This window comes from Pleurodeles waltl, chromosome 3_1 (assembly GCF_031143425.1).
Source record: "Pleurodeles waltl isolate 20211129_DDA chromosome 3_1, aPleWal1.hap1.20221129, whole genome shotgun sequence".
Classification (NCBI taxonomy): Eukaryota; Metazoa; Chordata; class Amphibia; order Caudata; family Salamandridae; genus Pleurodeles; species Pleurodeles waltl.
Window position 1 is genome coordinate 521,548,435 of NC_090440.1, and position 243,793 is coordinate 521,792,227.

The 243,793-nt window shown below is 44.1% G+C and overlaps 1 protein-coding gene across 2 annotated transcripts; it reads left to right on the forward strand.

Annotated features, from left to right (window-relative positions):
- Positions 1 to 37,114: 37,114 nt before the first annotated feature.
- ALDH1A3 (aldehyde dehydrogenase 1 family member A3) lies at positions 37,115 to 240,358 on the forward strand. 2 transcript variants are annotated; one of them, XM_069222799.1, is made up of 13 exons: positions 37,115 to 37,780; positions 87,463 to 87,567; positions 103,992 to 104,132; positions 110,518 to 110,647; positions 126,423 to 126,484; positions 129,198 to 129,326; positions 134,946 to 135,059; positions 154,356 to 154,458; positions 171,368 to 171,552; positions 181,754 to 181,918; positions 206,132 to 206,289; positions 221,482 to 221,556; positions 236,455 to 240,358. In XM_069222799.1, the coding sequence occupies exons 1-13, from the start codon at positions 37,685 to 37,687 to the stop codon at positions 236,513 to 236,515; spliced, it is 1,524 nt and encodes a 507-aa protein (XP_069078900.1). In that variant the 5' UTR covers positions 37,115 to 37,684; the 3' UTR covers positions 236,516 to 240,358. The 2 variants fall into 2 exon arrangements, with proteins under 2 accessions (XP_069078900.1, XP_069078901.1); XM_069222800.1 differs by lacking the exon at positions 37,115 to 37,780 and adding an exon at positions 38,655 to 38,675.
- The last annotated feature ends 3,435 nt before the right edge of the window (positions 240,359 to 243,793 follow it).

A 243,793-nucleotide genomic window follows, 5' to 3' on the forward strand; every position in this document is an offset into this window, starting at 1 on the left:
ACGGCCTAAATCGTCTGCCCACCAGAAGCTAATCTAGTTAGTAGTGTTTCCAAAGAAGATTTCAGTGTTGTCAGAAATTAGTTGAAGGTTGTTGGCATTCATCCAGGTGGTGACTGCTTGCAGTCCTTGCACTGGGACTGATGGAAATTGAGATTGCTGTCTAAGTGTAAGATGAGTTGGGATCAGTTGAAGGTTTTTTCCATAAAGGGACAACAATGGCCTTTTAACAGTTATTTTGGACTTGCCCAGAGGCTAAAGAAGCATTGTAGAGGGCTGTCAAGACAGGAAGGAGCAAAAGATATGACTATCCTCGTCGGCATGTATTAAGAGGAGATCCAGATTTACTATCTTTAATGTTAGATAAGATTATATAATCGTTGTTAAGTTCGAAGAACCTGTGTTAGCTTGAGATGTGACAGGCTCATAAATTGTTGACTCTGTGGGGGAGGAGGTAATGGGTGAGAAGGTTTGTGGAATAGCATTGGTTTTAAAGTAGAAGGAATGAGTTAGATCAGATCGTAGTTGTTAGAAGGGTTCTGCAACTTAGTTGGTAGCTTCAGGGTGTGCAAGACTATCACAAGTGGAGACGATTTCACTGATGGATTTGTAGCATTATCTGTCTGTTACTGATAGAATTTGGATCAAGAATGTCACAAGATGTGTTTGTATGTGCAATATTCTTGCCTGTATAGCCATTTATACTGGGCAGAGTGGCAGGACCGCTAGTGTCTCTCAAATCTTTTGCACTGTTTTTCAGCATTGCAGGTCTATTCTGTATAACGAGGAGCAGAATGTCTGTGAGTGTTGGGAGGTTTCTTGGGAATCGTTACTCATAACGCTTACATATTACACTTGTTAAAGGACTCAGAGAAGTATTCGACCTCTCCATTAATGTTGGTAGGGGATAGATGCTTGTACCATATGTAACTTGGACCAAGGCCATTTAAGTACTGCGAGAGGAGATATGGTTGTGTCATTAGTAGTCGAAGGCCATGTGATTCTTCCAAAGGAGGTTAAATGTTTGTCTAAATTCTGCGAGCTTCAGATGAACGAAAAGATAGATCATTGTGGGTATATCCAACTGTATGTGCTGGGCTCATTACTAGTTGAGTGTCAGTTGGAGAAGAGAGAAATGTGCTTGCAGAATAGGTAATTAGTGGAAGTACCTATTCGTGCTTTGAAGTTTACATGTAAAAATACTGCACTGATGTATAAACTATCAATTACTGCATAGTAGAAAATAATGAACAGGTATACACTGGTCCAATTGTTACACCAGTGCGTTCACTACATAAATGCTTAAACATGGATTAAAGCATTTAGCGACTAGTGAAATAAAACTGTAAGCCAGGTGCATACCCTACATCCATTCCAGAAACATGTAGAGACACTACATGGCACACTGTTCCAGCAGTCAACTGGATAGTCAATTCCTGCCCAGTGACTGGCCATGGCGTAGCCCCGCCGACTGTTGCCACACTTCCTGGTGGAACTCGTGGTCCCAGGATTCCTGCCTGTTGCCTGGGGGGCCGGACCTGAGACACAGGCCCTTCAAAGCGTGCCGTGTAGCCCCGCCGACTGTTGCCACACTTCCTGGCGGGACTCGTGGTCCCAGGATTCCTGCCTGTTGCCTGAGGGGCCGGACGTGAGAAGCAGGCACTTCAAAGCGTGCTGCGTAGCCCCGCCGACTGTTGCCACACTTCCTGGTGGGACTCTTGGTCCCAGGATTCCTGCCTGTTGCCTGGGGGTCGGACCTGAGATGTGGGCGCTTCAAAGTGCGCCGCAAAGCCCCGCTGCGCAGGGTGTGCACAGGTCGCGCCCATGCCAAGCCCGGGCCAAGGGCGGGCCCGTCTGCACCCACAGGCACCGTGAGAGGCCGGGCAACCCCTCTGAGACACAAGGTAGGATTGCTGAAGTTTTCGTGTCTATATTTGTTCAAGCGTTATTCCTCCTACTGTGTAGTGAATTTATATATTCAATGGGGAAGCGAAAGGCAAAAGGAAGCCCTGTCATGGGCTCTGCCCAATCGAAGATACCTAAGCTCCTCCAACCTTTGCACCCCCTTTCCAACTGTGTAGCCAATGAAATCGACTCATTGATTGAAGAGGTAGAATCCATCCTGAACAAAAAGGAGAAAATCTCGCAGAAAGGTATGAAGAATGGTACTCTTACATCGTTTTTGACTGCCAGACCTCTCTGTAAAAGCAGTACCCAACCCAATAAAGTCCATCAGCAGGGGTTGGCATCTCAGGGCGACAGCACGAATGCTGGTCTGCCAGTACCTCTCTCACCTCACCATAACTCAGAAGCTCCACTAGAAAGTGTGATTATCCACGAAATCCCTTGCTCCAACCGCTTCTCTTCCTTGGAGCATCAGGATCACAAGCATGTTCAAGAAGGTTCCATCTCACCTCTGCGATACGCTAGCCAACATCTGCCTGAATTTCTGAGCGTTTTGCCTCAAGAGGACTTAACTCCTTTGGTGATTGGTTTGAAAAAGGAAGTGGGAGACTTGAAAGCAGTAATGGCAGAAATACTCAATACCCTCAGATCTATTGGCTCGAGGAGAGATTTTTCTAATACTCATGAGGGTGAGGTAGTCCCTCCGAATACCCAGCATTCCTCAACTTTTGGAACGGTGTCAAATTTAAGTGTTTTTTGTTGTCCTAAAAGAAAAGTTCATGCCAAATTTGACAACGCTCCATGTTCTAGGGATTTAGTTATTGCTTCATCAGGGCACTATCCACTCGTGGAATTGGAGTGGGACTCAACAACTGCTTATGGCCATCGCACACATTTCAATAAGGGCCACCCCACTTATATGTGTAATGATCCTTCATTACCTCCCAACACCCGGGAAGATAAATCCTCACTTATAAATAAGGTTTCACATTGGTTACGCCATATTAGACGCTGTGGCTCTATTATCCACTTGGATATATTATCGGCTGATCGACTCAGCAGCAATTGTGGTGCCTGGGATGTTATAAAACTTAAACTTGCTAGCCCCCACTTGGTACAGGGCTTGCTTTCTATGGAAGCACGTAACCACATACGGAAGGGAACTGCTATTTTTCTCAGTGGTAGCTGGCCTGCAACAAGCATTTGTGGGCCGAATTCCTTGCTCGCCCTGGAGCCCACGATGCCGAGTGAGGGTTTTGGGTACCCAGCCTTGTACGAAGAAATGACCCATGCGGCTTTGATGAAGGAATTTGAACCTGCTTTTGAGAAATCCAATTCACATGAGCTTGATTGTTTGGTGGCTACATCTGACATTGATTGACTGCACTTTCCTATATCTTACAAGAATGATAATAGTTCTTTTCCAACTTTTCCATTATTTTCTAATGTCCCTTCTACCTTTGAAGTTGTGGTCCCAAGGAGGATGGCATTACCTCTCAATGACACTACAGTAACTGCAAATTCCGTAGAGTACCTTCTTGAGTCCAATTTTCTCACTAATTCTCATGAAGGCACTTGCTCTACTGAACTTCCAGCGATTAAGTTCTTGTCTTGGAATGCGGCTGGAATTCGCAGTAAATTAGTTGACGCTGATTGGGGGGGGTGTATAGATAACTTTAACATTTGTATGTTCCTGGAAACTTTGGCTACCCACAATGTGCACAGACAGAGGGTCCGCTCCTTTTTGAAAGAAGCTAAACAGTCTCCCGCTGGTAGAGCAGCAGGGGGCCTCATTACCTGGATAAGAATGTCTGAGGTGGGCGGAGTAAAGGAAATATATGTGGATTCCCCTGACATCCTGGCCATAGCTATACAGTCTAATCAAGGCCCTCCTGTTCAGTGTATAAATATTTATAATAGACCGGACCTCCCTAATCAGTTGTCTCCTACTATTCAGATGTTGAATTCTTTTGTATTGGATTTCCATCTAACACATTATATTATTATAGCTGGGGACTTTAATGCGTCTATTGAGCCCATCTTAGCCTTCTCTGAGGCCACGCAGTCAGAAGATTTTATATGGAACATCCCTCCCTATTCTTCTCAGATGAAGCCCCCCAAAATTAGCAACAGGGCTCTCCAGATCATTGATCTCATGATATCCTACGTCTCTGTCCTGGTAATGGGTGTTTCCCCTCAGACAACCCTGCCAATTCAACCTTTTTCAGAGGGTCATACAGAAGTATCTTGGACCTTGTTCTGATTGATTTGGGGATCTGGCACTTTATAAAAGATGTAAGAGTGGGAAACCAATATACTAGCGATCATGCCCCCCTTTTAGTACTGTATGATAGACAGCTCTTTTTAAGTACTGAGCTTTCCCCTGATTACGTAATCCCTGAAGCTTTGGAGGTGTCAACTAATAAGTGTGTGGTGAGGTGGGAGTCCTTTCAGAACTCTCATAAATTATGGGGCAAATCGTGTGCCCTAGTTTCCACCCATCAGTTATTTGCTGGCCCCTCCAAGTATACTCCATATGAGGTCATGAACCTGCATTCTGATTTTTTCTCCACCCTTTAAGAGCTACTCCTCAAAACTATCCGGGAGAACACTCATCCAGGAGCTCATTCCATCCACAAGTGGTTTGACAAGGGATGTAGGAAGGCTAAGAGCTCCCTGATAGAAGCATTAAGATCTAAAGACAGAGGTAAAATAATCCATGCTAGGCGTTATTATGCTTCTATACTTAAGTCTAGCAAAAACAACTGGGAAGAGACATCATGGAAAGAACTAGTTCAGGCTGCCAAGGACTCAGACTCTAAACGTTTCTGGTCCCTGGTGGCTAGCAATGGCCGCAATCAAGCTCTAAGGCTGGAGTGCCATATCCTCCCAGAAATCTGGTCTAGCTATTTCTCGGAGTTGTACGGTTCTGTGCCTGACTGCGCCGCTGCAAATTGTGAGGAATCATTATATCTTTATTTGACCTCGGGCGCCTTGACACCTTTCACATTGAAAGAAACCGAGTTTGCCATTATAGCCCAAAAATTAGGAAAGGCCCCAGGGCCAGATGGCATTCCTTCGGATATGTTTAAATCGGACATGAACCATTGGGGCCTCTATGTCAATAGGGTCTCAAATGCTGTCTTGGCAAGCAGAACTTATCCTCGGTCTTGGAAGGGAGCAATCATCGTCCCCATACACAAAAAATGGGAGAAGGGCATCCCGGGAAACTATAGACCTATCAGCCTTCTGGATAACTTACAAAAAATCTTTTGCCACCAGATACTAAGTAGGCTAAAAGAGTGGATTGAAGATAATCAAGTGTTTAGTCACCTTCAGGCGGGTTTCAGGAATAAAATAAGTACAATTGACCAGGTATTTCGCTTCCTTACCATTAAATGGAAAACAGTGGATGTGGACTCAGGGAAGCTCTTCGTGGCATTTGTAGGCCTGAAATCTGCTTTTGATCTTGTTCCACGCTGTAAGCTATGGGAGGTCATGAGCAAAGCGGGGTGCCGGGTTCCATGCTAAACATAATTAAAGATCTGTATTCTGATAACTTCGCTAGAATTCAATGGGGGTTAAAAGGTGAGTTAACAGCTGAGATCCCCATACGTCGAGATGTGAGACAGGGGTGTGTGCTGGCCCCTACTCTCTTCCTCTTATTCATAAACGCATGTATCCCTTACCTTCTGGATTGTGTCAATGATGCTCCCAGATTAGTAGGTCAAAAGACTCCATGTCTGCTATTTGCAGATGACACTTTGCTATTATCGCAAACGGTCTTCGGTCTCTCCAATTTGCTCACAAAGTTTGTGGGCTTTTGTAAAGACCACGGCCTGGAAATTAATTCAATTAAAACCAAGTACATGGTATTCGGGGATCTAAGACATAAAACGAAGAGACGCATATACTTGGAGAGTGTCATATTGGAAAGAGTGCGCGACTTTGATTATCTAGGGATAAAACTGGAGGATTCTCACAAATGGCATGCCCATTTATTAAAATCATCTATGAGTTTGAAACAAAGGTCGGGTGGTATCGTGAGATATGCAGCTAGGTCTTCCAGATTTGCTATTTCCCCGACTATGGAAATATACAAATCGCAAGCAAGGGGGGGAGCCATCTATGGGGCAGAGCTATGCGGTTATTGCAATCTGGAGGACCTAGAAAGAGTTGAAAACTCCTTCTTAAAGATGCTATTAAAGGTCCACAATAGCACTCCTACCCTGCCAACCCGGATGGATTCAAATCTTTACTCCATTGTACACACTGCCGCTCTAAGACCGTTATTATATTGGATTCGGATTTGGTCATCAGATATTTTCAGTCCTTATCGAGATTGGTTGAGCAACTTGGTGAGCACCAGTACTACTAACAAAATCAGGTGGTGTACCTATGTGGAAGAAACTTTTTCTAACCTTGGGCTTGGAAATTATTGGTCAGATCCTTCCCTCCTTCCGAAAAATGCTAATCAGATTGTGAAGGATGCCTATTGGCTAAATGTCCAAACAACTAAATCAGCAGAAGTCTCCACCTCCACCATGACTAGTAGTTTCTTACAAATTAAATGCCACTATGAGTTTGAGCATTATATGGATGCAATACTATCCTCATTTGCACGCGCAATTTATATCAGATTCAGATTAGGTTCTCTCCCCCCTCTGAACTCTAACTCATAAATGGTCCAAGTCTGATAATCATTCTAAGCTATGCCCAATGGGTTGTGGGACCGATGAATCTGTTACCCATGTTCTTTTCCAATGCCCAGCGTATTTCAACCAGAGGGCTCGTTGGATTGTGCCGCTATGTAAATCCATGGGCTTTAGGAATTGTTTACCAGCCCTGAGGATAATTAAATCGGATCCAACTGTGATAATGGCATGCTCCCTGGCAAAGTTTTTTGAAGCCATTTGGCATTTTAGACATAGAATTTTAAATTGTTAGTCTTAATGTTGCGTAGTACTTGTAGTGGGAATTGCAACCTAATAGCTCAAACATTTTAATGTATGATTAGTAGTATACAGTTAGGTGAGGCACTGCTGTTTAGTGGTTATTGTATGTATTTGAGCATCACTTGTATATTTATTCCAACTAATATGTATTTTATTGGTTTATTTTAACCCAACTGTTTTTTTTAATGTTGCACTTAAAAGTTATTGTCTTCCGTGTTTTATCTTTTTCTTTAAGTACTTTGCACTGTGCTTTTATGGTATATTTTTACCTAAATAAAGCGGAATTGAATTGACTGGCCATGACCACTAATCTTCACACCTCATTGATTGTACTTGTGTCGAGCATTTTAATGCTATTATTTACTGTGGTTGAACAACACGAAATAAGATTTGCAATGACTTATTGGTGAAAATGTAATTTTCGATCTGATCTTTCTGTGCAATTGTTTAATTTGAATTGTTTGGATAGAGCTCATCACTGGTGTAATGGATGCAACCCACTCCCAGTTCTTCACCCAGATCCAAAGAGAACTAAAGGTTGATGTGGTGACAAAACGCTAGAAGGACGGTATATGGTAGAGACATTCAACTCCACTCACTTATATGCCACACAGTGCCTGCAAAGCATCACAGACCTACAGGGGGGCTCTGGCAAAGCATAGATCTCTGAGCTAACTTGAAGGAAGATGATACTGCTATGAGTCCCTTGAGCCAGTCACCCTAGCAGCAATGCACTTCAAGGCTCTATTCTCAGAGAGCGTGGGAGTTAGTTCCATAGCTTAGCAGCCTGAGTCTGATGTACTGTGATCAGTGTCAAACCTTACGCCTGGTACTGTTGAGTTACTAGTACCCATTGTTCATTAACGCAGGCCTTCACCCAGCTGAAAAGTTCACCTGATAACAATGTCTTTGCCTAGGGGGTATTCTGGCCACACATTCCAGTGGCCTATTGGAGGACTGTGGCAACACCTTGTGTCCTGCCTTGTGGAAATACTGTATTTCCTTGTTTCATGATGGTCTTTATGAATTATATCACCAGTATTCTTTCAGAAATGAAACCTTGTTCCGGGATCGAACAACATGCTGCAATGTTGCAGGTGCAGCCTTTCCTCTTGGGCACCCCCGTACTGTGAAGACGTGTGTTCCAATTGCCTTTCCTTTTATTTCTGGGTCACATTTTCCTGCACAGAGCGGGTCTCTCTTGGGGTTAGTGTCCATATGTTGGGTATATTTTTCCATTAATGCTGTAACAGTGATGAACAAAGCATTTTAGTCAAGACCTGTTGCTAACCGTCCAAGTTAATCACATATAATCCTAGCTTTAACTTTATTTCTAAAAATCCTATTTTATACATTTAGCTATATCACCCAGTGGGGGTGGGTAGATATGGTTAGGACCATGTTTGCAAAGGAAATTGACCCTTTGGTTTGCTAATAACCTTGGCGTCGTTTGACAAATCTTCACAAAACTTTCAAAAAAAAAAGTCTCATCACCCTTTTTAAATAAAACCCCCAAGGTTGGGTCAGGGACTGGGGTGTTGGTGCTTTGTGTATATTTTGGTGAAGGGGCATGCACCCCTCCCCTCCTTGAGCTTTTTGAAGGCCCCGGAGACCCCATGCCCCGGAGATGATATTTTGCTTATGGGGAAATGGGCAAGCAAGCCCTTTCTCCTAGCCTTTTGATCGTCCCAGGGACCATATCTCCCAGGGCCCAATGTCAGGAGTGTCCGAAGGATCTCAGCCCCAGGACACTGAGGGGGTCATTTTGACCCTGGTCGTACATGACCGCCAGGGCTAAAATGACGGAAGCACCACCAACAGGCTGGCGGTGCTTCCTGGGTCATTAAGACCGCGGCGGAAGTGCAGGGGATTACGAGTCCCCGACCGCCAGTCTTTTCCTGGCGGTTTTAACCACCAGGAAAAGACTGGCGGTACGGGGAGTCGTGGGGCCCCTGGGGGCCCCTGCACTGCCCATGCCACTGGCATGGGCAGTGCAGGGGCCCCCTAACAGGGCCCCATGCGGCTTTTCACTGTCTGCTATGCAGACAGTGAAAAGTGCGACGGGTGCAACTGCACCCGTTGCACGGCCGCAACACTGCCGGCTCCATTTGGAGCCGGCTCCCATGTTGCGGGCCACATCCCCGCCGGCCCAGCGGGGATGTCCAAATGGGCACCGCGGGAGTGCGGCCACATTGGCGGCCGCACGGCGGTTACAACTTGGCGGGCGGCGCTTGCTGCCCGCCAATGTTGTAATGAGGCCCTGAGTTGTTCCCTGCCTGGGAGAGCTCAGGCAAGGAATAGAAATCTAAGCCCCTGCCACACTCCCCTAGGCAAGAAACATAAGTCTGCTCCTGTCCAGCAGGAGCAGAAACAAAATCTGTTCCTCCTGGATCACAGCAGACCAATGCAGCCAGCTCCAGCTGACACTAAAGATGGGTGCTGCCATTAAAACCGACAACACTGTGTGGGTCCTGAGGCTACCCCTCCCCGACTCTCAACTTTCAAAATGTTGTTTTTGGGTGCCCCAGTTGGGCCCGGAGCACCAATTCAAAAATAGTGTTCTTGGCTCCTCTGTGGCCCCACAGAATGAGTCTATTTGCAGGGAGCCAGCAAGACGCTGGAGCCATGGAGCTTCCTGTGCCAACCCAACAATAAAACAAGCTGTGGATGTCTCATGCAGGACCAGGACACCCACAAACATAACAAAATGGGAGGAAAAAGAATAATAAATGAGTGGCTTGAGCTGCTAATGTATTATTGACTGCTCCTGGCAAGGAGAGCCCAATAATGCTCTTCATGGGCTCATTTACCCATACTTGCATGATTGTGCCCCAGTCTGGCAGAGGCACTACCAGCATGTTTTTTTAGTGCCATCAGGGACTTACAGGGAATGCAGCAGCCCCCTCCCCCTCCCCCCAAATTTGTTTTTTTTTTAACTAACCCCAGTGTTTCCTTCTGTCTATAGAACATTCCTCCAGTAAATGTTTATGTTCTCAAGCAATTCCAGTGCTACTGCTTGAGCTTTGATTTGAAATGCAGAGACCCCTTGTCGTTGGTTTTATTGCTGTATTATGTAGCTTGAGAAATATGAGAAAACATTCAGACTCATGTTAACAATGTTTTGAATACAAATGCTTTATTTAAATGTTTAAAAATAAACATTTCAATGTATATGGTCTGGAAATGTAATAGATTTAATGATGATTTCTAATATGTCAAAGTTGTATTATTTGGTGTGTGACTGTCTGACAGAGCATATCAGACTTGTTTTGTATATTGATGTAGTCACTCCTTGACAAAGCCAATAGACCTTGTATTTATATATTTAGAGTGAATTCAATTAAAAAGACCCTATAAATTAATTGAACAAATTTAAGGCTACTGTGTATTATATTTCAATATGGTGAAGAAAAACCTTAGAAATTCACTGAAAAAACATAGATTAAGGGATGTTATGGTAAGGTAAACGTGTGTTAAAACAAATTTGTTTACTAAAAAAACACTGAAATTCACCATTTATAGTTATGTCAAGTAACTATAACTTGTACTGTAAAACTACTATAACTGACACCCTTGCCTTGCACTGTTTGTTCGCTTACATATTAAATCACTCATGACATGTTCAATGACTGCATTGATAACATCCTTACTCACACTTCTGAAATTACATGATTGATAACAACACTGTGCATAGAGGGGGCTCGAGTTATAGTCACAAAATGGAACATCCCAATACATTGTGACTTCTTTTCCCCCATGAATCTATCTAGGCCGCTGCACTATAGCAGGAAGTCATTAGTCTAACATTAATGTGTCTCTGGAGTGCTTGCTCTTTCTGTCCTCTTTGCTGCTTTGGTTTCAGTTCTTGACCAATGTCTCTCTAGTCTTGGTTCTTCAGTTTCCTGAGATTTCTGCATTCTGTTGCAGCTGGATACAGTGGGCCATATTTACAAGAAAGTGGCACATGATAGATGATGCGTCACTTTCCTTGCACCCCATTGCGCCCCCCCCAATGACACCATGTGTGCGACATTTATACGATACGGCCAGTAGCGTTAAAAATGTTGACGCTATTGTGCCGCTTTGGTGGATTAGTGCCAAAAAGGTATGGCGCTAATCCACCAAAGTCAAGAAAGGCCAGCTGAATACAATGGGAGCATCACTTTAGTCCCTGCTAAAGGCAGGCATTAAAAATGGCGCTAAAAATGGTGCAGTGAAATCTTGTAAATTTCACTGCACCATTTTTCTGGGCCTCCTAATGGGGAACGTCCCCCTTGCATACATTATGACTGGCGCAGGCATGATTTGGTGCAAGGGGTTACAAAGTGGTGCAATGCTTGCATTGTGCCACTTTATAAATATGACGCAACAAAAATGCCTCCTTAACGCCACATTATCGTAGAAACAAATGACGCTAATGTGATGCAAGAAGGCGCATGGGGCTTGTAAATATGCCCCAGTGTTTGGCTTGACTCTTGTCTAGTTTACCATTATGGATACCTATTTAGATTTGTTTCTAAATACACTTCCTATACTTTTGTGATCTAACTGGGATAGCAGATCCTTTGACAAAGCAGGAATCCTTAGCTTCACTCCGTCTGCTTCATGACATTGTGACAACATCATGTCATTGCACATTTTCTTATATTAATCTGCCCCTCATTTATTTCTCTATGGACCTGCCCTCACCTATGCACATTTGTGAATCAGGAACTTGTAAATTTACCATGGTGCAAAAATGTGCAACAACTGTTTTGTGGGTCTTAGCTAGTAAACTGTAATATAATACAGATATGTCTACCAACTAGTCATACCTTGTTGCATTAATCCCCACAGTCATTACTTTAGCTCCTTTCGCAGGAGATCTTTCATTGCATTTGATGATAGGATCATCCCAGGTTGACCTGTGAAGTGGCTACCTGTCAACAAACCAGAGAAATTCAAAAGAAATACATAAATAAACCAAAATCAAGCAGCTGAGCGAAGCCCTCTTCACCTCTGTAATTCAAAACTGCTTTGAGTATGTGGCTACTTGGCGCGCATACCACGGAAGGTCCTTAAACTGAGCCGCAATCTATCATTAGCATGTTGTTTTTCACTGATTAAAAGCGGGTGTGCCACAGGTCACACCTCCTTAACTCTAGGAGTAGGTCTCATTGGTCATCAGTTTCCCTGATGCTGCCTTCGACCATGAACCTCACTGACACCATGGTAGTTACATTCATAAATCACTTCATCTACCACAAAGTTTCCTCCAAACTACGATTTATCTATGGGATTTCTGATCGATATGATAATTTTTTAATCTTGGTTCACTATAACGATTTTATGCTAGACAACATGGTTTCGATTACAAGGTTTGGAATCGACCATCACCTGAAAGTCCCAAGGGCAGCTTGATGTAACACTGCTACTCCCATGACCATGGCCTTCTCGCTCCAGGGCACAGCGACTGGAAACGTTTCTATTGTCACGATGCGAGGACAAGGCAGATGGTAGCCTGAGGTTGTGTAGGAAGCATAAGCTTTTTGAAATATAGGAGACTACTTTATGGAAATGTTGGAAGTACATGTACACGATTTAATGCCATTTTTAAATGATGAGTCGTGAATTGTAAAATAATGTTAACTTAAAACGATGAGATCAACTGAAATGGTATGTTCTCTTTGACCTAATGTTGCCATCAGTTCTAGATTATTATTTGATTCCTTTCAATGGCCATTTCTGTAACTCGCTTTCACTGAGCTAACTTTTGACATTCTTCCCCAAGACAATAACATGTTTAATTCAGAAGGGCGTTCCCCTGTCATGTGTTACTTCTTTTGGAGGTAATGTCTAAGTGACCCTTAGGCCTTAGGACAGGAGAAAGGCAATGAAAAGAAACAGTGATGAGAACTGACATAGTGGGCTCTGAACTGCACCATCACACTGCAGGCTCTTGCACCTCTAACGGAGCACCAGAGTGATGGATAGAAACCCACGGAAATCATCTCTTTGTGTCCTTTGGGCCACTAGTCTGCCAGATGAGATTACATAGATCAAACGTCGGGATCCAAAGAGATCTTGCATTGGCCTGTCTGCACTTCTTTCTCACTGCCTATCATTCTTCATCATCTATTCATTTACAGTCATGGAGGCTGGAACATAGCCGGCCCACCTATGCATCTCTTTCACCCTGATTAGCTATCTCTCTATAAATTTGTAATAGCGATTTTTTTGTAATAGTTTTACCTTGCATGCTGTCCTCTTACCCAGTAATTTTTTCCAGTACATTCAGTTCTCTCTCACTGTAGGCAACATCTACTTGTTTCTTATATTTTCAGTCAGCCCACTGTCTGTCTGCATTCCCACAACCTGCTTTCCAATTATGCATTCTCCTCTATTTTGAAGGTACTCTCGTTCTCTGTATCTCTCCACATGCTTACCATCAATCTCTCATTGTTTATCTCTCTCTCCTCTCTACCAGAACTAAAAGACTTGTCTTCCCCAGAAACTAAGCAGAGGTGTTTTTGATCAAAAGAAGCACCCACAATAGCAGTTTGAGCTCATTGATGTGATGCATTTTTCTTTTTTATGTAAACAATAAAAAATTCAAACTTGTCTACACAGCTATAAAAACATCCCAAGGGCAGAAACGGTGTGCATTTATGTTTGAAACTGGGTTACTGGTTGAGGGGGATTAAACCCTACTCAAGCAGCAAACACCATACCCTGTTAGGATGAAGTCACAAGCAAACCCTAAATTTACCTGTGCTCACCCTCAGGTAGCTTGGAAAAGAGCAGCCAGGCTTAACTTATAGCCAATGTGTAAAGTATTAATGCAGCACTTCAAACAGTAACAAAAAGTAATACAACACAAGAAAAATCACACACCAATTTAGAAAAATAGAGTAATTTTAAAAAGTAATTTGATACCAAAATGACAAAACTCCAATCAGTAGAACCGGAGATAAGACATTTTAAAGATTTAAGTAAAAATAATGCCAAAAGCACGAAGTGCTAACTGTGTATATCTGCACTAGACCAGAATAAAGTCACAAGTTCAGTCTGACCGAGATGGAGCACTGCCCAGCCACAGGAACCCAGTTAAGTCCGCTGAACAAGAGTACCTTAATCCCTGGTTTCGGAGCGATGTGGGGTGTGCATCGAGGATGCATCATGCAGTAGCGATTCCTAAGAGCTGCAATGCGAGGCTCTGTAGCATTGTTGAGGATGCTGTTGATGAGAAGCTTACGATGCGAAGTCCCACATCAAGATGCGTTGTGCACCATCTGATTCCAAAGAGAACTGTTGGGGCTTGTGATGCGGAGTCCTGTGTTGTCCCTGAGGATGCCGTCGATGAGGGGCTTGCAATCCGAAAGCCTTCATCTAGGATGCAAAGTCCTGTCCTGGAGACAAACCACATAGCAGCCCCATGTAGAATCTGGAGAGTCGATGCAGCATATACAGCATAGACAGCTCCAATGTGGAGTTTCTAGTCTGCGATGTGTTGCGGTGCTGCCCCGATGCGTTGGTTCTGTTGGAATTCCAGTCAGGATGGCAGGTCCACTCCTTCATTCGTGCAGCATAACAGCAGGTAGCAGGGCAGCAGACTGACAGTCCGTCTTGAGGAGCAGCACGGCAGTCCTTCTGAGTCTTCCACATGTCCAGATGTGTACTGAAGAGCTGGGATCTGAGGTCCCTTATTTATAACTGGTGGCCACTTAGAAGTAGGAGAAGGTTCTGGAGATCCCCCCCCCTCCAGAGGTGTTTGAAATTTTCTGCCTCTGCCCTGGCCCCAGATTGTTTTGGGTCACAATAGACTTTCTGAGTGTGCCCAGGCAGAGCCTTTGTGATGTGCAAGTGTGGTAGGGGAAATCTCCTACCCTTTATTAAGTCAGAGTGGCCCACTCTGCCAACACCTATCTTCCCTTTGTCTCTCTGTCTATGAGCAATACATAAAGACTAACTGCCAACTACTCCTAGGCATGTGACCCAGGAACAGACTGCAGGGACCAAATGGTTAGGACAAGAAAATGCCAACTTTCTAAAAGTACAATTTGCTGAACTGCAACTTGAAATCTGACTTTACCATTTTAAGAGGACTTCAAATAACAATTTTGTATAGACACCAACCTTGATACTCTAACCTTCTCCCAATATAAAGTTATCACTTATTAAATGTAATAAGTAACCAGGTGTTATCCTATGAGAGAGGTAGGCCTCACAGTACTGAAAAAATAAATGTACAAGTTTTTCACTATCAGGACATGTAAAACTTATAAGTACATGTCCAACTTTTTAAATACACTGCACCCTGCTCTCTGGGCTGTGAAGGGTCTACTCTGGGGGTGACATATGTATTCAAAAGGAAGGGTCAGGCCTTGCAAGAGGGTTATTTTCCCAGGTCGAAATGACAGGAGAAAATTGCACACACAGGCTGAAAAGGACGTGTTTAAAAAGCTGGTCAAGTGGGTGTCACCATGAGTGCTGCAGGCGCATTTAATTTACAGGCCCTGGGTTCATGTATTACCCCTTCACTAGGGACGTAAAGGTATATTAAATGTGCCAATAAGGTGTAAGCCAATTTTACTATGTTTAGAGGAGAGAGCACAATCATGTTAGCACTGGTTAGCAATGCTGAGGTGAAGACAAAGTGGGTTCAGAAAACAGGAGGGTGAAGGCAAAAAGTATGGGGTTGACTCTGAAAAAAGTGCTAAGCCCAACAATTTGGATTTTTTTCACCCAGTGACTTTTGCCTTCTAAAAGCAGGCAAAGTCACTGGGTGAAAATCAGGTCACAATGGGGGAACATTTAGGCCATTGTTCTCATAAGTACTACTAGTTTGCAGTATGGCTAAGCATGTGAGTGGCCTCAGAGCCCAAAGGTGGACACAAGTGTATGAGCTGGAAGAGACATTTATCGAATAGGGAAAATCCAATCACTACGGTTGTCTCATAGTCCATCAATCAGTCCTTTTGTAGAGCGCGCACTATCACCCCTGGGGGTCTCTTGAACTCTAAAGCAGTAGAATGCTAAAGCAGATGACAAAACCTTTAATATTAAGAGTCACGGTTCCAGCTGATAAGGGGCAGTCTGATATAACGCATTTGATTGGTGAGACCAGCTAGTATAAATTAGACATTCACTACTACTGACAAAATCATTCGGTCCAAATTACATGGTGAAGTGGTGTGTATTCAATGCATGAAGATGCAGGACTTTCTATAGAAACCCTGATTTCTGTATATTATCCCTCATTACACCATTATCCCCTTGGATTTACAGATGACCAAGCACTTCAGATGTTTTTGTAGGGCCCAGGTCAACAACTTCATGTAGGACCTCCCACAGGAGGAACACCTTTTTCTAAGTGTAAAAAGAAATGTCATGCAGGGACAGAGACGAGATAGCAGATACAGAATCTGGCGTTTTCTTGTGGTATTAGTGGACTCATCACTATTAAACATGAGTAGGCTTAATTTAAAATCTATAAATGTTGCAGCAGGAGCTGGGCACTGAAGAACCACTTGATATAAATAATAAAGCTCTCTTTGCCCCTTCTTGTTGACAACCCTGTACTTTGGGATTCCTGGTCAGATACCAGGCCACTCATAATGGGCCCATAATCTTTTTATAAAAAGTTCTTAAAGCTAATATACTGATGAAAAGTGACTTTATTAACTTTTAAAACATTAAAAAAGATTAAGATTAGTAGACACAGGTACTTATATAAGTTTTATAACTTTCTTTTATCACTAAATTCAACCTAAAAAATACTCCTATTCCTTTTATGTCATTTCAGACTTCTTGATCATTGTAAAAAAAAGTTAGAATATTACTTTTTTATACTTTTGATAACTGTAAGAAATTGGATTAATATTTGGGGTTGGTATCTGCCCAAATTAATGAATAATCATAACCCTTGTCAGGGTGAACCCTCCAAGTCACTAAATTATCTCAGGCTGAACCCCTTGAAAGCTGTGGCACAGAGCAGCTTAGCATAGGGCAACGTGTAAAGTATTTATGCAGTACCAAAACAGTAATGCAAAATGATAAAAAATATCACTCCAAATTTGAAAAAGAGTCAAATTTAATAAACAAAATTAAACCAAAATCCAATAAAGAGAACTGACCTTTTAAAGTAGAAATAGCACCAAAAAGCACTAGGTGGCAATGATAGTCTATGGTCGCAGTAGACCGGGACTTCATGCAGTTTCAGGATGATCATGATGGAGAGCAGGTTGAATACATCAACCGGGTTAGTCCCAGTCAAAGATTTTACCTTCTGACTTAGGGCCTGATTTCGAGATTGGGGGATGGGTTACTCCGTCAAACGTGACAGATATCCCGTCCTCCATATTACGATTCCCATAGGATATAATGAGATTGTAATATGCGGACGGAAAATGCATCACATTTGCGATGGAATACCCCATCCGCCAAACACTAAATCAGGCCCTTGGGTTTTGTGGTTTTTTTATTTCTCAATTAGCCACACTTCTAGCCCCGAAGGACCCCAGTGGAGGCACTTAGAACCTCACAGGATGTCAGGTACTAACATCAGGGTTCACACTAGGTACAGTTGCAACTAGTCAGCTGAGTACTTCCAGTAAAAGACTTCTTGCAGCTTGCTGTTTCCCTGTAGCCACACAGGAGGTCAGCCATCTGACCCTTGGAATCCACTTCTTTGTCCTAGGTACAAGAGGGAGCAGGTCTAGTCCTTCAGGGTTTCTCAGAGGTAACAGGCAGCAGATCTAGTCCTTATCTCCAGAACATGGTCAGAATTGAGTGCCTGTAGGTGCCACACGTACGCCTGGCACATGCTGGTGGGTTGGGTGACTCCTGGGCACTCCCTAACCAATGGGGTGAGAGTTGTCAGAGCCATCTCTCCCCATTACATTTTCAGTACCTCCTGTGTGCCTTACTACAAACAGGAACAACATGCCATGTGTTAGGGCATTTTTGAGATGGCAGAAGTGTTCAGCAACACCAAACTTGTGCTGTGAGGGCTAGGGGTGTATGTCTGGGCACTGTACGATAGTAATCCTAGTTGCCTCCCGCATCTACCACTAAAATTTAGTTTGACGCAGGCCCTGTACCCACAACAAATCCAGAGACAATAGTGCAGTGGGACAAAAACATGGCCCTTCATCAACCAGACATGGGACCCACAAGGCCATTATTCAAAATGTTTTAACTAATCTTTTCAATTGCAAAATCTTTTAGGACTTTTAGCAAAGCTGTGTTTTGTTGGGAATATATATGAATGACTTGCATATATGTTCACCTGCTATTTCTAACCTTTTTTTAACCCCTTGGCAGCCAAGGATGTAACATTTACGTCCTTGGCTGCAGCGCTGAGGAGCTGAGGCAACAAGGACGTAACCGTTACATCCTTGGACTGGCTCATGAGCCTCGCCTCAGCGCCCCCAGTGCAGGGATGGAACGGGAATCGCTTCCCCTTCCACCCCCGTCCCTCAGACCCCATCCCAGTGGCATCAGATCGCATGCTGACCTCATTAGAGGCCTGCCCCTCCACGCGGGAAGCTCAACTTCCAGTGCCGATTAGAGGAGAAATGCTTTTGCATTTCTCCTCCGATCATGTGGAGGGGCCAAAAGAGGCATCAAAGGAAAGGAAAGGCCTTTCCTTTCCTTTGATGTCTTTCTCAGCAGTTCTACTGCTCAATGGCGATGCGGTCGGGCAGCAGAAATGCCCACTAGACACCAGGGAGTTTTTTTTTAATGTTATTATCATGAGGGGAGCGGCCCCTTATTTTTAGGCCATTTCTGCCCCCCTGGGGGCAGATCAGCCTATTATAATTAGGCCAATCTGACCCCGGGGGCAGAAACCGCTAGACACCAGGGCAATTTTTTTTTTCATATGTGGGTAGCGACCCCTTAGGCAAGAGTCGCTCCCCGGGGGGCAAAATTACTTTTAGGCAATTTCTGCCCCCCTTGGAGGCAGATCGGCCTATTTTTATTAGGCCAATCTGCCCCCAAAGGGTGTTGAAACCACTAGAACCCAGGGACTTTTTAAAAAATATATTATTGAATGATGGCAGCAGCCCCTTGGGCAAGGGCCGATCCCCCGGGGGCAAAATATTTTTAGGGGGGGCAGAAAGCCCTAGACACCAGGGATATATATATTTTTTGTTCACTTCATTTTTATATATGGGGGGCGACCAATTAGGCAAGGGTCACTCCCCTGGGGGGCAAATTGTATTTAGGCAATTTCTGTCCCCCTTGCCGGCAAGTCAGCCTATTTTTATTAGGGCAAACTGCCCCCTCAGGGGGCAGAAACCACTAGATGTCAGGAATTTTTATTTTTTTGCTTCAATTTCAAGCAAGGGGAGCGATCCCCTTAGGCAAGGGTCGTTCCCCTGGGGGGCAGAAACCAGTAGGCACCAAGGATTGGCGTGCGTGCATGTGTGTGTTTTGTTTGGAGGGCTGCCCCTTGGGCAAGGGTCACTCCCCATGGTGGCACAATACTGTTGGCCATATCTGTCCCCTTTGGGGGCAGATTGGCCTATTTTTGGAAGGCCCATCTGCCCCCAAGGGGGGCAGAAAGCCCACCTGAGACCAGGGAAGATTTTTTTTTCCAAAATAAGGGGGTGGGGATATAGCCATACCCCCACCCCAAATAAATGGAGCCAAAGTTGTTCTGCCCACCGGTGAGCAGATAGGTCAACTACCCCGATCCACACCCCAGGGGGAAGAAAGTCAACTAGATGCCAGGGAATAAAAAAATTAAAAAAATAGTGGGGTGGTGGCTACCAACCAGTATGGGCCTGGTTATTCCCCCCCCAACTGAAGGGGGTAACAGTCTTTCAGCTCTCCCCGCACACTAAAACATCTTACCCCACGGCAAGCAAGAGGACATTTAATTATTTTGGGGTTTGGTTTTACATTTGGGCCATGAGAGCTTGGCTAACTCTCAAAATCGTCCCACTTGGAATGGTGAGGACTGCACTTTTTGGACTTTGGGATGCTGCCATGTAGAAAAATCCACAAGACCTAGACACATCTGAAAACTAAACATCTGGGTGAGTCCAGGGTGGCGTGCTTCACATGCACCCGCACCATTTTCTTACCCACAATGTCCTGCAAACCTCCTACTTTGCTGGAAATCACACATTTATTCTCCATTTTTGTGATGGAATCTTCCGGAATCTGCAGGAAACCACAAAATTCCTACCACCCACCGTTGTCACATCTATACCGATAAAAATTCCACCCCACTTGTCAGCCTTAAAATGTTTTTTTCCAACTGCCCTTTTGAACTTCTTTTGGTTCCTCTCAGTTTCGACATGTTTTTGGCTCTTCCCTGTCACATGCACTTGGCCCACCTACACAAGTGAGATGTCATTTTTACCGGGAGACTTAGGGGAATGTATGGTAGGAAATTTGTCCTGGTGCGGTGATCCCACCCAGAATGTTGGAAAAATGTGAATTTTTAGCTAAATTTGAGCTTTGCTGAGGATTCTGGGTAAGAAAACACTGGGGGATCCACACAAGTCACACCTTCCTGGACACGTTGACTAGTTTTCAGAAATGTCTGGGTTTGGTAGGTTTCCCTGTATGGCTGTAGGGCCCAGGACCAGAAACGCAAGTGCCCCCCACTCCCGCAAAAACAGGTAGTTTTGTATTTGATGATTTTGAAGTGTCTAGATAGTGTTTTGGGGCATTTCTTTTCGCGGGCAACAGGCCTAGCCACACAAGTGAGGTACCATTTTTATCAGGAAACTTGGGGGAACTCTGGGTGGAAGGAAATTTGTGGCTCCTCTCACATTCCAGAACTTTCTGTCACTGAAATGTGAGGAAAAAAGTGTTTTTTTGGCCAAATTTTGAGATTTGCAAGGGATTCTGGGTTAACAAAACCTGGTGAGAGCCCCACAAGTCACCCCCTCTTGGATTCCCCTAGTTGTCTATTGTTACAAAATGCACAGGTTTGGTAGGTTTCCTTAGGCGCCGGCTGAGCTAGAAAACAAAATCCACAGCTAGGCATTTTCCAAAAACCAGCTCTGTTTTCTTTGGGAAAATGTGATGTGTCCACGTTGTGTTTTGGGGCAATTCCTGTTACGGGTGCTAGGCCTACCCACACAAGTAAGGTACCATTTTTATTGAGGAGACTTGGGGGAACGCTGGGTGGAAGGAAATTTGTGGCTCCTTTCAGATTCCAGAACTTTCTGTCACCAGACTGTGAGGAAAAGTGTTTTTTGGCCAAATTTTAAGGTTTGCAAAGGATTCTGGGTAACTGAATGCGGTGAGACCCCCACACAAGTCACCCCATCTTGGATTCCCCTAGGTGTCTAGTGTTTAAAAATGCACAGGTTTGGTAGGTTTCCTTAGGTGCTGGCTGAGCTAGAGGACAAAATCCACAGCTGGGCACTTTCAGAAAACAGCTCTGATTTCTTTGGGAAAACGTGATAATTTCACATTGTGTTTTGGGGCATTTCCTGTCGTGGGCGCTAGGCCTACCCACACAAGTGAGGTACCATTTTTATTGGGAGACTTGGGGGAACGCTGGGTGGAAGGAAATTTGTGGCTCCTCTCAGATTCCAGAACTTTCTGTCACCGAAATGTTAGGAAAAAGTGTTTGTTGGCCAAATTTTGAGGTTTGCAAAGGATTCTGGATGACAGAACCTGGTGAGAGCCCCACAAGTCACCCCATCCTGGATTCCCCTAGGTGTCTAGTTTTGAAAAATGCACAGGTTTGGTAGGTTTCCGTAGGTGCCGGCTGAGCTAGAGGCCAAAATCTACAGCTAGGGACTTTGCAAGGAACACGTCAAAGTTCAATATAAAAATGTGATGTGTCCATGTTGCGTTTCCTGTCACGAGCATTAAGCCTACCCACGCAAGTGAGGTCCCATTTTTATCAGGAGACTTGGGGGAACACAGAATAGCAAAACAAGTGTTATTGCCACTTGTCTTTCTCTACATTCTTTCCTTCCAAGCGTAAGACAGTGTGTAAGAAAGACGTCTATTTGAGAAATGCCCTGTAATTCACATGCTAGTATGGGCACCCCGGAATTCAGAGATGTCTGCTTCTCTACACCTTATCTTGTGCCCACTTTGGAAATACAAAAGTTTTCTTGACACCTATTTTTCACTCTTTATATTTCAGCAAATGAATTGCTGTATACCTGGTATAGAATGAAAACCCATTGCAAGGTGCAGCTCATTTAACCTGTAACGGTATATTGCTTTAAAAAATCTGACATCGCAGTAAAAAGTTACAGAGTAAAACATGGAAAAAAATGGCTGGTTTTTTCCACCACAATTTCAATATCTTTTTATTTCAGCTACGATTTTCTGTAGGAAAACCTTGTAGGATCTATACAAATTACCTCTTGCTGAATTCAGAATTTTGTCTACTTTTCAGAAATGTTTAGCTTTCTGGGGTCCAGCATTAGTTTCACACCCATTTCTGTCACTAACTGTAAGGTGGCTGAAAGCACAAAAAATAGTAAAAATGGGGTATGTGCCAGTAAAATGCCAAAATTGTGTTGAAAAATTAGGTTTTCTGATTCAAGTCTGCATGTTCCTAAAAGCTGAACAGATGGTGATTTTAGCACCACAAACCCTTTGTCGATGCCATTGGCAGGGAAAAAACCACAAGCCTTCTTCTGCAGCCCTTTTTTCCTATTTTTATTTTTTGAAATAACTTTTTGCTGTATTTTGGCTAATTTCTTGGTCTCCTTCAGGGGAACCCACAAAGTCTGGGTACCTCTAGAATCCCTAGGATGTTGGAAAAAAAGGACGGACATTTGGCGTGGGTAGCTTATGTGGACAAAAAGTTATGAGGGCCTAAGTGTGAACTGCCCCAAACAGCTCAAAAAAGGCTTGACACCAGAGAGGAAAAAGGCCTGGCAGCGAAGGGGTTAAATGTTACATGTAGACATCATTCTCATGTGTTTTCAAAGTTGGTTTCAGAGCATGAGCAACATGGTTTTCTCTTACAATAACCACTGAAAAGAAACAGCTTGTAAGCAGACAAATCAGTAGCCTACTAGACCCGCCAACTAACACAGTGCCACCGTGTCTCATACGATTTCAACTCCCTTCACACGGTCACCAAGAGCTGAAAGCACATGGTGGCAGGGAAGGTGAGCTGAAAACTACTACAAACAATGGATTTCCAGCTCATTTCTTGAGGTTGTAAGCAGCCAATGTCCATTAAGGGGTGTGAAAGCATCCCAGGACATCAGCAGCCTCAGCAATCTTTTGTTTTGGGTTTTTTTGGGGGGTGAGGTCAGTGGTAGCAGGGGACAGATGCAGATGGGCCTCTTGGGTAATTCTTAGCTCAAAGCCACTTTCCTTCCAAGCCACGTCCACTTTTCACACATCAAATTTTATTTTCACTTTGGCAGGTGTGAGCCTACCTATTTGCTTTGTGAAAGAGTTCAATCTTTAACCATGTGCAGAAAATAAGATTATAGCTGTGTAGACAATCCAAGGTCTGGCTCCTACATCTTGAGCTAGGCCCTCTTGTCCATCTTTTTAGGTCTGTTTACAGGCAGATTTAGCTGAACGGCAGAACTGGTGATAGCAAAAGTGAATACAGAAAAGGACTTTCCGTGCTCATTTAAGTGTTTCTGCAATTTGCACTGTGTTTCTGCATTTGTGGGGTAGTTAAAGTAGAAGTTCATCTCTTCACACACATACACAGCAGGGACTAGCAGCAGCACCAGCTGCCACAGAAGTAGGGGCCATAGCATCAACAACCTCTTCCACAGCAGCAGAATGAAGAACAGCATCACCCTCAACAGGACAACAGTAGAATAAACCTCTTCTACCACAGTAGATCCAACAGTAGGCACCACAGTTGTCACAGCTGCTGTAACCATAGCAGGGGTGCAGTCTGTACCACATCTGCCACTATGATAGGGGTAACGATAGCTGTATGGACTGTAACTTATTTTCATTTATTATTTATAAATTGGTTGGCCACTCAAGGGAGCATCATGGAGCTCAGCACAACTAGCTAAAGGACTAGAATAAAATGGAAAGCAGACCTAAAATCAACATAACAGATTAGGTTTGGGACCACTTTGGAACCAAGATGGTCCTTGATACCATGAATATGTAATTGAACTGACAAAGGTTCCGAGTTTTTGGCTCTCGTCATTTCAGTGCTCACATCTGCTCCAGGGCAGTGTATACATGGGAATATAAAACAGAATGAGAGAATTTGACCTGAGAGATGGAACAGTTGTATGGCTATATACTTTGTGTATAGGACCAGATTTTTCATGCAGGTAGAATATCATACCCAGCATTCAAACAAGCTTGAAATGAGCTCCTTTCTCAGTAGGAACCCAGTGTCATTATTGTCTGGCAGACTGACTCAACCTTTTTTCAACCTGGTGATTTTGCCAATTTAAAAGTGTTGAATGTGCTGCAGTGTAGACAGAACAGCTTCTGGGCAGTCCAAATAAGGACAACTTCAGTAGTCTTTGTGAGTTAACACATTCATTGAGCCAAATGCTGTGCTTGAATGAATCACAGCCACTGATAATTACTCTGTTAATGTTTGGTTTTTGTTCACTATAACATCGCAGATAGGAGAAAAAAAAACATAAATCAGCCTTGTTTCTGCTTCAATAGCAACAGCCCAAAATCCTAAGCTATGTGCTCCCCATTGAATTGGGACACCAGCAAACCCAGACACAGTTTGGCCTGTCAGGCCTTACTTTTGAAGTACAGCTTGAGTCCTATGCGCAGGGAGAAGGGGTTCCATATCCGGGTATACCCCGTGCACTTAAGGCATCTCACTGAGAAAAGCAAGCACAGCCCATGCCAATAGGTTTGGCTTTAAGGTGCTATTGTATATAAATAGATGTATGCACAGATATGCACAGACTACTTGTGCCTCATCTCTGTCTGTCCTGACTCTTTTGGAAGCTCCTATGTCTGCTTCACATTTGTTTTCTCCATTTGTATTCCCCATATTTGTGCTGCCATTTGGTAGTTTGCGCAGCAGCACGGCACAAATAATCTTTGCGGATTTGTGCTCGCCTGTGTTTGCGTGACTAGCACATTAAAGTCATAACTATTAAGTTTGCCAAAGCTTGTTCAATTTAGGGTCCCAAATGTTGACCACTGATCCTGAAAAGAAATAAATAATTGATTCGTGCATTGGAAGAGACCTTCGAATGTGGATTGCCTCTTTAAATATTCTGCAACTTTTATTACTTTACGATAAGTTGAGTGTAGTTAGTTGACGCATTGAGGAACTTTGCTATGTTGCACTAATCATAGGACTACTTTTAGACTTTATTCAAGGCCCACCAAAATCCACCCAAGAAGTGCTTCCCATATTCACTCTGCAGTACTCCGATGTGTCGTATTTCTTTCTAACAAGCCACTGGATATTTTGCAAAGTGGATTTTCAAAATATCATCCTTTCCCGAAATCTGTACCTAGTTATCTCCTTTTCTCTCTGTTAGGTCACATTTTTAGCTGTTCCTTTCTTCCACTGGGCGCTAAATCAATTCACCAGTCTTTCATTTTATCTCTATAAATGTACAACTTTCTCTTGGTCCGTTTTCTCTTGTTTCAATCTCTCTCTATCCTCCTTTATTCCCTACTTTTCTCTATTCTGCAGTTTTCTTTCGTGTAGCACTCTAGGTATCTGCCAGTCTTTCTTTCTACCCATCCTGCTTAATTTTTTTCTGTTTAGCCACATGTAGTGAATCTGTCTACAAGCTCCTCTTTCTTTCCCTTCTTCTCCCTTTTTCCTAATATTGCAATCTCTCTATTTTCCCATCTTGCCATTTATACCCTTTTATTTCAATAGACCATCCTTCTCCCTTGCTTTACCCCACTTGTCTCGTACTCTCTTGATACTGTTCTCTCTCTCTCTCCCTCTGCCTACCTCGCTCTCCCTTCCCCCTCTTTCTCCCTTTCCCTCCATTCATCTCTCTTTTCCTCATGTCCATGATTTCACTCCCTCTCCCTTCACCTCTCTCCCTCCTTCCATTCTTCTCCTCTGTCTCATGGGGGTGTTCGAAAGAGACTGTTTCTGGATGTTGTGTGGACCCCGTGCACCACATCCTCCACCCCTCAGTCGCCCACACTTACAGGAAGTGACCCAGGCTAGCGCTCAGCACGCATCCGAATGGAAGGGGAGACATCTGCGGGCCTCTGGAATTCTGGCAAGCAGCTTCTGGGTCACAGCAGGTCAGTGGTGCTGGAGCAATGTTCAGAGTGGGGGTGCTGACATCAATGCAATATCACTGAAGTCATAGGGATTGTAAAAAATTCAAGCATCACACAAAGAACACCAATTTACACAAAACTATTTCTAAAGCACGATGCGTCAGAGTCGTGTGGGCTGTTTTTAGGCTGTTTGTGGGCCCGTTTTATGGCCTGCCGGGCTGGTTTTTAGTGTTGATTTCCTTGAGATTAAAACAAACATTGCTTGCAGCAATGTCAACCCTATGCAGTCTTTCATACCTTATAAAACACCTACACAGAGTCTCTTTACAAGTTCAAAACTTCCCCAATTTGCAAGCATGGGCCACTTTTTTGAGCTATCTAATTCATTAATAGTGACCACTTTTTTTTGGTCCCAGACTTATTTTGTGTCCCTTTCTGACCCTGGGTGGGTGGTGCGCTGTTATCTAAAAACGGCAGCACATTTTTCCTTGAAATGGCCACAAAATTTGCACCGACGTGATAAAATTATACAGATAAGGATAATGTGTGGAAATCCAGTTCATGGATTGATCCTATTAAAATCTTTCTTTTCATCACAATTCAGGATTACAAAAAAAAAATGTGCTTCAATTGAGCATTCTTAACTGCTGACGCAATGTGTAATATTTGTACAGTTCGTTTACAGATATTTAAATGTTGTAGTGTATTTTCTTTCACAGGGCCTGTGACGCAGGAAATTGTCACATAGTTCATGTTACAAACTCTTCTAACTCTGTAGTAAAACAAAGAAATGTAATCTGCAATCTCCATGTTCAAAAAATAAGCGGCAACTGTCAGACCACATAGCTTGGCATTTCCCCTCTGTGGAGAGTGTCAGGCAGATTCCCCGCCAGGAGTGCAGAGATTTCGCCACAATTGGAGAGACTCCGCACTTGTAACTTTACTACAGGTAAGTCCCTTTGTGGATCAGGCCAAGAGTGTGGACAGAAGTTCTTTCTTTCTGAAAAGTTAGGAGTCTGGGGCCACTGGATAGAGAGAGGTAACAGCCTGGGTGTGTATCCTGAACCCTTTCTCTGTGGTGCACTAATACAGAAGGGGTCTGTGCATTTCTTTTTGCCATCTTCACTGCATACATTAACTTAAAAAATCTCTGATTTAGACAAATGGGGGCCTTTTCATGAAAAGCTGTGCAGATGTGAAGCAAAACATCTATTTTTTGTGCTTGCAGGATCTAGATTTCATATATTTAACACAGAAATTTTCCAAGTTCATGCATGAATATGAACACATTTTGACTCAGCCTCATTCTTCCACCACCCTACACTTCTTATCTCCTATCTTACTTTTGCAGGTGATTTGTCATCCCTGCTTCCTCTCCTTGGCACTGTTTTGTCATTTTTCTCTTTCTTCTCCCTTTTCTAATGTCTCTTTCTTGCTCTGAGTCAATGTCTAATGATGTAAAATAATTCCTGATCCCCAAAAATGACAACCAGCCCCACCGCCTACACATGCCACCTCAAATTAGGCACTGGTTTACGGTCTGGACTCTGAGTGTGCAGACGTGGTTTGGGCTTAGTGTATGCAGAGGAACCAGTTTGGGCTCTGAGGGAAGAGTACATTCAGAATCTCAGACCAGGCTTCCATGCAGTTAGTCTGCTTTGTTCTCAGTGGGTACAGCACAGACACAGCAATAGCTTAGTCAGAAAAGCACAATACCTGCCCAGGCTCAGTTGGTAAAGGGCAAACATAATCTCGGCTCAGTGGCTAAAGTACAGTAGCACTCTGACGTCAGTTGGAAAGTGTTGTCACAGTCTGGCACTTCTGGTGCAGTGCAGTTCAAGTCTGGGCTCGGTAGTTACAATCTCTCAGAGGATGGACTCATCTGGTACAGTGCATTCATAGCCTGAGTCAATGGGTACAATATGTCACAGTCTGGGCTCAGTCACTGGGTACAGTGCAGGTACAATATAGCTCTGAGAGTACAGTACATCACAGTCTGGGCTCAGCAAATGCATACCGGTCACAGTCTGGGTTCCAGAGCAACAGTGCAGTCACAGCCTGTGCTCATTTGGTAGACTGCTGTCACACAATTGGCTTTCAGCATGGGTATTCGCAAATGTTTTCCTAGGGGCCATAAACTTTGGTCTGTGATGTGCTTGAGGGACGCATTGCTGCCGGCAGTGTTTGGGGCGGATTGGCGTTAAGGTAGGGGTAGGTGAAGCAAAGCATATACATCTAGTGGGTGAATTGAACAACCTGAAATCAGAAAATCTGGGATTAATCTCGCATTCCCCCCCTTTGCCAAACTGTGTGATCCTAGGCAGTTGTTTTATTTCACTTTGCCTCCTTTTTCTAAATTAATGTTTGAAAACTATTAGTTTTGAATTAATACTTCTCAATGCACTGATATAATCAATTATACTTAGGTAAAAAAGTTCTGCATCTTAATTATATATACGTTTTCAATTTTGATGAGACTCATATTTTTACACTTTTGTTGCAAGATGTGTTGGATTAAGGTGTTTCTATAACTGAGCGATGCAGGACCTAATTACTTCATTTCTTTAACATTAATTAACCTTTAAATAAATGCTTGCTTGTTTATTTAACATCGCTTGGTTGTTAGTGCTGAGTCTAGTAAACAGCAGCCCTGTTCTCCCGTTGACTAAGGGGCTGCATGTAAAAGTCAAGGGGGCAGCATGCAGCCCCCAGGCTGTGCTTTGAGTATCCCTGCCTTATAGGTTAAGGTTAAGCCTCAATCCAGTATCAGTGTTTCAAACACAGTAAATGTCTGGTGTATGTTGGTACAATGCAGTCCCGGTCTAACAGTCAGAACTGCATGAATACACTATGTCAATGCAGTCACATCACGGCCCCGTTTGTAAGCTGCTTGCACTATCTGCACTTAGTTTGTACATTGCAGTTGCAGTCTGGGGTCATTCCATTAATATCAGTCACAGCCAAGGCTCAGTGGCTACAGTACATACACTATCTGGTTCAGGGAATACCGTGCAGTTGTGCCCTGAACCTCAATGGATAGAGTGGAATCTCCGTGTGTGGCCTTAATGCGGACAGTGCAAGCACACCTGGCAGCCTCAACATTACAGTCACAAGCAGTAAAATCACAGTGCCGAGAGGCTTAGTCATTACAGTTCAATCACAGCCTGGATTAGTGGATGGTGTCACAGTGTGCTTTGTTGGCATGGGCAGCAACAGTCGGCATTAGTGGTGCTGTCACCATCAGTATCTATTTATGTAAATCAGTCACAGTCTGGGCTCAGTGGGAACAGTGCAGTTACAGTCTGAACACAATGTGTATTGTTACCAGTCTGGGAATAATGTATGGAATCTGGGTTCACTGGGCTCAGTGCATTAACACTCAGGACCCAATGTGCACGGTTTGTTGGGACAGAAAAGTCCCTTGCATGGTGAAGCATGTCCACCCCTGCCCTGAGTGTACCAAGTGTAATGATGTCAGGATGCCTACTGCTGATTTTTGCTGTCATGGGCAAACATGAACCATGCATGTGTGCCATGACATAGGCGGTCTCACAGATTGTGGCCTTTTTGGCCCTGGAGTGGCACCCAGCGCGCTACCCTCATAGTGGTGAAAGGTTACTGACTTTAACAGGGGTTTGGCAGCACGAGAGAAGTAATGCAGCATACTGTGTAGTGATCAATAGGAGTGAGCAGGTCCTTTTTAAATATGTCACTGAAGTGAGGCCAACAGGCTCAGTTATTTAAGGTTCATTTGCTGTGTGCTTAAATTACCCATTGTCTACATCGGTAGGGTGTGTAGAGCTGCACAGTGGGAGTGTGTTATACATGTGGTAGGTGTATATCTGCCTGTGAGTATACAGTACATAAAAGATGTAGTGCAGTGTGTTTATGTTATAAGCATGTGCTGGGTGTATGTGTGCCTCTGAAGGGTACAATACATGGATGTAGTGCTGTGCAGTGCATGTAGTCTATCTGCATGTGCTAGGTGTGAGCGTGCCTGTGAAGGGAACAATACATGAAAGACTGTGGGTTCCAATTTGGGAGACCCAGGAATGCCTAGAAGAACATGAGGAGAGGAGGAAGAGGACTCCCACCAGACAGATCTGTTTAGCGATGCATTCATGTAAGTTGGGTGGGACACACTGGAGGACGGACAAGCCATGGTCTTCAGTACACTTTGTAAGGTGTTCCTTGATTCATAGAAATAGGTTATTGGAAAAATGGGCACATCTCAGGAAGATGCTGGGGCTGATAGGGGAATTGTAAAAAGCAGGGCTGAGGCAACATTTTGGCCTGGGGTGACATTTTGATGCACATAAAATTGTGACTGACACCCAGGTGCGAACCTCTAGTCACCCCCACAGCCAGTATTGTAGGGCTATCCAATTTGGAATCTCTCCTGCTATGACAGACTGCCTTCTGGTGGAAGAGAGAACAGAGGAGAGTGCATTTCAGAGTGAAGCAGACCCCAACATAAACTTCAAAGATACAGACTCTAAATAACATTTGGTGTCTGGAAATGAACTATAAGAAGCAGAGCTTGAAATGCCAAAAAGTGTCAACTGCCAAGCAGCCAGTCAGACTTTGCGAGGAGAAGAAACTATGCAAGACTTCTGCCTGTGACCAGGACTGGTGACAAAGGCCTGGTAATCTCCGAGGTGCATGAGGGGACACCATCCAAGGAATCCAAGACCACCTGCCCTGGAGCACCAGCTCATGCCTGCTTGCCAAAACCCTTATACGCTATGAGGAAGATGAGAATGTTAGAAGGAGTGAGGTCCAGTGGGGGAATCCTAGAGAGTGGATCCCTGTAACAAGGTGGAATGAGATGACTGCTGCACCAATCGGGTCTTTACCCATGTGCAGGGAAAATCAGGGATCCTTGTATGCCAGAGGAGGGCCGTCATGGAGTAAGATGTGATCGTTGCTATGCGGGATGGTTCTTCGCCTATGTGCAGCAGGGAAATTTGGTGACCCCATATAGTAGGTGGAACCCCTCGAGAAGAGTACTGCCATGCCAAGCAGGCCATAGCCTGTGTGCGGTGTTAAGGCAGCAACCTCGTACGCCAGGTGGGGCTGTGGTAAAGAGAGCTGCTGTGATGATTGAATCAAAGCCTATGTGGACTGAGGGACGGTGACCTCCGTATGCCAGACGGGGCCACAGGGACCAAGTAAGAAGAATGACCTGGTCCAAGAACGTTATCGAAGGAGAGAGGCTGCTGTAGTGACTCTAGTGGGCCTGAGACATGTCTGAGGACCATCGCCATGATTATCGTACACCCTACTAGCCGTGGGAGGAGCCAAAGAAATTTCTCAGCCTGGAGGAGTATTGCAAACCCCCGGCCACTTCAGGACCTTGTTGTAGAAACTAGAAGACAGACGATCATAGCCTTTCCTGGCCATATGGGATAGACCTTCTGGAGACAGCCGATGAAGCTTCAGCACCCATGGAGGAGGCTCTATCAGAGACTCTGGTCACTCTGATCCAGGTGGTGTGGGTAAAACTGATTTTGGGGCAGTCGGCCCCAGGGGAACTTGCTTGCCAGAAAGGGCTTTGCCGCTGGAACACTATTCACTTTAATACAGAGTCGGAGTGGGACTCCTGAGACTCTGGCTACTAATGGGGCCTAATCTGAATGTCGCTTAGAGTGAGTTGGGAATTACCACTACCTCTGACTTGAGGGCATTGCCCATGAAACACTAGAGTCCTGACCTTAGAGAACTATGGTCCAAATGTATAAAACTTTCTAATTGTGGCAAACAGTCCGATTCACAGAAAAGGGTTGTTCGTCCCCTCTAAAATGCATTTTTGTATATACAGAATCAGAATGGATGTAAAAAATATTTTTAAAAGCAGGCAGTGGTCCCACAGACCACTGCCTACTTTTAAAAAAATGAAAAGAAAACTTTTCATTTTTATTTTTGAAACTCATCCTGTTTTCCTTTAAGGAAATCAGGCTATATTAAAAAAAGATTGCCTTATTTAAAAGCAATCAGAGGCATGGTGGTCTGCTGACCCCACAGGCCACCATTCCTGTGATTTTTGCCATTCCCATTGGGTTGCAAATATGACCTACCTCATGAATATTAATGAACCCACTGGAAATCACAAAAAGTGTGAAACACCCTTCTGTACATATGTGTTTGCAATTATCAAATAGGGAATCACAAAAATTGCCTATTTGGTAATCTCAAACACTAACTTTTGTACATCTGGCCCCTATGTGTATTGTTTGTGACTGTCAAATTTTACTTTGGGGTCATAGCTAAACTCTTCTTTTATCACAAAGGCAAAATTTTGACTGGACCATCATTTAGTGCTGTTGCTCTTGGTATTTTGAATTGTGAGCCTGTTTTGACTCCCCACTATCTACTCCCTCCAGTGGTATAATGAAACGGTAGCAACCCCCCATGCAAAGCACATGGGGTATGCCCCTCCCTGGACTCACTCTGGCCAGGTGCTGTGCTGAGGGGGGCCAGTGGAGCTTGGGGCTCCCCTACACCGGGGAGACTGCAGGGGTCTTTATTACACCACTGTCTCCCGACACAAGCCTTGGACTGCTCAACCAGCACTACCTTTGAGAGTCAGGTGTGGAAGGTGTACTTGGCCCAGCTGCTCAGCATTCATCATAAGCGGGGGGTCCAGGACATCATGGGTAAAAGCCCTTAACCCCCATGGTTGGGTCCACTAACCCCTGTTTGCCCTGAGGTCCTCTAACATGGTTCTGACACAGTGCACAGCTTGGGGGTCACGTATTGGTACACAATTTGTATGGCCTTGATGTTAAAGGAGGACAAGCACAGTCTGGACTCTGTACAGTGCAGAAGTGGGGCTCTGTATGCACTATGAACAGCCTATGCTCAGTGGGTACAGTGCATTCACAGTCTGCTAACACTGATCTAAGGTAGTCGCAGTCTGGGTTCAGCGGGACAGTGTAGTTACAATTTGTACTCAATAAGCACCGTGCTCGATGTGTACTGTCCTGAGTCTGGGTTCAGTGTGTACAATGACAGCTTTGACTCAACGTGTACTGTGCACACTCTAAGCTCAATGGTTACAATGTAGTACAATGTGGGCTTACTGTGTATAGTACAGTCACCGGCTGCCTAATTTCGTATAAGGTAGTCACCGTCTTGACTCAACAGAGACAGTGCTGTCACAGTCTGGGTTCAGTGTACTGTGTGCAGTTAGGGCTCCAATGTACTGTACAATTATAATCTGACTTTGTATTACAAGGTAGTCACAGACTGCACTCAATAGTTAAATGCACAGTCTGACCTTAGTATGTATAGTGCAGTCACAGTCTGGCTCCTTCGCTATAAGGCAGTCACAAGCTGGACTTCATGTGTACTGTACACAGTTTGGGCTCACGGATTATGGGACATTCACAGCCAGGCTTTATACGGCAATCACAGCCTGGGTTTATTGGTATACTGAAGTCTCAGTCAGGACTCAGCATGTGCCAGGCACAGCCTGGGATAACTTTGGACTCAAAGTTCACTGTGCAGAGTCTGAGCTCCATGGTACCATACAGTTACAGTCTGCCATCACTGGTGTAAGGCAGAAACAGTCTAGGCTCTGTTGGTACCATAGTGTTACAGTCTACCCACCTTGGTGTAAGGCAGATAAAGCGTAGGCTCAGTGAGTTACATTCTGCCATCACTGGTGTAAGGCAGTCACAGACTGGCCTCACTGGGTACCATACAGGTACTGTCTGCCATCAGTGATGTAACACAGTCACAGACTAGGCTCAGTGGGTACCCCATGGTTAAAGTCTGCCATCACTAGTGTAAGGCAAAGTCTGGGCTCAGTGGGTACCGCACAGCTACAGTCTGCTATCACTAGTGTAAAGAAGAAACTGTCTAGGCTCAGTGGGTACAGCACAGTTACAGTCTGCCATCACTGGTGTAAAGAAGAAACAGTCTAGATTCACTGGGTACTGTACAGTTACAGTCTACCACCCTTGCAGTAAGGCAAAAACAGTCTGGGCTCAATGTGTACCGCACAGTTACAGTCTTCCATCACTGGTATGAGACAGTCACAGTCTAGGATCAGTGGGTACCGCACAGTTACAGTCTGCCATCACTGGTGTAAAGAAGAAACAGTCTAGACTCAGTGGGTACTGTACAGTAACAGTCTACCACCCTTGCTGTAAAGCAGAAACAATCTAGGATCAGTGGGTACAGCACAGTTACAGTCTGCCATCACTGGTGTAAGACAGTCACAGTCTGGGTACAGTGGGTACCGCACGGTTACATTCTGCCATCACTGGTGTAAGGCAGTCACAGTCTAGGATCAGTGGGTACCGCACGGTTACACTCTGCCATCACTGGTGTAAGGGAGAAACAGTCTAGGCTCAGTGGGTACCGCACAGTTACAGTCTGCCATCACTGGTGTAAGGGAGAAACAGTCTAGGATCAGTGGGTACCGTACGGTTACAGTCTGCCATCACTGGTGTAAAGAAGAAACAGTCTAGACTCAGTGGGTACCGTACAGTTAGTCTGCCATCACTGTTGTAAGACAGTCACAGTCTAGGATCAGTGGGTACCGCACAGTTACAGTCTGCCATTACTGGTGTAAGACAGTCACAGTCTGGGCTCAGTGGGTACCGCACGGTTACAGTCTGCCATCACTGGTGTATGGCAGTCACAGTCTAGGATCAGTGGGTACCGTACAGTTACACTCTGCCATCACTGATGTAAGGCAGAAACAGTCTAGGCTCAGTGGGTACTGCACAGTTACAGTCTGCAACCACTTGTGTAAGACAGTCACAGTCTAGACTCAGTGGGTACCGCACAGTTACTGGCTGCCATCACTGGTGTACGGCAGAAACAGTCTAGACTAAGTGGGTACTGTGCAGTTACAGTCTACCACTTTTGCTGTAAGGTAGAAACAGTCTAGGATCAGTGGGTACCGTACAGCTACAGTCTGCCATCACTGGTGTAAGACAGTCTAGGATCAGTGGGTACCGTACAGTTACAGTCTGCCATCACTAGTGTAAGGCAGAAACAGTCTAGGATCAGTGGGTACCGCACAGTTACAGTCTGCCATCACTAGTGTAAGGCAGAAACAGTCTAGGATCAGTGGGTACCGTACAGTTACAGTCTGCCATCACTAGTGTAAGGCAGAAACAGTCTAGGATCAGTGGGTACCGCACAGTTACAGTCTGCCATCACTAGTGTAAGGCAGAAACAGTCTAGGATCAGTGGGTACCGTACAGTTACAGTCTGCCATCACTAGTGTAAGGCAGAATGTAGTAATCATGACTACAAGTGTAGGTAAGGTAAAGATCTTTTAATCAACATATAGACCGCTGCGATGTCGCAGCTACCGGCTCAACCGTCCTCTTGACTCCGAGTGTCTCGAGCTCCTCTCTATCACGAGCTCGAGACGTAGAACAGGAGTCACGAGGACGCGGCAATACTACATTATCCTCTTCCCTTACAAACGAGTAAATAACAATTTAACCATTACTCAATAAGATAACAGTCTACAGAAAAACAATAACAACAAAAGAAATAAAAATAAATTTAAAGATACAAATTATGAAGAAAGATGAAACCAAAATCATAACTCAAATACATGTCACGGAATTAACGGTATCTCAAAGGTTTCACTCTTTGTCTGCCACTCCTGCGTACATAATGTTCAAAAACGACTTTATCAACATCCGTTGGATTCATTTCATCAGTAACTGGTTCACTGTGAGATGGTTTGTTCAGACATTCCATAGAATGATCAGACTTCCACATTTTATTAGGAATTTCCTTGACTTTAACTACCCTGACAACATTCCACCAATTCCGCAAATTAACCCTAACAGCATTACCACACATTACCACACAGAAACAGTCTAGGATCAGTGGGTACCGTACAGTTACAGTCTGCCATCACTGGTGTAAGGGAGAAACAGTCTAGGATCAGTGGGTACCGTACAGTTACATTCTGCCATCACTGGTGTAAGACAGCCACAGTCAAGGAACAGTGGGTACTGTATAGTTACAGTCTGCCTTCACTGGTGTAGGACAGTCACAGTCTAGGATCAGTGGGTACTGCATAGTTACAGTCTGCCATCACTGGTGTAAAGAAGAAACAGTCTAGGATCAGTGGGTACCGTACAGATACAGTCTGCCATCACTGGTGTAGGACAGTCACAGTCTAGGATCAGTGGGTACCGCACAGGTACAGTCTGCCATCACTGGTGTAGGGAAGAAACAGTCTAGGATCAGTGGGTACCGTACAGTTCCAGTCTGCCATCACTGGTGTAAGACAGTCACAGTCTAGGATCAGTGGGTACCGCACAGTTACAGTCTGCCATCACTGGTGTAGGGCAGTCACAGTCTAGGATCAGTGGGTACCGCACAGTTACAGTCTGCCATCACTGGTGTGAGACAGCCACAGTCCGGGCTGGATGTAATGTACAGGGTCTGCGTTAGGTGCATACGGTGCAGGTACGCTCAAGGCCTCACGTGCACTGTAAACAGCCTGGGTTCAGCGGATACTCTGCAGTCACTCTGAACTCAGCGGGCACAGTGCTCGCTTGGCCGCTTTGGTGTAGAGCACTCACAGTCTGAATGCACGCTGTACTGCAGTCACACTCTGAACCCAACGAGTACAGCACTCAGCGTGTCTCCTATGGTACAGGGCGGTCGCAGTCCGGGTTCAGGGTGTGCAGTGCAGTCACAGCGCGGTCCTCGCCCGATCAGCATGAGTACCGAGCCGTCTGGCTCCGTTGTTAGAGGGATGTCTGTCTCCGGTGCCGCACAACAAAATACTGGGGCCGACCTGCAGAATGTGAAGGGGGGTCCCTGAGACTCTCGTATGCACAGATGTTCATTTGGATTTTGGCTGAATAGGAGACCCTGAAGGGTTGAGGGCCCCCCTGGAGCGTTGCCCCCTCCTGCGCCGCATCGGCTGGCGGGGCCCGCGGTACACCCCTGTCTGTCACAGTATGCACTAAGTAGGTGTGTGTCTATGCCACAACATGCACACCGATGTGTCACTGCGGGCTCAGTTTGTTTTTTATGCAATTAGAAATAGGAAGCACAATGAGTGGGCGTGGCTACAAGCAGTAGGCGTGGCTTTGTTTGCCCAATGAATGCCTGCAGCCGGTCAGGCCCCCAGAGCGAAGTGTTAAAGGTTGAGCCGAAGAGTGGGAACTCTCAAAGCACATCAGCCAGCACCAGAGCAGCAACTGTACTGGCACTTGAGCAACATCTGGACCATCCGAAGTCCGGCAGACCTGGCAGCATCTGCAGCTATTCCAGCATCCACACGTTTGCAGCACGTGAAAACCTCCCTCGTCCGCACCTACCATGATTTGCACCCCATGCACTTAAACAGCCTCTGCACAGCTGCAGAATCGGAATCTTGAACACACACCAGCTTAAACTAACTCTGCACCCTGTCCTTCCTACCAGGATATCCTCACCCCGGGATCTCTGTGCCCGGTGGCATCTGCCCCTGAATACAGGTACACCCACCCGCCAATCCTCCACAACATCTGCATTCCCCTACCCTTGTATCCTCACATCACCTGCAGCACCCCAAGCCCCTGTACTATCGTCCACTCTCACCTCCCGTACCTTCACGGCACCACCTCCCGCACCTTCACGGCACCACCTCCCGCAGCCACCAAGCCCCGGTATCTGCTCTGCCTGCGCCGCCGCCTGCACGACCCGCCATGGCCACCATGAACGGCACCTGCGAGAACGGGCAGCCCCAGAAGATGCCCTCGCTGCCCCTTCCCATCCGAAACCTGGGCGTCAAATACAGCAAGGTGAGTGAGCCGGCCTGGCAGTGCCCCGGCGAGGGCAGAGGAGGCGGGCTATAGACATGAGAAGGGGGGCTTAGCTGGCACCCTTTGATATCAGTAGTAAAGGTGCCCGTCCCAACAGTGGCTTGGAAGGGCGGGATGAAGCACACCTGCCTGATGGGAATTGTGCTCACTGAATGTGCTCTAATCTGTATGCGGCTGGATCGGAAGCACACCAGACCAAGGAGGGGGGAAGCGTACTCACTGAATGTACTCTCTGCTACATGCGGATGAGTGGGCAGCACACCTGACCGGGCTGGGAGAGTACTCACTGAATATGGACGAGGCTGCTTGTGGATGGGTGGGAAGCACACCTAAGGGGGAGAGGGCGGCGTTACTCACTGAATGTGCTCTCTGGTGCATGCGAATGGGTGGGCACCAGGCCTGAGGGGGTTGGGGGGGATAGGGGGTGTTCTTACTCAATGTGCTCTCTGCTGCATGTGGATGGGTGGGCAGAACACCTGACCCGAGAGGTGTTGTGTACTCACTGAACGTGATCTGGACTGTCTTAAAATGGGTGGGAGTCGCGGGGCGTACACCTCTCTGCTGAAGGCTGGTACTCACTGAATGTGCTCTCTGCTGCTTGCGTAAAAGCGGGAAGCACGTCAGTCTGCTGGGGATTCGACTCACTGAATGTGCTCTCTGCTGCTTGCGGATGAGTTGGAGGGAGGGACCGCTGTCTGCTGGGGATTCGACTCACCGAATGTGCTCTGTGCTGCTTGCGGATGGGGGCGAAGCCCACCTGACTACCGGGGAGTTGTACTGGCTGAATGCGCTCTTTACTGTCTGAAGATGAGTAGGAAGCACACATCTCTACCGGGAACTTGTGCTCACTGAATGTGCTCCCTGCTGCATGCGGGTGAGTGAGAAACAGTTATGTCTTTCGGGGCTGTACTCACTGTATGTGTTTTCCGCTGTCTCCAGCAGAGGATCCATACAGGCGGAAGCACAACTGTCTGTTAAGGGTTGTAGCCACTGAATGTGCCTTCTGCTGCTCGGGAATGGGTGGGAAGCACCTCACTCTGCTGGGGGTTGTACTCGATGAATGTGCTATGCTGCCTGGACGGGTGGGAAGCACATTTCTCTCCTGGGGGCTTTACTCACTGAAAGTGCACTGAAAGTGCTCACTGCTGCCTGCTCTAGAAGAGCTTAGGTAGGCACCGGCAGTGATGTGCCTTGGTGAATGAAAGTGCTACAGATGAGCTCAGATAGACATTGGCAGCGGTGACCTTTGGTCAGTAAATGTACTTGCTGCTGCCTACGCCCGAACAGTTTAGGTCGACACTGACAGCATTGTGCCTCGGTTACTGAACGTGCTCTATATGAGCTCAGTAGTCGGAATTGGACACTGGGTGAGCTCACTGCTGTGTACTGAGACAGGTTTTGGAAGACAGTAAGGGTTTTATGCATTGTTCAATGAAAGCACTCTTGCTACATGTTCTAAATGAGTTCAGGTGTACACGGGTTTGGTCACTGAATATGCTCCCTGCCTCAAAAAGCTTAAAAGGCATTAACATTGTTGTGCCTCAGTCACTAAACGCGCTGTAGATGCACTCAGCGGTGGGCATTAGTCACTGAATGTGTTCTTAGATATTTGCTCGAGAAGAGCTTTGGTAGGCACCGGGAGTGTTGTGCCTGGTCACTGAAAACCCTCTTGTTGCCTGCTTTAAATAAGCTCAGGTGGATACTGGCAGTGGATTGTTCACTGATTGTGCACCCTGCTGCCTGCTATAGAAGAGTTTAGATTGACACTGACCGTGTTGTGCCTTGGTCATTGGTCACTGAAAGTGCTCTCTGTTGACTCCTCTGGACAAACTTCGGTAGACACTGAGACTGCTGTGCTTTGGCCACAGAAATCGTCTGTATGCCTATTCCAGATAAGCTCTGATGGACGCTGACAGTGTTGGACATGGGTCACTGAAAGTGCTTTCTGCTGCCTGTTCTGGGAAATCTTAAGTAGACACTGACAGTGTTGTGCCTTGGTCACTGAAATCGTTCTAGATAAGCTCAGCTGTACAGACAGTGACCGGCATTGATCACTGAATGTGCTCTATGCTGCCTGCTCTAGGAAAGCCTAGATGGACACTGACAGGAGTGCGGCTTGGTCACTGAAAACGCTCTAGATGAACACTGGCAGTGGTGGGTATTGGTCACTGAATATGTTCTTAGCGATCTGCTGGAGAAGAGCTTTAGTAGGCACTGGGAGTGTCGTGCTTTTGTCACTTAAAGCTCACTTGTGGCCTGCTGTAAATAAGCTCAGGTGGACACTGACAGTGGTGAGCATCGGTCACTGAGTGAGCTCTCTGCAGCCTGCTCTATGAGAGCTTAGCTGGACACTGACAGGGGAACGCCTTGGTCACTGAAAGCGCTCTCGATGAACTGAGATGGGCACTGACAGCGGTGGGCTTCTAGAGTTTAAAATCATGGAACCGTTCCCAACACCCTGGAAACGGGTGCATTCCCTTGTCATTTCCCATATTAATAGGGAACGCCAGGAGCCTGAAAGGGCAGCTTGCAGGATGCCTCCCTGTGTAACTTTAGAGGAACTGTGTAGGGTGACCATGCGTCCCGGATCTGCCTGGACAGTCCCGGTTTTTCACTTGCCTGTCCCGGAAGATTTGGCTTATGTCGACTGAAAACAGTGAAAGGCACTTTTTTGAAGTTCTAAAGATGTGGTAATTAGCAGATGTTATAAGTAAGCAATGTAATTAACAGGTATGAAGCTGTTTTTCAAAATTACTTACTATTTATTTTCATAGTGCCTCTTCTGTGTTTTTAAGTTGATGAGAGCTGTCATGCAGGGGTGCTCCGTTAACGTAAAATTGTAGTCCTCCTATTTTTGCAAAATGTCGCGTTTTTTTGTTCTGAAGATCTGGTCACCCTAGTCATACATGTCCTCCAGTCACACACCTCTCGATGGTTAGTCGCGTGGCAGAGATACTCAGGAAGAGGAGGCTAGCAGGTGCGTTATTCAGGAGGCACACGTGATTAATCGACGCTCGCTGCTTCCACAGCCCAGTGGTCTGGACGCCTAACGTTAGGACCTCTGCATAGATTGCAAACCCATGGTCGGAACCAATAAACCCGGCTCGGCCTTCCATCCTTTCCACGGTAATCCATTGACAACAGTGCGGCCGAAGTGGGTGCTGTTGTACATCCTGAGAGGCGCAGTAAAGTTACATTAGTGTGTTAACATCTTCTAGAGCGCCGACATGCTCAGCAAAGGGCGTCTGGGCGTGCTGTAAAGGAAGCACAGTAAAGCCGATTTTTCCATCTTGCAGTTTGCATTTCGATTTTCACATCCCTGCACTGTAACTATCTGGCTACAAGAAGTGCGGCCTTTTCCAGGGGTATAAATAGTTGTTGCCGCAGATTTTTGTGTTGTGAGGTGTGTGGCCAATTTGTTAAAATTCTCCTCTTCATTATTTGAAGTTTCAATCGACAGAGGTAATTGGATGTTGAAATGTAAAGGTGGAAGCGATCCCACGAACCAGGAAAGCAACTCCAAACTCACCCTTTCTGATCTCGCTACAAACCAGACAGCGGCCTGAAGCGCCCAGTACCGCTCCATTCGACTCATTCATTCGTTCATAAAGTATCAAGCTTTTGGATGGCACTTCTTACTTAAGGTATTCTGTTTTTTAGTACTGTAAGAGGTATCGCTGTCGCCAGCTTAAAGATATTAAATGCATCAACCGGGAAAAGATAAAGGTTTGAGTCGTCCTTGTCGAAATTTAAACTTTTGACCTGCAGGTTTCACCTTGATCTCAAAGGACGTGTATAACTCCGAGCTCGATTACCATATTCATTCATACATACATCCTTCAGTAATTCTTCATTCAATACTTTATTCATGCACATGCAGCCAGTAGCTTTGTCAGAGGTCATCCCCCAGCAGCGTCCTCTTATCGCATCGAGGTTAAGTTTAAAGCCTTGGTCAGATGCCAGTTTCTTCCCGTGGTTACCGTGTCCAGTAGCTTACAGATAAACTGGTGACTACTGTTTAACCTAAACCCATGTGCCCCACATTTACACAAGCACCCCTTGAACTTGTGTCCTTTTCAATAAGCCTTTCCCGCTCTCCTTCTTATACTTAGTTGACAAACTTTATTCAAAGGCAGATTTTGACAGTGGTCGTCAATATGTTGCAAGTTCTTTATGCATAGCTGTATCTATCACAGTCAGTTATGGTACTCAGCTGAAAGACCCCGGAAGGGGCAGGCGCTTGGTTCGGCGATCTGTTGTCTGTTTTTGAGAGTTTCGAGTTATTACAAAGACTTGAAGATGTCAGCTTGATGAATACAAATATAAACATTCATCGGTGGACTCTAATCTTATTCTCACAATATGAAAGTTTACACCACTAGATAAAATGAAGTCTCCCTTAAAATTTACCAGCAAATGTGCTCCTTTGTTAGGTTTAAGATTAGAAGTTTGGTGCAGGCACACCAGGAACAAGCAGCGCTGTTAGAGGCCTCAACCCTATAATCAAACAACAACCACAACTTCCTCCTGATAGTGCACATAGTGTGGATTGCCCTCACAATGGTCAGCTGATGAGTGATGCCCAGAAGATGATTCAGCCATATTGAACATTGAGGGCGCCACAGGATCTAGCCACCCTTTGGCCAATAACAACCAAACAATGACCATGACATTCATTGACAAGCTCCATAGTCCTGGGAGTTGTCAAAGTAGCATTAGGTACACACATTGTAAGAAAAGAAAGATGTGTTAGTAAAGTTAAATATGTACTAAGAACTGTTTTTTCGGACTATTTCTTCCCTACATTCAGTATTAGGGGACTCTCTATGGACGTTATGGACACAAATCATGTCTGAAGATGCTCAGAATGTAAATAAGCAGATGATGCCTCGAACCTTTGTTGATGCAGCCACCTGAGTGTTAGTGCGCAATAATTGTAGAGCCATATGTTATTGAGTCGTAGGTACTGAACGGGACAAACCAACTCTAAGTTGACCTCGTCCTACTGGTTGTTTTGTTGAGTTTAGCGGTCTTCTTTAAGGCCAATGCCCCTGGATTAGAAGCGGCCTTGCCTTGGAGGGAGCTCCAATAAACTGAGGTAGCATGGACCTGTAGAAATGCTGATTCCCATGAGTAGGGGCCCAGAATCTCTAGCTCTTGGAACAGCGAGGTTAAGCTTTGTTTCAGCTAATGGTTTTCTGTCAGGCATGCCATAAGTCAGACGCAGAGTGTTACATAACAGACACCCCTCTATTTGAACTCTCAAGTCTTGCTAGGACATACAAAATCTGTCCACGTTATCTAATGATAAGGGAGAGGTATCCCAAATGGGTCTTTCAAATGCTATTGATTTAATTCTAAAAGCTAGCGATATGTCCCTCCGAGCCATCACAAGAGTAGGGTTGATCTTTGGCCTAAGCTCTTTAAAACACGTTTGGTGGGTGAGTTTGAACAGATGCTTTATGCTAAGAAGATTATCAGGAAAGCAGAATCGAATAAATGGGCATTCCACGCCCCTAGACCTGAATTGCGTGGGCAAAGTGAGTACTATCGAAGTTCTGGGAGCGTTAAACCTACATCGGTTTAGGACAAAGAGCAGGTGACACACTAGGGGGTTGCATCGATTGATGAATGAGGGAAAACAGCAAGGGCACATCTTGATGTAATATGTGATGACTCTGAAAAGAGAGAAATTAAGGTACAATAGGCATTTTAATGTGATTGTAATGTGTGACAATCCAGAAGAGATAAGTGCACTGGAGTTATTCAATAATTGAGTCCAACGTGAGTGCTGACAGTACTCACCTTAAGGATCTGGGCTTTAGGAACTTAATAGAGGCTAAGTTCTTCTGGGAATGGAGGTGTGGCGGACACACCCGGAACAGGCGCTCGTGGTTATACAGCCTGGTCATTCACACAAGAGCAGGCGAAGCGAGGATGATAGCTAGGAGGGTGCCAGTATATAAGGTAAAGCGTCATAAATAGAGGTTGTCCTTGTCATGTGCCACGTTGAGTAAAAATTAAGCGGATCGGACCCCATTGATACAAATAGCTGCCATCAGACGGCAACACAGCACCTTAACTTTTATAAGAAAGGAAGCAGGGAAGTTACAGAAGCTACACAGGTGGTAATAATGCCCTCCTTTTCATTCACCTCAAATGTCATGCAGTTTAGACCCCCTTAGGGCTGTGCCCTTTCAGATTTAATGCTTACCTACGTGCACTAATCTTATAGGTAAACTCGTGCAGAGTTCTGCATACGCCGGCACGATCTTGCACATTTTCTGGCATTTCACATCATGGTTGTTATGCAGAATGCCAGAGATTATGCCATTAGTTCAGGTAAGAAACCTATGAGGGGTCACGGGAACAACACAAACGAATAGAAGTTTCAATCTATAGAGGTAATTGAGAGGCTGTTGTTTGCACCACTTGTGATTTTGGGCCATTTTTTTCTGCGAAATACTCCCTCACACTTAAAATGCACTTGATGACACATTTCATGTTGAAAAACGGCACCACATGCCTGATCAGGTATTTCTTGGGGTATTTCACATAATTTCCGGAAAGGAAATTACACAAAATCCTTCCCGCCCTACATATGAGGTAATTTGATTCATGCTAATGAAATAAAATGAACCCCCACGAAACAGAAGATGTCCCAAAACGTTGTCTGGTCTCATTAAGTCAAGGTCAAATGTATGAAACAGAACTGGCTGGCACTGAATCCAACAAACACTCATACTGATGGCGGGACGGATGCCACAGCAGTGATAAAACCAGTTGACCACTAACCGTGGAAGCGTGCTCCCTACCACCTGTGTCCGCAGGTGTAAATCTTCCTCTCTACATAGACCTTGATGTCACAGGTGGTAAAGGGAGTCCCATCACGCTTAAGGACTAGTCAGATGACATTTCCGTCTCTGGCCTACCCATATGGGGCTCAGACAGAGAGAACCTTGGTGATGTCTAGGCTGAATTATTTAACCACTCTCTACCAAAGAGCAGCTGAATACCTTATGAAGCTATAGAAACTGCAGCTGTTCGTCAACCCACCACTACCATATTATGCCTGTCTTGGCCAACTGATCTAACTCCCAACACAGGAAGGGATAAGCCAAAGATCTATGTTGCACATAATGCTACTCATCGGGCTGTCCTCTCTTTTTACAAGTTGCATGAGTACTATGGAGTGAGTTGCATTAGGAACTTGGGAAACTCCAGGTTAATTTTTGGGGTCGAAGCCCACCAGAGAGCGCATCTGTCTGGTTTGCAAAGACGTCTTGTGGTAATTCAGAAAGCTTCCCTCCTAATGCATTCTGCCCCCTGGTTACCATAGGCTTTGTGGTTTGTAACTCACAGTTTCTTGCTTTCTATTTACTGGTTATATTTGTTTTGGGCTTACCAGTAGTCTTTGTCTCTTCCCTGGAGTATAGTCCATTTAAAGTATTCTTCCTTGAGCACTCACTTTCTGTAAGCAGATCTTTAAAGTTTCTTCTTATCTTGTCACATTTGCTGTGCATTCAGACACAGAAGTCAAATGTCGGGCTCTGTCTTCCAGGGAGCTTGGTGCTTATTTGCTTTTCTTTCTCTGACTTCAAAGTGAGAGGATTTATGTGACAATCATGCAGGGTACTAGGAGTATGCTGGCGGATGTACAATGTTTTTTTTCTAGCATAAAACAACATTTAAATGTCTGTAAATAAACTGTGCAAATATTTCAAAATATATCAGTATAAGCATTAATGAAGCACTTTTTTTTAAACCAATATTTTAATACAATCAAAACAAATTACAATTTCGGGTGATGCCATTTCCACAAATTATCGTTTGTGTGCTACATAGTTTCATCAGTTAAACTGGGTGTCTGTGAAAATGTAATGGTAATTTCAATTGAAAATGTGTTGTCTGTAATGGCAGTGCGCTACCATACCCTCTACTCTATGAAATCCTACAACACTCTCCTCCTCTCTACACTACACCACTTTGCTAATTCACACCACTCTACAGCCCTCCACTCCAATACACTCCACACCACTCCATGTCACCGTAAATGAACTGTCCACACATTACAGAATACATCAGAATTAGGAAAGCACTAATGAAGTACATTTATTTGTAATTCTGAAGTGTGGTGGAAACAAATATTTTAATACAATCAAAACAAACCAATATAATAGGTGACACCATTTCCCCACATTATCGTTTGTGCGCTGTATCGTTTTATCAGTTAAACTGTATGTCTGTAAAAATGCAATGGTCATTTCCATTGAAAATATGTTGTCTGTAATGGCAGTGTGCTGCCACACCCTCCGCTTCATGACACTCTACAACACTCTACTCCCATCTACGCCACTTCACTCTGCGCTAATCCATGTCACTCTACGACATTCCACGATACTCTACACCACTCAATGACACTCTATTCTACTCAATTCAATGGCACTCTATGCCACGCCACTCTATGCCACTCCACTATATGCCACTCAACTCTATGCCACTCTATGACACTCCACTCCCCACTATTCCACTCTGTGCCACTCCACTCTGAGCCACTCTTCGACACTGTATGCCACTCAATGCCAATTCACTCTAGTCCTTTCTATTTTACATTATGCTACTCTACTTTATGACACTCTGTGCCACTCTATTCCATTCCACTGCATGACACTGTATGCCACTTTCTCCACTTTATACCACTCCATGCTATGCTGCTCCAATCTGACACTTTATTCCGCTCTGCACTATGCCACCCCACTCCACTTCACTCCACTCTGCTGCACTACACTTTACACTGCGCCACTCTCTGCCCCTTCACTCTACACCACTCCACTCTATGGCACTATACTCTACAACACTCTACCTCACTCTATGTTACTGCACTCTATGACACTCTTGGCCACTCCACTCCACTCTACTCCATTCCTCTCTATGCCCCTCCACTCTACTCCCCTCTACACCACTCTACTCTACAATACTCAACTCCATTCTTTGACACTGCACTCTGCGCCACTCTACTCCACTCTACAACACTCCAGTATATGACACTCCACTCTACAACCCCCATGACACTCTACTCCACTCTACAACACCTTACTTTATATCACTCCACTATAAGCTATGCCACTCTACGCCACTCCACTCTGTGCCACTCTACTCCAGTATATACCACTCCACTCCAGGCCACTCCACTCTACCACATCTATGACACTCCACTCTACTCCATTCCACTCTATGCCCCTCCACTCTACGCCTCTGTACGCCACTCCAGTCTATGATACTCGACTCCATTGTGCGACACTGCCCTCTATGTCACTCTACAACACTCCACTATATGACACTCCACTCTACGACCCACCATGACACTCTACTCCACTCTGACACTTTACTTTACGTCACTCCTCTATAAGCCACATCACTCTACATCATTCCACTCCACTCTATAACCTCCACTCTATGACAATCCACTCTAAAACCCTCCACTCTACAACACTCTACGACACCCTATGACACTCCACTCTATGGCACTCCTCTCTATGCCCCAACACTCTATGCCACTCTACTCTACGTCCTCCACTCTATGCCACTCTACTCCACTGTACACCACTCCACTCTACAACATTCTTTCCGCTCTATGCCACTCCATTCTCTTTCGCTCTATGCCACTACACTCCATGACAGCCTACTCCACTGTATGCGCTTCCACTCTATGCTCCTCCTCTCAATGCCCCTCCTCTTTACGACATTCTGCTCTACAACACTCTACTCCACTCTAAGCCATGAGACTATGGCACTGTACTCTGTTCCTCCACTCTACACACCTCCACTCTATGCCCCGCTACTCTATGCCACTCTACACCACTCTACACCTCTCCACTCTACGCCACTCCATTCTATGCCACTCCACAACACTCTACACCACCCCACTCCTCTCTAGAAAGTTCTACTTCATGTCACTCTCCTCTGCGCCACTAACTTTTAGCCATGCTGAACAGCAACCACATAGGCGAGACCCATTGGCTTTGCCAGTGCTTGTTAATTGAATGCCTTGCTTGAGGCCAGTCGGTACACATATTGGTGTTGACGTATTGGTTGTCCAATCCTATGAAGTCACATATGGTTAGTGCACTTAACAAATGATAACAATATAACAAAGGTAGAACCAATGCTTCTGAAGACCTCACTTAATGACTGCCTTGCTGGCTTTTGTAGTAGGGGTCAGATATATATATATATTTATTGGTTGCACACCATCCGATTTGAGAAATTGGATGCTTTGTAACTTGTAAAGATGTTTTTCTAATGAACTATGCCCATTTATCAAATTGAAAAAGCTTTTTTGAATCATTACATGGATTTAGAAAAGATTACTGTGGGGCAATTTTGAAGCAACTTGTTTGGGGCATCGCTTCCAAATTACGAACAGAAACCGATGTATCACTGGCTTACGACAGTAATTACAGACATAAATCGTAGGCCAGGTAGATACAGGGAGTGCAGAATTATTAGGCAAGTTGTATTTTTGAGGATTAATTTTATTATTGAACAACAACCATGTTCTCAATGAACCCAAAAAACTCATTAATATCAAAGCTGAATATTTTTGGAAGTAGTTTTTAGTTTGTTTTTAGTTTTAGCTATGTTAGGAGGATATCTATGTGTGCAGGTGACTATTACTGTGCATAATTATTAGGCAACTTAACAAAAAAAATATATATACCCATTTCAATTATTTATTATTACCAGTGAAACCAATATAACATCTCAACATTCACAAATATACATTTCTGACATTCAAAAACAAAACAAAAACAAATCAGTGACCAATATAGCCACCTTTCTTTGCAAGGACACTCAAAAGCCTGCCATCCATGGATTCTGTCAGTGTTTTGATCTGTTCACCATCAACATTGCGTGCAGCAGCAACCACAGCCTCCCAGACACTGTTCAGAGAGGTGTACTGTTTTCCCTCCTTGTAAATCTCACATTTGATGATGGACCACAGGTTCTCAATGGGGTTCAGATCAGGTGAACAAGGAGGCCATGTCATTAGATTTCCTTCTTTTATACCCTTTCTTGCCAGCCACGCTGTGGAGTACTTGGACGCGTGTGATGGAGCATTGTCCTGCATGAAAATCATGTTTTTCTTGAAGGATGCAGACTTCTTCCTGTACCACTGCTTGAAGAAGGTGTCTTCCAGGAACTGGCAGTAGGACTGGGAGTTGAGCTTGACTCCATCCTCAACCCGAAAAGGCCCCACAAGCTCATCTTTGATGATACCAGCCCAAACCAGTACTCCACCTCCACCTTGCTGGCGTCTGAGTCGGACTGGAGCTCTCTGCCCTTTACCAATCCAGCCACGGGCCCATCCATCTGGCCCATCAAGACTCACTCTCATTTCATCAGTCCATAAAACCTTAGAAAAATCAGTCTTGAGATATTTCTTGGCCCAGTCTTGACGTTTCAGCTTGTGTGTCTTGTTCAGTGGTGGTCGTCTTTCAGCCTTTCTTACCTTGGCCATGTCTCTGAGTATTGCACACCTTGTGCTTTTGGGCACTCCCGTGATATTGCAGCTCTGAAATATGGCCAAACTGGTGGCAAGTGGCATCGTGGCAGCTGCACGCTTGACTTTTCTCAGTTCATGGGCAGTTATTTTGCGCCTTGGTTTTTCCACACGCTTCTTGCGACCCTGTTGACTATTTTGAATGAAACGCTTGATTGTTTGATGATCACGCTTCAGAAGCTTTGCAATTTTAAGAGTGCTGCATCCCTCTGCAAGATATCTCACTTTTTTTGACTTTTCTGAGCCTGTCAAGTCCTTCTTTTGACCCATTTTGCCAAAGGAAAGGAAGTTGCCTAATAATTATGCACACCTGATATAGGGTGTTGATGTCATTAGACCACACCCCTTCTCATTACAGAGATGCACATCACCTAATATGCTTAATTGGTAGTAGGCTTTCGAGCCTATACAGCTTGGAGTAAGACAACATGCATAAAGAGGATGATGTGGTCAAAATACTCATTTGCCTAATAATTCTGCACTCCCTGTACAGACTCCCAATTTGCGATGGTAATTGACTCACAAAGGGTAAGGGGGTGCCTTCCCGCCCCTTCTCCTTTAGTAATCATATGGCAGCTGTCTGCTGTTCAGGCAGTGTCCCAGGGGACCAGTGCGTGTCTCACTGACGTTTTTCAACAAGGGAAAGGTATTTATTTTTAAAGCAGTCGCGTTTCCTTACCTTGTAAAGGTAGCTCATCAGAGGGAATTTGCAACGTACCAAATGAATATTAAATAAACAGTCCATCCTGCGACAAATCCGCCCCCCCTCACCCCCCCGCCACCCACCTCCTCCCCGAATTGCTTATTTTGGAAACCGACTGAGCAGTTCATGGCTTAGATGCAAAATAAATTACTAGTTGTAAAAGTCGGTGTGTAATATGTGACAGCTTTTGCGACTCATTCAATAGTTCATTTGACCCTGGCAATCTTGAGTTTTAATCGTGGCCTTGCCAGTTGTGTGATTCTGGGCCCACCACTATCTCTCATGGCGCATGGTTTGCTTATCTAAAGATCTGGATAGCACTTAGAAACAATGTGGATACACCCGGAGTTGGAATTGTGAAATGGGTGTGTTTTATTTATAAACTACTTTGAAGAAGAGACTCTCAAAGGCATAAACTTTAGTAAGAGGAAACACGTCACTTCTTTTACGGGTTGGGAATAACATCACCCCTGGCAAACAAAGTAAATTCCAAATGTGCATGTGTGCCATGCTGGCCTGGAGGGGCAGGTCAGCCCTCAATCTACAGCTGTGTGCTCAGTACGTTTAATTAACATCAGACTTTCCAGCATCTGCCAAGAAGTAAACACACCCACATTTATAATTGCAAGTCGAGAGTTTTGTGTTCAGTTTAGAGTCTGAATATTGTCACCTGGACTTTCTTAGCAGTAATGACCCCTCTCAGCACCGGCTCTGAATCAGGAAGGAGGAATGCGTAAATAACAGGAACTATATAGTATCCCTCCGAACGAAATTGGCAAAGATGCGACGTAGATGCAAGATCATTGGCCGTGAAAGTATTCCCATGTTTAATCCCTTTCCTTCCCTGACCGCATTATGGGATCTTGGGCAATCACTTCAGCGCACACTCTGTACATCTGTCCCTTTAGCCGCTAGTCCGGGAGCGCCTAAAGACAACAGGCGAGCTAAACTAAACCCTTTGTAATTAAAGCGACTCGCTTGCAAAAATCGTGGCTTCGTAAGAGGGTCTCGCGTTCAGGTCCAGCGACATCTATCTCCATGAAATGTTAAATGGAAAGTTCTACCCAGCACACGTTTTATGGCCATTGAATGGCTGAGGATGCAACATCTCAGAATCACCCACTCATCTTTTAATTACAATAAAATGTCTCTATTGTTATTTCACATTTTAGCTGCTGTCAGTTAAACCGTGGCAGAGGCCCGTGATATTTTAGCTTCTGAGAATGCATTGGTAAGATTAAGCCACATAAAGTAACCTATTACTGTCTTCAGTGTAAGGTCTTTAGTCCTTCTTTTATGTCTGACCTGTCCCGGTTTTTGCTCCTCACAATCTGGTCACCCTAGCTTAGAGGTGCAGGAATAATGAGGCCAGCCACAATGGAAGCAGCCGTTGCTCATGCTACTTGTCTTTATGTGTGATTTTCTCATCTCAAAATGCGTCCTCATATTGAAAATTAACTCTAGGATGCATTTCGTGCTGAAATGTAGTGATAAATGACAGATTTGCATTTCTCATAACTAGACATGATTTTGCACAATTTTCCAAAATTGTTGCATAATAATGTAAAAGAAAATTACAGAAATTTCACAGACTCCAAACTTTCAGTAGGTAACTAGTTCAAGCTGCCAGTGCTTTTATCTGCCCGGTGCCTGATATCCTAGAATTTATTGCACAGCAGGTAAAAGAGGATCTGGAGTTTAACCAGAACCAGAATATGATTCCCAAGGCTTCTTTTTTCAGCATCCACATGAGAGTGCAATCATAATGTAGAAATTGTAAATACACACTTTTAATGCATTTCATAAAAATATCCAAGTTTGCTTTCTGTTCATTCAGAATTGCACTCCGTGCATCATTTACACGGTTGTACGACGGAATGCCGACTGACAAAACAACGGGTGCCTAAACAACGAGGTCGGAACACCGACCTCGTTGTTACTACTAATGCCTTTACCACGAATGCCTTAACAACGATATTTCGTTGTAAAGGCATTCCTGGTAAAGTCATTAGTAACAGGCACCCATTGATCCTGCATGCCTCACCCCACCCCCCAACCCCACCCCAAAACCTAAAACCCCGACCCCCCATCCCCTCCCCAAAACCAAAAACGCCCCACCCCCCCAACCCCACCCCAAAACCTAAAACCCCAACCCCCCACCCCCTCCCCAAAACCAAAAACGCCCCACCCCCCCAACCCCACCCCAAAACCTAAAACCCCGACCCCCCACCCCCTCCCCAAAACCAAAAACGCCCCACCCCCCCAACCCCACCCCAAAACCTAAAACCCCGACCCCCCACCCCCTCCCCAAAACCAAAAACGACCCACCCCCCAACCCCACCCCAAAACCTAAAACCCTCGACCCCCCACCCCCTCCCCAAAAACAAAAACGCCCCACCCCCCAACCCCACCCCAAAACCCCGACCCCCCACCCCCTCCCCAAAACCTAAAACGCCCCACCCCCCCAACCCCACCCAAAAACCTAAAACCCCGACCCCCCACCCCCTCCCCAAAACCAAAAACGCCCCACCCCCCAACCCCACCCCAAAACCTAAAACCCCCGACCCCCCACCCCCTCCCCAAAACCTAAAACCCCCCACTTACCTGAGTCGTCGCCTCATCTGCATCATCCTCCTCAGCCGACTCCCTTGTTTGTACCTTAACCATGCATGTTCGTTGTTCAGGACATGCGTGGTTAAGGCACAAAATAACGATGTCGTGGTTAAAGAAAGCGTTGTTCCGCTTTCGTTAACCAGGACTTTGTTATAAAAAAGTCGGCATAAAGGATGTTTACCCATTTACACATTTGAAAAGTGCCGTTGGGCACAGAAAGTTGGCACAGAAATAGCTGGACCTCCAAAATGAGCCTATTTCGATACACCAAATGGGAGTTATGAAGAGGAGGTCATGCAAATGAGGTTTACACTCAGAATAGAGCAAATCCTACAAAAAAGTTGTTTATGCACACAACTTGTGTTCCTCCTAGTTACTCGGAGCCTGTTCCCATCTAGCAAAATTCGGAATGTAAAGGTGCTCTTTGTTGTAAATGGCGGAATTCATCCAGTAGTGGACTATGGTTACTCTGCTGGGAGAAAGACCACTGCTCTGGGCCTGACACCAAGACTTTCCTCAGAAGTAATTTTTTTTGAGATATACCACTAACTTCATGGAGATTTGACACCAAACGCCATTGGTGCGTGGCACAGATGTCAATGTTTGTTACTCAGCCAAAATCTTCACTTTGTGAAGAGTGGCAGGGGTACACTCTTTTATGTGTTTAAACAGCAAACTTCTGTGTCACTGTAGTTTTTTTTTTTTTTTCAATTTTATTGTGTTTTAGGCAGTGAAGATAAAAACAGAAAAACAATTTGACACTTTGTGGCACACATGTTGCTGTTCGGTGTAATCAGAATATTCCAGCATAGCATACATCATGACCACCCCTGACATTAGTCCAGGTTTCTGAAGTCTCTCCATTAACCCCAAATTTCATCAAGTTTGTGGGGACAACTCTTGGCCTTGTACACTGTGCGACTGGCCAGCACACACCAGTCCATTCCCACCTTCCATAGCATCATGGTTGGTGGTTACCCACTCCTCCACAGCCGGCTACATCTCTCCTAGCTACCATGAGTTCCACACTACAGAACAATAATATTTAGGCAGCGTTTGATCGCCCCCATATGCCCAAAGTGGCCAATTTCTTGTCTATCGCTAATTGTTTTTCTTGGCCTCTGAGAGGTTTCGGCCCACTTATGCCCAAAATGGCAGTAGCAAGGAGCAATCCCAAAGGGTGTGTAGAAATGTCCCCTGATGGCCACCACTTTAGTTAGTGTTAGTTATTGAAAGAGTTGAAATGCAGTTGACTTAAAAGGTAGCCAGATACACCACAATGAGGGGTAGATATTGTGGACGGAAATTCTAGACTTAGCTACACCAAGAGGGCCAATATTTTATTGTCCCATAATATTTGGTAAATGTACTTTGTGTATTGATTCTTTATTGCTGAGGATAGACAGTTAGGTGAAAGGAAATGAGTCTCATTTATGTCCAGAAAGGGATATATGTTTTAAGTTATCAGCAGATACGGAATTAAACATTTTAAAGCTCAGCTATACCATGAATTTTCAAAGATAACAACGTGTTTTTCATTAAATCTAAATAATATACATGGATATTCCTGAACAATCATGTCAATGTAGAACTGCCATTGTGGAGCACCTTAAAAGCAACGAAAATACTTGTTTGAAGTAAAGTACACATTTGGTGAGTATATCACAAAGTACATTGTTGTTTGCTGCTTCATGGCTTACTGCCCGAAGGAAATATTTACTACTTAGAACACACATTGCACAATATTGATTTCCAAAGTACACTTAATTCAAAACCCATTAGTGGAGGTTGTCTTTGGCAGGATATTTTGCTATTTTGCCATATCCTGAACTTTAGGCCAAAGACTGTGTTCCAAATTTGTGGACTCAGAGTGACTCTAACATTTATTTTCTCTCGCTATCTGCCTATCTGATTCATATCTACCTGTGTATTTTTTAGGTGCCTCTGTATAGTTTGCAGTGTTGCTGGTTATCTAGTGATCCATTAGTTGTCTCTGTGTGTGCTTTCCTTTCTGTATGTCTAGATGTCTATGCAGATCTCCCTCCCTCCCCTTACATCTGTAGCTTTCTTTCTAACCATGCTTCGCTCCTGCTCCACCTGTCTGTCTCTCTGTCAGCCACTCTTCCTGTTTCATTTTCAATCTATATCAATCAATTAATCGATCAGCAAAAACTTTATATGCTTATTGAATACTGTGAATTTGATTTCTGTGGGTCATTGTTTAAGGTATAAGTTGAATTGGCATTAGTGGATATTCTTTCAATTTGTGGACTTTTTAAATGATAAAATGGGTTGTACAGTTCAGTGGTAAAGAGATAATCCTTAAGATGTTTTCTGTGAATTGGAGCTGGGAGTTCCAAAGTGTTGGTCTCTTTCCAGAGAATGAGCAGCTCTCAAGGAAATGCATGTGCAACATGGAATCATTCAGTGCTTTCTGTTAATATCTGAAACTGTTTGGGGGTCACGCGGCATCCAGGTTACTGGGCAGGAATTGCGGTGATTCATGCCTTTTACTACCGCTGTGCTAGGGCCCGACCAACTACGTCACTGCAAACTGAACACCTAGCACCCAATTTCAGCATTTGACCCGCAAGGTACCCGGGTCAGAAATTCAAGGCCCCTCGGTGGAAGTACGGGAAGTAGAGCCTCGGAGCTGGTCATTTACCAAATAGTATGCATCAGTGATTGCCCTGCCCAGTGCTCATCTTTTATGAAAAGAGATCTGCCTTTTTATACCAAAACAAAATGCCACACAAAGGAATATTCCTGTAAGCACAAAGTTGTGTAACAGGTGATACATAGAAAATAGGCAAACATGTATCCCTTTTAGAATAATCTCACAGGTGCAGGCTCACTGTGATTAGAGTAAACTGACTTCTGTGCCAGTAGCCACGTCCTTCAATGCCCCAGCCACTGGCAACGCTCCACCATAGTTATTCCTAATGAACAAAGTTTTTCAACATCTGGTAAACACAAGTTCAAGGGCGTGGATGTCATCTGAGCGTAGCAGCAGCGAAGTCACCGGCTATAGGTCCTTGCTCCAGAGTGTGTGCGATTGCCATACCTTCCTCCAATGTTGTTTGTGAGCCCCATGTGGACTGTGACTGGTGAGTGGGTACGACTGTGAGCTCCGGGGGGGGAACAGGCCCAATACTAAAGCACTCTCAAGCAAGTGAAGAGCACACCGTCTGGTGCCGGTGATTGTCCAGTCTTAGGCAAGCCTCTGCCTGGTGGCAGAATCAGTCAAGATGCTATAGTCTTTGGGGACCACAGACATGATCATGCTCTATCCTTCTCCTTGGTTGGCACAGTGTGCTGGTTATGGTGTATGCAGTGATTGAGAACCAGGGAAACTGACTCTAGAACTTGGGTCAGCTCCTGTGTCACTCCCCCATTAGTCTCCAAGTCTAAGTTGGTTCACAGAGGAACAGCAGATGGGCTGTTTCCTTCTGCAGTGGTATCGTCCACTCTGCTCTCTCAGCAGACGACACAAGCTCAGATTCCGAGGCAATCCTACAGATTTCCCAGTAGATACTTTCAGACTTTCTTGATTAAGTGCCCTCACTTGTGTGAAACTGGCTGCTAGTGACACTAACCTTGAATCTCAGGAATTTCTTTGGCGCTCAACAGTGTTTCACCTCCTCTCTCACGAAACCTGCTGCCACCAAGGCACTGTGCATCCACTGATGCAGTTATCATGAGGGGAGCAGGTGCTGGGTCACTGCGTCCCAGAAGCATGAGGAACCCACAGCACCCCAGTTACGGCTGTCTTGCGAAACCCAGCTGGGGAGGTAGGTGGCCACATTCAGTGCTTGAGTTTGGATGGGCCAGTGTAACCTGCTATGCTGCTGAATGCACCTGGGGGACCTCCCGCCTCTGGGCCCTTCTTCCACTTCCCCAGCAACATAGTTGCTAGGTACGCCACATTTAAAGCACCAGCCAAACAGAAATATATGTATGTCTAAAATGTGTGAAAAATAACACCACACTTACAATGCACACTATTACATCCACACCATGTGCTGACGGCGCAATAGGCCAAGTAACAGTTGGCTGTGAGCGCTAAATTAACAATATCTCTTCTGTGGTGCAGCCATAAAAATCCTGAAAATGAATGACTTTTTAAGAGGCCGACAGACTTATCATGACTGACTCTCCTCCAATCCTGCTAGCTTCTTCGAAACCAATTGGTAATTGCCTTGCAAGCTATGGTAGGTTTTTCCTATCGATGTTCCCACCAGTCCCCAGTCTGATGAGTGGCTGATGGGTCTCATTGAGAGTTATCCTTTGACTACCAGCCTTTCACACACCACTGCTTGTCAGTAGCTGGCTCCGTTACACACCAAAGAGCAATCCAGAGGTCCAACTTGAAGTCCTAGGTTACACCTCTAAATCAGTGGGTCCCAACCTGTGGTCTGGAGAACCAAGGGCATCCGCAAAATTTCCCCAAGGGGTCCATGACTGCTTAGAAAAATAAATGTTATTAACAAATTATTAAAGTGTAAATAAATAAAGTGGCTAAATGCACAATTGAACATTTTAAAACGTACTATCAATGTCAAGGAATTTAAATTTAGAGGCTAAAAATTAAATTGGTATTCTCAGATTGATCTGTGGGAGCAGTGCAGGTGCAGTAAACAGAATATAATATGGAAGATATGTGGCTTCAATTGAATTTATACAGGCTCCAATCTTCCTATTAAAATTAAATGTTGTATTTTTTATTTATGTTTGTTTGCAAATTAAATAAATGTGTTATCATTTGTCCATGTGTTGTGTTTGATGAATACTTGTTTCTGTATTTTTTGTGTATTATTTTGCCATTCAAATCGTCGTCAATGTTTAGGCCAAGGTCCCTGGCTTCCAGTAATGACTCAGCGGGGGTCCCGGATTTCAATAATGATTCAGTGAGGGTACCCCGGGTTTCAGTAATGATTCAGTGGGGGTCACCGGGTTCCAGTAATGATAAAGTGGGGGTTCACAGAAGTCAAAAGGTTGAGAACCACAGCTCTAAATGACTCATGGGAAAGGCTACTAAGGCTTGGAAGGAGTTGGTCATGGACCAGCTAGCCCCTTTTGAAAGCATGCATTTTTGGAACAGAATCAACTGGTATTAGCTGTGACCTCTGACACCATTTTGGGGCAGAGTCCAATCCTTAATATGACGCTTACAGAGGCTCTGACCTTTCAGTAAGTGTTGTGTCTCACCCTGTTACCACCAGCGTTTCCGAGCACTCAGGCTGTCAGTAACTTTCTCTGTTTGTTAGCCTCCAATGCTTTTGGAGCAGAGCCTTCTGTAAACACCCAATGTACCATAAAGACAATTCTGCTGCTCGGGATTTGTGGCTACATTTCCAGAAAAGAGTGTCGGTGTGTCTAAACCACCTTTGCCTGTCCTGTGTTTTAGTACGTGTACAAGAGTAAGTAGAACTCTTCCTAGATAAGGTAGACTTGTGGTCATGTCCAAAACCCCAAAGGCCAAAGAGAAAAAACATAATAAACACAACGTTTATAGAATGGAAATATTTCTAGATTTCAGATTTGTGGACAAATAAATACAAAAGTGAGCAATGCATTTCAGCCATGTTACACTTCCGAGTGCGCTGATCTTGCAAGGTCTTTTAATTTTAAAATGCAGGCAGTAATTTCCAAAAGTGAGCTATGATCCTTTGATTTATGTAGCTTTTGCTTGGCCCAATATTCAGCAGCTCTCCTACAAGGACACTCGATTCAGTCAGAAATTGAAAATTAAACTGAAAGCCAAAATGCAATTACTAATTTCAGAAAGTGTCATAATGTGAGGCCATCCATCTCTCAAGGGAGCTGAAGGGTAACGCGGTGCTTATCACCCATATAGAAGTGTTGTACCCCCTCTTGCTGCAGGGAATACTTGAGTTGCTGACAGCATATCTTCGCCCTGTCATCTCAAAGGAAAGCAATGGGTCCCTAAACCACAGAGGAACAGGGATGAAAAAGGGACGCCTGAGTGCAGAGCATGTTAAGTTAAGCCGCCATCCAAAGATAAAAAAGCCTTGAACTTCACTTAAACACAGGGGAGCCTGAGGCCCAGAACCTGCAAGCTCCGGTGCCCCTCGCCACGGCTGCCAGTGTTGGTGCTTTTTTCCTTATTTCTGAGAGCTCTTCTCTGAAGCGTTTACAAGAGGCTTTCTTTGTGTGCTAAGGCCCCTTCACATTCCTAGTGATCATTTGAGCGAGACATGAGGCTGGCACGTTCTCAGATTGTGGCGATATCCATGCCACAATCTGATGTGTTGGGGCAGGAGGTGAACCACCGTGGTTCATGTATGGGTTTTAGAAGGTGGTCAACATGATATCAGCTCCTAGCGCAAACATGCATCAATAAAGCAAAGAACTACAGACCACAAACAAACATTCTGATTGCACTACAAAACTTGAAGAAAGTGTGATCTGAGCAAGCGCAATCAGTCATTGAGCCAAATACTCATTTGTGTGTATACGACCCAAACTTGAGACCCAACAGGGGCACAGAAACGGCCTTGCTTAATGTTTAATCCTTTACCTTGCATTTCTGGACGCGGGATGACCTGTTTTGCCCATCTAGCTTGTCAGTGACCTTCTATAACTTAGACATTGGGATCCATATTAAGAAACTAGAGGAAGTGGTTGTGGTGTCAGAGGTTACAGACAGACAGTTTATATTATTTGTAAGGAAAGGTATTCAGAGGTGAAGGTTGATGACTGCATGTCGTCTCAGGAAGAGGTTACCTATGGGGTGCCTCAGATGTCATGCTAGTAACTCTTGCTTTTGAATGTTTATGTAAAGCCCTTCCATGGTCATTTCTTGGAACATAAGATAAAATTCTTCACCTACACCAGTGATACCCAGGTGGTGCATAAATCTTTTGAGCCAGAGAAATAGTGGATGAACTGTCCAGGTTAATCTAAAATTGGAAGGGTGATATTTTTCTGAGCTTTTTCAGAGGCATGAAGGAATTTCCCCTCATTGTTTCTGGGACAATGAGAAAAAAGCCAAGTGTGAGCCAAGCCAGCTTTAAGGTGGTAGCCTTCGAGATTGCCACCAAGCAGAAAGTCAAGATGCTGAACGTCATTGAATACACAAGTTAATTGAGTGACTGCTTACAGTAGCTTCCACATTAAAATTGCGAGGTGAATCAAACTCCTGCTGGTGGAAGAACATGCTGCAGCCATTGACAGGACAACTGTGAGAGCTACATTAGAATATTAAATTTGCTTTGGTTACCTGTCCAAAGGAAAATGTACTTTAAGGCTCAGACTCTGGCTCGTAACGTCATGAGTGCCCTGGACACTTAAAACAAAGGAGATTACCGATCTATGATTCTCCACGAGAATTACGTTCAGTAGGTCAGAGTTGTTACACAGTTTAGAAAGCTAAGTCAGAGCAGGAGGCAGAAGTTTTCAAGCCAATGCTATAGTCTTATGGCAATCTAATCGAGCCTCAGTACTGTTAGAAATGAACTGAAACGTGTAGTGATTTGTTCTGTTTTATTCCATTCTTCATCAGGGTATGGGGCATGCCTTCACGATAGTGCAAGTTTCTGGCAGAATAGCTGTAATAACATATAGGTCACTTATTTCAGTAAACATTGAAAGGGGCAGTAGACTATGAAGGCCATAAAAGTCCATAGAGTGATTGAAGGGAAACAGCCTTGACAATGACAGCAAAACTACAAATGATTTTGCAACGAAAGCTTTACTTTACCACAGATGGCTTTACAACGAATTTTGTTGTAAAGACATGAAGGGTGTAAAGACATACTTGTGATAAGAAATGTACTTTGAAATGTAAGTATTTTACAGGTAAGTATTTTATATCATATATATATGTATATTTCCATATATACATATTACGTAGTGGCCGTTGCCACTAAGTAGTTATAGTTAGGACCTAGTTTCTATAGAAAAAGTGGTTTTTACTTGCCTATATCGTTGGCTCAACTTGACGAATCCTCACAAAATGTTTGAAAAACATTCGACAGTCACATCAGCTGCTGTCTGGAAAGTGTAGGGGTGATATGTCAAGTGGGAGCAGAGAAAAAGAGGGGGTCCCAAAACACTGTTCCCCATGCATTTTTCCATAGGGATTTTGAATGGCGATAGCGCCTGAACCACTGGATGGAATTACACCAAATTTGGTAGAAAGGCAGCCCTCTGTCCAGAAAGATACCTTTTTGTTTTTTGGTGTATATTTGTTTAGTAGTTTTTGACAAATTAAAGAAAATCCAAATGTCCATTTATAGGGACGTAAAGGGTCCGCAAACCCGGCCGATCTCATTCTGAGATCAGATTGTCTGCCAATACTTCATCAAGGAAGTGCTGGCAGCCATGTTGGGACTCGGCTTCACCCGAGTACCAGAAAAAAAAAAAGAAAAGGGGCCAGGATAGGGACACCTGCTCTAGTGCTGGGTTCCCCTGGTGAGGCATCTTTTCCAAAGACTTCTGTCTTGTCTGTGTTCAGCTTGAGGCAGCTGGCCTTCATTCAGGTGGCCTCTTTGGTTATGCATGATTTGAATTTGTTCCTACTGCTGGGTGTTTTGTACGAGAAGGACAGTATCAATTCCATGTTGATGTTGTGTGCACATCTGCCAGCGGAGTCATGTAGATGTTGAAGAGGGTGGGGCTGCCCATGGAACCCTCCCAGACTGCCCAGAAGAGTTTCTGTTATTCTGAGGTACATGGTGGCAGGTGTACTGTTTAGATTCTTCTGGTGAGAAAGGTGCTGATCCATTGAAGGGCAGGTCCTTGGATGCCTGCCTCGTGCAGTCCTCCGATCAGGATGGGATGGGAGACTGTTTTGAAGGCTGTTGAGAGGTCCAGTAGGATGAAGTTCTCGGTCTCTCCTCTGTCAAGGATTCTCTGGATGTCATCTATTTCTGCAAAGAGGGCTGCCTCAGTACAGTAGTTTGATCTGAATACTGATTGAATGGCATCACAGGTTTGATGTTTGGCATGTGTTTGGAGAGACGTCTGGTGATAGTTTTCTCTAGGATCTTGGCTGAGTATGGTAGGAGAGGGATTGGTCGGTGGTTCACAAGCTTGGCTGGGTCTGCTGAGGGTTTCTTCAGGAGGGCGCTTACAACTGCATGCTTTCTGGCCTCTGCAAAAGGTGGCTGTGTTTATGAAGGTGTTGAGTATGGGGGTGAAGACTTTGGTGATGGGGGCTTACACTCATAAATTTATGTCCACCTCTTGGGTCACAGGGTGGCAATAGGTAGGTTTAAACTTTGAAGTAAATCTACACTCAGAAATGGTGAATAGCCAGAAGTAGTACATTTACTAATGTAAGCCTACATTTACCCATGTAGATTTACTATCCCCACTCTAATCTGATTGACAGTAGGGGAAATGTTGGCTTTGGAGGAGTCAGATTTACTTTCTTCACTCCAACCGAGGCAAATGTAGGGAACGTTTTGGAGTTTGGAGGGGTCAGAATTATTATTGTAGCTCCAACATAAACAAAAGTAAGAAAGGTGTTAAACTATGTAGGGGCCAAATTTACTATTTTCACTTCAAAGTAAGCAAAAGTATGGAAAGTGCTTGACTTTCGAGGGATCAGATTGATTATTCCCACTTAAATCTCAGCAATAGTAGGGAATGTTTTGGACTTCTGGCAAGTGAAATTAACTATTTCCTCTCCAACACAGCAAGGGTAGTGAAAGTGTTAGACTTTAGAGGGGTTAGATTTATGATTCGCACTCCAACATAAGCAAATGTAGCGAAAGTGCTGGGGTCAGATTTACTTTTCCCACTCCAATCAAAGCAAAAGTCGGGAAAGTGTTGGACTTTGGAGGGGTTAGATTTACCGTTTTCACTCCAACATAAGCAAAGTAGAGAAAGTGTTGAACTTTGGAAGGGTCCGATTTTACTATTCTCACTCTAACTCAAGCAAACATGGGGAACTTGCTGGACTTTGGAGGAGTTGAATTTACTAGTCCCACTCCAATCTGAGCAACAGTAAGAAGAGTGTTTGACTTTGAAGGATTCATATTTACTATTCCCACTCCAATTTGAGCAACAGTAGGGAAAGTTGTAGTTTAGAGGGGTCACATTTACCAACATAAGTAAAAGGACGGACAGTGTTGGACTTTGGAAGGGTCAAATCTACTGTTCCCACTCCAACATAAGCAACAGTAGGGTATATTTTAGAATTCAGAATGGTCAGATTTACTATTGCCACTCCAATATATATTATATTATCTTTGGTGAAAACATTTAAATAGAGACCAAAAATGTTTTTAAACATAAAACTAATACAATGATGGCCCAACTAGTTCCTGTAGAGGTGTTGTATGTAAGGTAGCTACCGATCTTGGGTCACTGCCTGATTTTGTATGACTGACTTCTGAACCAGTGACTCATGCGATGGCCTGTTCCAAGGTCTCACACTCAAAGGGGAACAATAAAGTACCAACATCTGACATCTGTAGTAATGACCTGGGCCCAGGGGACGTTGGTTGCTCAACTGCGGTGATAAACAAAGGCGAATGTACATTAGAACTCATGTCTTGGAACATTGCTGGGTTGGCAAAGAAATTAGATGATAGCGAATGGGCCTTTTTTATTAATGACATAGATGTCTGTCTCTTCTAGGAAATTTGGGTAGAGGATGCTACTATTATAGATGAATTTCTTTCATTCAGTGTTCCTGCTATACCTTCAGAGAAGGGGTTGGGCCGGGCGAAAGGTGGGTTGTTACTACTTGTAAACAAGAACTTGCAGTGTGACTACAAGCTTCTGGAAACTGATTCTGTAGATATAAAAGCTATGTGTATTACGTTCAAAAGAACTTTATCAATTGTTATTGTTAATGTTTAGATACGATCGGTCTCATGCAGCTCCAAGTCTCATACCTTGGCCATTTTGTCCGAATTTGTAGAAAGCCTTCACCCCTCGACTATTTTATTTGTAGCTGGAGATTTTAATTGTACCTTTGAACCTTCCACCCTTATTAGTGACCTAACTGAAGAAGAGGATGAGCTGTGGGGGATCCCGCAACTATCTATTACTCGGCCCTGCAAAAAATCTCTGGTGGCCTTACAATTAGCTTCACTATGTTTAAAACACGGCCTCAGGGCCTGTAATGGTATGACGCCATCTGATATTAACATTGCACCAACGTTCAAAAGGGGCAAGTCCACAAGCACTATTGATTATTTCTTAGTTGATGTTAGGTTGTGGCCCCACTTGGAAGACATGAAAGTAGTAGTGAGAAGCGATAGCGATCACTTTCCCTTGCTTCTTACCCTTTCCGGAGAAATGTTCAGGAGAACACATAATAATCATGTTACAATAATCCCGCCACCATGCTGGAATAATAAATTCACTAATATTACTTGGCCAAAAGTGATGTCCAACCCATATCATATCAGAGCAATATACCAAATCTTTTTAAATAGCTTGGCCGAGTATGAAGAGCAGACTGTGGGGAACATTCTGATTCTTAAAATACATGATAGTATGGCCATTCAGCTACGGGGGTTCTTTTACCAAGCAAGGCGGTCAAAGCCATGTGAAGGAAAAGGGGCACGTAAGGGATGGTTCGATGAGAGGTGTTCAAAGGCTAAGTCTGGGCTAAAAGCAGTAGTAATGTCTGGTTCCCAGGGGGAGATCAAACAAGCTAGGTCTCTATATAAAGAAACTGTGTCCAATGCAAAAAAGCGGTGGGAGGATTCCTTGTGGCAGGAATTATTAAATGCCTCCAGAGAGAAGGATAACAAGTGTTTTTGGGAACTTCTGTCTAAAAGAGAAAATGGAGGTAGGAGTTGCCCCAGCAACCACATACAACCAGAAAGCTGGGTAGAACATTTTTCCACTCTTTATGCCCTACCAGAGGGCTTAACGGACACCAATATAGTCCACTCCTCACCTATGCTATTGGATTTGAACCACAGTACGCCAGTCCAAGTGGGGGCCCAGTGTTTCCCTAAGGGTCATCTCATTTTTAAAGTAGAAGAAACCCTTGAGGCTATAAACAGTCTGAAACTTGGCAAAGCACCCGGACCGGACAAACTCCCTGGAGATCTTTATAGATCGGAACCAAATATCTGGTCCTGGTATATCAATGCCCTCTCAAATAGTATAGCTGCAGGGGGACAAATCCTGGGCACATGGAAGGGGGCTGAAATTATACCCATCTACAAAAAAGGAAATGCTAACCTTCCAGCCAACTACAGGCCAATTAGCCTTATAGACAACTTGCAAAAGATTTTTGCCAAAAAATTCTGCAGAGGCTAACTAGCTGGGATGAGGAGCGCCAAATTCTTTCCCAACTACAGGCCGGTTTCCGTGCTAAAATTAGCATGGTAGACCAGGTCTTTGGATTGGCTATATTGTATTGGAAATATGTCCTTATCGCTAAGCAATGTCTATATGTGGTATTTGTAGACCTGCGATCTGCTTTTGATCTGGTTCCAAGAGCTAAACTCTGGGAAGTGCTGGGCAGACTGGGAGTTCCAGAGGACCTACAACTCCTGTTAAAACGATTACATGAAAATACTTATGCCCAAGTGAGGTGGGGCGAACAAGGCGAATTGACAGAACAGATCCCAATCAGATGGGGAGTCCGCCAAGGTTGTGTGCTAGCCCCCTTATTATTCACTCTATTCATCAACGAAGTAGTGAAGGCTGTGTCCACATGCCAGAATGACGCTCCTTCCTTGAACACACAAAAAATCCCTATCCTGCTCTTCGCGGACGATTTGCTCCTCATTTCCAAGACTCCGATTGGGTTACAAATCCTTGTTGATTGATTCAATTTATTTTGTAACGATTACGGGTTGGAGGTTAACATTAATAAAACAAAACTAATGGTGTTATCCAAAGGGCCTAGTAAAAGATGTTCCATTTACATTGATGGTGTTCTCTTGAAGGAAGTTAGCTCTATAGACTATTTGGGAGTCAGGCTAACTAGTAAACTATCATGGGAAGAGCAGATCACAAAAAGCGGAGGGTTGTTACAACACAGAGCTTCATCCGTACTGCGCTTTTATCAAGGTTCCTTTGCAAAAGCTGTTTCCCCAGCATTAAAGATTTATATGGCCAAGGCACAAGGTGCAGCCCTGTATGGAGCGGAGGTATGGGGTTTTTCCAACTGCAACAAGATCTCAGTGGGAGAAAACAACTTTGCGAGGGCCTTGATAGCGTGTCCACGCTCCACACCCCTGCTTCCAATATTTTTGGATCTGGGGTTAAGTCGAGCAGCAGATCTAGTTATTTTAAGACCCCTCCTGTATTGGATCAGGTTATGGACTACCCCTGAACTAGATATATATAAGACCTCATTACTTGACCTATTAAAATGCCAAAATGCCAATACTCTTCCCCTGGATCTGTCATGTGTCCCATTGGTTCCGCTTGTTGGGCTTGGGTGATTATTGGGAAAATCCCCACAAACTAGAGAGACGGCATAAAAATGTTTTAAAGTTAACTTATTGGTCTTACGTTAGGGATAACACAACATAACCTGTAAATCTCTTGGTCGTTTAACTAACTCTTTTATTGATCTTAAATGGAGTCCAAAGTTTGAAGCCTACTTGGACATTATACCGGATCTGCATGGCAAAAGCCTATATGCAAGGTTTCGTTTCGGCTCTTTGCCCCTGATGTCATTGATTCATAGGTGGGGGCCGATCGGTCTCCCTGATATATGCCCTGCTTGTGGCAGTACCTCCGAAACCATTGAACACTTTATGTTCTTCTGTCCAGCTTATGCGAATCCACGATCAAAATGGATCCGCAACACTTGTAGGGCTATGGGATTAAAGATCTGTTCCTTGGCTCTACGGATGTTAAAAAGTCATAATTCAGTTGATGTAATTCTTCCAGTGAGCAAATATTTAGTGACAGCCTGGCGCATACGCTGCCATCTCCAAAAAGCAACCTAAGGTTATTATCTCTCCTTAGAGCTTTATGTGTAATTTGAGCTTTTTATTGTTATAATGTTTTGATGATTTCAAATTAATTTATTGATGTGTAGATGTTGTTTTTTATCAAAAATGATTATTTATTCTTGTGCCTTTGCTAGTTTTGTTTTATGTCGCTTTCATGGTCAATTGATCGAATAAAGCTGTGTTACTCATACAATGAAATGTACAAAATATATCTTTTTTTTTACAAACAAAAAGTTAAAAATAGAAAAAAGTATCAAACATATTTTAAACTAAAACACTTCCCTCCCAACTATCTGAAAAACAAACCCAACAACTAAAATGAATAGAATTTATACATATTGTATTAAACATACAAATTATTCAAATGAATTAATCATTCAATAAAGCACCTAAATTAAAACAATGAATAAATATGAAATGAATTAACAAAATGTAATATTTTAATAAAACAATCTACAAATTAACAATTAAAATGCAACAGGTATTAAAATAGCTACTCATTATTTAGTAGACATAATTAATTATCAACTAAAAGTTAAATTCCATAAAAAATGATAAGTCATAAACAATCTTTTACATTTTAAAAAGCTTCCCACCATAATCCCCCAAATATTCAGCAACTGCTACTAAATTAACAATTTGTAATTAAATCAAAAAACAATAATTCAAGTAAATAGTTAAAAACCATGTTAAAACAAAAAAAGACTTCGAATATTACAATACTAATAACTAATAATACCAAAATAAGTAATAGTTCTCAAACTAATAAAAACAACTGAATTAAATAAAATATTAAATACAACTATATTCAAATAAAACAATATTAAATACCAAAAGACAATTTTCTTACCTTCTATATTCTGACCCATAATACTTTTGACTTCACAACATTTTTGACACAATATCTGTGAAACACCATATTTTTTGCATCTGTTATACCTCATTTGTTGTCCAAGCTATAATTTGCACGGCTGTCTTTGTAGTAAGAGATTACGGCACTAGTGATAACTTGAGAATTTTAGTGCTTTTCAGTTTTAATTCATAACTATTACTTCATGTCAACTGTGTGTTTTTTAAATGAATATCTAGGATGAAGTGCCAAGAAGTCCCTCAAGATGGACACACTTTAGTGAGTGCTTTTCCATCCCTGGAGAAAAAGCCACTGTACTATGATCAAAGGTGACATATAACACTGTAACTGGGCAGGAACCCAATCATAGGGGAGACAACACCTGATAGTGTGCTGCGCGATTGTCAGAATTAGGCTGATGATGCTCATAGAGAATATGATACACAACTAACAAGTTTCAGGAAGAGCACTGTAGCCCAACTGGAGGTACCCAGCTGTACTTACGAGAGGATCACATGCCACAAAGCACCCTTGAAACTGTGAACATGCAGTGAGTAAGCTGTAAATGGAGCCAGACTCTGAACAAGTGGAGTCGAGGAAGAGGAAAGGGGGAGCAGTATTTTTGAGCTGATGCTGGTGGTGGACAAGGAAATATCTGATGAACCTATTTATTCAGAGAAATCACTTGAGCTGGGATCATTGCAGCGATTAACCACCTTACTACCACTGTAGTTCCAATAAAGGGGAATCTTGCTGTGAAGAGGAGACCTTGCTCATATTGTGCACAGTGGCCAGTTAGTTTTGAGACTCAATGTATTGCTCAGACATTTGCTTAAACTGCACTCAGCCTGGCCTCATTGATTGGATGGCAGTGTTACCTTCATATATCTGATATTCTACATAAAATCATGATCCCCTATCTCTGATAGTCAATAGGGACACATGCAGTATCAACATCTTCATTTCTAGACTTCTAAACCTACTGTGAAAAACTGAAATCTGCACACATGCCTCCCAAACCACAAGGGAAAACCATAAATAATTGCTGTTTTCAAAACCATTGGCTGGGAAAGTGTGAAAACTAAGCTGCAATTGCAGGGCAAATCAGAGATGGCATAAACAATGCTGAGTAAGTTAATGGAGGAAAGGACTTTGATGAAATCCACCACTGGAGAAGTGAGCCGCAGTATATCAATACCAGTTTAACTGGTCAAGGCAATACTCACACAGCTTATGAAATTTCAAACTAGACTTGATACGACAGAACAACAGCTGGGTGATCTGAAACAAATGCATCACCTTAATGCCAATCCTGATTTGGAGAAGGAGGAAATATGACATCTACATAAAAAAGATAGTGGACTTGGAGATCAGAAGTCAATGCAACAATGTGCATACTATGGGGGTACATGAAGGCCTGGAATAGGAAGATATGATAAATTACCTACATTCATTAGTGACACTGTGAAGTGAAAATTTTAGCCTGCAATTGAATTTTAGAGAACACATCAAATTCACATTGAGGTTGCAGAAGTTACAATATGCTCAGGCCTACTTTTGCTTGCTTCTTATCTCACCAACAGGCCCTGTGGATGACTGGGCAAGCAAAGCAGCACAATGGTCCTTTTAAGTTTTGAGAAGATTATGTTTCCATTTCTGCTGAAATTTGGCGTGAATGGCAGTGAAACTCAGGAAATGATTGGCCCCGTATCTAAGGCCTTTGAAAAAGCATATTACTTAGGGCCTTTTGCAACCTCCCACTATGTTGATCCTCTCAATGGCAAGAACTGAGAATTGGAAGAACCAGGCCAGGTGATCTGGAGAAGTCCCTGACCTTTTTGGATGACCTGGACCTGGAAAATAACAATCTTTGCATAACCTGGATGGGACTGATATTTTGCAAGCAGCTCTGGACAAGCTGGAAACTGCACTGAAAAGATGGACTGAGAAAAATTATTCCAGTGCTAACAAAAGGATCAGAGACATATCCTGATCACCAATAAAGACTGGATTCCAGTTTCTGTTTGAAGAGACTGGGGATTAATTGTACTACCACATGAAGTATAACTTGGTGAAAAGCCACTGTCATAGAGGATGATACTCCAATTAGTCTTGGACCTCCAAATGTTTCCTTCAGTCTTCTCTCCACGTCTTAACATACTAATCTCTCTGTCCTTTCTTCCTTCTTTCATTCTCTCCCTCTTGACCCATTGTTGTTTTTACCACCTCTCTCTCTCCCCTTCTTTATCCCCATCAAACATTTGCTTTTTTCTAGATTTGAATGCCTATTGTTTTGTATTGTGACATGATGTAATTTTTATCATCCTCATTGTTGTGTCCCCAACAGGTCAGTTTATGCACAGGGAGTACTTTATGCCTTCCTAATGTCATAGTGTTAAGTTGTGTTCCTTCCTGTTTTCTAAATCACTAAAGCCACTCACAACATAACAGTTCAGTACTTTCAACACATATTTGCATCCCCAAATCCAACATCAGGATCTTAGGAGGAGCTTACACTTGGGTACTTGCAAGGTACACATTTTTTCACACCTTTGTTTTAGTGACATCTTCTTATCACACACTACTCAATAACGGATAAAGATTAAGGAACTGATTTAGAACTCTGAGGAGGGGTTACCCCATCACAACGCTGACGGATACCCTATTCTCTGAAATTTAAATCCCATAGGATATAATGGGATTTAGATTTTGTCGGACAGGATATCCCTCACCGTTGTGATGGAGTAACTTGTCCGCTGAGTTCTAAATCAGGCCCTTAGTCATCCTCTCTGTGAATGTCAATAATATAACACATTATTTAACAAACACTGGCAAAGCTAATTAATTGGTCTCACCTTTGGAGCTTATTGGCTTTGCCAGTGGTTTATGGTGATGCTATACGACACCCTTGATGCTGTGCAGCATGGTTAGAGGTTCTTAAAAAAAAGAGTATGATGTGGCTGACTGTGTCATATTGTAGGTGCATGCACCACACATGAGCATGGCAAAAAAACGACAATGGTGCTTTTTGCTTTTTTCTTTACCAATCCAAGAAGCAAAGAAAGGGAGTAGGGGTAGCAAATTGGGGGCAGGAGATGCAACACAGGGGACAGAAGCAACACAGAGGGCACAGGTGTGGGGAAGCAACTCAGAGGGCTGGAGGGGTGGAGAAAAGCAAAAAGGGGAGAGAGCCAAACATCCAGCAATTGTACTATTACAATCAACCCATTTATTTCCCTTGGAAACTGACAAGTTAAAGAAAGGTTGGGTTGGTGGAATCATTAATGCATGCAACTCTGAAGGTGAAGCAGAGGGATATAAATTTCTCTCCCGTGTTCATGGTATTTGTATGTGCTTAGACTATTTTTTTTATTGTGCATAGCATGCCACCAAAGGGGACTTCCTGTGCTATTCTGGAAGGTGGACTATCTGACCATGTGTCTGTGTGATTACATCTGGACTTAGAATTGGTTTCCCCACCTTCAGGATTCTGCAAGGTCTCTTAGCTCATTACGTAATTATAAACAGGGACTGGTAAATTAGTACTTAGGGGAGGCAATGATGCAGGATGCTGCCAAACATACAGGGGTGTATGCAGCAGAAGAAGCAAATGGAGGTTAAGATTAGATTACTCATGTGCAAGTGTAAAACCACTTCCACATTAGAGGTTTTGAAAGACATCATGGAAGCCAAACATTAAATTAATACTCTTTTCACAACACGAGTTGAACATGCTTTATTGCACATAACGTTGAAACACTATGAACTGAGAGAAAAGGTCTGACTTTAATAGTGTGTAATTGCAAACAACTGGAAGCATTCTCCTCTATCACATTGGTTAGGGCTGAACACGAAGACCTCCTTCAGCATCATTTAGAAATTCTGAAAGAATTTGCAACTTACAATTCAGTTATATGACGCTCACAGCAAAGTGATACCAATCATTTTGAGAAAAGTTTCCTGGACTCTGTAAAACTACTGCATCTTGCAAACAGATCTGGAGGGAGAAGGAATTTTAGAAGAGATACAAGAAACCATCAAAGACATGGTGACAGAAATAACACCAGAGCAAAATGGCTTCCCACCTGAATTCTATAAAATGAGTAATGTCCGGTTTGGGAGCTTTACTACTTGACATGTTCAACGACTTCGAACAGAAAGGAGGGCTGCAACGTCAATTTAATGCGCTTTGACTACTCAGCATCCTAACCCGGCAAAGATCCAACAAATTGCTCAACCTATAGACCAATCTTGCGCGCTAAGATTTTCGCTAACAGGCTGAAGGAACTAATGGTGTATCTAATTCACCTGACACAGGCGGGTTTTGTTCCTGGGCAATCATCTTGTGATAACATACAAAGACTCTTGCATTTTCTTTGGCAGGTTGTCTATGACCAGGTCTCAAAATAACCCTCTTGCTAGATGTGGAAAAGTGTCTGATTGCGTAGAATTGGGCTACTTGTTTATGGTGATGTCAAGGTTCGTGATAGGCCCAGCATTTACACGCAGAATACAGCAGCTGTATCAGTTTCTGACAGCCAGGATTAATTGTGAAGCGTTGTATATGAAGACTTTTCAAATCTATGTCGTACTAGGCAGAGCTGGCAGGGTGCCAATGTGAATGGTATTAGAACACCTGCTGGAGAGCAGAAACTGTTTTCTGTATCTTGATAACGTTCTTCTTATTACATTGAATCCTCCTTCATCTACCCTGGTCTTACTGTCCATTACCGTTCTCTGTGCATTCAGGATATAAAATCAAACACTCCACAGGCGACCGACCACCCCTTTCATTGGGTCCCTAAAAATCTTAAATACCTTGGCGCACTTGTCATAAGAGATTGAGCAGCATGGTACTAGACAATATAAAACCCCTATTTAGTAATGCAAGTACAGGTCTTGAAAGGTTATCCTTATTAGAACTGTCCTTCTGAAGCAGGATCCCAAACAATAAAATAAATGTGACATCAAAGTTCCATTATGTCTTTGGAATGTTTGCCATCTTAATATTTTGTCCAGTGATGAGAAATATTGACACAATCATCAAGAGGTTTGCCGTGGGCAGGGATAAACCCAGGCTTGGAGACAATAATGGTGGGCAACCTCTGCAGCTGGAACCCTACGGCTACCATAATTTGTACATATTACTTGGCACAACGGCTAATCCTCTTGCCTTGGGTTTTTCATGATGAAGGTAGAACACCAGAATGGGTAGAAACAATACAAAAAAATCTTGCATGGTTATATTCAAGGTTAGGCATTGTTTGTTCCTAATGATTTGCATAATCCTGTATTGAACACCATAATACATTGTTACATTGACTACTTTGTCACTGATTTGAGGTTGCTCCAACCTTTATGTTTCCAATGTACTGTTGTTAGGCAGATGTCTGACTCTGCCTCATAGTCACTCAGATTTTCCTTTATCTCAGAGTTGGCATTTATCTGAGGAAAGTCCTAATACCCGGGGGTATAAAAATGAGCAAATGTGGTCACTAGTGGTGTTTAGCATGGCCAATTCAAAAATCTTCCTTTCAGGAAATCAGGTACTGGTTTCATATTTACACAGCTGTTGAAGATTGAACCCCCCCCCTTAACTCTATGACAAAATATGTGTTGTAAGAGGATGAAAACGGGGCTTTTTCAGAACATTCCAAGCCAAAATAACACTGGCCCTCTTAAGAGGCTCTGGTGCAGAACACATTGGAAAAGTGAAAAGAAAGAGTGGTGTCGTACTACTCTGAATGGAGAAATCACTTCACAATCTTTAGAATTCTCTGATTGGAGGATGTGCTTTTCTAGAATAGACTGTGGAAGTAGAGATGTTTGCAGTGGTACCTGTGGTGGTTCAAGTTTTCTTTACCACTATGTTAAAAGTTGTCTGAGTTGGAGCATCTGAAGTTTTGGTTGCCCTTCGATGAATCGTGGGAGTAGACTGGCTTTTTTCATGGCCTGAGAAGTCCTGCAAGCAAAGGGTCTCAGAGCTGTTCTCCAAGCTAACATTTAGAAGCATGGAGGATGAATGAAGAATGTATCATCATGATCCTCTTCAGGAGGATCTGGGCACCTAGAGTGCAATATAAAATGCCAGTGACTTCTGTTGAGCTCCATAAACAAAACACTTCTGTGCTCCAGGAAGGATTCATTGCATAATTGTGATTATTGGTGAGACCACAACATGCTGCAGCAAGCCTGAGAGCAATGGTTACACCTCCCTTTCTGTTAAGACACATGTATTTTAACAGGAAAGAAAAGTTTGTCGAGGGATATTTGTGGAATTTGATAGATTTGAGGGTCTACATAAGGTTTTATACCCATGTTTTAAGAAATTTTGATCAGTCCTTGTCTACATTGAGTACAACTGTTACAAATATCAATGGATCTTCAATCGTCAAATATAATGGGCTATCTGACGAAAGCCTGATCAGTACCTGGGCGGGCCAGTACCTTGAGATAACCCGTGATTTGTACTATCTACAGAAACCACAGGGCAGTGTATGGCTTCAACAGATCACCAGGTTCAAGTCAGACTTCTTTGAACTCTTTAGAAAGTCGGTAATGAACACTAACCTGAAAGGCAAGTGGCAGGTCTTAGAATGTTACTGCGAGCATTTGACAACTATGTGACTAGCATACCAGAATGTGGTCTCAGGAGTAAAACAGCAAACTCCACCCTCCCTGGGTACCTAAACCTTATTTTGCATATGCTGCAAATAATTACTTACTCATCCGGGTGAAGTGAACTGGTGATGGCGAATCTAGCATTCAAAGCTTTTGCTCACAAACCACGACCTTAATTAAATCCCTTAAATAAATACATGTAGGCCATCGAGGCTGCTCTTTGTTACATAAGGGTGCTTGCCACGTAAAGGCAGAAAAAAATCGAGCTGCTTGTGACATCCACACAAGAGATGAAGCGGAGCCTGAGCTGTGCAGAAAGAAGTTCCATGCCTTGATGAATGGTTCCCATTTCCTATGTCTCTATAGATGACAGGAGTCACCTGTCAAGTGGGAAAATAAAGGAATGGTAAACTGACCCAATATGTAATAGATGCACACAAACGCAAAGAAAATGGTTCAAGAGCTCCCCTAAATCCTGCAGAGTGGCAGTAATTCGTTTATTTAACAAGGATGCAAATGGTTTATTGCACCAGTCAATTAAATGTGAACATGTAAAATTGCAGAAATGAATCAGGAAAGAAAACTTCCTGCTCTAGTTACCTAACTCCAGCTCATAACACCTTCATATCACCAATGGGTGGGAACATAACCAACTGGTGACAAGGGCCAGAAACTGTTCGAAAGGTCTTTAAAGCCTTTTAGTCAAATTAATCCCAAAGTACACCCCTGCTGGACGGCACTTGCCCCGTTTATCCCTACTTATCCTCAGTTACCCTTCTAGACCCCTCCCGACTTTCTCAGGCCCAGTAGGGCAAAGTAGCTGGGAGATTACACTTACACAACAAAGGATAGTAGTATAAATATTGTTACGCATTTAATTGTGGTATTTCCTATCCTCAAAGACGACTATAACAGGCAATACAAAGTAACAGATAGTACTAATGAGATATGTAAAACAAAAATGTAGAGGAGGACGTAGACTAGAGTAGTTGAAGCAAGGGCCAGAGTCATTTCCCCAACAGCAGTGGCAGCTGCAAAACTTGAAAAATAAAACAATAGTAAACCACGTTTATTATCGATTTATTTTTCAAGGGGTCCTTGGGGGGTGGCAGGCAGGGAGGGGGGAGTGGTGCGCACTGCCCTCAGTGCGCATGTGCGTTTGGCCGGCCATCTCAGGATGGCCAAACCCACATGTGCACTGAGCTCTCCAACCCAAGCTAGTTTGCAGGTTGGAGACAGCCGGCACGAGCTCCCAGTCTGCCTGGGAGCCTGAGTGCCAGAGTGCTCAGACCAATCCTAACACTGCTCTCATACTGCAAGCAGCATGAGAGCAGAGTTAGGATTGACCACAAGGCAGGCTGGGAGCCTGTGCCTGCAGTGAGTGGAGCCAGAAGAGCTGCGCGGAGGTGGCAATGTGGCGGGTGTCAGGTAAGGGTTTTTTCTTCTATTTTTATTGTCTGTATTTTGTGCCCCCCCGCCACTTTGCCCTGACCGCAGCCACCCCTAGCAAGGGTGTAGCTTGGTCAGTAAGACTGTTAGACTGATGGGATAAGGGGCAGGTAAGGGTGGTGAGCTTCAGATTTTCCAACAATCACACTGTCATTTAATGTTAAATACATCAAACAATATGTAGGGCACCTGAGAGTGGCTAAGTGGGGCATTGAAAAGGGAGACGAATGCGGGTTCGTAGGTGTACTAAGTGAGAGAAAACACAATATTCTGTAAAATAGCCAACATTTTTTTACCCTTTCATAAAATAGATGGGGAGAGAGTGTGTGTGTGCATTGTTTGTCTGTGTTTATGTAACAAATCCTGGTGAAATCTGGCTGACACCTCACCATAACTGACTAAAAGCACCTGTACCCAACTATTGACCAGAAAATACATTTATTGGGGCGGGAGGGTGACACCCCAAAGTCCCCCTTGAAGCTACACTCATGATGTTAGGCTTGGATGTATGTACTGAAGAGGTAAGTCAGTCTTCAAGGATCCATAGCTGCAAGTTTCCCAGGTCCATGCGTGATGTGCTGCTCCAGTCAGTGTTTTTTCCTCTGAATTCTAGGACCTGTAGTCCTGTTTTATAATGGACTATGCAAGACTACAATTCCCAGGATTTAAAGAAAAAACCTGGAGAGCAGCATCACATCAAGGATTGGATCTGGGAAACTTGGCAGGGCTGAGGATTTTCTAAATGGCAATATGTAAGAATTGAATCTAATGAGTTCCGGGTACAATGGAACAATCTGGGTATGGCTATGAGACGGTCTGGTTTAGTGTTGCTTTTTTAGTCTTTGATATTTGTAAACTTAGCTGTGCTTTACTTAATTTGCCTCCAGTGGTGTGAAATTTGTCTTTTAAGTAGAAATGTGCACCTGGTTTTCAGGCCTTTGCGTGCTATGTAGAATGTTTTCAAGCTAATTATTTCACCCAGTGGAAATCGGTGAAGGTCCCTAGGGATAGGTATGATGTGGTCAGGTCTAGCCTATTAGTACACTTAAACAGTCAATGCCCATCTTGGGTGACCAAACCACACTGCAATGTCTCTCCCAGATCCAGCTGACTCAGGTGCAACTTTTGAGTGTTAGGACTCGGTCATATGAGCTGCATGTCGGCAGGCCATGGCAAACAGGCGATTGTAGCTACTGACTGGGCAGAACAGGATTCTTCAGCTTTTGTGGCCCTGGTCAGCCAACTGACTCTTGGAGTTTACCTCTTCTGTCTGGGGGTTGCGAGTGACTTTTCCATGAGCCAGGCACCACAAGTGCAGACCTCTGTTTGATAACCCAGTGTTCAGCAGGTGCAGTCCAGTCTTTACTGCAGCGTCTCTTTGTCAGTTTCCAGAGAACAGCAGGGCAGTCATTCCTCAGGCCTCTCTTAATTCAATCAGTCTTTATTCAGTTCATGTCAGAAGTAAACCGTAGAAGCACATCATCATAATACATTCCATCACAATAAAAGAAGAAAGAATGATAAATGACTCAAATCTCCATTCCCACTTAATGATAGCTCCTATAGGATATGTCATAAAACTGCAAAATCTTCATCTTTAAATAGATTGGTTCTGGATAAAATGCAGATAGCGACGTTAAAACCTTTCTCATTCTTGAAAGTTAATTTCCAAATTTAAAAAACGAAGTTTATCAGAGCTAAAAGACAAAGTAACATACACACAGTGATAAAAAGTTAAATCAGTGTTCTACAGTCCTTTCCTTATTCCTATTATATGTGCAAAATAGTTTACCAGGGAATAACTAACATTGATGTAATTCCTATCAATCAAAAATTGGAATGCCTTTTGACAGTTGTACAGTCCTTCATATAAAAACAAGGCTTCAAATATGTTTCTCTGCATTCAAAATAACATTTACAGAAAATAGTTACGTGCAATGTTGATTGTTTCGAGGTGTTATCATATGGACATTTGACATAATTTAGGCCCCATTTTGCCCTACTCAGGAGGGCTACCAGGTGATGTATCATGGAAAATCGGAATCTTGTTAAAATAAATCTATGATGAAGATCTCCAACCCTTCTAAGCTAACTGTGTAATCTTGGGGGACAATGGTAGGATATGGAAGTCATCACAGTACTTTTACTCTCATCCCTAAGTTTAATTGCCCTCGAACTTATATCCAAACATACTGACTTAGGGCAGTTTTAGGGAATTGTACAATATTTTCTGTTGTCTCCCACAAGTTCCTTTCCTCATCACCTACATATGTTAGGCTATTTTTAATGTAAAATAGCCAGGATATTTTTATAAACCTGGTCCATTGCCATACAATCACTGAATATTTCATGAGTGAAATGAGCCTCTGGTTTTGATCAAACCAAGCACCATAATAGTAAGGGTTTGTCCTCTATAATGTTCGAAGTAGAATGGAGGCCCAATTACATATGTGCGATAGCTCCAGGAGTTGAGTGTGGTACCGCCAACAGCCGTCTCAAAAATGTAACTTCCTTCCTTTGCAAAATATTGCTGTCCTCCAATCCCCAAAACACCTGCACCATATGTTGCGGCACATAGCTTCTTGGCTTTACAGAGTGTTAGCATTTCTTGTATCATTTTGGTGCCTAATTTAGCAGCAAATCTAAAGACTCCTAACATTGTTCAATGACATGTTAGCAGTGCTGATTTTGCTATGTGCATTCCAAACCCCATCAACGGAAAACCACAAGTAGCTGAAATCCTTTGTGCTTCAAATCTTGCTGCCTTTTTAAAAAGGGCTAAGTCTTTTCTTTCTTACATTGGCATGACATTGTTAAGGTTTTCTCCAAGTTTATCTTTAGATCAATGCTTTCCATAAAGTTAATAAATGAATTAATAAGAGCCTGCAAACTCAGTGGATTTAGGACTAACAGAACATCATCATCCGCAGATAGCAGAATCGGTGTAGAATGAGCCCCTACTGTGGGAGTATCAAATCCAAGTGACTGCAATTTCTTGTCTATTGCATGAATGTAAATTGATAAAAGAAAGGGTGCTAAAATGCATCCCTGTCTCATCCCTCTATGCATCCTAAAAGATCTATTGAATTCCCTCCCACCCCATGATCCATACTGTACTCTTGCAGCCAAATTACTGTACATACAGGAAAGTAGTGAAATTATGTCTTTCAGGCTCCTTGAGCAATCATGCATTTCCATAATTTATTTTGATTTACCATATCAAAACCACAGCTTAAATCCATAAAACACATATATAGATTGCCCACTCTGGCCTTTGTATACTTCCCCATCAGGGGGTTTAGATTAAGGCATGTTCCAGATCCCTAACCCTCTTTTAAAGCTATACTGCGCATGTGAAAGAATACTGTTTTCCTCTGATCATTCATCTCTCTCCAGTACAGAAGTGGTGTGAGGACTGGGTGCCAGGGGTGCCATATTTATTCCCAGAAAATACCCTCGGGGATTGAGCAATTACTAGCGAGTAGGCTACTGGGACCCTCCCTGACTGATGATGACTTCCTGCAATGTGTGGCATGTAGCTATCTCAGAGTGCACTGTTCTGCCGACCCGTAAGATGGCAGAACCCCTTTCTTGGTGTGTGGCTTGGTAGCCCACCTTAAAGGTGTGGCTACCTGAGGGCTACATGCCCATAGAAAAACCGGTTTGACAACTGTTTCCGATGCCAACTCCAACAAAAGAGCAGTCCGTCTTGTGTGTGTTCACCATTTGCCCTTGACAGGCAGCTTCCCCTTTGAAGCGCGCCTTTTTGGCTCACATCCTGTGTGGCTTCCTACCAGGGAGAGCTGACCCCTCTTCCAATGGAAGGCCTCTATTGTTCCTACTCCTAGGAGTCATTCATACTTCTCCCCAGGAGGACAGAAGGCTGTCTTGGGGACAAAATATGCTAGTCACCACAGGAAGGCTTGGGCAACAGTGTGGCAACTTTCTAAAAGTTGCATTTCTTAAAAAGATACATTAAATTTGAAGTGGGCACCAATCTGGATTTAGTGCAATGAACATTTTGATATCTTTAAGTATCAACTTTAGTAACCCCATTTAGAAGACTCTACAGCTGATTTGTCATTGTGTAACCTTGGACTTGCCAATAGGGCTACCAACGTTTCTGCAGCAAAAACAATAATTTGGTGTTTTTTCTGGTAGGACATATGAATGTCCTACTCTTCATTATACAGTACCCTGTCTTACAACTTGAGAGGTCTGTAATAGGGATGACATATAAATTAAAGAGGGAAGTTTGGGTTTTGCTATTTAGTTTAAATGGTAAAGTCAAGTTAGCAATTTAAAACTGCTCTGTCAGTCTGCAGTGGCAGGCTGGACAAATGTTTGCATGTTGTCACTTCCAGGGTGGCACAATAGGTGCTGCAGCTTTGGTGTGACACTTTAACTCACAGACCATAGGTACCACTAGTACCATATTGTAGGGGTTTATAAGTAAGTAAAGGTACATCAATTGGGTGTAAGCCAGTCAGACATATACTTTTGAGGGTCAGAATATTGGCACTGACTTTCGGTTAGCAGGCCCCAGTGGCACTCTATGTCGAGAAACCAGCAGCATCAGTCCAAAACTTTAGGGTTGATCATGCAAAAAGATTTCCTTAAATGCATGCACATGCTTCATGATCTGAGGATGGCGGAACCCATCTTGGATTAGTAGATTAAAAAACAAGAATAAAATGTGTGTGACAGTGCATGCCATGTAATGAGCTGCCCAAAAACAAATAAAAATAGTTTAAAAAAAGATGTGATGGGGAAGGGTGAGAGAGCAATGACAGAGCCAGCAGGAGGTGGGGGGAAACTAAACACTGTCGATCATTGGGCAAAAGGGGGAATAACAGAGCAGCTGGGTCAGAGGAGGTATTCTTTTTTTTTTAAAGCAAAGAAGCCAAGTGGAATGGGGAGGAATTGGCAGCTTATGACCTTCGAAGAAGGAAATGTGATGAGGAAAGCTGACCACAAGGAAGTGGGGAAGAAACACACGGTCTCCAATGGAATGTTGAAAGTAAAATAAACAAGCAGTAGCAAAGCCACTGGTTTTGCTTTCCACTGTTGAACGCAGGGGGTGATTGGCTGTCAGTGCCTCGCTGACTATGTTAAAAGTACATTTTCAAAATGACTGCTCTCTTTTCAATACTTGCAAAATAACTGCCACCTTGTGTAATGTGTTTTATAGTGTAACCTCGCATCACAAAACACAGCAGCAATTTTGAAAGTATACACTAGAAAACATTGTTTTCTGTACCTTCTAGATGTCTGCTGCATTTCACAATGCAACGTGGTGATGCAACACCCTACACTACGCATTGTGGTCACCTTAATGAAAGTACAGAGAAAATAATTTGTTTTCCTTACATCATACATGGTTAGTCACCGCTATTGGCTTTCCTAAACCTAATAAATAAATATATAAATAAATAAGGGCACATAAAAAGGCACTCAAAAATGCAGTGGAACATTGTCCAGTGTATTGCCACCATCCAGAGCCTGGCCAAGCCAAACAAATACCATTGAGAAGCATTGCGAAGGAGGATGGGCGTGGTGAGATGGGGTAAGAGGGGAGCAAGAGAAAGTGAGGACTAATAACACTTGCACTCCCGTGAATGCTAAACCAGCAATGACTTTTTTTTTAAAGAGAGTTCTATGATGTCAGCAGTGGAAGTCTAGACTCTTGCCAACCAAAAAACAAATGCTCCAGGGGAGGGACAAGCAGAGACTAGGGAGGAGGTCATCCAATATAGAGCAGGGAACTGAGGATGACTAGAAAGACATCACATGATGCCATCTAATCATGTGCAAGGACTGTGTAGTACTGTATGCAGTGCTCCCTGCAACAGACAGATGGAGGAGGTGTATGTAGCAACAACATCAAAGGAGTACATTAAGCTAAGCAGAGGAAGGACACAGCTCATCCAATCAGAAAAATGCGAGACGAAAATGTTTCTACACTGACCAATAAAAGAGTAGGGAAGAAAGGCATTGAATCAAGAGCAGTGAAATGAGATAGATAACAAAGCCATCCAGCCACAGAAAGTCCACTGTGACAGAAAGCCCACTGTATTTAAATTGGGAACAATAGTTCTGGCCACTTGTTCCCGATATACCTAGAAAGGATATTCCACGTCTCCTTGGCATTACTGTACAGAGGATCTCCACATTCATCCACACATCTTGAATTTGCGCATATATCTTTGTCGATCAACTTTTATTTTGTTAACTAGCCACAAGCATGTTTAATAAGCAACAGGATACCACAATCAACGGTTGCAAAGAACTGTGCTCTTGGCACATTGAGCACAATTCACAAAACCATTGCCACAAATAAATTGAAGTTGCTACATCGACTCGCCTGTAAACGGTTACATGCGAGTACTCCCGGAAACTGCTACAGTTGCTGTTTCTTTGCAGGCATACTGGATATTTTTAACGCTCCCCCAAAATCGTAAATTTAGTCTAAACATAGAAGTAAACAGATAGAAGTAAGCCCATCAGAGTAAATTTACGATTTGTTTAAGATTCGAGACCATTACATTTTTAAGGCTACTCGAATTAAAAGTATGCAGTGGAAATTAACCCTGTAGATTTTTTTTGTATACTACTATACTTAAAATGTACCTCTTTCATGTACACGAGCCACCTTTGAATATCCCTAAGCGGAAAGTAACGGCTCAAAGTCTTATTGTGCCATGACTGCTACCAAGAGGGACTTAAGGAGGGTAGATTTGATGCACATTACGTCACTGGCTGCTCTTGCGAAATAAACATTTCCAATTACCGTTCGGAGCCTCTGAACGCACAGTAAGCTGTTCTCTGGCTGGACGTTAGGCGTCGCTGTGGCACCAGAGTCTTCCTACCGCTTCCCATGCATGTCGGAGGCTAATGCAGCAACACCCTTAACACTTATATAATTAATTATTCATAAATCAGTTCTTATTTTTTGTTGTACCTTGTTTAGCTCGGTCATTTGAGCTAAATATTTTTAAATGCTATTACTTTTCTAAGTATAAGTTTAACATACATTTAGAGTAAAGATATCATATCTCCTAGACACATTTTTTTGAAATGTTTAGAAATAGCATAATGGCTGGTTGCAACTGCTCTAACGTGCAGGGAAGAGATGAAGTGTACCTCGTGTACCTATGCATATGTGTGTCCGTGGACATGGGTAACGTATGAATTATAAATTTAGATACTGGCAGGGTTAATTCAGCGACTCATCCTTATGAGGAGAATACAATGAGTTCCAAAAGTGTTTGGCTTTTAGCTCCACTGCATAGGTTGGCCGGGACGTAATTTTAATTATGCCTGCGTAATCAGAGTAATTTTGGTAACTCAGCATCACTCTTTCACGGGGAATTACCAATAATAACAATTATGCTACTTGTGTAGTTAAGAGTAATTTGGGAGAAAATAATCCTACCGCAAGAGCACATTTAGCAATTGCAAGCAGCTACTTGCGCTGGCTATTTCTCCTCTGATGTATTTAGCGCTATTTCTTATCACCAAATGCACCCTCGTGTCCATTTAGACACTAAAATGCATTTTATGCTAAGAAATTAGCACTAGATGCCGGGAGTAAATTGGAGTGGAATTTCTACCCCAACACCACATGTACCACTATTTCTTAGCACAAAATGCCGTCTTGCGCCCATTTTGGACAGAAGGGGGGAATTTTGTAATAAGAAAATAGCGCTAAATGACAGTGATAATTTGGGTGAAAATCCTACACCAAGAGCACACTTAGTGAGCATGAGTGGATGCTCGTGTATGCTATTCATGTTGTGTTGCATTTACAGCTACTTCTTAGAACTAAATACATTCTCACGCCCATTATTGGACGTGAGGAGGCATTTTTTTCACAAAAAATAGCACAAAATGCAGAATCACTATCATCGCCTCTAACTAAACATAATCTTGCAGAATTCTAGGGTAATTCTGAGTGATTATGCTACACTGAATTGCGCAAATTATGTCCATCCCTGTGCATAGCTCGTTAAGGGATGGAGTGCTGGGTGAGAAGCACTAATCTCCTGCAAATACCGCTGCCTTAATCTTGCACAGCAAACCTGCATGTGAACAGTCAACACCTGGCTTTAATATGGGGATGCATGATGGAACAACAAATGCGTTTACAACGCATGCCTTTACAACAAAGTCTTTACAATGACTGCGTCATTACCATGCATGCCTTTACCACGCATGCCTTTACAATGAATTTAGTTGTAAAAGCATGTTTGGTAAAGTAACATGCATGTTAAATTCTCCCCCTAATCCTGACATCATACGCCACCTGCCCAAGACCCTTAAAACTGCCCCTTCCAACCGCTGCTCAGAGCCCTAACTGCCCGGCCTACCCTCCCCTGTCCTAAAACCTGTCCTAACCTTTCCTAAAAAACTACCCCGACTCCCCACCCTGCCCTAAACTCTAAAACCTACCCTGGTCTAAAAACTACCCTTCCCTGCCCTAAAAACTACTCCCATCCTCGCCCAGAAACTTGAAACTTACCCCACCCTGTCCTAAAAAGTACCCCGGTCCCCTGCCCTAACCCTGAAAATCTTCCCTGTCTTAAAGCATTCCCCACCCTGTCCTACAACCTTCCCGACCCCCTGCCTTTAAACCATAAAACCTCAACTGTCCTGTCCTAAAAACGACACCTCCCCTGCCCCAAACCCTAAAAGCTACCCTGCCCTAAAACCTACCCCTCCCTCTCCTAAAAGCTACCCTCCTCCACCACCTCTGCCCTAAGCCTTAAAACCTAACCTGTCCTAAGAACGACCCCACCCTACCCAAGCCCCCATCCTGAACCCTTAAACCTACCCTATCCTGTCCTAAAAACTACCCCAATCCCCTGCCTTCACCCTAAACCCTAAAAGCTATCTTGCCCTGTCCCAAAACTTACCCCGCCCTGTCCTGAAAACTACTCAACCCCATGGCCTAAACCCTAAAACCTACACTGTCTGTCCTAAAAACTACCCCAAAGCCCTCCCCACCCTAAACCCTATAACCTACTCTGCCCTGTCCTAAAACCTACCCCACTCTGCCCTAAAAACGACCCAACCCTGCTCTAAACCCTAAAACCTACTCTGTACTAAAACCCACCCCCTCCTAAAAACTACCTCATTTCCCCCTCCACCCTGAACCCTAAAACCTACCCCACCCTGTCTTAAACACTACCCCGACCCCCGCCTTCACCCAAAACCCTAAAACGTACCTTTCCTCTGTCCTAAAAACTACTGACCCCTGCTCTAAACCCTAAAACCTGCCCTGCCCTAAAACTTACCCCACCCTGTCCTAAAAACTACGCTACCCGCGCCTTCACCCTAAAACCTACCCTACTCTTGTCCTAAAACCTACCCCATGCTATCCTAAAAACTACCCTGACCCCTGCCCTAAACCCTAAAAACATATCCTGTCCTAAAATCTACCCAGCCCTGTCCTAAAAACTACCCTACCCCCTGCCCTAAACCCTAAAACCTACACTGTCCTGTCAGAAAAACTACCCCGACCACCCACCCCACTGTAAAACCCACCCTGCCCTCTCCTAAAACCTACCCCGCTCTGCCCTAAAACTACCCAACCCTGCTCTAAAGCCTAAAACCTACTCTGTACTAAAACCCACCCCACCCCTCCTAAAAACTACCCCATTCCCCGCTCCACCATGAACCCTAAAACCTACCCCACCCTGTCCTAAACACTACCCCGACCCCCGCCTTCACCCTAAGCCCTAAAACCTACCCTTCCTCTGTCCTAAAAACCGACCCCTGCTCTAAACCCTAAAACCTGCCCTGTCCTGAAACCTTCCCCACCCTGTCCTAAAAACTACCCTACCCCGCCTTCACCCTAAAACCTACCCTACTCTTGTCCTAAAACCTACCCTGCGCTATCCTAAAAACTACCCTGACCCCTGCCCTAAACCCTAAAACATATCCTGTCCTAAAACCTACCCAGCCCTGTTCTAAAAACTACCCTACCCCCTGCCCTAAAACCTACACTTTCCTGTCCGAAAAACTACCGTGACCCCCCACCCCACGGTAAAACCCACCCTGCCCTCTCCTAAAACCTACCTGGCTCTGTCCTAAAAACTACCCAACCCTGCTCTAAACCCTAAATCCTACCCTGTCCTAAAACCTACCCCACCCTGTCCTAAAAATGACCCCGTCCCCGCCCCACAATGAATCCTAAAACCTAGCTCTCTCTGTCCTAAAAACTACCTCGACTCCTGCCTTCACCCTAAACTCTAAAACCTACCTTTCCCCTGTCCTAAAACTTGCTGCACTCTGTTCTAAAATCTACCCAACCCCACTCTAAACCCTAAAACCTACCCTGTCCTAAAACCTACCCCTCCCTGTCCTAAAAACTACCCGACCCCCCTTCACCCTAAAACCTACCCTATTCCTGTCCTAAAACCTACCCCACCCTCTCCTAAAAACTACCCCGACCCCCGCCTTCACCATAAACCCTAAAACCTACCCTGCCCTGTCCTAAAACCTACCCCGTTCTGTCCTAAAAACTACCCAATCCCTGCTCTAAACCCTAAAACCTACCCTGTCCTAAAACCTACCCCATCATGTCCTAAAAACTACCCGACCCCCACCTTCACCCTAAATTCGAAAACCTACCCTGTCCTAAAACCTACCTCCCTGTCCTTAAAACTACCCCATCCCACCGCCTGCCCTAAACCCTAAAACCTAAAACATATCCTTCCCCAAAACCTACCCTTCCCCGTCCTAAAACCTACCCCACACTGTCCTAAAAACTACCCAACCCCTTCTCTAAACCCTAAAAAAAACCCTGTCCTAAAACCAACCCCACCCTGTCCTAAAAACTACCATGACCCCTGCCTTCACCCTAAAACCTACCCTACTCCTGTCCTAAAATCTACCCTACCCTGTCCTAAAAACTACCCCAACCCCCACCTTCACCCTAAATCCTAAAACCTACCCTGTCCTAAAACCTACCCTGCCCTGTCCTAAAAACGACCCTGATCCCCCACCCTGTCCTAAAAACTACCTCAACCCTCCCTCCCCAACCCAGGCCACACTTACCTCTCTCCTCTGGTCGCTGCTCTTTCTTGCTTGCTTCCTTCCTTCCGCCCGACTGCTCTCTCTACCTTTACCATGCATATGCGTAGTAAACGGCAGCGTGGTCATTGCATTGACTGCGTTATTAGTGCTGTTTCCCTAATACGGTAGTAAATGGTCTGACTGGTATGGTGAGCACATGATATTTTTGAACAAACCGAACTACAGGCCAATATTTACAAGAAAATGATGCAGTGTGGTGCCTCAAGCTAGCTTCATGCACGGCGCTGTGCCATTAGGAAAGTGTAGGGTTATGTGGTATTTACAGCAGTACAACACATCCTTGTACTTTCCTCTACGCTGGCGCACAATTTGCTACCTAGCACCAATGCAGGCACCTTTGCACCATGGCGCAAGGGTGCCTGCATTGCAGGTATGATAGTTTATGTGCAGGAAGAGACACCTTGCTGCGCGTAAACAATCATTGATGGTGTTTTCCTCCTATTATGGGTGCTGCACCACTTTTATACCACCCATGGGCTGGCGTAGGAATCTGACGCACTCACAGTTTAACAAAACTTTGTAAATCTGCGAATGCGTCAGATTGCATGGATGCTGTGTGAGAACACCCACAGCAACACCACTGGAATGTCCCTTTACCGCAGAGTTATGCATGAAAGGCAACCATATTTACACAGCTAAGAAAAGCCACGCATATTGGCTTTACGTGGCCTTCTAAATATGTGCGGGTACATTGCGCCGCAGGAGCATCAGAAAAGAGACGCTCCTGCGGCTGCAGGGCAGACTTTGCTAAGCATTTTGTCCTTTTTCTGCATCTCTATGAAATGCACACGTACATTTCAAAAACATGAGCGAGGTCACATTGAGAATTAACATCATTTTCTCCCCCATTAGATATTTATTAACAACGAATGGCACGACTCCATGAGTGGCAAGAAGTTCCCAACGCACAACCCGTCCACCAGCGAGAAGATCTGTGACATAGAGGAAGGGGATAAGGTAAGAAGTGAGCTCCCTGAAGTGAGACTGGAGGTCTGTGAGCTGTGTACCCAAGGATTGCAGAGTTTAAACTGCGACCTGATGTGTCGTCGACAGTGAATTCCTGCTGCTAGTGTATGTATTACATTAACCGTTGTTCGTGGCTGGACGAAGTAGCACATTTCTAGATTGTGAGCGTGCTGCCAATTGTGTCCAAGATGGCCCAAAACCTCGTAGGCCTCCACTGTGTGGGTCTTTGGCCACCCTAGCATTGTATGGTGGTGGCCATGTTGTCAGTCACCCTGCATCGAGGAAATTGTCTGGACTGCACAGAGAAGGGTGTCAGGTTGTGTATCACCTACCCCCTCTCAAATGCACACCAGAGCCATGGGCGGCCATCTTTGGTGTAGAAGATTCCCTCACACCGAACTACTGGGAATGCCCCACAGTTAGTTAAAATTACATTATCTCATGAAAACGTGTATGTCATGGGATATTTATTGTAAGTTTTTATTTTAACCTTTACAATGTTAACTACTCCTATGCAGTTTTTTGTCCTTTTGTGGTCCTCTCTGAATCTGTGCTTATGTAAACTAATTTATCTAGTATGTACCTGTTTCCATGTTAAGCGCTGATATGTAATTGGGTAAAGTTCACGCTACATAAAACTGGAGTATATATATATATATTCCTCCCTTCTAGAAAATACTTCCCGTTACTTGGATCTCTTTTTATGTCCTTATGTAACTGAACTGCCCTCATATTTGCGAGATACAAATGACTTTTTAGCCAAAATACATAATATTCCATGGCAATCTAGTTTTTTATTGGTCACCATGGATCTAACCGCTCTTTACACTTCCATCATGCATGAATATGGTATTCAGGCCTGCAGACATTTTCTGGGTACCCACAAAATTGAATTCTTCCAACATACTAAAATGCTTCTGACCATGCTGAGATTTTGCCTTACCCATAATGTTTTCTTATTTGATAATGAATACTGTCTTCAGAAACAGGGGACAGCAATGGGAGCTTCATTTGCTCCCACGTATACGAACCTGTATATGGGTTGGTGGGAAAAGGAGATAGCTTGGTCTGATTCTAACAATGATTATATGGAACAAGTGGTTTTGTGGGTCAGGTATATTGATGACCTTTTTCTCATTTGGGATGGGGATGAACATTCTCTGTTACAATATGTTAACATACTTAACAACAATGAGTTTAACATCCATTTAGATTTAAAATATAGTGCCTGTACCATTGAGTTTTTGGGTGTTCAGATAACCATCCACAATGAGACTCTGCAGACAACCATATTTCGCAAACCAACTGCATGCAATTCCATTCTGCATGGGAATAGCGGTCATCCCAAAGCCCTAAAATGGAGCATTCCTTATAGTCAATTTTTACGGGCTCGTAGAATTTGTTCTGATGATGAATGCTTCAACATTGAAATTGCTACCATGACACAGAGATTTCTAGAAAGAGGTTACCCTCTGAAGATCTTAAATGATGCCCATTTGAGAGTATTGAATATGTCCAGAGAAAAATTGCTCTTTAAATCAGGAGGCACTGATGATAATTCTCAAGGTAATAGATCCTCTCCAAGGCTGTTTTTCGAATTGAATTCACAACATTCTGAATTGAATAACATCATACAAAAAAACTGGCATGTTTTGCGACATGATTCCCACATCAAAGAGAGTGTAGGTTTACATCCCCAGATTACATATCGCAAAACCCGGTCATTAGGTGATCATCTTACAAGGAGTCTATTTTGTTCTAAAGCAAATCGATCTTGGTTATCTAAGAAAAGTCTGGGCTTTTGGAAATGTGGCCACTGTAAATCTTGTAAACATGCGCATAATACTCATTCATATACCACATTTGAGGGCAGAGTCTGTGAAATAACTGATCTTATTACCTGCGATACTGAGTATGTTGTATATGTGATTGAATGTGGCTGCCATAAAAAATATGTAGGCAGCACTATTCATAAATTAAAAGTGAGGTTTTTGCAACATCTCAGAGCAATCAAAAATCAGGATCGATCATATCCCTTAGCTAAACACTTCTGGGATGTTCATGAAGGCAATTGCAGCTCTTTGACATTTTATGGGATAAAAACCATTGTTGTTAACCCCCGGGGTTGGAATAGAACTGCACTGTTAAGACAAACTGAATCGAAAATGATTCTATCATTAGGCTCTGAAAATCCGTGGGCACATAATTTAGATGGGGAACTTTATGTACATCTGTGAGAATCTGAATCTCTCGCAGTTTCGATTTACAAGCAATGAAATCCTTGCACAAATTAAGTTGCAATAGACATTACAAATGAGATTTTCTATTTGTGACTGTGAATACTAGTACCGGACTATGAAACAAGGTTGTTTTTAATTTGCTTTTTTGCACATCTAGATTAACATTCTGTAAAATAATAGAATCAAACTTTAATTGATTGTTAGGCTATCTGTTTTCTGTCCAATTCTTTATATTGAATTGGTCCTTTTTTCTATACATAGGGACTTTCTGTTTGATCTATATGACCTATAGTACAATTTGATTCTCTCTATTGGCGCATGATCAACATTGAGTAAGGTTACAGTTCCTTTTGGGAAATATTTGATTTATAGCCTATATATGAATTTGACATCACTGTTGAGATGAATTGGGACATTTAATTTTTGGCACCTATTATGAGGATATTTATATTTATTGATGTATATTATCATTTTTATATATATGTTGGAACTATTTATTCTATTTGTAGAACATATATATTTATTTCATTGATGAATTGATTGATGTTTATATCATATTCTATACACCTATTTATACATAAATTATCCTTAGAAGTGATTCTGAAAATTGTTTATAATATTTACTTTTATATTTATATCGTTCCCATATATTGGAAGAATAGATGCTTAAAAGTGATTGTTTTTATAATGGGATGATATATGGGGTCATAGGAGATATATAACAGTGTGACGTTTATGATCTTGATTCAAGTATATGGATGTTATCTGGTATCTTGGACTGAAGACTACTACGTTACAACATGGCCGCTTTATTTCACAATTCTTCAGCTATGTTGCTGAAATTAAAGAAGAACTAGAAGATTTAAATGGATAGGTGCAAAAATGTCTGCCAATGTCCAGTTTAAGGCTTTTGCTGAAACGCGTCGACATTTGGTCGGGACAGCGTGTGTTTGTTGTTCTTTTTGGGCACTAATTTGATTATTATTATTGTATTTTTGAAGTGATTTTTTGAAGTTTATTTTTGTTTGCCTGCATGAACTTTTCTAATAAATGGAGCTGACGATTTTATACATGAATTATTTTTGAATTGTGCTCATTTTCTACCTTCCACGATCTCTTGGATATTGTGCAGCCTTTTGGTGCTAAAATATGTAGCACCGTTCTTCGAAAATTATATATATATATATATATATATATATATATATATATATATATATATATATATATGAAAAACGAAGTTGTCCTCATGTGAAAGCGCACTCCCAACAGGTTATATAAACGGGAAGAAAAACCAAAGCCAGCAACTCACAGTGAATTCTTTAAGCAGTTTCATTATTCCAGGCCTTAAGTTATAAAATCATCTCTGGACACGTGTTTCAAGGTCAATCCTTTCTTCAGCAGAGAAAAATATAAAAGTGTTTCACCCTCGTAGGTGCAGCCAGTGCTGGAGGTGTTCCAGGCATCTCTTTCTTACTGAAAAGACCGTCATGGCTTCAGCTTGTCTAATTACAGGCACCTGATTAGTCTCTTTAAATACTCGTCCGCCCCAGTGGGCCTCTCAAGTGAGCATATATATATATGGCGTAACTATAGCCACCTCAGCCCCCGTGGTGCGGGTCCAAGCTCCACGTGGCCTCCTCAGCAGCACGCACGCAGTCACACCCCGTGCCGTGGCCGCACTGTGCACGGGCCCCTGGCCTAAGAGGTCCCGACTGGGTCAGGGGATCAAGAAGGGGCCCCCCTCCATGTACTTTCTAAGCGGGTCCCCTTCAAGTTTCATTACGCCACTGATTTATAGATATATGTTCATGCACATATATATTATGGAATTCCTCCAACCAGTGTCTACATTGCCATCAATAGTATTTCTCAACCTGCCATCAGAGGTGTGTGGTCTGGTAACAGACGCCATTGCAGACCTGTTGTTCTTTGAGCAGTAATGGTTTTTCATGCAATTTCCAGCTCTGATAGACCATTTCGCTTCAGTAAATCATCCCTCTTTATTATGCACTGTTTTGCTTCCGACAGTGAAAACGCGTTCAAAGCAGTTCATATCCTCATTGGGTTATTATAAGTTGACTATGCCGTAGTATGGTTTTGGGGACCCAGCTTAAAAGCACTTGTATACTGAATATCGGTACAAGAGAGACCGAAAAATACTGCCAGGGATAAAAGTTAGTTTGCTTTGTGCAAAGCTTAGATCAGAAGGTAGACAATGGGCTTTATAAGGCACTAGGCGCCAAAGACATGGTGGGTTCATATTTTTATATTTTATATGTTTATATGTTTAACTTATTATAGTTACTTAAGTGTCGGATTCACGTAATCTTTTTCCCACATGCTCTCATATTCCTTCTTTCAACTCAGCAGCAAAACAACTGCTCAAAGATAAAACTTCTGGAACTAAGCCCATACATTTTATAGTCATGCACTACAGTGTTGATAAATTGGAACTGGTAGTTCTAAAGATTGAATCTAGTTAGGAAGCAACTGAGTGCATTGCACAAGGAAGCAGATAGCTTTGGACAGAGGGCCTTCTCTGGTGGACTTCTGATATCTGGAGCTGGCTTGGAAGTCCAGAGGTGCATTGTTCTAGCAGTCTCTGATGCACTGGTGCTATTTGAAAGGACGTGCACAAACATCAAAATACGAGACACTCCGGACACATGAAAACATTTCCCACTTTATTTCACCCATTATTGACATTCACAGGTGTAAAATAACTGCATCTCCTTACTTCAGTGAGAAATCCCGACTAACATAATCAGGATTTACACACAGAGACCTACTTTTGCAGTGGAAAAGACTGCCTCCCTCGTGGTATTTTTCACTTGAGTAATTTTAGAAAAGAGACGACATAAGGGAGGGCAGGTATGGGATGGTGTGGGGGAGTCCTAATATATTTTAGTTAGAAGTAAGAAGATATTCACCTTTTTACAACCTGCACCAAGTATTGCTTTAAGAGTGTTTACAGGAAGTGAAGAATAAAATATCAATCCAAAATTGAGTTGAATTGCGCGTGCAAAGTTACAATTGTGTCCAACCTGTAACAGCTGTATTTTCCCTGGCTGAGATCCGCCTGGCGCAGGAATAGGTCTGTCAAGCAGACTCACGAAAATCAAAGGCTGGTGGAGATGGACAGCACCTTTGGCAGGAAAACAATTTGTGAATACACAGAAAATGGTATTTCTAAACTAGAAGTAGGCCTATTACTGCAGTCTTGGGTTTACCATTTTCTTTATGAACTGGCACCAATCCCTTTGCTAGGAAACAGATAGTTATTTCGTGGGCACCTGCAGAGTTACACGTCTATAGGAACAGAAAGACTTATTCACAAACCAACCAAAAACCTAAGGCTGCAGATCCATATCTGAGTATATCTCACATTTTCTGTTGTTTTCGAATTCCTAAAAAAAAACGTTATTCTTGAAAATCTCTGACTGTCTCAGCTTTCCTGGCATGAATCAACTTTCCTATGTCTGCCAACAGACAATCTGCTGCTTGAGAGTTAGGCGGAACAGGGCATTGTCTTCAGTGCACCACCAACAGACATGTGCATATTGAAGTGGTTGCTTCCTGCTCCAAAAAGAACAAATGTGACGTCTGAGTTCTAACTCATTAAATAAAACCTTAACACATTTGATAAAAAGAGTATTCCATTGCAGTGGCAGCCCGTCCTTTAGGGCGGAATGACCTCACCCCCCACCTTTTGCCCCTCATGAAGAGTGTCTGTCAGGCTGAACAAAGGTCAGCCGGACAGACACTCTCCATGTTCAGCTCAGGCAGCCAGGAGCAGACATGCGCGCGCAGACTCTTGGCTGCCTGAGCTGAACTTTGCTGGGCTGAGGAGGTCACATCTCCTATGGGCGTGACCTCCTCGGCTCAGCAAAGGTGCCTCGAGGCCCTCCCCTGGGTTTAAGCCCTGAAGCGCCCAGGGCGAGTGTCAATCAGTGACACTTCGTCACAGAGTGGGGTGGGGTCAGCAGTCTCACTGACCCCATCCCACTCTGTGACAAGGCTGGGACTGCTGCCTTCCCTCATTGGCTGACTTAAGGTCAGCCAATGAGGGAAGGCAGCAGTCCCAACCCTCCTAGAGGCTGAAGGTAAGTGTGTGTGTGATTGAAATTGAATGTTTGGTGCGCGTGTGCATGTTTGAGTGTAATGAGTGTTGTTAATCGATGTGCGTGCGTGCATGTGTGTGCGAAAGAATGAGTGTGTGTGATCTTTTAAAATGAATGTTTGGTGCATGCGTGCATGTTTGAATGTTATGAGTGTTAATGGATGTGCGTACGTGTGTGAAAGAATGAGTGTGTGTGATGTTTTAAAATGAATGTTTGGTGCGTGCGTGCATGTTTGAATGGTATGAGTGTTGTTAATGGGTGTGTGTGCGTGCGTGTCTGTGTGTGAAAGAATGTGTGTGTGTGTGTGTGTGTGTGTGCTTCCCGCCCGCCCCTCCCTCCTAAAGCTGACGTCCGCCACTGTTCCATTGACATCTATGCCCCAATCCCTATGTCCTTGAACATTCCCTCGCCTCAAATAAGCAGCTAACGTTTCATCTGACTGTGGATTTATTTACAGGGAGGAGGCATATCAGAGATATAATGGCATATTTTATCATCGTGCATTTACCGTCCTGCCAGCAGCCTGAAGCTTTTCAGATAATATCAATAATTACTATTTGTGTAACACACATCGCTGCTTAAATAGATGTTATTAATCACATATGTTCATTGCAGTTTTGTAGGACATGGCCACAGAAATTATGCGCAGTGGACGGTCTAAATTATGAGCAGAGTTGACTAAATAAAATTCCTGGAACGGCAAAGTATGAGCATGTTATGCGATTTATAAACATTCAGTGCATTATTAGCTGGCTAGTTTAACAGTTAACACTGATATGAAAGATCCTACAGATCACAGTATAATACAAAGATAGCAGATGATTTAGGGAAGAAAACCATACACCTTCAGTTCATGTTATTCCAAATTCTGCCCACCAATAATTAATGGTTTTGGGGCTGATTACGAGTCTGGCGGTCACAAGACCACCAGACTCGCGGTGGTGGTCTGACCGCCGCATCTGTGGTGGTTAGAACCCCACATTACGAGTTTGGCGGGCAGACCCACCAACTTACCACCGTCCCATCTAGGATCCAAGATCCTGATGGGCTGGCAGAGGTCCTGGTTCTAATCAGCCAGGATGGTGCTGAACTCACAACCTTGTTCTCCGCCAGCCATTTCATGGTGGTGACTGTCAGAGAACAAGTGCAGGGGGCCACATGGGGGCCCCTGCACTGCCCAATGCCTGCAAGATGGGCAGTGCGGTGGTCCCCATGCCCAGCACCCTTGAAATGTGGACTGTCTGTGCTGGGGCACCCTGTATGCGGCAATTGCACCTCTTTCCATGATTGAAAATTTATTGTACTGAATAGGGTGGATTGGGTGACACATATGGCAAATTATTATTTACTTGGAAAAACGCTGCAGGCACAGAATTATGTTTACCCAGTGCTCACGAGGTTAGGCACAGCTCCTATATTGTCTGATTGTTTGTTGATTCATTCAACATTTCTCTTGGGGCGCAAAGTTAAATTGGATACTTGTTTTGAATTATGCTCATGGAATCATATTTTCCCAGATAAGTACCAGTAGACACTCAATGAAGGATGTTAGCTGTATGTAGTTAAGTGTTAAGTAAAATCCGAACATTTAAGGCCTAATACCAGATATCACACTTGATAAAACTGTGTCAACCTGATCAAATTGTTTTATCTCACTGTGCCACAGTGCCCTTACCTGTAAAATCTGAATCACTTAGAACAGGCTAAAAACATACCAAGGATCTAATTAAGAGTTTAGCGGATAGGAAAGCCAGTCTGGCAAACTCCCGACAGGGTAGCTGCCACCTTCGTGGCAACCACTCTGCCGGTGTAATGAAGAGTTTCCTGCTAGGTCAGCAGGCGGAAACCCCAGTTTCTGCCTGCCTGCCTAGTGGTAAACAGGCTACAGCATTGTCTCCAGCTCATAATTGAGTCGGTGGAAATGGTGTAGCCTGCGGGGTGCACCAGCACCCATGCAATTTGCAGACAGTGAAAATTGTGATGGTGCTGGGCAGGGGGGCCCTGCACTGCCCATGCCAAAGGCATGGGCAGTGCAGGCCCCCTCTGTGGCCTTCTGCACCTGTGCCCCACCAGCCTTTTCATGGCGGCGTTACTGCCATGAAAAGGCTGGCAGAGACCAAGGTCCTAATCTGCAGGGCAGTGCTGCATGCAGCACTGCCCTGGAGGATTACAATCTCCGCCACCGTCAGGATCATGGATCCTGGTGGTGCTGGCGGTTCCCTGGTGGTCTGACTGCCAGGGTTTTAATGTGGCGGCCAGACCGCTGCAACAGTGGTGGTTCTGACTGCGAGTGTGGTGGTCTTCAGACCCCCACACTTGTAATGAGGCCCTAAATGTTGCATAAAAGTTTAAACAGTTCAAAGGCTTGCAAGTCCTCATAGTCTGAAAATAACTATATATTGACTTATTCTATTCAGATACCTTACTCAATCCTTTGTGAGTCTAATGTTTTCACAATTTCTCGTTTCAAACTTCCTCTTAGATTTTGGGTTGTCACCCACTCATGCATTTTACATTTATCCCCCACGTGTCTCAGAGGTGAGCATCTCCATCCTTCTTCGAAGGCTTTTATGGCGGATGCTATAATTCAGGTTGTGCATCAATAGTAGAGGAGATGACAGGTGGTCGTTTGTAGTCCCCTGCACTCTGCGTACTCTCAAGTCTCTGATGTTCCTACATTCGCTCCTGAATTTTTTCCATACACAATACATAAGGATTTCCTGTAAATGCCTACAAACTTATGTGGAATGATTTTAAATTACAATTGTGTTGGAATCTGACGTAGGCTGTATGTAGTTATGCAACCTATTCAGTTCCGTTTGGTATTCTTCTCAAAAGGTAACAACAGATATTGCTTTTACTAAGACAAAATATTAGAAGCAGTATCAAATTAGCCATTACATGTTATTGTTTTAATGTTAATTGACACCTATTTAGCGTACAACTTACCAATGACTTCTCACTCAAAATTCGTCCTTAAATTTTCATGAACATGATGCAAACTACTCCATAATATTTATGGATGCGAGTGCGTCTTTAAATTAAGAAGGTGAGTGTTGTAGCCCGTGTGTTTACTAATTACATTAGTGAAAAGGATATATGTATCTGTGAGGAAAGCAGGATTGTCAGAAGTACGGGCACAGGGGACATTATTCCATAGGCACCCCGTTTTCCAAGCACGTTTGTGCTGCAAAATATAGTATTAGACTGCGAAGAAAGGCTGAGTTGTTTATTAATGATGAGGCAGCTAACCTGGATATACGCCTAGATGAACCACATTCTGGAATCACTCAGTTTCCTCTGGAAGATATTTAATTTTTATACACAGAAGCAGATGCTCGTGTTAAGTTGGGCCATGCTTAAAATTTTAACACGGCCCCACAAAAACTTTTGACATGCCTGGGAAAAAGAAGGCTCATGAAATGGAATGATCACAGTATATGGACAATTTAATTTTATTAATTCATATGTATGATTAAACACTTTTGCCCTCATTACATGTTTGGTGGGCGGAAAAGGCCTCCCACCAAATTCCTGCGGCCAGCGCCTTATTACGAGTTTCCCAGTGGCCCAGCGGAAAACAGCCCACAACATTGATGCCAGCTTGTGAGCTGGCGGCAATGTCGCGGTGTGTAGGGTGCAACAGCACCCGTCATGCTTTCACTGTCAGCTAAGCAGACAGTAAAAGCGCAACATGGCTGTCAATGGGAGTCCCTGCACTGCCCACGCCAAGTGCATGGACAGTGCAGGGGCCCCATGGGGGACTCGTAATCCCCAGGGCAGTGCTGCATGCAGCCCTGCCCTAGTGGATTAGGACCTCCGACACTGCCAGCCCCTCCTGTGGAGGGAAACTAGTGGTGCCGGCAGTCTGAATATGGCGCTTTCGCTATGGTCATAATGAGGCGGTCTGACCTCTGCCAAAGTGGTGGGACCACCACTTTGGCAGTGGTCAGACGCCACTGCTAGTCGGTCCTAGGACGCCAGACTCGTAATGAGGGCCTTGATGTCAACTCCTTCCATAAAAATCATGAAATAATCTAAAACCTGTTCTCATTACTTCATACTCACTAACAAAGGAATTATGTGAGAACAGATGATCTGTGTTTCAAATTCTCAAAACTGATTATTTTCACATTTATAGGTTGCACAGATTGATGTCCCATTCACTAAATAATACAATCAGTGCTTAATTAGTTTAGAAAAAAATGCAAGGCCCCAAAGTTTATTTTAGGAGCCTGCCATAGATGCCACTAAATGCCGAGCTGCTGAATACCAAGACTACCTAGTTTTGGCTTCACCTCATGCCTCTTCAGTCCATACTCAAACACTTAATGTACCTTATTCTAACACCTTCATGTTGTATTCACCCTTGCTTTCAAAGTGTGTCACTGTTTTTCCATCTCTTCATACGGCTCTTTCATTTTGCCTGCCGGTGTCTTTCTAGGTCTGAGTCAAAGTGATGAAAATTATGAAAAATAATCCCAGTCTCCAAAAATGATGACCAATAGGCACTTTCTGCAACCACCAGCAGAATTGAATCCTCAAAATCAAAGTTTTTCCTTGTGTCTATAAATGTTTAATTTTTGCACAGTCAGGTCATGGTACATTTCAGGTCATGGTGCATTCATTTGGGGACTAACAACAGTTCTTATCTTCTGTATGTCATTTTCTCAACCAGTCATGGAGTCTACACTTGTGTGATCTTAATAAACAGAGAATTTATACTAAATGAAACCAAACGCTGTGTTCCATTAGCATGTGGACTTTGATCCATCATTGGGCTTGCATTAGTGACATTATTCAAATAATATCATAAGTGACTTGTCTCGTTGTAGGAAACATGGATATACTGAATAGTCAGTATACAATATTCAATTGATCGTTATCTGATGATGTACGCATTCCTCAACCTTTTCCAAAATAACTGTGTAGCTTTTATTATTTGTAGAATATTGCTGCAGAAAATAAAACTTATTTAAATTCAACCTACACAGATTAACCATGTTTGTTAACAAAAGGAAGTATTCATTATTTTACTTATTCCAAAGAAACAAACACGTCCAAAATAAATATATTTCTTCCTGGGTAAATTTCCTGTTTTCCACTGAGGCAATCATCCCACAATTGTAGGCAGTTTCAGCCATGAAATATTTTACTGAATCAAGAGTTATTTCTTGTTTTGAAGATACTTTCAGAAAGATCGAAGTTCCTATCTTTGTCCTAAATCTTTCAGAATATTATCTTTTAATGTAATTGTGCATTGCTTGCTGAAATATTGTCTCAACAAAAATGGGTGGGACCTATGTCAAGAGAAGAAGGGGCACAAGCATAGAGAATGTTCCACTCTCAATTATACATATTTAGTTAGGGATTACTTAATACTCCTGACCAGCACAGTCAACCCTTAAATGTTATTGAAGCTTCAAAAGTCCCGTTTAGGGATTATTTTTTCAAAAATATGTGTTGTGTATTTCTCTTAATTTCCAACTAAGAAAGTCAGTGTAATTTAAATACATTATGTGTTCATTTTTTACTCTTTTTAAATTCTGTTAAAAGTACACAATTCATCAGTCCTGATCCTAATTAAAAATTGCAAGTTATTGAACATCTACAACTAGGCATCATAATCAAAATCATCTTAATCTGTAAAATGTACTCCAGCCATCCTTCTGCTTTTTATCATATTCATACAGTGCTTTTTTAGAAACACTTATCTTCCTGAGTAAGGGGTTTCAAATTAAATCACTGTGAAGTACACTATTTTGCTTGAACATATTCATACAAGAGAGAATGGATAAACTGAAGGTGTATGCTCCCGAATTTACAACACTCAGAAAAACAAGGATTTCCAAAGCCATTAGTTCTACTTTTGCAAGCCTGTGATGTTTATTTTTGATTTACGTTTTTTGCAAATATATACAGTAGGACCTAGAGGCTTAAAGTAATCAAAAACAAACATGCTGTCATTTAAGGGCTGTGTGCATATGTTTGCAAAAATAAGTAAAAAAATATCCATTCCCAAAGCTAACTTTAAAACAACGAAATACAAAAGCAGAATTTAAGGCAGGGCTTGGCCTACCAGCCCTATGACTGAAGTTGACTAATTATAGCCTGATGTGAACATGTGCACAAACTGAACTAAAATGCCCTATACTACTAATAATAATTACTGTAAGCTGTGGTGAAGGAAATAAAATGTGATGACAGTTGAACAGAACAGTGGATGGTGAGAGTGGATCAAAGGCTCCACTATGAATGTAGAGATTATTTATATTTTATTGTGAATTTCTTTCGAGGAACATTGCTGGCAGAATAGCTGAAGGTGTCTTTATGAAAAAACTAAAAAGACTACCTACTTTAATTGGTTACTGGAGAATAATAGATGACTATTAGCCCCCAGTTAATGGCCACACTTCTTCTACCTCATCTTTATTATTTTAAATACCTGTTTTTCGAAGTTTATTAGACATGGAATTCTCATTATTATGAACTGCTTCAGAAAGCTTGTAATTGCTCAATGACCAGCAATTGGTTGCCAAAGGAGTGGATCCTTCATATCGATGATATGCTATTAATAGAACTCGAAATTGAAGTTATAATATCGTAATGAATATTGATAGTAAGTATTTTGTTTTTCTTTTTCTAACAATAATACTGAGGTTTAAATACCCATCACTGCATTGGGGTTTTGATAGACCTTGTAGGTGTTTTATTTTAATCATTTTAAACTTATTTGATTACTTTTTTGCTAAATTGTCTGTTTAAAAAAATCCTTTATTGGGGTGTTTTTAGTTTCTTTTAGTTTATTAATATGTTTTAAAATAAAATGTGTAATAGTAATATTTTTCATTTTGTTGTGTTTTATAGGAGTTTTAGGTGGGTAGTGTTGTAAGTTAATGTATTACAATATTTTATTTTTTCATATTTTTAATTAAATGGTATGTCACACAAATACATAAATATATTAATTTAATATTATTTATTTTTGAGGTAGTTGGGCATTCAAAGGGTTGTGTGTGGGCGATGTTTTATAGTACATTTCCATTTTTAAGTATTAATGCTGTACAACCTATATATTTAAAATGTTGTGTTTCAAATATTTGTCTGCTTTGTTTTTTTTTTTTTTTGAAAATGGTTTTATTATTTTCTTAATAAATATGATTATGTTGTTTAAAAATAGATTTCAGATTTTTAAAACATTTGTTTAGTTGCTTCATTTTAAAATATTATTGTAAATGAATTGTTATGTATTGAAACATACATTTTTAAAATTATATCAAAATAATATAAATGTGTATACCAGAAATTACATTGTTAAAATATTTATATTACTTGAAAGGTTTTATTTTTCTTTAATAGCAAATACATTATTGGTATTTTTTAATTACTATTTTCTTTTCTGTACATTCGTTTGGTGTGTGAATAGTAAGTTAGATCCCCCAGAGATAAATATTTTCTGCAATGTTACACCCCACCCCACCCCTGAGATTACAATACTTTATACAACGTTGCTTAGTTTGGGTTGGAGTTGGAATAGTCAATCTGACACCTGCCTCAGAGTTCAACACATTGCCTGTGTTATTTAGTTGGGAGTGGAAATAGTCAATCTGCACTCATTCCTCCCTCCCCCTTGCTAGAGTCCAACACTTTCCTCATTGGTGCTTAGTTTAGAGTGGGAATACTACATCTAATGCTCCAGAGTCAAACGGTGTTTGGCTTGGAGAGGCAATAGTAAATGATACCCCCCCAGAGTGCAACTTTCCCTAATGTTGCTTAGAATGAGGTGGAAATAATAAGTCTACACTTCCTCCCCAGAATCCAACATTTTCCCCAAAGTTGCTTAGATTCGAGTATAAATAGTAAATTTAATGTCCTATATTCAAACACTTCCCCAAACATTACTTTTTTTGGAGTAGGAATACAACACCTCTCTCAATATTACTCAGTTTTGAGTATGATTAATAAAGCTCACTCTGTTTCGAGAGTCCAAAGCTTTATTCTAAGTTGCTTATTTTGGAGCGGTAATAGGAATTTTTACCAACACTTTCCACTATATTATTTAGTTTGGAGTGGGAGTATTAAATCCAACCCCGCCTCCTCCTTCATAGTTCAACACTTTCCACCGTGCTGTTTAGTTTTGATTGTCAATTATAAATCTCACCCCCACAAATATATGCATTTTCCTAATTGTTAGTTAGACAGGAGTTAGAATAATGAATTTGACTCCCACTATAAATGCACGTGTTTTCTCATGTCTTAATTGGATTGGGATTAAAATGGTAAATCTGACCTGCCTAAATAGATGTACGTACCCCAACCTTAGCTGGACTGGAGATAGAATAGTGAATCTGACCCCCTAACATTTATGAAAACAACAATTTGGCAGTTTCATAGATGTATAAAAAATATTTTATTTAACAAAATTTAACAATACATTTATTTGTGGTGATATATAATTTAATTTTAACTTCTATACATATATAGAGAGAGCTTCATATGGAGTTTACAAATATAAATTTTTAATTGGTCCATCTGTTGTAGGTTAAAATTTAATAGCTTTTAATTAAAAAGGTATATTATTTTTTATTATTTACAATTCAAAATCCTATTTTATAAAGTGTAATTACAAAATAAATGTATTTTAATGATGTAAAATATATGAAATCTATTTTTAAAAGCATGATCACTTTTTAGAAATGAAAATTCATTTTAGATAAATACATTTAATATTTGTAAATGATATTATCAATTTTGTACGCTATTTTATTTTTGATATTGTGAATTCTAATGTTAAGCTTTTTCTATAGGACAATATTTTGGAATCCACATTTTTTGTTCTTTTAATTCTAAGTATAGGGTGCATGATATTTTGGTAATCAGTATTTTGATCTCAGTATTCTGGGAGGTGGACACTTTCATAGTCAGTATTCTAGTTTACAACTGGTTGCCTCTTTTGAAAGATTGAAACTTTGTTGCCCAGTTTTTTTTTTAACCAAAAACATCATGTTTTAACCTTGGTGTGGGTGGCTTTGTGACAGGCAAGATATAAATGGACTGCAGTAATAAACAGTTTTCTCTTCAACTCATGATGACTGCACCTCATGTTAAGTCAGCCTCTGGGCGATTTGTTACTATTTACCAACAGTTTAGTTGCTGTTTGCATCAGGAAAATTGCGTTCTTCTTTTTATCAACTCCAATTCACTGCCCACTATCAATGTTTTCCTTCCTTTCACTTCTCCTGGGTTTCAGCTCCTATTTGAGTTCTGTGTGTCTCTGTTCACACTTACTTGATCTGTTCTCAAAACTTCAGTCTATTTCACCACTCTGTATTCTGCCCCACTCCTGCATTAAACCCTTATTAAAACTGCAACACCTCTTCCCAAACACTAGGCCTGATTTCAGTCGTGGGAGTGCTAAGCTAGGGTGATCAGCTCTATCCTGATAATGCTCTCAAGCTGCAAGTAGCATGAGAGGAGCATCAGGATTGGGCTCAGGGTAGGCTCAGGGCAGGCTGGGAACCTGTGCCTGCAGTGGAGAGCAGCAGAAGTCTGTTGCCATGGCGGGCAGCAGGTAAGTTATTTTATGTTTGTTTTGTTTCTGTTTGTTTTCGCGTCGTCCATCCCTTCCCCCCTTGCCCCGCCTCTCAGCCTCGACACCAGCCACTACTGAGCTGATGAGTGCCAGGCAGCATCCCCATTGAGATGCAGTAATGATAGGGGTGATCCTGTACCCATCAGTTATTCTCAATCTTTGCAAGAAAATGCTAAATGTGACCGTTATGGTTCACAGAAATTATATGAAAGCCACATCATATTACCATAGTATTTAGGAGTATGTTGTAAAAGAGGGGTCTGGTACAAATCTGTCTGCGGGACTGAATGAAATATAAAAAGGGGCAGGTCAGTCCATCAGGTCAAACATAGATAGGAGAAAGAGTATCTTCCTGGCCACCACAGATCTTAAGCTTCCAGAATTTGTTTGTGACTTTTGACTACTCCTTTTCCACCTTTCTAACTCCCGAAAACCTTTTCCCATATATCTTCCTTTTTGCAGCCTGAAGTAGAAAAAGCAGTCAAGGCAGCACGAGCTGCATTCCAGAAGGGCTCACCATGGAGGCAGATGGACGCCGTGAGCCGAGGCAGAATGCTGCACAAGTTGGCTGACCTCATGGAGCGGGATCGAGTCATCCTGGCGGTAAGTGTCCACACGGAAACCCAACCATTCCATAGGGGAGTCGTGTTAAGCTACTTTGTTTCCATAGGATAACTGAGTGCAGCATTGTAGATGGACAGTGAAGATGTAATAGTTAACCAAGTTTTTTAAACTGGTGCTGAACCAGCAAAACTGCTTTTACTGGTGGTGCGCTCTCATATTTTCATGATTCTGTTTGATGGGTCAGTGGAATGGCTTAGCGCCAGCCTTCCAGCTCACTGGTTTATTGGGGACTGATGAACCAACAGAAAGTACAAGAGAGGCAGAAAGACCTATGGGCTGCTGTAGACACAGGTCAGCCGAACAGTGTAACTTTCAGGCCAACAACCAGAAGGACAAGTGTAAAAAGAGCCTCCGACATCTGTTGTATGAAACGATGTTGGTTTGGCTAACAGCATTCCATGGGGCCTGGTTATGGAAGATGACTTTCAATAAGAAACAACACATTCGAAACCAAAATGAACAACATTATTGTCCGCTAGAGTTTAGGAGTGTAGCCATTTTTAATGTCATAAAGGAGGAATATTGTGTTTTACCAGACAGCAGCCCTGTTGTCTTTAAGCTTTAATCCCTTTGCCAATTCATATTTTTTCTAATTATTTCTTTTTTTTTTTAACGGTGACCAACGTTTTTTAAGATAAAAATGTACGACGTGGAAGCAATTCAATATTGAAAAATAGGATGAGAATTAAACAATAAAGATACTAAAAGAAAGATAAACGACACAGAAAGAATGTTAATGGAAAATTTTGAACTCCAAACCCTTCAATAATGATCCAATGTCCTTACCAGCAACCCTTTCATGCCTTTCACCGTGAACATCTGACTACAGACACGTGAAAGCTCTCCATATGCAGTTTTGTGTGTCCCTGTCCTTTCCGTTGTGCCTCCTCGTAATTGTCAGGCACCTCGGCCTTTCAGACAGACTCCTTCATGTTGTATTAAATGCTCATTCTAAACTGGCACATCACATATCATATTTCTCGTGCTTCTGCCAGAGGTCAATCTTCTCCTCTCATGAGAGGGAAAGGGCGTGTGAAGTTCCTACCCTGAATTGTGATGTGTGTACATCAATGGTCGATACTCAGGAACCGTGGACAGCTCGATAGGTTGGGAGTTCCCTATGAAGGGGAAGTGAGGCACATTTCCATCGAAAACTGGAATAGATCCCTTGTTTTTATGTTAGTAAACTTTACTAGACTGAGAATTGCCCCAATTTTGAGGAGCCATAAACGTCCAGGCACGTGTGTCTTTCTCATGCCAGAAATGCAGAGTACTCGAGGGGAATTCCTCCGTAGCTACAGACTCACAGCCAGGAGAAGAGAGTTTTTACTGCGGCTTCAAATTCAGCACGTCTGGTGAAGGCAAGGTCCTTGATGAGGTTCATGTAGTATATTGAAAAGAAAGCTAGGGGTCACTTAAATAAGCAATGACAACTGGGCAGAGAATCCTTCACAGTGTGCCAGAGAATGCTCGGTTCTTGCTGGCCACAGGTATCCAATGAGGGTCCAGTTGGGCTAGCTACATGCTAAATCATTGTAAATGGGACCCATTTACGAAGTTATAGCTAATCCAGAAAAGCTGCAAGGTGACTTACTCTTATGGAGCCACATTTGTCAATCCTAATGATGACTCGTGGATACCGCGATCTGCTTTGGAAAAGGCATCTTGTTTTACCATACTTTTTCAAGAAATGATATACACAGAATGCCCTTTTAGGTTTAGAGTGCTGCATGATTTATGCAAAAAAAGGAAAGTAGGTGAACCCTGGATAGCTGCCACGTTTTAGGTGGAGAGCAGCTCCTTTTTATGGAGCACTCTCAAGCATCACAGACACTCTGAATGTGCTCACATCAAATGCTTGTTTTACTAGCAGAGTTTCTAAGCATAGGATAAGCACGCTGCCATCCATGTTGAGAAAGAAGTGTCAAATCATTTGACCTTTTTTGCCCATATTAACACTATCTTGGGAAAAGTTCACTAGATAATATTGAACTCTTATCAGCTTGTCTTTAAGGTTTTGAAAGATGTGAAAGAAACGAGATATTTCAGAAGTTAAGCACTTTTGATTAAAGTAACTGTCTTTTTACTTCTATTCACCTAGAGGATGGGTGCAGGGGTGTAGGCCACTTGCACAGAGCTGGCAACTGAAAATCATGAACAATATACCCTTTACTGTGAAGAGCTGAAGGCCGAGCAAGTAGGGTGTTAGGTAGTAATGGAGGGGTGGGTGAAGAGCCTGGCCACACAGGAGGGAGTGCAGCAGCCCCCATCCCTCTGTGCATGGCCGGAAGCCACATGTAGAGGGTTGGGAGGAGGGTCTGGCTATAGGGCAGGTCCACTGTCCAGCCCCTATTGTATTTAAAAGCAGGGACTAATGTGTCACTGGGTCCTGCAGATAACCTTCACTGTGTATGTCCAAAGTCTGTGCGTAATGGGGGCTGGCCGCTTGTGGGGAGCTGGGTGCAGACCATGACCATAAGCTAAGCCTTAGGTCAAACTTGTCCTACATATCGCTGAAGATTGTGAGCAGTGGAGGTTTGAAGCTTGCAGAGGGTTAGATCAGAGAATTCCTGAAGCCTAGTCCATGAGCCCAAATCTTGATGTGACTGGATGTGGGGTCTGGCTATGACTGAGATGTTATTGGTGATGTCATCACTGATTTCATTTAATATTTCAACTGTATCTCATTCCAAAACCTAAACACAACATTACCAGTTGATTTTCAGCAAATATCTATCTATCTATCTATCTATCTATCTATCTATCTATCTATCTATCTATCTATCTATCTATCTATCTATCTATCTATCTATCTATCTATCTATTCACTAAAAAAAGCAAAGGCTACATGAACATTATAGTTAGAGTCACCAGTTACACACACAAACCATAGAAATTCAGCACTTTAGAGATATCTCAAGTAACTATAACTCGTGTCCTAAGGTAACTATAACTCATGCCCCACTAGGCACAGTTTTCTCATAAATAATTTCACTGCAAACATTGCAGTGATATTATCAATGATGTAAGGAAAGATGTCATCACTGATGTAATATCTTGGGTAAGTAGCAGTGCATAGCGAAGGCACAAGTTATAGTTACCTTAGGGTGGCGGAAGGCGCGTCCCCCTTTCCTTTTCTATACCCGTCTGGACGCTGGAGTATGGGCCGAAAGCAGCTTGTGAAGGGGGCCAAGCGACTCCCTTCACCATATTATAATTTGGCCAGCCCTGGGGAATGGGTCCCTGGGCCAAAGTCACCAAGAAGGGGGCCTCGTGTCCCCCTCCCCAATTATAAAAAGGCCAGACCCCAGGGCATGGGGTCTCTGCGAATGAAATCGGCCTGGGAAGGGGGTCGTGTATGCCCCTCTCGCCCCTCTCTCCTGGCCCACCAGGGAGAGCATAGAAAAGCAAGCATGGTCAATCACACTTGCTTTATTTAAAAATGTTGCTGCAGACTCACCGATCCACCATACATTTGTGGCAAAACATTTAAAAAAAGGTTTTAGGACCCCACCACCAGGTCTAGGGGGTCAGGGAATTCCTACCCTGCCCCTTTTGTTGTTTTTTGTGGTTTTTGGGACTCAGGATCAGTCCTGAGTCCCAAGATGGCTGCCAACATTTCCTGGTTGAAGTGTTGCCAGCCAATCAAAATCCACCATGAGATCTGCCAGAGCTGCGGAGGATTTGTGTCCCTAGTTATACATAAATCTTTTTTCTTTAATATTTCCAAAAACTACTGAACTGATTAACACCAAATCACAAAAGAGAACTTTCTGGACCACGATCTAGCATTCTGCCAAATTTGGTGTATTTCCATTCAGCGGTTTGGGCTGTAGTCGTGTTCAAAATCCCAATGGGAAATTGCATGGGGACATTTTTTTGGAACCCCCCCTTTTTGTCGGCCTCGGCTTCATGAATCACTTTGAAGACTGCAGCTAAAGTAAGTGGCAAACTATTTTTTTGAAAATTTCGTGTTCATTCGTCCAACGTTGCCACAGTTATTAGCAAAACAAAAAAACTCTCTAACTATAACTATAGCTAACACAGACCTGCAGTTTTAAATCCTGGATGATAACGGGGCTGTGATACCTGTTATGCCTCTATACTGATGTATTTTATATTCCAAACAGGGTAGAATTTTATCTCCCACATTTGGTGCACGTTTGCAGACAAAATTACTTAATCCATAAAGACCTGGTGGGATGACTCAGATTGATTGATAGTATTTATGTGGCAAGTGAGTCTTAGACACCCGACTTGAGGGAGAACTGGTTTATTGATTCCTAATGAGAACAGTTCTAAAGATTAAAATACCAACATGGTCAGGTTGAAATGTTATAAAATCCAGGTGAATGATAACATTCGACCATGTTTGGAATATAAAATATGTAAGTCTAGAGGCATAACAAGTATCACAGCTCCGTTATCATTCAGGATTTAAAACTGCACGTCTATGTTGAATTGTGATGGGTGGTTTACACTATGCATACCATAATGCATTGCACGAGTGTGTCCTTGCAAACAGTCTTTATGAAGGACGTAAGTAACACTGTTAACACTGCACTGGGGAAATGTTAGAATGACCAATTATTCCTTTCCCAACACTGTGTACAAGTCAAGTTAAATTGTAATTGTTGGAGCATGGTATATGCTTTGAGTGGGAGGGAGCACACAGTGCACAACGGATTAATGAGAGAATTACATCGCTGGCCTTGCTACAACAAGTGTTATGGACGTTACAGCTAACTTTACAGTATATAAACATAAATGATGGACTATAGATTGTTAGCCCGTGATCAAGTTATTGGTGACCTATATGCGCTGGGCGTTTTTCCTGCCTTTCTGGAAATTAATGGCTAACTGCGAGTGCAGTCCTTTCCGTTCCTGAACACTGGAACTGAAAATCACTTTAAAAAAAACAAAGGTTACAGGGACGTTCTAGTCAGGCTCAGATTTTAATGGTACCAAACCTAGAAATTCACTAGTTATAGTTATCTCAAGTAACTATAACTTGTGCCCTAAGGTAACTATAACTCATGCCCTTCCATGTACAGGTTTCTCATCAAAAATTGTACTGCAAATATTACATTGATATTATCAATGATTATGAAAGATGACATGATTGCCGTAATTTGTTGCATGGCGAGGGCGTAAGTTATAGTTACCATAGGGCATGAGTTTAAATTTTTTACTGTTTTCCGTGGGGGGGTGGTGATCTCCGAGGTGCGTGGGAGCCACAGGCATGTATCTATATAGAAGCCCTGGGGCGGTGGTTGTCCCTGGGGCTTGGTGGTCCCATATTGACCCCCTTTCTTTTTTTCAAGGTTTGCCCCAGGAGGTAATGGTCCCTGGGGCAGACGGGGGGCAGAGGGACCCCCCCACCTATTACATAAAAGCCCTGGGGAGGTGGCGGTCCCAAGGCAGCAGGGGGGGAGCGCATGCCCCCTCCCCACCTGCATGCATAAACCCCGGGGATCCCCAGAGCATCTGGAGGGTGCCAAGTGGCCCCACTGTTTTTTTTTTTTAAAAGCCCCTGGGACTTGTCCCACCCGGGGGCATTAGGGCTAACGAAGTGCAGGAGACCGCGCTTTGTTTTCTTTTTTCTTTTATGAGTGGAGTCACAGATCCACTGTGTCTCTGCTTGTAAAATTAAAACAAATGCTTTTTAGCCCTGGGGGGGGTCGCTTTGGGACCTCACCACCACCGCTAAGGGGTCAAGGTGTTTATAGCCTGGCCCCTTTTGTTTGTTTTTTGTACTTATTTATTGAGAGTCGGCTGAAGCTGAGTCCCAAGATGGCTGACAACACTTCTACAGTTTTTGTTGTTGAAGTGTAATCAGCCAATCAGATCTCAGCACAAGATCATTCAGGGTTATGAATCCTTCGCATCTGTAGATATGCACATTTGTTTTTCCCCTTAATTTCTCAAAAACTACTGAATGGAATTATACCAAAACAAAAAAATGCGTTCTTTCTGAACCGGGACCTACCTTCCATCCAAATTTGGTGTAATTCCGTCCATTAATTTTTATGCTATTGCTGTTCAAAATCCCTATGGAAAAACAAATGGGGAAAATGTGTTTAGAGACCCCTTCCTTTTTCTTGCCACCCACCACCCCCGGAGGGATCACCCCAAAACTTTCCAGGCAGCAGCTGATGGGGCTGGCAATTGTTTTTGAAAAGTTTTGCAAAGATTCGTCAAGAGGCGCCAAAGATATAGGCAAGTAAAAAAAAACACTTTTTATATAGAAACCAGGTCCTGACTATAACTGCCTAGTGGTGACCACCACTAGGTAATATATGTAACTTGTGATGATGCATTGAAGCCTTAATTTCATTATGCTGTGATTATTTCTGTGTTTCAGACACTGGAGACCATGGACACAGGCAAACCATTCCTTCATGCGTTTCTTATTGATCTGGAGGGCTGCATAAAGACCATGAGATATTACGCGGGCTGGGCTGATAAAATACAGGGTCGGACCATCCCTATAGGTAAGACAGTACAAAAACATAGTGCTCAACCTACTATGTATATTTTTTACACTGTGGGTTTCCTGTGATGAGTGTAAATATGCCTATGCCAAATGACAACACAAAGACATGACAGGGTTCAATATGTTGCTTCAGTTAGGGGTGTGCGAATTTCACATAATTTGATTTAATGTAATTACACATATTTATGTGTAATTACCTGAAATACAAATGCATCATTTCATGCTATATTTTACCACGAAATGCATCCTCACGTCAATTTTTGGCATGAGGATGCATTGAAACAAGTGAACCATGAACAATAGCGGGTCTCATTCTGTTACTGTGCATCTTTACTGCAAATTACTGCAAATTGTGCCAGTCACAGTAAATTTGTACGTGAAGGGCACATACTTACATGAAATGGTGTAGTGGTTTAATTTTGGGAAATTCGTGTAGCAATGTGAAATTACGCAAATTATGCAGGCATTTTTTAGGTTTCACCAAGGCCCAGTGTCTATAAAGATGGTACAAAAAGTTGGACAGTGAATTCCAGAATATAGATTAAGTATGCTGTAGACCTACTAGTACCTGACATTCAATGCAAGTTCCAACTCAGGAATCCAAAAGTCACCCACAATTCAGGGTCCAAATGAGAGCTGTGCTGCTTGACAAAGTTTCAGAATAAACTCGTCTTGCTGTCACTTACATGCAGATGACTGCCTCAAAACTGCTTGCAGTGTGCCAAGAGATGCTCTCAAGTCAGTCTGTGAAGACAGGGACAAGAATGTTTGGCTTTGGCTAAATTTGTTCTTAAGGAAGCAAAAAATGTTTCTTAACTAATAATAAAAGGTTGCTCTTTGATGTCATATTGTTGGCTCTACTCTCCCCATGCAGCAAGATACTGGAAAGCTACCAAAAAAGTGATTAAAATCACTAGTCATGCTGATTCTCTCGTATCGCTCACACAGTCACAGCATAGTGCTGCCACTTCTTAGTTTGCATTTTTCACTGTGCAGAACATGAGCCAATCCTGCTCAATTTAAAGTGATGGGGGGCAGATCATGTGGGTGTATAGAGAATTCTTATCCAGTGAAACCAGATTTCTGGGTTATTCTCTACTGATTGAAAAGATACATTCTTAAATTGAATAGCTGAATTTGTCCCCTGGTGTGGGGGATATAGAGAGAGGTAATTCTGAAAAGGATAGAATTCCAAATTCCTTTTTGACCCAGCTCTAATTTTATCCTTTTCCTCTTTTCACAATTGGGTGGTGGAATTTCATATTTAGGACTTTTACCTGTGTGCACATTTCCTAAATAAAATGGTGTCCCTTGGTCAGAAAAGGGGCACTTTCTCTTTTATTTAAACTTTGCAGATTTTGAAAGTCCATTTGTATGGGATAATGCTGTTGGCACGTAAGCAGCAATTGGGATAGCCATGTTAGTGGGAAACCTGTAAATGTTGTATAGTGTCCTTTTGGCATCACCTACTGGTGGAACGCTTTGAGATGTCGATAACAATCCGATCTGAAGGTACGGTCTTCTCCCTTTAACGCTTTATTTTGAAGGTGTCAGAATCCTTTGTTTTGCTTTGTCCACCTCCCAAAATACCTACAAGCGGTGTGCCAGGAAGGGTTAGGATAGACTCTTGCCTCTTGGATGGGATACTGTTCAACTAATTACAGTCATCATTTAACTTGCATATTCTGTTGGCACTAGCCCACTTGCGGAACTCAACAAAAGATGGGGCAGGTCCACTGTAAGTGGCTTTCTATGGAGAAAAATAGATGTATATTTACAATATGTTTTATCTGTATGTAAGTACATAGTCTGAATATAAATTTGCATGGTTATTTTTTTAATCGTATTTTACCTGGCAGTTAGTATGTACTTCTTCAGGTTATACATGAATACGGTTTCTAGCCCATACTAAAGGGACAAGACTGGGCCACGCTAAAAACCAGGGACATGCTGCCAATGGTATGCACAAGGCAAGCTTTTCTGCACAAACGCATGCCAGAATTTCAGAAATATGAAATTTAACTCTAGTGCCTATCGATCATCATCAGAACTGAGGTGGTAGATGAACAATACATCCTTTGCTGTGAAGAGCTGAAGGCTGAGCAAGTAGGGTGTTAGGTGGTCATGGAGGGGTGGGTGAAGAGCCTTGACACAGGCAAGAGACTGCAGCCACCCACCCACACCCTACTGTGCAAACACAACAATTATCTATCTAGCCCTGATTCTGGCCTGGAGTCCACTTGGCTCCACCAGCCTGCCCCCGTGCCCCTGATCCTTCCGCCTGCCTCCTGGACAGCAGTTCGAGGTCCTCCACCACCCGTAGGCACCTGCCTGCGGGTGGTGGAGGACCCCTAGGCATCCCTGGTGCCTAGTGGTAGACATTTCATGGTTGTCGCGTAAGTAATCCTTTCGTGTTTTTGTATTTTGTATTGCCGTTTTTTGCGTCTATTTCTTATAGCCATCTTTTTTTCTGACCCTTTGTGATTGTTCTGCGCTGTTCACATAGCGTGTTTCTGCCCCCTTTTCCCCCCTGTATCTCTTTTGTTGCCTGTTTTCACTGCCTGTTATCTACCGGCTCCTGCCGGTCACTTTCCCCCTGGCGCTGCGTCCCCTGCGGCCTTGCCCCCCTCGCACATCCATTGGCTCTCCCTCCCGCCTCCCAGCTGCTCCACCCTCCCACCCCACCCTCTTAATGGCGGCCGCTGGGTGGAGCCCCGTGTGACTTCCTGACCTGGTTCTGGCCAGGAGTCCACTTGGCTCCACCAGCCTGCCCCCATGCCCCTGATCCTGCCGCCTGCCGCCTGGACAGCAGTTCGAGGCCCTCTACCACCCGCATGCGCCTCATCCCTGGTGCCTAGTGGTAGGCATTTCCTGGTTGTCGCATAAGTAATCCTTTTGTGTTTTTGTATTTTGTATTGCTGTTTTTTGCGTCTATTTCTTATAGCCATCTTTTTTTCCTGACCCTTTGTGATTGTTCTGTGCTGTCCGCATTGCGTGTTTCTGCCCCGTGCCCCCCTGTATCACTTTAGTTGCCTGTTTTCACCGTCCGTTTTCTACCAGCTCCCGCCAGTCACTTTCCCCCTGCCGCTGCGTCTCCTGCGGCCCTGCCCCCTCACACACCCATTAGCCCTCCCTCCCACCTCCCAGCTGCTCCACCCTCCCACCCCACCTTCCTAATGGCGGCAGTTGCGCGGAGCCCCATGTGACTTCCTGACCTAGTTCTGGCCAGCAGTCCACTTGGCTCCACCAGCCTGCCCCCGTGCCCCTGATCCCGCTGACTGCTGCCTGGACAGCAGTTCGAGGCCCTCCACCACCCGCAGGCACCTTCCTGCGCCTCATCCCTAGTGCCTAGTGGTAGGCATTTCCTGGCTGTCGCGTAAGTAATCCTTTCATGTTTTTGTATTTTGTATTGCCGTTGTATTGTCGTTTTTTGCGCCTATTTCTTATAGCCATTTTTCATTCTGACCCTTTGTGATTGTTCTGCGCTGTTCGCATAGCGTGTTTCTGCCCCTGTGCCCCCCTGTATCTCTTTTGTTGCCTGTTTTCATCGCCCGTTTTCTACAGGCTCCTGCCGGTCACTTTCCCCCTGCTGCTGCATCCCCTGCGGCCCGCCCCCCTCACACAGCCATTGTCCCTCCCTTCCACCTTCCAGCTGCTCCACCCTCCCACCCCACCCTCTTAAAGGCGGCCGCTGCGCGGAGCCCCGTATGACTTTCTGACCTGGTTCTGGCCAGGAGTCCACTTGGCTCCACCAGCCTGCCCCCTTGCCCCTGATTCTGCTGACTGCCACCTGGACAGCAGTTCGAGGCCCTCCACCACCCGCAGGCACCCGCCTGCGCCTCATCCCTGGTGCCTAGTGGTAGGCATTTCCTGGTTGTCACGTAAGTTATCCTTTTGTGTTTTTGTATTTTGTATTGCCGTTTTTTGCGTCTATTTCTTATAGCCATCTTTTTTTCTGACCCTTTGTGACTGTTCTGCGCTGTTCGCATAGCGTGTTTCTGCCAACTTGCCCCCCTGTATCTCTTTCATTGCCTGTTTTCACTACCTGTTTTCTACCGGGTCCTGTCGGTCACTTACTCCATGCGGCCTGCACCTCTCGAAAACACCCTTTGGCCCGCCATCCAGCTTCCCATCTGCTCCACCGTCCCACCCCATCCTCTTAATGGTGGCCGCTGTGCGGAGCCCCGTGTGACTACCTGACTTGGTTCTGGCCAGGAGTCCACTTGGCTCCACCAGCCTGCCCCCGTGGCCCTGATCCTGCTGACTGCTGTCTGGACAGCAGTTTGAGGCCCTCCACCACCCGCAGGCACCCGCCTGCGCCTCATCCCTGGTAGGCATTTCCTGGTTGTTGCGTAAGTAATCCTTTCTTTATTTTGTATTGCCGTTTTTTGCGTCTATTTCTTATAGCCATCTTTTTTTCTGACCCTTTGTGATTGTTCTGCACTGTTCGCATAGTGTGTTTCTGCCCCTGTGCCCCCGTATCGCTTTCGTTGCCTGCTTTCACCGCCCATTTTCTACCGGCTCCTGCTGGTTACTTTCCCCCTGCGTCCCCTGCGGCCCCACCCCCTTGCACACCCATTGGCCCTCCCTCCCGCCTCCCAGCTGCTCCACCCTCCCACCCCACCCTCTCAATGGCGGCCGCTGCGTGGAGCCCCGTGTGACTTCCTGACCTGGTTCTGGCCAGGAGTCCACTTGGCTCCACCAGCCTGCCCCCATGGCCCTGATCCTGCCGACTGCCGCCTGGACAGCAGTTCGAGGCCCTCCACCACCCGCAGGCACCGGCCTGCGCCTCATCCCTGGTGCCTAGTGGTAGGCATTTCCTGGTTGTCGCGTACTTAGTCCTTTCGTGTTTTTGTATGCTGTATTGCCATTTTTTGCGTCTATTTCTTGTAGCCATCTTTTTTTTTGACCCTTTGTGATTGTTCTGTGCTGTTTGCATAGCATGTTTCTGCCCCTATGCCCCCCTGTATCTCTTTCGTTGCCTGTTTTCACCGCCCGTTTTCTACTGGCTCCTGCTGGTTACTTTCCCCCTGCCGCTGCGTCCCCTGCGGCCCCGTCCCCCTCGCACACCCATTGGCCCTCCCTCCCACCTCCCTGTTGCTCCACCGTCCCACCCCACCCTCTTAATGGCAGCCCGCCTGTTCCTGTCTGCACCTGGACCGTGGCAAGCGCCATTTCCCCTGGCCCCCCAACCCTGACCACCCCAGACAACACTACTCAACAACCACACTCCACTCCTTCAACCCAGGACTGCCTGCGTCCAAGCCAACCCCAAACACATGCAGGGATCCTTCACCTGCTATGCTTGCCGGTTCTCCTGCTCCCCCACAAGCACCAGAGACACCCACACGCCCCCACACCAACCCCAACGCTCCCCACAACAACACCGCCAGACACCACAACACCAACAATTCCCACCCAGTCCTCGCCCATCCCAACAGACCCTACTCCAACACCAACAATCCCCGCAACCCTAACACACTCCACAACAACACCACCACAACCCACAGCAACAACAACACCCCCCACACCAACACACCCCACAACACACTAACACCCCCCCACACCAACACCATCACGCACCACAACAACAACAGCCCCCACAACCACCTAAACTGCATACTCCTAAACACCCGCTCCGTACACAAGCATGCCATCGAACTCTGGGACCTTATCACATCACACTCACCAGACATTGCCTTCCTCACGGAAACTTGGATGAATCCCTCAACTAAGCCCGATATAGCCACAGCCACCCCAGATGGCTACAAAATCCACTGTAGAGACCGTCTAAACAAACCAGGAGGTGGCATTGCCATTATATACAAAAACACCATTAAGGTCACCACCAACACACACAACACCCTAGACAGCACAGAACACATGCACTTCCTAATTCACATAAACAACAACACCACCCTCAGAGGAACCCTCATCTACAGACCACCAGGTCCTCGCCCCCCCTTCTGTGATGCCATCGCTGACACCATCAGCCCTCACTTCCACAGACTACATCCTCCTTGGTGACTTTAACTTTCCCCTGGAGAACCTCCACAACCACAACTCCACATCCCTTCTAGAAAACCTCACGAACCTAGGACTCAAACAGCTGGTCACATCACCCCCAACTCAGCAGGACACACACTAGACGCAATCTTCACCTCGAGCAACCACATAACCTGCACTCACACCACTGAACTCCACTGGACTGACCACCACTGCGTCCATTTCTCCTTGTCCAAACCCCCCACACACCACCACCAACACACAGCACCCTACCGCATGTGGGACAAGAGCCCCACAGAACACCTGAATGCTCAACTCGCTTAGAACCCCCTCCAACACCAACGACCCCAACATTGCTGCCCATAACCTCACACAATGGATTACAACCTGCGCAGACTCACTCGCCCCTCTTAGAAGAAACATCACCACCCGCAACATCAAGAACGTCCCCTTGTTCACCACTGAACTCCAAGCCTCCAAGCGTGAATGTCGCAAAACAGAGAAAGCTTGGCAACAGGAACCCTCAACCACCAACTTCTCCACCCTCAAAACCACCATACGCAAACATCACCAACTCATATGCACCACCAAAAGGGCATACTACAAGGAACACATAGACAGTAACTCACACAACAGCAAGGAACTCTTTACCATCATCAAAGAGCTCTCCAAACCGAAAGCCAGCAACATCGACCACACTCACACACAACACCTCTGCCACTCCCTCTCCAACCACTTCCACCTCAAAATCTTAAACATACACAACAGCTTCACACCACAGGCACTCGCCACCTCCACCACCGACACGATCAGCAATGACTCACCCCCCCAACCTACTACATACCTGGGCCCCTACCAACGACGAAGAAACTGAAAAAATGATGAATTCCATCCACTCAGGCTCCCCCTCAGACCCCTGCCCCCACGGCATTTTCAACAAAGCCAGCCCAACCATCGCTCCCAAGCTTCGCGCCACAATCAACAGCTCTTTTAACGCTGCCACCTTCCCAGACTCCTGGAAGCATGCAGAAGTCACTGCACTCCTGAAAAAGCCCAAAGCAGACCCTGATGACCTCACCAACTACTGCCCAATTTCCCTTCTCCCCTTCCCCGCCAAGGTTGCTGAGAAACTAGTGAACACCCGCCTGTCTCACTTCCTAGAGGAAAGCATCGCACTTGACGCCTCCCAGTCTGGATTCCGCAAGAACCACAGCACTGAGACCGCCCTCACTGCATGTACTGATGACATCAGAACCAGAGTCGACAAGGGCGAGACCGTCGCACTCATCCTCCTGGACCTCTCCGCTGCCTTCGATACTGTCTGCCACCAAATACTCTGCACACGCCTCTACAACACAGGTATTCTACACAAGGCCCTAGACTGGCTTGCCTCCTTCCTCACCGAAAGAACCCAGAAAGTCTGCCTCCCTCCCTTCCACTCCCCAGCCACCAAGATCATCTGCAGAGTCCCCCAACGGTCCTCCCTCAGCCCTACCCTTTTGAACATTTACATGGCCCCGCTCGCCAACATCCTCCGGCCACACGGAATCACCATCATATCCTACGCAGATGACACCCAGCTCGTCATCTCCCTCACCCACAACCCTACCACTGCCAAAACCAACCTCCACGCTAGACTCCTTAACACCGCCAAATGGATGACAGCAAACCACCTCAAGCTACACTCCAAAAAAACCGAAATCATAATCTTCGGTCCCAACAAAACTATATGGGACGACTCCTGGTGGCCCACTGCCCTAGGATCCCCTCCAACGCCCGCAACCCATGCACACAACCTCAGTATCATCTTGGATTCTTTCCTCTCCATGATCCAGAAAATCAATGCCATCACCTCCTCCTGTTTCAACACCCTCCGCATGCTGCGAAAAACCTTCAAATGGATTCCCATAGAGACCAGAAAGACCGTCACCCATGCACTCATCAGCAGCAGGCTAGACTACGGAAATGCCCTCTACGCCGGCACCACAGTCAAGCTCAAGCGAAAACTCCAGAGGATCCAGAACGCAGCCGCCCGCCTCATCCTGGACCTCCCACGCCATGAAAACATCTCCTTTCACCTCAGATCCCTTCACTGGCTTCTGATCGACAAAAGGATCACCTTCAAAATCCTCATCCATGCACACAAATCCCTCCATAACACTGGACCAACCTACCTCAACGAAAGAGTGAACTTCCACACTCCCACTCGCCACCTCCGCTCCGCCGACCTCGCACTCGCCACAGTCCCCCGCATCCAACGTGCCACCACCGGAGGCAGATCCTTCTCCTACCTCTCCCCCAAAACCTGGAATTCCCTCCCCACCAACCTCCGCAAGACTCAGAACCTCCTGCTCTTCAGAAAACCCATCAAGACATGGCTTTTCGAACAGTAATCGGCTTCCCCACCCCTTCTTCTTTTCACCCCCCCAAGTGCCTTGAGACCCTTACGGGTGAGTAGACGCTCTATACATTTTTTGATTGATTGATTGATTAGCCCGATGAACAAATGCTTATATTCGTGCGGGAAATTCTGTTGCAAATATCAAAGTGATATAAAGAATACTTGAATTCATCTCAATCTCTGGCGATTTTCCTGGGCTGCATTCTAATCCATCATTTTCACCAACTCTGACATTTAAAAAGATGGACTAGGATGCAGAAGGATACAGATTTGAGTATTTACGGAGGCTGAGATCAATTAAATCATTAACTCATCACACTTTTGTTTTTCATGTGAGACACCCTAAGTGTGACGGATATGCCCAGAAGCGGGTACAGTGTTCAATTGGACTGAAGTTTCACCTCAATGATGAGGCACAAATAGCCCAAACCTGTCTGGGAGTGATAACGTTGTTGACAGTAGGGGACCTGGGCTGGTAGTTGTGCTGGGGTCTTCCTATTGGAGAAGGACCAATGCCTATTTACGTATGCATTGTCTCTTTCTAGAGTAGCAAAGAGGGAAAAACAATAAACTGGAAGGTGGACTGGGGCTTCCTTCAAGACTAATTCAAGCATTTCACTAATCACTTTTTTAAAACAAATTCTGAAGGAAATCTGTTAAGAGGAGAGAGATCTTACAGTGCCTTGCCAGCAGCCATTTCACCTCTCTCTTTATAATGTCTCCTTCTCTGATCCTTAGCATGCAATCTAAGTCTGAATGGCTGCTCAGCATTAAGGCACTGAGCACTGATCCAATCTTGTGGAAAGTTCCCACTTCATTCTTTTTTCTAGTAATAGGAGCTTGGGTAGGTGACTGTAGTGCATTCTGGTGAGAAGACTTAGGGTTTGATTTAGAGTTAGGCGGATGGGTTCTCCGTCACAAACGTGACGGATATCCCGTCTGCCGTATTACCCCATGGGATATGGGATCGCATTATGGTGGACAGGATATCCATCACGTTTGTGAGGGGGTAACATGATCCCCTAAACTCTAAATCAGGCCCCTAATTTGGCTGGTGATGAGAATTTTTGTAAGAAAAGAGAGAAACCAAGCAGTGTGGAGGTCTCACAATTATCTTTAATGTTACTTTGCTTTCATATTTTGCCTTGTTGTCACACATGTAATGCTGATTTATTATTGCTCTACTGAATTGTTTCTAGCGAGTTGATGAAACACTTTCTTTTAGTTGATTTCCTCTTTCCATTTTGTGCCGGCTTTGTAGAAAGCTTTGCTTATGTGTTGTCAATCAGAATTCCCATACTATTATGTGAGACATCAATACTTGGGTGGAAGAGCTACAAATACCAGCCACAAAGGAATCTTGGAGGAATCTAGAAGTAATTCATTGTGTGCAGCTGGTCTTTGGAACAATGCACATCGAAAGGCATTACCTTACACCTTATTTTCAGGTCCTGGCCCAATTCTGTGACTGGGGAGTCATGATCAGATGCTCCGTCCACTTTCAAATGTGATATGTTACAGAAACTAGCAATTCCGATTCAGCAATCTCCGGTACAGCCTGGAAATCCTTGGATACAGAAGTTATGTTGAATAGGTTAGCCGAGATGTCCCCTTGGAAATCAGGTAATCAGCACAAACGATATACTAACATACTTATTTTTGCAAAAACAAAACAAATGGTAGTGCCAAAACTGTTCTGAGGCAGCTTCTGCCCATTTCCATCAGTGGCAGGGCCCATGACCACCACTTGAGTGGCTTATTTCCACCATTGGCACTGCCCATTACACCAAGGGAACATCCCACTGTCTTTAGCACTAGCACCAGACCTGCTACATAAATGAGTCCGACTTTTTAATTCTTTATTTATTAAAGCAGTTTTGTACTGTGAACTGTGTAACACAATTTCTACAAAACAGACTATAAATCCATAGGTTGCATAGTGACACTAATTTAATATTACAGTACGTCTGCGGTGTACCAATTAATCCTTACCCTCCCTCAGAGTTACTGGGGCTTACCCTCCCAATGCAATGAGCATTGTAATCCGACTTTTTATTTTCCAGAGAAGGCATGCACAGTGGGCAAAGAATAAATGTCTTCTGCAGTCAGTTTTTGATTTGAAAATCTGGGTCACTAAATTGCAGGTTTTAATACTTCCCTGGTAGTGGGCACTAAGGCCTCACATTTTGGTTGTTAAAGCAAGTCACATTAAGGCCTCATTATGAGTTTTTTGGACGGGGGAAAGCCTGTCTGGCAAACTCTCAACAGGGTGGGCACCACCACTGTGGCGAACACCCCGCCAGACCTATTAGGAGTTTCCCACTAGGCTGGCGGGCGGAAACCTCGTTTTCCTCCTGCCGATCTAGCGGGAAACAGGCTATAGCATTGTCTCTGGCTCGTAATCGATCCCGGGGTAGACAGTGAACATTACAAGGGTGCGGTGCAGGGGGACCACTGCACTGCCCATGTCAAGTGCATGAAACCGCCATGAAAAGGCTGGTGGAGAATGAAGTCATAATCCGCAGGGCAGCGCTGCAATGGGGGATTATGATCTCCGCCACCCCCTGGCCGTTGGGATCAGCGATTCCAGTGGTGCTGGCAGAACCCTGGCGGTGTGAGTCGTTATGTGGCAGTCCAACTGCCACAGCAGCGGTGGTCCTGACGAGCAGCCTTTTAATGAGGCCCCAAATGTCCTTGTCTATTTAAACTTTGTATACTTTAAGCCCTGAAAAATTAAGACTGTTGGTAGGGAAGAAGTGAGGGTTAAGAAAACATCCTACAAACAAAGTTTAGTAATTGATACCCATCATTCTGTTGTCAGCCCAGCTCTGATTCCAGTTCCTTCGCTCCTCCTCCTTGCAGACCACTTGCCGTCCAAATTCATCATAGGCCAAGCCGAAGGATTGAATGACAGTGTCACTTGGCCACCAGAATCAGAATGCGTGGGTCGAGGGGCAAGCCCTGGGAGCAGTCCTGTCAGGGAGCGCAGTCACAGGCGGTCCTGAGCATTATGTCACTCAGAGTTCACCAACAGGTCTCACAGGACTAGGCAACAGAAAACCAGGCAGCCATTCAACGCCACTGCCACCCTAGTTCCTGGTGCAGGGAAGGAGATGGCATGGAAGCCAGGGGCCAGAAACACTGATGCAGGCACTGCATAGAGGAAATTAGAATGAACATGTGTTCTCAGGAAGTCTGAATGCGGTGTGATGGCTTTAATAACATCACATGACGCCTAGACCAGTAGCTGCACAGTTAATGAAGCACATATTAAGTGAGTTTGGGCCTAGGTTGAGACCGGACAGACAGTGGCAGATATGCACTCTGATTGGATTTAGCGCATGCAGGACTACATATTAATTGTTAGGGGACAAGTAAATGCTGGTGGAAACAAACTTCTCAGACTAACCTGAAATAAACTAAAGTTCAGCCTGCCTCTTAGGGATTCGGTTGACTTAGAAAAGGAAACTGTACAGACAGTGGCTTGTGGCAAAACATTTGGAAATTAGAAAAATACAGTAAACTTAGGTATGAAGTTACACCATGTCAAGATGGACACCGTTAGTCAGTCCTGTGTTACAGACAACAAGCTGCATTTTGTAATATGTATGTCTATCTGTTGCATAACCTTTATATGACAAGAAATATAAGCATGCCAAGTATTATTTGCCCATTTGGTATTGGCTATCGGGTAAATAGCCCAAGACACTGTAGAGATATAAAAATTATCATAAGCTATTGTTCTCACTTTGATGACATGTGGAACGCACACTTGGACAAACAAGTACCCAATAGGAAAGAAATGGTGCCAGAGGCAGGAGGACGTCAAGCTAAAAAGATTATCAAAATCCCCTGAAAATCCTGCATAGTGAGTCTGGTAATGCAGAGGTCAGGGAGTCTTGGTGAACAACACTATTTCATAGTGGGCTGCTGCAAGTGCACCACCCTATGGTACACTTGCATTTTGTATCTAAGGGTGCTTTTTCAGCTAAGAAAATAGTACTAAATGCAGGGTTATGCTCCTTTAGTAATTATATGTAATCTTGCATACTTTTGCTGCAATTTCACATGAATACGCTACCAAGAATTATGTGAGAAATGCCTACCGCTGATTTTAAGCTGTAGTTGTCCATCCCCAGAATTTCTCTTTGCCCCCCCCAATCTCCAGTGCCCATCCAGCAACCTGTTGAACCCTGGAAGGGATATTGCATAGGCACTTTTCCAGAAGTGAAAGTGCAGCTATTGCGCTGTGGCAGCCTGGCTGTCCAAGTCTGCACCTACATTTGGTAGTCCCAATCTGGGCCAGCTTGGTCAAATTCATCCACAATTGTGGCATGAACTATACCACTGTGCTGGATTCATCCAGAGATTGTTCAAAATAAAACCTTCCTCAGAGAACCAAGACAAGGCTGTGTTGAATTTAATTCTAACACAGGAGTTGTGTGAAGTTCACATCTTCACACAGTCTTTACGATTTTAAACTTTCTACAACCTCACCTTCCGATTTCCCCAAAAACTGTCTTCAAATGAGTTTTTCTGAAAATGCTTTTTTGCCAGGAGAATTTGCCTGCTAAAATTGTTTTTGCATACTATTTGCATTCAGATTTTTTAAACTTCAGAAGGTATGTAATGTGTCCAAAGATGTAAAATATTTCTTCTCAAAGTGAGGGTAAGCAGAGATGGATAATTCTGGCTATCCTTATTAAGGATGTAACTTTACCAACTGCTTGATCTCCAATCCTCATTGAAGGGACTTATACAATATATTGCCTCAGCAATGCAGGAATCCACGACAGAGCCCTAGATTGGGTCACCTCCTCTCTCACCGGCAGAACCCAGAGAGTCCGCCTCCCCCCATTCCACTCTGAGGCCACCAAAATCAGCTGCGGCGTACCCCAGGGTTCAGCCCGACCCTCTTCAACGTCTACATAACTCCGCTCGCTGACATAGCCCAATCCCACAACCTCAACATCATCTCATACGCCGATGACACCCAGCTAATCCTCTCCCTCACCAAGGACTCCGCCAAGACCTACTTCCACAAAGGAATGAAGGCCATCACCGAATGGATGAAGAGCAGCTGTCTCAAACTCAATTCCGACAAGATGGAAGTCCTCCTCTTCGGCTCCACGCCCTCTGCATCGGATGACTCCTGCTGGCCTGCCACTCTCGGAGCTGCTCTGACTCCCACAGACTATGCACGCAACCTAGGATTCATCTTGGACTCCTCATTATCCATGACCCAGCAAGTCAACGTCATCTCCTCCTCCTGCTTCAACACCCTCCGCATGCTCCGAAAGATCTACAAATGGATACCCACCAAAACCAGAAGAACAGTCACCCAAGCCCTCGTAAGCAGCAAACTGGACTACAGCAATGCCCTCAATGCAGGAACCACGGCCAAACTACAGAAGAGGCTGCAACACATCCAGAACGCCTCCGCATGCCTCATCCTGGACATCCCCCACCACCGCCACATCACAGACCACCTGAGAAACCTGCACTGGCTTCCAGTCAACAAGAGAATCACCTTCAAACTCCTTACCCACGCTCACAAAGCACTGCACAACACCAGACCAGAATACTTCAACAGACGGCTCTTCTTCTACACCCCGACCCACCATGTCCACTCTACCGCCCTCGCAACTGTCCCACACGTCTGCAGAACTACAACCGGCGGTAGATCATTCTCGCATCTCGCTGCCAAACCGTGGAACACTCTTCCCACCCACCTGTGCCAGACCAACCAAAGACCTCCTTACCTTCAGGAAACTTCTCAAGACCTGGCTATTCGAGCAGTAGCAGCATCTCCCCTCCCTCCCCCCCCGCCTCAGCGCCTTGCGACCCTCATGGGTGAGTGGTGTACTTTACGAATTCCTGATTGATTGATTGAACAAATGATGAACGCCCTGATTTATGCTTTGGCAGATGGAGTAAAGTCCATCATGGTGGTGGAGGACATTACTTCCACCTCCCTGACTAACTGCTGTCCACCAAATTTAGAGCTGACCGCTACTCCGTACACCTAAAGGAACCACTGTCACAGCAGTTCCTTTCACTGTGCAAAATGTTTTAAGGATGTCCGCTGTCACTTCTGAACTTTTTCATTTTTTTTTTTTTAACTCCAAAAAACATGAGTTTGTTTCTAAAAATACAAAAATAACGCTCCTGCACACACTAGAAGTTTTCTCCCAGTGTGTGGGATTCTTTATTTTATTTCCTGACCCTCACCAACAGGTTTTTCATGGTGCTGATGGGCAGGAAAAAAGACATTACACTACCCACCCAAGTTGGGGCGGGCAGTGTAATGTCTTCCCTCTGATGACCCCTAATTGGCCAGGCAGATTACTCTGGCACATTTGCAACAGAATACTTTGTCTGCCAAACTCTAAATCAGGCCCAAAATCAGAGACTGTTGGTATCTGGGTCTTTGACTGAAGCATTGAACGAAAAAATGCAGCCTTTTACTATCATAGGGGCATACCTTCTAGCCGCCCACAACACAAGTAGTAATACAATCCATGTATACACTCAGATCTTGAACGTCATCAAGACAGGCTAGTCCTAAGTTGAGTTATTGAGTATATTTATCCCCTTTTTGACATGCCCACATATAGTGCAGTTTTTTTGTCTCTAGTTATTTCACATATTGGCTTTGCCAACATTGTCTACCTTGAGCTTCCTAACTATCTGTTGCTGACACTGCAGTGTATGCAGAGCTCAAAAGCCTATCTCGTTCTGTTGCTCACAAAGAGCAATCAAGTCTTTCCTGTCTGGTTCCATATGTTTGGCCACCTGTCCATCATCAAGTTCCCTACAAAACATGTTCTTCTTCCCCTTCCAAGTTTAGGAAACATGTACAATGGTGCCAAAGCATTCACAGTCTAAGCAGTAATTATCTGTTGGTGAGAGATTAGACGTCTTCCTCTTTATCATTGATTCAGCCCTGACCATTCTATGCATGTGTAGTTGCAGGTGTGCCGTTGCATAGAACAGGGATAGGAGTGTCAATAACCTGTCCAGGCCACACTAAGATATTGTTCTGCAGTCTGTGGACCAGAACATAAGTCCATGCAACATTCCTTTGAGGCGAGCACAGCTTACAGTCATCCCTCTATTGTGAATGTGTACTCTTGTACTGTTCTTTTCCTCATGTGCCTGAAAAGTGTTTTAGATCAAGGTCTTGACCAGCTTCTTGGTAGCATTACTTATATAACGAAGTATAAATGTTAGGTTAGGCTGTGTGCATTTAAACTTTTAGTTGTTATTGGAACCACTGTTTTTTGGAACTATGTTCTTGTTTTGCATTTGAATAAAGGAAATACTACTTCCTCAACTTGTCGTCCATGTTTTTTTCCTATTGCAGATGACAATTTTGTCTGCTTTACCATGCACGAGCCAATCGGTGTCTGCGGGGCGATCACTCCAGTAAGTACAGGCTCTACTGCTCACTTGACCTGCCTCTAGGTGTATTCTGATATTTGTGTCACCAGGCACTATGAGGAGGAGGAGAAATGTATCCTTTGAGAGCCGCATCCTTGTTAATGGCTAGGAATTGCCTGACCCTAAAGTGGCAGCTCTGACCTGTACACAGGCAGCCGAGAGTCTGGACATACGCACTCACCAAAGTCTCTATATCATATGAGGTGCAGTTGGTGAGTTACTGAGTGAGAATGTGTTGTTTCAGTAATTTAATATATGCTTGAGTTTGTGAATTAAGACATATATATATATATATATATATATAGAGAGAGAGAGAGCACGCACTGAGAAGGAAGGGGCTGAACGTGGATAATGCTGCATCTTTTATAGACAGAACGCTATAGGGTCAGTCTGTGTGTTTGTGCAGCAGGTGGGGTGGCAGGAGATCATTGCTTTGCATGCAGACAGCACCTTTATGTGTATGTAAGCTGCATTATCTAAGAGAGAGTCTGAAGCCTTATGGAGCAATAGTAGGGGGGCATATGACAACTTAGCACGTCATCAAACTGCATGCTTACGCAAGCCTGGACCATATGGACTTCTGTAAGAGATTTGGATCTCCTCGGCATGTTCCCAGCATTCAATAGTACATAATTTCTATCTCATAGACTGTATAATAATCATACACATTCATTGCTACTCAGTGGTTTACTGATTGTCACACCAGTGATTATCCAACTGTCCAACTTGATTCTTTCCTTTCCTTACTTGATGTTAGGGTTCAACATGGCGTATTGTTCTTCACAGTTATTTTTCATGAAAACATGGCCACTTTGTTAACATTTTCTCCATTTGTTTCCAGAATTAAAGTCATGAAAGCTACTTAGGGGCTTATTTAGATCATGTAGTACGTACTTACTCCATCACCCTGACTAAAAAACTGTACTCTGGACATAGAGATGTCCGCTGCCCAAGAGGACATCTCTTCCATTGGCAGGAACCGGTGTCACAGCGGTTCCTGTGAATGCATTGAAAGTGTGCCTTTGGCTCCGTCAACATGATGGTGCCACACAACATAATTCCAATATCTTTTTTTTCATTTTCAAAAACAAATTTCCAAATCTGTCTTTTCTTTTTGAAAATGAAAAGAGCAATGACCTCTCCCTCTATGGGAGTTTCCTCCCCAGGCCCTGGGGGTCATAGTTCTACTTTCACTTACCAACACATTTTGGACAGTGGTGTATGAAAGTAAAAATTGCAATTTGTCTGCTCACTCTCAACAGAGTGGGCGGACAAAATGCCAAACCTCTGACGACCCTTACTCTAAATGAGGTGGGCGGAACTGAAGTGTGGTGGAGGGGGTACTCCATCCCTGTTGTGAGGGAGTACCTACTCTGCCAAACTCTAACTCTGGTCCTTAGTCCCAGTAGTAAACTCCCTTACCAGTGTGAAGTAATGGATACCAGCTAGCCACCTTCAGCTAAAATGCCAGTAAAACAGTGGTCATCCTCTTCAGATGCATAGCAAGGGGCCTCCAGATCCAATTTTAGGAGCTCTCTGCAGGGTCAGAATGGAACAGAAAATAAGCCTAGGCACCAAAATAAAAGTGGCTACCCACTAGTCAACTGAAAAGGTAAAAACTGGCCCTTGTTTGCCAATTAGGGCAGGTTTACACTTTCAAAGACACACTTTATAAGTGTTTTACAAGGTATAGAAGGTTGCGTGGATTTGAGTTTGTTGCAGGCAATGTTTGCTTTATTATCAGGGAAATCAACAGTACAAAACAACCCACCAGACCATAAAGCAAGCCCACAAACAGCCAAAAATCGTCCTACACACTGACAACTCAGACAAGCCTATTGGGTACTGCCAAATTGCCTTATATGTCAGTCTGACCCTGACTCTTCTGAGAGAAATGCTTCTTTCCTTGCAAAGATACCCCTGGGAGCCATATGACAGTCACACAATATGGTAGTGTTTTTACCACCTACAGCAGTCATCTCTGGGTGTCAAGAAACCCAGTAGCCGGACTTTTTGCAGACTTAGGTGGGGAAAGTACATCGCCCACACCCAGAGCTCCATCCATCCACTTTCGGTTCACTCCTGACATTCTTGGAAAAGTAGGAAAAAGAAAACTAAAGATAGTTACAAGACAGGGGCTGGGTTCTTTATAGACAACTGATGTTGAAACTCTGCCAGGATCTCATGTTGCAGAGCTAGCAGCACTCATGATATACAATACTCATCTTCATCAATTTCAAGACGAAGGTGATCAGCAGCACAATGTTCATCAATAGTAAGATAGAGGTCACCACTTGTCATGAAGCACTGGTCCCAAAACCCACCCATTGTAATGTACAGGTATAAAGTACCTGAGCTCTTCTCATAGAACAGAGGTATGTACCACCTGTTTTCTTAACTCTATAAGTCAGTGTCTAGGCACAACAACAGTGTAAGTGTTGCTGGTCATTGATCCTAGCCATGTGGCCATCTTGTTTAGCCATTATGCCTCATCCAAACCCCATCATCGTTGACAGGTAGCATATTTATCAGCGTATGGGGGCTTGTGTGCAGTTCAATTAATAAAAATCCTTTAGTCCACCCTCGCTTTACTCTCCAGTGTTTAGCATTTTGTTCAAGATGTTGCATCTCTTGGTAGTGATGGAATAGGCTAAGGATGAAAATTAGATCACATGACTGAATTTCTATTCTGTTTCAGTGGAACTTCCCATTACTTATGCTCATCTGGAAGATGGCGCCAGCACTGTGTTGTGGGAACACCCTAGTTATTAAACCTGCAGAGCAGACACCCCTAACTTCACTCTATCTTGGATCACTGATCAAGGAGGTAAGGCATAGAATACACTTAGAACAACAGTGGCTTTTATTTGCTCTGAAATAAATGTTAATAATCTGTGTATTATATGCACCAGACTTTTATAACATTTGGTTTGATTGCTGTTATATGTTGGACACCATTTCTAAAATCAGGATTCTAGGTGCTGAATGTACTTTGGCTTAAAAAACACAAACAACAATTGTACAAGTCGATTTTGTGTAAACACCACACATTAGTTACATACATTTCACCCCTGCATTTTAGGATGAAGAGGCACAAATATTTAAGTGAACGGTAGAAATGGAATGTATGGAAATACTTGAATCTTCCTGAACCATAAGGGATTTCTCTGGATGGTATTAAATTCCATTGATTTTGAACTTGTTTGTAAATTTACACAAACCACGCTGAACCCATGTATGATGGAATCATTGCCCTGTCACAAAAGGAGCAGGTCAGATTGAATTTGAATTCGAATTGCCCCTCGCTCATGAAATCCAACACAATGAAGACACTCGTAGTGTTACTTTTGTACCAGATCAGAGGGAACGTGCCATGGCAGTTTGGTCTGGACTGCTCCTCTTGGTGTGTGGCTAAGATTGATCTGAATATAGTTGGCTGGTTGATACACAGAGGACGTGTTGTGGTGTTAAGACTACTCTAATCACTTCTATCCATTGTTTTTGCTGCATAAGCATTCTTGTAGCCAAAAGTTGATGTGGATGGCACTGGTCCGCATGAAACAATTCAATAACCTAGAGAAAGATGGGCACCACTGCACAAAAGGGATAGTACCTCCATTCTCACTATTGTGGGTGGTAAGGAAGACCAGAGAAGACAGCATGCTCTATCCAAGGCTCTTCACATATGGGCAACTAAAAGCCTGGTTTAGATGTTGGCAGTAATGGTTCCGTTCTCGACCGCCATGATGGTCCGCCCGCCGGGTTTAGGTTTTGGTGGTCTCATAGCCGAGAACCCACATTCAATCCGCTATCTCCACCAAAAAACACAGCCTGTGTCAATGGCGCCATAGGGAAAAGTGGCTGCCGGCGGGATTACAGCCACCTTTCCCACCGTGCATATTTGGATGTGCCTTACTGCCAAGCAAAAGGTTGACCTCCTTACTTGAGTTGGTGGATTGCGATGGACATGAGGTGAAAACGTACCTTTTCCCCCCGACTCCACTTCAGTTTTTGACTGAACAAGACCTGTAGTCGCTGCTGCCACTGACCCATGGAGGAAACACAACCCCGTTTACAGATTTGAAGGTAGGAATGTCACATTGCGAGGGTACTTGGGTGGGCACGGCACATGAGGTTGGTACCACAGTAGGCACATACATGTCACAGTAATTTATTTAAATTACTGCGACATGTATATGTCGGGTACACAATGGTGTCAGACATGGATGGGAGACACTGGTACAACAAGCATATCACACACATACACACATCATTGTGGGTTCATTATTCATTGCCAAATGAATGCTGGCACTACAATGATGGTGCAATCACACTTGCCAACGGTGTCCATATGTGTCATTGCAAGGGGCTCTGTACTGGTAAGGTTGTGCTACCTGTTGTGTAAGTGAATCAGTATATATATGTGGGTGTGTGTGCTATTTGCTTGGCCAGTTGAGGTGGAGGGAGCTGGAGTGGGTGATTTATTTGTGTCTGTATGTATGTGTGTCACTTGCATGTGAGATCGATGTTGTTGTGTATGTTGTGTTGCCATGTCACACATTCAGGTGAGTGTTGTTATTGTGTGGCAGACATTGTTGTGATGTGTGTATTTGTGCCTTTGCGTGAGTGTGTTTATGCCGCTGAGTGTATAGCTATGTTAGTTGTTGTAGTTGTGTCTTGTGTGGGTGCAGTTTCAATAGTGTGTGTTTATTATGTCGTGGATGTATGGCAATGCGACTTTGTGGTATGTACGGGTTGTGTGGTGTGGATATGCAATGGATAATGGTGTGTATATGGTGTGTTGTGCAGGTAGACAGGTATGGCTAAGGTACAGTGTGTGTGTGGGTGAATTACCTCTATCCCATAGCCACTCCTATTGTATGATGTCCACGGGGTCCAGCAACGGGCTCCCTCCGTCAGGAATCCGCCAGTATGAGACTGCTTGCACAGCTGCAACATCTAAATATGACAGGCGGGAACCCGCCTGCTTGACGGCAAGGAAGTGCGCTCCGTTGTGGCGGTCTGCGGCTCAGTCACAATATATCTAAATATGGTGGGCAGCCTTTTCAGAGCTGCCGCCAAAGTGGGTTGGCGGTAACATCGTCAAGATCTAAATCATGCCCTATGTCTAGATCATGGGGTCAGTTACATGAGAAATTAAAGGTTTTGGAATAGATGCCTGACCCACTAGGTATGGTAGCATGCTTCATCATTGGTGCCTATCCACACCATGATAGGGTAATACGATCATGGCGGAATCAACCAGAATCTGGAGTTTTTAGATAAATTGCTACTGAATATGAAGCAGCGATCCAAGAAAGTAAAAATTTATTTTGGTATACCCAAGGAACTTATCTTTATTTTTTTAGTACTTTAGACATGATTAAAAAGCTGTGTTGGGTGTGTTTGAGTACCAATGACTCAACCACCCTTAAAGAGCCAACATGCTTCAGCCTACATCTAAAGCCCATACGGGTCTGAGGCCTTCATCAGGGCTGTTAGCCTTCCTGACTGTTTACTCATTCATGCCAGGCATTAAAATAAGGCCCAAGGCTCTCATCTATTGAAAATTTCTTCTAGGAGGTAACCTAGGATCAATAGTAACAAATGAAAACCTTTAAATAATTAGGTCATGGTTCATGTGACCAACAGTCAGTAATGTACGATGATAGAATGTATGTTCCTAGAGATAGTGGATTATTTCTATCCCTGTGGTGACAACTAATCTTGTCCCATTATCAGATACTAAAATGTTAAAAGGAACATTCATACATGGCGGTTTGTGATATAACAAAGTGACTCACAGCAAACCACTGCAAACACTTTACTCGTGGGCATGCAAATTGGTGCTATTTCATGCGAAAATTCAATCATACTGCTTACCCTGATTTCAGGTGGTTCAGGAATCATGTGAGTCAAAGGTAAGACATAGAGAAAAACACATTTAATAAAGTGTTTGGCAATTATTGAAAGCACAGTGCTTTTTATTTCTTTGACGAAATGAACCGTTATTCTATAGACTCTAGTAAAAGGTGTGAGAGTTTTGGAGAAGATCTTATACTTTGCATGATCCAGTTTACTGATAGTTTCATCCCATGCGTACTTCCATAAAAAGGGACTAAATTGGTCCAGGGCACCTAAGTAGGAGTTCAATAAACTGCGCCGCTTAGCAGAGGTAAAAGTGAAGTCAAAGCACGTTTTCCATTCGCTTACGTAGGGATTAAAAAGGAGCCGCTTTAAAAAAAAGAAACAAAAAAAAAGGATTGAAAGTAACATTAAAATAAGTCAGCCTCCCACCCTTTCTGCTTAGTCTCAGGGCCTTTTCAAACTATGGAGACAAAATGGTGTTTGTCTTAAGAAGTGAGCCAGCCCCATAGTCCACCTTACTTCCTCAAGATGGCAATGCCTGCATCTCAAACCTAGCTTCTTCCCAGTTGACCCCGACGAACAACTGCTGCCACAGCACCAGACACGTAACTTTCGGTGGGGCACCTGTTTGCGAGGATACTATGGTTTTAAACGTGCCTGCTATGTTCCTTGTCTCCATCAATTTTCAGGCAACAATACAAATTTCAATATAACTCTGGTGATTAATGTTCTTTTTGGAGAGAGATCAGAAGTTTTGTCTAGTGGAAGTTTTGACTCATCATACGGTAGCACAGAGGGTTAATATGCCTGTTGCAAAGAACATGTGCCATGCAGATCACAAAAAAACATTTAAAGTAGAAAGTTTTTGCTGCTTTTTTTGGCTTGTTTCTGATTTTGTCAGCGAGATCCTTTTGTTACTTGCAGTTTATAAGTTAAAATCCTAATATAGAAGAGTGAGCTATTAACTATCATCAAGAGATGCGTACAAACTGCAAAGTATAGACTAGAGCGTTATGTTTTTTCCCCAGTCTTTCATTATCTGATGTTGCAAAAAGGTATAATTTAGGGAGACATCAATTCTTATTTTAAACAGAACCCCCAACAATGAATTTGTGCCTGTCCAGACCAAGCACTCCCAAACTATATTTCCTACCAATATGGATGACATGTGACTCTTACAAACTGTAGCCCTCTGTAAAATTTCCTATACACTGACTGGCAGACACGAATGTCTCTGTGTGATGTGTGTGTGTGATGTAAAGTGCTTTGATACACTGGTATGAGTGGTGCTATAAAACTGATTAAATGCATCTGAGAGTGGTTATGGAGATTTCAGGGGCACTGTTAAAGGGTGGTAGTGAGGGAATCCATGGCGGAGATGGTCATGGGGAGGCACCAACAAACATTGTCACACCGGGCGCCACCAGCACTAAAGCTGGTCCTGTGTGCGGATATTTGAAGGGGAAGAGAGTTGTCGGTTACTTCCTATTTGCTGCTGCATGATTACGCATCACTCGTGCTGACGTAACACGTCACGTAGGGGCAGATGGGAAATGGTGTCCTGTGCCTTGCATTTTCCTTGGGTATACCTTAAGACCTTTTTACTTTCTTGGATCCCTTCTTCACATGCAATAGTAATTTATCTAAGAACTCCCAATCATGGTTGAGTACGCCATGATGGTACTACCCTATCATGGTGTGGATAGGCGCCAGTGATGAAGCAGACCATGATACGTACTGGGTGAGGCGTCTATTCCACAATCTTTGGATCTCTCATGCGACTGATCCCATAATCTAGATTTAGCTGCCTATATGTGAGTAGTGTTTAACTTAGGGAGGACACAACTAGGTTTCCCCTTCCTCTCACTCTCTCATTGTATGTTACCTGTTCTAAGGCTAGCATGATCCATTCACTCTTTAAATATGAAGATTTCCCATATCTCAGATTGTGGTGATAATGAACAATGCATCAGTCGCCTGTCTAGCCTGTGGACCTCCTTCCAGCTGCACAGATGATTTATTAAAGATGCACATTAGTACGGCTGGCCTTGAACATGACATGGTTGTTATGGGCAAATACGGAGAGTTCCTAAATCCTTGTCAGTGCAGCACAGATCAGCTCAAGTCTTTGCTATTTTTCTTCCAAAATATTCAAGTGTGTCACACATACAGTTTTATGCTTGTAGTGACAGTTTTATAGAAACAATTTATAGAAACAATTGGCTAAGGGATGCACCACCCTGGGGCTTGGGATTTGAAGTACTCAAGTAACGCATTACGATGCGCCAACAATATGTTTTATCACAGCTGAATGTGTCTAAACATTTTAAACATTCTGTTCCCCTTAGAGAGCTCAGAAATATTTGGCCCTAAGAATATTTAGTTAATGGAACAACTTATTTCCTGTTCAGACCGTGTGAAGGCAAGTGCTAGGTGGTGCTGCCTAAAGCCAAGACAAAAACTATGGGAAAAACAGTGCTGCAGGGTCTAGGGATATACTAGTTTCAGATTGCTGCATTTTTCCAATCTGCATTTGATTATTGGCCTTTGTTCCCTAACTCTTATTTTTTGCATTCAGGCAGGCTTTCCTCCTGGTGTAGTAAACATCGTCCCAGGATATGGTCATACGGCTGGAGCAGCCATCTCTAGTCATCCAGATATTGACAAAGTGGCGTTCACTGGATCCACTGAGGTAAGTGGGGAGTCCTTGGAATAGCTGTGGCAACCACAGAGGTATGTGATTGGTCTTTAGAGTAGCAGTAGGATCCATAAAAATATGTGATGAGTCCCTCAGGTGGTGCCTGGATTTACAAAGTTATGTGATTAGTCCGTAGAGTAGTTGTGGGAGACAGTGAGTTATGCAATGTGCCCTTCGACTAGCTGTTGTCCCCACAGAGCTCTATGATGAGTCGCTCAGGGGAGTTGGGCTGCACAGAGATATGTGATAAGTCCTGAGAGGTTGAGATCCACAGAGGAATGCAACACGCCCTTAGAGTCTTTGTTCAATCCGCAGAGGTCTGAGTTGAGTCCTAAAGTATCTTTTGGATCCACAGACGTGTGTGAGGAATTCTTAGAGTAACTGTGGAATCCAAAAGGCAATGTAAGGTGTCCTTAGAGTAGCTGCTGGATCCACAGAGGTATGGGACATGTCACTAGAGGAGCTGTCAGATTCACAGTTATATATTGTGTCCATGGACTAGCTTCTGGGTCCAGAGAGTTATGTGATGAGTCCTTGGAGTAGCTGTTGGATCCACAGATGTATGTTGTGAGCCCATAGGTTTGCTGTGGGATCCACAGTTATGTAATGTGTCCTTGGGCTAACTACTGGAGCCACAGAGGTAGGTGATGAGTCCTTGGAGTAGCTGTTGGATCTTCAGAAGTGTGAGGTGAGTCCTGATAGCACTGATATGCACCAAGGTATGTGGTGAGGTTGGTGGTCTGTGAGTTTTGTGGTAAATACCAGCTTCTGTACTATTCTGACAGAGTGGAAGTCACTCAGATGCCGGCATACTTTGTTGCTAGAGGTTATGGTGAATGAAGAAAATAGAAAGTGTGTTTTGTTTAACAACATTCGAAAAAATACAATCTTAAAAGTTTGACATTAGTAATGGGCTTTCTTCTAAAGCAGAACCCCTGTGCACGTAACGTTTCAGCTCCACAAAGATTGGGTGCCTAGGTATGAACAGTGTAGTGTCCTGCTGGACACGTTCTTGAGGCTAGTGTCGGCGTGCTGTTACTTACCTGCGTGACACTTGCTGAAGCGCATAGGTGACAAACAGAGCCATAGAAGTGAGCGATTGCTTCCCCTGCCTCTCTACACCGTCTCTGGAGATGGCGTACCTGCTTCAAATCAAGGAAACAACAACAGGAGAGTTCAAAATAGCAAAGGTTTGCCAGTGCTCTAGGTCTGCATTAGTTAATGTTATTATACTTATATAGCACTTTCCCCAAACAAAAAGGAGAATATTTGTAGAACAAGCACGTACAAAGCCAGTAGATTTTCCATGGTAGAAGTTTTCTTTATGTTTCACTGACACACATGGAAAAGGTACATCATGGCTAGTAGTTCTATAAGCGTTGTTCTTCCATAGGGGTCCCACTTAAAGAAATCTAGTCAATGTTGTCCTGGCCTATACAGGGCAAGTGGACACATAACTGGGTCAATGATCTGTGAGTCTGGTGAAATTCACTTATCCACCACACTCCGAATGCCCCCCAACCCTTCAGAATTTGATAAAAATGAAGGCAGGAAGCAATAGCACCCCGAATGAGGGAAGCATCAAAAAGGAGGTAGCAAATAATGAAGGAACTGTGCCCACCAACGTGGCCCTTTTGTGACTGATTCTAAGCATCTTACCAACCATTCAGAGGCACCGCCCTTTGTAGAATCTCAACATTTCCCTAGATGTCAGTTTAGCCCTGTAGTTTTGTATTTATATGCCAAAAGACCATTTGGGCCTGACAATATTCAACATAACTTCTTTTATTGCTCTGATGCACTTAACTCAGTAGCACATGGCAGTATATATATTAAAGTAACCAAAATACTTCCGAACAAAGACAAGCCAGGCACAAGGAGGGACAGCTTATAACTATCCATTAAGTGCTTTTAGGTAAATAGGGGACAAAAGCACAACTTTCCAGAACGTCTTTCTTAAAACCACCTATTCTTGTAATGTATACATAAATGTGAACCCTGGATTTATTTTTGATTTTGCAAAGAGTGAGAATAAAGATTGGGCGGCAGAACTCTGAACAAAAGTTCAAGAAATGAAGGAGCTTGAGAGTTAACAACAGGTGAGAAAGAGTGGCAGAGTGGTGAAATAAAATACGGATGTCATTGGTAGCGAGAGGAGAGCCTAGTCATTGGTCATATTTCATTTTCAAAATTCGTCCGAGTCAACTACAAATTATTACAATTGTTTTTTATTTTATTCATCCAGTTAGTATCTAATGTCAACGTATCATTTTAGAGGGTCCTAAAAATTTGAATTGGAACTTATAATTTTTGGTCTTTAAAAAAACATTGGCTTCTGAGGCACAAAGCAAGTCTACAGCACAGACCTTTACTTGATCAACAGCATCATTTGTTCTTCTGTTAAGATCACGTAGCACATGAACAATAAACAGGAATTTGAGGCGACTCCCTAATATTGACTGTACCAACGATTTGTGAGAAAACCGTGCCTGGGTTTCTTCTCGAATTAAAAACAAATGTACATATATGATTTAGTACGTGTTCAAATTCCAAGAAATAAAAACTAACAATGAAAGGGCTTTTAAGCAAAAGCAAACCATGTGTTATGCAGGATTATATTTCTCGCCATTGTATGTGTGTGCTTGTTCCAGGAATTTCATTGTTATACAATTGAAAATGAATGCCAAATAAGCAATTCGGGTACCTACAAGATATTGTCCAAACATCACTGATGAATAAATGACTGGTTGTCAAACTGCACATAGGTTGTTAGCCCAGGCTTGTTGCACAACCTGTCTAAGTCATTAAGGGCCTCATTACGAGGCTGACAGTACAAGGACCGCCAGTCTCGTGGTGCAGGTCGGACAGCAGCAACTGTGGCGGTCGGACCACCACATTACGACCTGGGCTGTCGGACCACCAGGGGACACGCCTCCCTACCAGAAATATGGTTCCCTACAGTCCGACGGCAGTCTGAATTGAGTTCAGCGCCACCTGGTTGATTACAACTCTTCTTACCACCAGCCTTTCAACGGTGGTCTGTCTGCCATGGAAACGCTGGCAGTAAGCCAGTGCTGGGGATAACAGGGGGGCCACTGCACTGCCCATGTTATGGGCAGTGCAGGGACCCCCCTGCCCAGCACCATTGATATGCAGACAGTGTGCATTCCGACGGTGCTGGTGGGGCCCCACCGTGCAACAGCATTTGCCTCGGCGCCACGCGGAGCTGAGACCAATGCTGCTGCACAGTTTCTACTGGGTTGACCAGCAGAAACCTTGATTTTTGCGGGTCAGCCCAGTGGTAACCTTGTAATGGGGCTGTAGGGGAGACTGCAAGCTCTGCAGCGGTCTCCTCACCACGAGTCTGACGGTCCGCCGGACTAGTAATGGGCCCCTAAGTCTTTTTCTGTTACATAAAAGTTATTGTCTTGCATAATCATGATAACTTTCACACTTGTCAGTTGCGCAACACAGTTTTTTTCACTTGAGGTAAGATGACACTGCAACATTCCACTGGTATTTGTGCAAAAATGCCTGACACTAGTGGTAGGTAGGTAATAGTTTTATTGCATGAATCACGTTGATCACAATACAAGTATGACAAATAGCATTCACATTAAAACGATCTTCTTTAAAAAAAAAAAGCATAAGAATGAGCTGTTATAGTTTTACAGCCATGGATTATGATAATACAGGTATTTAACAAGGTCTGGCAATTTTAGCTTAATATGATAGACTGCTGCATCCAGATATCAACAAGATAGAAAATGTTATTAATTTACTAGTAAAAGTAGGAGATAATTTCATGAAACAGTAATCAATCACCTCTTTATATTTGCCTCTATAAAAGGGGCTCGAAAGTATTATTTCCTCAAGGCTGATAGTTTTGGACAGGTACAGGCATTATAGTCTAGAGCTTCAGCCTTATAACCACACAAACATCATCCACTCTTGCCTTTAAGTCTAGGATTCCATGTTCCTTTAAACTGATATATTGGTATTTAAAATAGTCTAGATCTCAAATATTTCCTTCTTTTGTGCAGTCTCCAAATTTGAATCAATTGCACGAGAGAGGTTGGCTATCACGTGGGGGAAATATTAAGTATTTATGCGGGACCTTTCTCCTTGACAAAGAGCTACCAATAATGTCTGGTCATTCAGATGTTTTCTCCATATGGCTCTGTTTTTCTAGCCAGTGGTATACGAAGGGAGAAGAGGTAATTCAGAAGAGGTACAGCAGTGAGCATGCAGGCCACCTTTTAGATCCTGCTTTCTAGTTCTTCAGGAAGCTCCCCTTGCTTCCACTCAACTGTGGGGAATTCTGCAAGCCCCCTTCGAAGTCCATCATCAAGATCTTCTTCTAAAGAAGGCCAGCACACTGGGAGGCCCCAGCTGGGGCCTCATATCGCTCATCTGTTCGATGAGCATATCAAGAGGTGAGCTGAGAATCAATCCTACACCGCTGGATGCCCGTTGCATGCCTCCCTGCCTGCCTCTGAGTGACTCCACTCCACACAGGACACTTCTGAGCCCAAGAGGAGGGGCTCCTACGATCACTCTAAAAGCGCTTCTGCCACCACCGGCATGGGATGCCTGTTGCACGCCTGCCTGCCTCTGAGGCACTCCACTCCCCAGAGGACACTTCTGCTCCCAGGAAGGTTGTAAAGTGCTTCTGCCACCCGTGGCACAGGACGTGCACGGGCCACACCGGGGCGCATGCTTGGGCGAAGACAGAACCAAGAGCAAGCCTATCTTTGCCTATCATTGCCTGTAATTGGTAGGGCCAGGCCATCTATCTTTGAAGGTGTGTCAAGTCTCTGGTTATTTTGAAGACCCTATTCAACTGGGGTCTAGTGAACATTTATCCTTCAAAGGTACTTTCCTCTTTGACTCTGTTTTACATTAACTTAATCCCTTTCTATGTTATAATCCAATTCAATTCAATCATCAGGATCGGAAATGGAAATTGCTGAGTGGAGAACAGCCTAATGTACCTTCCTTACATGTGAGCACTACATTGGACACTTTTTTAACAAGAGCAGTGGGGTAATTTCTAAAGAAACTGACTTGACTGACAGGCAGCTCTCTCTGGAGCAAGGCGATGTATCTGTCAGTATTCCATCTTTTCACAATCCTGCTGGCTCAAGTAACACAATTACATCTCATAATGAGCTGTCAGAGGCAAATGCTGAGTGCAGAGTAGAGCCTCTGTCATTGGACACAAGTAACCATGACTCATGTCTACCTGTGAAGGCGACCCACCTGCAAAGAGGAATCACCAGAATAAGGACACAGGCAGGCACAGGATTGGAGTACCTGATAAAATGGTTAAGGACACAGCTAAAAGCGCTGGTCGAGGTGCATGTACAAGCAACTATCTAGGACTAGCTGTCTGCCTTGGTCCGGAGCAGAAAAATGGTAACATCGACTGGGATATGATTTTTGATAAGTTCAAGGTCCTTGTCCATTCCTGCATCACCCGCCTAGTTAAGAAAATTCGAAGTCTAGAGCTCTCAGTTTCAAAGCTCTCTAACATTAATCACCCTAAATTCCCTGACTGTACCGTGGCAGTTGAGTCATTGAATATATGTAGCATGAACGCTACCGCTGGTATGAAAGGCCATGCCAGGGTGTACTCATTGTGCTTTAAGAATACCACTATGGGTGCCCCACCGCCCATCACTACTGGGGAAACTCAGGCTGACATGACCACAGACCTTCATCACGCTGACCTGAATAATGTGAATTCTGAGTCTAACTCCGGGAAGATTGCCTTTGTGCACCGACTCTAAAAATCTACTCATCTAAATCTTGCCACCTGATTGCAGCCCATGTGTAGCAGTCATGGCCATTGTTCCTTGCTTGTTCTCAGCCAGGGCAGAAACCTATGCTAGCCTCACAAACCAGATTTGCCACTGGACTTTAGCTTCTCGGAATACAATTACATTTTACTTGTCAGAAGGGTGGGCCACCAAGTAAGTATTTTGCTGGAGATTGCGTGGTTATTGATTGCAGCAATTCGGCCCTAGCGGCCTGTTTACCTTCGGATTGCTCCCAACATGCTTATTGGAACCTTAAGAACAATCATAGAACTGTTATATCCCTGGGCTATTTTTGTCTCCAATTTTCCGTCACACAGCTCGCTAGGAGCGGCCCCATCCCCAGGCCTCCCAAATATGCCAACAGAGCCATCGGCTCATGTTTTACCTACCGACTTCAGGGGTGAAGGCGGAGGCAGGGGCGATAGGCACTCTGATATGGAGCACCTTTCGAACTGCAACAAGATCATGCCTCTCCTCTGAATATGATCTGCTGGTATATTACTGGTCTGAGCTCTAAGCAGTCCGACCCAAATTGACTCAGTTTCATTCCATAATTTGATATTGTGATGTTACATGAAAATTTGCAGCAGGGTAACATAACCTGGAATGGGTTTAAATCTTTTACTGTACATGCTATCCGCTGTGCCTGGGTGAGAGTCCGGGGAAGCCTGACTATCATGGTCAAAGTGTCCAAGTTAATTTATTATTACCCAAATTGTATATAGTCACCCGGGGATTCAGGCACTGTGGATTGTTCACCCCAGCAGTCTTAATTTCTTTTAGATACATTTTTATAACCCAGATAACCCTTTGGCTGACTTGGGTTGTCACATTAAGGCACTGTTTAATATAATTGAGATTCTGTGAAGTAGAGCTGATTGTATCTTGAGTGAACTTTCTCTGGTTGTTGGGGGTGATTTTAAAACCAAGCTTGGCTTCCATGAAATTCACTGTGATCTTTTTGCAGTGACAGCCTCTGCTATGTCTGGCCCTTACACCGACCAGAGAGGCCAATCACTCTTGAGATATATGTTAGCATTTAAAATGTGTAACCTGGCTGAAATTAGGGGTGACTTGAGTCCTCAAGTTCCCACCTTTATAGGTTGAGGGCAAGGTACAATCATTGATCGTGTTTGGTTCTCCAAGGGCTTGGGTGACTTTGTAGCCATCAGGGGCACCATTATTGGTAGGTAGAGTGACCATAATCCTTATGCACTGAAATTCCTTTTACTGATGGTCACTCAATTATCCCTGTATAAAGGAGTCAGCAATCTAATTCCCAAGGAAAAGAGTCTCAGACTCAGATGATAAATTTATCTTCCTTGCTGGTCACCACTGTCAGGACGAACCTTGGTCATATTCTCGATCACCTACTAATCATAGAACATCCACCAATGGAAGTAATTGTGACCTTTGAAAATGTAAAGAATTTTATTAAGCCCCTTCTTACAAGCCCCATTAAATATGTTGACACCACCCAGCCGGGTTGGTTTGATAAAGACTGCAGGGCCGCTAATCAAATGCAGCGAGTCACTCTAAATACCAGTCCCCATGAGAGGAATCGTATAGCTAATGCAAGGCAACATTATAAATTAACCCTTAAAAAGCACAAGATGGCCCTTAAGGACAAAGCCTGGACCTGCCTCATTAGGTCAGGCAAGGAAACGGATACCAGATGTTTTTGGGATACAGACAACGGCGAAAGGCAAACTGAAAACATAAGCAATGGTTTGGGTTTTAACATCAATGCTCATAGCTGGCTTAGTCACTTCAAAGTTATTAACTCATTTGATAATTGCCTGTCTGCACATTTGAATGGGGGTTCCCCTCTGTTCCCTTTAGTCATTGGGTTTAACCTGATAGAGGTAACCATGGCCATTTCTTACAGTCCTTCTAGAAAAGCACCCAGCCCAGATCAGGTCCCCATGGATCTCTGTAAAGAGAACATTGTCCTTGAACCCCAATAATGACCAAAGCACTGAATGCGGCGGTATTCTGTGGAATTCCAAGCTCTTTGCAGCAGGATGTCATTGTTCCAATTTTTGAGAACGGTAATAGGCAGGATCCCCGCTGCTATTGACAGATCTAATTTCTGGACTCAGTGGTTAAAGTGGTGGGCTGTGTTATCCTGCAAAGGATAAATGCCTGGGTCAAACAGACTGGGGTCCTTAGAAGAGTACAATATGGCATCGGAGAGAGCTTGGGGACTCAGGAACAGTGCCTTAACCTTAGCCTAACGGTTGGGAAATATTACATTGGCAAGAAAGGCTTGCTTTACCTTGCCTTTATGGACCAGAGCAGTGCGACTGATTGTGTGAATCGATCCAAATTATGGCTCATCCTTACTGGGATGGACATGCCACAGGCCTTGGTGGACTTCTTACAAGCACTGTACTGTGGTCTCTCAGCAATGGTTAGGTAGGGTACGGATGGAAAATGCACATATTTTTCCCTGTCCCATGGTGTCCGCCAATGGTACATCTTGGCTCCAATCTTGTTTTTTAATACATCAATGACCTAAACTCATTTCTTACCACCAAACGGTAAAGCTCTACCAATGGTTAATTCTATCCCTGTGTAAGCATTACTCTATGCTGATGATGTGGTTCTGCTCTCTCGAACACCTAATGGATTATGGGCCCTAGTCGAGAATTTTGTATTATTTATGTATAATTTGGATTTAGACACTAACATTACATTGTGTGTGACCTATCTCCATCACGTCACATCACATCAGATCAGTAACTTTTGACTCCCATAATAGCAAATTGCCTTGTCATTCCAGCCTCTATCTCCTCTTTAACCATGCTACTGTTTGATGTATCCCCAAAAGTAGGCAGTAAGCCAATACTGCCCCTGTTGGAAATCTGTAAGCTGAAATGCCTATCAGTGTTTATATTTGGGGCCGGAATATGGGGCTTTTGAGATTGCAACTGCCTCCAGAGGGAAATTAACTATTTTTGTAGATGTCTGTTATGCTTAGACCTAGGCATTTCCCAGCCTTTTTTGCACAAAGAATTGGGCTTGGCCTATGTAACTGACCTGGTAGGGCTTGCCCCACTTCTCCTCTGGGCCTCTATATGGAGCAACCAGAAAGCAACATTCAACCATGAAGTCATAACTGATTGTTTGGCATGTGAGTACGGGTTTAGGATTAGGAGTGGGCAGAGCTCACAGAGTTCTACTCTGTGGAATTCCGCGGAGTTGGCTAAAAACTCAGTGGAATTCCACGTGCTGCAGAGTGCCACCTGCCCTACTACCCTGGCCTGAAAGCACCCAATCGCGGAAGCGTTTCCCAGATTGGGCGCTTTCAGGCCAGGGTGGTAATGGTGTACCATAGGCAACGAAAGCTGACATTTCAAGCCTCTTGGTGCCACCGCACACCAGCCTGGAGCCTACTGCTCTCACACCTGCACACTTCCCTTCACCGACTGCCCTCCTGCACAAACTTGTTACAGAGGGCCAAGCATACGCCCTGTCTTGCACCAGCCTTGCAATCGCTTCATCTGCACTTACACACAGCCTTAGACCACCCTTTCTTTAGAGCCCAGCACTAAGAGCAGCAAACCAGCTCTCCACCAGCAGCCTGGTATTTTCACAATGTACCTAGCCTTGCTTGCCACTGGGCCCTACGGAATTCTCTCAGGACACACACATCCCTATCTGGCGAGGGCTATCGGACTACCACTCAGCAGCTGAATTTTCCCCGGTCTCCAGCTCTTCCTGCTGGCCTCAGCAATGTACCCCATAACACCACTTCCCTTCCAAGGGACTCTGGGGACACAGGATCTTTTCAAGTGGAGCTCTGACAGCAAGTTTCCTTTTTTCTAAGCACAGAGCCCCTCATATACAAATACTGTTCATGCCCATTGCCAGCCCCCATATGCACATAGGAGAGTAAGTGAAACGAGGGTCTGGGTCCAGGGTCGCCATTGCCAGAAGCCTGGCTCTCTGGCTCCCTCAGCCCCCTGCTCCTGGGCTTCTGACTACAGTAAAAGCAGGGATGCCTGGATCCAGATCTGGTGCTGGTGCAGCCCCTCAGCAGCAGCCTGCAGCAGTTCCACGACAATTTTTTTGGGCCGAGTGCACACTGCAGCCCAGTTATGGGCCACACTGCTCAAGTGCAGACTATCTGTGCTTGCACTGTATGGCCCATAACTGGGCTACAGTGTATGCCCCTGGGTGCTCCGCTGTAAGGGCTAGCAGAGTTTTTGGCCGAATTCCCTGCTCCAAACGGAGCGCAGAGTGCCAAAAACTGTTAACTCCTTAGTCCCAATTCTTTAAAAAACAAAACGTGTTTTTTAAATCAGTGTAAGCCTGCATTTTATTTTCTGCGTTGCTGCCTGATTATGCTGCGTGCTAGTGGGCGCTTTTTCAAAAAGTGCTCTACATTGGTGAAGGTGTATTGATTTTTGACCTTCTCAAAAGTTGATTGGTTATTATCTTACCTGATGAAGGTATTGTATTGGAACTCCCTACCTGCTATTGATTGCACTGTAGTGTAAAGATACCTATGTAGTAATTAAGAAAAAAAGTTTTTAACTCAACAAGACTCTTCCAGACCCAACCACTAGAAGGCGGGATCGTGCAAACCATCTGGATCTGAGAGGGATTCAAGCTGCAAAGCCATAATTACAGGTAAGTAACTGGATCATTTTCATTCACCCAGTCTATTAGACTATTTGGTAAATGTTTTGCAAATAGCTTACATTCGCAAAGAGGGCTGTAAACTGAATCACTTTTTAGGCCGCTTGTAAAAATAGCATAATTAGTAGAGCCTTTCAATGATGGAGACTGTGTCCCAGATTTTATTACATTCCAAAATTACTGAAATAATAGAAACCTACACAGGAGAGGATTCTGTCTTACTATGTCAAATGCAATTCCGTTCAGACCGACTACTGCTTTTTAATCAAACTAATTATTTCTTCTTGGGTTATTGTGAGGGATGCTTTAGAGTATTGCAGTGGCAGATTACAGCAAATTGTATTGCTTTCATACAGATGATTCTTAAAGTAGGCTGGCTATGTGCCACTCGGAATAAAGTGGTAATTTGGTACTGTATATGCTGCTGTTCCATGTCCCATCTGAAACCAAAATATCTTAGTGTCATTTTATTTGAGAGCATCAACTGGTTTGCTCCAGGATTTATTATGGTGATTTTGTTGTATTTCCTTTATAATTGCACCACATTGAAGCTTTGCATTTTTAATCTGGTTATCATGTTTATTAGTACAAACTGTTTTTTTTAAAAGGCCTCTGAGTAATTTCTGGTTGTACCTTTTTGCACTTGCTGTTAAGCATTTTATTTATTGAAGTTGTTGGCCGTCGTCCCTATGCTTGTCAAGGTCTTTTGATTTGGTGGAAATTACGTTGAGAATGGAAGTTAAACATAATTCCTAGTCCAATAGCCAGTCCTGCCATTTGTGTCCATTTTCAATATTAGTTGATAATATAGATTTTATAAAATCTGCTTCACACAACAGTTGCATCTTTAAAGAATGATATTCCTTTATCTTATTAATTCAATATTTATTGATGTACAGCTCTCATTTAGGGTTGTGCTAGAATTATATTGTTCGTAATTGAGATGTAATAATATTGTGGCATTTGATATTTAGGAGGTAGTTCTGGGGTGTGGGAAGCGGGCGTTCTTACAGATTTAGTGCACCTAATGTCCACCCTATTCACGGAGGCCTTAAACCAGGTTAAAGGAATATTGGTGATGCCAGTTGTTCTAAACCAATTACATAGTATGATGTAGTCTACAGATTCAAATGAGGCTGGTTAATCAAGAAATATCAATGCATTGATCCTCTATTGATCTGTTTCAAGTCTGATGTCATGAAGTAATACTGATTCATAACTGTGCACAATGCGTAAGCCAGCGCTGTTGCAATTAATTGCATTGGTAACTCGGAGGTGAATACTTAGGTCCTGATTTTGAGTTTTGTAGATGGGTTACTCCATCGCACATGTGACAGATAGCTCATATGGCTTTTAAAAGTGCCTTACATCCTATGGCACTTCTGATAAGGTGGATGGTAATCCTTCATGTTTGTGAATGAGTAATCTCCCACCAAACTCTGAATCAAGCTCTTAATTGTTTGGTTACATGGACTACCAGTAATCTGGCCTTTGCTGGTGAGTGGGCTATGAGATGAAAAAAGTTCACATTAGTGGGGCCTGCTCAGTTATTTTAAGGATGTGTCTTACAATTGCTAATTTACATTGTTTAGGCTCCGTGCCTTGTTCAAGAGAGTAATGATCTGGGAGGGTTCAGTAAACTGTCTTTCATTTGTTTAAGAGTTATAGAAGGCATGGGCTTCCCAGTGTAACTTAGAAAGAGCAGCGTAAGATCTTCAGCAGATACGGGCTAGAAACAGGAAAGCTCTGTGGTGATAGGGTAAAGTGTGTGCTGGCTACAGGGAAATACTGCTCTTCAGAGATAGTTAACTGTGCTGATAGATATCAAGAAACATACCACCTCTTTTGATGGAGTCTTCAAATTCTTATTGTCTTATTGAGACATGGAATTTGTTACTGCTAGAACTGTCTCTTTGTGTACGTCTTTTTCCAGGGAGATAAATAATTCTGGTTTCTATGGTAGGGAGGATGAGAGGTTAAGCTCCTTTTTTATCATCATTTTTAAACCCATTCAAACTATTACATCACCTACAAAGGTACAGAAAAACGTTACCTTAAAACAAGAATCACTGTCAACCTGATCCTCTGGCTGATCTGAACTAGTCAGAACTGCAACTACCATGGTAAATAAGGGCTGTTGTGTGTTCCCTTTAGGCGCATGATAAGGACCAAGCTGGGGAGTTAGATATGCTGTGCCCTCTTATAGAATCAAGCGTTTGGCATTGTAGGTGCCACAGGAAGTGAGAATTAGGTTTTCGTCTGGTTCATTCACTTCTTAAAGTCTCCCTTTCTGACTTTTTATATCCAGTATATGGATGTCAATTTGGGGTAATCAGACACACTAGCTGCACCTTTAGACCTCCCATTGGCGTTCCCGGTATTGCCATTGCTATCCTTGGTCTCGTGGGTCCTGATTCAAGTGATGGATGCAGAAAGTAAGCATATCTTTAGGAGCCATTTTTACTTTCTGCTCTATCCGTTCCTTGACCTTTCTCCGTTTCCTCATCAGGAAGCAGTAGATGTTTGGTAACAGAGTCAACACTGTGATGTGAAATGACATTCAAAGATTGTGTGATGTCTTTTCTGAGGCCCCAGACATTCTGGCGACTTGAGACCAATGTTCCCTGCCCAGGAACCCATTAATCGCAAAAGAAGCAAGTACAGTTGGTTCCTGGATTACTATGGGAAAGAGAGTCTGGAAAGTCATGATTTGATGCCAGAATGCAACCACCCAAGCAACGCAGGTCAGGAGAGATAAACATATCCAGGATGTAGCCTGCTGATGCACCTACAGGGCGGTGTTAACGAGCTGATCTCTCACACGCTGGCAGTTCTAGGGTTGCAGGTTGGGCTTGTTCTTCTTCTCTTTACAGCCCATGTTGGTACATCATCGTCCTACTGCAGCATGGTGGGAGGCAACGATAAAAGGGCAATTTAAATGGCGTTGTTACTGTTGAGAGGGTCACAACATGGAAAGAAAGGTAATTTTGATTTCTGAGTCCTGAGCGTATGGGAGTGCAATAAGTCACACGGTGATCAGATGGGGCCACGTTGGCATGTGGAGCTTTGCAGACCCCTAGATATGTGCGCAAGGATGGTTGCAGCCTGGTAGATATAGTTTACTTTGACAATGATTCGTTTTTTGGAAGCTTTAAGTGGTTTATATGTTATTCGTTTCCTCGTGTTCCATTTTTTTCTGAGGATTGTAGCTGTTTTCGGTGTCTCAGTTTCTCAGTTGAGAGTTCTGTGAAGGACCATCTGGCTTGAGCCTTTTAGCGGTGGCTATTTTGCCACTTTCATTTTGTGAATTATCTGGGCCTGGGATTTTTATGCTAGTCTACAAGGAGCCAACAGTTGGGAGGAAAGGATGTCTCCTACCCTCTTTTCCCATTTCTTTTTATTGAGGAGCGCTGATGTAAATTCCAACATAGAGTATGTTCACTGCACAAGCAGTATCTAGGTACAATAAAATAAAATTAAATTAAATTAAATTAATAAAATAAAGCTGCACATAGAAGGCTGCTTTTGTAGCGACTAATGCTTCATTGAGGCTTTACAAATAAGGTGGATCTTACTTTGTTTGGTCTATATTAAAAGCAAATAATGTCACAACAGCACCAATTCTTTGTAATGATGTGCCCATCTGACTTCTTCGTATGCCTAATGCTATTGATTAATTAGTTGCTAATATATAGACCAATAGTTTGAGTGTTGAAAGTTTGAGTCCGGTTGAAATATTATGCCTGAAATGAGGTCTGACTTGGTGCTGAGCCACAGCTGTGGCTCTGTTATTGGGCTGGGATTTTTCCCTCTCAATAGATGACTCTTCCTCTTTAAAAGCATTATTCTTTACAGAAACATTGTTGTTAAGGATTTGGAATACTGTACCTTCTGTATGCTTTGGTTGTCTTTGCAGAATTTAAAGTGTGTTTTTAAAGACCCTAAAATCATGGCACATAGTTTCCAAACTAGAATTACGGTTGTATTTTGGTACCATTGCAGACTGGCAGAAAGTTGTTCCTTGAATAGGAGATCATGATAGAAACATTTTTGTCCTACCAACACTTTTGATGCTTGGTTGCTATATTTAGATTTAGTAGAGGAACCATGTGGTAGAGCACCTTTTACTATCGCCATCATCCACAGGAACACCCTCAGGATCACAACCAATATCAAAGACACCCTCAGCACCGATGAACTCCTGCACTTCCAAATCCAAACTGACCCAAATGCCACCTTTCGCGGAACCCTCATCTACAGGCCGCCCGGCCCATGACAGCGGTTCAGCGACTCCATTACCGACATCATCAGCACGCACGCTCTTGCATCTACTGACTACATACTCCTCGGAGACTTAAACTTCCACCGCGAGAACACCAACGAGAACAACACCGCCACCCTTCTTGACAACCTCTCCAAACTCGGCCTCAAACAGCTCGTCACAACACCAACCCACTGCGCAGGACACACACTCGACCCTATTTTCTCCACCAGCAATCACATCTCTTTCAGCCACACTACCGAACTCCACTTGACAGACCACTGCTATATCCACTTCTCCTTCAAGAAATCCACTACACACCACCACCCACAATGGATCCCACACCGCAGTTGGAACAAGGTCACCGAAGACCAACTTATCGCAATCTTCTCCCGGAACCCACCCATCGACACCACCGACACTGATGCAACTGCCCGCAACTTCAGGCAATGGGTCAACACCTGTGCCAATACTCTCGCCCCAATCAAGAATCTCTCCAATAGACGCACTGACAGAAAGGCCTTCTGGTTTAATGCTGACCTCCACGAATCTAAGCAAAGCTGCCGTAGTCTCGAAAGAAAGTGGCACCAAGATCAGACTCTGGACAAACACACAGCCTTCAAAAACGCCATCCGTAGACACCACCAACTCATCCGAGCCACCAAAAGAACCTCCTTCAAAGACCAAATCCACAACAACGCACACAGCCACAAGGAGCTCTTTATCGCCGTGAAGGAACTCTCCAACCCCAGCTCCAATGTTAACGCCATCCCGCCATCCCAAGACCTCTGTGACTCCCTAGCCTCGTACTTCCACCGCAAGCTTGCAGACATCCACAACAGCTTCAGCACTCAGACCCCTCCGGCAACCACCAACATCACAGATTCACCTCCGACCAACCTCCTGCTCTCTTGGACCCCCATCAATGAGAATGACACCATGAAAATCATGAACACCATCCACTCTTGCTTTCCATCTGACCCCTACCCTCACCACATCCTCAACAAAGCAAGCTCCGTCATCGCACCCCAACTCCGGAAGCTCATCAACAGCTCCTTCAAGTCCGCCACCTTCCCAGCTGGAAACACGCCGAGATCAATGCCCTCCTCAAAAAACCGAAAGCGGACCCAAAAGACCTCAAGAACTTCAGGCCTATCTCACTGCTCCCCTTCCCGGCAAAAGTCATCGAGAAGGCCGTCAACAGACAACTAACCCACTTCCTAGAGGAGAACCGCACCCTGGACCCTTCTCAATACAGATTCCGCAGCAATCACAGCACTGAAACCGCCCTCATCGCCGCCAGCGACGACATCAGAACCATACTGGACAGCGGTGAAACCGCAGCCCTCATCCTCCTGGACCTCTCGGCCACGTTCGACACCATCTGCCACCACAGCCTATGCTCACGCCTCAGCAATGCTGGAATCTGCGAAAGAGCCCTGGACTGGGTCACCTCCTTTCTCACCGGCAGAACCCAGAGAATCCACCTCCCCCTATTCCACTTGGAGGCCACAAATTCATATGCGGCGTACCCTAGGGTTCGTCCCTCAGCCCGACCCTCTTCAACGTCTACATGGCCCCACTCGCTAACATCGCCCGATCCCACAACCTCATACCTTCCCACCGTAACCCATATGAACAAATCAATAATCATTGACAATCAATAACATTAGTAATCAGTAACCAATAGGAGTCAGTAATTATCACACACCATGACCTTTTAGTCATGATTAACCACACCTTTATGGTAAAGTTAGCATATTTATTTCCCTATATTAACAATGCTAAGGTCACATAAGTTAATCTCAAAATCAAATAGCAGACATATAGAAACAAACGCAATCTAATCAAAGCTTGGCTTATTACACATTCTAAAGTCACTGTGCAAATTAATAAGAACAGCTGTGCAAACGATATCACATACATATGGATTCTGCAAAGGAAGACATCAATTGTTTCTCCAAGTATTGAATTTCATTAGTGAAGCTTCTAGCTAACACCAAATTAGAATTAGCATGTTGGGCTTCATGCAAAACAATTAAGTCATCACAAATTTGGAAAAAACATCTAACTATGGCTCTATCAAAAATAGCACGGTCTGTACCTAGAAAGAAAATCAAGAAAACATAGCAAACAACATTTTCGTCAATTATATCTATCCTCAGTTCGCATCAGCAAGCTGTGACAGCCTTCGTCCTCAGGACATCAGTCTGATCAGCAAGGCATCAGGATTCAGCATCAAAGTTTAGAAAAATGGAAGTCTTTTAGGCATTAAAGTTCAGCATGTCTCTTCTTTAGACGCGTAATATGGGCAAAAGTGGTTGGCAAAAGGCAACTATGTACTGGCACATGGCAAGTCGCAATGACAAATTCTTCTCTGTGCAGTGCTGTTAAGTTAGATCTCCTAAAACGACTTCCTAATTCCCTATTGGTCAATGGGTCATATGTTCCAACTTTTTCCAATAAAACTAAAACTTCAAACCTGCAGATTCTACCAGTTCACAGTTCACATGTTTATGATTGGTCCTCTTGTAATGTCCTCATCCATCCGGCTCGTCAGGTAACAATATTGTTGCAGCTTATACTCCAGTCAGTGTCCCTATTGTTTAAGCCTGAGAAAGTCAGTCTAACACATGTTACATTTACAATGTTATGTTCAACAGAAACAACATCATCTAGCAAGCAGTTCTCATGAAAAAGACTTTTAGTTATGAATGCATTATGTCAGCACAAAGGAAAATTATAATTTAGCTCTTCTAAGCAGACATTTTATTAGACGTTTAGAATTTCAGCTTGACATGAGGCTGTGCAACTAGGCCAAGACCGCCGCTAAGTTAAGGCTTTCAATTAATAAAGGTAATACATAATGCATAACCCTAAATATGATGTATTACTACATTTTTCAAACATAAGCTCAATATTTCATATTAATAAGACATTAAAAAGTATACTTTGTGAACACTGGCAACCACTCACGTGGGCACATTTTCAAATGAGTGCATTATTCTCTCTAAATTATTACATTTTCTACGCAAATCCATTACTCAAAATACATGAATATTAATTAATAATTTTCTGTAAAACGCCTGCTCTAACAGCATTCCTGATTGATTCAGGGATATCATTCTAGATCCTGGGTGCAGAGATGCAGTAGGGCAGTAGTAGCCTTGTGTTATTTTCTTTTTTGCACTTCTATATCCTGGCTAAGGATGAGCTGAGAGAAACCATGGATGGGGAGCTGGCCAGCAAGATATGCTGAGGTGCCATTTGTTATGACTTTTTAGATGATGCAGTTAGTTTTCAATATGTTCCAGGATGACAAGTGGAGCCAGAATAATTCTTTCAGGATTGGGATAAGCAGTTTTTTTGCAACACTGAACAAGGCATGCTGTTGTGTGAAGGACGTCTTTAAGAGGGGCCATTGTGGGTCTAAATGTGAGAGTATAAGGGTCTGAATGGCAGGTCTGAATTTGTCTTCTGAGACAAATGATTACACTTCCTTTAGTAAGGGAGCTGGTACTAGGCATTCTAGGTTTCCTTGGCAATATCTTTCTTGAAGTTGAGGCTGGTGACCTGGGTTAACTTGACTGATACTTGGGGTTTCTGACTGTCCAGGTTGATGCTGTTAAGAGAGGTCTGTACTAGAAGTTCATTTTGATATTAGTAAATAGTGGATTTCCAAGAGTGGGTGAGTTAGTTTTGAAGCATTGGATACCTGTAGCAGAGGAGACTTTTAAGTAGAGCTGTGTGTCATTTGCACATTAGTGAATTATTATACTATATTCAGTGAGCAGAGTCCCAAGGGGCTCTACACAAGAGATAGGCTTCTTCTGAGACCTTGAAGTGTCCATGTGAATGAACTGGTGTCAGTTGGATAGAAAAGAGGTTTACTAATGAAGGTTGTTGACAGTGAAGGACTTTAATGACATAGGGGTATGGATGAAGGTGGGATGATTGATGATGTCAAAGGTGGCTGAGAAGTTGAGGAATATCAGGAGACAGGGATCATCTTTGTCGTGGTCAAGAGGATATCAATTATGATTTGTAAGGTAGCTGTCACAGTGCTGCAGTGTGATCTGAAGCCAAAGACGGTTGGTGATGGGCCACTAGTTGACAAAATTATTTTTGTCTTGTGTTGTTTTCTTCAGAAGAAGGATGAGCTAGACTGCCTTGAGAGAGGCCAGATTGTGTTCTATTTAATGTAGAAAGAGAGAATTCACTACAACCCCTTTTCTAAGGGGTATCGAATGGGATTATTGAAATGGATGCTATTGTAACTTAAAGAATAATAATGGATTGTCTTTGATAAAACTGATTGCTAAATCTTTTAAAATATTTTTGTGTAAATGTGGAAGGATGGAGTAATTCAATTGTGTATGTTTAATACTGTGTTCAATCTACAATGTATAGATTGTGTCAAAAAAACTAAAAAACTAGAAAATAAATAAATAAAGCTGTCTGTAGACTTATAGTTGATATTCCCTATGTTTCTATGCCACAGTGGCACTGATTGCTTTCCTGAAGGACTTAGTCAGTTATTGCTGTGTCACTTTCCTCTAGGTTGGTAAACTTGTGAAGGAAGCTGCCTCCAAAAGTAACCTTAAACGAGTAACTCTGGAGCTCGGAGGAAAAAATCCATGTATTGTATTTGCAGATTCTGATTGTAAGTATTCCTAAATTGGGATTGTAACTGGAAACAAATAACTCAAATGTAAAGGCTGTCAACTATGAGAAATAAGAGAAGTCTTTTGCTGTTTTATAGAATGAGTGAGCAAAGTAATCCTCACTTATCTTGGAATATGATCCCTGTTCGCCTTTGTTTTAGAAGTTTTGTAAAATGTTATTGTTTGTTACAGTCTAATGTTATATCTGTGATACATATCATTGTTTTACATTTTCTCATATGTTACTGGGTTAAAAGTTTAATAACATATTTTAAGCTTTATATGGGCAGTATATGGAAATATTGTGACACATCATAAAGTTCATCTAAAAAAACCAAAGTAAGTGCATAGTAATGAAATCTAGGTTTAGCTTTATTTACTTTTTTATTGAACCATAGATCAGAAGATCACTTCAGGGAACTTGAGAAATAATATATAAAAAAATGACAAGAAAAAAAGAGTGTATGTAGTGCCATCTTTCAGAAAACTATCCAGACATGACACAGAGGAAAAGAAAAGGTATAGTGACCCAGTTCCCATCTTGGAGAGTGTAGAAGGGGGGTTGCCTTCTTTGTGGTTATTGGTGCTATATCAAGCATACTTATGTAAAAAAAATACATTTTAGTTGTGCATTTAACACCTAGAACATCCTGAGCAAAAAGACATGGATAGTGGTACGCCGTTGACTACTGGTTCAATTAAAAATACTCTATACTTTGTACAATAATGAATTTCAGTTCTATGATACTAATTATATTAAGAGAGTTGTCATGTCTATTGTAAGTAGATAAAGCAACATGTTTCATCATATGAGCCAAGATGCAAAGATAATCAGGAATAAAAACAGACTAACTCATTTAAAAGCTACATTTTATAAAGAGAGAAAGAGTAAATATCACAAATCTAGATCACGGCATTGGGGAAGAAGGGCAGCAGGTGTAACTGGTACAGAATTTAAACCAAATTAGGGGGAGTATACATACCCTCAAAGTGAAGAATAATGGAAGTTAACATAACAACTGTAAGTCTTAAGCACATCTCAGTGCTGAATAACAGCTTTTTATTGTTATCGACCTCCGTGGTACTAATTTTATTGACCAGCAGATCTGATGTGAAGCACACCTAATGAAAATATGCCTGAAACTATAAATTGGGATTAATAATATTCCCCCAATTCCTGAACATGCGGAGCAGAAAAAGAAGACCAGCTGCACACAAAACATTTATTTTTTAAAACTGAAAGAGAGCTGGCAGGGCCTTCTTCAACTTATTTAGAGCTTTACCACTTTTTGCCTCCTTCCTATCAAATTAAGTTGCTAATATTGGGAAAGAGAGCAGGACTCAGACTTTTCCTTAATGTATTTTGTTGGGTATGTCATCCACAACAAAACTGATAAATGCCAAGCTGAAATCTAAATAGTTAAATTTAGACCAAACCTTTCAGTGACAGTCTTAATCAATGTCTTACACAGGCACTAGCTAAAACAAGTGTTGTCTTTCTGATCATCAAAACTTGGGCTCTGATCCACCAATTTATTTAATTTTCAACCAAACTATTTCCAGTGGCAGTCAAAATCCTAGGGGCTAATGTTGTCAGACAAGCATATTTGTATCATGAAACATCAAGTTCTTTATCAGCACTCAAGTAATGTCTGTTGTGGCCCGATCACAATAATTTCTTTGACCAGCCCTTCATAACCTATGTAGAGATTCTGAGATTGCTGGTCGGCCCCCTCTGTGCTATTGTAAAGGACCCGGCTACCTTAAGGGAACTGAGTCCTTTATCATGGCACTGTTTCTGCTGGTCTGACTGGCGGTAACGCATACTACAATGTTCCCATCAGCCCAGCAGGAACATTGTATTACACTTGTGGGGGACGTCATCGCCATGGCCGTTGCATCCTCCTCGTGAATTTGGCAGTCCTGCGGTGGGACCACCAACCTCATAATGACGCCCTAAGTCTCTATCTGTCAATTGCCTTACACACAACCTTTTCTCTCCTCTTTTAATTATCTTCTTCCTCTGCTCCTTGAAATCTTCAACTCCAGATGGCTTTCAGACCTAATAAATAACATATACAAACATCCCAGTGAATGAGCCAAAAACAGGCCTTTATATAATTCCTATGACTCAATAGGCAGTTTGATATTTTGTATTCAACATCTTTGCAACACCAGTACAGGTATGTATAAAGCGCATGCTCACCATCAGAAAGGCATTCTGCTGCTAAACAAAAACAGCGCATCTCCAACCGAAATACACAAATAACACAAATATTATTTGGATGCAAAATTTGGTTTCCAAGTAATAAATGGGGACGTGTTTCTTCAAAACTTTAATTCCAATTTCAAAAACCTGCAGTTGTATGACAGGTACGGTGCTGCTTTTAGATGCTGTGCTGACATGACCACGAAATTCCTGAACTGAAGGAGTGACACAATATCATTTGAGACTCCACTTCATCATCATGAGCTAGGCATTTGTGGGTGAGATGACTTCATTTGTATCTTCTGCATCAGAAAGACTGTAGCTCTGTGACATGATGTTTTAGTCACTATAGCTTCAGGCTTTGATGGAATGCCTGGAGTTGCGAGGGTGTGGTCCACAAAGGAAGCCTAGTTTGTCCCGAGGGCTGATGTCCCTTGGAACTGCTGTGCACTTTAGGAGAACTCAGATTCCAAGACATGGTCAAGGATTAGATCTTTGCAAACTAGAATGCCAAATCATGTGAAGCTGGTAATTTCTACAGCTAAAAGCAGCCGGGGCTTGTGGAAGATATACATATCTGCTGTTGTTGCCCTCCATTCCCTCATTTTCCCTCTGCTAGCTTTTTTGCTCTCTCAAACTCTCTATCTGGAAGCAAGAACTTGTTTCTAATGACCAAATAAAAACAAATCCCATGTTGAGTGTTTCTTAAGGATGCAAAGTTCTCAGAAATTAACAAATGGCCTGATTTAGAGGGTGGCAGATGGGCTGCTCCATCACAAATGTGATTCCATGTGCCTGATTACAAGTGCGTAATATCCTAATGCACTTATAATATTATGGACAATCTATCTGTCACGTTTGTGACAAAGTAACCCATCCCCCGAACTTTAAATCAAACCCTAAGTTCTCTATTGAGATAATTAATTAAAAACGTATTTATTCATAGTATTTCAAATAAAAATAATGAAATGCATAAAATTCTTAAAAGGCCCAGTCTTCCTACATATGCTAAAAACAATTAGGCCCTCATTACAACCCTGGCGGTCGGTGTTAAAGTGGCGGTAATACCGCCAACAGGCTGGTGGGAAAAAAAAATGGAATTACGACTGTGGCGGAAACCGCCAACATAGACAGCCACTATAACACTCTGACCGCCACGGGTACAAACAAACAGCGCGGCGGTCACCGCCAACAGACAGGCGGGAGACAATGTACCACCCACACTATTATGAGAGGCCAATCCGCCACCTTTTCCGAGGCAGAACCAACGCAAACAAAAACACGGTGGAAACAGGACTTGGAAGGGAAAACACTCACCTCTCTAAACCCCATTAGGAACCAGGACGCCATGGAGCCAGAACTCCAGATACTCCCTGCGATGGTATTCCTGCTCCTCTATCAGGTGCACCAAAGACAGCGGCGGCGACCACGTGAGTACTGCACCTACAACACAGGGGAGGGGGACGGAAAAGAGAGTGACACACACACGCAACATGCAAAACCCCTACCCTCACCCACAACAACATACACACAAATACATGCTGCAACATTACATTTGACCCCCCCATCACCCCTGGAAGAACGCAAGGACAAAAGGAAATGAGTTGAACGATTGTAATCATGAAAAAAACAGTAGTCAAAACCCGAAATGCAGTATATACAAATATGTACACCAACTACACAAGTCCGGATAGTGCACCAATTATTGTCCGTGGACCACTGGGCCCAAAATTCATGGGCGAGGCCCACACTAGATACCAGACTTCAAACGGAGAGAACACTGCAGGGGCATCAGATTGAAATGAAACAGGCACCTCAGGGGGAAGGGAAGGAGGGGCACCTCAGCCGGATGAGTGCACAACACCACTGCTCCACGAGGGGGCTCCATGCCCACTGCTGTATCCTGGGGAGTGCAAAGCCACAGTCTCTCAAGTCTCTCCAGTGGGTGGTTTGCCCACTGCATTATCCTGGGGAGTTCAAAGCCACAGTCTCTCAAGTCTCTCCAGTGGGTGGGTTGCCCACTGAATTATCCTGGGGAGTGCAAAGACACAGTCTCTCAAGTCTCTCCAATGTGTGGGTTGCCTACTGCATTTTCCTGGGGAGTGCAAAGCCACAGTCTCTCAAGTCTCTCCAGTGTGTGGTTTGCCCACTGATGCATCCTGGGGAGTGCAAAGCCACAGTCTCTCAAGTCTATCCAGTGGGTGGGTTGCCCACTGCATTATCCTGAGGAGTGTAAAGCCACAGTCTCTCAAGTCTCTCCAGTTGGTGGTTTGCCAACTGCTGCATCCTGAGGAGTGAAAAAGCCACAGTCTCTCAGGTGGATGCCTTTCTCCACTGGTTCTGGAGGGGGCATTGTGCCCAGAGTGCGTCATCCTGCCAAGGACTGAGGTAGTGGATGCCTTTCTCCACTGATTCTGGAGGGGGCATTGTGCCCAGAGTGCTTCATTCTGCAAGGACTGAGGTAGTGGATGTGATACTCCACTGGTTCTGGAGGGGCTTTGTGCCCAGAGTGCCTCATCCTGCCAAGGACTGAGGTAGTGGATGTGATACTCCACTGGTTCTGGAGGGGGCTTTGTGCCCAGAGTGTTTCATCCTGCCAAGGACTGAGGTAGTGGATGCCTTTCTCTACTGGTTCTGGGGGGGGCATTGTGCCCAGAGTGCTTCATCCTGCCAAGGACTGAGGTAGTGGATGCCTTTCTCCACTGAAGGTGGTGCATCATGGAAGCTGCCCAGGCTCCTGGAACTGACCACCAGGCTTGGATGACTGACCACTGGGGATGGCAGCCATGTCTGCGCTGGTGCCACTGGCTCAGGATGTCGCGGGGCCGCTGGCGGTGCTTGCGGTGGTCTCTGTGGCGGCGGTGCTGGTGGCGGGCTCTGTGGCGGCGGTGGTGGTGGCGGGCTCAGTGACTGCGGTGCCGGCGGTGTGCTCCTGGCGATGGTGCTGGATTGCGGGCTCAGTGACTGCGTTGCTGGTGGCGGGCTCAGTGACTGCGGTGCTGGTGGCAGGTTCAATGACAGCAGTGCTGGTGGTGGTGCATGTGGCGGTCTTCTCCGCCATACAGGTTGGTGTTGACTTGGACAGAAGGTGTGACACTGGTCCCATTGTCGGAGCCAACATGCCCTCTCCTGACCTGCCCTTTATTTTCTGGACCTTCCTCACCTTGGATGGTGGCGCAGCTGTCTTGCCACTATCCCCTTTCGTTTTCCCTGAGCCCTTGGTGGCAGGTGTTTTCGGCTTCTCCCTCTGGGATGTGGGCAACTTTTTTACTTTAGCAGGTGGCGGAATGTCCTTGCCCTCGCTCCGTGGCACACTGGCAGCCCTGATGCTTGGCACACTCCAATAGCCCGCAGTTGCTGGTACCACTGTGCCCGGTGATGTGGTGGCTGAGGTGCTGGGTTGGGACCAGGAAAGCCTTGCCCTAGGGGACAGACTGGGGGGGAGGTGTAGGGAAGAGGTCAATATTAGCCAGGAAAAGATTTTTAGACACACTGGGATGGGTAGATGGAGTGGGTTTGGGAGTGGAGGAAGAGGTAGTGGTTGTAGGAGGTGTACGTTTTCTGAATTTGGGTGAAGGTGCACGGGCTGGAGGCTGTTGTGAGGTGGATGGCTGTTGGGTGGGTGTGTGTCTGCGTTTGTGTACTTTGGGAGGAGGGCTCACAGACACACTGGTACAGGACACAGGGGATGTGTGAATGTTAGTGGGGTGGTGAGTGCATGTGAGCGGTGTGTGGTGATGGGCGTCCTGGTGATGGAGGTAGTGGCTGAAGATGTAGTGCATGCAGGTGTGAGTGGAGACGAGACAGGGAGGGAGGAGGATGACGTGAAAGAGGGAGACACAGTGGAGGCAGTGGATGTTGGTGTGTGTGCATGGGTATGCTGCTTGTGTGAGTGCCTGTGGGATGTGTGGTGCTTATGTTTACCAGAGCCACCCTTGTGTGTTGAGGTGTGTGCATGCTGGTCTGATGGTGTGCTTGGGATAGGCTGAGGTACAGGGGATTTGGTCTGGGTGGAGTAAGTTTGAGGGGGAGGCTTGACACAGGGACAATGGCTGCCATCAGTGCTGAGGCCAGAGTCTGAAATGCTCTCTGTTGGGCTGCCTGGCCAGAATGAATGCCCTGCAGGTATGCATTTGTTTGTTGCAAATGCCTCTCGACAGCCTGAATGGCATTCACAATGGCAGACTGCCCAACAGTGAGGGATCTCAGGAGGTCAATAGCCTCCTCTCTGAGGGCAGCAGGGCTGACTGGGGAAGGGCCTGAAGTGCCTGGGCGAAGGAGATGCCCACCCTCCTGTGTGAGCGGCCATGGGACACACGCTGAGGGGCTGCTGGGAAGGCGATGCTGATAGGGGGGGTGGCGGCTGTACCTGTTGATGTGGGGGCACAGAGGGGCCCGCCACCACAAGGGAGCTCCCATCAGAGGAGGAGTCGCTGTCGTTGCTGTCACCTCCTGTCCCCGCCGTGGAGCTCCCCTCGCCCTCCGTCCCATTGGTGGCTTCAGACTCCATTGTCTCGCCCTCCAGGGCCAAGTGGGATGCAGTTCCCTCCTGCTCCGGTGCCACTGCTCCTCCACCTGATGGTGCTATTGCACACAAGAACAGGGAGACCACAAAAAGGGGAGGAAAGACAGAAGAAAGACATGTTCAGTGCATGCAATACAACTACCGTTGGCGAACACTACAGACACAGCAGCCCTCTGCACTACGCCATGCACTTATAGTTCCTAGATTAATCACATGCCCATGGGGTACAAGGCCTATGCCCAATTGCTGCACACATGGAAGTCACAGGAGCCTGACTAGGCGTAGATGGCTCTTACCACTGGTGGGGATGGGGTGCCACTTAGACTGCCTCACAAAGGGTCCTTGCCTACAAAAAGCTTGCCCTGGCCTAGGGTAACCCACTGCCCACCTCCCCCACCCAGACACCTCGTAATGCGCACAGAGTCAGATGGATTTGATGGTACTCACCCCCTTGTGGCTGCTGTGATGCCCTCAAGTGCCCATCCAACTCTGGATACGCCACCGCCAGGATCCGGAACATCAGGGGGGTCATGGTGCGATGGGCACCCCTCCCACGTTGGGAGGCCATCCCCAGCTGGGCCTCCGCCATCTCCTTACTCCAGCGGCGAATGTCCTCCCATCTTTTTCTGCAGTGGGTGCTCCGTCTGTGGTGGAACCCCAGGGTCCGGACGTCCTTGGCGATGCCATGCCAAATATCCTTCTTCTGGTGGGTGCTGACCTAGAGGAATAGTACAGGGGAAAAGGAAAAACTTTAACCGTCCGGACCGTCACAGTCATTGGCCCACGTTCCCACCCTTGCCCTGACGCACATTCACTCACCGTCCGCTCATGCAGCGCTCAGTCTCCCCCCCATGTATCTTCCATCCACAACACTCCAAACAGGCATTGCCCATGCAACATGCTCACAGTGTACTCACCTGTTTGTCTGGAGGACCGTAGAGTAGCGTGTACTGGGGGAGGACCCCATCCACTAACTTCTCCAACTCCTCCGAAGTGAAGGCAGGGGCCCTTTCCCCAGACACATGAGCCATTGTCACTTCCAGACAGAGGTCACAACAGCACTTGCAGTGTAGGTCCTCTCCTGTCGAAGGTCAGGTATCCAGTGAGTGAACAGACAGAAAATGGCGGTCATGTCCGCAGCGGTGCGTACCGTCACCGCTGGCGTACATCGTCATTGGCTCCTCAGACCCTCAGGGTCCAATGTTAACCAATGCAGGATTGCGCTGCGGTCTTCGACCACCTACCGTGATGGTGTAGAACGCCAGCGCAGTTACATCATATCCCTTTGTCCCACCTTACAGGTCAGGCAGCTGCCATTTCAGGGGGCTACATGGCATTAATAATAACTGCGTCACACCGATCTAGGCCTTGCATACACACAGTAACAGACACATTGCGGATTGACAAATGTGTGCTAATGACTTTTTGTAATACCTCAGTGTTGGCTGACTCTCTGCTCACTGTTCTCGTCCATAGGGCACGTCTGCTGGGGCAGGTGATGAGATGGCGGCATCCTCTGGTGTACAGACCGCTGGTGGACCTGTCGACAATGGAAGACAGACACGTAATAGTCACCTACAGACTTGATAGTGCAACAATCCATGAACTGTGTGCCCAGTTGGAGCCAGACTTGATGTCAGCTATCCGCCATCCCACCGAGATCCCCCCTCTAGTGCAGGTCCTGTCAGTACTCCATTTCCTGGCAAGTGGGTCTTTTCAAACTACAGTGCCCATTGCATCAGGGATGTCCCAGCCTATGTTCTCAAACGTGTTGTCCAGAGTGTTGTCTGCCCTGCTGAAACACATGCGCAGCTACATCGTGTTTCCTCAGGTGGAGGATTTGCCTACAGTGAAAGGTGACTTCTAAGTCTTGGGACATATCCCCAACATCATAGGTGCCATTGATGGGACACATGTGGCCTTGGTACCCCCCGCAGGAGTTAACAGGTGTACAGAAACTGAAAGAGCTACCATTCTATGAATGTGCAGATTATGTATTTGGCCGACCAGTACATCTCCCATGTGAATGCCAAGTTTCCTGGATCAGTGCATGACGCTTACATTCTGAGGAATAGCAGCATCCCTTATGTGATGGGGCAACTCCAGAGGCACCGTGTGTGGCTATTAGGTGAGGACACGGACCCTATACCCTGTGAATAGTTGTCTGGGGTTGTCCCTAAGGGTTAGTGTGTGTCTAACAGTTGTCCCTCGACATTTGCAGGTGACTCTGGGTACCCCAACCTGTCATGGCAGGAAATCCCAGGACAAGGGCAGAGGAACGCTACAATGAGGCACATGGGAGAACTAGGAGAGTGATTGAAAGGACCTTCAGCCTCCTGAAGGCCAGGTTCTGGTGCCTCCATATGACAGGTGGTTCTCTCTACTACACACAAAAGAAGGTGTGCCAGATCATTGTGGCCTGCTGTATGCTGCACAACCTGGCTTTGCGACGACAGGTGCCTTTTCAGCAGGAGGATGGTCCAGAAGGAGGTCTTGGGGCAGCTGTGGAGCCTGTGGACAGTGAAGAAGAGGAGGCAGAAGAAGAGGATATCGACAACAGAAACAACGTTATCCAGCAATACTTCCAGTGAGACACAGGTAAGAAGATGTCACTGCCTCACACATCTCATATTATTGTTTGAGCTAGCATAAGTCTGTCACTTTCACCCACTGTATGGACCCTGACTTGTCACTTTGCCTTTCCATTTCACAGATGTGGGTTGCACTGTGTGACCTCTGCTATATTACCTCATGGACTAGAGCTGTGTTACATTGGTATGTTGACAATACAATTGGCATTGCTACATTCAATAGTTATTGCAAATACACATTTGTGAAAGCACAGACTGACTCCAGATTGTTTTGTGATTCAAGGGTGTTTATTTCAGTGCTAATTAGTGGAGGGGGTTGTAAAATGGGCAGGGGTGATGGTGGAGGAATGTCCATGGCAGAGTCCAGTCTATTTGTTTCACAGGTGCATTGTCCAAAGGGGCATAGGAAGTGGAGCTAGGGCAGTTGATGGATGGACAGGGATGACATTCAGGGGCGTCTCATTTCCTCGCGGGGGTCTTGGCATTGTTCTCTGTCTTTGTCCTGGATCTCAGGGACTGTTTGCGGGATGGCTCTCCGTCTGCAGGGGGTGGGGTGCTGGTGTCGTGGTCCTGTGGCAGTGCCTCCTGTCCACTAGCGCCAGGAGAGGTGGTGGGCTCTTCATCATCCAGGCTAGTGTCAGGGGCCCCTTGTTGTGCCACAGTGTCCCTCCTGGTGTTCACAAGGTCCTTCAGCACCCCTACAATGGTGACCAGGGTGGTGTTGATGGACTTAAGTTCCTCCCTGATCCCCAGATACTGTTCCTCCTGTAGCCGCTGGGTCTCCTGAAAGTTGGCCAGTACCGTTGCCATCGTCTCCTGGGAATGATGGTACGCTCCCATGATGTTGGAGAGGGCCTCGTGGAGAGTGGGTTCCCTGGGCCTGTCCTCCTCCTGTCGCACAGCAGTCCTCCCAGTTCCCCTGTTTTCCTGTGCCTCTGTCCCCTGAACCGTGTGCCCACTGCTCCCAGGTCCCTGATTTTCTTGGGGTGGTGGGTTTGCCTGGGTTCCCTGTAGTGGTGGACACACTGCTGCTTGACGTGTCCTGGGGACAGAGGGATGGGCCCGCTGGGTGGCTGCTGTGCTGGTGTTTCCTGAGGGGGAGGCTCTGTGGTGGCATGTGCCAGTGTCAGGGGAACCGACTGTCCCAAGGTCCCAGATGGGCTGGGCTGGTCATTTTGATCCAGTTGGAGAGAGCTGCTGTCATCACTGTGGGCCTCTTCTGTGGTGGGAGTGGACCTGTCTGGAACCTCCTGCCCGGTGACGTTGGGTAGGGGTCCTGCAGTGGTGTAAAGGTATGATTATTGCATCTGTGTGTGCCATCATGTGCAATGGGTGGGTGACCCCGTACTCCAGTGCTTGCATTCTTGTATAGGACCTTGTGTGATAATTGGTTTGGGGTCTGTGTGGGTATCTGTAGTGGACACGCTTTGGTGATGGGTGTCCATGCATTGGTGTTCCATGCAGGGCTTGGTGTTGGGATGGGTGGGTTGTGATAGTGGGACAGTTGTGAGGTGTTGGAGTGATGGGGTGAGGGTGAGGGTGGGGTGTGTGATGGCATGCAGGTAGGGTGGGGGATATAATAGTTAAGATCTGACTTACCAGAGTCCATTCCTCTGCTATTCCTGCTAGGCCCTCAGGATGCAGTATAGCCAAGACTTGCTCCTCCCATGCTGTTGGTTGTGGGGGAGGAGGTTGGGGTCCGCCGCCATTCCTCTGTACAGCAATCTGGTGTCTTGAGACCACGGAACGCACCTTCCCCCGTAGGTCGTTCCACCTCTTCCTGATGTCATCCCGTGTTCTTGGATGCTGTCCCACTGCGTTGACCCTGTCTACAATTCAGCGCCATAGCTCCATCCTCCTAGCAATGGAGGTGTGCGTCACCTGTGATCCGAATAGCTGTGGCTCTACCCAGACAATTTCCTCCACCATGCCCCTGAGCTCCTCCTCAGAGAACCTGGGGTGTCGTTGAGGTGCCATGATGTGGTGTGGGTGATGTGTGAGGTGGTGTCGGTTGTGACGTGCAAGGGGATGTGTTTGTGTGTGTTATCTGGGGTGCATGGATATTGTGTGTGATGGTGTTGTGTGCCTGTGGATGTTAGTGTTGTTTCTGGTGGTGTCTCTCTCTGGGCTTCTTTCTCAATTTTGGTAGTAATGGTTTGTGGGTGATGTGGGTGTGTGTTTTATATTGGATTGGGTGTGTGGGAGTGGTGTGTGTATGTGTATCAGTTGTGTGTATTTCGAATTGTCCAATGTGGTCGTGTTTTGTAAATGTGTGTATTTTGAGCGCAGCGGTGTGTACCGCGAATGGTTTACCGTGGTTGAAAGACTGCCGCGTGGATTCGTGGGTCGTGATAGTGTGGGCGTATTCCTGTTGGCGCGACGGTGGAGGTTTTGTTATCACCAGTTTATCACTGACCTTTGGTGTGGCGGACTTGTGTGGGTGTCTCGATTTTGGCGGATTCCGGGCTATGGGTCGTAATAGCTGTAGAGGAATTCTGCCGCTGCAGCGGTGTGTTGGCGGTCTTCTGTACGGCGGTAAGCGGGATTTACCCCCAATGTGGTAATGAGGGCCTATGTCTCAGGACAGTCAAAGTTGTAAAAAACATGAAAACAACTCATTAAGCATAACATAGATGACCTCATCACCAGGATCTCAGCAATGTATTGATTCTTGAATAGAAGTCAGAACCACGAATGGTGGAACCACGCATGCTTAAACAATGCGGTCAGAACAACAACTGCGTTGTTACCACAAATGCCTTTACCACGAATGGCTTAACAACAATTTTTCGTTGTAAAGACATTCCTGGTAAAGGCATGCGTGGAACGGCATGCTTGGTTTCAGCATGTGACCTCCCCTAAAACAATCGTACCCCAAGCCCCCACTCCGCCCCTAAAAACATTTCTACCCCTACCCCACTACCCTGACCCCCATCTCTAAACTTAAACTGCCCGCCCCTAAAACTACTGTGACCATCCAACTCCTTAAAAAGTAAAAATATCCCGACCCCAAGCCCGCCCCTAAAACTACTGCGACCCCCTAAAACCTAAACTACCCCGACCCCCACCCCACCTCTAAAACCGCCCCTAAAAACTAGAAATACCACGACCTTCCACCCCACTCCTAAAACGACTGCAACCCTCATCTCCCCTAAAACCTAAACTACCATGACCCCCACTCTGTCCCTAAAAACGAAAAATACCCTGGCCCCCCACCCCGCCCCTAAAACTACTGTGACTCCTCACCCCCCTAAAACCTAAACTTCCCTGACCCCCAACCCCACCCCTAAATGTACCCCTAAAAACCAAAAATGCCCCTACTCCCCACCCCCACCCCTAAAACTACTGCAACCTTCCCACCCCTCCTAAAACCTAAACTAGCCCAACCCCCACCCCTAAAAACAAAAACATTTCCGACCCCCCCTCCTGTGCCTAAAAGTACCACGACCCCCCAAAACCTAAACCAATCTCACACCCCCCTAAAACTACAGCAACCCTCTTCACCCCCTAAAACTTAAACTACCCCGACCCCACCCCTAAAACTACCCCGCCCCTAAAAATCTAAAAGTACCCCGCCCCTAAAACTACCTCCCAACCCTGCCCCATCTCCACTTACCTGACTACCGTAATCCCCAACACCCCTAAAACCTAAACTACCCCGACCTCCCACCCCTGACCCTAAAAACTAAACAATAGCCGACCCCCCACCCCTGCCCATAAAACAGCCCCAGCCCCACTTACCTGATTGCGTCCTCCTCAGAAGCCGACTTCCTTCTTCTGTGCCTTAACCACGCATGTGTATTGTTCAGCACTTGCGTGGTAAAGGCACAGAAGAACAAATGTCGTCGTTAGCAAAAGTGTTCCTCCGCTTTCGTTGTTCACAACTTTGTTCTTCCGGGGTTATGGTTCGGGATATTTCCGTTGATTCTTATCTTCTCCTAAAGAAGCTTGCTGAATTTAGCAAAGTTGCAAATCAAAAACAGTTAATGCACACATCTTGATAAGTGTGGAGGCCCGTTCAGTTTAATGATGGTACCAAATACTATAGCCATTCTTTTGTGGTGAATGAGTAACAGCATTTGACATACAATAATTAAGCAATGGTATCCAAGATGGAGGGTACGCCTAGGTAGTTATTGACTGGAGGGAAGTAGGGCCCTACTCCACCCTGATCAATAATTGTGGGGGCACTTCCTCTCGGATAACATTGCTATTTTCAACCACACCCTTACAATTTTGGGTGAAATTCACAACATTATTTGTTAAATATTGTGTTTTTCATGATATTATTTATGTGAAAGGTTACATGAAGCATACCTGTGGATTTTTTTGGTGAAGTACATTGTAATGCATGCTTGCCTTTCAGGATCACTAAAGGATTCATAAAGAAAGGGGGAGAACGCATTTTTGTTACAATGTAAACCATTTATTTAAAAACAAAGTCTAATTCTCTGCTGGAACCACCCTTGAGAGAAAATTATTTTCGCCTGAAAATTATGGTTATTACTCCAGAAGCTAATATTCGGTGACATTTCCTATACATTTGTAAATACTTTCCAAATCCAGGTGAGGAATACGTTGGCATGTTGAGCAAAACATGTATGTGCAACTGCAGCAGCAGTCTGTGGGTGATTCCTCAGTATTCTATTGCAGATTCACCACAGAAAACTAATGAACATCTAGAGCGCTGACATGCTACATTCATGACAATTGTGAGGCACATCTGTGTACAATGCGGATGAAATAGGAGTTGTAGCATTCATATGATTTGTGAAGTTAGTAATAAACACAATGGTAGCTTTAATTTTGCCAAAGAAATGATTTGTGCTCTTGAAAGCAGAAATGAGGACACGTTTTTGGCAAACTCTCATATACCGTTCTCATGCATGATGGGAAACATTTCTAACGTTCTAAGTAAAACCTGCACTTTCAGCAGCAGCAGCAGTCTGTTAGAAGATTCTCATAGCTTCACCAGTTATGAAAAAAACCTTGAGTGCCAACATTCTATATCCATGACAAAAGTTAAGTGTACTTGAGTGCCATTCTGCTGGAAAACAAGCTATTTAATTTGAAGCGTTACATATGAAGTAGGTGTAAGTAAATGCGCTTTGAGGGGTTAATTTATATGTGAATCCAGGCATCAAAAAATCTGAGGGGAGCAGGGGCTGTTAGTCACCTACTGCATAATCTTCTTTAAAGGTCTAAAAATTGTTAAGTATCCTACCTAACTCCAGTATTCACTTTCCACGTCTCTCTTCAGACTGTCAACTCGCTGAATGCAGCCTTAACTTTAAAATAGAAACATTTTAGTAAACATAGAAGGAGTTGCTTAATCTTCCATTTAAATTAATGTGAGTAGAATATTTAGACGTGAAGGAAGCTATTTGTAAACAGATCACCTATTCAAAATTATTAAATCTATGTATTGGGAGTAGGTCATCCAAATGAGTTGCTGTTATAACTTTGTTATATTTCTCCCACATTCTTTTGTCAGTAATTTTATAAGCCTGTATGAACATCCTCTGGCCTCATTATCACTGGAGAGGAGTACCATTTTTGTGTATATTTTCAGCCTTCTGCAGGAGAAAGTGAATGAATGATTCTACAGCTTTCTTCTCCAACAGCATGCCTCCCGCTGCAGGCACATTCTGTGATCTAGGCAAACACTCAAATTCTTAAAGTGAATGGTTCTAAAGATATCTTCTGACACCATGCTTGCCACTGCAGGCGCATTCTGTGAGCTAGGCAAACTCTCAAATTCGTAATTAGGACTCTGTGATCTCACATGCAGTTGTTAGAGGAGGTTGAAGAAGTAGTAGTGTGTGGGCTGATACTGAAATGAGAAATGTCTAAGGTACTGGCTATGAATCTCAGGAGATATCATCCATCTAGGAATCAATCGAGAGGCAGCACTTTGCAGGTGTACAGTTGCATGATTTACAATCTCCATTACATTAACACATAGATGGCGTCCCATGTCAACTCCCTTGTTATTGTAAAATTGTCAAATTCACATAGGTAAAAAAGTCCTCAGTATAACCTCATGTAGTCAGTTTTTAGCCTCGCTGATATTAAACATTAAAGAAAATATTTTTTGAAAAGCTGAAAAAGCCTGAAGCTCACCCAGCTACCACGGCTGAGACATAATCAACATGTGCAGGAGATTTGCAACGTGATCATCTTCAAGATGAAAGAATGGAACCCTTTTTTCGTATGGTACCAGTGTCCTTGGTAAGTGCTGCATGATTCATATCATGTATGGAAAAAGTATTTTAGGCACTGGACACTTTAAGATTATGATGCTTCAGTGACTGTTCTTCTAGAAGAACTAACATAGGAGCCCCCTAAGCCACTACAATTCCTCACGACGTTTAGTCAGAATATCGGAAACAAAAATATTGTGGGACAAAATATTGTGTCAAGAGTATCAAGGACAAAAATATTGTGAAGGTAAGACTTCTGTAGGTAAGTGTTTCACTAGATTAAACTCCACATATATGTACCTTGACAATATATATACTTTAACTTATCTGCTTGATTTTTGGTCCTCGATATTTTTGACATGATATTCTGTCCATACTATATTTTTGTTTCTGATATTCTGTCAGTGATTCATTCATCACAAATAGTAATTGGAAGAGCCCTCAAGTAGATAACTTATATGGACCAAAACACCACACTTTCTACCAAGTGTTCCCTCCCCACTGCTGGCCTCCTATCGTTCAGTCCATAATTAGCATTTTTCACTTACTATTAAGTCACATTTGCCGAAGATGGTTGTAAAAAGATGCTGATGCAATACTGGTGAAAACAGGAAAAAGCTGAGAATGTACCTTTTCCCAAGCTTGAAAAAAACAGACCTAGTTATGGCCAGCTACAGCATGTTGTTTGTTGGTTCTAGCCAGGATATATTAGCCAATCGGGAGTCCTGTGTAAAGAGAAAAATGAATTGACAAAACAAAACCAAAAACAATCACACCCTGCCATATGTACAAATAGAGCTATACATTAAGCTGAGTCAACATTTAAAAAGATGACCCCACTTGCTAAGCTGCAAGTTATGAAAAGACATAGAGAGGCAACTATTAAGTACATGTTCTGTGGAGAAGCAGGGGCAAGCTGGAATCATACACTGAGGGGGGGTGTGTATGCCCAGTATTGGCTGTATGTCTCTACATTTGATGGTTATAAAGAAAGGGTGGATGAAATTGGTAAATTTTCCTTTTATGTAATGTGTGTAATGTTTTTAGTGTGTTGGTAATAAGAATGCCTACTGCACAAAATGGTGACTGACTGAGAAAACTGAACAGAAAGGCATGCCAAGTGTACAAATGTCATGCAATGTACCAACAGGAGGCTAGTTTAAGCAGAAAATGACTGATGGCAGCAGCACACATAGGTTTTTTTGGTGCTTTTTACCACTATCCTTTATTTCACACCCACCTTGAGGTTGGGGTTGAAAACGAAAAAGATGAAGGTGGGGTGCAAATTTTAAGATAGACAAAGTAAAATAATACCATTCTCCGGCTACAGGTATGGCACATCACACTCATACTAACACAACTAGGATGATCTATTTTCAGTGGAACAAGCTGTGGAATGTGCTCACCAGGGAGCCTTCTTCAACCAAGGGCAGTGCTGCACAGCAGCCTCCAGGGTCTTTGTCGAGGAGAAGATCTACCATGAATTTGTCAAGCGCAGTGTTGACTTTGCCAAGAAGCGACTTCTCGGAGATCCGCTGGATGCCAAAACTGAACAAGGGCCCCAGGTAACTTAATTGTAGTTGAAGAAGTGTATGTTTGTGCATTGATTGGGGTAGGTTCTTGTCAAGTATCTGTTGTTGATGAAGCAGTGTTGATACAAAAATTAGATCCTTGTATTCTACCTGTATTTTGTAATGAGAATCACTTTTGTGAAACAGGTTTAGAAAGGAGGTTATAAAAAGTAACTACAGCAGGCATAAAACCCAACACTAGCATTGTTATATTTATCTTTTCTATTAATAAGGGGTACCCCGCTTGTAAGCACTTAATATGTATAGGGGAATTACAAGGAGACAGATATACAATTGTGTTAAAAAGTACACTGTGAGTTATCAAGGACCCCGACTTGAATTCATCGTTTCTGACCAAAGTCGTGTCTTTATAGTGCCCATAAATACATAACTGCATGTGCAAACCATGTGATAGGCCTTCATAGCCTAAATAGTTAATTACATTATTTACTTCTGACTTATTGTTCCTATTGGAGCTCTCTGTTTGATGCAAGAAGAAGACCGTTTTCAGGCTGCAAAGAAAACTAGAATAAACAACCACAATACCAAATAATGTTGATGCCCATCACCCAACATATCAAAAGGGTTAAAGCTAAGGTACACAATCACAGCATGTCTTTCCATGTAGATTGAGATCCAGAAAGCACTGGAGCATCTTCCTTGAAGGGGGGCTAAGATAGAAGCACAAAATTAAAGCCATATCTTTCCGTTCAGAATGAGATTCAGAGCCCACTGAATTATTTTCTGGGCTGTGCGGTAGATCATCTAAGTTGGGAGTCTGACCTAGGATTCCAAATACAAAATCAGTTCAATAATTGTCACTTTGCATTCACTCTGGCTGTGTTACCAGAGGTTGAGAAAGCCAGGGGACTGCTGGTTATAAGCCTGTTTTTCTATGAGACCTCATAAATCCATCTTACTAGTGTGATCCTCACCAAATGTTTCTATCTGACTTCAATCACATTTCTTACTAGCATGGCTTGATGATCTACATTGTGATGTATGCTTATTCCATCACAATCAATTGATATAGTGCTTCATATCCCTGAACAGGCACTAAAGCACTGCCATGGAAAAGTGTTGGTTCGTACTGGGCCTTGATGGGATTTGTTTTAGAGTTGGTATGATAGAAAAAGTGATGCTGTTATGAGCATTGTGTTTTCCTCCTGCTGCTAAGTTTGACTAGTCATTTTAGACTTCCCTGATATGTGAAATATGAATTAAAATCTAGATTATCCAAGAGTTAAGATGAGAGAATTAGGTTTCTATGAAAGACACAAATGCAAAAATTATGCAGGGTCTCTTTAATTGCCATTCTAAGCAGCCTTTTAAGATCCAGAATTACTTTCCAGAAGTAGAGTACTGATGCCCATGTACACAAATAACCACCACATTCCCTCCTCTTTTAATCTGCTCTGTGAAGAAAACAAAGAACAGTTGAAGAGGAAGTCTTTAAATAATTAAGTGATGTTGGACTTCTCAATAAGTAACTTATCTTCATCCTCCTTGCGTATCATTGCACATCCATCACAAATCCAAAGATAAAATATTTAAGTTTAGAAAACTCAAATGTGCAAACTTGCAACACTAAATTCCAATATCCAAGCATCAAGATTTTAATTTCCACTAACTCTAACAAGGTCATTTAAATCCTTCCTATCTTTTTTTTTTTTTATTCTAAACCTGTCCCCTAAGGTGGAAGTGTCTATGTCTCTGATAAGATCTACATTCTCTCACTCTAACATTTAGAGAATCTACATTTTATAACAATACAGATGCTGCCTTTGTTCAAGGCTCCTTAAAGCTGCATTTAATACATGCTCTACAGACTTCAAATAAAAACAGGCAAACACTGAAGCATCACACCAATCTGCTGCTCCCAAAATACCCTGTAACCATCCTTCCCCAAAAAATGTTTTAGCAGCAATAGCCCTTCTCATTAAATAATCAGAAATCTTACTCATATCCACACCGGAAATATCCATCACTGCTCTAACCCACATAGCAATGATTGTTTCTGGCACTCCTCCAAACGGCTTCACAAATGACAAAGCAATTGATCCTCTCAATCGTTATGAAACTCATGCCACTCTCTTATTCTACAAACATTGTACCACACAAAACTTCGGATGCTTAAAAAAAAAAATCGGAGAGAAAATTTAAGAACTCATCATGAAACCTAATGCTATCTGGTACATACGTCTATTAGACACCTCCAAAGCATGGACATCTGATACTCTCCTAAAAGATACCAAAGAAAAGCAAAGTTTCCAATTTCATAGTCCACTATCTCAAGATCAAAAACTTGTTCCAATGTCAATTTTCAAACAAATTTAGGACCGAATTCACATCCCAAAGTCAATCATAGTTAGGATATATCAGATATATTAACCTGCTGCCTTTCATGACCCTATAAACCAAAGTGGTAATTATCAAAGGTGTTGCCCTGTATTAGCAGATTTCTTGGAGAACGTTTTTCAGTGGCTTACCACTAAATTGCAGGTATGTATAGTCCCAGAATCCCTGGTGGTTCTTTTTGGAATCCCCAGCTGTAAAAAAAATTCTGTATGGCAAAAACTGCTCTTTTTCATTGAATCCCTAATTGCAAAGTCATTCATTTTACAACAATGGAGAACTACAATACCTCCACCATACAACCTTTGGGGACAGAAGATGAAACAAGTACATGTAAGAGAAGAACTCTACGCACACCGAATAGGGGCGATCACGACGTTTTGGAGCATTCAGGAGGATGGGTCAACTGTGCAAAACCTAGAGGAGACAATATGAACAAATTAGGGGCTGTATGTACAGTTTTGTTTGTATCATGCAACTATATTGAATTTTGATGTCAGAGATCCTTTCTACCTGTCTATTTCAATAAATAATTCAGTTTTAAAAAAATTAAAAGGTTTTGCCTTCCAATTAAATGCTGCCAGCCGACACTAGAGATCTCTTATTTTCCTGTAATAAAGATGAGAAAGGAAATTTGCAATTCTACTGAAGATGTTTCCAGAAGATTCAAAATCCTCACTAATGAACCCATGCATGCCATTAACTTTTATATCTTGGCCTTGTTCCATGGGCACAAGACTCATTGAGTAACCTATGAGCCTCTTCCAAAAGGCCGAAAAAACTGTGCAACTGTCCTGGATAGCTCACCACCCCTGCCACTACTGGATGTTTTTCTCCATTTAAACAGAAAAGCAAATGTGGCTGTGAGGGCATCAATAAGGGTTCCACCTCTGCAATTTCCATCACTCCCAGAAACCAAGGCTGACTGGCCCAAAAGATTTTCACTAAAATTACCTGGCACCTCTACTTCCTAACTATCATCAGAACTTTCTGAGTCATTACAAATGGCAGGAACATCTACCCGCTCAGATACCTCTAAACTTGCAGAAAAGCATCTACCGCCTCTGCACTTGACTCCAATCTCCAGCTGAAATACTTCAGAAGCTGAGCACTCAACCTTGAAGCAAAAAGATGTATCCTGAGATGTCCTCAAATTTCCTGAATCCTGTTAAGTACTTCCTTATTCAACCTCCAAGTGTTACAATCCCTTAACTCTATCAAATTTCAGCAGGCTTTCATATTCTCCTGCCTTGTTAGATAATCTGCCCTTGTAGAAATAATGTGCTCCAGAGAATAATGTCAGAGCTCCTTTGCTAATTCTGAGAGCTCCTTGGGCCTGCTTGTTCCTAATCGATTTATATAATGAACTATAGATATGTTGTTCATCTTCAGGAGATTCACACATCTGTCTACCTGCAGTGAAAAACTCTATTGAGAAAACAGTCCTGTCTTCAATGCCAAACAATTTACATGGAACTTCCTCTGTTCCTTCATCCAATTCCCTTCAGTTTCCAAACTGCAAATACATTCCCCTCTGCCAAATTCTCTTGCATCTGACTTCACACCATACTCTGAAGTCACACCAAAAATAGCCCATCCACTGGACATTGGCAACACCTGTAATGAAGGGTACCTGGAAACAGATGTTTAAATGGATAAAGACTGAAATCCTAACAGCATTGCAAGCATACTTACGATAAACTATTCTTGGCTCAACAAACAAATCTCTAACTTAATCAATTTCACTTTCCTGTGTGAAAGACACAACATTGCTTCCACAGTACTGATCTCAAAACCTCAAATTTCCAGTTGCCTGTTTGGTACCAAAGTCAATTCTTAGCAGTTCATCAGAAAATCTAAGTTCTGCAACCAATTTATATTCAGCAGTAGCTGACATTTCAGCTCCTCACACTTGAGAATTAATCATAATATCATCCAAGAACATAATTGGTCTTAAACCCTCTCTCTCTCAAACGAGCTGCTGCCCGAACATTTGTGAAACCACATGATGCTATAGTATGGTGAATCAGAAGACAAAAGAACTTACAGAAACTAACAGCTCACCTGAATTAGAGATAACTCTGGCAGTCGCTATCCTTGGGAACTGAAAAATAGGCCTCCTTCAGATACAATTTTACTAACCAATCTCCCTTCTGAAAGCTCTTTCTTAAGAGATGGACCCTCTTTAGCTTGAAATGATGATATTCCACAAACCAGTTGAGATTTCTTAGATTTATTGCCAAACGTCACCTCCTGTCCTTTGAAACTCACATAGGTTTTTGACTCTTCTGGCACCCGCAAAACCACTCCATTTCTCTAACATTTGTGATGCTTTTTCTCCTGCATAGGCATTATCATATTCCACTTTCTCTCCTGCCACCATTCTCTTGCAGATTGAATCACAAGGCCACACACTGAAACAATCAATAATCGCATATGATCATCCTCCAAGTTTTCACAAAAAACAGGCCGTCTTATCCAAAAAGTAATGACATGGGCTAACTGCTGCAAGTCTGTGCTTCGTAGGTGATGAATATCAGAAGGATTAAACATTAACTCCCCCAAATAATCTCTTATAGGCCACTAAACCAAATACTCCTCCAAACTCCTATTCCATCCATCTCCTTCTAAAGACATATTTGTCAACCCCATCCAAGCTCTTGTTCTTACTACAGTAATGTGGTGCGTCAATATAATCAGGTTTCCCCTGATTCTCATTTGTGCCACTAGGGACACAGACAATTGTGCCACAAAGGATACCACTAGCACATCAACATTGGTATAATAAAAATATTTCTTCCTCATATCCTCTTTCTCCACATGTCTTTCGTTCCTCAATCTCTTGCCTCTTATTTATGCTCCTCACAATCATCCTCTATAAGTGATCAATACTCTTCACCTGAGTGATCAACCAATCTCCTCTTGCCCAAAGCAGAATGCATTTTCCCCCCTTTACATACTCGTCCACCTGCTTGCTGGACCAGCCTACTTATAATTTGCTCTTGTACAACTTCTCCAGAGGGGTTAAAAGCATCTGCTGCAGCCTCAGTCATCTTTATATGCAATAGTTAATTCACCAATTTCCTAAAGAAAACCTTCTTCTCACTCTCCTCACCCAACCTGTGTCCAACTATCAGTTGTTCCATCATTGTTTGTTAAAGCGTTATCCAAACAATAGCACAAACCCTTTGAAGACAAAGGTATTATTCAAAGTCCAAATGATGCCCAGCTCTCACACTCGTTCCAAACTCTTACATCTCTGTTATAGATCTGACAAGTACAGGGAACAAGCTGATCTCCTGTCATGAAGCAGTAATGAAAAGAGGAAGGGCTGCAGTGCATATATGTTTCATGGGCTTTAGTGTTCTAATTCTGCAATATTGCTCCTAATTATTATTTTGCTTTGAAAAAGCTGCTTAATGTGGCAACTAAAGAGTCTTAGGCATTACGTTGACCTCCGGTCTTGCCATAAAATCCACTTCATCCTTAGGCAGCACTCCTAAAAGTTGGCCACTCAGTCTAACAATTCTTGTCCTGAAGCATGTTGCTCTACTGCCCGAAACACACAATCCCAAACGATCACTAGCATTTGTGTCCTTGGAAATTCAAATCTCCCTTAGAAACTTCAGTACCTAAAAATAATCTATCCAGTTCCCAAAATCTCAGGGTCTATTTAGAGGAACATGCGATGAGCAAATCAGTCTGTCACTTCCCATTTTATATCTCATTATTAATCTATCTGGGGTGCAGAAATGGTCTATAGGTAACATGAAATGTTCACCTACTGCTAAGTGCATGTGTCAACTCATCCCAGAAAAAAATGAAGAGAGCAGCAGCAGCTCCTTTGCTAAGGTGGAGGAGCGTCATCCCACTGTTTTCAGGAAAAAGGAAAAATAAAATGCTAATAACGCAATTTTATTATCATTTTATTTTTCATCTGGGGCACGGTTAGGGCATGGCGGCGCTGGGCTGGAGGACAGCTGGAGGAGGAGTGGTATGTTCATCATAAGTGTGCATGTCTGTTTAACAGACAGTGTTGAGATGGCCAAACAGACATGAGCACTTAGCATTGCTCCACCCGGCTGTATTGCACAGCCCAGCGGAGAAAGTGCACTGGGCCCCACTCCTTGTGTGAGCATTGAACCAGGTCGCTCACATTAATTACAGCGCTGCTGTCATGCTGGTGACAGCAGCGTCATGATAGGCTTAGGGGAATGCGGTGCCTGCAAGACGATGAGACAGCTCAGGACGAGGACGGACGAGAGACAAACCTGTCCCCTGACAGGGCAGGTAAGTGTTCATTTTTGTTTTTTATTCCCCCCACCAACCCCATTCAGTGGCAGTCGCCACTGGTAAAGAGGGGGAGAAGAGGAGAAAAATATAGAGTGTGTCAACTGTCTCACATTTAACTCACAGTAGACAACTTATGCCAACGTTCTGAAGGCATGTGCAGAGTAGGTAATGGGCCAGGGTCCCCAGTGAAATAAACTTTCTCTCCACCTCCCATCTATATCTCCACTGAAACCTTTCATACATTGTTCAAAATTGTTTGGTATCATGGGATTTGAATTAGCTGAAAACAGTAATAAAACACACTGTTAATCCGAAGAGGGGGCCCTAAGGTATGTGTTGCCTGGTTCCCCCAAAATACTTAAGATGATAGTGTATACCATGATGAAGGTGACGAAGAAGGGACATTATCTATCTCTCTGTTTCTCTCTCAAATTAGGGATTACATTTGAATTTACATATTATCTGTAAATATAGTTCAACAATCTGACAGGTTTATGGAGCATTGTCTCTGACGCTTCTTATTTCGAATCGGCAATTTGTTGGCAGTCACTTTTTTGGTCACACCTGTGTGAAATGGTCTGGTGGTCTCAGACCAGTTGGCAGATGTAAACTGGCTATAATGGCTCGAAATAACAGCTTATTTGGCTGTCTCAAGACAGAGAGAGGAGAGAATGATTTGATTTTAAGATGCACGAGATGGTTGGCACTCAATAAACTGTTTATACATTTTATCAAAGATATTTTAATTAGTGGTCATAGTTAATGCCTAATGCTTAAAATTACAAATGCATTTCTGTTTTTTAATTTTGTAATTGCTGCAAAAGAACTGATTACAAAGTATCATGTAACCTAAGCAAATACAATTAATGCGTTTTAGTTTCAGTTCCTAAACGTCAAATAATGGGGTGTTTCTTTGAATTTTAAATTTACAGTGCTACCCTTTTTGACCTTGAGGGAACACAATCCCAACTTTCTTTGAACCGCACATGTTGATGCGGCGTCTGAGCAATACTAATGCAATCTAATACCAATGCCTGAGAAGTTCTCATCCATATCTAAAGGTAGCAGCTATGAAGGACTGATGCGCATTTAAAGGGAGAGCAGGACTGATGCACACTCAAAGGCACAGCAGGACTGATGCACATGCAGAAGCAGCACATATGCAGGACTGATGCACATATAGAGGCAGCACATGAGCAGGACTGATACACATGCAGAAGCAACGTATGAGCAGGACTGATGCACATGTAGAAGCAGCACATGCAGGACTGATGCACACCTAAAGTCAGAGCATGAGCAGAACTAATGCACATCTAAAGGCAGAGCATGAACAGGACTCATGCACATGTAGAAGCAGCACATGTGCAGGACTGATACAAATCTAGAAGCAGTGCATGTACAAGATTGATGCGAATCTAGAGGTAGTACATTGGCAGGACTGATGCACACCTGCAGGCGGATCATGCACAAGACTCAAGCTCATGTAAAAGCAGCACATGTGCAAGACTGATACAAATTTAGAAGCAGGGCATGTGCAGGACTGATGTGTATCTAGGGGTAGAGCATGAGTAGGACAGATGCACACCTAAAGGCAGATCATGCACAGGACTCATGCACATGTAGAGGTAGCACATGTGAAGGGCTCATCCACACCTAGAGGCAGCATATGAGCAGGACTGATGTGCATTTAAAGGCAATGCATGAACAGGACTGATGCACATCTAGAGCCAGTACCTGAACAGGACTGATGCACACCTAAAGGCAGAGCATGAGAAGGACTGATGCACACCTAGAGGAAGCGCATGACTAGCACTGACGCATGCATAGAAGCAGCACTTGAGCGAGACTGGTGCACACCTAGAGGCAGCGCATGAGCAGGCCTGATGTACATCTAAAGTCAACGCATGAACAGGACTGATGCACATCTAGAGGCAGCACCTAAGCAGGACTGATGCACAGCTAGAAGCAGCACCTGAGCAGGACTGATGCATATCTACAGCCAGCACCTGATCACAACTGTATCAAATTTAAAGGAACTGCAGTGCATCTGCAGGCAGCACCTGATCGCGACTGATGCGCATCTATATGCAGCACCAGAGCAGGACTGCTGCACATCTAGAGGCAGCGCATGAGCAGGACTGATGCATGCATAGAAGAATCACCTGAGCAGAACTGATACACATTTAGATGCAGCTCCTGAGCAGGACTGATGCACATCTAGAGGCAGCACCTGAGCAGGACTGATGCACATCTAGCGGAAGCACCTGATCACGATTGTTTCACATTTAAAAGAACTGCACCGCATCTAGAGGCGGTATGGGAGCAGGACTGATGATCATCTAGAGACGGCGCATAAGATGGACTGATACATATGTAGTATCTCAAAACCCACATTCATAAAAACTTACAGCGTTTCATAATCAAAATATTTATGAATGGCTTGAAGCACAGTGGTATAAAATCTTAAACTTAATCTTCATTAGGCCCTGATTATGAGATCGGTGGAGCACAAATCTCTAGATGAATACCGGTCAGCTTACTCATGAGTGGACTATTGCTCCTGTGCCCGGATTTACCGGGTGCTGGAACAACTGACAATATTTTACCAGCTGGAAAAATTGTCTTGGGAAAGGGCTGTACCTGTTCTCTGGCCCACACCAAATCACCTTCAGGGCACGGTGGCACGTGTAATGCTCCTCCAAGCCATCAACCGTATCCTCTTCATTAGCCCCCCCTCACATCCTACAATTCCACCTTATACCAGCCCCAACCCAGACACATTTACTACCTGCTGAGAGTATGTGTAAACTGTGGGCGTCAAACACCATGGAAAGGGAATACCAGGTGGCATTCTGCCTGGTAAATCTGGGACTGCAGTTATTCCCAATTCGATAGGGTTTAACTCATATTAGAAAACAAAATGTGCAGAGATACCGGTTGGTAATCGTAATCTCCACACATATTTACTCCTAACTCACTATTGACCTTAGTGTACCAGGGCAGTAGGTGATTTCGTGAAAGATTGATGTTGCAAACCAATCAGCCACAATATATCGCAGTGTCACAATGAACAATAAAGTAAACTTATGTAAGCTTCATGCCACATTTCTGCTGCCTCTAAACGCAGTTGTTATTACAATCAAATTTAATGATAATCGATTTCCCAACCTTGAACGCTAAAAAACGTGCCCTCCTGCGATTGAAAATCTTGACTTGCAATCCACAGCAGATGTTCTCTCTGAGAGGTGCCACAATGAGGTACAATTCTCTCAAACACACAAGACTAGCAAATACAGCTCTCACTGTACTGAAATTTGCTTGTCTGTGTGCACTTTGAGGCTTACGACCTGTGAGTTGATCCTTACTTTCTTTATTCCGATGTTACTAAAGTAAGTACCATAATAGTACTTTGTGACAGTAAAATCTTCACTTACATTGTTTTGAGTCTCCAGCACTGTGTCACCAAGCGCTAATATATCGAAACACATTAATAGCACTAACGTGTGATGTTTTGACTGCATTCTCTTTCCTTTTTTTTGCCTTGTAGATCGACAAAGCACAGTTTGATAAAGTGCTTGAGCTGATTGACAGCGGTAAGAGAGAAGGAGCTAAGCTGGAATATGGGGGTTCTGCCCTGACCGAGAGAGGGCTCTTCATAAAGCCCACCGTGTTCTCCGAGGTGACGGACAGTATGCGGATCGCCAAGGAAGAGGTACCTGCCACAGAATCGAATACTTGGCCTTGTTGTGTGAATGAACTCAGTGCATTGTTATCATTGGCTCCATGTGTTAGCACAAAGGAAGAGGTGTTCTTCTTGTGCAAACACAGGCTGCTAAAGTACGAGTTATATGTCACGTTCCACATTACAGGACCACAGGGTCTGCGTACTCCAGGAATAAACAAAAATCTCAGTTTCCAAACTTAATCTCCAGATGAGAATACTTGGCTGCCTGGCTTGGAGCCATCTGATGCCTAGAAGATACGCCACATTATTTGACTAGAGAGAACATACGCCCTCAGCCCTAGAAAAAATAATCACTCTCGCATCGGCTCTGATATCAGTCTGAATGTTTTGATCAGCATCACTTGCTTTTTACAAGGATAAGGTAACCCATAGCAGGGAGGAACTCCAAAGACTCCACGAATGGCCATCAATTTCACACAATGGGCTGGAAACAGCAGGTTGGGTTTGAGCAGCTGTCGGCATTTAGCATCAGGGTTTGGCTTTCGGCCCGGCCTCGCAACCTCTGCCCCCCCCCCCCCCCCCCCCCCGCCTCCCTGCTGGGGAGCCCTGATCAATTCCACGATAATTAGACATCGATCCCCTGGATTCCTTGACTTCGGATCCCCACTGTTCCAAGCAGTATGAACCTAATGGCGTGGCACTGTGGCAGTATTTAAAATGTTTTTTTTTTACTGATTGTTTCAAATCTGTTCTGTTCTCACGCGAATCTGCTGCTCCAGAACCACAGTCCTTCCCACTTCATGGCCTCAAACTAGACCTGCCCAGGTAGCCCAAATAACTAACAATTCCACTTACGAGGACATGAGAACACAACAGCACATAAACAATGACCCAACTCTCTAGCTAATTATACTCCCTCCCGAATCCTCGATGCTCTTTGGAGCAGCACCAAAATACAGAATTGCTGTATGAAAAGTCCAAGTAAATTTGAAAAATATGAGCTCGTGGCGTATGAAAAGCACTTTAAATAGAAGGGCACAGCTTGAATTTTTTTTTTCACTCTTCAACATAATTGAAATCTGGCAAAACAGGCCATGTCATTTCTCTACCTGTTTGTTTTAAGGGGAAACAGACCCAGAAATTGCCAATTTCACCCAGAATTTACATAAATGTCGGAAAACTTTTGGGATTAAAAAGTGAACTCTATAAACACAGTGCCTTGTGGATGCCAAGGTGTCCTTCATGGCCTTTGAAATCTCACATGCATCTAACGCTGGTAGGAAAATATTTTCCAACAAATTTACGATTAGTTTGCCCATTTGTTTCCAAAAATTCTAACTTGTATGACAATACCAAAGTTGAGGCTGATTGGTTAAATCTCCTAGTGACCAGAGGATCATCAAACCACACGTTGGGGTGTTTAAGAACAAACTCTTCACTAACAGGCAACCTACAAGCTCAATTAGAAACTTGAAGTACTCATACGGAAAAGGAGGAGGACGGTACAACAGCACAAATCAACAGCTAAATGACTGTGAGTCGAAGCATGTGCATACTGTACTGTCCTGCTGGACACAGTCTAGTGTTTGCTACACGCTCCTGGAGGGCTGTATGTTACACCCACCCCACACCCATCCAACACAGGCGTCACTGGTCAGGTGATCTTGCTAATAAAAGAGCCCGAGTGCATGTGCTCGAGGCCAGTTACGAACCCTAACTATGCGTCCGTGTCACCTCAGTAGTAGCATGAGGGCCTAGGACCCCCCCCAACACTACAATGACGACGAGTAGGTCTGACCCCACATGGGCGCTGGCAGCAACTTCAATATTGTTCATGGGGGGAAGAATACCCTTCGAATGAGGCACCCATGTGACCAGCTGGATGGACGTCCAACATGGGCACCAGTGCCCTCAGCGAGGTGCCTGGCAGCTGCCCATCTGCCATGACCCCGAAAGGCAGTGTGTGGCCGAGAACACCGTCCAACACCCACCGGGCACGAGGTGAGCCCGCGGGTAGAAGAAAAGAACCTTCTGGCAGTGCATGCCCTCAGACGACATTCAGCCCCATGTGGTCCGTGAGTACAGTGACTGCCGCGGCTGGGAGGAGGAAGGAGGGTTGCAGCCCCACCTGCACTTAGGGAGATGATAAGGGATGTTCTTCCACCTTGAGACCGTGGTCCATCCCCACGCTCAACTTGGGCACTTGCATGGGCAAGAGGGACTGCGCCGAGCCAGTCGTGCCCCGGGGAGAGGTGCGTTGACCACCAGTGACCTCCATCCACCTTGCTCCCACGTGGCAGTGCCCAGGGCGATGGGGTTTCACTGAACTGAAGCGTGGTGCGGGAGGGGGGTTGTTGGGGTCACACCAGTTACAACGCGTGACACGCTCGCCTCAGCAACAGAGGAGCCCTACACCAGCAGTTTGTTTGAGCAGTGACTCCCGCGGCCTGACGAAAGTGACCTGCAGCGACCATGCTGCCCATCGGGTTGAACGCGGTAAGGAGGCCTGCACATGGGGACACAACAGAAATGGAAAACAGCGAGCAGCATGCGTCATGGTGGCCTGCAGCACTAACACGACTGCTGCGGCCACGAGGAAGAAGGTGCGATGGTGCTGACTTGCACCGAAGGACATGAGAAATGCCCAGGGCTAGCCCCCTCCCCACAAGCGACATGTCTGGAGATCGGCCCGCGAGACTGCCGACCCTCTCCCCCCACAGCGCATAGCGCAGGTTGCCTGCCTCCCCACAGTGAGGCTGTTTTAAAAAAAAGAAAGAAGAAGAAGAGAAATGTGAAAACTGCACTTACCTGGAGAAGTGAGCTGCAGCCCAGGCCACCAGTGACAGGAATCCCCAGCATCTTTACTGAGGGGAACCAGCTGGAATGCAAAGGAGGAAGTGGCCAGTGAGAAGTGCTGCAACACCATCTAGTGGCCATTAGTGGTTACTGCACTTCTTTTTAAATGAAATAGACGTGTGTTGCCAAAGAGAAGACCTGCACCACCAACGAGATTTGCAGGTACCATCAGCACTCCCAGACATTGACTGCCGCGGGGAGAGATGTGTGCAACTCCTGCTCAACAAAAAGATTGCTGCTGCCCAAAGCTGCCTCAGACAAGCAGCAAATCCTAAGAAGGTCGTTCCCTGCTCTGCCGCCCAGCGCCACCTCCTCACCGTTCCGTTCCCTTTCTTCCTCTTAGCTTCCCCAGCCGCTGCGGCCCTTCCTGCCTCCCCCCTCCACCTCACCGTTCCGTTCCCTTTGTCCTCTTAGCTTCTCCAGCTGCTGCGTCCCCTGCGGCCCCTCCCACCTCCCCCCTCCACCTCTGCGTTCCGTTCCCTTTGTCCTCTTAGCTTCCCCAGCCGCTGCGTCGCCTCCCCCCAGCCTTCCCATTCGTCCAACCCTCCCTCCTCCCAGCTGCCACTCCCTCCCCCCCATTTATGGAAGCCGTGGCGCAGTCGCGCCGCTGGCGCGCTAAAGGCAAGCCCGTCTGTGCCCGTCCGTGCCAAGACCGCGTCCAGCGCCAGTCCCCTTGGCCCTCGCAGACAAGCTTACTCCCCCCTCATCCTCCACTCACTCAACCCAGGCCCTCGCCCCACCTGCACCCTTTCTAGCCCCACACACACTCATGGCCCCTTCACTTGTCACACCTGTCATTTTTCCTGCTCCTCCTCCCCCACACCACACACCAACCACAGCGACCCCCTGACAACTCACAACACCCACAACGCAACACACACCTGCTCTGCCCCCACCCCACCAACCAGCCCCGCAGCACACCACCCCACAACCAGAACACACCCCGCAACAACACCCTCATGCACCACACCAACACCACCCACCACAACCGCCTCAACTGCCTGCTCCTCAACACCCGCTCCCTTCACAAACATACCATAGAACCTTGGGACCTCATCACATCACAATCACCCGACATTACCTTCCTTACGGATACCTGGACCAACCCCTCCTCAGAACCCGAAATAGCCATCGCCACCCCCAAGGGATACAAACTCCAACGCAAAGACCGCCTCTACAGGCCAGGGGGTGGCATCGCCATCCTACACAGGGACACCATCAAAGTCACCACCAGCTCCCAAAACACTAATGACAACACAGAACACATGCACTTCCTAATCCACATTAACAACAAGTCCACCCTCAGAGGTACACTAATCTACAGACCACCAGGACTACGCCCCGCCTTCTGCGACACCATCGCCGACACCATCAGCTCGCACGCCCTCACCTCCACAGACTACATCCTCCTTGGTGATTTCAACTTTCACTTGGAGAACCTACAAGACCATAACTCTTCATCCCTCATAGACAACCTCACCAACCTCGGACTCAAACAACTGGTCACCGCACCCACCCACTCAGCAGGACACACGCTCGACACAATTTTCACCTCAAGCCAACACATAACCTACACCCACACCACCGAACTCCTCTGGACTGACCACCACTGCATCCACTTCTCCTTCGCCAAACCCCCGCACACCACCATCAACACACCATACCCTACCGCATGTGGGACAAGATCCCCACAGAACGCCTGAACTCCCAACTGGCTCACAACCCCCCCACACCAACGACCCCCTACACAGGAGCCCACAACCTCTCAAAATGGATCACCACCTGTGCAGACACACTAATCCCCCTCAGAAAACACATCGCCTCCCACAACATCAAGAACGCCCCATGGTTCACCCCCGAACTCCAAGACTCCAAGCGCAAATGCCGCCAAGCGGAGAAAATATGGCAAGAAGAACCCTCTACAACCAACTTCTCCACCCTCAAAGCCACCATTCGCACCCATCACCAACTCATACACACCGCCAAAAGAGATCACTACAAGACACGCCTTGACAACAAATCTCAAAACAGCAAAGAACTCTTCGCCATCATTAATGAACTAGCCAAACCCAAAGCCAGCAACACAGACCCTTCACACACACAGCCCCTATGTGACGCCCTCTCCAACCACTTCCACCACAAAATCCTGAACATCCACAACAGCTTCATACCACACACACCCACCACACACACCCCTCACTCACCCAACTCAACTCCCATTCATGATCTCCCACCACACTCACCACCTGGGCCCCCACCACACATGAAGAAACAGAAAAAAACATGAACTCCATCCGCTCCGGATCTCCCTCCGACCCCTGCCCACATCGCATCTACAACAAAGCCAGCCCAACCATCCACCCATACTCTGCGACATAATCAACTCCTCCTTCGACTCCGCCACTTACCCAGACCCCTGGAAGCACGCGGAAATCACCGCTCTCCTAACAAAAAACAAAGCCGACCCAGAGATCCTCTCCAGCTATCGCCCCATCTCCCTCCTCCCCTTCCCTGCCAAGGTCACTGAGAAACTAGTCAACACCTGCCTATCCCACTACCCCGAAAGGCAGTGTGTGGCCGAGAACACCGTCCAACACCCACCGGGCACGAGGTGAGCCCGCGGGTAGAAGAAAAGAACCTTCTGGCAGTGCATGCCCTCAGACGACATTCAGCCCCATGTGGTCCGTGAGTACAGTGACTGCCGCGGCTGGGAGGAGGAAGGAGGGTTGCAGCCCCACCTGCACTTAGGGAGATGATAAGGGATGTTCTTCCACCTTGAGACCGTGGTCCATCCCCACGCTCAACTTGGGCACTTGCATGGGCAAGAGGGACTGCGCCGAGCCAGTCGTGCCCCGGGGAGAGGTGCGTTGACCACCAGTGACCTCCATCCACCTTGCTCCCACGTGGCAGTGCCCAGGGCGATGGGGTTTCACTGAACTGAAGCGTGGTGCGGGAGGGGGGTTGTTGGGGTCACACCAGTTACAACGCGTGACACGCTCGCCTCAGCAACAGAGGAGCCCTACACCAGCAGTGTGTTTGAGCAGTGACTCCCGCGGCCTGACGAAAGTGACCTGCAGCGACCATGCTGCCCATCGGGTTGAACGCGGTAAGGAGGCCTGCACATGGGGACACAACAGAAATGGAAAACAGCGAGCAGCATGCGTCATGGTGGCCTGCAGCACTAACACGACTGCTGCGGCCACGAGGAAGAAGGTGCGATGGTGCTGACTTGCACCGAAGGACATGAGAAATGCCCAGGGCTAGCCCCCTCCCCACAAGCGACATGTCTGGAGATCGGCCCGCGAGACTGCCGACCCTCTCCCCCCACAGCGCATAGCGCAGGTTGCCTGCCTCCCCACAGTGAGGCTGTTTTAAAAAAAAGAAAGAAGAAGAAGAGAAATGTGAAAACTGCACTTACCTGGAGAAGTGAGCTGCAGCCCAGGCCACCAGTGACAGGAATCCCCAGCATCTTTACTGAGGGGAACCAGCTGGAATGCAAAGGAGGAAGTGGCCAGTGAGAAGTGCTGCAACACCATCTAGTGGCCATTAGTGGTTACTGCACTTCTTTTTAAATGAAATAGACGTGTGTTGCCAAAGAGAAGACCTGCACCACCAACGAGATTTGCAGGTACCATCAGCACTCCCAGACATTGACTGCCGCGGGGAGAGATGTGTGCAACTCCTGCACAACAAAAAGACTGCTGCTGCCCAAAGCTGCCTCAGACAAGCAGCAAATCCTAAGAAGGTCATTCCCTGCTCTGCCGCCCAGCGCCACCTCCTCACCGTTCCGTTCCCTTTCTTCCTCTTAGCTTCCCCAGCCGCTGCGGCCCTTCCTGCCTCCCCCCTCCACCTCACCGTTCCGTTCCCTTTGTCCTCTTAGCTTCTCCAGCTGCTGCGTCCCCTCCCACCTCCCCCCTCCACCTCTGCGTTCCGTTCCCTTTGTCCTCTTAGCTTCCCCAGCCGCTGCGTCGCCTCCCCCCAGCCTTCCCATTCGTCCAACCCTCCCTCCTCCCAGCTGCCACTCCCTCCCCCCCATTTATGGAAGCCGTGGTGCAGTCGCGCCGCTGGCGCGCCAAAGGCAAGCCCGTCTGTGCCCGTCCGTGCCAAGACCGCGTCCAGCGCCAGTCCCCTTGGCCCTCGCAGACAAGCTTACTCCCCCCTCATCCTCCACTCACTCAACCCAGGCCCTCGCCCCACCTGCACCCTTTCTAGCCCCACACACACTCATGGCCCCTTCACTTGTCACACCTGTCATTTTTCCTGCTCCTCCTCCCCCACACCACACACCAACCACAGCGACCCCCTGACAACTCACAACACCCACAACGCAACACACACCTGCTCTGCCCCCACCCCCACCAATCAGCCCCGCAGCACACCACCCCACAACCAGAACACACCCCGCAACAACACCCTCATGCACCACACCAACACCACCCACCACAACCGCCTCAACTGCCTGCTCCTCAACACCCGCTCCCTTCACAAACATGCCATAGAACCTTGGGACCTCATCACATCACAATCACCCGACATTACCTTCCTTACGGATACCTGGACCAGCCCCTCCTCAGAACCCGAAATAGCCATCGCCACCCCCCAGGGATACAAACTCCAACGCAAAGACCGCCTCTACAGGCCAGGGGGTGGCATCGCCATCCTACACAGGGACACCATCAAAGTCACCACCAGCTCCCAAAACACTAATGACAACACAGAACACATGCACTTCCTAATCCACATTAACAACAAGTCCACCCTCGGAGGTACACTAATCTACAGACCACCAGGACTACGCCCCGCCTTCTGCGACACCATCGCCGACACCATCAGCTCGCACGCCCTCACCTCCACAGACTACATCCTCCTTGGTGATTTCAACTTTCACTTGGAGAACCTACAAGACCATAACTCTTCATCCCTCATAGACAACCTCACCAACCTCGGACTCAAACAACTGGTCACCGCACCCACCCACTCAGCAGGACACACGCTCGACACAATTTTCACCTCAAGCCAACACATAACCTACACCCACACCACCGAACTCCTCTGGACTGACCACCACTGCATCCACTTCTCCTTCGCCAAACCCCCGCACACCACCATCAACACACCATACCCTACCGCATGTGGGACAAGATCCCCACAGAACGCCTGAACTCCCAACTGGCTCACAACCCCCCCCCACACCAACGACCCCCTACACAGGAGCCCACAACCCCTCAAAATGGATCACCACCTGTGCAGACACACTAGTCCCCCTCAGAAAACACATCGCCTCCCACAACATCAAGAACGCCCCATGGTTCACCCCCGAACTCCAAGACTCCAAGCGCAAATGCCGCCAAGCGGAGAAAATATGGCAAGAAGAACCCTCTACAACCAACTTCTCCACCCTCAAAGCCACCATTCGCACCCATCACCAACTCATACACACCGCCAAAAGAGATCACTACAAGACACACCTTGACAACAACTCTCAAAACAGCAAAGAACTCTTCGCCATCATTAATGAACTAGCCAAACCCAAAGCCAGCAACACAGACCCTTCACACACACAGCCCCTATGTGACGCCCTCTCCAACCACTTCCACCACAAAATCCTGAACATCCACAACAGCTTCATACCACACACACCCACCACACACACCCCTCACTCACCCAACTCAACCCCCATTCATGATCCCCCACCACACTCACCACCTGGGCCCCCACCACACATGAAGAAACAGAAAAAAACATGAACTCCATCCGCTCCGGATCTCCCTCCGACCCCTGCCCACATCGCATCTACAACAAAGCCAGCCCAACCATCCACCCATACTCTGCGACATAATCAACTCCTCCTTCGACTCCGCCACTTACCCAGACCCCTGGAAGCACGCGGAAATCACTGCTCTCCTAACAAAAAACAAAGCCGACCCAGAGATCCTCTCCAGCTATCGCCCCATCTCCCTCCTCCCCTTCCCTGCCAAGGTCACTGAGAAACTAGTCAACACCTGCCTATCCCACTACCTCGAAGAAAACAACACTCTTGACCCCCTCAATCCGGGTTCTGCAAGAACCACAGCACGGAAACTGCCCTCATCGCATGCACTGATGACATTAGAACCAGTCGACAAAGGCGAGACCATCGCACTCATCCTCCTAGACCTCTCCACAGCCTTTGACACTGTCTGTCACCACACACTCCGTACACACCTCCACAACATAGGAATTCGCCACAAAGCCTTAGACTGGCTCACCTCCTTCCTCACTGACCGGACCCAGAGAGTCCGCCTCCCACCTTTCCACTCCACCACCACCAAGACCATCTGCGGAGTCCCCCAAGGGTCCTCTCTCAGCCCCACACTCTTCAACATCTACATGATCCCCCTAGCCAACATCCTCCGATCTCATGGAATCACTATCCTCTCCTACGCAGATGACACCCAACTCATCCACTCCCTCAGCCGCAACCCCACCACCGCCAAAACCAACCTACACGCAGCTCTCCTCGACACCGCCAACTGGATGACAACTAACCCCCTCAAGCTTAACTCCAACAAAACCGAGATCATCATCTTCGGCCCCAACAAAACCATATGGGGTGACTCCTGGTGGCCCACTGCACTAGGACCCGCACCCACCCCCGCAAACCACAAATGCAACCTCAGCATCATCCTGGATCCCTCCCTCTCCATGACACAGCAAATCAATGCTCTTACCTCCTCCTGCTTCCTCACACTCCGCACTCTAAAAAAATCCTTCAAATGGATTCCCCCAGAGACCAGGGAGACAGTCACCCATGCACTCATCAGCAGCAGACTAGACTACGGTAACGCCCTCTACGCCGGCACCACACTCAAACTCACACGCAAACTCCAGAGAATCCAGAACACAGCCGCGCGCCTCGTCCTTGGCCTCCCCCGCCACAAACAAATCTCACCACACCTCAAAACCCTTCACTGGCTCTCCATAAACAATAGAATCACATTCAAGATCCTCATCCACGCACACAAATCCCTCCACAACACCGGCTCTCCATACATCAACGAAAGAGTGAACTTTCACACTCCGACCCGCAACCTCCGATCAGCCAACCTCGTCCTAGCCACAGTCCCCTGCATCCAACGCACCACCACAGGAGGCAGGTCCTTCTCCTACCTCGCCCCCAAAATCTGGAACTCCCTCCCCACCTACCTCCACAAAACCAAAGACCTCCTGCTCTTCAGAAAGAACCTCAAAACATGGCTATTCGAACAGTGACCCTCCTGCCCCCCTCCCAAGCACCTTGAGACCCTCACGGGTGAGTAGCGCGCTTTATAATTTTTTTTTATTGATTGATTGATTGAAGAAGGCCGCACGTACAACGTAGGGCATAAGGAGAATGTGTTTGGCCTACACAGCCCCTAGCGGCCATCGGCCACTGCCGCAGCCAATGGGAAGACAGTGCCACTGCACCAGATGGTCCCTGCTGATTGGAGGTCCCAACCAGCATGAGGGAGAAGGGTGTTCTTACTCTACCTTCACATGGCACAGAAGTAGAAGGATCCCAAGAAGGCACCTGGATCAGGAGGTGCAACTCACCTAGTGCCACACCCCAACAGCCCTGCCTGATGGCAACAACATCTCAAGATGCAAGTCTTTTCGCTACCCAGAGGACGTGGGGTAGAACCACAGCTCCCTACTGCCCGTGGAAGAAGATCCCAAAAGAGGGAACACCAAGAATGTCCCTGAAGAGGGAACACAAGACATGTGGCCGAATGCTGCCTGACTACGGAGACAGTTGATCACTGACAGGCCATATTGGCTGGCACCTAAGATGGTACATGCTGCTGTACCCAGAAGAAGAGACTCTAGCAACAAGTAGTCTCAACTGTATTAGTAGAAAGAAGGTGCCGGCTGAAGCACCAAGAAGGAAGAAGAGAAGGAAGTGTGACCTGCTAGTCCACACTGTGAAACCAGACAACGAACCAAGCCCAGGAGGGAAGATCCAAAGATGCCAGGCTTGAAAGGCATGCTCAAGAAGACTCAAGCTCCTGACAGAGCACATCTAGACACACAGGCAGCAAGCCCCCGAGGTGAAATGAGGACGACCTCAGTGGGAGAACCGCGAGTATGCCACAAGCATACGCAAACTGAGCCTCTACCCCACACTTCCCAGCATATCCATCCATACACAGTCACCGATGGCTCAGAAACCTGAAACATCCCTTCACAAGGATGCAGATGCCTCCACAAAAGAAGAATGGTAACACCTGGCCACCATCACTCTAAAGTGTCAATGACCCAAGGAAGAAGGCCTGCTACGATCAAGGCAATACATTGTTACCTATCCTACTGGTTCACCAAAATGACTGGCAACCTCATCACACCAGCCCCTGTCTAGTGTGTCATCACTACCAGATAGAGCATCAAACGACCAGATTGAAGTCCTACACCATTTCTATGATGCTCTGAAGACCCAGTCAACCAATGACCACCTGCTCACCCTGCCTGTATCCTGCTGTCGGTGGCAAGAGCGAGTCTTAACCTAGACCCATCTACCCCTGTGATCGCACGACCGACTAGGCAGTAGCTTCTTGGTGATCTTGTAGCTGCCCTGATGTGGCACACACTCAGCTCCAACGCAGCTGACAAGCAGTCCCGTGGCAACCTAAACAAGGGGCTTATTCAGAGTCTTTCTTAAACTTTATTCGATTAAAAAAAAGCTTATCATAAAAGCACAAAATCACCAATAAATAAAATAATTGTAAAACTTCAACATATCAGTCCATACACTAAGAAGAGAGTGCAAATGTGTTTCTATCATAACTCTCATAGATTTTAGTGCAATATTTACCTTCCTAAAAGATACATAAAATACAAATTGTACAGCTACCAAGCCCACTAGAGAGGGAAGAATATAAATTCAAATAGTTTCAAGGCAGGTATCAGTGTATATACGGGACTTCAGTGTACTCATTTATCCATATAGCTTTTGTACTATAAGCGCTCCTCATAAAATTTAAAGCAGGAAAACAAATATCACTAGACTCGAGCGAGTACAAATAGTTAAAATCTTCTCTATAAAAACATGGACGATAAACCCTCAAAATTGGGAGCAGAAACTTGGATCTCAAAGTTTTATAAAGTGTGCAAAACAGTATAAAGTGCAGTGTAGAATGTTTGGCCTCATCGTTACAACAACATGGCACAAGATTATCAGACCATCCACCTTGGTTTGGAAAAGCTACCAAAAAGTGAACAATACCTAAACGAAACCTGGTCAAATAAAATATCAACAAGGGTAAGTAAAACTGCAACTGATTATTTAGGAAACAAATGTTCCCAAAGCTCAGTGATATCTGCTGGCTTAATAACTGATGATGGTGTAAGATTGCCCATGATGAATAAGCAGATCTAATTAAGAGTTTTGCTGCAGGAGGCATTTTCAGGGGATTATCGAAGAGATCAATTAAACCCAAATGCCCAAGACTTCTTTCAAGTAACCGAACCAGGAGATCTTCTCAACATTAGACATAGTAAGACAGTCTGTGATAATAGATCTCGAAAAATCTAAATCTGGTGAGAGCCAGCAGAGGTGCCAGGCCAATACGGTCCTCAATATACTCCAGTCCCAATTCGGAATGACAAAGCAGTGGTAAAGTACTCTTTGGAACCATCAAAAGCCTTCTAGTAAAGTTGTTTTCTACTGTCTGAAGCTTATTACAATTACCATGGCCCTACACTCACGGCCTGTAGGTAGCAATCAAGAGACATTTTGCTTCATAGAGTATTAACATCTCCCTTATAGGCTTTTGACCCAATTTAGTGGCAAAAAGAAAAAGAGCATCTACTGTTCTACTCACCTGTTGTGCTCTTAAGCTCAGTAGAGGGTCCCATGATAACTGAAAGTTAAAGGGACTCCCCAAATAAGAGAAAGTTTGCATTTTAATTATTACATTATCTTGCACAACAGATGATTTTGATTTTGTTAGCTTGGGACCACACACCGTTATGTAAGACTTTTTAGAGTTCACTTTTAAATCAAGAGATGACATAAAATCTATAAAAACGTCAATGGTTTTCTGCAGACTCATAACTGTCCTTGCTAATAGGACAGTGTTGTCGCATAGAGAAGTATTGGAAAAACATTTTTCCTGATAATCCAATTTCTTTTCCAGTAAAAATGCCTCCAAACCATCAGTATAGATAAGAAACAGGAAAGGGGTCAATATACAGCCCTGGTGGACTCCTTCAGTCAAAGTATTGAATGTGTTGTTTCACCTTTAGTACCGTAATGGATTTTGACTGTGGTATTGGAATGTAATCTTTGTAAAAGAACTACTAAAGGCTCCTCCACTGCCAGATCTCCCAACATGCTTCACAGCGATTGACAGTATCAAAAGCACAAGATAAGTCCATGACGGCCAGATGTAAAGATTTCTTCATGGACTTAGTGTACTTACCAATAATCAGTGACAAATTAGGATATTGTTCTGTCGTGCCCCTACCACGCCTAAAACCAAATTGAGATTTAGAGAGAACGTTATTGACCAAAGCCCACTCTTCTAGTGGAGCTAATAATACCCTGCCCAGAACCTTTACTGTGGCATCAATTGAAGATATTGGCCAAAACAGGTTGGTTTATTCCTGACCCCTTTTTTAAAGATAGGAACCACCGTAGCCTCTTTCCAGAATGCGGGTAGAGTGTCTATAATCAAGGCTCTGAAAAGATTGGTTAACAAGGGCATCCAAAATCTAATATTGTCCTTGAAAAGGTCAAGTTGGACCCCATCAGGTCCAGGGGCTTTAAGGCGAATACCCTGAGTTGCAGCATCAGCTACATCCTTTATTGAAACTAAAGTAGCCAGGAACACGATAATCCACAAATATATCTTCTTTATTCTGAGATCAGATCTACGCATCCAACCCTGGAAGATCTCAGGAGCAACTGAGTCCACCTCACAATCTACCTCAGCATTCCACCCAGTTGCTAAGCACCATTAGAACCACTAGCCAATTCCCCACTATAATACAACATATCTTCCCCCCTTACAATAACAACCAATTAAGAATACATTTTAATAACCAAATCAACTATATACATATTTCATTCAAATCTAAACAAAAAATATATATATATTTTTTTCTTATTCTGTATAGTAATCTTTCAGATACTCAGGCCTCTTAACCACTCTTTGTGGCCTCCTAGGACACCTACTCTCATAAGCTCCACACACCTGTACATGCTTCTCCCATTCCTCCATTTCCTTATCACAACACTTAACTACATCATTCATGTTCCATCTTTTACCATCACTCAATACCACACTATACATCTTCACCTTGACCACTCATTTAGGTTCCGACCATTTAGACAAACCCTTCCTCGTGCCTTGCCATAACCTAGGACGCACCCAGTCACCAACAACAAAATCATATACTCTTGATTTTCTCAAATACCTTTCATCATACTTTTCTTGTTTTTTTTCCACACGTGACAACACATTCTTTACACAATGCTGTTTTTTGCCCGCTATACCCATCCACCCAGGAACAGCTTTGGTACAAGGCTTCCTGCCTTTCAACAACACAAATGGGGTTTCTAAAGTCGTTGAATGTGGAGTAGTGCGATAATTCCACAACATTTTTATTTTTACTTCAGACCTCCAGTTCAAACCATTCTGTAGTGAAAGTTGAATGTTGTCACATAAAACTCTGTTAAATCTTTCAACTAATCCATTTTCCCTTGGGTGTGCCACAGCAGTCCTAACATGCTTAACACCAGACTCTGCTAAATAGTTCTCAAACTCATGTGACGTAAACTGTGTGCCATTGTCAGTTACAATCTCTTCGGGATAACCCTCCCTTTTACAAATTTCTTCACAAAATTCAATCACCATGTCAGTTTTTATGTCCCTTTCCATACTAACCTCTGGCCACTTAGAGTGATAATCCATCATGACCAAAGCAAACTGTTTTCCCCCATCACCAAATACAAACGGTCCACACACATCCATTCCTACCTTTTGCCATGGTTTTTTAGGAAAAGGTATCGGAACAACAGGTGTTTTTTCACACAGATGTGTTTCGTCGCTGAAAGCACAACTTATGCAATTTCTGACAAATCTTTCAACTTCCCTGTCCATACCTGGCCACCAGAAATCCTCCCTGGCTTTCCTTTTCATACCTGACATGCCTCCATGTCCATCATGCAAAATGTCCAGGATTTTCTGTCTCAGTCTATGAGGTATAATTAATTTATCACCTCTTCTGATGCAAATCATTCTGCACCGACAATTCCGACCATACACCATCATCACCAAATTCGCTTCATCACCAATATCAGACCAACGCCTATTCAAATTTCTTTTCACTGCCTGCAATTCTACATACTCCAACTCAGCTGTCTTCCACTCTTCTTCACTGATAGCTTTCGTCTTCATGTCCTGTATATCATCCACAATCCAGTCCTCCTCTTCTTCTACACACATCCCTTCTAATGACAGTCTAGAGAGACAATCAGCATTAACATTTATCACGCCTGGAACATATTTTACAGTAAACGTATATTCTTGCAACCTATATAACCACTTTGCAATCCTTGAAGATGCACGACTCGCCCCTGAAGTGGTAAAAATATCTACTAACGGCTTATGATCAGTATGTAACTCAAATTTTCTTCCCCATACATAATTTTTAAAATACTGTATACCCCACCAACAGGCAAGAGCCTCCTTCTCTACAGCAGAGTAAGCTGTTTTAGCCCCCCTTAGCGTACGAGAAGCAAAAGCTATCACGCGTTCTCTTCCGTTATGCACTTGCATCAACACAGCACCCAGTCCGTACATACTAGCATCAGTTGCTACAATCGTGTGATAATGTGTCACAAAAGGATTCAATTCGACTGCATCAATAATATTCTTCTTCAATTTATCAAATGCTTGTTGACATTCTTCAGACCAAACGTATCTTTGATTTTTTTTCATTAACACCCTCAGCGGTTGTGCTATATCGGCAAAGTTCCCCACAAGCATAATATTCTGCCAATCCAAGGAAAGACCTCAGTTGATCTTTATTGACAGGTCTAGGTGCCCTTTCAATTGCCTCCATCAAACTGACTTTAGGCTTAATACCCTTCCCTGAAATGGTATGCCCCAGGTATTCAACACTCCGGCATGCAAATTTACATTTGTCAGGCTCAACTGTCAAACCTGCATCCTCCAAAATACAACATACATTTCCTAACACACGATCATGCTCATGCATACATATTTTCTGCCCAAACCAATACATCATCCTGAAAAAACCTAACACATTTCACACCTCCCAGCAGATCTTGCATAACTCTCTGAAAAACTGCCGAAGCGGACGCAAGTCCAAATGGTATGCGAATAAACCTAAAAGCCCCTTCAGGTGTAATAAATGACGTGAGATGACGAGATTCAGGATGTAACATAATCTGGTGATATGCATTAGATAGATCCAATGTCGAATACACTTCACCCCCTTGAATTCCACACAACAATTCATTAATATTTGGAATCGGGTGTCTGTCAACCCAAATATAATCATTTAGGTCTCTTAAATCTACACACATTCTTATTTTTCCATTAGGTTTACGGGCCAAAACAACTGGGCTCAACCATTCAGATGCCTCTATTCTTTCAATTACACCTAAGTCTAGTAATCTTGATAACTCCTCTCTCAGCACATCTCTCAGTACAATCGGCACACTCCTCTCCTTATGCACTCTCGGAACCGCCCCATCCTTCAACACAATGCGGTGTTGGAATTTTTTTAGACACCCTAACCTACTACTAAACAGATTCGGAAACTTCATCTTCCAGTTCTCAGTATCCTCTTGCACAACTGATAGAACTTGTTCCTCACTGTTCGGGTCCAACACCACCTTCAATTTTTTTTGCTCATTCCAGCCCAATAAACATCGTCCACTTTCCACCACATACAAATCACAATCCGTCTGCCTATGAGTAAACATCAAGTTGCTTTGGAAATACCCCAAAACAGGAATCTTGTTGCCTCCATAGCCCACCAAATCCACTTCGGCATTAACTTACTCCTTACAACCTACTCTCTCCCATGTCACTTTATCTATGAGAGTATATGGTGAACACAAGTCAGCCCACATGCGTCCCATTACACCATTTACACTAACTTCACACTTTGGAGGTTTGTACTTGCACTGTTTCAACCCAGAAACATTCATTTGTTCATTCATAGACATGATATTAAGCATTAATATCTCAATATGGTCATCTTTTACCTCCTCACCACTGGAACTTCCTTGTTCCCCTCTTGTCTGGGCACTGTCACATACATAGTTCACACTTTTCCTTTTATATATCCCTTTCTTCTGATTACACACCTTTGAAAAATGCCTCCTCTTGTCACACGTGAAGCATTTGGCATCTCTTGCAGGACATCTTGTTGAAGACGCTAAATGTTTTGTACTACCACACTTATAACACCTTCTCCTGTCATCCAACCTGCCCATATTCTTAGTAATCTTAACAGAACTTACAGCCTGTATCAGTGCATCCTCAGCATCCTTCATACTTAATTCTTTGACATATTTCGACGTACTCTCCACCCGTTTTGCAACCCTTATTGCTTCTTCCAAAGATGGATTCTTCAAGTTTAATAACTTTTCTTGGATCTTTAAACGTTTCGTACTATTGATTAACTGATATCTGATAATCTCTTCATGTAAGTCTCTAAACTTGCATGTATTTGCCAGTGTGCGTAATACACTCACAAACTGATCCACAGATTCATGAGCAGCTTGGGCTCTAGAAAACAATCTATGACGCTCTACAACAATATTCAACTTGCAACCAAAATGTTCCTCCAATCCTTCTAAGGCCTTTGTATAAACATCGTCTTCATCACAGTTCTCATCCTCATCCGAACCTCTACCCTCACTAGTTAACAAATTTGCAGAAGGTAATGTTTTCAAAATCTTCCTACCTTCCACCCCCACATTATGTTTTAATAAGGCAAGCTTCCTCTTATCTGTGAAAATAGCCCCCCATAAAGCTTCCAAATAAGTCTTAAATGTCTCTCTCCAATCCTCCCAAGACATGTTCGGTTCACCCGGTACACTCAAAAACGTGGGTGGTGGCGCTATGGATTGCATCTCTCTTTTTTATTTTTTAAGCTATAAGGTTCTTATAACAAACAACCATTCACATTTACAACAAAATTCCTCTAAAAACAACAAACTGACAAACAAAAATGAAGTCACTGTCGTCCTTCGATCCACAATAAGTCCTCATCTAAGTTCTGAATTTCAGTGCACGATCAGCAGAAATTTAGCTCCTATTCCTTCTCATGAATTCTCTTAACACGCTGTCCTTGCATCCAAAAAAATGATTCACGTCTTCACATGAAAACCAACCAATGGTTTTGTTTCTATGAATGGTTTCCCTTACACCAACGCCGTGATGTATTTCCCACAGCACGCAGCTCGCCTGCACAGCGTTAATGATGCTCGCACTCAAGGTGTCCTCGCGAACATCACACGGAGTTGTCAGCACGCGAGGTAAGGCCACAGCCAGCTCGAACGCGTTTTAACTGTAAACGCGCGAGAGCTGCTTTTAACAAAAACAGCAATGCGTGAGTGCCGCTGTTCAGGCCAACCTTAAAACTTATTCCACTCGCTGCCAAATATGCCGCGATATAATGCGGCACTGAATCTTGTCTCTTCTTCACTACTTCACTGCCTCTTCTTCACTGCAGCACTGCATCTTGCCTCTTCTTCACTACTCCACTGCCTCCTCTACACTGCCTCTTCTTTTGGCAAATCTGAAGTTGGAATGACTAAATGTCCAAACCAACGACATGAAGCTTCCAAGCAATATGTCATACTCCTCGCGTCTTTGCTCCCAAAAATAATCTTCGTTCCACAACACAATAAAATGTTGAACTTGTCAGTTAAAAAAAAAAACGCCCATCAATACCGAATACACTGCCAGGGTTGATCCTCAGAGACAGCATCCCATCCTCGTCGCCACTAAAGGAGCCAGGAACACGATAATCCACAAATATATCTTCTTTATTCTGAGATCAGATCTACACATCCAACCCTGGCAGATCTCAGGAGCAACTGAGTCCACCTCACGATCTACCTCAGCATTCCACCCAGTTGCTAAGCACCATTAGAACCACTAGCCAATTCCCCACTATAATACAACAGAAACGGACAAACTAAATTGTATGGCCTGGTCCATGTCCTTTTCCTCTGGAATCAAAACTCTATTTGAGGGATTAAAGATAAATGTGCCACCCATTCCTCCCCTGGAATCAAGGAGTCCATATTCTGTGAAGGGACTTCAGAAACCAATGGACGGTTAATAACGTCCCAAAATGTTTTCATGTCTTTCAGAGTACCCGCTACCAAACGATCCGACCAGGCCTCTCTCCTAAGCTCAGCGTTCCTCTAATTTATTACAAATGTATAATTTGTCTTGGCTATATGAACTTGCTCTTCATTACAGGAAGTGGAACAAAGGGCTCTTTTTAATTCCTTATTAGCTTTTGTACAGGCACTGTTAAACCATCCTACAAAGGGGACATTATTGGAGGGTGTTAGAAATGGGTTCTTTGGTTGGCAGTCAGATTACCCCCTGTCCAAGCAACGGCCCTCACTCTAGTCAGGGTAAAGGAGAATCACCCTCTGTTATCCCCCACTCACCCTCTGGGTAGCTTGGCACTAGCAGGCAGGCTTAACTTCAGAAGCAATGTATAAGGTATTTGTACCAACACACACAGTAATACAGAGAAAACAGTGTATCATTTCTCAAGCCGCATTGCGTCAATCTCCCAGCCGCGATGCAAGTGGAGCATCGATTTTAGCCACGAGGCTGGAGGCGCATTGTTTATCAGCCGCATTGCAGATGGTGCATCGAAAGTTTCCCTGCACAGCTGTCTGTGCGTGGATTTCTGTCTTTTTCTGCCAGCTTCACCCTTCAAGGGCCCAGAGACAGGTTGGGGCACCACTTGGCTGGGCAGGAGTCTCAACAGAGAGTCCAGGTGCTGGCAGAGAGAAGTCTTTGGGGTCTCTGAAACTTCAACAACAGCTCAGATCAAGCCCTTGGAGATTCTTCATCAATGGGAAGTCACACAAAAGTCAGTCTTTGTCCTCTCTCAGGCAGAATCAGCTACTGCAGGCTGACCCAACAAAGCACAGTCACAGGCAAAGGGGCAGTACTCCTCCTGTAGCTCTACATCTCTTCTCCTTGGCAGAGGTTCCTCTTGGTTCCAGAAGTAATCTGATTTCCACGTGTTTTGGGTCCAATACTTATTCACCTTTCTGCCTTTGAAGTAGGCCTACTTCAAAGGGAAGTCTCTGTTGTTCACAAGATCCTGCTTTGCCCAGGCCAGGCCCCAGACACACACCATGGGTTGGAGACTGCATTGTGAGAGGGCAGGCACAGCCCATTCAGGTGTAAGTGACCACTCCTCCCGCCACTCTAACACAGATGGCTCATCAGAATATGCAGGCTTCACCCCAGCTCCCTTTGTCTCACTGTCTAGAGGGGAATCACAAATAGCCCAACTGTCAAACTGACCCAGACAGGCAATCAACAAACAGGCAGAGTCACAGAATGGTTTAAGGAACAAAATGCCTACTATCTAAAAGTGGCATTTTCAAACTAACAATCTAAAAACCAATTTCACTAAAAGATGTATTTTTAAATTGTGTGTTCAGAGACCCTGAACTCCAGATTTAAAGGCAGCCCCCATGTTAACCTATGAGAGAGACAGGCCTTGCAACACTGAAGACTGAATTTAGCAGTATTTCACAGTTAGGACCTGTAAAACACATCAGTACATGCCCCACCTTTCACATACACTGCACCCTGCCCATGGGGCTACCCAGGGCCTACCTTAGGGGTGCCTTACATGTAGAAAAAGGGAAGGTGTAGGCTTGGCAAGTGGGTATACTTGCCAGGTCGATTTGGCTGTTTAAAACTGCACACGGACACTGCAGTAGCAGGTCTGAGCCATGTTTACTGGGCTACTCATGTGGGTGGCACAACCAGTGCTGCAGGCCCACTAGTAGCATTTGATTTACAGGCCCTATGCACCTCTATTTCACTTTACTAGGGACTTACTAGTAAATCAAATATCCCAATCATGGAAAGCCAATTACACATATAATTTACACAGGAAACACTTACACTTTAGCACTGGTCAGCAGTGGTAAAGTGTCCAGAGCAAACAAAACAGCAAAAACAGAGTCCAGCACACAGAAACAACCTGGGAAGCAGAGGAAAAGGTTAGGTGAGACCACTCCAAGGATGCCAAGTCTACCAGAAGAGCTTCTCACTAAAAGAGCTGATGAAATAGCAGTACAGAGTAATTCAACACCCTGTTCTTGCACAGCAGGAACGTCCTCTACTGTCAGACAACTATTGATGAGATCCAAGTTCTCACTCATAATTTTAAACTGTAGGTCCTGCATGTTTACCTTGTCCCATTTCACTCTTAGACCTTTGTTCGGTTATACCGTAGAAAAAGATCAGTACATTTCTCAGTCCCTGATCTTAAAATAAATTGATGTGCGCTACTAATGGATTATGATCACTAGTGTAATGTGGAGAAATTGTAAAATCCCAAAAAACAGTACCATAATTTATAGAGATTAGTATAAAATCAATTGTACTTCTGTAAGATCCCCCCATGAAGGTTGGACAATACCTAGTAGAATCATCAACACATCGGTCAAGGAGGCCAAATCATTTGAAATCAAGATGCCATTTAACACATCTCCATATTCTGAATGAATAAAATGGGACATTTGGTAACCATCCTTGTTTTCCCCTCCACGTGCACGTGAGCCACTAAGAGCCCAAATTGTACATTTAAAATCCCCCAACCATAAAATACATAATGGCTGTTTGAATAAGGTTACTTTCCTAATTTCCTCATGTATGATGTGGATAGATTTAACTACACCTTTATGATGAGAGCTTACACTGGGCTGAGGGCAATTCATTATTTTTTTAAGCCATATGAATGATTGCACTGGAATACCTGAGCTGAGACTGCAGAATCCGGGCCCCTCTCTCCCCTTCTACCCTGTTTATTAGTGGAGATGGAATTACTGATATTATCTTGATGTATACGTCCATGTGGATGATCTGCGAAATCATTCGATAAAAGTCCTATGACCCGTTGCTCATTTACTTGTGGGTAATCAGGTTCCTGGTTTGCCCCACACTCTAGATGAGAACTAATTAATTGCACTTCTTTGCAAGAATTATACAACATCAAAGGTTGCTCTTCAGTTTTCCCTAGCTTCATCGTTATGGGTTTCAGGGCATCTGTAGGAAAGTTTACAATACAAAAGTAGAGATAATCAACTAGAGAAAAGCCCTGTCCTGACCCACAGCTTTAGTCAAAGTATTCTCTTGACCAGGACTTTGCAAACTTCTTTGGGGGCAAGGCATAGCCTTTTAGACTTTGTACCAATCTCTTCTCTTTTCCATTTCTCTCCCTTAGATTTGGAGCTTCCGCCCTCGCCCACTCTCTGAGCCATAAGTTGCAAACAGGCAGCAGAATTATTGATAGCATTAACAGGAGCAATGGAAGGGGAGAGCGGGACGATGGATTCAATCAATCAATCAATCAATCATGGCACTTGTAAAGCGCACTACTCACCCATGAGGCTCTCAAGGCGCTGGGGGAGGCTCCTACTGCTCGAACAGCCATGTCTTGAGGTGGTTCCTGAAGGTTAGCAGGTCCTGTGTCTATCGCAGGTGGAAAGGAAGAGTGTTCCACATCTTGGCGGCGAGGTGGGAGAACGATCTGCCACGGCAGTCGTTCTGTGAATGCGTGGAACGTGGAATGGGATTCCCTCCTTCCCTCCCCCTCACAAGTAGCAGATTCCTGTACCATAACTGTCTGGAAGGGCAGTGGCGAGGACAGGGATGGTCTCCTCTCTACCAGTTCAATTTCTTTACTAATGGTGCTGACAACACGCTGTAAAAAAACTTCAAGGGTGGTACTAGTGGCAGGTGGCACAGAAGTAGTTTTTAGTTTCCCCATGTCTATTGCTGCAGTCCCCCCACACTGGCAAGTACCTCTGAATATTAGAGCCAAGATGGGGGTGGTCCAGCCCAGCCTCATTCGGTCACAGACGGGCACAGATGGGCCTGCTGATTGCCTTGTCTTCGTCTGGGCTGTAGGAGTCAAAATACAGTTAAAAGCATCAGCTGCCTCCCACGTCCCTCCTCTCGGCCAAATGAATGCTGGGGAACTGAGTCCCACCCCAGCACAAGTCAGCACACATCAGTGCGGTCAATCAGGGCAAAAGAAATCGGTGCAGCCTTCCAGGAGCACCAAGTTCATGTCATTGCAGTAGTGGAGAGCACGTCCCCTCTCCTTCTGCTTCATATTCAGCTTTATGAAGTGCCTAGGACTTTCCTGTAAGCCACACTCTTGTAAATACTTATGTTAGTCTCTTAGGAGAAAGAGAGGTTAGTTTCATGTACACCTGTTCACATATCCACATGATATCTAGATTCCATTCAAAGTCTATGGCTGTGACTCTCAAACAACCACCACTGTACTGTCCTGTTTCATGGCAATCCACAACTGAATTCATGCCAGCAATCTTAAAGTGACTCGAGACAAGACAAGGGTTGTCATCTGGGGCGAGTACATGTCTTTGGACATTTGATCATTGGTCCAGTATCCTGAGTAGTGTCCCTTTCTGGTAAATGTGGTTCATAATCTGTTAATTTAGATAGATTGTGATCTTCTACAGTGGCTGCAGAATGGAACTGCTAGGCTAGTGATTGGTATTGGTCATCAACTACACATTTCACAAGTAATAGCAAGTTTAGGTTAGCTTCTGGTACCTTTATGTATTAAGGTTATATCACTGTGCATAGTGCACAAGGCTGTTCTCACAGCTGGCCCTTCTTCCAACTTTCTATCATTACTGATCACTTTCAAAGCTGCATAAAACGTGTTCCCTATTATTTATTCACACCCTAGCTGTAATTTCACTAGTTGTCGAAAAGTGACTATTAACCATGAATGTTGTCCAACCAGTGAGCACCAAGAAGTCCATACCAGTCAATTTTTTTTTTTTTTACAAAATGTAAGAACATAGCATTACAAATATCGCCGTTTTAAAATGGATGGATGGGATGTATACTGTTTTAGATTGTTCTGTTCTAGAGGCAGATTAAGGTTACATCAAGGTCGAAATGCGTGTCCATGGGCAATTAGCAGCAGAAAAAATATTCAATGAATGCTCACAGACCTAAGCTACAATTTTGTTATTAGGTTTTCACAATTGTACTATGCTTATACGCTACATTGAAAAAACATGTTCCTCCTTTCATTTTATATTCATTATGATTTTCTTATATTCAGATTTTTGGACCTGTGCAATCGATATTGAAGTTTAAGAACATAGAAGAAGTTATCAAAAGAGCCAACAATACAGAGTATGGACTTACAGCAGCAGTGTTCACCAAAAGTCTGGACAAAGCAATGAAAATCGCATCTTCTGTGCAGTCTGGGACAGTCTGGTGAGTACTCATCCTATGCACCAAGCAAATAGCTGAGAATCTATGCTACCCACGCATGGAGTCACAGCTCATTTTATAACCTGGTAAAGAACAATGTAATCCATTTCAACACCATGGCCCTCATTATGACATTGGCAGTAATGACCGCCTACCGCCGTGGTGACGGACGCCAAAACACCGTTGCTGCGGCTACCTAACGTCCGCATATTATGACCGCAGACGGAATTCTGCCAGAAGGCGGATTCCGGCTACAGTCATGGCGGCGGACGGCAGTACGGTGGCACTGCTGCAAGCAGCAGCGCCACGCCAGTAGACCGCCGCAGACCGTATCATGATCCATGATACGGCCTGGCGGTGTTCTGCTGACGGACGTTGCTGCTGGCAGCAGCGCTGCATCCTGTCTCCTGCCAGAGGAACCCCTGCAAGCAGGTAAGTCGGGTGCTCCGACAGGGGAGGGGGGTGGGAGGTGTTGTGTGTGTGTGTGAGTGTGTGTGTGTATGTATGTGTGTGCGTGCATGTGGGCGTTTGGCATGTGGAATGTGTGTGAGCATGTATGTTGTGTTGTGTGAATGCATGTCTGAATGTATGTCAGTGTGTGTTGATGTGTGTGTGAATTAATGTATGCATGCGTGGGTGAATGTGAGTATGAGTCTGTGTATGCGTGTGTATGTTGGTGCGTGAATGTGCATGTATGTCAGGGGGTTGGGAAAGGGAGGGTGGGGGAAGAATCTGGGGAGGGGGCGGGGGATACCCCTATCAGTGTCAGGGAAGGAATTCTCTGGCACTGATAGTGCCTACCGCCATGGTTTTCGTGGAGGTAAGATTGCCACGAAAACCATGGCGGTAGGCGGGGTCATAATCCTGCGGGTGGAACAGTGACAGCTGCCTGGCTGGAGACTGACGTCTCCTGCCCAGCGGCTGTTACCGCCCTGGCGGACGGAGTGGTACATTGGCGGTTTGGCTTGAGCCAAACCACCAATGTCATATTTTGGGGAAAATATACCGCCAGCCTTCTGGCACTACCTTTCTCCAAAATACCGCCATCGGCCAGGGTCATAATGAGCCCCTATGTCTACACCATTAAAACCGTGGAAAGGTAAATCCAGTATTCGTAAATGTGAAGTATACAAGGCTCATGGTTGTTCAGTTATTGATTTGGAAGGATGAGCTTAGATTCATCAGAGAGGTTTTGATTTTAGTTGATTATTCACAGCCTCAGGAGCAGGAGTCCTTCTCACTTGTCTCCTCTCCTTCATTCACTTTCCTGGATATCTATGGGATGCACAATCTCGAATACTGAACAGTTCTGTTGTGGGGTTTTAATAGTTACACACAATGTGAGAAATCGCCACACTAGTCTACTGCTGAGACTGATGATGGCAAGATTCTGTGCGTTCCTTCAAATCTGCTAGAGCACATTGCACACACAATTATCACCATCTGTTTGCAACTGGTTACTACTGTGTGTGCTCAGGAGGATGAAAGATAGGCATTCTTACCTGCACTTGAAACTGACACTTCCCAAATCTGATGTTTACAAACAACATCAACAGAATGACAGTACCCTTCAGTATAGGGACAAACAACACCTTAAAACCATCTCTCGAAGTAATTCTAAGCACATTGCATTACTGGGGCACCTAACTCAGATTCATGCCTGGAGCAGACCCTATTTCTACACCATACTGTCTTCATTCAGTCTGGGCTGTCTCTTTTGGTGTGGTACAAAGACTGATTTGCATATGTTGGTCCTTGCAAATAATGGATTAGATGAGCTAAAAATGATGAAATACAGTGCAGTCCAAAGTGACCTAGTGTCTGAAATTAGTTCAATTGTTTCGTCACTTTTTGTAGTGTTTAAGTCTTTATGAGCATGCTATGTTATGTATGGATGGTCCTCAGGTGTAAGAGTGCTCTTTCCTTGAAAACACATAGAATGTGAGCAAATCACGTATACAGCAACTGACTTCAGACCCACATATTTCCTGTTGATTTCTACATTGAACAACACAGATAAGGCCAATGAGCTGCATTCTATTATTAAAGAATGGAGCTGGATTATTTACTACCCTCACTGGTGTTTAACTGATGACTTACATCTAGTTTTGTTTCCCCTTTATTAATACCCCCTGATATATCCTTAAATTAATATTGCATTCAAGGCAACAACCAACGTCATTGAACACTTACAAGGCTATTGTAGTCACAAATCTTATTCAGTGTTACAAAAAAACCCAATAAAAATAGGAATAAAGCTTTTAATTTTGCGTGGCTGTAGATAAACATGTTCTGTATAGTCCTGCCATCTAGTGTTGGGCTCAGGTTTTAAAACGTGTTTTTCTTCGAAGAAGTTGTTCGACTCATGAGATCCTGTGACTCTTCCTCTTCAAGGTAATGTGCATGGTCATCAGTGCCATCTTCAGGTTGTTTTTCTCCACCTTCGGGCTTGGACGTGGTTCTCAAAGCTCACTCTTGACATCTGTTCTCGAGGCCTTTCAAACCTGGAGAACCACGCACTGTCATAAAGGATTTGTTCCGCAATGGCTACAAAGCATCAGTGACGACTCTCCAAAGAACCAACTGGTCAACTACTCAGCACCACCTGGAGCGCAAAATGTTCTGGTAGTGGTGATGGAATAAACCCAATTTCGAAGGTGCCCTCTAGGAATACAACAAGTCCACACAACAATAATTTGTGCCTCTCCCCCGTAAGAGTGTGCGGCGTGTCAGCAGTTCAAGTCCAAAAGTACTTTAAGACACCATCGGGCATGGCGACTCACTCACAGAACTGAGACCACCTCTGAGCTCAAGGCTCTCAGAGGGAGAGGAGATCATCAGCATCGATGAGGAGGAAGAGGAAGAGGACCCGAGTTGGTAGTTATCCCTCACTACATCACCTCTGGAGATTCCAACATTGACACTGGAGGCAGCGATGATAAGGAGCAACCATCTTTCTCGTTCTGTAAGGGTCTTGAAATTGTTCCAGGGACAACCTCAAGGCCGAAGACAAAGACTATGCCAAGGGTCATGAGCACTGTTGCCCCTCAAGTTACAACACATAAAGCATGACTACAGGACTTGTTCGTCACGTTTCCTGGGCTGCTCGGCTGATCCAGTCTAGGACGTGACTCTAAGTGGTTCCATTTGACACCAAGAAACCAAGTCAAGACTTCAGAGCTGAGAAAGAATGAAATACCCGTAGAACCTGATTGGGCTTCTAGTCACAAGACCAAGCCCAGCACAGAGGCCTTGAAGTCGCAGACGTCCGGCCTTCATGCCTCACCAACGCCATTGGCGCCAAAGCCCTCAGCACCAAAACCCTTGGCATCAAAATCCTCAGCGTCAAAAGACCTGTCACCAAAGGGATGTTCAAAAAGCCCTAACAATGACAGTTCAGCATCTATAGCAAAGTTGGCTCTGAAACACCATGCTGCCAAGAAAGAAGAGGGTTCAGTCTTCAAAAAGTTGCATCAGATCCTCAACAAGAGTCAGTGGACTATTGCTCCATAGACTGGGAAACTTAGTACTTCTACAAGCAAGAGGCTAGCATTTGAGGAGCCTTTAATGTTTCTGCCACCAAAGAGACCTATGGTCAACAAAGACACCAGTTTACCACCACCCCCATTACCACCCAGCTCACCAGAGCATTCACTTACAACGCACTGTCCTTTAAACAACCACAGGAAGTGTCGATCCGTATTCCCCCGGCGATGATTTGGGGGCTTTTAGAATATGTGCAGAGCCCTGAAAATTGTTGGAAGGCCTCTAATGTTGACCGATAGGATGGCCCAGATTAGTACCAGTTCCCATCAAACCATCCTCACCAGACAACACCACAAATTACCATAGTGTCATTCAAACAGCTGCAGCATACCACAAGGTTGTCACCCCTGAAGAGGAGGACTTTTTAGTAAAGACTTTATCCAGAATGCAAAGAAGTGCTCAATATCTACATATGTTAAAGTCTATGCTAAAACTGCCAATAGACATTTTTAAAGAACACTTTACAATTAAAGTACTTATTCCTAGGGTAGAGAGGAAGTAGAAACCATCACTCTCAGCCCCGCTTTTCATTAGGGGGCACCCAACCTCTGATTCCTTAGTGTGAATTCTGCATGGAAATGAGGGGCAGCACAATCAACAGGAGATGCTCCTCCCCCTGACAAAGAGAGGACGAGGATTGATGCTGCAGGGAAAGGAGGGACTGTAGGCAACACAAATCACTGGGAGATTGCCAATTCTGTAGGGATGTGTTCTAAATACAACATAGCACAGTGGGACAAGATGGAGAATCTTCTCCTACATTTTCCAGATGAGTATAGGAAGAGAGGGGAGGATCTGATAAGTGAAGCAAAGCTCATATCTACTGCGACCATAAGATGTGCACTTGATGCAGCTAACACGTCAACAAGAGGTATCAACTCTGTGGTTCTTTTACATAGATATACGTAGTTGTGCATCTCATATTTTAAAACAGAAGTGCAACAACACCTGCTTAATGTCCCTTTTGATGGAGAACATTAATCCAACCCCAGGTCAATAAAATGTGGGGAAAAATTAAAAACTGAAACAGCAGCCACCCCATGCCAGTCCTTTCGGGAGCAGCAGGGAAGAGGTGGAAGTAAAGCATAAACTTCAGACCAAGGGCAAACCTATTAAACACAATGGCCGATTTACCATCAGCAAGGAGGTAAAGGTTTTGTCAGAGGCTCATATAGAAGCAATGGAGCCAGAGGGAAAGGTAGAGGTGCACCGGCCACAGGTACTGTCACCACTAAGCAACGACTCCCCTCCAGAGCCCCACAACCATGCAACACCTGTCAGGGGCAGACTTCTAGCAGTCCAGACACATTGGGCAGCAGCACTTCCAATCAATGGGTGCTTTCAATAGTACAGCACGGCTATTTTCTCAAACTCATATAAACTTCAACAAACATACCTCCAAGCACAAACATCCTCAGTCAGCAACATTTATACCTACTAAAGGTCAAGGTAAAGTTGCTTCTTGCAAAGGGGGCTATCAAACCTGTTCCAATCCGGTATCTGGGCAAAGGAGAGAATTCCCTCTACTTCTTAATTCTAAAAAAGATGGGACATTAAGGTGTATACTAGACTTCAGGTCTCTCAATCAATTCATCAAATTGGAACATCTTCATATGATCACTCTAAAGGATGTCATACCACTTTTACAGGAAGGCAACATGTCCTTTACTCCTAGATGAATACTTCCACATCCTCAACTATCATGCTCACTGCAAATGCCTGAGGTTTGTGGTAGGTGGCCGTCATTATCAATTCAAAGCAATGCCTTTTAGATTTACAACAGCCTTAAGGGCATTCACTAGAATGGGCAATAAATTCCACTCCACCAGTGGAGCTGGCGGAACTTTGTCCACTCTGCATTATGCTTGTAAGGCTGACTTCAAACCAAATTCTGCCAACTGCAGTGTGGCAAGTTTATTCTTGTGTGCGGCTCGCCATTAGTAATTGGTGAGTAAGAACTGGTGTCCCCATGCATGATTTTTGGCTGCTAGGGGGGCAACCGGTGAGATTTTATCATCACAGACTGTTGCGGGCAATCATGACCGTTCGTGGTAAGAAAGCTGCTGCTCGAGTAGAAAATCGACCTGATTGGCAGCAAAACCAACTCAAGCAGCAGAGTCCTCCGGTGCACCGTGTGGTGCCATTCACGTGGAACAAGCTCCCACTGCTAAAAATAAAACGAGCAGTGTGATGTGCAGAAACTCCGCAAATTCTGCCCACCTCTAGTATTCAGGAAATGTCTTGCAGTAGTAGCAGCTCACTAAAGGACAGGTTATTCATGTCTTCCCCTACCTAGACAATTGACTGATAAACAGTGGAGACAGAGCCAAACATGTAAAAGATACACATGCCACCATCACCCTGCTCCACAGAATGGGATTCACAATAAATGGTACAAAATCTCATCTGAAACCCCTCTAGATCCAACCCTACCTAGTTGCGATTCTCAACTCCATCACTGCCAAAGCCTACCTCAATCCCCAGAGGGTTTTCAATCTTCAGAACCAATTGGTTCTTTTTCAGCCACATTGATGCTTTCCAATCAGGACGGTAATGCTTCTCCTAGACATGGTGGCCTTTTGCATAGCTATTGTACCCCATGCACCGCCAAACATGAGCCCCTTACAGGAGTCCTTGTCATTACAGTGGTGAAATGCAGAGGGCAACCTAAAAGATCTAGTGTTAATTCAACCCACAGTACATTGTTCTCAGCAATGGTGGAACGGCAAGAATCTGTTGCAGAGAAAGGCTGTCATGGATCCACTCCAACAGGTGACTATTACCACCAACGCATCACTCAAAGGTTGGGGGGCACACATCTTTGAGATGACAGTCCAAGCATTATAGACTGCTCAACAAAGGACTCATCACATCCACATTTTAGAGCTCCTAGTGATACATGCTTCTTCTCTTACATTCACAACAAGGTAGTCATCATAAAGGCAGACAATATGACAGAAATGTATTACATAACAAAACAAGGAGGCACTCACTGGCTTCTCCTATCCCAGCTAGCAAAGAGCATATGGAAATGGGCAATGAAACATCACATTCACCCCTTGGAAGAATATCTCCTGTAGGAAGTTGGCTCTGTATGCACTATTTCAAAGTAAGAAATAGCATGCACAGAGTCCAAGGGTTCCCCTTAGAGGTAAGATAGTGGCAAAAAGAGATAATTCTAATGCTCTATTTTGTGGTAGTGTGGTCGAGCAGTAGGCTTATCAGAGGGTAGTGTTAAGCATTTGTTGTACACACACAGGCAATAAATGGGGAACACACACTCAAAGACAATTCCAGGCCAATAGGTTTTTATATAGAAAAATATATTTTCTTAGTTTATTTTAAGAACCACAGGTTCAAGATTTACAAACAATACTTTAAATGAAAGGTATTTCACTTAGGAACTTTGAATTAGCAAAATAGCATATACAGTTTTCACACAAATGTCAATAAGCAATTTTAAAACTAGACACTGCAATTTTCAACAGTTCCTGGGGGAGGTAAGTGTTTGTTAGTTTTGCAGGTAAGTAAACCACCTACAGGGTTCAAAGTTGGGTCCAAGGTAGCCCACCGTTGGGGGTTCAGAGCAACCCCAAAGTTACCACACCAGCAGCTCAGGGCCGGTCAGGTGCAGAGGTCAAAGTGGTGCCCAAAACACATAGGCTTCAATGGAGAAGGGGGTGCCCCGGTTCCAGTCTGCCAGCAGGTAAGTACCCGCGTCTTCGGAGGGCAGACCAGGGGGGTTTTGTAGGGCACCGGGGGGGACAGAAGTCAGCACAAAAAGTACACCCTCAGCGGCACGGGGGCGGCCGGGTGCAATGTGCAAACAGGCGTCGGGTTTGCAATAGAGTTCAATAGGAGACCCAGGGGTCTCTTCAGTGAAGCAGGCAGGCAAGGGGGGGGGGCTCCTCGGGGTAGCCACCACCTAGGCAAGGGAGAGGGCCACCTGGGGGTCGCTTCTGCACTGGAGGTCGGATCCTTCAGGTCCTGGGGGCTGCGGGTACAGTGTCTTTACCAGGCGTCGGGTTCTTTGAAGCAGGCAGTCGCGGTCAGGGAAAGCCTCTGGATTCCCCCTGCAGGTGTCGCTGGGGGGGCTCAGAGGGGGTCAACTCTGGCTACTCACGGGGTCGCAGTCGCCAGGGAGTCCTCCTTGTAGTATTGGTTCTCCGCAGGTCGAGCCGGGGGTGTCGGGTGCAGAGTGCAAAGTCTCACGCTTCCGGCGGGAAACGTGTGTTTTTTAAAAGTTGCTTCTTTGTTGCAAAGATGTTTCTTCTTTGGAGCAGAGCCACTGTCCTCAGGAGTTCTTGGTCCTTTTAGATGCAGGGTAGTCCTCTGAGGCTTCAGAGGTCGCTGGACCCTGTGGAATGCGTCGCTGTTGCAGTTTTTCTTGAAGTGGGGAGACAGGCCGGTAGAGCTGGGGCCAAAGCAGTTGGTGTCTCCGTCTTCTCTGCAGGGCTTTCAGGTCAGCAGTCCTTCTTCATCTTAGGTTGCAGGAATCTATCTTGCTAGGTTCTGGGAGCCCCTAAATACTCAATTTAGGGGTGTGTTTAGGTCTGGGGGTTAGTAGCCAATGGCTACTAGCCCTGAGGGTGGCTACACCCTCTTTGTGCCTCCTCCCTGAAGGGAGGGGGGCACATCCATAATCCTATTGGGGGAATCCTCCATCTGCAAGATGGAGGATTTCTAAAAGTCAGAGTCACCTCAGCTCAGGACACCTTAGGGGCTGTCCTGACTGGCCAGTGACTCCTTGTTTTTTTCATTATCTCCTCTGGCTTTGCCGCCAAAAGTGGGGCCGTGGCTGGAGGGGGTGGGCAACTCCACTAGCTGGAGTGCCCTGGGGTGCTGTAACAAAGGGGGTGAGCCTTTGAGGCTCACCGCCAGGTGTTACAGTTCCTGCAGGGGGAGGTGAGAAGACCCTCCACCCAGTACAGGCTTTCTTACTAGCCACAGAGTGACAAAGGCACTCTCCCCATGTAACCAGCAACATGTCTGGTGTGTGGCAGGCTGGTAAAACTAGTCAGCCCACACTGGAAGTCGGGTATGTTTTCAGGGGGCATCTCTAAGATGCCCTCTGGGGTGTATTTCACAATAAAATGTACACTGGCATCAGTGTGCATTTATTGTGCTTAGAAGTTTGATACCAAACTTCCCAGTTTTCAGTGTAGCCATTATGGTGCTGTGGAGTTCGTGTATGACAGACTCCCAAACCACATACTCTTATGGCTACCCTGCACTTACAATGTCTAAGGTTTTGCTTAGACACTGTAGGGGCATAGTGTTCATGCACCTATGCCCTCACCTATGGTATAGTGCACCCTGCCTTAGGGCTGTAAGGCCTACTAGAGGGGTGACTTATCTATGCCATAGGCAGTGTGAGGTTGGCATGGCACCCTGAGGGGAGTGCCATGTCGACTTAGTCGTTTTCTCCCCACCAGCACACACAAGCTGGCAAGCAGTGTGTCTGTGCTGAGTGAGGGGTCTCCAGGGTGGCATAAGACATGCTGCAGCCCTTAGAGACCTTCCCTGGCATCAGGGCCCTTGGTACCAGGGGTACCAGTTACAAGGGACTTACCTGGATGCCAGGGTGTGCCAATTGTGGAAACAAAGGTACAGGTTACGGAAAGAGCACTGGTGCTGGGGCCTGGTTAGCAGGCCTCAGCACACTTAAATCATAACTTGGCATCAGCAAAGGCAAAAAGTCAGGGGGTAACCATGCCAAGGAGGCATTTCCTTACATCTCCCAAGAGTAGAAAATAACTCTGAGTACCTCTTAAGCAGGATGCAACAGCAAGTCCACGAGTGGGAACCCCACCCATAAATCCTTCAGCAGTATTTCCAAGTTTGGGGAATACCTGACATAGATCTCTTCACAACAGCAGAGAATGACAAATGCCAGCACTTCCCCTCTATGTTTCATCACCTACAGTCACAGGGCAATGGATCACAGGGCAATGCACAATGGATGAATTGGTCAAGGATATTTGCCTACACTTTTCTGCAGCTCCCACTACTTCCATGTATGGTGAGGAAGCTCAGGCAAACCTCTCTCACCCTAATTCTGGTAGCTCCCACATGGGCACGACAACCACAGTTCACCACCCTACTCGAGTTGTCGGTACTCCCACACGAGAAGCTCCCCAAAAGGCAGGACCTTCTCACACAAAATCATGGGACAATCAGGCACTCAGATCCCAGACAGTTCAATCTGGTTATCTGGCTCCTGAAGTCCTAGCGTTTAGGTAGCTAAACCTCCTCTCTGAATGTATGTCATTCTTAAAGAGGTGAAGCAACCTACTACTAGGACCTGTTACGCAACTAAGTGGAAAATATGTATTTACCATTGTATTGCAAACCACATGGATCCTGTCAAACTTATAGAACATAACCTACTATGTTACCTACTACAACTCTAAAGATTGAGTCTAGCCTGCACACATATACATCTTCATCTTGCAGCCATTGCTGCAAATCTACAAAACAAGGAATGCTGTTCACTGTTTAAAATTCCAGTTGACAAAGTGTTCATGGAAGGTTTAAAAAGAATAATACCTCCAAGAACACCACCTGTTCCAGTGTGGACTCTCAATGGAGTTCCAGTGTGGAATCTCAATGTGGGACTAACTTGACACATGGGTCCCCCTTTTCATAGAATGTTGCCTTTCTAGTAGCAATTACCTTGTTGAGAATAGTTTGTGAAATACTAGTGCTCACTCCACAGGAGACCCAGACTCTGTAGAGGAATGAGCACTTCACACTTCAGATTGCAAAAGAGTGTTACTATACTACATTGACAGAACTAAACTTAAAATATATATATATATATATATATATTTGTTGCTTTTTCCAACCCACTGCAGGGTCAAGCAACATCCAAAGTGGGTATTGCTAGGAGGATAGCCAAGCTGACCTTACCAGTTCCCCCAAAAACACTCTGCTAGGAAGACAGGTGCATCTATGTCTGTCTTAGCTAACATTTCGGACATTTGCAAGGCAGCTACTTGGTCAATCCCACCCACATTTACCAAACACTATTGTGTGGATAACAGCGTATGCCAACAGGCATGTGTGGAACAAGCTGTGCTCAGAATTTTGTTTAAAAACATCTGCAACACCCAGTGTCTAGCCACCACTAGCTAAGAGAGAACTGCTTAACAGTCTATGCAGAGCATGTGTATTTACAGCTACAGATGCTACAAATGGATTATGTTACTTACCCTATAAGCATCTATTCATTGAATGTAGTGCTGCAGAATCACACGTGCCCACCTGCGACCGTGAAGTCATTGGTTGTTACAGATCCTAGTCACACAATTCATATATTCACTTTCTTTACCTTCACATTGCATGGTCATCACTATGGACTATTCCTAGCTCCGCTACACCTACACCCGATGAGCGAAAAGCAATCTGAAGATGGAGTCAATGACCATGTGCATTATCTCGAAGAGGAGGAGGGAGTCATAGGATCTCTTGTGACTCGAAAGCCTTCCTAGAAGAAAAACAAGCTGTAAACTACAAGCCCAACCCTAAATGCCAGGAGGATGCACAGCATGTGAATCTACAGTGCTAGATGCAACGTATGGATCTTTATAGGGTAAGTAACATTTTTTTTTTTTAAATACATTATTTAGTCTAACAAGCAGAACTGAGACTGAATGTATGGGTCATTTTATTGTAGTGTTCCACCTTTGCTTGTTATGTCAATTTAATTATTAAGTGAAGTATCTTTAACTTTTTTAAACCTTTGATTGCCAGTCTATAGTACACAGGTTGCACCACAATCTTTTGATAGTTAGACCTAGTGCAGTAGTTAAATCATTTACATTATTTATTTATGTATTTATTTTTTGTTTTTGCATTTTGCCCTGAACAGCTTTACATTAATGTGAGGAATTGCCTTTTTGCAGTTTTACCCCCAATACATTTTGACTATTAGGTACTGGTGCAATAACTCTGAGAGTGCACTGAGGCCTGTTAATCAGCACTGATTGCCAGTGCTCTGTCCATTATAAATGTATGTTTAATTGGCTCATACTCAAATTACATAAAATATCTTACTTATAGCTCCTTAGAATATAGAACCAGGGGCACCCATGGCCTGTAATTTAAAGTATCCCTCATGGGCTACAGCACATATTGTGCCGCCATGCATGTGACAAAGTAAACCATGGCTCCCAGACTGTTACTACAGCCTGGTAGAGCAGTTTTAAACTGCTAACTTGCACTGCAACTTAAACTAATGACAAAGTCCAAACCTTCCTTTTTAATACAAATGTCACCCCTAACATAGGGCTGTTCACGTCTAAGACAAGGTGCCGTATATTAAAAAGTATCACATGTGTTTTTATATGCTCTAACAGTAAAACCCCCAAATTGTTGTTTTTATTGTAGAAAAACTAGTGGCCCCATTGGCAAGTACAGGGTTAAATACTAACAGCTTAGCTGTGCTAGCTCCTTAGTGGGACTGCCTAAGTTGGTATTTGAAGGTATCAAAAACATCAATATCTTAAATTCGACTTGAAACCCAAATCGAGTCGAATGTAATTTTTGAATGATAGACAACTTTAGAAATTTGCCACCAAATTGCCCACGGTTTTTCAGTCATTCACAGATGCCGTCCATGAGAAGGCTGTCTGCCTCCCTGGGGAGAGGTTAGAAAGATTGCCACCAAAGTACACAATAGAGACCTGCCTTTAGAAGAGGTGTTACCTCTCGCTGATATGAAACCAAACAGGATGCAAGCCGGACACTTGCTGCAGCTAAAGGGAACCATTGGTTTTGCTGTAACCGGAGACCAGTGGCAAATTATTTCTGACTGAACTTTACATGGACTTCGAGGGACATTGACGCCTGTGGCCATAATCACCCCACTGGGTTTGTGGACCTAGGGGTGGCCCCAGAAAGACCCCCATTAAACATATCAGCATTCTCAGCATCTTCAGCATTCTGTATCCCTTGCATTAGGACCACTCTATTGATGCCTGTGGGAGCTTATCCAGAGAGCCTGGAACTGGACTGGAGACTGCACTAACTAACTGTTGTGCTAAGCTTTGCTGGCCCCTGTGATTTGCTCCCTGCCAGAGTTGGTCGCCCATAGAAGGCCGGGTACCCAAACAAAACTTTATAAAAGGTTTTTCAAAACTTTCAAAGTAACCACCAACCACAGTAGTTGTCAATGCATGTTTGCATTTTCAGTGAAAAGCAATGATTTACGATTTGTTTAAAAATCTACATCTGTGAAACCCTCTGGTTAATATTTTTGGGGTCTAAAAATTCATAACAATAAGATAAAATTTTTATAAATTGGTGTTATATTGTCTTTGTATCACATTTCTTTCTTGTTCAATTGTTTTGGTACTTCTAAATGTTCTGCGCTTGTTCCTTTCATAAAGCATGACTGCTCGAAACCACAAATACCCAGCATTGAGTAAAGGTTTTACAAAGGAGACTGACTGGACCCAAGATAACTTTGTGAGTTTGCTACACTGTGAGGCTGCACAACCACACTGCACAACGAAACCACATTTCCTTACAGTTAGCCATCAGAACAAACAATCAGAGCAAGTACTCACTGTAAAGATACTGAGATATAAACACACTGACAAAAAAAACATTCTCTGCTGTGTATCCCAAGCAACATCAATTTATAATAGGCAAACCAGAGTACAGTTGTTCCGCCATCCTCAGTCATTGGCCCAATGAATGCCGATCTTCAACTACGGATACAAGGAACCTGATCATGTTATTTATTCTGTTTTAACATCTGATGCCTTTTCCTGCCAACAAGTTTGTTTCCGAATTTGCTCTTTTTTTTTTTTTATACCAAGAAATACATTTAATGTTATTCAGTACTCTAACTTGGAGCGTATTAATTCCTGGAACATTTATTATATTCTTCCTACAATCTTGTTCTCTGGGTGTTAGTGTCTCAACTAGTCTACCACTAATATTCCCTACACAGTGTCCTCATCCTAAGGTGCAACGTAATAGTTAAGGGTGCACAAGAAAGAATGCTCATGTGTCACAATTACCTACCCTACCTTTCATCTCTGGTGCCTCAGTCTGTGGATAGGCCTTTGTCGGCTCCTCTCCGTAACTGAAGCCTCAGATTCTTCTGTCTTCCTTTCCACACTCTCTGTGCTTCTCTCTCTAGTCTACCAGGCGGTCAAGGTTTCATACCAGTGCTTAGCTTGAGCCGGTGGGGGTCACTGGCACTCACCTTTTGGGGATCTGAACTTATTTTACTTCATCAGACATTACTGACACAAGAGGAGAAACACACAGAAATGAGGAAGGCTGAGAGAGATGGAACAATGTCATAAAGGGAGATAGCCTGAGCCTGCCAGAGTGAATTCAGGGGGTAATGAGTGTCTGGTAGTGAGTTAAAAGGGGTAAGTGGACACCAAGACATTGCAGCCTTGGTATTCAGTGTAGCAACATTTCATTGCACCGGCCGCGGGTTTCTGATCAGAGTTTTGGGCCCCAGCACTCATTCTTTCTCAAATTAAGCACTGTTTCGTACCTTTACAACTCTTGTACCTGAATTTCCACTAGCTGGCTCACTAAATTCTTTCTTCACTGCTGAAAGCTCACTTTGTATTCGTCGTGGGTTCTAACCCTTTCCTCTTACTGTTCTCATGTTCCCAACTGTTCCACACGTTCTTCTGAAGGAGGGTTAATGACATTTATCAGAGTTCTCTCGACTTAGCATTTGATAATTGTATATCATTTGAATACTCAGTATGAATTCTTTTGCATACCTAGGGAACACTGCCAGTGTGTTGCCTTGCAGTTGGAACGTGATTCACTGCAAAAGAGAGCTTTGTTTGGTTCTCTGTAAAGTCGTTTTGATTTTGCCACGCTATATAAAAATGTAAATAAATAAACAGTAAAGTTTTTCTTAAAATTGGAAGACATTTCCATTTCTACTACTAGACTCAAGATTTAGCTTTTAAATATTTTGAAAAAGTGTGTACTAGCAACCAGAGGGCCAGATCTACAAGAAAGTGGCGCCTCAGTTCCGACGCGCCACTTTTCTTCCACTGCCCCACCTAACAACAACATGGTTGCACCGCATTTACAATATGGTGCACCATGGCACTCGTTTTCACAATAACGTCCTAATTTATGATGCTACTGTGGTGCTTTGCTGGGTTAGCCCCATAAATTATGGCGCTAGTGCAGCAATACACTAAGAAGGCCCATACCTTACTATGGGCCCGTCACTTCAACACCTGCCCCGAGCAGGCATTAAAAATGACAGAAAAAATGTCTTGCAGATTTCACTGCGCCATAATTTGCAGCCTCCCTGCTTGGGCATGCCCCTTTGCATACATTATACCTGGTGCAGGTATAATGTGGCATGAAGGGTTACAAAGTGGTGCAATGCTAGCATTGCACCACTTTGTAAATATGACATGGGGAAATGGCCTCCTTAACACCACATTAGTGTAAAAAAAAATGACTCTAGTGTGGCGCGAGGGCCTTGCAAATCTGGCCCACAGTTTCCAATTGCACATTACTTTGCATGTTTCTCTGTTAATTGCCATAGGACGAACATTGAGAACTAGAACCATAATGCAGTTTTGTGTGAAACAGAAATGAGATCGCTGTGCCTTTTGGTCTTACTTTCAAACTTTTCCTTTTCAGGATCAACTGTTACAACGCACTCCATGCCCAGGCTCCTTTTGGGGGTTTTAAAATGTCAGGAAACGGCAGAGAACTGTAGGTATTGCTCATAACATAAGATGTATTAATGTATTGTTATTTATGTAGCGCAAACCTGGCTGAGTACTAACATACCAGTACATGCTACTATAAGATTGAATCAAGACGGGGTATATCGTGTGAAAACAATGCACAGTGCGGGAGATTGGCTGACAAAGCACTTTTACACCTGAATGGGCCGGGGTGCATTGTGCCAAGTGCAAGTGACAGCTGACTTTTCAAGTATCGCAGTCAGAAAGATATTTGCGGAGAGATGTTTCGGGCCTCTAGATCAGTGGTTCCCAACCTGTGGTCCGTGGACCCCTGGAGGTCCGCGAAGCCTCCTCAGGGGGTCCGCGACTGCTTAGAAAATCAAATAATATTAACAGATTAGGTCTCCAGCTTTCAGCAATGACTCAGTAGGGGGTCCCTGGATTCCAATAATGATTCAATGGGGGTCCCCGGGTTCCAGTCATAATAAAGTGGGGGTCCACAGATGTAAAAAGGTTGGGAACCACTGCTCTAGATACATTGTATCTCGGTGATCTTACAGTGCCCATTGCAACTTTAGCGCCTAATCAAAGAGCAGTAAAACTTCTCCTTACATTGTAATTGTGTAGGATTGTAGGTAGTTACATGGAGCATTATGACACATGTGCATTTGTGTGGTATGAATGTGTGAATTTCCTTCCCTGTTAAGCTAATTTCCCAGTTGTACAAGTCCCAGCATTTGGTGCTGACTGATATGGATCAATGCTTAAACTGAGAGGTGGAGTGCACCGACTGCTAGCTTCTGAGCAGAGCGTCGGGCACTGGCATTCATGTTTTTTTTACAAATTAAGGTGCATATTAATGAGTCCCTAGCGCCCCCTTGTGCCATACTTGCAGCATTTATTTTGATGCAAATGTGGCGTTAAGGTGGCATTTCCCGCACGCCATGTTTACAAAGTGATGCAATGCTTGCATTACGCCACTAAGTAAACCCTTGTGCCACATTATGCCTGCGCCAGGCATAATGTATGCAAGGGGGGCATTCCCCCGTTAGGGAGGCTATACGAGATTTCCTTGAGCCATTCTTTTCAGCACTTTTAACGCCTGCTCAAAGCAGGCGTTAAAAGGGGGCTTCCATTATTTCAAATGGGCCCCTATGTACTCTGTAGGAACAGTGCCAACATTTTGGCGTTACTCCTGCAGAGTACATCAATAGCATCTCATAGAATGATGCTATTGCCCCCTACCCTCCATCATGGTGGCCCACACATGGTGGGGTAGAAGGGTGCTAAGGGGCGCCACTTTCCATAAATCTGCCCCTAAGTACTCAGCAAAATCCCAGGTGACTACAAGGCCCAAGACTGTAGAACACTGTAAAACTAGAGAGTAGAATCTACCCAGCAAGCGAGTCAAGACACTTCTTAAAACTATGTTATTTAGTTTTACTTTCAACTGAACTGTACACTAACACGATTTCACACCTTATCAGATCTACTCTAACTTCCTCATGTCGCAAATAAACATGTATGTTTTTGGTGAAAAAACAAAAACCCTGAGCACTTTGAAGTAAACAAAAGAGGGCGTGCAGCATGATATAAAATATCCATGTAGTTGGAATGATAGGCCAGGCGTATTGCAGCAGACGAGTGAAAATCATTACTCGTCTCAAAAATTGAATTGTGGTTCCTAAACACCAGATGGCAGTATTCCATCATTAATCATCAAGACTGAAAAACCTAGCGTATTGCTCCATCCTTCCGCACCATTGAAGAAGAAAGATACACGAGTCAAATAATTCAGATTTTAATGTCTCACTTATCAGGCAGCTTATACCTGTCTGTAGGTGGAAGCTTCTTGTAGACCATGCAACAGTGCTTAATTTGTAACATGCGTGCGGATGCTCAAAAGACAGTGGCCTCATCTATTAAATGTTCCCCCGCCCAATACCAAGACTGAGTAGTTCTGAATCCATCTCAGTCTCTTTAATCTAATGCCAGACACTCACTGTCCCTTTATTTCACTCTTGTTCCTGCTTTATCCCTTGTTCTTCTTTCCCGTTTCTGTATTTTTCCCTCTGTTGCTCTGAGGAACGTCTGATAAGGAAAAATGAGTGTCAGTGGTCCACACTGTCAACCACTGGCTCACATTAAGCTCTGCCACGCCACAGCACCATAGTTCAGTGGTTCTTATACTTTTGACTTCTGTGGACACCCACTTAATCAGTAGGGGAATCCTGGGACTCTCTTCTGAATTATTTATTGGCTGTATTCCACTTACCCTCCTCACCCACCCAGTGATATATGAAATCCATTGACCGTGGTCTGAGCAATTTCGATATTTTGAACTGTTAAACAATATACACAAATGCTGAAACAAGTATTTGTCAAACAAATGCTCATTATGAAATATTTTATTCAGTTAATAAGGAAGTTTAAAAAAAAATCAAAATGTTAATGTAAATGGGATGGTTGGAGCTTTTCTAAATTCAATTGAGGCTATCCATCGTCCATACTATATTCTGTTTGATGCTCCCACAAATTAATCTGAGGATACCATCTTAATTTTTAGCCTTCATTTTCAATTCCTTGACATTTACAAATAGTTTTAGGATTTTCAGTTTTACATTTTATTTCTGTGTTCATGTACACTGTATTAATCTGCTAATATTATTTAACTTTCTCAATGGTCACACACTCCATGGGAAACCCGTGTGGTTCCTTGGGCCACAGGTTAAGAACCACTGCTATAATGGGCTCAGAACAAATCCACTGCTTACATTGTGTAGGTACAGAAGAGTCCTTCTCATGGAAGTAAACTTCGACTGCCCTGAGTGCCCCAACTGCGTCATATCAGGATCCATGGTAATGGTTTCTGGCCATGAGCATACCTGGACCATGTGTGCGCGACATGACCTAGGCCTGTCTCATGGATTGCAGCCTGGTTTGACCAGGAGGAGCGCCCCACAAGCTACCCTCATAGTGGAGGAGGGTTACCATTGTCACAAGGAGCTGAGTCGTAAGAAAGCCATGGTGGCAGAGCTGTGTGGGAAAGTAGCCGGAGAAAGTAAGAGTCAGGCTTAGCAGTACACTTCTGAAAGAGTTGACTGGTGAAAGGGGCCTGGACACATCAGGAAGGAGATGGGGCTGAAAAGAGAATCATAAAGAGTGGTGCTGGAGGCCCTTGTAACTCACTGATACACATATCACTGAAGCTGGCAGCCTGGTGCGATCCTCTAGTCACTCCAATTCCCTGCATTTGGAGCTATCAAGTTGGAAACAAATGTGCTGTGATAGATGAACAGCTCAACAGAGGAGTGGGAAGTTCAAAGAGGGCAACCCCCAGACCATGAACTTCAAAGACTGAGACACTAAATCACATTTGAGGCAAGGGAATGGGCTATAAAAAGGGGAGCTTGAGACTCCCAAATTGTCACACCGAATCTGTACATCTATGTAGAGAACATCAGCATGAGTTCTGCCGGTTGTGATCAGGACTGGGGATTAAGGGTCTGCCAGTCTCCCATGCTGGGTGAGGGGAAATGACCGAGGAGAATGAAGAACACTCCCCTGGAGCCTCAAGCACCAGCTTCTTTCTACCTGACCTAACAAAGAAGACCCTGTGAGGTAAGAAGGAGATTGCCTGGAGGGAGCGAAGCCTGATGGGGATTCTGCAGAGTGGATCCGGGAGCTAAGTGTGAGATTCTGGACCATTAGTGCCACCACACTGAGAGAGCTGTCCACTCCATGTGCGTGAAATGCCACCCTGTATGCCTGATGGAGGCCATGGTGAATCGTAAGGGTTGTTGCCCTGGTGCAGCACAGTGCTGAAGATATGAACGTCAACATGTGCTGTGTTGTGACCCAAAGAAGGATCCTGCCCTAACTGAATGCAGCACAACCCCCTCAAATTCAGGCATGGGTCACAGCCAATCTTAAAAGCTATCACCCGGGTACAGCGCTGTGATGTAGATTGGGCCATTGACCAGTGCAGTTCTCTGACCCAAAGAAGGAAATCGCCTAGAGTAGATGGAGCATGTCCCCTCATGTGCCAGGTGAGAGGCAGTGGAAGAAGGAGTGGGCCATTGCAAGTGAACACTGTGCAGCTGTGAACTAAGAGCTGCTATGTTGTCATCTGAATTCTAGTAGCAACCCCAGGTCTGCCATCAGAGGCAGTCCATACTTACCAAGACAACAGAGGAATGTCATCAAGATCCCGAAACTGTGCCTGCTGCAACGCGACTACCACTCATCATTGGCATCGGCTTTTGTTGTCAGTGACCCAGGACTGCTGAACGCTCCCAGGCCTTCCCTTTCATCTGCTGAGGGGAATGGCTAAGACTGCTTTGTAGGGGGGATTTGCTCTGAATGAAGCACCAAAGGTACTAGGACACTATGGACGGGACACTTTGTACTTTGAATAGGTTTTGTGGAACCTCTAAGACTTATATTATTTAGCGGGCCTCAAGTAAATGGAGAACAACCCCAGTCCATAATTAGGAGAGTAGGACACTTGCGTCCAAGTGTACAGTGCTAGAATACACTTTATGAAGTGTGTATTACATTTTTTGTCGTATCAGACTTTGCTTTGTGTGCATATAAATACTTCTCTTCATAAAAGTGAGTATTTGGCTGGATATTCGTTTGTTAAGAAGGCTGGACATATGTAGAGTTGTGAGCCGTACACCTACTCCACCATGAGGCGCCTTATACTGCTCGACTAATGCTACCACTTAGAGTCAAGTGCGAAAGGGGTACTTAGCCCAGTTGCTCAGAGCCCATAGTAGACCAGGTCCCAGGACATCAAGAGTCGAAGGCCTCAACTCCCACAGTTGGGCTCAGTAACTCCTGCTTGCTCTGTGGCACTCTGATAAAGGTTCTGACACATTGCTTGGCTTTATTATTGCTCTTGTTTGCTTTGCAATGCAGATCATGAGGAAGGTGTAGCAGCAGTGGAGGAATAAGAGTGCTAGTCTTATCCTGCAACTTTCCACTGATACTAAAAACTGTCCTGGATCAGACAGACCCCACTTTACAGATTATTCACATCTTTTTCGAGCAAGTTTCTCTCTCGTGATAGGGTACATAGGCATGGTCTCCTGCTGGGGGTGCCACTGACCCCAGTGAACTCTGTAGTGTTATTTTTGCACCCTAAAGTGATCAGTATATCTTTAATTGTAGAACTGACCTAGTACATAATTTCCTGTTGTTGAGTATAACTGAACGCTTCTCAAAATTCCCACATAACTCTATAAGGGGTGCATATTATTACTTTTCTGATTTTATGCACTTACTATTTTGTATATTTTCTGAATTAACCTGTACTGCTTCTCAAGCACTGGAGTGACGCACTAGCTTTTATCACACGTGTGACACTTCCAGTCATTCCTGGCGTTTTACCAACAGAACCTTGCATGCACGTAGTGTAAGTACATGTTTATGATGGTAGAAGTGAAACTAAAATCCCACCATACAAAGTTTTTGGCTACAAACCCTGGACCTGTTAAAGCAGTCCCACATAAAATGTGCCCTCATGGCAGCTGAATAAAATCAAACAGAGCTGACAAATTTATCATTGTAGTAATGGCAAAGGCGGCACAGCTCTTAACATCTCAGATTAACTGAACCTGAAACTCTGGTCAAATTCCCGTTGAAGTACAGGGGACAGGGGTACAGTTGAGGGGACAACTTAAATCTTTGCTCTAGTGTCTGTGTTTTTTTCTTTAAGGGTTTAGTTCTAATAGTCAAGTCAAGCTTTATACAACAAAACAATAAATATGCACTTGTACAAAATGAGATCATATATAACAAAAAGAGATCTTAAGCAAAAACATTTCAATCGCCATGGGATTTTTCAGTCTCATTAGTCTCATTACAGCTTTGAAACGCAGACTACATTGAAAATAATATCTTCAGAAAGCAATTGTGAAAGGAGAAGATCAGGTCAACTTGTGTGAATTGTCTGTCCTTTATCAAAGGGACAATATAAGCTTTCCTGGATACATCATAATATCTGCAAAACATTATAAAATCCATAGTGTCTTGCGGCGATACCTGGTCGTAGCTGCTGCTCAGGCGAGTTGCTAACATTTGTGCAACATAAGGCTTCATAGTTTCTGTTATTTTCAGCATAACAGACTCACACACCATAGGCTTTTGTAAGGCCACCTGTTCTCGGTCCAATAACTTCCATGTGCAATCAACCTTGACAATTCCCCCAGGATTAGTACATAACTCTGCCCTCCCTAGGCTCTGCAGCAATGCTTTGATGTATTTAAGCCAGGGAATACAAAGGGCATGATCAAGGGAGAGGCAATCTACCAAAATCTCTTTGTTCAGCTTGGTTTCACCTTTAGTCCACATGTCTACCCATCGTGAGAGAGGGCAATGGACCATAGTGTCCATGAGTTGGTTCAACCCCAATTCCTCATGCACTATAAAAGAGGGAATACTTTGGGGGAACACATAAGAAAACACCTTAAAATTGTTTTCAACTACCCGTAAAAGGTAGTGTTTAGTATACCCCCAGATATCACTCCCCCGTGAGACTTTAGAGACACATTTAGCCAGGTAAACCTGCACTATTGCCCTGATCAATCTCCTTCCCAATCTAGAAGCAAAGCTAGATATAGCTGCGGTAGCCTTTAGTAAGTCAGCTTTATTCCCTCATACCAGGGGGATTCCAGCTCAAGTCTGAATTGAACAGGATACCCATTTATGGAAATGCTCTCACCTTGGATACATTATGAGTCCCCACATTAAAGGTTTTTGACTTGGTTTAACAGGTTTCTACCAACATCACAAAAGATTTGCTGACATTAATAGTTAAATCAAGCTCTTCAAGACAAACAGAGCTCTCAAAGAACTATGATTGCTACTGGTATTTCAGAACTCTCAGCTTATGTGTAAGATTGGTTTCTTTGAAATTCAGCACCTGCTGTGTGCAGCAGACTTCCCTTTAGCTGGTGTAAAGAAAATAACTTATTTCCTGTTTCAGACACTTGGGTGGGCCTGTAGGAAAAGGCCGTTTGGAGAGAGGGAGCCCCCTCCACCCCCTCTTAGCATTTATAAAGCGTGAAGCTGTTGTATGAAGAAAGCACAATGCTTCTTTGCATGCTTACAAGTGAGGTAGAAATGCAGAGGGATTGCAAGCATACTCTGTGAGGCAATGAGCACAGGTGAAAGGGCATTGGGAGGATCTAGTGTTGGTAATGACCAAGGCTCAGCACCCTCTGCTTTGGTGGGATAGCAATCTGTTGCTTGGCATGTACTTTCTAGGCACCCCCTTCACACAAGTGACTATCACCACTGATGCCTCTCCTGTGGAGTGAATTCATATTGGTGATCTGACTGTCCAAGGCACCTGGACCCCTCAATGCCAAGAGTGCCATATAAATTACCTGGAGTCTGGTGTTGTTTGACGAATCGTCATGAAACTTTCTAAAAAAAAAAAAAGTCTCATCCTATTCAGTTTCTTTCTGGAAAGTTTTGAAGCGATCCACCACGCAGGGGCAGAGAAAAAAGGGAGTAGGAAGGTCCCAAAAACATCTTTCCATGCGCACTTTTCCATAGCATAAATGTAAAAGTGATACCACAAAAACAGCTGGACAGAATTGCACCAAATATCATTCATTTTGCTGACATGAATTAAATAAAGAAAGCCACAATCTCTTTTGAATTACCTCCTGTGCATTTTCTTTTCCTGTGTTGTGTCTGTGTGTCTCGTTCTGAACATATTACAATATTATATAGTGACCGTAGCCATTGTGTTGTTATTGTTAGATGTCCTGCTGAATCCTCTGAGACCACATCTGACAATGCTACCATTGGGGTTGTGATTTGGGAACTATCAAATTGGGCAATTTGTTACGTGTAGCACTTACAATTATCCTGTGGGCCTGATTATGAGTTTGGCGGTCGGAAAACCCAAAAGTCACACTTGTGGTGAGGAGACCGCTGTTGAGGTGGCGGTCTTCCTACCAGCCCTATTACACCTTTTCCACTGCGCTGACAAGCGGGAACCAAGGTTCCCACCCATCAGCCCAGTGAGAAAGGTGCAGCAGCTGGGCTCATGACTGAGCCAGCGGCAATGCTGCTGCACACAGGGTGCAACCGCACCTTTGAAATGCACACCTGTGTGCACAGCAGACAGTGCACATTTCAAGGGTGCAGGGCAGTGCCGGGGCCCCCGTCTGGCCCCCTGCACTTGTTCTCTGCCAGCCTTTTCATGACAGTCAGACCACCATAAAAAGGCTGGCAGGGAACAAGGTTGTAATCAGCAGGGCAGTGCTGACTTCAGCACCGCCCTGGCTCATTACAATCAGGACTACTCTCAGCCTATCGGGATCGCTGATCCTGGCGGGGTGGCGATAGGTTGGCAGGCCTGCCTGACAACCTCGTAATGTAGTAGTTGGACAGCCACAGCTGCGGCGGTCCAACGTCACTGCAAGGCTGGCAGTCTTGAGATCACCAGCCTCGTAATCGGGCCCTAAGTGTGGAACCACCTCTAAATCTGGTCAGAATTTAATTAGAGGGCATGAGAACAGGACATATTGAGTGTATTTTGAAGATGATATGATATCACTTATTGTTATGTTGCTGGATCAACAATCATGTGAAACCACTTCCAATGATGTCATTCATAGGTGCAATGGCAATGTGATGTCATTTTTATTACCCCTGGCATTTTGGTGAATCAACTTCAATTGCGTTTGTGATGTCATTCTGGTTTTTCATGGTTTAGTATAAGCCCTAGCATAATCGGACCATTCCTTAGAAAGCCTGTGCTTTCTTCACATTTTTGTAAATATCCCATACATAATTGTGGTGGAATTCTATTCTGTAAGATGAAAATTCTTGGATCTTGATGAAAATGATAAATAGGCATAAATGATGGAATAGGTCCATGTGTAACACCAGTATGACTAACTCATGTTTAGAGACCCAAAATGTATTTATTGACATCAAAAAAGGAGCAGTTTCAGGAACTAAATTGTAATTGTTGTGAAAAGGACTAGCTTTTGTTTGGTGTATTCAAGCTTATTTATCCAAAATAAATAGTCTGTATTTCATAGCAGAATGCATTTGCTTTCAGACACTGGCACAAAGGTGTTTGGATATCGAACGGTTGTGTTTCACTGTAGATATTGCAATCAGTGTTGGTACAAGATAACTAAGGCCTGATTTAATTCTTGGTGGTAAAGATACGTCGTCACAACGTGATGGATTATCCTTACCACCTAGAATGTGGTCTGCACACCAAATGTATATGCGGGTGGACCTAAGGATTAATTATGGTGAAGGCTACCCATCTCCAATGTGATGACCCTGTTAGGTAATGGCCATCACAGGCTGATCTATCTTTCCGTCCAACTAAATTAAATGTGTGGAATGACAGGTCAGTGTTTACTATCCATCACTACCAGGAAAATTCTACTGGTAAGGGGCAGCGAAAACTGCTAAATGCTCGGCGTTAGCAACATCTGTAAATATTACAATTTCATGCAAAGGAATCAAATCTTTAACTGGATTGCACTAAGAATGCAGTCAATGCGGAAGCAGGTGGTTCAGTCACTGAAGTCTGCTTGCACTAGATCAGGACTGGTTGAGTTTCTTAGGTGTAAAGATATACAGGGGAGACTATCTCAATTTACCTGATCTCTTCTCAGGGTAACTTCAGAATAGGGAGAAGGCATATTACCATTTAAAAAACAGACAGTACAATTATCTCCTGTCTTAATAAAAAACATAATTGGCAACAATATTATTATTTTACACCCTCAGTAAAAGTAATTTTTTGGCAGGTTACATTATAAAAATATGAAATATAGTTCCTTCATGGGGTAGTTTTCTTTCTTGAAGTATTTTACCAAAACCTTATGGGAGTCCAAATATACAGCACAAAGTCAAATTCCCATAGATGGAAAAATCAGAAGAAAAACATATTTTCAATATGCCATAAACCCTCTACATTTTGTTTAAAAACACACACACACACCATTCACAGTGGATAAAAAGATGTAAGAAGTTAAATTAATTGGGCTGATTTTGCCAACGTCAACTTACATCCACCCAAGGCCAAATACTTAAATAACTTCCAAAAATAACACTGCAATGGTTAAAAAATGAAATAATATTGAAAAAACTTCAACAAAAATTAAATACTGCACCTTTAAAAAGGTGGAAATCATATGAGTAAATAGTATTAAAAAAATGAAAAAATGAATACAAAAAACAAATGACCAAGGAAGATACAGATTGTAGAAACCTGTATAAGTATAAAACCTTCAGAAATATGCAAACCGAAATGAAATTGAATAAAACTACCCCTACTTACCTCCCCTTGACTCTCCTTACAATAACTATATGTTCCTAACCGTTTATATTGTTTAAAAAAATGAAGTTCTTACCTGACTGATACAACTGTAAACCTCCGTCCTCGATTGTGTACATCCACCAACAAGCATTACAACCTGGAATGTGTATAAAGAAATGGCCATGGGAAAAATATAAAAAGAGCAATGTTTCCTGAAATATCCTAAAATAAGTTATATACTATTATGGATGTAGTTTCTACAATTTATCAAATATTGTCAAAATAAATGATGCTACTTTGCTTAAGAAAAATATAAGGAGTATTTGTTTTCAGAAAAACATGTTTGTGATTTATTTTTATTTCTTGCTGTTATAATTTTTTTTTAACATTTTAAAAATATTTTTGTCATAAAACTAATAAATGCATCATTAAAATACATTTTTTACTAATGAAACCTAAGAATCATAGCAGATAACAAATAAATACACAGACCCCATAAATAAATACTCACACCCATAAAAAGATAACCCCAAAATGAAAACACTTCTCACCCTAACTCCTAGACCTCTTACATTCGACTCCTAAAACAAAACAAAAAATTGCACCTGTAAAACATTTCAAAAACATTAACAATAAAAAATAAATACTCACTTTCCAAAAATAAATACCAACATCATAAAACAATAACCCCAAAATTCAAATTCTCCCCTTCCTAGTCCCCAATACTCTTATATCTCTCTCCCAAACTGCAAACAAAAAATTATACAATTCTAAATAAAAAATGATAACAAAAAATGAACAGTTGAAATAATAAAATACCTACACAACAAATATCCATGCCTCCATGAAAATATAACTCTGAAATCAAACACTCTCCCACCCTAATCCACTAAACCCCTTACATCGCACTGCTAAAACACAGACAAAAACACAATTAAACACAATTAAAAATAACAGATAAAAGCAGAAAAATCAAAGTTAATAATGCCAGTCACTGGCAGAAATGATGATAATGGTGATGACACTTTGAAGCAGGAATATAATAAGACATGTGTACCTTTTGGCAATGTTAGTGTTCTGAGCAACTGTAAAAATGACCAATAGTGAAGCATAATGGTGCATGTTTGTGTGACTGTTTTTTTCTTAACATCAGAGTCATTATTTAACTCAGAACTAAAACACTGAACCATTCTAGGGTCTTGTTGACTATTACATAGTGGTTTAACCAAGTTCTACCTTTGTATGCTTCAGTCACTCAGGGCTTACTCAAGGGGGGGTAGTGAATTTGAAATTCTGATAAACTTAATATCTACCCAGAGTAATATAAAGTGCTAAAATATGTTAAGTATTTTATGACATTCATCACATGTGCCCTAGTAGCAGAGTGGATGTGGTGCAAGAGCCACAACTCAGTGGATTTGACCCCAAGTGACTGACAGCCTTCTAAAATAGTCCAAAAACCTGCCCTGTGGGGCACCATCTATGCCCATATGAGGAACTGTATATATGTAGTAAATGAAAATTAGGGTAGGGTCTAACTGGACCTCAAGCAACGCTAACTTCCCATTTAAAAGAATGGTTTAAAGGTTTCCAGACTCAGGGTCACCAGATACACCCAATGTGATGCTACTCTAAGACCTATGGTAAGGATGAGAATTTTCTTTTCCTTTTCCAGCTGTTCCCATTCCACCAGTTTGAAAATATGGCATGGGGCAGGGGGGACTGTTCCGCACTGCCCGTAGCATAAACTAAATGATGCTACAATGGCGCAAGGAGCTTGTAAATGAGACCCTACGTTGATAAGGGAGACTTCGTCTTCTGGGAAGAAACCACATAACACAGTGTGCTGTTACGTCCTCCTTAAGGCCCCTAGAGAAGGCCATTATTTGGTCATACTTTGTCTATTTAGTCACAGCTACTGTCGTATAGCTATTTTAGCCATGTTTTAGACATGTTATTTTAGCTTACTAGGCCTGCACTTTAATCAAGTTACATTTTATTCAGTATTGCTTTATTTTTATAGCAATAGCCACATTTGCAGTGCTGTTTTATTTTCTTTATCTCATTGTACTTTCGCCTAGGAAAGCATCACGTTCTTAGTAGGACATTTATTTCACTTTTTGCTTTCTCCAAGGCTATAGTAAGATAGGGTTGCCGACAAACGTGGTATGCTGTGTCTCAAACATTCACAGAAAACACACACTCATACATGGGGACTATTTCTTAGAATGTCAGCTGTTTTATTATAAAAACACCCCTTTGTCCTAGACACATTAGAGGGAGATTCCCACCTGATGATCACTACCATATGCTGATGGCTTCACTGCAGCTACTTGCTTAGACGGCCGGACCCCTGATCCACATTGGGACGGTGTCTCTCTAGACTACAGGTTTCTTCCTCCAGGTATGAGGGATGATGTACCCCCAGGAGGGCAACCCCTGCGCTCAAACATAGTGTAGGTAGAAGAAATATATATCACTCCTAGTGACAGTATGGTAGGACTGTTCTTGTGTTTTACTCTGTTAGTCACCTGCTTGTTTTTATTGTGTTTTATCATCCTAGTTATTTCAATACATGTCTTTTTATCTAAGATGCAGTTACTTCAATAAATCTTTATTGAATTATATTCTGCCTATGTCATCTTTGCCTATATGAAACTTTTGGTAACTGAGAGAAAGGGATGGGATCTGATTGACCACGAATCCCCTGAATGGTCTTTTATGTCAAGCACCCGGTTGCCACAATCATCTCGGCCAGAGATGAAGCGCTGCTAGTTAGCCAGAAAACCCAGATTAGGCCGACAGGCATCATGTGGTGTGGAATCATACTTAGTGGCAACAATTCATGTGATCCTATCTCTCAAATCCAGTAGCCTCATTAGCATAATGAGAACCTACGAAACACAACAAGGTTCTTAAAATGGGTGACTATCAGAGAAAGTTGTGTGTGTTTGTTTCAGAACTACAAGTTCTTTGCAAATTGATTTTTGAACATACTGCTAGTATCACATACTTCTAAATTCAGCAAAGAACAGATCATTGTCACTCAACAGAGTATCTTGTTTTTAACTAACAGAGCTACCCATTATAGTGTGGCACACCCTAAATTCATCAGAATGGACATTACCTTGGCCTTTTCTGTGGAATACCCTTGAACCCTGTTTGTGAAGTGGATTTGAAATTGTACTAGAAAATTTTAAGACTCAATTTAGTAGAGATAAGATGATAAGGTAGCTATGTGGCTCCTCTGGAGGCAAGGTTATCAACGATGAAGCAGCAAATCGAGGAGAATCAAATGGTGTTGAGGCCAGTGGATCCCAGGGATTTCCCATACTAGATTTTTTGAAGACAGGTAGGTTCTTTTCCTGGCTTTCTAGGACTGTTACTGTGTGGTACTGTGGTCTATAGCCAAGAGGATGCTACTTCCAAATGCACATTTTTAAGGCCTTTGCAAACGTGTGTAGAACCGTCTGTATAGGTACTTGGAAGGTAAGCAAAGTCTCAGCAATCTGGCCAATTCTTCTGGCTGGACAGAGGTATACACTCAGGGGTGGATTTGAGAAGACACCTCCATACTTCTTTAAGGGACCACTGCTCACCAGCATATGAACCTGAACAGCAGGGGGGGCCTCCATAAGGCCAGCGAAACAGATAGCAATTATACAAAAGGAGCTGGAGTGAGACAAAGGCAGATGTCCCATGGTACAATATGAATCAAAGTTCTTGATAGTTCACCCTGTTTTCCACTTCTGGCATGTCCAAGAAAACTACATGATCCAGATTGCATTACTACTGATAATCTGTGACGCTAGCAGCAATTGCAGAGAAATTATAATACATAACTTTCAGAAAAATAGAAATCTTACACAAGTACAATGAAATCCAGACAGTCCCATGGATGCCCCCTGGTTTATCTTCACTGTATTAGGATTGAAATGAGTCAAAAATAGGAGAAGTAGGGAAAGGGGTGAAAAAATGGAGAGGAAACAAAAGAACTGTCCTTATAGAGAAAGATGAGTAATACAGAAACTGATATAAGGCCAGTCTAAAGTCTAAATATTTAAGCTGTCAAAGCAGGAGCCGTCTCAGGAGGTCACACACCGTATTGAGGGAGTTGCTGAGACACTGCCCTCCTGCAAATGCATTCTTATAGGCCAGTCCCTGATTGCTAGTTAGTGTCAGATGCACTGACTGTTTATATGATGGACAGGAGCAGCCCCACCAGAGCAACCTGCAGCAAAATGTACCTACCAGGGGCTTCCAGCTCTTTGTGTATGTGTTTCTTTCAACCCTTGCACAGTAAACTGCATCCCCCCCCCACCTAAATGGTCCTCTTCCCTGATGATGCTGTGGCCTGATGTCACCACTTCCTCTCTGATCCATCTATGGCTGTGAGTGGGTCCGCACTGTGTGTAATGGTGTGGGGCTTGGTGGTAGGACAAGCACAACAGCACTCACTCCTTACAAAATGGTGCCCCAAATCTGATTATTTACAATGTAGTGACGATAGTTATGGGCAGTTTATGGGATGGAATAACGTAACTTTCAGTGAAAATGTGCTATCATTCTAGTTGGAAATGCAAGACCAATAATGCTCGTGTACTTCTCTTACAGAGGAGAATACTGCCTGGCGGAATACACTGAGGTGAAAACAGTCACACTTAAACTGTCTTAGAGGAATCACAAAAACGCTTTAACAGCTAGCAACACAATCTTGACAATCTTGAATGTGAAATCAAAACATGGAGAGCATACTTCAAATATCAAGAAAAAGGAGCAACAAAACCCGAAGAGCACTTGGCAGTTTTAAGAAACTTTATTTTTGTGAACTAAAACACGAACAACCGATTGGACTCTGAATGCATGTAATGTTTTGTATTAATGTAATTTATATATTATCTTTTATATGTATTCAATACTTAGAATGTGCCCAATGATCCTGCACATAGCCTCTTTTGAAATTGCCTGTATTCAACCATAATCTAGTGTGCAAAGCTAGGAATCCTGCTGCAAATATCAGAGCAGAAGGAATGTGACAAGGGATTGTTGCAGCCAATGACCTTGGTATCATAAAACTTTCCCACAACTCTTGATTCTGCTTCCCGAACCTATCAATGCCTTAAATCTTCTGAAAATTATATAAATAGCACGACGTTATTTGTATTCTGTTATTTTATAGCTTGTATGTGATGATGACATTTGTTTACTTGTTGCCTTTTTATTTCGATAATTATGTATGTATAGTTGGTGGCCTTTACTAGCTTTCAAGTCCTTAGAGGTGCCTTAATGAATTAAAGTGTCCAAGTAAGTGACTATAGCGGTCTCAAAAGTAGAACATAGATTTTCTACTTCTTGAGTGCAATAAAATGTATCCCATCCAGCAACATGAAGAATAGTTTCTTGAACCAGAACAGTGGCAAACAGCATTTCTTGCATTTCTTTAAGTATTAAAAATAGTACATTGTAAGAAAAACACACACAATACCAGCAAAGATAACAAAGCCAATAAGATTAATAAAGATGAATAAAAATAAATATTAATCAGAGAAAATAAAGCAGAAGGTTGTTTGGCAGCAATAATGAAATGCTTCCTTCTTCACAGTTTGCAGTCATAGTGTTTATTGCCCTCACTTGGCATTTATGACGCATACCATAGCTTTACAGCCTTTCTGCCAAGAACTGTGTTGGTTAATAAATGCCCTTTCCCACATTGTAGGCCCCAGACGTTACACCGAAACAGGGCAGAATTAAGCGAGGAGATAAAGAAAAAGAAAGAGAAACTGTTGGACCAGACAGACTAGTCATATATTTTAACTTTCTTCCTGACTAGTTACTTCAATGGACCTCTCTGCATCCCAGTATTCTAATGTAACATTAATAACCGGTAGAGCTCTCAGCAGAGGCCTTAAAGACCCTCCTGCCTGTACAAGAAAGAGGACCTTTAATATCCAGTATAGCCGGAAAAAAGGGCTGTATGCTATTAGGACACTCCACCCACCTGAGGTTAGAATGTCCTATATAAAACAGTGAAAAAAGCAAGACCTGCATTGGCCATGAATAGAGAATCACTTACCATCCAGAAAGCACTTAAATCTTGAGTCTGAAGCTCTGCTGGGTTTTATCAGAGGAAGATTAACAGCGTACCTCTGAGGGACTTCTGCTAGTCCAAACTAAAATCACAATTCATTAAAAAGTTTTGCAAATTGTTGCTATTATTAAGGACAGCCTAGCACTGATAGTTAGCAATATAGTTAGCAATGGGGCGGTTATTTCATAAGCCATTAGCTCTTATCGCTAGAAGACGTCTGTGGAGTAAGATATGCAATGATTCTGGGATGTTGGTACACTGTAGTAATCGTACTCCTACTCTCCTCTGCACATGACATTCCACCTCTTTCTTTGTGACGAGGTTGTTTAAAAAACAGTGACCACCGTAGGGTAAAAATACATTTTTGAGACAGATACTCAGGCTTTTCCATGGAAACATATAGAATAACAAATCTTTAACTCTCAAACATCTTTTTTGACATAGTTTTCTTTCCACTGTTAACAAGTGCACACCCCTCCAAAAAAGAAATAATGAACTTGTTGAGGGAAAAGAAGATGGCACATCCTTTGCAGTGAAATCAGCTGCCAGGGAATAAAGGCCATGTTAGCTGCTCACTTTCAAATGCATGGATGGCACTAGCCCTCTTGCACATCCCGACTGGCGGCTGTCAAATGTTACCTAATGCTGCAGCGGTATGAGGCGCAAAAGACGAGTGTTCAGTTTTGATAAATGATACATTCTTCCACGCTGCGGCTTTTCCAATCTACAATGCAATTCCTGGATTTCAAGACGATAATTCAGCACTGGAACGAACCATGCACCCACGTAAGCACACACTGTCCGCGGGCCAGGAATGGAAAAGCCAAAATTGTCATCAACAGAGGAACATTATGTTCACGTTTGGGAAATTAGAAAAGTATTCATTATAAAACGATATGCTATTTCCAACAACTGAGAAGATTGGCCCAGTCATCCGCGTGGACACTAAAAAGAGAATTCCGAGGATAGAAAAACATGTTTAAATGAAATATTTGCCCAGTGACTGAACAAACCGATCATATGAACATTAACAGGCGAAAGCACATATATACCACATTTACTAAATGCCATGTACATGTATAAATGGTGAATGGCGATTCTTAGGGGCATGAGTGGCTTTAAATTTTAAAAAGTTCAAAAAAAATGTTTTAAAAGCCACCACGAACAATATACATGCATAAATGAACGTCTCCTTGATTCAGAACAGGAGCCGTCCATGTGGCCGCACTTATCAACAGTATCATCCATTGAATGACTAATTTGGTCTACCGTTGGTTAGCAGCACATATTACACAAAGTCCAACCGCTGTCTATTTCATTATCTTACAAACAAAGTGTCCCCTCAAGATGTCCGAATTACTAGCTGTGGCCAAGGGACATTTTATTTTCGGGTAATTCCCTGCCACGAGCCAAGGACCCCGAAAATAGATTATCCATTTAGAAATGTCCATTATTGAGTTACATCCAATTTTATTGGCCCCTGTTCCTTTCAGTAGAGCGGGCCTATGGCTATATGTCAGAGCAAGCTTCTTATTGCAAGAACCATACTGTCCTTTCTACAAACCATTGAAATATGACACTTCAACTCAATTAATTCAGCTGACATTAACCGAGTCTATGACAACCAGAAAACAGTAGTTTAGTGACAGCACAGGACTAGACACATGTCTGACATGTAGTGACGTGAGTGCACACAACTCAACCACACTTGGGTCTTTTAAACAAATGAATTCGAATCTCCAGCTTAAATGGGGAAACGAAGGGGACACTGGTAACCAGAATCACAGGAACCCTGGGGCAAATCACCGCGCTGCAAACTCAGCACCGGTGCAAATGTCTGCTGACTTTTCCTGTGCATGCTTGTGCAATGCTGGTGAAAGTTAACAATGATCAATGTACCCGTGCACACTCACAAATGAACACACAGTGAAGACTGATGCATTTCAACAACAATGAGACAGGATGCTTTGATATGAAGGAATGTAATTCTGCTGCAAAGGTAATCTTTAGTAACACATATTTACACTATTTCAAATAGACCTGGAAAGTAGACTAACATGTTTGGTAAAAACAAATGAACATTATTCTCTTAGTGGCAGGATCCATTGTGATAGATGAAAAGGGCATTTTCTTTGACTATCTTGAGTTTCATGTGTAAGTAAACCACACGCTCCTTAACCGTGAGCAGAGTTATCATTAAAACAAGCTCTGGAAAGCAGGTAGTCCATTGCACACTATTTCCTTTTTATATGAAATACAATGTAATTTGTTGAAATATTTATTAATTAGAAAACACTTAATCTAATGTATTTTTGTAACTGAAAGTATAAAAAATTGTTTAAACAACATGTATATATTTAGATGGAGAATCTTTTGATAGCTTAGATATTAATATGAATTCCCAATAAAAGCGTTTTAACATGACTAACATTATTTGTTCTTTGTTCCATCATTGAACCACTGTAGCCAAACCAGAGACAGGAAAAATAAATTTGAAAATCAGAAAATTTTACCTATACTTAGGTCCTCTGGAATTATGCGATTGTATGGTGATTTTCGCATAGTTATAGATTTGCCGCATTTGCCACATACCCCTGCATCTACTGTATTATCTGCAGATTTTAACAAATAAAATGTTGTTTCTCGCTCAAGCGGTTCAAAGGTTACTACAAATGCAGCAACACGTGATCAACTTTCTGTTGCTGATAGGTGTATCTGAGTGTTACACTGGTCCTGATCAGGTGCAACTAATGCCCATGCAGTATTACCAAGTTTTAAAAAACAACGAAATCATGAAGAAATACTGGGGCATGGCCAAGATGGCGGCTGTGGTGGATGCTTCGTGAGGACCTCTGTGCCCAGCCCTACAAGTATCCTTATTAAACTATACCCATCCAGCTCTGGCAACTCTGATTTACTGCCCGACATTCCCTCCTGAAGCAAGGCAGCCCTGCAGAGTGCGGTGGCTGTCCAAAATGCTGCTACACCAAAAGAGCAACGAAAACGTGGTGAGGACCGATGAGACAGACCTACCACACAGCTTGGGGAGCCACGTGGATATGACTGCAAGTGCGGCTCCAGGGGTTGATTGCCCTTGGGATTGTGGGACGTCTGACCCACCCCAGCTGCCCTCAATGAGGACCCCACCGGCAGCTACAGTGTGCTCCCATGCTGAAGGAGACTGCGTCTGGCGCTGCCCTGAATAAGGGGACAGGGACGCGCTACGTCCTTCCCATACCACATGGGCGCAGTGCAGTGTGCCTGCTCAGGCCGCGCTAGAGAATGATTTCAACTGGCGGGGCTTCTACCGCCTGTTTTGGAAACCGAGCTGTGGTTCTTTGGACCATGGACCCGGAGCCGTGCTGTGCGGCTGTACAACAACAAAGAAGGGATTTTGTTTCGCCCATGCTACATGCAGTGGCTGTGAGGATGGTGGCGTACTGAGCCCTGAGAGCCTTCGCCGCCCACAGTGCGGAAGAGCAGATGGATTGTCTCGGCGTCAGAGGAAGTCACAACATCACCTAGTGGCCTATGGGGCATAACTGTGCACGATATGCCCCTGCATCACTGGAGATGACACCGACGTTGATTTATCTGAGGCAGGCCTAAAAATTGATCACCCTGAGGAGGCTGTCACCCTTGCCCAGTAACAGGGCCAGAAGCTATCAATGCCTCTGCAGCCAAGAAGGTGAGAGTCACTCCTGCATAAATACATGTACAGCTGCTTGGGGGACCCAGGCCCTCCTATACTTGATACCCTTCATCCTGAGAAAATGTGGAATCCCAACATTCATACTTGAGAGCTGCAGGCCTATTTGGGCTGGGCAGACCATTATTGTGCCTGAATCCTAGGGTTGCTTAGTGGCTACACTAGTGCAGTTACTACACAGTGCATGTGGTGGTTCTTCCTTGGCTGAGAGTTCTGCTGGAGGACTGAGCTTTTTGATCCTATGTGACCGCTTATGGTGCCACAACATACCACCTTCTAGCACTATGGCGAAACCAAAAAGTATGAGACCCCTCCATCCCCCAATGCGCAGAGGTGATGCTCCAACCAACAACCTCACGCAGCACCGCATCTGCCCTCCAGCACCTAGAAATCACCCTACACACATTCCAGCCAGTTTGAGAGGGCCCTACAGGCTATCTTAGAAACCGCGGCACCGCTAGAAAGTAAAATTGATACGGTGTCACAAGATGTGAATCTACTGCGAGCCGATCACAGTAAGTTAACTGATAGGGTGGAGGAAGCAGAGTCATCCCTAGTCGCACTGCACCCTACTATTCAGGAACTGCAAGCACAGATGAAGCGGCTGAATGCAGAAGTGATGTCTCTACACTGCAGGGCGGTAAATGTAGAGGGGCATTCAAGGTAGAATAATATCCGTTTCATGGGCTTCCCTGAATGGGCGGAAGGCCGAAGCCCAAAACTTTGACTTGAGCAATGGTTGATGAGCACATTGTTGATAGACAAAGTTCTGGAATTATTTTCGATCAAACGGTTGCACAGGATCCCACGCAGACTGCCCCCTCAGAGGCCCCACCCAGATCACTTATTGCCCGTTTACACAATTACTGGGAGCAGGACTTGATACCTCAACGTTTCCGAACCCATGAGCCTGGTAAATCTGCGTGCACTGACTTTACAGTGGAGGTGCAATGGCTACAGAACTCCTACGCTAAGGTCAAGCAGTTTCTCCGCAACAACATCAGATATGCTCTACTGTTTTCTTGCAAAATTACAAGTGATCGTTAGTGAGAAGTCCCACATTTTTATCTCACCAGAGGACTTCTGGATGTGACTCCATGCAAAGGGTATGGCCCAACCCCAACAGGAAGACGTTGCGGTGAGAGAATGGCTAACTTCCTGTCCCCGCCACCATCTACATAATCTGTCTAATGCTAAACCCACCAGATCTCAGGCAGCAGAGGGACATGCTAGGGCCTTGCAGGAGACCTCCCAGCACACTACTAACCCCTGTACGTTGTAACAGGAAGAAAGCATATCGGCCTCCGGCTCTGATGCGGAGAGCTCCCCTACTTTCTCTGCAGACATTACTTGGGATCCAGTGATTACACCGCACACAGCAGATGATCTCTAAAGAGGAACTCTACTGCCCACTCAATACTAGTTTCACCCCATGCAGCCTTGACCACATCTGGTGAGCTGTGCCCCACCACTCAGGAACCAGAGCATTACAGTGTTGGGCACCACCTCCATGTCTGTAGTGCCCCTCGGAGTCCAGATCAGATACAGGCAAATACTGGTCCTCAACTATGATCAAGACCCATCAAATGACCCATAGCTAATGATTGGGACTTCATGACTGCTAGGTGAATGTCCAGACAAAGTTGGCTCTTTGTTGGGTTAATGACCACCCCAAAGGTAAGCTGCATAAACTGGGGGGCTGGATGGAACATTATCTGACCTGGGCTCCCTCACAGATACATTGAGCCGGGACATTTCCACACTCCCCGTGGCCCCACTTGGCCTATCCCAGACTGAGTATTTCGCATGGACATGACACTGTCAAAGGCATCTACTATGTGCCAGTTTTCTTGTTCAAGGGGTTGTGGCATGGAACCGGAAGGCGCCAGGCCTTGAGCAAGGATGTTGTTATACAAAACTGTTTGTTCTTTCTGTTATGGCTGGCTGGACAAGACTATGGAGAGTTGAAAGGGGTGGGGGGGAGGGGGGATAATGGTGGCTCCAGGGAATGCCAAGATACATATTTTATATTATGGCTGTTGAATATACAGTTTTAACCTGAAATATACGTGGTATGGCGATGCCACCTAGGAGACAGGATATACAGCTATCTTAGACATACACATATTCGTTTTGCCTGCTTACAAGAGACTCAC

What these genes read in the sequence shown, in the direction of transcription:
- ALDH1A3 (XM_069222799.1), top strand. Translation starts at nt 37,685, where the DNA reads ATGGCCACCATGAACGGCACCTGCGAGAACGGGCAGCCCCAGAAGATG. An exon ending in ACATAGAGGAAGGGGATAAG is followed by an intron (nt 87,568 to 103,991) that starts GTAAGAAGTGAG and finishes TCCTTTTTGCAG; the next exon opens with CCTGAAGTAGAAAAAGCAGT. An exon ending in TCAGGAAACGGCAGAGAACT is followed by an intron (nt 221,557 to 236,454) that starts GTAGGTATTGCT and finishes CTTCTCTTACAG; the next exon opens with AGGAGAATACTGCCTGGCGG.